Raw genomic sequence first — 243793 nt, forward strand, 5'->3', positions numbered from 1 at the left:
CTGTCATCCTAGCTACTCGAGAGGCTGAGGCAGGAGAATCGCTTGAACCTGGGAGGTGGAGGTTGCGGTGAGTCACGATTGCATCACTGCCCTTCAGCCTGGGGGCCGGAGTGAGCCTCTGTCTCAAAAAAATAAAATAAAAAAGGAAGATCGCATCCCAGGCGATTTAAGGATAAACTCGAGATAGACATACAGCCCATGAGACGTGTGAAAACAGGGAAATAAAGACTCCACAAGAGAATATGTGTAATTATAGTACAGTAATTGGCTCTACTATATACGTGTATAGTACTGTACTCGGGGAAGGAGAGCCTCCTTCAACATTTCCAGCCTGGGCAACGTGGTGAAACCCTGTCTCTGGGGAAAGAAAAAAAGTTAGTCAGGCGTGGTGGTGTACACCTTTCATCCCAGCCATTTGGGAGGCCAAGGTGGAGGCCGAGCTGGAGGCCGAGGCTGCAATGAGCCGTGATCGCACCACTGCACTCCAATCTAGGTGACAGAGTGACACCCTGTCTCAAAAAATAAATTAAAAACAAAATACATTCTGGCCGGTCATGGTGACTCACACCTGTAATCCCAGAACTCTGGGAGGCCAAGGCGGGGGATCACGAGGTCAGGAGTTTGAGACTAGCCCGGCCAACACGGTGAAACCCCGTCGCTACTAAAAATACAAAAAATTACCTGGGCGTGGTGGTGTGTGCCTGTAATCCCAGCCACTCAGGAGGCTGAGGCAGGAGAATCACTTGAACCCGGGAGACGGAGGTTGCAGAGAGCTGAGATCGTGCCACTGTGCTCCTGCCTGGGCGACAAGAGCAAAACTCTGTCTCAAAAAAAAAAAAGGTATGGGGGCACAGAAAAAGTCTCGGACACAAGAACGTGCCTGTGTGTTTGAAGGCTCACACTGGGCCGTCGTAGCTGGTGCAGGGTGAGTGAGAGAAGGATGTTGACGTTGAGCCCAAGAGGTAGCGGGGGACAGGCGTGCTGGCCTGCACCTATAAGCCCACCGCTTGGTTAGGCCGAGGCGGGGGGATTGCTGCATGAGCTCAGGAGTTTAAGTCCAGACTAGGCAACATGGTGAGACCGTATCTCTATAACAAAGAACAATAGGCCAGGAGTGGTGCTTCGTGCCTGTAATCCCAGCACTTCGGGAGGTTGAGGCAGGTGGATCACAAGGTCAGGAGTTCAAGACCAGCCTGGCCAACATGGTGAAACCCTATCTCTACTAAAAATACAAAAATTAGCCAGGCATGGTGGCAGGTGCCTGTAATCCCAGCTACTCGGGAGACTGAGGCAGGAGAATCGTTTGAACCCAGGAGATGGAGGTTGCCGAGATCATGCCACTGTTCTCCAGCCTGGGCAACAAGAGCAAAACTCTGTCTCCAAAAAGAAAAGAAAAACCAAAGCAAAAAAATTATAACAAAAAAAAAGAAAAATAAAAAGGCAGCAGGGGCCAGATCACCTGGGGTTTGGGGCCAGCTTAAAGAGTTTGATTTTTATTTTATTTAAAAAAATGTCTTAGCAACAGGGTCTCATTCTGTAGCCCAGGCTGGAGTGGAGTGGCATGGTCACGGCTCACTGCAGCCTGCGACTCCTGGGCTCAAGTAATCCTCCAGTCTCAGCCACCCAGGTAGCCGGGACTACACGTGTGCACCGCCATGCCTGGCTAATTTTTTTATTATTTTGTAGAGATGGCGTCTTACCAGGCGCACTGGCTCATGCCTGGGATCCCAGCACTTAGGGAGACTGAGGTAGGTGGGCCACTTGAGCTCAGGAGTTCGAGATCAGCCTGGGCAACATGGTGAGACCCTACCTCTACAAAAAAGAAAAAGACAAAAATTAGCTGGGCGTGATGGCATGCGCCTGTAGTCCCAAGTACTCGGGAGGCTGGGGTGAGAGGATCGCTGGAGCCTGGGAGGTGGAGGTTGCAGTGAGCCGAGATCGCACCACTGCACTCCAGCCTGGGCGACAGAGTGAGATTCCAGCTCAAAAAAAAGTGAAAAGAAATGAACGTTGGGCTGACGGAACTTGCTGATTATTGGGAATGGGGTCCGAGAGGAGGGTTCCAAATGGCCCTGGGACCTTCCACAGTGGATGGCAGTGGATAATGGGATTCGCAGACCCAGGACGCAGGGGAGGGTTCCCGGGGGACATAGAACACTGGGAGCTGCCTGTATTCAGGAGGAACATCAAACACGGGGGCTGCTTTCTTTTCTTTTCTTTTCTTTTCTTTTTTTTTTTTTATGAGACAGAGTCTCACTCTGTCCCCCTGGCTGGAGTGCAGTGGCAGGATCTCGGCTCACAAGCTTGGCTTACTGCAACTTCCACTTCCCGGGTTCAAGTGATTCTCCTGCCTCAGCCTCCCGAGTAGCCGGGACTACAGGTGTGTGCCACCACGCCTGGCTAATTTGTGCAGTTTTAGTAGAAACGGGGTTTCACCATATTGAACAAGGCTGGTCTCGGAACTCCTGACCTCATGATCCGCCCACCTCGGCCTCCCAAAGTGCGGGGATTACAGGCGTGAGTCACCGTGCTGGCCATGAGCGTTTCTTTTAAGAGACAGGTCTTTCTGTCGCCCAGGCTGAAGTGCAGTGGCACAATCATAACTCACTGCTGCCTTAAACTCCTGGGCCCAGGCAATCCTGCCTCCGCCTCCTGAGTAGCTGGGACTGCAGGGGCACGCTACCACACCTGGCTAAGTTTTACATTTTTTGTAGGGAAGGGGTCTCACTATGTTGTCCAAGCTGGTCTTGAACTCCGGGGCTGAAAGGGATCCTCCTGCCTCAGCCTCCCAAAGTGCTTGGATTACAGGTGTGAGCCGCCACGCCCAGCCTTGAGCATTTTTTAAAGTCATTTGGAAAGGGAGGCAGGTCAGAAGCAGAGGCCAACGGGAGAGACCCTCTGCAGCTTTGAGGCCAGCTTCTCCTGTGGCCCTGGCAGCTGGCTGTGCTATTGAAGGGAAGGTACTGTCGCTCTCTGGCCTGGGACTCAGGAGCTCTGCCTAGCTTCTGCCTCTCTAGGGTTACTGCTGGGAAGTCCCTTCCCCTGTCAGGACCTGAGTTCTCCCATAAAGAGGAAGGGACCAAATGCAGTCTGAAGCCTTTTCTAGCTCCTGAAACTGTGGTTCAAGGCCGGGCTATGCTTCCCCCTCCCAGCCCTGGCCCCGTGAGCCCAGCTCTGTGCCTGGCACTGTACTGAAGCCTAAGAGATGCCTACTGCCGGCCAGGCACGGTGGCTCATGCCTGTAATCCCAGCACTTTGGGAGACTGAGGTGGGCGGATCACTGGAGGTCAGGAGTTCGAGACCAGCCTGGCCAAATGGTGAAACCTCATCTCTACTAAAAATACAAAATCAGCTGGGTGCGGTGGCACGTGCCTGTAATTCCAGCTACTCAGGCTGAGGCAGGAGAATTGCTTGAACCTGGGAGGCGGAGGTCGCGTCACTGCACTCCAGCTTGGGGGACAGAGCAAGACTCCGTCTCAGGGGAAAAAAAGATACCCACCACCAGAGCGGGCGCCAAATCGTCACCTACTGCGGACCCATAGGGTACCCTGAGAGTTTGGCCTTTGGGCTCACTCTCAGGCAGGGACTCCTCGGTGCTGCTGCTTGATTACCCCCGTCACAGAGAGCTCATTACCTCTCCAGGCCCATTACCTCTCTGGAGAGCTCGTTACCTCTCTGTTCCATGGCCCACCCCGCCATCCGTCGACAGCCCCCATCTAGCCAGCCTGATTTTCCCCGTGCCCTCTACTTACCCAGCCTTGCTCTTACAGAACTAGTTGTGCTGAAGGTGGGGTCTTCAGAAGCAGTGCTGTATGATAAAGACGGCTGACTCCTGTCTGGGCAGGGCTTTCTGGAGTCTGTGGAGCTAAAGACATTAGTGCAGTACAAAGCTGAGCTTGGTCACTGGCGCTCCTGGCTGCAGAGTGACACAGCACCTCTCAGGCGTGAGCCATAAATCTCAGACCTTTCCAGAAGCTCGGAGTTGTTCTTGCTATGTAGTGGTACCTGACTGTTTCCACTCTTTTCTTTTCTCCTTCCCTCCTTCCCTCCTTCCCTCCTTCCTTCCTTCCTTTTTTCGACAGAGTCTTATTCTGTCACCCAGGTTGGAGTGCAGTGGCACTATCTCAGCTCATTGCAACCTCCACCTTCTGGGTTAAAATGATTCCCCTGCCTCAGTCTCCCAAGTAGCTGGGTTTACAGGCACCTGCCACTGCGGCCAGCCACTTTTTGTATTTTTAGTAGAGACGGGGTTTCACTGAGTTGATCAGGCTGGTCTCAAACTCCCTGACCTCAAGTGCTTGGCCTCCCACAGTGCTGGGATGACAGGCGTGAGCTTCTGCACCTGACCATGTTTCTACACTTTACACCAGCTCCACGGGAGGCCCCTGAGGCTGCCTGCTCCAGCCCCAGCTAGTGACAGTCCTGCCGTGTCCCGGAGCAGGAGTGAGAGATCAGATGGACCCGTTCAGGACTGGGCAGGTCTCACGCCCGCCTGGATCCTTCACAGCCAGCGTAGCCCCCAGATTTCACACGTGGGGTGGCAGTGACTCCAGGCCTTAACTGTGCAGAGCCAGGACGGTCCGTTGCAGGGATGTGCAGACCGAGGCCCAGAGGGGAGGGCTGGGCAGTCCCGGAGGCGCTTGGCGCGACCTCTGTGATAGCCACGCTTGTGTTTTACAGGCCCGAGCTGCTCACTGATGGAGTCAAAGAGCCCATCGTGGATAGTCAAGGTACCCTGTGTGGGGCCTCGGGCTGCGGCATGGGCGGGCATGGGAGGGTCCCAGGCCCTCTGCCACCAGCCCCTCCTCCTGCTGCCTCTGTCCTGGCCCCATCCTGGCCCTGGGCATTCTCTCCACACACACCCCCAACTGGTTTTCCCCTAACGATGCCATCTTGGGTCCCAGGAACTGCCACCTCACTTGGCTTCTCTCCCCCTGCCCTGCCCCCAGAGAGGGACTCCGGGGACCCTCTCGTGGATGACAGCCTGAAGAGACAGGGCTTTCAAGGTAAGGTTGAGCTCGGGGGAGGGCTGCTGTCCCAGCGCCGTGACCTTGACCTGGTTTGGCTTTGGAGGGCCAGGTTGGAAGTCGGGAGGAGCTGGCCCGACCAGGCCAGCCAGGTTGGCAGCCCAGGCTTGGCTGTACCCTGCTAGGTCTGTGTCAAAGACTCCACGGGAGAGGGGGTGGGCACCCACAGGTGGATGGTGGGGTGGATTGGGGGGTGGGAGGGTACAGGGCCCACTGCCTGCCCCCCGCCTGGAGAGAGAGCTGACACTCCCGCTCCTTATTCACCAATCAGCTGTGCTCTTAGTGCTTTGAAATCAGAATAGGAGCTGGCGGGCCACCTCACGGCTGTAATCCCAGCACTTTGGGAGGTCAAGGCCGGAGGATCGCTTGAGGCCAGAAGTTCCGCCAGGAGTTCAAGACCAGCCTGGGCGACATAGAACCCATCTCTATGTCTATATTTAAAATGTTAAGAAAAGAAATCAGAGGGGGTGCAGTGGCTCACGCCTGTAATCCCAGCACGTGGGGAGGCCGAGGCGGGTGGATCACTTGAGGCCAGGCGTTTAGGACCAGCCTGGACACCATGGCAAAGCCCCATGTCTACCAAAAAACTACAAGAATTAGTTGGGGGAGGTGGTGGGCACCTGTAGTCCCAGCTACTCAGGAGGCTGAGTCAGGGGAATCACTTGAACCCAGGAGGCGGAGGTTGCGGTGAGCTGAGATTGTGCCACTGCACTCCAGCCTGGGTGACAGAGCGAGACCCTTTCTCAAAAAAAAAAAAAAAGGAAAAAGAGAGAGAGAGAGAAGGAAGGAAGGAGAGGAGTGGCAGCAGGGAGACGCTTGAGGAGGATGGAGCAGCAGGAAGGCGCCAGGGTCTGAGGGAGGCAGGCAGTGCCCTGCGGAGCCCCGTGTAGGGGCTGCTCTGAGAAGCCGCGGTGTGGCTGCCAGCGAGTAGCAGAGGTGACTCTGTGGCCGCCATGGCCCTGAAGAGAAAGGGGTTGACGGGACCAGTGGTGGGAAGGGTCACGGGGTGGGGGAGCCCAGAGAGAGGGGACCCAAGTCCCAGAGGGCAGCTGCTCTCTGCCTCTGGTCTCTCCTACTCTGTCTGGAACATTCCATGACGAGGGGAGTTGACTCTCTCCTCACCAGAGCTCCTCGGACGCAGCCCCCTTAGCAGACTGAGACCCTCACTATAAGCCTGGCCCGAGTGCGCAGAGTCACTCCCTCCTCCCCTCCTCATGGTGGTCTGGGATCCCCCCCGTACATGCTGGCACTTGCCTTTTATTTTTTGAGACGGAGTTTCGCTCTTGTCGCCCAGGCTGGAGTGCAGTGGCGTGATCTCGGCTCACTACACCCGCCACCTGCCAGGTTCAAGCTATTCTCTTGCCTCAGCCTCCCTAGTAGCTGGGATTACAGGTTCGCACCACCACACCCAGCTAATTTTTGTAGTATTAATAGAGACGAGGTTTCACCACATTGGCCAGGCTGGTCTCCAACTCCCGAGCTCAGGTGATCCACCTGCCTCGGCCTCCCAAAGTGCTGGGATTACAGGCGTGAGCCGCCGTGCCCGGCCACACTTGGGGGTCTTTAATCAACACCCTCTGGGTGAGGGAGTGCCTATTGGGAGCTGCCAGGCCCATCCTCTGTATCTTCGGGGACTGCCCGTCCCCCACCATCTGCTGGGTCAGCTGGGATGTGCCCCCTCCCTTGTGTCCAGCCCCCCAGGGACTTCACGAAGCCCCCGTTCCCTGCCTACCAGCCCGGGACACAGGAGTCTGCTCTTCAAGGCATCCCTCATCTCCAGGGCTTATTTATTGGTTTGGTGGTTTTCAAATGTCAGCAATTAACTTAATTTCCAGCTCATCGCTGTTGTGGCAACAGTGTGTGTCCTGGAAAAAACACATCTCCATCAAGACGGTGCTGAAGGACCTGAGAGGCCCACTCCTAAGATCCGCTAATTGCCGGAGAAGGAGTTCCCCATAATTAGAAAATCGTATTCCTTAAAAGTCACCAAGTGCCTTTTCCCTGAACAGCCCAAACCCGTAATCATTTTGTGCTTTGCAGAAAATTACGACGCGAGGCTGTCCCGGATAGACATCGCCAACACGCTGAGGGAGCAGGTCCAGGACCTTTTCAACAAGAAATACGGTAAGCAGCGGGGAACCCCCGGGGGAGGAGCACGCAGCTGCTCTGGGCAGAGAAGTGGGAGGCTTCCCAGTTCCAGCAAAGGCATTTCTGGGGAAACTATTCAGCCCTTTACACGGATTTCTTGAGCATGTACTACGTGCCAGGCACGGGATATTGCAATGAATAAAACAGACATAGTCCCTGTGCTCATGAGCTTTGCAGACCAATGAGGCGAGACAGACTTTCAACAACTACACACAGGATTTAATAGACAGGGGCCCGGCTCGGTGGCTCACAATCCCAGCACTTTTGGAGGCTGAGGCAGGTGGATCACTTGAGCTCAGGAGTTGGAGGCCAGCCTGGGCAACATGGTGAAACCCCATCTCTACCAAAAAGACAAAAAATAAGTTAGCCAGGTGTGGTGGCAGATGCCTGTGGTCCCAGCTACTCAGGAGGCTGAGGCAGAAGAAACGCTTGAGCCTGGGAAGTGGAGGCTGCAGTGAGCCAAGATCGCACCATTGCACTCCAGCCTGGGCAACAAGAGTGAAACTCTGTCGCCCCCCCCCCGACCCCCCCAAAAAAAAAGCTGGGTGTGGTGACTCGTGCCTATAATCTCAGCACTTTGGGAGGCTGGGGTGGGCGGATCGTGAGGTCAGGAGTTCAAGACCAGCCTGGCCAACACGGTGAAACCCCGTCTCTACTAAAAATACAAAAAATTAGCTGGGCGTGGTACGGCGCACCCATAATCCCAGCGACTCAGGAGGCTGAGGCAGGAGAATTGCTTGAACCCAGGAGGAGGTTGCAGGGAGCCGAGATCTCGCCACTGCACTCCAGCCTGGGCGACAGAGCAAGACTCAAAAAACTCAAAAAAAAAAAAAAAAAAAAAAAAAGAGGAGCATAGGAGACATGGGAGCATGTTGGTGTGGCTTTTTCTTTCTTTTCTTTTCTTTTCTTTTTTTTTTTTTTTTTTTTTTTGAGGCAGGGACTCGCTGTGTCACCCATGCTGGAGTGCAGTGGTGTGATCATGGTTCACTACAGCCTCAAGCTCCTGGGTTCAAGTAGTCCTCCTGCCTCAGCCTCCCAAGTGGCCGGAACTACAGGCATGCACCACCATGCCCAGCTATTGTGTAGAAATTTTTAGGTCTTGCTGTGTTTCCCAGGTTGATCTCGAACTCTTAGACTCAAGTGATCGTCCTGCGTTGGCCTCCCAACATGCTGGGATTCCAGGCCCAGGAGCTTGAGGCTGTAGTGAACCATGATGACACCTCCCAAATGATCACACCCCTGCAGCACATGCTGGCCTATTTTTTGTTTTCTGATCGGATGGCTCAGATTGTACTGCCTGTACGTTTCCACGGTGCTGCATGAGCACTTTCTCGTGCTGTTCACTGTCCTGCGGGGGCGTCTCTCCATCACACCCCGACAATCCCACGTACACACGCCCCGTGCCGCCTCTCACTCCTGATGGGCCAGACCTCCCTCTCGCCCACAGGGGAAGCGTTGGGCATCAAGTACCCAGTCCAGGTGCCCTACAAGCGGATCAAGAGTAACCCCGGCTCCGTGATCATTGAGGGGCTGCCCCCAGGAATCCCGTTCCGAAAGCCCTGCACCTTTGGCTCCCAGAACCTGGAGAGGATTCTTGCGGTGGCCGACAAGATCAAGTTCACAGTCACCAGGTGCTCAGGGGGAAGGGTGAGGGTGAAGAGGAGGCAGGACCGGCCCAGTTGGGGCCTTGTACCTGCGAGTCTTAGCCTTTCCCTAGGACCCGCCCTCCCCACTGGACAAGGCGGCTCTCCCGGCGCCATCCTGGGTCCTGGGGTGGTCGGAGAGGGACTGCAGGCCAGCCCAGGTGCAGGGAGCCGTGCAGAAGTGGGACTGCTCAGTCCACCATGGCAAGGGCAGCCTTCGAGGGCATCTTCACCCTAATGAGCAACACCCGCTCACTGCACCCCCGGGAAAGGCCTTCAGTCCCCATCAGAGGGATTCGCCCAGGGTCCCAGGGCCAGCCAGGGCAGGGCCCGCACAAGGCCCAGGTCTGTGATTTGCAGAGTCACACTGCCCAGACCAGCGCCCCTGCCACGTTGTCTCAGTGTCCCGTGCGCACAGAGCCCCAGGGCAGCTTGTTAAAATGCGGATTCTGCCGCCGGAGGTCTGGGGTGCTCCCTGGGGAGACCGAGGCCACTGCATGCCAGGGGTGTCTTCCTCATCCCCCAGGCCCCGCCCCTGACACCCCTGCCTCTGTTTCTCTTCTAGGCCTTTCCAAGGACTCATCCCAAAGCCCGGTAAGAGGCACTGGCTGTGGAGGGAGCACTGGGACTAGGGCCTGGCCACGGCGCTGGGACACAGGTTCTAGAATCTGGGAACAGAAGCCACACCCTGCCTGTCTTTTTTTTTTTTTTTCTTTGAGACGGAGTCTCACTCTGTCACCCAGGCTGGAGCAGTGCAGCGGCTCAATCTCAGCTCACTGCAACCCCCACCTCCCAGGTTCAAGCTGTTCTCTGCCTCAGCCTCCCAAGCAGCTGGGATTACAGGCACCCGCCACCACACCCGACTAATCTTTGTATTTTTAGTACAGACAGGGTTTCACCATCTTGGCCAGCCTGGTCTTGAACTCCTGACCTTGTGAGCCACCACACCCGGCTTTTTTTTTTTTTTGGAGGCAGAGTCCTCTGTCACCCAGGCTGGAGTGCAGTGGCATGATCACAGCCCAGGAAACCTCCACCTCCCAGGTTCAGATGATTCTCCTGCCTTACCCTCCCCAGTAGCTGGGATTATAGGCATCTGCCACCATGCCTGGCTATTTTTTGTAGTTTTAGTAGAGACAGGGTTTCACCATGTTGGCCAGGGTGGTCTTGAACTCCTGACCTCAAGTGATCCTCCTGCCTGGCCTCCCAAAGTGCTGGGATTACAGGTATGAGCCACTGCGCTTGGCCTCCTGACCCTTTTTAAGACTCCCATCCCACCTCCGTCTCCACCATGGTCTGCATCCTGACCTCCCAAACCCAGATTTGCAGGGGCTGTCCCTGTGGGGTGACATGCCATGTGGTGAGCAATAAAGGCTCGCCAGAGCCTCCAGGGCGGGCCAGGTGTGGTGGCAAACACCTGTAATCCCAGCACTTTGGGAGGCCGAGGCAGGAGGATCACTTGAGGCCAGGAGTTCAAGACCAGCCTGACCAACATGCTGAAACCCCATCTCTACTAAAAATACAAAAATTAGCTGGGTGTGGTGGTGGGTGCCTGTAGTCCCTGCTACTCAGGAGGCTGAGGCAGTAGAATCGCTTGAACCCAGGAGGCGGAAGTTGCAGTGAGCTGAGATCACGCCACTGCACTCCAGACTGGGTGACAGAGCAAGACTCCATCTCAAAAAAAAAAAAAGAACTCAGGGTACAGTGATATGGCAGCTGCCAGCAGGCCATGGGGACCCTGAAAAGGGGGATCGGGAGGGTGAAGGGGTTGGGGAGGGTTTCCTGGAGTAAGGAAGGCCCTATTTGGGCCTTAGGGGAAGATGGGACTTTGAGAGGCAAAGAGGAGAGTGGGTTGTGTTTGTGGGGTTGAATGGCAGGGGTTTGGGGGTCCCTGGATGCCAGAGGTGTGCTTCTGGAGCTCTGAGAGGTACAGAATGGTCAGATGATGCTGGAAAGGTGGAGACAGTGGAAGTTGCAGCAGGAAAACGCGGTGAGTGTGGCTCCAGTGGACACCCAGCTGAGAGGTCACTGGGCTTCTGGCCCCGCACTGGGCACTTTATGCGGGTGCCTTTCACATGGATTCGGGAGGTCCTGCTGGGGCCTGGTGGTTCTAGGAACAAGGGTCACAGCAGAGTGCAGACGGAGGTGTCTCATTTAGTCCTGGTACCTAGGAGGTAGGCGCTAGAGGCTGCCTTACAGAGGGGGAAACTGAGGCTCAGTGTGAGTGACGTATTTAGAAACTGACGCTCAGTGTGGGTGACGTATGAATACTCTGTGTCCCAGGGGTAGCAGGTGGCCCTGGCCCCAGCCCTCAGGGATGGACCTGCCAGCCCCCTTCCAGGCATGGGCACCTAAGCCAGGTATCCGCCTGGAGAACCAGCTCACACTTACGCATGCCGCTAGTCATACTGGGCTGGGAACCTGACCAGGCTCCCGGGAGTCTCCAAGGGGTCACAGAGCTCATCGAGTGCTCCTCCTGCGCCACAGAGGGCTTGTCTCAAACCCTCCCTCGCACAGTCCCCGAAGCCTGGCGTGGGCCAGCACCGGCCGTTCCAAGATGAATCAGAGCGGAAGCTCAGGTCTGCTGGGGGAGGCAGAGGCGTTAGCAGGCCCCTTCATCTGGAGGCAGGTGTCCCAGCGCGTGTGGAGGGTGGCAGATCGTCTGCAGAGAGGCGGGTGGCTGGGGACAGTGGGGAATCAGGGTCCCGGGCAGCATGTGGGTCGTGGGAAAGCGCCGTCTTGTTCAAGTCCCTGTACCCGCCTGACTAGCCATGGGCATCTGAGCCCTCACTTCCTTACCGCTAAGATGGACAAGCACACGTTCCTCACCAGGTGATCTGAGTAAGGAAAAAGATGGGCCATGCTAGGTGAGCTGGGAGGACTGTTTTCCCCCAATTGCCCTTTCTGTCTTTTTTTTTTTTTTTTTTTTTTTTGAGACAGAGTTTCATTCTTGTTGCCCAGGCTGGAGTGCAATGGCGCCATCTCAGCTCACTGCAACCTCTGCCTCACAGGTTCAAGTGATTCTCCTGCCTCAACCTCCCAAGTAGCTGGGATTACAGGTGTGTGCCACAGCATCCGGCTAATTTTTGTATTTTTTTTTTTTTTTTTTTTTTTTTGAGACGGAGTTTCGCTCTTGTTACCCAGGCTGGAGTGCAATGGCGCGATCTCGGCTCACCGCAACCTCCGCCTCCTGGGTTCAGGCAATTCTCCTGCCTCAGCCTCCTGAGTAGCTGGGATTACAGGCACGCGCCACCATGCCCAGCTAATTTTTTGGATTTTTAGTAGAGACGGGGTTTCACCATGTTGACCAGGATGGTCTCGATCTCTCGACCTCATGATCCACCCGCCTCGGCCTCCCAAAGTGCTGGGATTACAGGCTTGAGCCACCGCGCCCGGCTAATTTTTGTATTTTTAATAGCGATGAGGTTTCACCATGTTGGCCAGGCTGGTCTCGAACTCCTGGCCACCCTCGAGTGATCCACCCCGCTTGACCTCTCAAAGTGCTGAGATTACAGGCATGAGCCACCGCGCCTGGCTGCCTTCCTTTCTTTTTTGTCGTCTTCTGCAAACACAGAATGGACCTTAGTCTGCAAATTCAGAAGTGCGAGACATGTATTTTTATTTTTCTAAAACTGAACTGGATTCCTGCCAAAAGCCCCCAACGCACAGCGGCAGAAACTTTATCTGAGTCCATTTCGGATCGTTTCCCTTGGGCTTGCACCTTCTCTGGGGCAGCCCCGGTAGCCACTTCCACACCACAGGGAGACTGAGGATGAGAAGACCCATGCTGGAAGAAGGCCTGACAGTGGGATCTCGTGCCGGGATGGGAGAGCGGAAACCCGGTGGTGGCGGATGACCGTAGCGCCAGGAGGGGATTCCCAGAGAGGGTGAGGCCTCAGGAAGATTCCAGGACAAACTGTTACGTATGGCTCTAAACCAGGAACAGTCATTCACCTCTGTAATCCCAGCACTTTGGGAGGCCAAGGTAGGAGGATCGCTTGAGGCCAAGAGTTAAAGGCCAGCCTGGGCAACATAACAAAACCCCATCTCTGCAAAAAAAATTAAAAATGAGCCAGGAGTGGTGGTGCACACCTGTAGTCTCAGCTACTCGGGAGGCCAAAGCAGGAGGATGGCAGGATGGCTAGAGCCCAGGAGGCAGAGGTCGCGGCGAGCTGAGACTGTGCAGCTACTGCAGCCTGGGTGACAGCGTGACATCTGAAAAAAAAAAAAAAAAAAAAAAAGGCTCTGAGATTTTTTCAGGTTACTTATTGAAGGTTCCCTTGGAAGCATACACCGTGACACCCAACTAATTTTTGTATTTTTCGTAGAGATGGGGTTTCACCATGGTGACCAGGCTGGTCTCAAGCGTCTGACCTCAGGTGAGCCACCCGCCTTGGTCTCCCAAAGTGCTGGGATTACAGGCCTGACCCACTGCGCCGGGTTGAGATTATGCTTTTTTGAAGATGGATCAGTCATTAAGTTGTGAGAACCGCTCTGCACCCTGGAGCTGTGGCCCCCTGCAGTGTGCGGTGAGAGGACAGCCACTCCTGGGCTGGTTTTGTTTTGGATCAAAAGAGTTGACACGGTGGCTCACTCCTGCAATCCCAGCACTTTGGGAGGCTGAGGCAGGTGGATTGCCTGAAGTTGGGAGTTCGAGACCAGCCTTACCAACATGGAGAAACCCTGTCTCTACTAAAAATACAAAATTAGCCGGGTGTGGTGGTGCACGCCTGTAATCCCAACTACTTGGGAGGCTGAGGCAGGAGAATCGCTTGAACCCGGGAGGCGGAGGTTGCAGTGAGGCAAGATTGTGCCACTGCACTCCAGCCTGGGTAACAAGAGCGAAACTCCATCTCAAAAAGAGAGAGAGAGAAAGAGAGAGAGAGAGAGAGAAGCCCAGAATGTGTTTGATGTTTTCCCAACTGGGGACATCACATCTGTGCTCAGTGCCTCAGTTTCCCCACTAATATCTAGAGGCCCTGCCTGCTCTAACATGCTGAGTGGCAGGCAGCCATACTTGGACTTGGACCAAGCTACAGACGGCAGTGGGTGAATTTCAGGTCTCAGGTCAAGGGAGCTGTGGGCCGGGGATTTCTGGGGGCCAGGGGTGCTGGAAGGCACCAGGCTTAACTGGAGAGGACCTGGTGGGGGGTCTAGGGTTTCAAGGGATGGGGGGCCGGGTCCCCAAACTTGTACCAGAAGAAACTCCAGCCCTGCCTGCAAGGGGCTGAAGTAACCCACGCTCGACCCTGGAGGTGGGGCACCATGGGTAGCTCTGTACTGCCCAGCCAGGCCACGCCCCTGCCTGCAGCAGCACTGAGTTAAATTAGGGAGACTCAGCTGGGCATGGTGGATCACTTGAGATCAGGAGTTCGAGACCAGCCTGGGCAACATGGTAAAACCCTATCGCTACTAAAAATACAAAAATTAGCCAGGTGTGGTGGCACATGTCTGTAATCCCAGATGCTCCAGAGACTGAGGCAGGAAAATCACTTGAACCTGGGAGGCAGAGGTTGCAGTGAGCCAAGATCGTGCCACTGCACTCCAGCCTCGGTGACAGAGCACAACTCTGTCTGAAAAAAAAAAAAAAAAAAGAGAGAAAAGGAAACCCAGGACAGCAAAATGGGGCTGTTCAAGATACGCTGGGAAGAAGTAGTGGGGACTAAGGCAGGAGAGACCCTCTATCCAGGTGGCTGCTGTAATATTCCGTCCACAGAGCGTTCTAGTAGGTCATAAAAACCTAAAGGGGGCCAGGCATGATGACTTACGCCTGTAATCTCAGCGCTTTGGTTGGCCGATGCAGGAGGATCACTTGAAGCCAGGAGTTGGAGGTCAGCCTGGGCACGTAGCAAGACCCCATCTCTACAAAAAATATATGTGTTTTTAAATTATCTGGGCATGGGGGTGGGTGGTGGTGCATGCCTGTAGTCCCAGCTACTTGGGAGGCTGAGGCAGGAGGGTCACTTGAGCTCAGGAGTTTGAGGCTGCAGTGAGCTATGATCACATCACCTCACTTCAGCCTGGGCGACAGAGTGAGACCCTGTCTCTAAAACACACACACACACACACACACACACACACACACACACAACCTAAAGAGAAATGCAAATATATGCCCATGGTAGAAGTTTGGAAAATACAGAAATCTAACAACCCAGATGGCTGTTCATTTTTATGATACATTTCTTCCAGATTTCCCCCCAAGCTTATTAATTTTACATCTTGATGTTCCTTCTATAAATTTACACACTTAACCTTAAAACATAAACATGTTCCCATGTCTTTAAAAAGCTCTGTTCCCTCGTCAGGCTGTATCATGGTTATGTAACTACGCTGTCCCCCAGTCATGGACATTTGAGCAGCCCTTCACACCACAGACACCTAATACTCACATCACACTTTTTTTTCGAGATAGAGTCTCGCTCTGTCACCCTGGCTGGAGTGCAGTGGCTCAATCTCAGTTCGCTGCAACCTCTGCCTCCCAGGTTCAAGTGATTCTTCTGCCTCAGCCTCCTAAGTAGCAGGGATTACAGGCACCTGCCACCATGCCTGGCTAATTTTTCTATTTTTAGTAGTGATGGGGTTTCACCATGTTGGCCAGGCTGGTATCGAACTCCTGACCTCAGGTGATCCACCCGCCTCGGCCTCCTAAAGTGCTGGGATGACAGGCACGAGCCACCGCACCCGACCACGTAACAGTTATGATTTGCCGATTACAAAGTCCACTCCCCAAGTAGCCAGCCTTATTGGAGGGGACTGAGGCTCAGAGTGGTTAAGCAGCTTTCTCAAGGTCACACAGCATAGTATGGTAGAGATTCCAACCGAAGTCTTTATCATTTTATTATACTTTGGAACCCAGGGCAGGCTCTACCACTCACTAGCCTAGGGCTTGGTGTCAGTCTCTGAAGCGGGTTGTGGCCACGCCCTCTTTCCCCACCACCCCTCTCCCTCTGGTCTCATCCACACTGGGTGGCTCTTTGCTGTCCCCTCCTGGCTACCCGCTGCTATTACACTGGTCCTGCCTGTGTAAACCTTTTAGGCTTATCGGTAATTCTTTGGGTTCATTTATTTGTACAACAAAAATGTAAGGAGGGCCAGGGGCAGTGGCTCACGCCTGTCATCCCAGCACTTTGGGAGGCCAAGGTGAGTGGATCACCTGAGGTCAGGAGTTCGAGGCCAGCCTGGTCAACATGGTGAAACCTCATCTCTACTAAAAATACAAAAATTAGCTGGGCGTGGTAGCAGGCGCCTGTAATCCCAGCTACTTGGGAGGCTGAGACAGGAGAATTGCTTGAACCCAGGAGGCAGAGGTTGCAGTGAGCCGAGATTACACCATTGCACTCCAGCCTGGTGACAGAGTGAGACTGTCTCAAAAAAAAAAAAAAAGAAAGAAAGAAAATATTAGCTGGGCATGGTGGCAGACACCTGTAATCCCAGCTACTCGGAAGGCTGAGGCAGGAGAATTGCTTGAACTCTAGAGGCAAAGGTTGCAGTGAGCCAAGATCGTGCCGCTGCACTCCAGCCTGGGCAACAGAGCAAGACTCCATCTCAAAAAAAGGTGGCCGGGTGCGGTGGCTCACGCCTGTAATCCCAGCACTTTGGGAGGCCAAGGTGGGTGGGTCACCTGAGGTCGGGAGTTGGAAACTATCCTGACCAACATGGAGAAATCCCGTCTCTACTGAAAAATACAAAATTAGCCAGGCGTGATGGTGCATGCCTGTGATCCCAGCTACTAGGGAGGATGAAGCAGGAAAATCACTTGAACTCGGGAGTCGGAGGTTACAGTGAGCTGAGATTGCACCGCTGCACTCCAGCCTGGGTGACAGAGCAAGACTCTCTGTCTCAAAAAAAAAAAGAGAAAGAGGTGGGAAGCCCTCAGGTGAAGCCCAGGGAGAAAGTGTTACTGGAGGAGGTGATATTACACCGGCCTTTGTGGGAGGTCAGTCCAAAGGCGTGAGACCAGACCAAGGGGCTCAGCAGCAGGTTGCAGTGGATGGATCAGGGCTATGCTGGGGACCAGAGTGAAATAGTGGGCTCAGAAGAGAATGAGAGAGACAGGTGATTGAATCCGCCGAGGACAGATGGCCCTTCAGCGGTCAGGAGAGAGTGAGTAAGAGTAGAGAGTGGAATGGAATCAGAGGGCTTTATTTTTTAGGGTAGGGGTGGTGGGGGATGGTGTCTTGCTCTGTTGCCCAGGCTGGAGTGCAGTGGCATGATCTCGGCTCACTGCAACTTCTGCCTCCTGGGTTCAAGCAATTCTCCTGCCTCAGCCTCCCGAGTAGCTGGGACTACAGGCGTGCGCCACGACGCCCTGCTAATTTTTTGTATTTTTAGTAGGGACGGGGTTTCACCATGTTGGGCAGGCTGGTCTCAAACACCTGACCTCAGGTGATCCATCCACCTCATCCTCCCGAAGTGCTGGCATTACAGGCGTGAGCCACCGCGCCCGGCCTGCTGCGTTTTCCACACAGCCTCTTGGACACGTGGCCTGTTGCGGTGGATGCTGTTGTCCTTCCATTTTGCAACTGAGCAAACTGAGCCTGAAAGAGACACGAAATCAGGTAGTTAGCATGAGGTCTGTGCTGTTCTTCAGCCCCAGCCTGGGGCGGCCAGGCAGGATCGTGCAGTGGGGGGAGGGAAAACAGCCCCCCAGAATGCTGGCAGAATTGTAAGGGGCCTGGACTGCAGAGCTAGTGACTTGAGCTTTATTTTGTGGTGCTGGCGGTTATTCCCGTCGGTCGTGGTAATGATACCATCAGATTTGCATTGTCTTCAGGTTACCATGGTAACCGTGCCTCCACCCACCACGGGTAGATTAGAGAGGGCAGAGCGAGGGCAGAGCAGCCAGGGAGTGTCGAGAAGGTCTGAACCCAGGCAGTGGGCAGCTGGGCCCCAAGATGGATGCGGTTAGGATCTAGAGGCGCCGGCAGGGTGTGAAAAGGGCGGAAGGTTCTGGAAGGGCGATGGTGGTGCTCGTCCCCATGGCTGGGTCTGTGGGCTTGTGAGACACATTCCGGGCCCACATGCAGTCGTGTGAAACCTGAGTGGGACTTGGTGCGGGCCAGGTGGCAGGCGGGCTGGGGGCCCCTCGGAAGCGCAAAGCTGGCACAGAGAGACCTTCCCCGGGCGTCCGAGGAGAGGGTGGCCGTGCAGGAGCAGGGTGGACGAGCTGGGGGATCCATGCAGGCAGCAGTTTTCAAATCTCAGGAGCAAGGGCAGGGCCGGGCGTGGTGGCTCAGCCTGTCATCTCAGGACTTTGGGAGACTGCGGCAGGTGGATCACCTGAGGCGGGAAGTTCAAAACCAGCCTGGCCAACATGGTGAGACCCCGTCTCCACAAAAAGAGAATACAAAAATTAGCCAGGCGTGGTGGCAGACACCTGTAATCCCAGCTGCCAGAAGCTTGAGGCAGGAGAATCGCTTGAACCTGGGATGCAGAGGTTGCAGTGAGCTGAGACCATGCCACTGCACTCCAGCCTGGGTGACAGAGCAAGACTCTCTAAAAAAAAATAAGAAAAGGCCACACGCGGTGGCTCACACCTGTCATCCCAGCACTTTGGGAGGCCGAGGCAAGAGGATTACGTGAACCAGGAGACCAGCCTGGGCAACACAGCGAGACCCTGTCTCTACAAAAAATGAAAACAGTGAGCCAGTGTGGTGGTGCACATCTGTAGTCTCAGGTGCTCAGGAAGCTGAGGAAGGAGGATTGCTTGAGCCCGGGAAGTCGAGGCTGCAGTGAACTGTGGTCATAACCACTGCGCTTGGGCCTGCGAGACAGAATGAGACCTTGTCTTTCAAAAAAATTCTAGAATCGTTCTTGAATAGCAGTGGTTAAACTTTTTTTAAAGCTTTGGAAGGTAGCGAACTCCCCGTCATTGGAGGCATGTAAGCAGAGGTTGAGCTGCCACTCACCAGAGAGGCCGCTTCCCACAGGGTTTGCTGCAGGAGAGGAGAAAGGGACAGGAGAGCCCTGCCCGTTTTGGAGGGGCTGTGGGGAGACTAAAGCCAAGGAGCGGCCCCTCGGCCCACCATGCGCTCCCCACAGCTCCTCCCTGCGTGTGGTCCCCGCTGCCCTGCCCCAGCTCCCTTTTGGGCAAACGGGAGGGCTCTCCCCGGCCCAGGCCAGCCTCCTCTTTTTTCTTTTCTGAGACAGACTTTCACCCTTATTGCTCACCCTTATTGCTGGAGTGCAGTGGCGTGATCTCGGCTCACTGCAACCTCCACCTTTCAGGTTCAAGCGATTCTCCTGCCTCAGCCTCCCAAGTAGCTGGGATTATAGGCATGTACCACCATGCCCAGCTAATTTTGTATTTTTAGTAGAGACGGAGTTTCTCCACTTTGGTCAGGCTGGTCTCGAACTCCTGACCTGCCTCGGCCTCCCAAAGTGCTGGGATTACAGGCGTGGGCCACCGCGCCCAGCAGGACTGCTCCTTTTAATTCTCCTCTGACCCTGGGGGTACAGGTGTCCCTGCCAGCTTGAGGGGACTCTGGGAAGGCAGCACCCCATCTCTCCTTCCCCAGAGCAGGGACTCCAGACCCCAGAGATGATGCAGGGCTGCCAGCTTCCTGTGTGACTCCAGCAAGTCAGACTTGCCTACCCGGGCCTCAGTTTCCCTACTTGTAAAATGGGATGCATGACCAGCTGAGGAGGAGGGATGGGCTGTCATGAGAGGGAGGTGGTGAGGCAGAGAGGCCGGCCAGGCTGGAGCGTGGAGGGCCTGGGAGGCCTGGCTGTGCAGGATGGACTGGACCCTTCAGGCCTGGCCCTGGCAAGCTCTTCTGCTGACGTCCCCGTGGCCAAGGAGCCGCCTGTACAGTCCCACTGGCCGGGGCCAAGCTCTTGGCGGGCTCCAGCTTTATCTAGGACGTCCCCACGTCGTCTCCTCTGTAAACTTTCCTTTTGCGTCTCCGTTTAAGGAAATATGTCAAATTGTATGCTGCTAGCTGGGCGCAGTGGCTTACGCCTGTAATCCCAGCACTTTGGGAGGCCAAAGCCGGAGGGTCGCTTGCATCCAGGAGTTCAAAAGCAGCCTGGGAAACATAACGAGATCCTCCCTCTACAAAAAACAAGAAGTTTGCCAGGCATGTTGGCATGTGCCTTTAGTCCCAGCTGCTCGGGAGGCTGAGGTGGGAGGCTCACTTGAGCCTGGGAGTTGGAGGCTGCAGTGGACTATGATTTTGCCACTGCACTCCAGCCTGGGACACAGAGTGAGACCCTGTCTCCAAAAAAAAAAAGTGCATGTCGCTGAGGAAGATCACTCCACTTACACCCAGCTCTCACCCCAGCATTGTTTGAGGGGCACTTTGAGAAGCTCAGTGGTGGGCGAAAGGCCTGCCAGCAGAGGGCTGTGACCCCATTTTCAGGGGGTACAGGTGGAGAAAGGCCAGAAGCCTCAAATGCAATGGCTCTGCTTATCATTGTCCTCTTTGATCTCCTGCTCAGCCTGTCTCTTCCGTGGGGTCTCCTATCACCCATGGATGCTGTGGTAGGAATGGCTTCCTGGAGAGGATGGCCTGAGCTAGGCCTGGATGCCCTCTACAGAGGGCACTGGGGGGACGTGGGGAGGGACTGAACAGTGGCAGGCACAGGAACAGGTCTCTTTTTGCCTTCTCAGGTACCAGTACCGTCACTTCTGAGCTGTGTGATCTTGGATAAGTTAACCTACTATCTCTGATCTTGGATAAGTTAACTTGCTACCTGTGATCCTGGATAAGTTAACTTACTATGTCTGGTCTGGATAAGTCAACTTTCTGTCTCTGATCTTAGATGAGTTAACTGTCTTTGGGCCTCCATTTCTTTCTTTTTCTTTCTTTCTTTCTTTTCTCTCTCTCTCTTTCTCTCTCTTTCTTTGCTTTTTCTTTTTCGTTTGTTTTTGTTGTTGTTGTTGTTTTTATTTTTTTTGAGACGGAGTTTTCACTCTTGTTACCCAGGCTGCAGTGCAATGGCGCGATCTCGGCTCACCACAACCTCCGCCTCCTGGGTTCAGGCAATTCTCCTGCCTCAGCCTCCTGAGTAGCTGGGATTACAGGCACGCGCCACCATGCCCAGCTAATTTTTTGTATTTTTAGTAGAGACGGGGTTTCCCCATGTTGACTGGGATGGTCTCGATCTCTCGACCTCGTGATCCACCCGCCTGGGCCTCCCAAAGTGCTGGGATTACAGGCTTGAGCCACCGCGCCCAGCCCTCTTTTTTGAGACAGAGTCTCACACTGTCACGCAGGCTGGAGTGCAGTGGCCTGATCTTGGCTCACTGCACCCTCCACCTCCCAGGTTCAAGTGATTCTCCTGCCTCAGCCTCCCAAGTAGCTGGGATCACAGGCACCTGCCACCATGCTCAGCTAATTTTTTGTATTTTTAGTAGAAACGGGGTTTCACCATGTTGGTCAGGCTGGTCTCGAACTCCTGACCTCATGATTTGCCCGCCTCGGCCTCCCAAAGTGCTGGGATTACAGGCGTGAGCCACTGCGCCCGGCCTGGGCCTCCATTTCTTTAAGGTGGTACGGAACGAGGACACCCTCCGTGATCCTCCCTTCTGGTTCCCAAGACCTCAGAGTCATTTCCTTGTCCCCAGTCACACAGAGACACACACCCTCTGGCCCCTGCCTCCCTCCCTGAGCCTTCCCCACCCGCTCTCCACCCTTCCAACTCTGCCTTGAGCTCTTGAGAGCTCAAAATAAAGCCGTCCTTTCTGGAGTTTCTAAAGATATCACAATTCCAGCGCCAGCCACATGTTCCTCCACTGAATTATCTCTGCTTGTCTTTGTTAATTAGGCCTCGGTAATGATCTCCCTTCTGCCTTCCCGGGAGAGCTGGCATCTGTGGGGCGGGGCTTGGAGGCCTTTGTGGGCAGACTAGACGCCCTGCTGCCGGGCCCAGAGTTGGCCCGACGCCTCCTTTCTTCTGAAGTGGCAGAGTGGGCCATGAAATGATGGGCTGTCGGCGAGGCCCCACCCTTTTCTGGCTGGTGGGGACTCAGCTGGGGTCACTGCCACCCCATCCTGCCCCCCACCTTCCACATGTGGGGGAAGGGAACCCCAAAGTTCTCAGTCTTTCTTAGGGGCTTCCAGGCCAGGCACAGTGGCTTACACTTGTAATCCCAGCATTATGGGAGGTTGAGGGAGTTTGAGACCAGCCTGGGCAACATGGCAAAATCCCATTTTACAAAAAATTAGCTGGGCATGATGGCACACCCTGTAGTCCCAGCTACTCAGAGGCTAAGGCAAGAGGCTCGCTTGAGCCCGGGAGGTCAAGGCTGTAGTGAGCCGTGATCGCGCCACCGCACTCCAGCCTGGGCGACAAAGTGACACCTTCTCTCAAAAAATAATTAAAATAAAATTTAAAAGGGAGCAGGATGCCTTCAGAGTCTCTTGCAGCGTCCCAGGAAGCCTCCCAGAAACCCTTTTCCCAGCGGAGACCACCAAAGCCGACAAGAGCATCCAGCACCTGTATTTGAGCTGGAATGAGACCAGCACCCAGGGGTCGCCAGGCACCTTTTCTGAACAGAAGCTGATGAGTGTGTCTGAGCCGCAGAAGCAGAGCAGGGGCGGGGCAGTAACCGGGGCTTAGCACGTGTGGTTTACTGGGTGTACCGGCTCCTTCCAGCCTTGTGGGGTGGGGTGTGGTGGCAAAGGAGGAGGGAGGTGGAGGTCAGGGGACACGCAGGCCTGGCCCTCTGTGAACCATCCCGTCATGGAGAGAGCTCAGCACTACCCACAGGGGACTTCGTGGGGCCCCATCGGAGGCCCTGGGGGTACAGGTGCAGTCACTCATCCGTGAACGGGCACAGGTGTCCGGCTCAGGCTTTTATTATTCTTTCACTATTCTTTTTGTTTCTTTATTTTTGTTTTGTTTTGTTTTTAAGAGTTTCACTCTTGTTGCCCAGACTGGAGCACAACGGTGCAATCTCAGCTCACTGCAACCTCCGCCTCCCGCGATCCAACGATTCTCCTGCCTCAGCCTCTCGAGTAGCTGGAATTACAGGCATGCACCACCATAACCGGCTAATTCTTTTTGTATTTTTAGTAGAGATGGAGTTTCACCACGTTGATCAGGCTGGTCTCGAACTCCTGACCTCAGGTGATCCACTTGCCTCAGCCTCCCAAAGTGTAGGGATTACAGACGTGAGCCACCACACCCGGCCTCATTATTCTTATTTAATATTTTTGTGGAGACAGCGTTTTGCTTTGTTGCCCAGGCTGGTCTAGAACTCCTGGCTTCAAGGGTTCTCCCTACCTTGGCATCCCAAAGTGCTGGAATTACAGGCGTGAGCCGCTTCACCTGGCCTAGATACTGGACTTCTTTTCTTTTTCTTTTTTCTTTTTTTTTTTTTTTTTTTGAGACAGAGTTTTGCTCTGTCACCAGGCGCCAGGCTGGAGTGCAATGGCGCAATCTCCGCCTCCCGGGTTCAAGCAATTCTCCTGCCTCAGTGTCCCGAGTAGCTGGGACTACAGGTGCCCGCCACCACGCCCAGCTATTTTTTGCGTTTTTTAGTAAAGACGGGGTTTCACCATATTGCCAGGATGGTCTCGATCTCTTGACGTCATGATACGCCTGCCTCGGCCTCCCAAAGTGCTGGGATTACAGGCGTGAGCCACCGCGCCCGGCCTTTTTTTGTTTGTTTGTTTGAGACAGGGTCTGTCTGTGTCACCCAGGCTGGAGTACAGTGGCACAATCATGCTCACTGCCTCCTCAACCTCCCTACGCTCAGGCGATCCTCCCGCCTCAGCCTCCCAAGTAGCTGGGACTAGAGGCACGTGCCACCATGCCAGGCTAATTTTTGTATTTTTTTGTAGAGACGGGTTTTCACCATGTTTCCCAGGTTGGTCTGGAACTCCTGGGCTCATGTAATCCGCACACCTCGGCCTCCCGAAGTGCTGTGATTACAGGCGTGATCCGTCAGGCCCGGCCTATGCTGGACTTTAAGTCAACACTGATTTTAAAAAAATAACAAACTCAGCCTCATGGAGCTTGCATGGGGTGGCGGCAGGGGCACGGGGGATAAACGGAAAGTCTGCAAAACGTGAAGCGTGGTGGATGCAATTGCCGAGGAGAAACGGGGCAGCGGATGGAGCAATTGTGTTTATTTCGGGGGGATTGCAACATCGTTTAGGCGGTAGCCAGAGGGAGACTTTAGAGGAAAGGCCTGAAGGGCCGCAGGGAACAGCAGCTGCGTTGGCCCTGAGGGCACCTGCCGGGGTGCTGGGGGAAGATCCGGAGGCGTCGCGATGGAGATGGGCAGGGAGGATGCTGTCCAGCCGGATAAGGACTTTGGACTTTTGCTCAGAGTGAGCTGGGAGTTGGTGGCGTCGTTGCTAGCAGAGGGGAACAGGATCCAGCTGGTTTTAACAGGAGCCCTTGGTTGCTGGCTTGGGGACAGACGAGGGAGGGGAGACGTAGGGAGGTTGTAATCATCCAGGCGACGCCCGTGGTGGCCTCGACGTGGTGAGTCACCGACTCCTAGGTGTGTGTTGCGGCCGAAGCCAGCAGGATGTGCTGATGAAAGCTGTGAGAATGGGAGGAGCTGACTCTGGCTTCCGAGATTCCGGCTGAACTTGGGGCAGGACGGAGGTGCCACTGGTGGAGACGGGGAACATGGAGGAGGAGCTGGTGGGGCGGGAGGCGGCGGAGCAGGCTGGTTCAGTCTAGGGTCTCCTCCAGCCGACGTCGGAAGCAAGTTGGGGCTCAGGGGAGCAGTCCAGGCTTGAGATACAATTTGGGGAATCACGAATTTATAACTGGTATTTCAAGCCCTAAAACAGGCCGGATCCAGTGGCTCATGCCTATAATCCCAGCACTCTGGGAGGTTGAGGCGGGAGGGTCACTTGAGCCCAGGAGTTCGAGACAAGCCTGGGCAACATAGCAAGACCCCACTGCTACCAAAAAAAAATTAGCTGCACATGGTACATACCTGTGATTCCAGCTACAGGCAAGCTGAGGTGGAAGGATCACTTGAGCCCAGGAGTCCAGAAGGTCGGGCTGCAGTGAACCATGATTGTGCCTCTGAACTCCAGCATGGGCAACAGAGTGGGACCCTGTCTTAAAAAAATAGTGAATTAACATAGTGGCTTCAAACAACACCGTTTTATTGCCTTCCAGTTCTGGAGGGCAGAAATCTGAAATGAGTCTTCCAAGGCTAAAGTCAAGGTGTCAGGGCCGGGTGCTGTGGCTCACGCCTGTAATCCCAGCACTGTGGGAGACCGAGGCGGGCGAATCACTTGAGGTCAGGAGTTCGAGACCAGCCTGGCCAACATGGTGAAACCCCGTCTCTACTTAAAATATAAAAATTAACCAGGTGTGGGGACATGCGTCTGTAATCCCAGCTACTCGGGAAGCTGAGGCAGGAGAATTGCTTGAATCTGGGAGGCCGAGGTTGCAGTGAGCCGAGATTGTGCCACTGCACTCCAACCAAGGTGACAAGAGCAAGACTCCATATCAAAAATAATAATAATAATGAAATAAATAAAAATCCAAAAATTAGCCGGGCGTGGTGGTGCACGCTTGTAATCCCAGCTACTCAGGAGGCTGAGGCAGGAGAATCACTGGAACCCAGAAGGCAGAGGTTGTGGTGAGCTGAGATCATGCCATTGCCCTCCAGCCTGGGCTTCAAGAGCAAGACTCTGTCTCAAAAAAATAAAAAATAAAGATGTCAGCAGGGCTGGGTTCTTTGGAGGGTCTAGGGGAGAATCCATTTCCTTGTCTTTTGTTTTTTTGAGACGGAGTCTTGCTCTGTCCCTCAGGCTGGAGTGCAGTGGCGCGCTCTTGGCTCACTGCAACCTCCGTCTCCCGGGTTCTAGCGATTCTCCTGCCTCAGCTTCCTAAGTCGCTGGGACTACAGGGCACCACCATGCCTGGCTCAGTTATCTATTTTTAGTAGAGGCGAGGTTTCACCATATTGCCCAGGCTGGTCCCAAACTCCTGACCTCAAGAGATCTGCCCACCTCGGCCTCCCAGAGTGCTGGGGTTACAGACGGGAGCCGCCGCGCCCGCCTCCAGTTCCTTGTCTTTTCAGCTTCAAGAGGCCGCCTCCCTCCTTGGCTCATGCTCCTTCCTGCTTCCCGCTTCAGAGGGCACAACTCCGGTCTCTGTCTCTGCTGCCCCAGCCTCTTCTGCTTTTGACCTCTGGCCTCCCTCTGACAAGGGTCCTTGTAACTACGTTGAGGGCCCACCTGGCGAACCCAGGACAATCTCCGCCTCTTGAGACCCTTAACTTCATCGCACCGGAAAAGTCCCTTTTGCTGTATGAGCAGATGTATCCAGACTCCTGGGATTAGGATGTGGACACCTTAGGGGGGTCGCCACGCAGCCTGTCCCAGGCTTGGAGTCAACCAAGGTGTCTCTCAAGTGACTGTGTAGGGGACTGGGGCCAGGGACCCGTGAAACACCCAGGGAAGGAGGCGAGGTATGAGGGACACCTGGCATTCAGAGTCAAAGGTGCGGCCGGGCACAGTGGCTCACACTCGTAATCCCAACACTTTGGGAGGCCAAGGCGGGTGGATCCCCTGAGGTCGGGAGTTCAAGACCAGCCTGGCCAACATGGAGAAACCCCGTCTCTACTAAAAATAGAACAATTAACTGGGCTTGGTGGTGCGAGCCTGCTATCCCAGCTACTCGGGAGGCTGAGACGCAGGAATAGCTTGAACCTGGGAAGCAGATGCTGCAGTGAGCCACTACATGCCAGCCTGGGCAACAGAGCGAGACTGTCTTAAAAAATAAAAATAGCTGGGTGCGGTGGCTCACGCCTGTAATCTAAGCCTCCCAACGTGCTGGGATTACAGGTATGCGCCATCTCACCCTGGCAACGTGTTTTAAGGATTAAATAAATGAATCCATGCAAAGATCAAAGGGCAGTGCCTGGCACAGAAGAGCTCAGCTTCTCTTGCATTGATTGACAAGTGCCCATGATAGGTTGGGCTTTTTTTTTTTTTTTTTGAGATGGAGTCTAGCTCTGTCGCCCAGGGCTGGAGTGCAGTGGCACAGTCTCGGCTCACTGCAACCTCCGCCTCCTGATTTCAAGAGATTCTCCTGCCTCAGCCTCCTGAGTAGGCAGGATTATAGGCATGCACCACCACACCCAGCTAATTTTTGTATTTTTAGTAGAGACGGGGGTTTCACCACGAGGGTCAGGCTAGTCTTGAACTCCTGACTTCGTGATCCTCCCACCTCAGCCTCCCAAAGTGCTGGGGTTACAGGCGTGATCCACCCCGCCTGGCCTAATTTTTGTATTTTTAGTAGAGATGGGGTTTCACCATGTTGGCCAGGCTGGTCTTGAACTCCTGGCCTCAAGTGGTCCACCCACCTCATTCTCCCAAAGTGCTGTTATTGCAAGCATGAGCCACCACGCCCGACTGTGTTCAGTAATTCTTAGCATATTGGCATTTTCCCTGCCTCTCTCTCTCTGTCTCTGTCTCTCTCTCTCACACACACACACATGCACACACATACACACATTATTTCTCTTTCTTTTTCTTCATTTGAAGTTGCAAACATCTTGACTCTTCATGCCTAAATATTTCAATGCACCTCTCCTAAGAAAAACACTGTTATCTTACATAGTCACAATAGTATCATCACCCTTATAAAACTTAATAATTCCCTGTCATCTAACATACGGTCTTTATTCAAATTCCCAAAAACGTCTTCCATGCCTGTTCTCCTCCATGATAGAATCATTTTTCACTGGTGGATGTCTTTTTTAATTTTTTTAGTTTTTAAGACAGAGTCTGGCTCTTGCCCAGGCTGGAGCACAGGGCACAGTCACAGCTCACTGCGGCCTGGACCCGCTAGCCTCAAGCCATCCTCCCACCTCAGCCTCCTGAGTGGCTAGGCATGCGCTACCATGCCCAATTAATTTTTTATTTAACTTTTTTTTTTTTTTAATAAGATGGGGTTTCACCACGATGGCCAGGCTGGTCTTGAACTCCTGACTTCAGGTGATCCACCTACCTTGGCCTCCCAAAGTGCTGGGATTACAGGCGTGAGCCACCACGCCCGGCCTAATTTTTTATTTTTGTAGAGTTTGGGTCTGGTTCTGTTGCCCAGGCTGGAGTGCAGTGGCACGATCATAGCTCACTGTAGCCTTCAGTTCCTGGGTTCAAGCAGTCCTCCCGCATCAGCCTCCCGAGTAGCTGGAACTACAGCTGGGAGCCATTGCACCAGCTATTCTTTAATTTTTTGTAGACAGAGTCTCTCTGTGTTGCCCAAGGCTGGTCTCCAACTCCCGCCTTCAAGTGATCCTCCTCCCTCGGCCTCCCAAAGTGTTCAGATTACGGGCATAAGCCACCACGCTGGGCTGGTGATTTTTTTTTTTTTTAATTATTGCATATAATGTTTGCCTAAACAAAAATGACTTCATTTTGCTTATAGTTTTACTTTCATAACAAAGGTGTGTTATTGAATAGAGTCTGGGACTTAGTGTTTGCACTTAGCTTTGTTTGGCATGATGTGGAAGGGTGTAGCTGCAGCCTGTTAGTTCCCATGGCTCTGTAATCTTCCACCGAGTGGAAATTTACCATGATGCAAGTCCACATTCTCCCCTCCTTGGGGATTGAGCTGCTTCCATTGTTTTGCTATTACTAAGAGTGCAATTAACACTAACAGCTGGGCCAATGGTTCGAGCCCCTGGAAGGCCACAGCGGGAGGATCACTTGAACCCAGGAGTTTGAGACCAGCCTGGGCAATGTGGCAAGACGCCATCTCTACTGCGAGTACAAAAAAATTAGCCAGGCATGGTGGCACGTTGGCTAGTCAGGAGGCTGAGGCGGGAGGATCCCTTCAGCCCGGGAGGCAGAGGTTGCAGTGAGCTGAGATCACGCCACTGCACTACAGCTTGGGCAACAGAGCGAGACCCTGTCTCAAAAAAAAAAAAAAATAGCAGAGGATGAGAAGCACAGATCCATTAAACATTTAAGGCCTGGCCTGGTGGCACATGCCTGTGATCCCAACACTTTGGGAGGCCGAGGTGGGTGGATCGCTTGAACCCAGGAGTTCAAGACCAGCCTGGCCAACATGGTGAAACCCCATCTCTACTAAAAATATAAAAATTAGCCGGGCGTGGTGGCACACGCCTGTAATCCCAGCTGCTTGGGAGGCTGAGGTAGGAGAATCCCTTGAACCCAGGAGGTAGAGGTTGCAGTGAACTGAGATTGTGCCACTGCACTCCAACATGGGTGACAGAGTGAGACTCCATCCCAAAAAAAAAGGAAGTAGAGAGCCCACATTCCAACAGCTTCTTTCACACCCCCACTGGAGTTTTGGATTTGGGGGTTTGATGGCTCTGGCACGTCTAGGCCTAGAGGGGTTCAGGAGGGGTCTTGGGGACCCAGAGAGTACTTCAACATCTCAATCCCACTTTAAAGACAGTTCCCTTTGGGCCAGCCAAGGTGGCTCACGCCTATAATCACACTTCGGGAGGCCAAGGCGGGCGGATCACCTGAGGTCAGGAGTTCAAGACCAGCCTGGTCAACATGGTAAAACCCCATCTCTGCTAAAAATTCGAAAATTAGACAGGCGTGGTGGCTCATGCCTGTAGTCTCAGCTACTCCGGGGGCTGAGGCAGGAGAATCGCTGGAACCCGGGAGGCAGAGGTTGCAGTGAGCCCAGATCATGCCACTGCACTCCACCCTGAGCGACAGAGTGAGACTCCACCTCAAAAAAAAAAAAGAAGTTCCCTTTAAAAAGTGGGTCAAGCCTTAAGGGGCCCTCCTGCACGCAGTGTCCAGCCACAGGTCTGAGGTGGCAGGAGAACAGGCTGCATGATCACAAGCCTGGACACGGTCTCCCCCCGCCCTGCTGCTGGCCCTCGGCTCTCCAGGCCTCAGTTGTCTCATCCATAAAATGGAGAGGATGGAATTCCTGCTAAACCTGAGCACAGGCCCTAGAAGGGGTTAAAAGCGGAACCTGAATTTACCTTTTTTTATTTTTTTGAGACTGGATCTTGCTCTGTCACGCAGGCTAGAGTGCAGTGGTGCAATCGCTGCCGCTGTGAACTCTGCCCGGGCCTGGCAGAGAGGTGGGGGGGGCTCTGTGAAGTGGTTCGGGAGGGGAGGGGAGGTCTGTTATCCCACCCTTCTGCCGCAGACCGCAGTCTCTCCTCCCTAAGCCGCCCTTCGCTGGCTGCGTCTCCCTGCTGTGAAGGGTTGTAATTACCAGCGTGAGATCATCAGTCTGAGCTGAAGACCTCAGACTCTCAGGGAGAGGCCACGCCGGCCAGGGCTCTCGCACTTTGCCCCAGGAGAGAGCCACAGAGCCAGCCCAGGCGTCACCCGAGCCAGCTGGTTTAAAATCGTAGCATGGCTGTGATTCGGTGAGCGTGGTTGCCTTCTTTATTCCCCGCTTGGCCAAATTCACTTACTCCTTGGGCTAACAGATGGCAGGTTGGTAAAGACAAGATCAGAGTTGCCCAGGCCTCGTTCAAGAGAGAGCGGAGATCAAAGAACAGGGAGAGAGGAGGGGCAGGAAGAGCTCCAGGGGAGGTGCTGTCCACCAAAGGTGTCGCTGGCCGGGGTCAGTGGGCAGGAGGTCACTCCTGCTGGGACGGGTTCAGCAGGTGTTTCTGCGCAGCACTGCGGGGAGACCGTGAAGGTGAACCGCCCCCCGACACACAGAGTCCTCGCTGTGACATTTCCAATGTTCGCAACCGTGGGTGTCATTTACAGCTGGCCTGGGTTCAGGGAAGCTCAGGCAGGTCCCGGAGAATAGATAGGTTTGCTGACTTGGCATGCAGGACAGAAATCACCAAGCGCCCCCACCTTTTTTTTTTTTTTTTTTTTTGAGACAGTATCGCTCTGTCGCCCAGGCTGCAGTGCAGTGGCGCGATCTCGGCTCCCTGCAGTCTCCGCCTCCCAGGTTCAAGTGATTCTCCTGCCTCAACCTCCCGGGTAGCTTGGATTACAGGCACCCACCACCACTCCTGGCTAGTTTTTTTTTGTATTACTAGTAGAGATGAGCTTTCACCATGTTGGCCAGGCTCATCTCGAACTCCTGACCTCAGGTGATCAGTGCTGGGATTGCAGGAGCGACCCACCGTGCCGGGCCAGTAATCACTAACTTTTAAATCATGCCAGACTGTGGCGGTTGTGGCCCCTTTCATTCTCCCAGCAGCCATCTGTGGGCATCACTGTCATGGTTGATTTTTGTTTGTTTGTTTGTTTGTTTGTTTGTTTGAGAGCACTCATGCTCCAGAAGGTGGTGGTGGCAGGAGCCTGGCTCTGTCCAGAAAGGGGACTCGTGACCCACTGCAGCTCTCCGAGATGCTCAGCTGGTCTGGGTGAGGTGGCTCACGCCTGTATCTCAGCACTTTGGGAGGCCAAGGTGGGTGGATTGCTTGAGCTTAGGAGTTCAAGACCAGCCTGGGCAACATAGTGAGACCGTGTCTCTACAAAAAATACAAAAATTAGGCCAGGTGCAGTGGCTCGCACCTGTAATCCCAGCACTTTGGGAGGCCGAGGTGAGTGGATCACCTGAGGTCAGGAGTTCAAGACCAGCCTGGCCAACATGGTGAAACCCCGTCTCTACTAAAAATACAAAAATTAGCCAGGTGTGGTGGCACGTGCCTGTAATCCCAGCTACTCAGGAAGCTGAGGCAAGAGAATCATTTGAACCTGGGAGGCGGAGGTTGCAGTGAGCTAAGATCACGCCACTGTACTCTGGCCTGGGTGACAGAGTGAGACTCCATCTCAAAAAAAAAAATAATTTATAGGCTGGGCGCGGTGGCTCACGCCTGTAATCCCAGCACTTTGGGAAGCCGAGGTGGGTGGATCACCTGAGGTCAGGAGTTCAAGACCAGCCTGGCCATCATGGTGAAACCCCATCTTTAAATTTTAAAAAAAATTATTAAAAAAATTATATATATATATATATACACACACACAAATTTAAATATGTATATTTATGTATAAAAATTTATAAATTTATATATGTATATTTATACACACACACACACATACAAATATATATATATATAAATTAGCAAGGCACAGTGGTGTACACCTGTAGTAGCAGCAGCTGTTTGGGAGGCTGAGGGCAGAGGGTGGCTTGCGCCTGAGAGGTGGAGGTTACAGTGAGCTCAGATTGCTCCACCACACTCCAGCCTGGGCAACAGAGCCAGACCCTGTCTCAATTTAGAAAAAAAAAAAAAAAAAAAAGACGCTCTGCTGGGCCATGTGGGTCAGCAAGGATCTCAGCCTTCTCCCTCGGGGCTAACCAGGGTGCGTCAGCGAGCTGTCTCGGTTTCAGGGTTAGCCACGATTCCTGTCGAGGGAGACTGGCGCCAGCCTGCACACCTCAGAGCCCCAAGAGGGATATCTATTCAGATCGGAACCTTGCCCTTTCCCCTGCGGGGCGTGGCTGGAGCACAGACACGAACCCAGTGTCAGGTCCCCAGACAAGGCGGAGGACAGGGGAGTCGGTCTTCACCTATGCTTCAGGTTCCCTCCCAGACAGTGAGTCACTTATTCGCCCAAGGAGCTGCCTGTGGTGCACTTGGGAGTTCCCAGAAGAGCTGGGACTGCAGGTGTGCACCACCACGCCCAGCTTTTTTTTTTTTTTTTTTTTTTTTGGTAGAAACATGGTTTCCCTGTGTTACCCAGGCTGGTCTCAAACTCCTGGCCTCAAGCAGTCCTCCCACTTTAGCCTCCCAAAGTGCTGGGGTGATAGGTGTGAGCCACTGTGCCCAACCTATACTGCTTTTTGAGATGTGCGATTAGATCCAGCAGGCCCAGAGTCCCAGCGGAGGAATGTGGAGACAGGCTCAGAGAGGTTGAGTGACTTTCCATATACCACACAGCATTAGGGCTGCGAAGCAGGATTGCCTTCCTATCTAATGAGCCAGGGCTTTCCCCACCCCTGGCCCTGGGGATCCCATTCTTCCCCACTGTATGCAGGCATTCAAGCAGGGGCTCCCCCAATCCAGCCCCAGCAGAGCCTGCCCTACCCCATTTCCTTCAAAAACTCATGATCAAAAAGAATGCAGCGGCCGGGCGCGGTGGCTCAAGCCTGTAATCCCAGCACTTTGGGAGGCCGAGGCAGGTGGATCACGAGGTCAAGAGATCGAGACCATCCTGGTCAACATGGTGAAACCCCATCTCTACTAAAAATATAAAAAGTCAGCTGGGCATGGTGGCACGTGCTTGTAATCCCAGCTACTCAGGAGGCTGAGGCAGGAGAATTGCCTGAACCCAGGAGGCGGAGGTTGCGGTGAGCCGAGATCGCGCCATTGCACTCCAGCCTGGGTAACAAGAGCGAAACTCTGTCTCCAAAAAAAAAAGGAATGTAGCCTGGGTAACATAGCAAGATCCCATCTCTACAAAAAAAATAGAAAAATGAGCTGGACGTGGTGGCCTGCACCTGTTAGCCCGGCTACTGCACTCCAGCCTGAAGGACAGCAAGACCCTGTCTCTACCCCCACCCAAAAAAAATAAGTCTTTTTCCTCTATATTAAATAAAAAGAAAGACGTAGAAGAACCCAAGAGCAGCTACAGAGAAACATCAGTGTTCTTCCTGAACTTGATGGTGATTGAGCAAGAGACTCCCACGGACGAGGTGTATTACGAGCCTTGCACGGTGTCTGCACGTAGTATGTGCCAAGCTTGTTTTTCAGTTTTTGATTTGTTTTGGTTTGTTAGGGACAGGGTCTAGCTCAATCTTCCAGGCTGGAGTGCAGTGGTGTGATCATGGCTCACTGCAGCCTTGACCTTCCAGCCTCAAGCGATCCTCCCACCTCAGCCTCCCAAGTAGCCGAGATTGCAGGCACACACTGCCGTACCAATATGCTCAGCTAATTTTTGTGGGGTTTTGTTGTTGTTGTTGTTGTTTTGCTTTTGAGATGGAGTCTCGCTCTGTCGCCAGGTCAGAGTGCAATGGCACGATCTTGGCTCATTCAACCTCCGCCTCCCGAGCTCAAGCGATTCTGCTGCCTCAGCCTCCTGAGTAGCTGGAACTACAGGTGCGCGCCACCACGCCCAACTAATTTTTGTATTTTTAGTAGAGACGGAGTTTCACCATGTTGGTCAGACCGGTCTTGCACCCCTGACCTCGTGATCTGCCTGCCTCGGCCTCCCAAAGTGCTGGGATTACAGGCGTGAGCCACTCCATCCGGCCAGTTCTTGTTGTTACTGACAAAGGCACTATGCCCCACTCCACCCACCACACTCCAGAGGTGGTCAGGATGCCTCCCCAAATCGCCGGCCCCCTCAACCAGCCTGGACCCACTTTGCTGATATGCACAGTTCCCGCCACTTCTGGTTCACCACCTGGGACCTGTGTGCCCCATGTAGAGCTGCCAGAGCATCCCGTCAGCTGCTCCATAGTGTCACTCCTGGTTAGTCACAGTGTGGTTTAGGGTTGCACTTCTCCCCAGATCAGACAAGACTTGGAAGGAACAGGGGACATTTCCGGATCCGCTAACGCGTGTTGAGCACCCAAAATCACAGGATGCTACAACTTTGCTTGTGTCTTACTCGCGGCGCCCAAATGCCTCAGAGGTCCATGTGATGAGCCCCCATGTGCAGATGAGGCCACATCCTTGGAGCTTTGAGCCCTATGTGGTGGTCACCTCCCCCGGGAAGCCCTCCCCTACTCCCAGCTGGGTCGGGACCCCTGCTATAGGCTCCCGTCGGCCATGAAATGTCTGAAACCAAAAAATGACTGAAACAGGTCTCAGTTGATTTAGAGCTTTATGGTGCCATGGTGGAGGGCACAGGCAGGAAAAAGAGATTCAGGCTACAGTAGGGTCTGTGGCCTGTGCTTTTTTCCAGAGAAGGATTTGAAGACTTTGGAATTTAAAGAGGAAAGAGGGGCCGGGCGCGGTGGCTCGTGGCTGTAATCCCAGCACTTTGGGAGGCCAAGGCGGGTGGATCACCTGTAGTCAGGAGTTTGAGACCAGCCTGGGCAACATAGCGAAACCCTCTCTCTACTAAAAATATAAAAAATGGACCAGGTGCAGTGGCACACGCCTGAAATCCCAGCACTTAGGAAGGCTGAGGTGGGTAGATCAAGAGGTCAGGAGTTTGAGACCAGCCTGACCAATAGGGTGAAACCCCGTCTCTACTAAAAATACAAAAATTAGCTGTGTGTAGTGGTGGGCGCCTGTAATCCCAACTACTTGGGAAGCTGAGGCAGGAAAATCACTTGAACCCAGGAGGCGGAGGTTGCAGTGAGCCGAGATCACGCCACTGTACTGTAGCGTGGGCGACAGAGCGAGACTGCATCTCAAAAAAAATTAATTTAAAAAATAAATAGACCAGGCACAGTGGCTCATGCCTATAATCCCAGCACTTTGGGAGGCTGAGGAGGGCGGATCACCTGAGGTCAGGAGTTCGAGACCAGCCTGGCCAGCATGGTGAAACTCCATCTCTACTAAAAATACCAAAAAAAATTAGCCAGGCGTGGTGGTGGGTGCCAGTAATCTCAGCTACTCTGGAGGCTGAGGCAGCAGAATCGTTTGAACGCAGGAGGCAGAGGTTGCAGTGAGCTGAGATCTTGCCATTATACTCCAGCCTGGGCAACAAGAGTGAAACTTCGTCTCAATAAATTAATTAATTAATTAAAATTTTAAAAATTAGCCAGGCGTGGTGGCAGGAGCCTGTCATCCCAGCTGCTCTGGAAGCTGAGGCATGAGAATCACTCGAACCCGTGAGGCAGAGGTTGCAGTTGAGCCGAGATCATGCCACTGCATTCTGGCCTGGGTGACAGAGCAAGACTCTGTCTCAAAAGAAGAAAGAAACTTTAGGGGTATCTGAGACTTCAAGAAACCCAGGGCTCGTGCTAGAGTGGAAAGACCAGAGCTTTGGGGTCGACAGAAGACTCCCGGTGCTTAGTGGCTGTGTGACCTTGGGCAAGTTTCTTGACCTTTCTGAGCCTCTGTGTCCTTGGCTGTGGTGTCTAGGAGAGCATCTGCACACAGTGATGTGTGTGATCCAGGCCATTCTTTCTGTGTTCTGTGAATCCCGCCACCAGCGATTCCTCAGTGGCATGGGGCCAGATGGAACATGCTGCCTGCCACCTCCCCGAAGGCTCTAGGAGCTGGTCCTCGGGCCGAGGACTCCATCACAGTTGTCTTCATGGGATCTGGACGAGTCTTCTAGAAACCTCTAGAAGTGTGGGGTCTTGGTGTGGCTGAATTAGAGGCATCACGCCATGAGATGGGGACACGGGAGGAGGACGTTGTCTGGGATGGCCATGTTTGCGGTGTCTCTGGGCATCCAGGGGGGCTGGCTGGCTGTGCTTGAAGACAGATGCGGCAACTCACAGATGGGCGGAGATTCCAGAGTATGGGCGTGGACGGACCAGGCCGGGGACCTTCGAGGTTCCTACGGACCTGGGGTGGTGGCTGTTGGAGCGCTGGGAAAAGGAGGAATGAGGCCAAGCAGGTGCCCAGCCTCTGTCCCGTGGGAAGCTCTGTGCTCTTTGGGGTAGCCCCCACATTGGGAATGGGGACTCCATTTCTGGTAGCTTGTGCACAGGAGGCCAGGCCACCCAGACGGGGCCGGCAGGCTCCAAGCGGCACAGAGCACCAGCCGAGGACACGCAGTTTCCAAGATGGCCTCCTAGACAGTAGCGAGCTCTTCCCAGAGTTTTCAAGATTAAAACAGAGCCAGGCACCGTGGCTCACACCTGTCATCCTCGCACTTTAGGAGGCCGAGGCAGGAGGATCGCTTGAGCCTCGGAGTTCAAAAACAGCCTGTGCAACACAGAGAGATTCTGTCCCTCCAAAAAATGTAAAAGCTTAGTCTGGCGTGGTGATTGATGCCTGGAGTCCCAGCTACTCGAGAGGCTGAGCCAGGAGGATCGCTTGAGCCAAGAAGTTCAAGGCTACAGTGAGCCATAATGGCGCCACTGCACTCCAACCTGGGAGACACGGTGAGACCCTGTCTCAAAAAACAGAGTCAGACCAGGCATGGTGGCTCATGCCTGTAATCCCAGCACTTTGGAAGGCTAAGGCAGGCAGATCGCCTGAGCTCAGGAGCTCAAGGCCCTGGCCATTATAGGGAAACCCCGTCTCTACTAAAAAATACAAAAATTAACCGGGTGTGGTGGCGGGCACCTGTAGTCCCAGCTCCCAGGAGGCTGAAGCATAAGAATGGCTTGAACCTGGGAGGCGGAGGTTGCAGTGAGCCGAGACCATGCCACTGCACTCCAGCCCAGGAGACAGAATGAGGCTGTGTCCTGGAGAACAAAAAAACAGGAATCGTTCTGTTCCAAAGACCCGTCAGCCTGCTCTGTTCTTCCCTGCATCGTCTGACCCTGGCTCCCCGCCACCCCCCACATCTCGCCTTTACCCAGCCCCCGCCTGCCCCAGGGGCCCAGCCCACGGGCCCCCACGCTTCCCAGAGAGGAGACTTCCTGCTGGACATGCGGACCACCCTTTCTGCGATCCCAGCCCTGGAACAAGCCCGCAGGCTGCCCAGAGCTCCCCCTGGACCCGTTCTCCAGCCCCCCACACCTCAGCCTCGCCGCCCAGCTCGGGCCCCGTCTCCAGGGCTAACTGACCCCAGCAGCCCCTCTAGGCTACGGGGAGGGGACAGCAGAGCACGTCGGGGCTCACGCAGCAGACGGTCCGTGACTTGCCTGGGCAGTGAACGCACGGTCTGTTTCCCACGCACAGAGGCGGGGGATTTCCAGCAGGTCAGCGCAGCCACACCGGCCTCTGCGCGCGGACCCTGCTAGGACCACCAGTCATCTCTGCTCAACTACCCCGAACTTCAGCCACTCCAGGACACAGACACAGGACCTTTATTTTTTTATTATTTATTTACTTTTGAGACAGAGTTTCGCTCTTGTCACTCAGGCTGGAGTGCAGTGGTGCAACCTCAGCTCACCACAACCTCCGCGTCCTGGGTTCAGGCAATTCTCCTGTCTCAGCCTCCCGAGTAGCTGGGATTACAGGCGCCTGCCACCATGCCTGGCTAATTTTTTTTGTATTTTTAGTAGAGACGGGGTTTCGTCATGTTGGCCAAGCTGGTCTCGAACTCCTGACCTCAAGTGATGCACCACCTCAGCCTCCAGAAGTGCTGGGATTACAGGCGTGAGCCACCGTGTGGGTCCCTGAGAGCCCACTTAAACTTCCTGCTCTCCGGCAGGAGGTCTCCCCAGACTTGCTCAGACAGGGTGGGCATCGTGATTCATGTCCCTTGTCTCCTAAATGTGTCCTATTGTACTTTGATGACCAGGTGATACCCCCTCTGGCTGGGAGTCCCTCAGGGGAGCAGCCCTGCCCCTTCTCTAGGCTGTTTTATGCCCCACACAGGGCCTGTGCTGGGGACACTGATAAGAAAATGTGGGAAAGGCTGGCCACCATGGCTCACACCTGTAATTTCTGCGCCTTGGGAGGTCAAGGCAAGAGGATCGCTTGAGGCCAGGAGTTCAAGATCAGCCTGGGCAGCATAGCGAGACTCCATCTCTACCAAAAATTTTAAAAATTAGTCAGGCATGGCAGCACGCATCTGTACTCCCAGCTACTCAGGAGGCTGAGGCAGGAGGATCACTTGAGCCTGGGAGTTGGAGGCTACAGTGAGCTATCTGTGATCGCACCACTGCATTCCAGCCTGGGTGACAAAGCAAGACTGTGTCTCGAGAAAAGAGAAAAGGATGGATGGATAGACCGACAACTGAGGCAGCTGGGCACAGTGGCTCATGCCTGGAATCCCGGCACTTTGAGAGGCCGAGGCCGGGGGATCACCTGAGCCCAGGAGTTTGAGACCAGTCTGGCCAACGTAGTGCAACCCCGTTTCTGCTAAAAATACACAGATTGGCTGGGTGTGATGGCGCGTGCCTGTGATCCCAGCTACTTGGGAGACTGAGGCAGGAGAATCACTTGAACTTAGCGGGCAGAAGTTGCAGTGAGCCTAGATCATGCCACTGCACTCCAGCCTGGGCAACAGAGCAAGACTCTGTCAAAAAAGAAAAGAAAAAACGGCATGGGAGTAGGCAGGGCCTGGAGAGAATGTTTTGGCAGATCAGGGACACCTGGTGGGAGAAGCAGCTGGTCTGGTGGCCAAGCCAGTGCCAACTGTCATGCCCCTTTGTCTTCTTACAGATGAAGATGATGCTAACAGACTCGGGGAGAAGGTGATCCTGCGGGAGCAGGTGAAAGAACTCTTCAACGAGAAATACGGTCAGTGCCTGTGGGCGGGGCCGGTGCACCAAGCCTTCTGTGGCGGGGGTTCGGGGAGGGGGGTCCCTCTGCAGCCAGCCTTGCCTTCAAGCTGGCCTGCCTGCTCCCTGGGGACATGGCTGCTCTGCCCCAGCCCCACGGTGCGTGTGTGTGTTGATTTCCTTTCTTTCTTTTCTTTTTTTTTTTTTTTTTTTTTTTGTTTAAAGCAGGGTCTCACTCTGTTGCCCAGACTGTAGTACAGTGGCTCAATCTCTGCTCACTGCAACCTCCACCTCCTGGGCTTAGGTGATCCTTCTGCCTCAGCCTCCCAAGTAGCTGTGACTACAAGTGTGTGCCACCACTTCCAGCTTTTTCTTTTTTTCTTTTTTTGGAGATGGAGTCTTGCTCCACCAACAGGCTGTGTGATGCAGTGACGCGATCTCAGCTCACCGCAGCCTCCACCTCCCAAGTTCAAGCAATTCTCCTGCCTCAGCCTCCCGAGTAGCTGGGACTACAGGCATGCACCACCATGCCTGGCTAATTTTTTTGTATTGTTAGCAGAGACAGGGTTTTACCATGTTCACCAGCATGTTTCTTGATTTCTGACCTCGTGATCCACCTGCCTTGGCCTCCCAAAGTGCTGGGATTACGGGCGTGAGCCACCGCGCCTGGCCTCATTTTTCTATGTTTAGTAGAGACAAGATTTCACCATGTTGCCCAGGCTGGTCTTGATCAAGTGATCCTGCCACCTTAGCCTCCCAAAGTGTTGGGATTACAGGTGTGAGCCACTGCACCCAGCCTATGTGTCTTGATTTTTGTTTCTGTTTTGTTTTGTTTTTTTGAGACAGAATCTAACTCTTTTGCCAGGCTAGAGTGCAGTGGTGCAGTCTCCGCCTTCCGGGTTTAAGCAATTCTCCCGTCTCAGCCTCCTGAGTAGCTAGGACTACAGGCACGCGCCACCGCGCCTGGCTAATTTTTGTATGTTTAGTAGAGACAGGGTTTCACCATGTTGGCCAGAATGGTCTCGATCCCCTCATTTTTATTTATTTATTTATTTATTTTAAGACAGGGTTTCACCATATTGGTCAGGCTGGTCTTGAACTCCCGACCTCAGGCGATCCACCTGCCTTGGCCTCCAAAGTGCTTGGATTACAGGCGTGAGCCACCACGCCCGACCAATCCCCTCATTTTTAAACTCTCTAGGTGTGATGGCTGCTGGGCTGAGGCAGACCAGACTCCAGCCCATTCCTTAGATGGCTTTGCCTTTGACAAGAGACATCTTTTCTCACTGTGACTTCCTTTGTCCTCTAGGAGAGGCCTTAGGCCTGAACCGGCCGGTGCTGGTCCCTTATAAACTGATCCGGGACAGCCCAGATGCCGTGGAGGTCACAGGCCTGCCTGACGATATCCCCTTCCGGAACCCCAACACCTATGACATCCACCGGCTGGAGAAGATCCTCAAGGCCCGAGAGCACGTCCGCATGGTCATCATCAACCAGCTCCAGTGAGTGCCCAGGCTGTGGAATGGGAACAGAGAGGGTGAGGCCATGGGGAGGGCGAAAGTCAAGGTCATGGTGGGTCAGCTGGAATCCAGATCCAGATGTTACTATGATATTTCCTGCCTCTTTCTCCTGAAACATACAGCTTCAGCACTCATGGACATTTACTTATTTTTAATTTTTTTTTTTTTGAGGCAGAGTCTTGCTCTGTCACCAGGATGGAGTACAATGACGTGGTCTCGGCTCACCGCAACCTCTGCCTCCCAGGTTCAAGCGGTTCTCGTGCCTCAGCCTCCAGAGTAGCTGGAATTACAGGCACGCACCACCACACCTGGCTAATTTTGTATTTTTAGTAGAGACAGTGTTTCTCCATGGTGGCCAGGCTGGTCTCGAACTCCCGACCTCAGGTGATCCGCCTGGCTCAGCCTCCCAAAGTGCTGGGATTACAGGCTTGAGCCCATGTGCCTGGCCATTTTTAAAGGTTTTTTTTTAGGTATTAAATTTTTTCTCTGGGGGAAAAAACAAAAACAAAACACGTTTTAATTAAATTTGACTTTTTCTGACTATACAGTTCTTATTTTAACATATTTAAATATAAATGTTTATATTTATAAGGTTTTATTTATAAATATGTTTATATTTAAATGTTAATGTTTAAATATAAATATTTATACTCACGCCTGTAATCCTAGCACTTTGGGAAGTCAAGGTCAGGAGATCGAGACCATCCTGGCCAAGAAACATCATCTCTACTAAAAATACAAAAGTTACCTGGGCGTAGTGGCACATGCCTGTAGTCCTAGCTACTCAGGAGGCTGAGGTGGGAAAATCACTTGAACCAGGAGGCGGAGGCTGCAGTGAGCCAAGATCGCACCACTGCACTCCAGCCTGGGTGACAAAGCAAGACTCGCTCTCAAAATAAACAAACACAAAACAAATAACAGTCATGTGCTGTGATGAATATCCACTTGCACACATCGAGACATACATTTCTGATCACTTGGTCAGACAGCACCCTTGCTTTTTTTTTTTTTGAGACGGAGTTTCACTCTTGTTACCCAGGCTGGAGTGCAATGGCACGATCTGGGCTCACCGCAACCTCCGCCTCCTGGGTTCAAGCAGTTCTCCTGCCTCAGCCTCCCAAGTAGCTGGGACTACAGGCAGGTGCCACCATGCCCAGCTAATTTTTTTATTTTTAGTAGAGACGGGGTTTCACCATGTTGACCAGGATGGTCTCGATCTCTTGACCTTGTGATCCACCCGCCTCGGCCTCCCAAAGTGCTGGGATTACAGGCGTGAGCCACCGCGCCCGGCATGCACCCTCACTTTATAGAGGAGGACTGCAGACCCAGAGGAAGGATTTTCTGGCCCAGACCCATCGTCCAAGGCCGACGTGGGGGATGCTGTTGGGAGGGTGTGCTCCCCATTTTTATTTGGGTCTTACCAGGCTCCCCAGCTGTAGCGGCAGCAGCATCATATCTCAGGGAGCAGGTGACAAGGAGGAAAAAACAGCCCAACGCAGTGGCTCACGCCTGTAAACCCAGCACTTTGGGAGGCGGAGATGGGCAGATCACCTGAGGTCAGGGGTTCGAGACCAGCCTGGCCAGTGTGGTGAAACACCATCTCTACTAAAAATGCAAAAATTAGCTGGGTGTGGTGGTACACATCTGTAGTCCCAGCTACTCAAGAGGCTCAGGCACAGCCTCACTCGAACCCAGGAGGTGGAGGCTGCAGTGAGCTGAGATTGCACCACTGCACTCTGGCCTGGTCAACAGAGCTAGATTCTATCTCAAAAAAAAAAAATAAATAACTCATTTTCTAACTGCCACCTCATTTCTTTCTTTTTCAGACCCTTTGCAGATGGCTGCAATGATGCCAAGGTGCCAGGTGAGTCAGTGGCTGATGAAGCCACCCTTTTGCCCCGTGGGGACTAGAGACTGTTCCTTTCGAAAAGGCAGAGCCAGGCCCGGTGGCTCACACCTGTATCCCAGCACTTTGGGAGGTCAAGGCAGGCAGATCACGAGGTCAGTTCGAGACCAGCCTGACCAACATAGTGAAACCCTCTCTCTAATAAAAATACAAAAATTGCAGCCGGGCACGGTGGCTCAAGCCTGTAATCCCAGCACTTTGGGAGGCCAAGGCGGGTGGATCACGAGGTCAAGAGATCAAGACCATCCTGGTCAACATGGTGAAACCCCGTCTCTACTAAAAATACAAAAAATTAGCTGGGCATGGTGGCACGTGCCTGTAATCCGAGCTACTCAGGAGGCTGAGGCAGGAGAATTGCCTGAACTCAGGAGGCAGAGGTTACGGTGAGCCGAGATCGCGCCATTGCACTCCAGCCTGGGTAGCAAGAGCGAAACTCTGTCTCAAAAAAAAAAAAAAAAAAAAAAAATTAAAGCCAGGTGCGGTGGCTCACGCCTGTAATCCCAGCACTTTGGGAGGCTGAGGTGGGCAGATCACCTGAGGTCAGGAGTTCGAGACCAGCCTGACCAATATGGTGAAACCCCATCTTTAAATAAATAAATAAATAAAAATACAAAAATTAGCTGGATGTGGTGGTGGGCACCTGTAATCCCAGCTACTTGGGAGGCTGAGGCAGGAGAATCCCCGGGAGGCAAAGGTTGCAGTGAGCCAAGGTTGTGCCCCTGCACACCAGCCTGGGCAACAGAGCAAGACTCCGTCTCAAAAAATAAAAGAAAAAGAAAAAGGCAGAGACACCAGGAGTTGGAGCTGCAGTGAGCGATGATTGCACTGCACTCCAGCCTGGGCAACGAAGCAAGACCCTGTCTCTAAAAAAAACATTTTAAGTAAAAAATTTGTTTAAAGGCAGAGATAGATGTGGTCTAGGTGCGCATACAATAGATGGCTGACTAACTTGAGAAAATATAGCCCTTCTCCACCCTGCTGCCTCCCCAGGGAGCCTGAGGTCTCCGTGAACGGGGCCAGGCATCCCCAAGAGGCCCCTGAAAACCTGCAGGTGCCCTGTGGAGTGGGGGGGCTCTACCATAGCAGAAATGAGTATATGAGGTCAGCTAGAGATCATGAGGGCTTCCTGGGTAACGGAGGGGTAACGTGTGACCGCCAGGGGTGAGGCAGGCAAGACTGCCAGAGACTGGCTGGAGCCCCTCCATTCTGGCTGCATCTGCAGGGCATACAGAACCTTTCATCAGGCACCTGGGGGGGCCGCTTGGCATGATGGTTCTGATTAAGGTGTGTGATGGGACTTGGGAGAAAGGACTCCTGGGTGACTATGATGTGCACCCAATTGAGAAACACTGATCAGGGCTGGGTGCAGTGGCTCACGCCTGTAATCCCAACACTTTGGGAAGCTGAGGCGGGCGGATCACCTGAGTTCGGGAGTTTGAGACCAGCCTGATCAACATGAAGAAAACCTGTCTCTAATAAAAATACAAAACTAGCCAGGCATGGTGGCACGTGCCTGTAATCCCAGCTACTCGGGAGGCCGAGGCAGGAGAATCGCTTGAACGCAGGAGGCAGAGGTTGTGGTGAGCTGAGATTGCACCATTGTACTCCAGCCTGAGCAACAAGAATGAAACTCCATCTCAAAAAAAAGAAAAAAGAAACACTGATTGGGCTGGGTGTCGTGGCTCATGCCTGTAATCCCATCCCTTTGAGAGGCCGAGGCAGGCAGATCACTTGAGATCAGGAGTTTGAGACCAGACTGGACAACATAGTGAAACCCGTCTCAACTAAAAATAGAAAACTTAGCTGGGCATGGAGGTGCACGCCTGTAGTCCCAGCTACTTGGGAGGCTGAGGTGGGAGAATCACTTCAGCCCAGGAGGCAGAGGTTGCAGTGAGTTGAGATTGAACCACTGCACTCCAGGCTGGGTGACAGAACAAGACTCTGCCTCAAAAAGAAAAAGACACATTGATTGGCCAGGTGTGGTGGCTCACACCTCTAATCCCAGCAGTTTGGGAGGCCTAAGTGGGAGGATTGCTTGAGTCCAGGAGTCTGAGACCAACCTGGGCAACATAGGGAGACCTTATCTCTGCAAAAGGTTTTTTCTCCCATCCAAGTATTAACCAGGCCCAACCCTGCTTAGCTTGTGCAATCAGACAAGACCGGGTGTGTTTAGGGTGGTATGGCCATAGACCAAAAAGCTTTTTCTAAAAATTAGCCAGACATGGTAGTGGTGGGCACTTGTAGTCCCAGCTACACAGGAGGCTGAGGCAGGAGGATCACTTGAGCCCAGGAGGCAGAGGCTGCAGTGAGCTATGATTATGCCGCTGTACCCCTGCTTGGATGACAAAATGAGACCCCATCTCTCTTTTTTTTTTTTTTTTTTTCCCCAGACAGAGTCTCACTCTGTGGCTCAGGCTGGAGTGCAGTGGCACAATCTTGGCTCACCTCAAGCTCCGCCTCCTGGGTTCAAGTGATTCTCCTGCCTCAGCCTCCTGAGTAGCTGGGACTTCAGGTGTGCACCACCATGCCAGCTAATTTTTGTATTTTTAGTAGAGACGGGGTTTCACCACGTTGGCCAGGCTGACCTCAGACTCCTGACCTCAGGTGATCTCCCACCCTAGCATCCCAAAGTGCTGGGATTACAGGCGTGAGCCACCATGCCTGGCCGAGACCCCATCTCCTAAGAAACAAAAAGAAGAAAGAAAAAGTACTGACCTAATCTTACCCCACCTCATTGCACGGCTGGGAAGCTGAGGCCCAGAGATGGCTGAGGACTTGCCGAGGCCACATAGTGAGTCAGACGATGTGTAGGCCCCGTGGTCAGGACCACCCATCTGAACCGTGGACCAGCGTGGACCAGAGGGCCCAGTCTAGCTGTTCAGCAGGGAGAGGGATAGAATTCAGCAAGGCCACGCCACAGCCTGGCCTGAGCCCCAAGGCCCTGACTCCTGTCCTGGTTCACCTGGCACTCCACAGCCTGGGGTGGCACAGCCCAGCCAGAAGCACCTCCTTCCATCAAGAGCTTATCACAAGCCTGGGCCATATAGTGAGACCCCCGTCTCTACGAAAAATTGAAAAATTAGCCAGGCACGGAGGTGTGTACCTGTTGTCCAAGCTACTCAAGAGGATGAGGCAAGAGGAGCGCCTGAGGCCCGAAGGTGGAGGCTGCAGTGAGCTGTGACTGTGCCACTGCGTTCCAGCCCAGGTGACAGAGTGAGACCCTGCCTCCAAAAACAAAACAGGGTCACACATGGCACTGTCTACACAGAGCTCGAGGTGACTTGCTTTGCTCTCAGGTCAAAGGCAGAGACGAAGCCGGGGTACAGCTCACGCCTGTCATCCCAGCACTTTGGGAGGCCGAGACAGGCAGATCACCTGTGGTCAGGAGTTCGAGACCAGCCTAGCCAACATGCTGAGACCCTGTCTCTACTAAAAATAAAAATAAAAATAAAAATTTGCAGGGCATGGTGGTGGACACCTACAATCTCAGCTACTCAGGAGGCTGAGGCAGGAGAATCGCTTGAACCCGGGAGGCGGTGGTTGCAGTGAGCCGAGATCACGCCACTGAACTCCAGCCTGGGTAACAGAGCCAGACTCTGTCTCAAAAAAAAAAAAAAAAACAGGCAGAGATGCAGAAGGCCACATGAAGGCCTCAGAAGGATTTGGGACGGATGCCCAGAGGGTGGATGCTGTCACCCATATCCACTGTTCCCTCCAGTGTGCCATCTCTCATGGTGTCTCCAGGATGGCTGCACCCCATGGACCAGTCTGAGACAGAAGGTGGTGCAGCCAGCACCTCTTACTTCTTTTTCATGTGGAATCTCCCACAAAAATCCCTGTCTGGCTCATAGCCTGGGCTCCCCCTGCCTCCAGGGTTTTCTCTTTCCCAGGGTCTCTGTGTCACATCACAGACCTCAGTTTCTGATGTCTCTACACCAGTTGGAGAGACACTTGCTCCACGGACCCGGCCTGCCCTTACTCTAAGTCATTAAGACCCTTCTGGTGGGCTGGGTCCAGTGGCTCACCCCTGTAATCCCAGCACTTGGGGAGGTTGAGGCAGGAGAATCATTGGAGCCCATGAGTTCAAGACCAGAGTGGGCAACATAGAGAGACCCCCATCTCTACAAATTTAGCCGTGCAGCTGTAGCCCCAGCTCCTCGGGAGGCTGATGCAGGAGGATCACCCTTCCTGGCCAGGCGAGGTGGCTCATAGCTGTAATCTTAGCGCTTTGGGAGGCTGAGGTGGGCGGATCACGAGGTCGGGAGTTCAAGACCAGCCTGGCCAATATGATGAAACCCCATCTCTACTTAAAACAAACAAACAAAAAAAAACTTAGCCAGGCATGGTGGAGCCTGTAATCTCAGCTACTCAGGAGGCTGAGGCAAGAGAATCACTTGAACCCAGGAGGCAGAAGCTGCAGGAGCCAAGATCGTGCCACTGCACTCCAGCCTCGGTGACAGAGTGAGAGACTCTGTCTTAAAAAAATAATAATAATAAAAGGCCCTTCTTTATTGGGCGAGGTTTCCACGCAGTAACCTATCCAGTCAGGACCTGCTGCTCACGGAGCACGCGCTTGCAAATCTTTGTTATGTAACTCTTCCGTCTTCACCTCGAGTCAATTCAGCCACCGCGGAACACCTGCCAAGCCCTGCTCCATGCTGGGCTTGCCGCTGGGTTCTTTTATGCATGCGGTGTGTTTTGAGTCTCACGTCACACCATTTTCCCCACTTGACTTAGAGAGGTTCATCAGTTTTCCCAAAATCACACAGTGGTAATAGTGAAGTGGCCACAGTGCAATTTGAACTTGGGACTTCGGCTTCTAAACCAGAGTTTCTCTCGCTGGGGCACTGCCTGTCTACTCGCGCCTGTGCATGCTCTACTGAGGGCCACCATACATAGGTGATAACCAGAGCAGTACAATTTTTTTGTATTTTTTAGTAGAGATGGGGTGTCTCCATGTTGTCCAGGCTAGTCTCGAACTCCTGACCTCAGGCAATCTACCGACCTCAGTCTCCCATAGTGCTGGGATTACTGGTGGGAGCCATCACCTCCAGTTCCAGGTCCACTTTATACCCTCCCTGAACCACCCAGCCTGCAGTCCCAGCCTCCCCAGAACTCCCAAGGCCCCTCCTGGGCCCCACATCCCCTCCCTGTCTTAAAGAGCCCAGGGAAGAACGTGGCCTCTAGAGCCATGCAGATTTGGGCCTTGGAAAAAGTCCCTTAACAGCCCTGAGCCTTCAGGTGCTCCTGTGTGAAATGTGACTAGCGTCTGGGGAGATCCAGCATCCAGAGCCTGCTGGGAGGATCTCAGGAGATAACATGCAAAGAATCTAACACAGTGCCCAGCACCCAGCAAATCCTCAGAAACTGAGAATGCGAGTCATTATAGGCACGGCGGCTCGTGCCTATGATCTAAGCATTTGGGGAAGCTGACGCAGGAGGACTGCTTGAGGCTGGGAGTTTTGAGACCAGCCTGGGCAACACGATGATACAAAATACAAAAAGTGAGCCAGGCATGGTGGTGCGCACCTATCGTCACTAGTCGGGAGCCTGAGGTGGGAGGAGGGCTTGGGCCCAGGACTTGGAGGCTACAATGAGCTATGACTGTGTCACTGCACTCCAGCCTGGACAACAGAGTGAGACCCTAAAAAAACAATCCAGGCCAGATGCTTGTGCCCGTAATCCCAGCACTTTGGGAGGCCGAGGTGGACAGATCACTTGAGGTCAAGAGTTCAAAACCTGTCTGGCCCACAGGGTGAAACCCTATCTCTAGTAAAATACAAATAAATTGGCCGGCACAGTGGCTTATACCTGTAATCCCAGCACTTTGGGAGGCCAAGGCAGGCGGATCACGAGGTCAGGAGATCAAGACCATCCTGGCTAACGTGGTGAAACCCATCTCTACTAAAATACAAAAAATTAGCCGGCCATAGTGGCACACACCTGTGGTCCCAGCTACTCGGGAGGCTGAGGCAGGAGAATCGCTTGAACCCAGGAGGTGGAGGTTGCCCTGAGCTGAGATCGTGCCACTGCACTCCAGCCTGGCAGCAGACCATGACTGCATCTCAAAAAAAAAAAAAAAAAAATTAGCCGGGCACGGTGGCAGATGCCTGTAATCCCAGCTACTCGGGAGGCTAAGGCACGAGAATCGCTTGAATCCAGGAGGCAGAGGTTGCAATGAGCCAAGATCGTGTCGCAGCACTCCAGCCTGGGTAACGGCAAGACTCCAAACAGGCCGGGCGCAGTGGCTCACACCTGTAATCCCAGCAGTTTGGGAGGCCGAGGTGGGCGGATCATGAGATCAAGAGATCAAACCATCTTGGCCAACATGGTGAAACCCTGTCTCTACTAAAAATACAAAAATAATTAGCCATGCGTGGTGGCGGACACCTGTAGTCCCAGCTAGCCGGGAAGCCGAAGCAGGAGAATCGCTTGAACCCAGAAGGTGGAGGGTGCAGTGAGCTGACATCACGCCACTGCACTCCCGCCTGGGTGACAGAGCGAGACTTTGTCTCCAAAAAAAAAAAGTGGGGGGCGAGGACCTGAGGCCTGAGGCCAGCCTGCTGGGGAGGAGGAGGTGGTGTTAGCAAAAGCAGGCAGGCCGGGAGAGTGGGCCCTGACCCCCCGGGGATGAGAATCCTGAAGTCCTGAAAGGGGGGACTTGACACCTCAAGACAGAAAACTTCCCCAGGGAGCTCAGGAGGCCGAGACAGGCCCCCCGATCCCAGCGTCAACGCCTTGTCCTCTCCTTCCAGCCAAAGACAGCAGCATTCCCAAGCGCAAGAGAAAGCGGGTCTCGGAAGGAAATTCTGTCTCCTCTTCCTCCTCGTCTTCCTCTTCCTCATCCTCTAACCCGGATTCGGTGGCATCGACCAACCAGATCTCACTCGTGGTAAAGTTGCACAGATCCGGACTCCAGCACTCTTCTCTGTGGCCCCCACCCCTCCCCCGGGCAGGGCCACCTACGCTGGGATGTGGGCCCAGGGGATGGGGAGACGCTGGGCTTTGAGGGGGGGCCTTCCAGCCTTGGGGGTTATAGATGCATCCACCTGTCCCACCCACAAGGTAGCCCGACCTTCTCACGGGGTACTCACAGGCACCCAGGCAGGACTGCACATCCCCCCGGGCAGGTGGGCCAGCCGAGGTCCAGGAAGGGACCTTCCCACCAACTTCAGCAGCGCCAGAGCCGGAGGCATGGAAAGGAATGTCAGCGGCCGGGCGCGGTGGCTCCCGCCTGTAATCCCAGCACTTTGGGAGGCCGAGGTGGGTGGGTCACCTGAGGTCAGGAGTTCAAGACCAGCCTGTCCAAGATGGTGAAACCCCATCTCTACTGAAAATACAAAGATTAGCCAGGCGTGGTGGCACATGCCTGTAATCCCAGCTACTAGGGAGGCTGAGGTAGGAGAATCGCTTGACTCTGGGAGGCGGAGGTTGCGGTGAGCCAACATTGCACCACTGCACTCCAGCCTGAATGACAGAGTGTGACTCCGCCTCAAAAAAAAAACAAAAGGAACATCAGATTCCCAGAGGGGTGGGAGGTTAGGCTCATCTCTGTGGGCACATTGTGGGCTGGGAGCTTTACCACAACCCTTCGAGGTGTGGGTGTTACCCGCCAGGTGCAGATAGAACAACAGAGTCAGAGGGGGGATGGACTGACCCGTGGCCCCCCTGCTGCTCCCTGTTGGGTGGAGAATTCACCTCCAAAGCTCCATCTGTCCTGTCACAACGCTGGGTTTGATCTCTCCTGCCTGAGGGGAAAACGGGCGAACACTGGAGATTTCTGATTCCAAAATACCACCTTTGAGGGTTGGGTGTGGTGGCTCACACCTGTAATCCCAGTACTTTGGGAGGCAAAGATGGGAGGATTGCTTGACCCCAGGAGTCTGAGACCAGCCTGGGCAACATAGCAAGACCCCTGTCTCTATTAAAAATAAAAATAAAAAGTTGTCCAGGCGTGGTGTCACATGCCTGTGGTCCCAGCTACTTGGGAGGCTGAGGCAGGAGGATCGCTTGAACCTGGGGGGATTGAGGCTGCAGTGATCTGTGATTGCGCCACCGCACCCCAGCCTGGGCGACAGAGAGAGACTCTGTCTCAAAAAAAAAAGTTAGCTTTGAAATCCATAGTCCAGGCCGGGCGCAGTGGCTCACGCCTGTAATCCTAGCACTTTAGGAGGCCGAGGTGGGTGGATCACCTGAGGTCAGGAGTTCAAGACCAGCCTGGCCATCATGGTGAAACCCCATCTTATAAATAAATAAATAATAAATAAATAAATAAAAGAAATCCACAGTCCAAATGGGGACAATAGTTGAATATATTTGAAAATGATTTTTGCCGGGTGTGGTGGCTCATGCCTGTAATCCCACCCAGCACTTTGGGAGGCCGAGGCGAATGGATCATGAGGTCAAGAGATTGAGACCATCCTGGCTAACATGGTGAAACCCCGTCTCTACTAAACATACAACAATTAACTGGGCATGGTGGCGTACACCTGTAGTCCCAGCTACTCAGGAGGCTGAGGCAGAAGAATTGCTTGAACCCAGGACTCAGACGTTGCAGTGAGCTGAGGCCATGCCACTGCACTCTAGCCTGGCAACAGAGCAAGACTATGTCTCAAAGAAAGAAAAAAAAAAAGCCAGGCGCAGTGGCTTCCGCCTGTAATCCCAGCACTTTGGGAGGCTGAGGCAGGTGGGCCACGAGGTTAGGAGTTCAAGACCAGCCTGGTCAATATGGTGAAACCCCATCTCTATTAAAAATACAAAAAGTAGTGCTCGCTTCGGCAGCACATATACTAAAATTGGAACGATACAGAGAAGATTAGCATGGCCCCTGCGCAAGGATGACACGCAAATTCGTGAAGCGTTCCATATTTTTATGTAATCTTGTAGCTTGAGTATACATTAAAATACAACAAGCTGTAAACTTGAAAAAAAAAAAATACAAAAAGTAGCCAGGAGTGGTGGCAGGTGCCTGTAGTCCCAGCTGATCATGAGGCTGAGGCAGGGGAATCACTTGAATCTGGAGGAGGAGGTTGCAGTGAGCCAAGATTGCGCCACTGCACTCCAGCCTGGGTGATAGAGCGAGACTCCGTTTCAAAAACAAGAAAAGAAAATGATTTTCGAATTTGTTATCCTTTGACCTTGTCTCTCTTGAACCCCTTCCTGAAGAACCCAAAAGTTCAGGCTTCACCTGTAGCCCCACCCAGGCTTATGAGTGTCCACAGAAGGTCCCTAGCTCTAACAGGCCCCCCAGAGAGACAGGACAGCTTCTTTGGAGTGTAGGCTGAGTTCATGGGAGTGAATGCCTGTGCTAAGCCAGTCCTCAGCTCCCTCTGACCCCATTCTCCGGGCCACATGACGAGCCCCCAGGATGGGACACAGCTGGGAACAGAGGGACGGCTCCAGCCCGGACTCCAGGACCGCTGCTGAACCACATGACCTCACACAGGCCACATTCCCTCTCTGGGCCTCAATAACCTCAAAATAAATAGCCCCTGCTGGGCGTGGTGGCTCATGCCTGTAATCCCAGCACTTTGAAAGGCCGAGGCGGGCAGATCGCTTGAGGTCAGGAGTTCAAGACCAGCATGGTGAACATGGTGAAACTCTGTCTCTACTACAAATACAAAAATTAGCCTGGCATGGTGGTGGGCACCTATAATCCCAGCTACGCAGGAGGCTGAGGCAGGAGAATCACTTGAACCCAGGAGGTGGAGGTTATAGTGAACTGAGATCGCACCACTGCGCTCCAACCTGGGCGATAGAGCAAGACTCCGTCTCAAAAATAAATAGGCCAGGTTCAGTGGCTCACGCCTATAATCCTAGCACTTTGGGAGGCCGAGGCAGGTGGTTTGCTTGAGGTCAGGAGTTTGAGACCATCCTGGCCAACATGGCAAAACCCCGTCTCTACTAAAAATAGAAAAATCAACTGGGCGTGGATCACCTGAGGTCAGGAGTTAGCCTATAATCCCAGCTACTCTGGAGGCTGAGGCAGGAGACTCGATTGAACCCAGGCAGTTGAGGTTGCAGTGAGCCAAGATCACGTCACTGCACTCCAGCCTGGGCAGAAGAGTGAGACTCTGTCTCAAAAAAATAAAAAGTATAAATAAATGAGTAACCTCTGAGAAAGCCCCTCCAAAAGCAGAGCTAAGCATTCTGGGTTCGTTCCTCGTCACCTGGAGTCCTAACCCGGTCCCTTTGTCCCTCTCTCTAGCAATGGCCAATGTACATGGTGGACTATGCTGGCCTGAACGTGCAGATCCCAGGACCTCTTAATTACTAGACCTCAGTACTGAATCAGGACCTCACTCAGAAAGACTAAAGGAAATGTAATTTATGTACAAAGTGTATATTCGGATATGTATCGATGCCTTTTAGTTTTTCCAATGATTTTTACACTATATTCCTGCCACCAAGGCCTTTTTAAATAAGTAAAAAAGAAAAAAAAAAAAAAGTGTTGCCTTTCCTTTTACGATTCCCGTTTCATGTTTTCTATTGGATGTCGGCCGCAGCTGTCACTGGGGACGGGGTTGGGAAACGCAGCTCAGGCGGCCTGCCGAGGCCCTCCTTCCTCATCACAGCAGAGGTAGCGTCCAAGATGACCTCAGACCCTCTGTGTTCCTGGGAGCGTGTGACCTCAAGAAGAAAAGCCACAGAAAGAAAAAGTGCCACAGGGCCAGGCACGGTGGCTCATGCCTGTAATCCCAGCACTTTGGGAGGTTGAGGCGGGCAGAGTGCTCGGGGTCAGGAGTTCAACCTCATTGGCCTGTAATCCTGATGCCTTGGGAGGCCAAGGTGAAAGGATTGCTTGAGGCCAGAAGTTCAAGACCAGCCTAGGCAACATAGTGGAACCCTTTCTCTAGAAAATTTTAAATATGGCCAGACGTGATATTTAATGGCTGATGGGAGGTGGAGGTTGGGGTGAGCCTGTAATCCCAGCACTCTGGCAGGTGGAGGCGGGTGGATCACCTGAGGTCAGGAGTTTGAGACCAGCCTGGGCAACATAGGGAGACCCTGTCTGTATAAAAATTACAAACATTAGGCCGGGCGCGGTGGCTCAAGCCTGTAATCCCAGCACTTTGGGAGGCCGAGGCGGGTGGATCACGAGGTCGAGAGATCAAGACCATCCTGGTCAGCATGGTGAAACCCCGTCTCTACTAAAAATACTGAAAATTAGCTGGGCATGGTGGCGCGTGCCTGTAATCCCAGCTACTCAGGAGGCTGAGGCAGGAGAATTGCCTGAACCCAGGAGGCGGAGATTGCGGTGAGCCGAGATCGCGCCATTGCACTCCAGCCTGGGCAACAAGAGCGAAACTCCGTCTCAAAAAAAAAAAAAAAAATTACAAACATTAGGCCGGGCACAGTGGCTCACGCCAGTAATAGCAGCACTTTGGGAGGCAGAGGCAGGCAGACCACCTGAGGTCAGGAGTTCAAGACCAGCCTGGCCAACATGGTGAAACCCCGTCTCTACTAAAACTACAAAAATTAGCTGGGTGTGTTGGTAGGCACCTGTAATCCCAGCTACTTGGGAAGCTGAAGCAGGAGAATCGCTTGAACTCGGGAGGTGGAGGTTGCAGTGAGCTGAGACCACACTATTGCACTCTTGCCTGGACATAGGAACGGAACTCTGTCTCTCTCTCTCTCTCTCTCACACACACACACACACACACACACACACATACACACTAGCCAGGCGTGGTGGTACACACACTTGGAGTTGAGCTACTCAGGAGGCTGAGGCAGGAAGAGGATTGCTTGGGTACAGATGGTTGAGGTTGTAGTGAGTTGTGATTGTACCATGGCACTCCAGCCTGGACAACAGAGCAAGACCTTGTCTCAAAAAAAAATTTTTTTTGTTAAATATGGTAAGTGTCAAACAGAGAGGGAGGGGCCCCTCCCGCTGGAATCACTGTGGCTAGATGGGAGACGTCTTCAAAAAGGGGTTTGGGGCCAGGCGCAGTGGCTCACGCCTGTAACCCCAGCACTTTGGGAGGCCAAGGCAGGCAGATCACGAGGTCAGGAGATTGAGACCATCCTGGCCAACATGGTGAAACCCCATCTCTACTAAAAATACAAAAAAATTAGCTGGGCATGGTGGCACACGCCGGTAGTCCCAGCTACTCAGGAGGCTGAGGTAAGACAATTGCTTGAACCCAGGAGGCGTAGGTTGCAGTGAGCTGAGATCACGCCCAGTGCGAGATTTCATTTAAAAAAAAAAAAAAGGCCGGGCGCGGTGGCTCACGCCTGTAATCCCAGCACTTTGGGAGGCCGAGGCGGGTGGATCACGAGGTCAAGAAATCGAGACCATCCTGGTCAACATGGTGAAACCCCGTCTCTACTAAAAATACAAAAAAATTAGCTGGGCATGGTGGCGCGTGCCTGGAATCCCAGCTACTCAGGAGGTGGAGGCAGGAGAATTGCCTGAACCCAGGAGGCGGAGGTTGCGGTGAGCCGAGATCGCGCCATTGCACTCCAGCCTGGGTAACAAGAGCGAAACTCCATCTCAAAAAAAAAAAAAAGGCGGGGAGATTTGGAGGCCGAGCACAGTGGCTTCTATCTGTAATCCCAGCACTTTGGCCAAAGCATGGGGATCACTTGAGGTCGGGAGTTCAAGACCAGCCTGACCAACATGGAGAAACCCCCATCTCTGCTAAAAATACAAAATTAGCTGGTCGTAGTGGCGCATGCCTGTAATCCCAGCTTCTCAGGAGGCTGAGGCAGGAGAACCAATTGAACCCGGGAGGCGGAGGTTGCGGTGAGCCGAGATCGTGCTACTGCACTCCAGCCTGGCGCTTGGTGACAAAATGAGACTCTGTCTCAAAAAAAAAAAAAGAGGGGAAAGGGTTTTGGGGTAGGACAGTTTTTCTTTTTCAGAGGCAGGGTCTTTCTGTGTCCCCAAGCTGGAATGCAGTGGCACGATCATAGCTTCCTGCAGCCTCAAAGTCCTGGACTTAAGCAATCCTCCTGCCTCTCCTCCAGAGTATCTGGGGAGAGCCACCACACCCAGCCAATTTTTTATTTTTTATAGAAATGGGGTCTCACCGTGTTGCCCAGGCTGGCTTCAAACTCCTGGGCTCAAGCCATCCTCCTGCCCCAGCCTCCCGAAGTGCTGATGTGACAGGTGCGAGCCAGCCTGGGATGACTGGATAGAGCTCTGGGTACTTGATAAGCCGAGTGACGGGTCCCAGCTGTGTCTCAGAAAGACCACTCTGGGGGCAGGTGGGAAGCTGAAGGAAGGGATAAGAGAAGTCACAAGAGCGTAGCAGGCATCCAAGGCCTGGCACCCAGTACCTGCTGGCAACATGTTTACTGAGCCCTGCCCTTCTGGCTGGGAGACCAAGCAACTGAGTGTCCTGACTGGGAAGGCGGCTGCCAGGGAGCACAAAACAGAGTCAGGCTGGTACGGTGGCTCAGGCCTGGAATCCCAGTGCTTTGGGAGGCCATGGTAGGAGGATCATTTGAGGCCAGGAGTTTGAGACCAGCCTCAACAACATAGCCTCAACCCTTTCTCTAAAGAGTTTTTAATTAGCTGGGCGTGGAGGTGTGGGCCTGTGGTCCCAGCTACTCGGGAGGCTGAAGCAGGAGGATCGCTTGAGCCCAGGAGTCTGACGCTGCAGTGAGCCGTGACTGCACCACTGCTGCTGAGCATGGGCAACAGAGCAAGACCGTTCCTCTGAAAAAACAAAGCAGGAGGCCCTGGAAGTGCAGAAAGTAGGAAGAGTCCTTGAAGCTGAGGCTTGAAGAGCAAGTGAGGCTTTGGGAGGACGAAGATGAGAGGGCTGCAGTGGTTCAGTGTTAAGACGAGAGCTGGGTGGGCGCGGTGGCTCACGCCTGTAATCCCAGCACTTTGGGAGGTAGAGGCACGCGGGTCACCTGAGGTCGGGAGTTCGAGACCAGCCTGATCAACATGGCGAAACCCCATCACTAATAAAAATACAAAATTAGCCGGGCGTGGTGGCGCACACCTGTGATCCCAGCTACTTGGGAGGCTGAGGCAGGAGAATCTCTTGAACCTGGGAGGTGGAGGTTACGGTGAGCTGAGATTGCACCACTGCACTCCAGTCCAGGCAACAAGAAAACGAAAGTCAGTCTCATCTAAAAAAAAAAAGAATAAAACGAAAAAAAGGAAAACAAAAACAAACAAAAGAAGAGAGCCATGTGGGGAGCTGGACTGGAACTGGGTGTGTTTCAGGAATAAGGGGGTGTCCCTAGAGGGGACGCAGAGTGGATGGAGGTGACTCGCTCAGCGTTTCTCAGCACGCACAGCAGGTGTCTCCTACACGTGGTGCCGGGCATGGGGTGGGCGAGGCGAACATCCAGCCTGGGTTACATCTGCCCTGCCAAGCCCTTGGAAGGAGCGCCTCCTTTTTCCCACCAACCCGTGTGGGAGGCCTCAGACGCCGGGCCAGGGTGATTTCCAGAGGGCAGATGGGACGGACAACAGGCAGTACCCGGGGGGAAGCCAGGCCTAGGTCTGAGTTTCTGGAAGGTGCCCCTGCTCACAGAGAGGCATCAGAGAAAGAAGGGAGGAACAAATGAGAAGACCCCCTTGTAGTGGCTCCAACAGAAGATGGCTGCGGAGGCCGGGCACAGTGGCTCACGCCTGTAATCCCAGTACTTTGGGAGGCTAAGGTGGGAGGGTCATCTGAGGTCAGGTGTTCGAGACCAGCCTGGCCAACTGGGCGAAACCCTGTCTCTACTACAAATACAAAAATTGGCCTGGCATGGTGGCTCACGCCTGAATCCCAGCACTTTGGGAGGCCAAGGCAAGCGGATCACTAGGTCAGGAGTTTGAGACCAGCCTGGCCAAGATGATAAACTCCGTCTCTACTAAAAATACAATAATTAACCGGGTACAGTGGTGGGCACCTGGTAATCCCAGCTACTCGGGAGGCTGAGGCAGTAGAATTGCTTGAACCCAGGAGACGGAGGTTGCAGTGAGCCGAGATCACACCACTGCACTCCAGCCTGGTGCCTGGGTGACAGAACAAGACTCCATCTCAAAAAAAAAAAAAAAAAAAATACAAAAATTAGCAGGGCGTGGTGGCAGACGGCTGTAATTCCAGCTACTCAGGAGGCTGAGGCAGGAGAATCGCTTGAACCCCGGGAGGCGGAGTCTGGCAGTAAGCTGAGATCGCACCATTGCACTCCAGCCTGGGCAACAGAGCGAGACTCCGTCTCAAATAAAAAAGAGAGAGGGGAGAGATGGCAGCGGTTTGGGCCAGGTCGAAAAAATAACAAGAGGGCCAGCCAATCAGATGGACGAAGGTTTCCGAGGAGTCGGGTCAGGGTGGCCCGAGGATCTGGCTCTAACCGTCCACCCAGAAAGAGGCCTGTGGCTTGGAAGGACTGAGTTCTGAGTCAGCTGAGGAAACGGTCTAAACAGCCCCGGGCTTCTGCCAGCCCTGGGGTCAGTCCCCTGCTCAGAGCCGGGAGGAAGGCCCCATCCCAGCCTTGCAGACCACGCTTCCTCCTGGAAAGACGCTGGCAATCAGTGCCTGGCACAGCCACTCCTCTCTCGGCTGGTGCAAACCCCCCACCCAGTCAGCTGCCAGCCTTGCCCTCCTCCCTTCCCGCTCCTAGTGGCTCCCAGAGCCACCAGGCACCTCCACGCCCCCCTCGGCCCCCTGCCCTGGGCCAGGCCCACTCTTTCCACTCCAGGATGGCGGCAGCGGTGACCTCCTAAGCTGGCCGCCAGCCTCCAAGCAGAAACTGCCTATGAAGTCAAGATGATCGGAAGCGTCCTTGCAGCTGTCGCCTTAAACCCTCCCATCCTGTAACCCATCCCCCGCGCCCTGATCCTGTGACTCTGGATTTAAAATCTGTCTTGCTGTCCTTGCACCAAGTGCAAGCATCCAGGCGCGGCGTTCCAGGAACCTCTCGGGGTGTCGGGGTCCCCAGCCTCCAGTCCCACCATTCTCGTCCCCGGGGCCGGCCCGCTTGGCGCCCCCTCCCGCCCGCCACCGCTCCCAGGCGCCTGACGGTCGTCTAGACCCGCCGCCCCCGCTCCTCGGCTCAGATCCGCGACCAGAGCCGGAAGTGGCTTCTGCTTGACTGCGCGGCGAGGCTGAGACGGTGCCCGCGGGCACGGTCGTCCCGTGCCCAGAGAGGCGCGGAGCCCGGGCGCAGGGCGGGCCCGGGGAACCCGATCCTCCTGCATCCGCGCGGAGGCCCACAAGGCTGCCCATCTGTTCCCTTTCAGGCTCGCTGCAGATGGCGCGCAATTAAGTGGGTGGGCGCAGCAGACCCTCCTGTCCTGCCTGCTTCCCTGAAAGCAGAGGATTGAGCCAGTGCGCGCCAACCCGGGCAACACAGTGAGGCCCTGTGTCTTAAAGAAACGACAGACGGGGCGCGGTGGCTCACACCTGTAATCCCGGCACTGCGGGAGGCCGAGGCTGTCAGGTCATGAGATCAGGAGTTCGAGACCATCCTGGCTAACACAGTGACACCCAGTCGCTACTAAAAATGCAAAACATTAGCCGGGTGTGGTGACAGACACCTGTCATCCCAGCTACTCAGGAGGCTGAGGCAGGAGAATCGCTGGAACCTGGGAGGTGGAGGTTGCAGTGAGCTGAGATCAGGCCATTGCACTCCAGCCTGAGTGACAGAGCGAGACTCCATTTCCAAAAACAACAATAAAAATGAAAAAGAAAGAAAAAAAAAGGGCAGGAGTCGGGACCCCTCTCCCACCCCGATCCCTTGCTCCAAGCCAAAGCCTTTGAAGCAAAAGGCTGTCTCCTGTGGGTTTCCCCCAGTCCCTGGAGGCCTCGGCTTTGGGAGGTGTGTCCAAGCAGAGCACAGAGGTCTTGTGCAAAAGGCCGCTCTTCCCTTCGCCCACCCTGCGCCCACCCAGCCCCATATTGGACGGGAAAGCGTTACCGACTCCTTTCCTCGCAGAAAGCACCCAGATGCTGTTTATGCAACCTCTCCAGAATCTCAGTGTACTGTACTTTTTAAAAAGTGATTTGATTCAAAGCACTCATTCTTTAATTAAACTTCATTTAGCTGCCATCTGTCTCGGTTCGAAATGGCTTCGTGTTTTGCAACTCTAAATGAGAATTGTTATTGGATTTGTAAACACATCCCCAAAAAAATCACAAAACACTTTCAAAAGTAATAAATGAAAGATGGTTAGGAGCTGCATCTTAAACATTCTAATTGCCGGGGAATGCATTCTGGTGGGTACACAATCATTTTATATACAAATCTTTGTATAAAAATCTGGTATCAATGAAAAGATCAAGATTATAGAAAATGCTGGAATTATATCTGACTGAAAACAGTAATAAAGTAATCATCGGCGCAGGGACAGACCAGAAAACAAGAAGGAACACCTGGTGCCCTCGGGACACCCTCCCGCACCGCCCAGGTGCCTGGCTTGGTACACTCAGGGAAGGGTGAGCCTGAGCTCTCTTCCAACGGCCCCACAAGGTAAGGAACCCACCACTTTTTTAAGGAACCAATGCATTATTTATCTTCATTATTAATGTTATTATTATTATTTTTTTTTTTTTGAGACAGAGTTTCACTCTTGTTACCCAGGCTGGAGTGCAATGGGGCCATCTCGGCTCACTGCAACCTCCGCCTCTCTGGTTCAAGGGATTCTCCTGCCTCAGCCTCCCGAGTAGCTGGGATTACAGACATATACTACCACGCCCAGCTAGTTTTTTGTATTTTTTTTTTTTTTTTTTTTTTTGAGACGGAGTTTCGCTCTTGTTACCCAGGCTGGAGTGCAATGGCGCGATCTCGGCTCACCACAACCTCCGCCTCCTGGGTTCAGGCAATTCTCCTGCCTCAGCCTCCTGAGTAGCTGGAATTACAGGCACGCGCCACCATGCCCAGCTAATTTTTTGTATTTTTAGTAGAGACGGGGTTTCACCATGTTGACCAGGTTGGTCTCCATCTCTCGACCTTGTGATCCACCCGCCTCGGCCTCCCAAAGTGCTGGGATTACAGGCTTGAGCCACCGCGCCCGGCCTTGTATTTTTTTTTTAGTGGAGACGAGGTTTCTCCATGTTGGTCAGGAGAATCATAGCTCACTGCACCCTGGAACCCCTGGGTTCAAGTGATCCTCCCACCTCAGCCTCCTGAGTGGCTGGGACTACAGATACACGCCACCATGGCCAGTTAATTTTTCTCATTTATTGTAGAGACAGAATCTTGCTTTGTTGCCCAGGCTGGTCTCAAACTCCTGGCCTCAAGGAATCTTCCCACTTTGGACTCCCAAAATGCTGGGATTACAGGTGTGAGCCACTGCACTTGGCCACTGCCTTGTAATTTTTGTTTGTTTTTTGAGACAGGGTCTCACTCTGTCACCCAGGCTGGAGTGCAATGGTGCAATCTAGGCTCACTACAACCTCCACCTCCCAGGTTCAAGCAATTCTCCTGCCTTAGCCTCCCAAGTAGCTGCAATTACAGGCACCTGCCATCATGCCCAGCTAATTCTTTTTGTATTGTTGTAGAGACGAAGTTTCACCATGTTGGCCAGGCTGGTCTTGAACTCCTGACCTCAGGTGTTCTGCCCACCTTGGCCTCCCAAAGTGCTGGGATTACAGGCATGAGCCACTGCATCCTTCCTAGTGCTTTTTAAATTTCATCTTCTTCCTAAAACTCGTGGCTGGGCATACCTGTAGTCCCAGCTGCTAAGGAGGCTGAGGTTAGAGGCTCACCTGAGCCCAGGGAGTCAAGGCTGCAGTGAGCTATGATTGTGCCACTGCACTCCAGCCTGGGCAACAGAGCAAGAACCTATCTCAAGTAAATAAATATCATTTTATTCCTATCAAGTATAATACCTTCTTTTCTCTTTTTTTGTTTTTTGTGGTTTGTTTGTTTTTTGAGGTGAAATCTCATTCTGTCACCCAAGCTGGAGTACAGTGGCATGATCTCGGCTCACTGCAACCTCCACCTCCCAGGTTCAAGTGATTCTCCTGCCTCAGCCTCCCAAGTAGCTGGGATTACAGGTGCACACCACTACACCTGGCTAATTTTTGTATTTTTAGTAGAAATGGGGTTTCACCATGTTGGCCAGGCTGGTCTTAAACTCCTAACCTCAAGGGATCCGCCCACCTCCGCCTCCCAAAGTGCTGGGATTACAAGGGTGAGCCACCGCCCCAGGCCTGTTGTGCAAGAACATTTGTGTGCTCTGTTAATCCTCTCAGCCCTGCCAAGTCAATATTATTTCTTCATTTCACAAATGAAGAGCTGAGTCCAGGGTGACACAGCTAGGAAAGATGAAGCACCCAGCTTGGCTTCAGAGGAGACCGCCAGACTGAGAGACTCAGGTCCCCAAGCGCTGCCGCGGGCGAACCCTGCAACTCGGGGCTGGGCGGAGCTTCTAATGTGTCTGAAAGAGTGTAACAAAGGTACATCTGAAAAAAAAAAAAAAAAAAAAAAAAAAGCCCGGCATGGTGGCTCACGCCTGTAATCCCAGCACCTTGAGGGGCTGAGGCGGGCGAATCACAAGATCAGGAGTTCAAGACCAGCCTGGCCAACATGGTGAAACCCCATCTCTACTAAAAATACAAAAATTAATTGGGCTTGGTGGCGCATGCCTATAATCCCAGCTACTCAAGAGACTGAGGCAGGAGAATTGCTTGAACCTGGGAGGCGGAGGTTGCAGAGAGGCGAGGTCGCATCATTGCACTCCATCCTGGGTAACAGTGAGATTCCCTCTGAAAAAGAAGAAAAAGAAAAACAGAAATGAGTCCTAACTAGTCAGGTTTGCTCAGACCAGACCTCCTCCGTACAGGCAAGAAACATCGAAAAGATCCCAGCTGGGGCCGAACACCGTGGCTCACATCTGTAATCCCAGCACTTTAAAGGTGGATTGCCTGAGGTCAGGAGTTCAAGACCAGCCTGGCCAGCATGGTAAAACCCTGTCTTTACTGAAAATATATTTAAAAAAAAAAAAAATTAGTCAGGTGTGGTGGCTCATGCCTGGAGTCCCAGCTACTCAGGAGGCTGAAGCAGGAGAATCACTTTAGCCCGGGAGGCAGAGACTACGGTGAGCCAAGATGGCGGCACTGCACTCCAGCCTGGGTGACAGAGTGGGACATCGTCTCAAAAAAAAAGGAAAGATCCCAGCTGGAAAAACCAGAAAATTCGAGCACACACACACATACACACATTTTTTTATTTTTATGTTTTTTAGTAGAGACGTTGGGGGAGGGTCTCACTATGTTGCAGGCGGGTCTCAAACTCCTAGACTCAAGTGATCCTTCCGCCTTGGCCTCCCAAAATGCTGGGATTACAGGCATGAACCTCTGTGCTTGGCCTGCTTTAGAAAAACAATGTTTTGTGGGAGTTTTTTTGTTTGTTGTTTTGAGACAGAGTCTTGCCTTGTTGCCCAGGCTGGAGTGCAGTGGCACAATCTCGGCTCACTGCAACCTCCACCTCCTGGGTTCAAGCGATTCTCCTGTCTCAGCCTCCCCAGTAGCTGGAACTACAGGAGCCCTTCATCCCACCAGGCTAATTTTTGTGGGGTTTTTTTGTTGTTGTTCCTTTGTTTTTTTGAGATAAGAGTCTCGCTCTGTTGCCAGGCTGGAGTGCAGTGGCATGATCTCGGCTCGCTATAATCTCCGCCTCCTGGGTTCAAGCAATTCTCCTGCCTCAGCCTCTTGAGTAGCTGGGACTACATGTGCATGCCACCACGTCCAGCTAATTTTTTTATTTTCAGTAGAGATATGGTTTCACCATGTTGCCGAGGTTGGTCTCGAACTCCTGACCATGTGACCCGCCCACCTCAGCCTCCCACAGTGCTGGGATTACAGGCGTGAGCCACCATGCCGGGCGAAAAAGAACTGTTAATTAGGGCTGAGTGCTGTGATTCCCACCTGTAATGCCAGCACTTCAGGAGCCCAAGGTGGGAAGGAGGATTCCTTGAGGCCAGCAGTTCAAGAGCAGCCTGGGCAACGTAGGCAAACCCCACCTCTACAAAAAAATAAAGAAATGAGCCAGGCACGGTGGTGTCTGCCTGTAATCCCACCTACTCCAGAGGCTGAGGCAGGAGGATCACAAGAGCCCGGGAGGTCGAGGCCACGGGGAGCCATGATCAAATCATTGCATTCCAGTCTGGGTGACAGAGTAAGACCTAGTCTCAAAAACACACATAGTCGCCGGGCACGGTGGCTCACGCCTGCAATCCCAGCACTTTGGGAGGCGGAGGCGGGCGGATCACGAGGTCAAGAGATCGAGACCATCCTGGCCAACATGTTAAAACTCCATCTCTACTAAAAAAATAGAAAAATCAGCTGGTCATGGTAGCGTGCGCCTGTAGTCCCAGCTACTTGGGAGGCTGAGGCAGGAGAATTGCTTGAACCCGGGAGGCGGAGGTTGCAGTGAGCCAAGATCGTGCCACTGCACTCCAGCCTGGCACCTGGCGACAGAGCGAGACTCTGTCTCAAAAAAAAAAACCACACACATAGTCAAAAAAAAAAAAAAACCTGTCAATTAGAGGCGTGGCCACAATGGCAATAATGGCGCAGTGCTTGACTCACAGATATTAAGAAGTTGGCACTTGAAAAATAAAACAAAGCATGAGAAGACGTCCTCCTCCCCAGCTCTGACCTGCCCGTTCCTGCTTAAGCGCAGCTATTCGAGCGTCCGCTGCCTCTAGGAGGAAACCCCCAGGCCTGACTGTGGCATTGGAGACCCGGCCCCAACAGCTCACTCCTTCCCTGTCCCCAGGGAGCCTTGGGTTCCAGCCAACCCAGGCCACCTCCCCCACCTACCAGTCTCAGATCATTCTAGAGCCTCTCACACTTCAGGCCTTTTGCCTGGCTGGCTGTCCCCTTTCCGTCGCCTGGCAGTGATCCAGCTGAAATGTCTTCTCTCCCCTGCAGCCTCCCCCAGCGGCCCAGGCCCAGCAGGCGCTCTCAGAGCACGTCACACAATGTGTCATTGTCCCTGCAGAAATGGTTTATTGAACACACAGCTTGAAACACAAGCTCATGATACCGTCTCAATATCTCCCGAGCAAAAAGAATGTTCTTATCTTTTCTTTCTTTTATTTGTATTTTTAAATTCTTCGTGTGTGTGTGTGTGTGTGTGTGTGTGTGTGTGTGTGTGTGTGAGACGGGGTTTCACTGTTGCCCAGGCTGGAGCGCAGTGGGGCCACCATAGCTCATTGCACTGTCAGCCTCCTGGCCTCAAGCCATCCTCCTACTTCGCCTTCCATGGCTGGGACTACACACACGCACCACTGTGCCCAGCTGATTACACCCAGGCTGGAGTGCAGTGGCACAATCTCTGCTTACTGTGACCCCCACTTCCCAGGTTCAAATGATTCTCCTGCTTCAGCCTCCCGAATAGCTGAGATTACAGGCACCCACCACGACAGCCACCTAATTTTTATATTTTTAGTAGAAACATGTTTCACCATGTGGGCCAGGCTGGTCTCAAACTCCTGACCTCAAGTAATCTGCCTGCTTCGTCCCCCCAAAGTGCTGGGATTATAGGCATGAGCCACTAGGACTGGCCACGGCTAATATTGTTTAATGTTTTGTAGAGACAAGGGTCCCACTATGTTGCCAAGTCTGGTCTCTAACTCCTGGCCTCAAGGGATCTTCCTGCCTTGGCCTCCCACAGTGCTAGGATTCCAAATCTGAGCCACCATGCCTGGCCCAGATCTTTTCTTCTTTATAGCCTTGAGGCTTTATGCTCAGAACAGAGTCTCACTCTGTCGCCGAGGCTGGAGTGCAGTGACTCGTTCTTGGCTCACTGCAACCTCCGCCTCCCAGATTCAAGTGGTTCTCCTGCCTCAGCCTCCCAAGTAGCTGGGACTAAAGGTACGTGCCACCATGCCCAGCTAATTTTTGTATTTTTAGTAGAGGGGGTTTCACCATGTTGGCTAGGCTGGTCTCGATCTATTGACCTCATGATTCACCCGCCTTAGCCTCCCAAAGTGCTGGGATTACAAGCGTGAGCCACTGCGCCCAGCCAATTTTTTGTTTTTTTTTTTTAAGATGGAGTCTTAAAAAAAAGACTCTGGCGACTGAGTGAGCCGAGATCGCGCCACTACGCTCCAGCCTGGGTGACAAAACAAAGGTTGCCACCTCAGCCTGGTCACGGGCCCCCCCTCCAGGTGAACCAAAGCCCCCTGGACACTTGTAGACTGGTGTCTGGAAATCCAAGCTTCTCCCAAGCCAACGCAGCCTGTGCAGGAAGAAGCAATCCTCCCAGAACACCGCGCTGCTCGCCACGTTTCCCTCCACCATCTGGGGAGCTGAAGTAGAATGCAGAGGCTGGCCCAGCTCGGCGGCTCACGCCTGCAATCCCAGCACTTGAGGAGGCTGAGGTAGAAGGACGGCTTGAGACCAGGAGTTTGAGACCAGCCTGGGCAGTGTAGTGAGACCTCATCTCTACAAAAATCTAAAAAATCAGCCAGGCAAGGTGGCTTATGCCTGTAATTCCATTACTTTGGGAGGCCGAGACGGAAGGATTACTTGAGGCCAGAAATTCAAGACCAACCTAGGCAGCATACTGGGACCACATCTCTAAAACAAACAAACAAACAAAACTAGCCAGGCTTAGTGGGATGGCCCTGTCATTTCAACTACTAGGGAGGCTGAAGTGGGAGTATTGCTTGAGTCCAGGAGTTCAAGACTACAGTGAATTAAGATCATGCCACTGCACTTCAGCCTGGGTGACAGGGAAGAACCGTAACGCTTAAAAACAAAACAAAACAGAAAGCTACGTTCGGTGGCCCACACCTATAATCCCAGCACTTTGGGAGGCCAAAGCGGGTGGGTCACCTGAGGTCAGGAGTTCGAGACCAGCCTGATCAACATGGAGAGACCCCCGTCTCTACTAAAAATACAAAATTAACCAGGTGTAATCCCAGCTACTGGGGAAGCTGAGGCAGGAGAATCACTTGAACCCAGGAGGTGGAGGTTTTGTGAGCCGAGATCACGCCATTGCACTCCAGCCTGGGCAACAAGAGCTAAACTCCTTCTAACGAAAAGAATGAGGCCAGGCATGGTGGCTGAGGCCGGGCGTGGTGGCTCACGCCTGTAATCTAAGCACTTTGGAGGCCAAGGCAGGCGGATCACCTGAGATCGGGAGTTCAAGACCAGCCTGACCAACATGGTGAAACCCCGTCTTTATTAAAAAAAAAAGAAAAATGAAAAGAATGAAGGGACATGGAGAGCTTTTTTTTTTTTTTTTTTTGAGATGGAGTCACACTGTTGCCCAGGCTGGAGTGCAGTGGCACAACCTCAGTTCACTGCAACCTCCACCTCCCAGGTTCAACCAATTCTTGTGCCTCAGCCTCCTGAACAGCTGAGACTACAGGCACCTGCCACCACGCCTGGCTAATTTTTATATTTTTAGTAGACAGGGAATTTTCCCCATGTTGTCTGGGCTGGTCTCAAACTCCTGAGCTCAGGTGATCCACCCACCTCCGCCTCCCAACATGCTGGGATTACAGTCGTAAGCCACCACTCCCAGCCTCCAAGGAGAGCTTTTTTTTTATTTTTTTATTTTTTTTTTTTAATTTAAAGACGGGGTTTCACCATGTTGGTCAGGCTGGTCTTGAACTTCCAATCTCAGGTGATCCGCCCACCTTGGCCTCCAAAGTGCTTGGATTACAGGCGTGAGCCACCACGTGCAGCCAGAGAGCTTTTTTATCTCATCCATGATGTTAGAGCCACTGCAGGGTGCCATGAGCTGGCACAGGGGAGAGAACAGGTGCGGGCTCAGCAGGGACTAACTCTCTGTCTATAGGAAGAGGCAGAAATTCTACCCTCCTGGATCTTGGAGATCTGCTTACGGGTCTGTATCTGCCCGCTAGCCAGCTGCTCGGGGACCCGGGTCTCACTCCTGTCCCAGGGCCCGGCCCTTGCAGACAGAGTGGGTGCTGGGAACTAGTGCCATGAACGGACAGCGCCCAGGACACCAGGGCCTGTGGATCTTCAGCAGGAGGTACCTGGGAAGCACAAGCACTGCCAGGATGGCCCACAAGGAAGCTGGTGGCTGAACCAGTATTAGCACCTGGATGCCCCACGCAGCCCGGCCCTCTCTCCTGGGGCATCTGCGTCTGGGCCCACGGGAGGAGGCCTCTCCACTGCTCAGGCACACTGAGTGATTGCTTTAGGGGGTGATTGGTTCTTTTGTGTTCTCTCCGCCTCCCTCTCTTTCCTTTCTGAGAAATCTGATTTTAACTTTGAAAGCTGAGCCGTTTTAGGATCACGTTGCCACATGTAGCAAATAAAAATACGGGATGCTGCGTTGAATTTGAATTTCAGATAAACAACAAATAATTCTTGAGTGTGGTCATGTTCCATGCAATATGTGGACATAACTTGTACTAAAAACATTATTTGTGGTTCATCTGAAATTCACATTTGACTAGGATTCTCATATTTTATTTGGCAACCCTGCTTTAGGAGCCATGATTCTGTTAACAATTTTTTTTTTTTTTTTTTTCTGGAGATAGAGTCTCCCTCTGTTGCCCAGGCTTGAGTGCAGTGGCACAATCTTGGCTCACTGCAACCTACGCCTCCCAGGTTCAAGTGATTCTCCCACCTTAGCCTCCCAAGTAGCTGGGACCACAGGCGCGCGCCACCCCCCTCAGCTAATTTTTATATTTTGAGTAGAGATGGGATTTCACCATGTTGGACAGGCTGATCTCAAACTGCTGACCTCAAATGATCCGCCGCCCATGTCAGCCTCCCAAAGTACTGGGCTTATAGGCACGAGCCACTGCGCCCAGGCTCTGTTAGCAGTTTCACTTGGTCCCTGTGCAGAAGCTGCAAAGAGAAAATTTCACTGGGTCAGAGAGGAGGAGGGGGCACAGGAGTCAGTCCTAGTTTCAGGAAAATAGTCCCAAAAGGCAGGTGAATCTCATGAGGACAGGTGTATGAAACTAGCCTGGGCAATATAGCAAGACCCCATTTCTTTTTTTTCTTTTTCTTTTTTTTTTTTTTGAGACGGAATCTTGCTCTGTCGCCCAGGCTGCAGTGCAGTGGCACAATCTCAGCTCACTGCCACCTCCGCCTCCCACGTCTGGCTAATTTTTGTATTTTTAGTAGAGACGAGGTTTCACCATGTTGGTCAGACTGGTCTCAAATTCCTGACCTCGTGATCTGCCCACCTTGGCCTCCCAGAGTGCTAGGATTACAGGTATGAACCACTGGACCCAGCCTGCGAGACCCCATTTCTACAAAAATTAAAATTAGGCGGGCATGGTAGCGCACACCTGTGGTCCCAGCTACTTGGGAGGCTGAGGCAGGAGAATCGTGGGTCACTTGAGCCTGGGAGATCTAGGTTGCAGTGAGCTATGATTACACCACCGCGCCCCTGCCTGGGTGATAGAGCCAGACCCTGTCTCTAAAAAACAGAAAGAAAAAAAAAAAAGAGAGTGAGAGAGAAGAAAGAAACCCTTCTCTCTGCTGGCTCCCCCAGAACCTAGCTGGGTCCTGCAAAACGAACCCACTGCCATCTCTCTCCGCCATCTCTCCTTTGAACGATCCCTGAGGATCTCTGCTTGGTCCCAGCCGGTCTGAGTTTTCAAGAACAGAAACAATGCCGGCACCTGCTGCAAGAGGTTGTGAGATAAATGAGGAAGCCGCTCAGACAGCCAGAAAGACAGGAAACCCCTGGCTGTCTCGAGAGAGGAAACAGGAGCAGGGAGGCAGGGGTGTGCAAAGGGGTTTCGGGCCAGCAGCGCTGTGATCCCCACCCCCATCCCCACCACGTGGCATCACAGGGCAGGCGACATGAAGGCTCTGAGCAGCCAAGAGAGACGGGGATCACCTGCAAGTTCAGCCGCGTGGTTTTTGTTTGTGATTGGGCTGCACACACCAGGCTCCTGCGTGCCCCAGGCCAGCTCGGCTGCATGTAAGGTGGGATCCGGCCACCATCCCAGAGGCCAGAGCAGGGCGGGTAACTGGGCTGTGCTCATGAGAACTAGGGCACACGTCTGGGGAGCCTGGGGCCAGTGCCACATGCCACAGCTGTCACTCTGCTCCTCTGCCAGGCTGCACCTGCCCCGCCGGACCTCATGTTCCCAGGCAGGGCCCTGCTGGCCTCCTGGATGCCTTCTGCATTAGGCTGATGGAACTGGGGCCTGATCCTTTGCACCAAGAAATTCGGATCAACTTTGAAGCAGGTGGCCTGGGCTTTAAGGGCAGAACTCCACCGAACCTTCCATGGCCTCAGTCTCCCCAGGCCTGCACCTGCCACACTCTGCACAACACCCACCTGTCACTGGAGCCCAATGACAATAAGTAATGCTGGCACGATGTTGGACTACTTTCTTTCTTTCTTTTTTGAGACAGTCTCTCTCCATCACCAGGCACCAGGCTGGAGTGCAGTGGTGCAATCTTGGCTCACTGCAACCTCTGCCTCCTAGGTTCAAGCAATTCTCCTGCCTCAGCCTCCCAAAGTAGCTGGGACTACAGGTGCGCAATACAACACCCAGCTAACTTTTGTATTTTAGTAGAGATGGGGTTTCATCATGTTGGCCAGGATGGTCTCAATCTCTTGACCTTGTGATCCACTACCTTAGCCTCCCAAAGTGCTGGGATTATAGGCATGAGCCATCGCTCCCGGCTCTTTCTTTCTTTTCTATTTTTTTTTTTTTTTTTTTTTTTTTTTTTGAGACAGAGTCTTGCTTTCGCAGGCTGGAATGCAATAGCACAATCTCAGCTCACCACAACCTCCACCTCTGGGTTCAAGCGATTTTTCCTGAGTAGCTTTGATTACCGGCCTGGGCCAAAATGCCCAGATAATTTTGTATTTTTAGTAGAGATGGGTTTCGCCATTGGGAGAATGAGGCAGAATTGCCTGAACCTGGGAGGTGGAGGTTGCAGTGAGCCGAGATCATACCACTGCACTCCAGCTTGGGCGACAGAGCAAGATTCTATCTAAAAAAAATAATAATAATTAATTAAAAAATAGAAAACTCATAATCTCTCCATTGTCTCTAATCTTATCCCTTGATACTATCAATGTTAATGGCAAGATGTGTATCCTTCAACATCTTAATGCTCATGAAACTGACCACACATACACATGTCATTTTTCTCCTTTATTTATTTTTATGAAACAGAGTCTTGCTCTGCAGTTCAGGCTGGAGTGCAGTGGCATGATCATAGCTCACGCACCCTCTACCCGCTGTGCCCAAGTGATCCTCCTGCCTCAGCCTCCGAAGTAGCTGGGACCACAGGCTTGCACGCCTGGCTAATTTTCTCCTTTAATGAAAATGGAGCATAGGGTGATCAGTCAGGATTGCATTCAGCCCCCACAAACCGTGACTTAAATAAGAAATGAGTTTCAGCCGGGCGCGGTGGCTCAAGCCTGTAATCCCAGCACTTTGGGAGGCCGAGGCGGGTGGATCACGAGGTCGAGAGATCGAGTCCATCCTGGTCAACATGGTGAAACCCCGTCTCTACTAAAGATACAAAAAATTAGCTGGGCATGGTGGCACGTGCCTGTAATCCCAGCTACTCAGGAGGCTGAGGCAGGAGAATTGCCTGAGCTCAGGAGGCGGAGGTTGCGGTGAGCCGAGATCGCGCCATTGCACTCCAGCCTGGGTAACAAGAGTGAAACTCCGTCTCAAAAAAAAAAAAAAAAAAGAAATGAGTTTCACTTTTCTTGGGTGATAGCAGCTCAGGGTTTAACGGTGCAGGGTGCAGCAGTTGCTGAAACACATACTCTCTCCTATGCACCCTGTTTCCAGAGTGTGACTTTCCTCCCCACGGTCATAGACGGCTTCTGTCCTGTAGGTGCTCACTCCCTGGTCCAGGCAGGAAGAAGAGAGAGGACAAAGGGTTACAGACATATATCAGCCAACTCTGATTCAAAGCACTGTGTGTGCTATGGGAAAACAGTTGGCCGGGCATGGTGGCTCATGCCTGTAATCCTAGTGCTTTGGGAAGCTAAGGCAGGAGGATCACTTGAGGTCAGGAGTTCAAGACTGCAGTGAGCTATGATCCTGCCACGGCACTCCAGACTGGGTGACAGAATGAGACCCTGTCTAAAAATAAACCAACCCAAAAAACCTCATTGATTTTTGCCTGATTAGAAGTGTAATATGTGCTAATTTTAGAAAAAATGTAAAAATACAGAAAAGTATAAGGAAAAACTAAAAAACCCATAACTCCAGTACTGAAATATAATTACTACTTTTTTTTTTTTTTTTTTTTTTTGAGACGGAGTTTCGCTCTTGTTGCCCAGGCTAGAATGCAATGGCGCGATCTCAGCTCACCACAACCTCCACCTCCCAGGTTCAAGCAATTTTCCTGCCTCAGCCTCTCAAGTAGCTGGGATCACAGGCCAACATGGTGCAACCCCATCTCTACTAAAAATACAAAAAAAGCCAGGCACGGTGGTTCACGCCTGTAATCCCAGCGCTTTGGGAGGCCGAGGCGGGTGGATCATGAGGTCAAGAGATCGAGACCATCCTGGTCAACAAGGTGAAACCCCGTCTCTACTAAAAATACAAAAAAGTAGCTGGGCATGGTGGCACGTGCCTGTAATCCCAGCTACTCAGGAGGCTGAGGCAGGAGAATTGCCTGAACCCAGGAGGCGGAGGTTACGGTGAGCCCAGATCGCGCCATTGCACTCCAGCCTGGGTAACAAGAGCGAAACTCCGTCTCAAAAAGAAAAAAAAAATACAAAAAAAATTAGCCGGGCATCATGATGTGTGCCTGTAATCCCAGCCACTCGGGAGGCTGAGGCACAAGAATCGCTTGAACCCGGGAGGCGGAGGAGGTTGCAGTGAGCTGAGATGGTGCCACTGCACTCCAGCCTGGGAGACAGAGCAAAATTCCATCTCAATTAAAAAAATTTTTTTTTTAAAAAGGGCCAGACTTGGTGGCTCACGCCTGTAATCCCAACACTTTGGGAGGCCGAGAGGGACAGATTGCCTGAGATCTGGAGTTCAAGACCAGCCTGACCAACATGGAGAAACCCCGTTTCTACTAAAAAAAATACAAAATATAGCCGGGTTTGGTGGCGCATGCCTGTAATCCCAGCTGCTTGGGAGGCTGAGGCAGGAGAATCACTTGAACCCAGGAGATGGAGGTTGCCGTAAGCTGAGGTTGTGCTATTGCACTCCAGCCTGAGCAATAAGAGCAAAACTGTCTTCAGAAATATTATTTTTTGATTTCTAAACACATTTTTGGAATATTCTAAGCAACCTTCAAACTGCCCCACAGGGAAAAAGTTGCAGTTTGCAGGCCAGCGATTGCCAGGGGTTTGGTCTAAGGGAACTTTACACAGCGGTTGACTGGAGGAACACTGGAAGGCAGCAAATACTGATTCTTGCCTCAACTGGAAGTTTATAAAAATTTTCCATGAGGTGGCAGCAGTTCTTCAAGTAGTTATGAAAAATTATCTTTTTTTTTTTTTTTTGAGACGGAGTTTCGCCCTCGTCACCCAGGCTGGAGTGCAATGGCACGATCTCGGCTCACCGCAACCTCCGCCTACTGGGTTCAGGCGATTCTCCTGCCTCAGCCTCCTGAGTAGCTGGGATTACAGGCATGTGCCACCATGCCCAGCTAATTTTTTTTTGTATTTTTAGTAGAGACGGGATTTCACCATGTTGACCAGGATGGTCTCGATCTCTTGACCTCGTGATCCACCCGCCTCGGCCTCCCAAAGTGCTGGGATTACAGGCTTGAGCCACCGCGCCCGGCTATTTTATTTTTAATAGAGACAAGGTTTCACCATGTTGATCAGGCTGGTCTCAAACTTCTGACCTCATGATCCACCTGCCTTGGCCTCCCAAAGTGCTGGGATTACAGGCATGAGCCACAGCACCCTGCCCTTTCTTCCTTTTATTTCTTTTTCTTTCTCCACCACAGAGATCTTTCATACACTTTGACTTTAGTTGTTTAAATAGAATCTATGACTATATATATATATATATATATATATATATATATATATATGTATATATGCCAGGTAGAGTGGCTCACACCTGTAATCCCAGCACTTTGGGAGGCCGAGGCAGGCAGATCACTTGAGGTTGGGAGTTGGAGACCAGTCTAGCCAACGTGACGAAATCCTGTCTCCACTGAAAACACAAAAATCAGCTGAGTGTGGTAGTGGGCGCCGTAATGCCAGCTACTCGGGAGGCTGAGGCAGGAGAATCATTTGAACCCAAGAGGCTGAAGTTGCAGTGGGCCAAGATTGTGCCATTGCACTCCAACCTAGGCCACAGAGCGAGACTCCATCTCAAAAATACACACACACACACATATATATATATATATATATATATTTTTTTTTTTTTTTTTTTTTTTTTTTTTTGAGACAGAGTGCAATGGCACTATCTCAGCTCACTGCAACCTCCACCTCCCAGGTTCAAGTGATTCTCTTGCCTCAGCCTCCCGAGTAGCTGAGATTACAGGCGTGTGCCACCACACCCAGCTAATTTTGTATTTTTAGTAGAGACAGGGTTTCTCCCTGCTGCTCAGGCTGGTCTCGAACTCCCAACCGCAGATGATCGGCCCAACTTGGCTTCCCAAAGTTCTGGGATTACAGATGTGAGCCACCGTGCCCGGCCATTTTTTTTTTTTTTTTTTTAGACAGTCTGGCTCTGTCGCCCAGGCTGGAGTGCAGTGGGTCACTCTCAACTTAGTGCAACCTCCCCCTCTGGGGCTCTGCCATCCTCCCCCATCAGCCTCCCGAGTAGCTAGGACTACAGCCACATGTCAACATAACTGGCTAGTTTTTGGTGTGTGTGTGTGTGTGTGTGTGTGTGTGTGTGTGTGTGGAGATGAGAGGTTTCGAATTCCTGACCTTAAGTGATCCGCCTGCCTCGGCCTCCCAAAGTGCTGGGATCACAAGCAGGAGCCACTGCGCCGGATCGATTTAAAAATATTTAAAGTGCTGTACGTGTCACTCTTTTCTTCACAGTATTTTCTACCAATTAATGCCAAGTGAGGTTCTTCTTTCAAGTCCACTTGCAAACAGTCTAAGGAAAAGATGCAAAATTCAGTTTCCACCCCAGCTACTGGAAAGCGGTATTTAATTTTAGCCCTGCCAAACAAGATGAAGCGAGCGGTAAGTGATTTTGGCACGCGGAAGTGTTTCATGCTTCAGGCCAATCGAGTCTGTTGTCCTGTACGTTCCACGCCGAGGCTGGCTGCCCTGTGAATTTCCATTTTCTCAGGGATTACAGCGATCTCAATTTACACCGTAATAATAAGAAGAAAAGAATCAAGCTAAGTAAGTTACAGCAGAGAGCAAAACGTGGAGTGGATGGGCCCTTCCAGAAGAGACTTGTTTTCAGGCTGAGAACAAAGGGGCGGATGGATTAGGACACCCTGAGTCCAGGCTCAGCCTCCTGCCAGCTGGGCTCCTCACCTGATCTCTCTAAGCCGGTTTTTTCAAGCACAAACAGAAAGACAACAATACCTACTTACAGGGTTTTGGAATGCAAAGAGGAGAAAAAATATCCATGAAAACACTTGAAAAACTCTTCTGTGCCACACACGTCGGCTGCAGTTAGATCAGGTATTTACCAGGTCACCTACATATTTTTACCCAGCGGCTTTCCTCTGCCCCCACTTTTTGCCTGTCTCCCCACAGCAGAGACAAAGGAAGTAAAAACCAAAGTCATCAACCTCTTCTCGATCAATTCATTGGCTGGTTCTCATCCCTGCCTGCAGATCAGAGACCCCAAGGAGCCTTCGCCCCACACCCCAGGGCCATTCCAACAATCCCTCCGGGGTGGGGCGTGGGCTTGAAGCCACCACTTCATAAACCCTCTCTCTGAACGTCCTTGAAAGGACTCTGCCATACCCCGGGAGGTCACGTGGTTTTCTTGCTAAGGGTACCGTCAGCCAAGAAACCAAAGCTTTTGCTGAAATGAATCTGTTAAACAGCTGCTTCAAATTCAACCTAACAGATCCCTGGGGTATGAAACTGGCTGCCCTCATGGAGTTAAATGGGCATACTTTCATGCTGGTATAATGGCAGCATTTTAACTAGCAACATTATGGAATTATTCAACATCGAAAGTGGTTATCTGTGACCCATAATTTTCGAGATCTTTAATTTAATATAATTATAAGGACACTCCTGAAATTAATGTCCAAATAACCAAAGGCATTAGATGACTACACAAATACATTACTTCAGCACCTTTCTTGTTTCCTCTTCCGTGTCTCTTCCAAAAAATGATGCTTAAATTCAGAGGTTTTTTTCAGGATTTATTTTAGCTTGTTTTTTTTTTTTTTTTTTTTTTTTGCTAATTAAGCACCTTATCGGTTGTAGCTGAGCTTATGAAGCCTCTTTAATGAAAATATTACTGGTTTTTGCTGAGCGCAGTGGCTCATGCCTGTAATCCCAGCACTTTGGGAGGCTGAGGCAGGCAGATCACGAGGTCAGGAGTTCGAGACCAGCCTGGCCAATATGGTGAAACCCCGTCTCTACTAAAAATACAAAAAAAATTAGCTGGGCGTGATGGCAAGAGATTGTAGTCCCAGTGGGCTACAGAAGAGGAGAATTGAGGCAGGAGAATTGCTTGAACCCGGCAGGCAGAGGTTGCTGCAGTGAGCTGAGATCGCACCACTGCACTTCAATCTGGGTGACAAAGCAAGACTCTATCTCAAAAAATAATAATAAGAAAAAGAATATACTACTGGTTTTTGGTTAAAGTCAGAGCATTCGTCAATAAGGAATCTTCAAATGTGAATGTTCCAGAAATGTTCTCCATGCCACCTGAATTATCAATAATTTTCTCAGGCTGGGCACGGTGGCTACTAACACCTGTAATCCCGGCACTTTGGGAGGCCGAGGCAGGTGGATCACCTGAGGTTTGAGATCAGCCTAACCAACATGGAGAAACCCTGTCTCTACTAAAAACACAAAATTAGCCAGGCCTGCTGGCACGTGCCTGTAAATCCAGCTACTAGGGAGGCTGAGGCAGAAAAATTGCTTGAACCCGGGAGGCAGAGGTTGCAGTGAGTCGAGATCACGCCACTGCATTCCAGTCTGGGCAACAAGAGCAAAACTCTGTCTCAAAAAGAAAAAAAAAAAAAAAGAAGAATTTTCTCTAGCCAGGCGCAATGGCTCAGGCCTATAATCCCAACACTTTGGGAGGCTGAGGTGGGCAGATCACTTGAAGTCAGGAGTTCAAGAACAGCCTGGTCAACGTGGTAAAACCCTGTTACTACTAAAAACACAAAAATTAGTCAGGTGTGGTGGTGGGCACCTGTAATCCCAGCCACATAGAAAGCCCAAGCGGGGGCCGGGCGCGGTGGCTCAAGCCTGTAATCCCAGCACTTTGGGAGGCCGAGGCGGGTGGATCACGAGGTCGAGAGATCGAGACCAACCTGGTCAACATGGTGAAACCCCGTCTCTACTAAAAATACAAAAAATTAACTGGGCATGGTGGTGCGTGCCTATAATCCCAGCTACTCAGGAGGCTGAGGCAGGAGAATTGCCTGAACCCAGGAGGCGGAGGTTGCGGTGAGCAGAGATCGCGCCATTGCACTCCAGCCTGGGTAACAAGAGCGAAACGAAACTCTGTCTCAAAAAAAAAAAAAAAAAAAAGAAAGCCCAAGCGGGAAAATTGCTTGAACCCAGAAGGCGGAGGTTGCAGTGAGCCGAGATCACGCCACCGCATTCCAGTCTGGGCAACAAGAGCAAAACTCTGTCTCAAAAAGAAAAAAAAAAAAAAAAAAAGAAGAAGAATTTTCTCTAGCCAGGCGCAATGGCTCAGGCCTATAATCCCAACACTTTGGGAGGCTGAGTTGGGCAGATCACTTGAAGTCAGGAGTTCAAGAACAGCCTGGTCAATGTGGTAAAACCCTGTTACTACTAAAAACACAAAAATTAGTCAGGTGTGGTGGTGGGCACCTGTAATCCCAGCCACATAGAAAGCCCAAGTGGGAAAATTGCTTGAACCCAGAAGGCAGAGGTTGCAGTGAGCCGAGATCATGCCACTGCACTCCAGCCTGGGCAACAGAGTGAGACTCCATCTCAAAAACAAACAAACAAACCCACTATACAAAAAGTACGAAAAATTAGCTGGGTGAGGAGGTGGGCACTTGTAGTCCCAGCTAGTCGGGACACAGAGGCAGGACGTTCGCTTGAGCCCAGGAGGTCGAGGATTCAGTGACTGTATCATGGCCCTGAAGCCTAAGCAACAGAGCAAGACGCTATCTCAAAAGAAAAAAAAAATTATCTAATATCACCTCTCTCTGTGAAATATCTGTGTACATTTGAATTGAACTGAGAATTTTTCAAAACAAGCCTTAATTTAAAACAAACTATTCTCATTGCTTCTTGGCCTTTTGGCTAAGATGAAGTGTAAAACAAACTATTCTGTAGATCGGGGACAGTGGCCTGTAATCCCAACACTTTGGAAGGCCAAGGAGGGAGGGTCATTTGAGCTTAGGAGTCTGAGACCAGCCTAGGCAACATAGCAAAACCCTATCTTTACAAGAAAGACAAAAATTAGCCAGGCGTAGCAGCTCGTGCCTGTGGTCCCAGCTGCTTGGGAGGTTGAGGTGGGAGGATCTCTTGAGTCCTGGAGGCAAAGGTTTCAGTGAGCCGAGATTGAGCCACTGCACTCCAGCCTAGGTAATAGAGTGAGCTTCTGTCTCCAAAAAAGGAAGGGAAAAGGGAAGGGAAGGGGAGGGGAGGCCAGGCACGGTGGCTCACGCCTGTAATCCCAGCACTTTGGGAAGCTGAGGTGGGTGGATCATAAGGTCAAGAGATCGAGACCATCCAGGCCAACATGATGAAACTCCATCTCTACTAAAAAATACAAAAAATTAGGCTGGGCGCCGTGGCTCAAGCCTGTAATCCCAGCACTTTGGAAGGCTGAGGCGGGTGGATCACGAGGTCAAGAGATCGAGACCATCCTGGTCAACATGGTGAAACCCCGTCTCTACTAAATATACAAAAAATCAGCTGGGCATGGTGGCGCATGCCTGTAGTCCCAGCTACTCGGGAGGCTGAGGCATGAGAATTGCCTGAACCCAGGAGGCGGAGGTTGCGGTGAGCCGAGATCGCGCCATTGCACTCCAGCCTGGGTAACAAGAGCGAAACTCCGTCTCAAAAAAAAAATAATAATAATAAAAATACAAAAAATTAGCTGGGCATAGTGACGTGCACCTGTAGTCCCAGCTACTCAGGAGGCTGAGGCAGGAGAATTGCTTGAACCAGGAGGCAGAGGTTGCAGTGAGCCAAGATCGTGCCACTGCACTCCAGCCTGGCACCTGGTGACAGAGTGAGAATCTGTCTCCAAAAAAAAAGAAAGAAAATAAACGTACCTGAACTTCCCACAAAAAAACAAGAGCCTCAGCTGTGCTCCCCTGGAAACCGAGGGGAAGTTACTGGTAGTAAAACTCAGGCTGCTATGGGCCAGCTATTTATCTATTTCCTTCCTTCCTTCCTTCCTTTTCCTTTTTTTTTTTGAGATGGAGACAGAGGTGGCCGTGAGCCGAGATTGTGCCACTGCACTCTAGCCTGGGCAAAAGAGTGAAACTCTATATTTAAAAAAAGCTATCCAGTATTAATTTAGGTCTTACAAAGCCACAAAACAGTCATGAGCTCCTGTAGACCATACAATTAAAAAAATTTTTTTTAATTATACTAAAATACACGTAACATTTGCCATCTTAATCATTTCTAAGTGTACGCTTCAGTAGCTTTAAGTGCATTCCCACTATTGTGCAATCGACCCTCAGAACTCATTTCATCTTGCAAAACTGAAACTCTATACCCGTTAACCACCTCCCCATCCTCCTTCCCGTCACCCCCTGGCAACCACCAGACTTTCTGTCTCTATGAACGTGACTACTCTAGGTGCTTCTTATGTAAGTGGAATATACAGGGTTTTTTTTTGTTCCTGTTGTTGCTACTGTTGAGACAGTCTTGCTCTGCCGTCCAAGCTGGAGTGCCATGGTGTGATCTCGGCTCACTGCAACCGCGGCCTCCCCGGGACTGCCGGCACGTGACACCATGCCTGGCTAATAATATTGTACAGTATTTGTCTTTTTGTGCAAGCGAATGATTTTTTTGTTTTATGTCTTTTTTTTTTTTTCTTTTGAGAGAGAGAGAGAGAGGGTCTCATTCTGTCACCCAGGCTGGAGTGCAGTGGTGTGATCACAGCTCACAGCAGCCTCAGTCTCCAGGGCTCAAGCAATCCTCCCATCTCAGGCCCCAGAGAAGCTGGGACTGCATACAGATACATGCCACCATGCCCAGTTAATTCTTTTTCTTTTCTTTTCTTTTCTTTTTTTTTTTTTCTTAGACAGAGTTTCACTCTCATTGCCCAGGATGGAGTGTAATGGCACCTCACAGCAACCTCCGCCTCCCAGGTTCAAGCAGTTCTCCTGCCTCAGCCTCCCGAGTCGCTGAGATTGCAGGCACGCACCACCATGCCCGGCTAATTTTGTACTTCAGTAGAGACAGGGTTTTTCCATGTTGGTCAGGCTGGTCTTGAACTACAAAACTCAGGTGGTCCTCCCACCTTGGCCTCCCAAAGTGCTAGGATTACAGGTGTGAGCCGCCTTGCCAAGCTAATTTTTTTTTTTTTTTTTTTTTTTTTTTGAGGCGGAGTTTCGCTCTTGTTACCCAGGCTGGAGTGCAATGGTGCGATCTCGGCTCACCGCAACCTCCGCCTCCTGGGTTCAGGCAATTCTCCTGCCTCAGCCTCCTGAGTAGCTGGGATTACAGGCATGTGCCACCATGCCCAGCTAATTTTTTGTATTTTTAGTAGAGACGGGGTTTCACCATGCTGACCAGGATGGTCTCGATCTCTCGACCTCGTGATCCACCCGCCTCGGCCTCCCAAAGTGCTGGGATTACAGGCTTGAGCCACCGCGCCCGGCTTTTTTTTTTTTTAGTTTGGTGGAAGCCATAATTTTTAAAATTTTTGTATAGAGATGGGGTCTCGCTATGTTGCCAAGACTGGTGTCAAACACCTGGTCTCAAGCAATCCTCTCACCTGGACCTCTCAAAGTGTTGGGAATACACGCCTGAGCCATCGTGCTCAGCCAGCAATTTTTTTTTGAGACAGTTTCACTCCTGTTGCCCAGGCTGGAATGCAATGGCGCGATCTCGGCTCACTGCAACCTCCACCTCCTGAGTTCAAGTGATTCTCCTGCTTCAGCCTCCCGAGTAGCTGGGATTACAGGCATGTGTCACCACGACCGGCTAATTTTCTGCCTCTACTAAAAAGTAGAGAGATAGAGTTTCTCCGTGTTGGTCAGGCTGGTCTCAAACTCATGACCTCTCATGTGATCTGCCTGCCTCGGCCTCCCAAAGTGCAGAGATTACAGGTGTGAGCCACCTTGCCCAGCCTGCCAGCAAATATTTTTAACCATAATTGTGTTGCATCAAATTCACAGCCAGAAAGCAGGAATCTGAAAATTCAAAGCTTAGCAATAAGTACGTAAAACACACTCACACTTACACACGTTCACACATACATACACACATTCACACATATACACACATACTTCCTATAGAACTTAGCTTGGGACAAAATCCAACTGTGGGGGCCATGGAAGGCCTGTTTTGCAAAACGGCTGCTCCAGTTTTTTTCATCTAGATGAGCAGAAGAGAAAGACATGCTTGCGGGCTGGGCACAGTGGCTCACACCTGTAATCCCAGCACTTTGGGAGGCCAAGGCAGGTGGATCAGGAGGTCAGGAGTTTGAGACCAGCCTGTTGAACATGGTGAAACCCCGACTCTACTAAAAATACAAAAGTTAGCCAGGCGTGGTGGCAGGTGCCTGTAATCCTTGCTATTCAAGAGGCTGAGGTAGGAGAATTTCTTGAACCAGGGAGGCAGAGGTTGCAATGAGCTGAGATTGCACCATTGCACTCCAGCCTGGGCGACACAGTGAGACTCTGTCTCAAACAATATATACAAATAAAAATACAAAAATTAGGCCGGGCGCGGTGGCTCAAGCCTGTAATCCCAGCACTTTGGGAGGCCGAGGCGGGTGGATCACGAGGTCGAGAGATCGAGACCATCCTGGTCAACATGGTGAAACCCCGTCTCTACTAAAAATACAAAAAATCAGCTGGGCGTGGTGGCGCGTGCCTGTGATCCCAGCTACTCAGGAGGCTGAGGCAGGAGAATTGCCTGAACCCAGGAGGCGGAGGTTGCGGTGAGCCGAGATCGCACCATTGCACTCCAGCCTGGGTAACAAGAGCGAAACTCCATCTCAAAAAAAAATAAAATAAAATACAAAAATTAGACCAGGCGCAGTGGCTCACACCTGTAATCCCAGCACTTTGGGAGGCCGAGGTGGGTGGATAACCTGAGCTCAGAAGTTCAAGACCAGCCTGGCCAACCTGGTGAAACCCCAACTCTACTAAAAATACAAAAAATTAGCTAGGTGTGGTGGTGGGCACCTGTAATCCCAGCTACTTGTGAGGATGAGACAGGAGAATCACTTGAACCCAGGAGATGGAGGTTGCAGTGAGCCGAGATCACACCATTGCACTCCAGCCTGAGTGACAAGAGGGAAACTCTGTCTCAAAAAGAAAAAATAGCTGGGTGTGGTGGTGGGCGGCTGTAATTCCAGCTACTTGGGAGGCTGAGGCAGGAGAATTGCTTGAATCCGGGAGGTGGAGGTTGCAGTGAGCCGAGATCACGCCACTGTACTCCAGTCTGGGGACAGAGTGAGATACGCTTTAGTCACTGGGAAGGGTCAAAATCTTTCAAGTTCAAGTATGGACCTGCAGAGAGGGTTCTCACGGCACAATGTGGAGGTGAAACAGGACATGAAACCAGATCAAACCCAGGGCCGGGGTGTACAAAGGAAGCCTTGGGGCTCAGAGCTCCAGCCTGGGAATTTCACACAAGACTCATCTAGTTCTGCAGATTTGGCTTTGAGGATTTGCTCTTGTGCCTCGCCGGTTATCTGCACATCGGTGCCAACTGGCAAAGGGTCAGGGTAGGCTGGATCCAGGAAGAATCAGCGAGCAGGTGCCCTGAGGACTGTGACAGGAAGCCAATTAGGAACAACTTCTTACTGTCTCCTTGCTGAAAACCACAGAGTTCTTATCTTCTGAAAACTTTGCTCTGGGCTCGATGGCATGGCTCGCTGCCCTCCTGGTGTCAGGGCCAGAGTCATGGCCGATGGACTAGGTATCCTTTTTTTCAATTAAAAAAATTTGTGGCCAGGTGCAGTGGCTCATGCTCGTAATCCCAGCACTTTGGGAGGCCAAGGCGGGTGGATCACCTGAAGTCGGGAGTTTGAGACCAGCCTGATCAACATGGAGAAACCCTGTCTCCGCTAAATATACAAAAAATTAGCCAGGCGAGGTGGCGCGTGCCTGTAATCCCAGCTACTCGGGAGGCTGAGGCAGCAGAATCGCTTGAACCTGGGAGATGGAGGTTGCGGTGAGCCGAGATCGTGCCATTGCACTCCAGCCTGGGCAACAAGAGCGAAACTCCGTCTCAAAAAATATATATGCATTGTTATTTTTATTTTTATTTTTATTGTGTGTGTGTGTGTGTGTGTGTTTAGGAAGCGTCTTGCTCTGTCGCCCAGGCTGGAGTGCACTGGCACAAACTCAGCTCACTCTGGCCTTCGCCTCCTAGGTTGAAGTGATTCTCTTGCCTCAGCCTCCTGAGTATCTGGGATTCCAGGTGTGCATACCGCCACGCCTGGCTAATTTTTTTTTTTTTTTTTTTTGAGATGGAGTTTTGCTCTTGTTACCCAGGCTGGAGTGCAATGGCCAATGGCGCGATCTCGGCTCAACGCAACCTCCGCCTCCTGGGTTCAGGCAATTCTCCTGCCTCAGCCTCCTGAGTAGCTGGGATTATAGGCACACGCCACCATGCCCAGCTAATTTTTTGTATTTTTAGTAGAGACAGGGTTTCACCATGTTGACCAGGATGGTCTCGATCTCTTGACCTCGTGATCCACCCGCCTCGGCCTCCCAAAGTGCTGGGATTACAGGCGTGAGCCACCGCGCCCGGCTAATTTTTGTATTTTTAGTAGAGACGGGGTTTCACCATGGTGGTCAGGCCGGTCGAGAACTCTTGACCTCAGGTGATCCATCCACCTCAGCCTCCAAAAGCGCTGGGATTACAAGCATGAGCCACCATGCCTGGCCCTCCTGGCTAATTTTTATATCTTTAGTAGAGATGGGGTTTCACCATGTTGTCCAGGATGGTCCCGAACTTCTGACCTCAGATGATCCGCCTGCCTTGGCCTCCCAAAGTGTTGGGATTACAGGCGTGAGCCACCATGCCCGGCCGTAAGACCGTATCTCAAACAAAACAAAACAAAACAAAATAGAGAACTGCCAAACTTGTGGGGTGGGGAGAGTCTCATCACAGACATTCAGCTTCCCTTGATCGCAGGAGGAATGATGGTGGAAGAAAGCAGTGCGTTGTCTAGAAGAGGGGAGGAGGGATTGGGGATTGGGGGCATCCCCACCTTGCTTATCCACACCCCCACAACTATGTCAAAGCCCAAATCACCATGGCCACCACTGGCATCCTGAGGTCCCTTTTGTCCTCAACAGGTGGGCCACTTGCAATATTACACGGAATGTGAGAAACCTCCATGAAAATATCCCAGCAGGGCAGGGCGCAGTGGCTCCTGCCTACAGTCCCAGCTACTGAGGAGGCTGAAGTGGGGGAGCCCAGGAGTTTGAGACAAGCCTGGGAGGTGTACGGAGGCCCCCATCTCTTAAAAAATTTTTTTTTAATTAGCTCTTCATGGTGGTGTGCCCTGTAGTCCAGCTACTTGGGAGCTGAGGCAGGAGGATCGCTGGAGCCCAGGAGGATGAGGCTACAGTGAGCTGTAATTGCACCCTTGGCCTCCAGCCTGGATGACACAGCCAGACTCTGTCTCTAAAAAAAAGGGGGGGGCCAGGAGCAGTGACTCACGCCTGTAATCCCAGCACTTTGGGAGGCCGAGGTGGGAGGATCACGAGGTCAAGAGATCGAGACCATCTTGGCCAACATGGTGAAACCCCGTCTCTGCAAAAATACAGAAATTAGCTGGGCATGGTGGCGCGTGTCTATAGTCCCAGCTACTCGGGGGGCTGAGGCAGGAGAATTGCTTGGACCCGGGAGGCAGAGGTTGCAGTGAGCCGAGATCACGCCATTGCACTCCAGCGTGGCACCTGGCGACAGAGCAAGACTGTCTCAAAAAAAAAAAAAAAAAAAAGGAAGCTGGGCAACATGACAAAAACCGTCTCTACAAAAAAAAAAAAAAAATAGTCCCAGATACTCAGTGGGCTGAGGTGTGGGAGGATCACTTGAGACTGGGGGTGTCAGGGTTGCAGTAAGCTGACATCTTGCCACTAAACTCCAGCCTGGGCAGCAGAGCAAGACCCTATCTAAAAAAAAAACCAAAGGAAGAAAGTAAGCAGGTGAGCAGGTGAGTGATTGCCAGGGCCTGGGCTGGTGGGTGAGCAGGAAAATTAACTAACGAAGAGAGGGCACAGAAAACTTTCTAGAGCAATGGAAGCGTTCGACATCTTTTTTTGTTTGTTTGTTTTTTGACGGAGTCTTGCTCTGTCAAACAGGCAGGAGTGCAGTGGTGTGATCTCAGCTCACTGCAACCTCCTCCTCCCTGGTTCAAGGGATTCTCCTGCCTCAGCCTCCTGAGTAGCTGGGATTACATGCATGTGCCGCTCTGCCCGGCTAATTTTTGTATTTTTAGTAGAGATGGTGTTCACCATGTTAGCCAGGCTGCTCTCAAACTTGCAACCTCAAATGATCCGCCCACCTCGGCCTCCCAAAGTGCTGGGATTACAGGCATGAACCACCTCGCCCAGCCCTTTATCTTGATTATGATGAGGGTGACGTAGGTAAGTGAAAATATTTGCTAAGCCTCCTTTAAGTAAACACATAAAAACAAATGCATTTTTTTTTTTTTTTTCTGAGACAGAGTTTCGCTCTTGTTACCCAGGCTGGAGTGCAATGGCGCGATCTCGGCTCACCGCAACCTCCGCCTCCTGGGTTCAGGCAATTCTCCTGCCTCAGCCTCCCGAGTAGCTGGGATGACAGGCACGTGCCACCATGCCCAGCTCATTTTTTTTGTATTTTTAGTAGAGACGGGGTTTCACCATGTTGACCAGGATGGTCTCGATCTCTCAACCTCGTGATCCACCCGCCTCGGCCTCCCAAGGTGCTGGGATTACAGGCTTGAGCCACCGCGCCCGGCCAAAGTTGTTTTTTTTTTTTTTTTTAAAAAAAAAAAAAAGCAGCCGCTTAGCTCAGCTCCCTGAGTGGGTGGTACCATTTCGCCTGGAAGCGGAGGCTGGAATGACAGGCATCTTGGCCAACGTGTTCAGCACGAACCAGTCAACTGGCACAGAGGGCCCATTGTGATGAGACCACAGACTCTCCAGACATGGCTACACCTTCCCCGGCGCCCCGTCCGGCCGGCACCAGCTGTTGGCCTCTGTGCCCTGCGCTGTGACGCTGCAGATCTCTGCACAAGCCCTTCTCTTTCCCTCCCGTACTCCCCCTCCCCGGCACCTTCTTCACCAGGAAAGTTGTATGCGTTGTTCAAAGCCTGACTCAAATGTGTCCCCCTCCTCCCCACCTCCTCTGGGCTCTTTTTTTTTGTTGTTGTTGTTTTGTTTTTTGTCTTTGAGACACAGTTTCGCTCTGTCGCCCAGGCTGGAGTGCAGTGGTGTGATCTCAGCTCACTGCAACCTCCGCCTCCCGGGTTCAAAGAATTCTCCTGCTTCAGCCTCCCAAGTAGCTGGGACTACAGGCATGCACCAACACGCCCAGCTAATTTTTGTATTTTTAGTAGAGGCAGAGTTTTACCATGTTGGCGAGGCTGGTCTCCAACTCCTGACCTCAAGTGGTCTGCCTGCCTCGGCCTCCTAAAGTATTGGTATTACAGGCATGAGTCACCACACCCAGACTCTGAGCTCTTTTGATGGTATGACAGATGCCCTAGTCAGACTGTATTATGACCTGTTTACAACTCTGTCCCCCCACAAGTCTGTAAACTTTTTTTTTTTTTTTTTTAGAAGGAGTCACTCTGTCTCAAGGCTGGAGTGCAGTGGCTCGATCTCAGCTCACTGTGATCTCTGCCATCCAGGTTCAAGCAATTCTCCTGCCTCAGCCTCCCAGGTAGCTGGGACTATAGGCGCCCACCACCACACCTGGCTAATTTTTGTGTTTTTATTAGAGACACAGTTTCACCATGTTGGCCAGGCTGGTCTTGAACTCCTGACTTTCAAGTGATCTGCCTGCTTCAGCCTCTCAAACTGCTGATATTACAGGCGTGAGCTGCCACGCCCGGCCTCTGTGCTCTTATGACATATGCCCTAGTCAGACTATATTACAACCTGTTCACAACTATGTTCCCAACAAGCCTGTAATCTTCATGAGGTCAAAGACGCTACCATTTTTATCTCTGCATCTCCCAAGCAGCTAGCACATGCCCTAAAACACAGGAAAAAGCATTCCTTGCATGCTTGTCAATCAATGGGATCGGCCCATCACACGCATTTTTACTTTTTTTTTTTTTTCGCTTTGAGACAGAGTTTCACTGTGTTGCCCAGGCTGGAGTGGTGAGATCTCGGCTCACCACCACCTCCCCCTCCCAGGTTCAAGCGATTCTCCTGCCTCAGTCTCCCGAGTAGCTGGGATTGCAGGCACCTGCCACCACACCCAGCTAATTTTGTATTTTTACTAGAGACGGGGTTTATCTATGTTGGTCAGGCTGGTCTCGAACTCCCAACCTCAGGTGATCTGCCCGCCTTGGCCTCCCAAAGTGCTGGGATTACAGGGGTGAGCCACTACACCCAGCCTACATTCGTTATTTATTTGTTTGGTTGGTTGGTTTTTTCTTTTTTTTTTTTTTTGAGACGGAGTCTTGCTCGTGTCGCTCAGGCTGGAGTGCAGTAGTGTGATCCTGGCTCATTGCAACCTCCACCTCCTAGGCCCAGGTGATTCTCCTGCCTCAGCGTCCTGAGGAGCTGGGATTACAGGCTCATTGCTACCATGCCCGACTAAATTTTGTATTTTTAGTAGAGACGGGGTTTCACCATGTTGGTCAGGCTGGACTTGAACTCTTGGCCTCCCACAGAGCTGGGATTACAGGTGTGAGCCACCAGGCCTGGGCAACTCAAGTGCCCTTTACCTTCAATTATTCAGTCAATCAACACGAAATACTTGCTCCACACTAGGCATGCCCCAGGCCGATGAATGAGGCTCAGTCCCTACCCTTAGTGGGCTTATGTAAGAGGAAAACTCTCCATGCAGAGAGTTGTTAAAAAAAAAAATAAAAGAGGGAAACTCAGAAACAATGGGCTTTTCAGATGCAAACATGAATGAATGAATGCGTGAACCCAAGCTGTCTTTCCTCTCCACTGCTGTCTGCCTGATCATCTAGTACGTGTGGCAGGTGCCTATCACGTCCTCATTAGGATTCCAGAATGTCCTAATCCAGGACGCCTTAGCATATCTCATAGATGGCCAGCTATGGATCTAAAATTCATTGGGCCAATAGATTTATACTTTTTTGGTGAGCTTATAATCACAGCTCTGTTTCTGTGTTTTATTTATTTTATTATTTTGTAATCTTTATATATATATATATATATATATATATATATATATACATTTTTTTTTTTTTTTTTTGAGACGGAGTTTTGCTCTTGTTACCCAGGCTGGAGTGCAATGACGCGATCTCGGCTCACCACAACCTCCGCCTCCTGGGTTCAGGCAATTCTCCTGCCTCAGCCTCCTGAGTAGCTGAGATTACGGGCATGTGCCACCATGCCCAGCTAATTTTTTTTTGTATTTTTAGTAGAGACGGGGTTTCACCATGTTGACCAGGATGGTCTCGATCTCTTGACCTCGTGATCCACCCGCTTCGGCCTCCCAAAGTGCTGGGATTACAGTCGTGAGCCACTGCGCCCGGCATATTTATATATTTTTGAGACAGAGTCTCATTCTGTCACTCAGGCTGGAGTGCAGTGGTGTGATCTCAGCTCACTGCAACTTCTGCCTCCTGGGTTCAAGCAATTCTCATGCCTCAACCTCCCAAGTAGCTGGGACACCCGGCTAAATTTTGTATTTTTAGTAGAGACAGGGTTTTGCCACATTGGCCAGGCTAGTCTCGAATTCCAGACTTCAAGTGATCCACCTGCTTCAGCCTCCCAAAGTGCCGGGATTACAGGCATGAGCCATGGCACCTGGCCTGTTTCTGTATTTTATTATCAAAATCTAGTGGATTTTATTAACTAGGCTTATTTTGAGGGCTGGGTGCGGTGGCTCATGCCTCTAATCCCAGCACTTTGGAAGGTTGAGGCAAGTGGATCACAAGGTCAGGAGTTTGAGACCAGCCTGGCCAACATGATGAAACCCTGTTTCTGCTAAAAGTACAAACCCTGACTACTAAAAACCCGGGGATGGTGGTGCGTGCCTGTAGTCCCGGCTACTCCAGAGGCTAAGGCAGGAGAATTGCTTGAACCCGGGAGGCGGAGGTTGCAGTGAGCTGAGATCGTGCCACTGCACTCCAGCCTGTGGGACAGAGCGAGACTCCATCTCAACAACAACCAAAGAAGAAGACTGGCATGGCCAACATGGTGAAACTCCGTCTCTACTAAAAATACAAAAATTAGCCTAGTGTGGTGGCGCACGCCTGTAATCCCAGCTACTTAGAAGGCTGAGGCATGAGACTTGCTTGAACCAGGACCCAGCAGGCAGAGATTGCCGTAAACCGAGATTGCGCCACTGCACTCCAGCCTGGGCGACAGAGCAAGACTCTTTCAAAAACAGAAACAAACAAACAAAAATTTTTAATTTCCTGTGTCTGTCTGCAGTGTGTCAGAAGGTAGCTCACAGCTCATTTCACTTTGCCTGAAACAAAGTCTAAGCTTTCAGTTGGGGAGGAGTATTATTTGTTTACTCCTTTTCAATTCATCAGTAGAAGAGATAAAATTGTGCCTTATGTTTTACTTCATGGTACCACCCGGAACAATGCAATTTATAGGCCTGGCGCGGTGGCTCATGCCTGTCATCCAAGCACTTTGGAGGCCAAGGCAGGCAGATCACCTGAGGTCGGAAGTTCAAGACCAGCCTGACCAACACGGTGAAACCCCGACTTAAAAAAAAAAAATGCAATTTACAAATGAGTACTCATATTTTAATTTATTTTTTATTTTTTATTTTTGAGATGGAGTCTGCTCTGTCACCCAGTCTGGAATACGGTGGCATGATCTCAGCTCACTGCAACCTCCACCTCCTGGGTTCAAGCAATTCTCCTGCTGCAGCCTTCTGAGTAGCTGGGATTATAGCGCATGACACCACACCCGGCTAATTTTTGTATTTTTAGTAGAGACGGGGTTTCACGGTGTTCGCTGGTCAGGCTGGTCTCGAACTCCTGACCTTGTGATCCACCTGCCTCGGCCTCCCAAAGTGCTGAGATTACAGGCATGAGCCACCACACTCAGCCCCATATTTTAATTTTTTAAAATATTTTGTGTGTGTGGAGACTGGATCTCCCTGTGTTGCCCAGGGTGGTCTCAAACTCCTGGGTTCAAGCAATCTTCCCACCTCTTCCTCCCAAAGTGCTGGGATTACAGCATGAGCCATCACCTATATTTTAGTTTAGTTTACTTTAGTTTCTTTTTTCCTTTAAGTTTTTTTGTGTACAAGCAGATTTTCTTTTCTTTTCTTCTTTTTTTTTTTAGACAGGGTTTCTAGCGCCAGTCTGGAGTGTAATCATAGCTCACTAAAGCCTCTAACTCCTGACCTTAAGTGATCCTCCTACCTCACCTCAGTAACATAATACAGGGTTTTCTTGTTTTTGTTTTTTTTGAGACAAGTCTTGCTCTGTCACCAGGCTGGAGTGCAGTGGCGTGATCTTGGCTCACCGCAACCTCTGCCTCCCGGGTTCAAGCAATTCTCTGCCTCAGCCTCCTGAGTAGTTGGGATTACAGGCGCCCACCACCACGCCTCGCTAATTTTTGTGTATTTTTAGTAGAGACAGGGTTTCACCATCTTGGCTAGGCTGGTCTTGAACTCCTGACCTCATGATCCACCCACCTCAGGTGTATTAAGATTTAAATCTTGGCCGGGCGCGGTGGCTCAAGCCTGTAATCCCAGCACTTTGGGAGGCCGAGGCGGGTGGATCGCGAGGTCAAGAGATCGAGACCATCCTGGTCAACATGGTGAAACCCCGTCTCTACTAAAAATACAAAAAATTAGCTGGGCATGATGGTGCGTGCCTGTAATCCCAGCTACTCGGGAGGCTGAGGCAGGAGAATTGCTTGAACCCAGGAGGCGGAGGTTGCGGTGAGCCGAGATCGCGCCATTGCACTCCAGCCTGGGTAACAAGAGCGAAACTCCGTCTCCAAAAAAAAAAAAAAAAGATTTAAATCTTATAAAAACCTATTGCAGAAAGTTAAACACAGAAAAAAATAATAATAATAAAAAAGAACAGAAAAAAAAAAAAACCCATACTGGCCAGCTAGGTGGCCTGTAATCCTGCCTGTACTAAAAACATAACAATTAGCTGGGCGTGGTGTTGGGCGCCTATAATCTCAGCTACTTGGGAGGCTGAGGCAGGAGGAGTGCTCGAGCCCAGGGCGAGGCTGCAGTGAGCTGTGATCCCATCACTGGCCTCCAGCATGGGAGAGAGAGTGAGACCCTGTTTCTCAAAACCAACCAACCACCACAACTCAGTAACAAAAAGACAAGCAAGCCAATTACACAATGGGCAAGACACACAAATGACCGATGACCCAAAGATGCTCCACTTCGTTTGTTATGAGGGTAATGCAAATCAAAGCCACAGTGAGAGAGCTTTCCTACCCCTCAGCATCAATCAGACAGGAAAAGGCAAAAGCAGAAAATAAGTCTTGAGAGGGGCGTGGAGGCTCTGGAACCCCAGCGCATTGCTGCTGGGAGTGGAAAAATCCTGCAGCCACTGCGCACGTCGATTGTTCCTCAAAAAGTTAAATATAAAATTATCATTCGAGGCTGGGCACAGTGACTCACGCCTGTAATCCCAGCACTTTGAAAGGCCAACGTGGGAAGACTGCTTGAGGTCAGGAGCTTGAGACCAGCTCGGCCAACATGGTGAAATCCTCTCTCCACTAAAAGGACAAAAATTAGCCAGGCGTGCTGGCACGCCTGTAGTCCCAGTTACTTGGGAGGCTGAGCCGTTGCACCGTAACCTGGGTGACAGAGTAAGACTCTGTCTTTGAAAAAAAATAATAATTACAATGTGAGGCTGGACACAGTGGCTTACACCTATAATCCCAGCACTTTGAGAAGCTGAGGTCAGAGGATTTCAAGACGAATCTGGGCAACATAGCCAGACCCCATCTCAATTTTTTTTTCTGAGGCAGAGAGAGTCTCGATCTGGAGTGCGATGGCATGATCTTGGCTCACTGCAACCTCTGCCTCCGAGTTCAAGTGATTTTCCTGTCTCAGCCTCCTGAGTAGCTGGGATTACAGGTGTGCATCATCATGTTTCACTAATTTCTGTATTTAAAAAAAAAATTTTTTTTTTTGAGATGGAGTTTTGCTCTGTCACCAGGCTGGAGTGCAGTGGCACAATCTCAGCTCACTGCAACCTCTGCCTCCAGGTTCAAGAGATTCTCCTGCCTCAGCCTCCTGAGGAGCTGGGAATACAGGCACCCACCACCATGCCCAGCTAATTTTTTGTATTTTTGGTAGATATGGGGTTTCACCATGTTGGCCAGGATGGGTCTTGATTTCCTGACCTTGTGATCTGCCTGCCTCAGCCTCCCAAAGTGCTGGGATCACAGGCGTAAGCCACCATGCCCTGCTGTGACCTGACCATTCTATACATAGGTGTATATTCAGAAGAAAGGAAAAGGGGTACTCAAAAAGAGACTACTCGTACACTCATGTTCGCAGCAGTATTGTTCATAACAACCAAAAGGTGGAAATGACTGAAGTGTCCATCAACAGATGAATTGATAAACAAAATGTGGTATATACAGCTGGGCATGGTGGCTCACATCTGTAATCCCAGAACTTTGGGAGGCTGAGGTGGGTGGATCACCCAAGGTCAGAGGTTTGAGACCAGCCTGGGCAACATGGTGAAACCCTGTAAAAATACAAAAATTAGGGCCGGGTGTGGTGGCTCACACCTGTAATCCAAGCACTTTGGAGGCCAAGGTTGGGCGGATCACCTGAGGTCGGGAGTTCAAGACCAGCCTGACCAACACGATGAAACCCCGTCTTATAATAATAATAATAATAATAATAATAATAAAATAAATTTTAAAAAAATTAGCCAGGCATACTATGCCTGAGACTGAGGCAGGAGAATTGCTTGAACCCTGGAGGCGCAGCTTGCAGTGACCTGAGATGGCGCCATTGCACTCCAGCCTGGCGATAGAGACTCTGTCTCAAAAAAAAAAAAATAGTAAGTTAAAATGGTAATTTCGGCCAGGCATGTTGGCTTACACCTATAATGCCAGCACTTTGGGAGGCTGATGTGGGTGGATCACGAGGTCAGGAGTTCAAGACCAGCCTGACCAAAATGGTGAAACCCCATCTCTACAAGATATACAAAAATCACCTGGGCATGGTGGCACATACCTGTAATCCCAGCTACTCAGGAGGCTGAGGCAGGAGAATCACTTGAACCCAGGAGGCAGAGGTTGCAGTGAGCTGAGATTGTGCCCTTGCACTCCAGCCTGGGCGACAGAGCAAGACTCTCTCTCAAAAAAAAAAAAAAAAAAAAAAAAAAAAAAAAAAGTTTAAAATAGTAAATTTCACGTCATGTATATTTTGCAGAAAGGAAAACAAATCCACACCAAAGTGAGACTTTTTCTTCAGCTAGTTAGAATGAGATTAAGTTTTTTTTTGTTTGTTTGGTTTTTTTTTTTTGAGACTGAGTTTCGCTCTTGTTACCCAGGCTGGAGTGCAATGGCGCGATCTCAGCTCACCGCAACCTCCGCCTCCTGGGTTCAGGCAATTCTCCTGCCTCAGCCTCCTGAGTAGCTGGGATTACAGGCACGCGCCACCATGCCCAGCTAATTTTTTGTATTTTTAGTAGAGACGGGGTTTCACCATGTTGACCAGGATGGTCTCAATCTCTTGACCTTGTGATCCACCCGTCTCGGCCTCCCAAAGTGCTGGGATTACAGGCTTGAGCCACCGCGCCCGGCAGAGTGAGATTAAGTTAAAGGGAAACCTCACGGCTGACTCCAGGGCTGTGTGATCGGGCACCGAGGCAGGCTGGCTGGCTCAGCGGGACTAAGATGACCGTTAAGGGAGGCTAACTCATGCTCCCCAAGCTCCCACAGACTCAAGTATGAAACCAGAGCGCCTTTCCCCCTATGCATAGTAGAGGAGGGGAAACAGAACTGTCAGCTGGACTTAACAGAGCTTTTGTTCTAAGCTGTTTACGTTGCCTCCGCCTGCAAATTGCATGCATGGAAATCTCCGTGGGGCGGCAGCTGCCCAGGGAAGCTGGGATTGCATTAGAATTGAGCGATGTCGTCGGCCCAGTCCCCCACCTCCTCAGCCAGTGCTGGGGTACCCTCCAGAAGACACCCTCGCCCCACGTACTTCTGGGATTTCAAAACCAGCGGGGAATGGCAGGACTCCTGAGTGCAGGGTGGAGGAGGATTTCCGCCACCTGGAAACCGAGGGCCTGGGGCTGCAGGGCAAGTGACCAGCATCTGTGCTGCCCTGAGGCCCCGGGAGGGGGCGGTTCGGAGGAGGGCAGCAGCAAGGGCTTGGGGTTGGGAGGGCCAGCCCTAAAGCCAGCGTGAAAAGGACAACCCTGGACAGCCAGGCTGATGCAGGAGAGAAGAAAAGACAGATCTCGGTGTTGAAAGAGTGAGTGTGTGCGTATGTGTGAGAGTGTGTGTGTGTGTGTGTGTTTGTGACTAATTATTAGGATGGCGAGAGCATTTCTCACTATTGATTTTTAACACCGAAGACATTAAGAAAAAAAAAATTGTACTCTAGCCTGGGTGACAGAGTGAGACTCTGACTAAAAAAAAAAAAAGAAAGAAAGAAAAGAAAAAATTGCATAAATTTCACCACATAAAAATGAAACACTCGGCCGGGCGCGGTGGCTCACGTCTGTAATCCCAGCACTTTAGGAGGCCAAGGAGAGTGGATCATGAGGTCAAGAGATCGAGACCAACCTGGTCTACAAGGTGAAACCCCGTCTCTCCTAAAAATACAAAAAATTAGCTGGGTATGGTGGTGTGTGCCTGTAATCCCAGCTACTCAGGAGGCTGAGGCAGGAGAATTGCTTGAACCCAGGAGGCGGAGGTTGCGGTGAGCCGAGATCACGCCATTGCACTCCAGCCTGGGTAACAAGAGCGAAACTCTGTCTCAAAAAAACAAAAAAAAACAAAAAAAAAAAACCCTCACGCTCATAGCAGCATTGTTCATAATAGCCAACAGATGGAAATGACTGAATTCTCTATCAACATATGAATTGTTAAAATAAAATGTGGTATATACAGCCGGGCATGGTGGCTCACACCTGTAATCCCAGCACTTTGGGAGGCTGAGGTGGGTGGATGACAAGATCAGGAGTTTGAGACCAGCCTGACCAACATGGTGAAACCCCGTCTCTACTAAAAATACAAAAAAATTAGCCAGGCATGATGGCGCATGCCTGTAATCCCAGCTACTCAGGAGGCTGAGGCAGGAGAATCACTTGAACCCAGTAGGCAGAGGTTGCGGTGAGCTGAGATGGCGCCACTGCACTCCAGCCTGGGTTCAGAGCTAGACTCCATCTCAAAAAAAAGAAAAAAAGAAAGAAAGAAACCTCAGTATAACAATACAAGACGGGATTTCACTATGTTGGCCAGGCTGGTCTCACACTCCTGACCTCACGATCAGCCCGCCTCAGCCTTCCAAAGTGCTGGGATTATAGGTGTGAACCACTGCGCCCGGCCAATATGGACATTCTCATACCCTGGTCATTGGTACATATCTACAGTGGTCCAATCTTTTTGGAGGGAAAATTGGCAGTGAATATCAAAATTTTAGGTACACAGATCCCTTGATAATTTTGATGCTGAGAATTTGCTGTAAAGATATACTCATGGCCAGGTGCCATGGCTCTCCCCTGTCATCCCAGTGCTCTGAGACGCCAAGGTGGGAGGATCACTTGAGCCTAAGAATTTTAGACCGGCCGGGCGCGGTGGCTCAAGCCTGTAATCCCAGCACTTTGGGAGGCCGAGGCGGGTGGATCACAAGGTCGAGAGATCGAGACCAACCTGGTCAACATGGTGAAACCCCATCTCTACTAAAAATACAAAAAATTAGCTGGGCATGGTGGTGTGTGCCTGTAATCCCAGCTACTCAGGAGGCTGAGGCAGGAGAATTGCCTGAACCCAGGAGGCGGAGGTTGCGGTGAGCCGAGATCGCGCCATTGCACTCCAGCCTGGGTAACAAGAGCGAAACTCCGTCTCAAAAAAAAAAAGAAAAAAAAAAAAAAAAAAAAGAATTTTAGACCAGCCCGGCCAGCATGGCAAAAGCCCATCTCTACCAAAAATACAAAAATAAGCTGGGCTGGTGGCAGGCACCTAAATCCCAGCTACTCAAGAGGCTGGGGCACAAGAATGGCTTGAACTCAGGAGGCAGAGGTTGCCATGAGCTGAGATTGTATCACTGCACTCCAACCTGGGTGACAGAGATTCCATCTTAAAAAAAAAAAAAAAAAAAAAGATATACTCACAAAAGACTGCCAAGTCACTTAACATTGCAAAAATACAAGAAACAACCTAAATGTCCATCGTTAGGGGACTGGTTAGAAGAATATGCATAGTATGATCTCATGTCTTTTTTTTTTTTTTTTTGAAACTTTGCCCAGGCTGGAGTACAAAGGAGTGATCTTGGCTCACTGCAAGCTCCGCCTCCTGGGTTCAAGAGATTCTCAAGAGATTTGCGCCTGGCGAATCTGATCTCATTTCTATAAACAGTAAAAGGATGGGCGTGGGCTAGTACAGGTCTTGGTTTGTTTCCTGAAAGGATATCTTTGATTACAGGTACTATAGGACCAAGAGTGCATTCCCCATTTGAAAAATCATATTCATGGCTGAGCACGGTGGCTCACACCTGTAATCCCAGCACTTTGACATGGGCAGATGACCTGAGCTCAGGGCTTTGATACCAGCCTGGCCAACATGTTGAAACCCCATCTCTACTAAAAATACAAAAATCAGCCAAGCATGGTGGTGCATGCCCATAGTCCCAGCTGCTCTGGAGGGTGAGGCAAGAGAATCACTTGAACCTGGGAGGCAGAGGTTGCAGTGAGCTGAGATCCCGCCATTGCACTCCAGCCTCGGCGACAGAGACTCTGTATCAAAAAAAAAAAAAAAAAAAATCATATTAATGGCTGGATGCAGTAGTTTACCCCTGTAATTCCAGCACTTTGGGAGGCTAGAGTAGGTAGATCACTTGAGCCCAGGAGTTCCAGACCACCCTAGGCAACATGGCAAGACCCTGTCTCTACAAAAAAATACAAAAATTAGCTGAGCGTGGTAATGTCCACCGGTAGTTCCAGATACTTAGGAAGCGGAGGTGGGAGGACCACTTGAGACCAAGAAGTTGAGGCTACAGTGAGCAGTGATCGCCTCCTTGCATTCTACCCTGGGTAACAGAGCTAGACCCTGTCTCAAGAAAAAGAAAAAAGAAAAAAATTAAAATTATATTCATCTTATTTTGTTTTTTAAAAATTCATTCATCCTGAGATGGGTGCAGTGGCTCAAGCCTGTAATCCCAGCACTTTGGGAGGCTGAGGCAGGGGGGATCACCAGAGGTCAGGAGTTCGAGACCAGCCTGGCCAGTATGGAGAAATCTCATCTCTACTAAAAATACAAAAATTAGGCCAGGTGCAGTGACTCACACCTGTAACCTCAATACTTTGGGAGACTGAGGTGGCGGATCACCTGAGGTCGGGAGTTCGAGACCAGCCATGATCAACATAGTAAAACTCCATCTTTACTAAAAATACAAAAATTAGCCTGGCATGGTGGCAGGTGCCTGTGATCCCAGTTATTTGGGATGCTGAGGCAGGAGAATCACCTAAACCCGGGTGGTGGAGGTTGCAGTGAGCTGAGAGCACGCCACTGCACTCCAGCCCGGGAAGAGCGAGACTCCGACTCTAAAAAAAAAAATTAGTCAGGTGTGATGGTGCACACCTGAGGTCGCGGCCACTTAGGGAGCTGAGGCAGGAGAATCGCTTGATCCCAGGAGGCAAAGTTTGCAGCAAGCCAAGATTGTGCCACTGCACTCCAGCCTGGGCAACAGAGTGTGACTTCATCTCAAAATAAATAAAGAAATAATTTAAAAATTCACCCATCCTTTTCTTTTCATTGCAAATGCTACTTTCTACATGAAAATTTTTCTGCTTTGTGTCCAGCTTTCTTGTGCCATCTTGACACATTTACCTGTGTGTAAATTGTATTTGATTCATTTGTCATATCTGCCTGAATCAGATGGCTATTGCTGGTGAATAGACTACAATAGATAAGAATTCAGGCTTTGGATCCTGACAGGCTTGGATGAAATCTGGTTATGCCATCTGTGTATCCCAGGCTGAGTACTGAACCTCTCTGAGCCTCTTTAGCATGGGGGTGGAGGGGCATTCTGAGCACTTGCCAGCAAGCAATGAGATAGATAATCTTTTTTTTTTTTTTTTAAATTAAGATGAGGTTTCACCATCATGGCCAGGCTGGTCTTGAACTCCTGACCTCAGGTGATCCACCCATCTCGGTCTCTCAAAGTGCTAGGATTACAGGCATGAGCCACCACGCCCGGATTTTTTTTTTTTTTTTTTTTAAGAGACAGGGTCTCGCTATGTTGCCCAGACTGGAGTGCAGTGGCTATTCACAGTAATGATTCCACTACTGATCAGTAGGGGAGTTTTGACCTGCTCGGTTTCCAACCTGGGCCAGGTCACCCCTCCTTAGGCAACCTGGTGGGCCCCCCGCTCCCGGAAGGTCACCTTATTGATGCTGAACTTAGTGCGGACACCCGATCGGCATAGCGCACTACAGCCCAGAACTCCTGGGCTCAAGCGATCCTCCCACCTCAGCATCCCGAGTAACTACAGAAGGACTGCTCAATGCATGTGAGCCATGATCACACATCTCTGGAGGGCACAGATGGTCTCACAGGCTTTCCAGAATATAGTAGGTGTTCAGATTTTCTTTCTTGATACTCATTGGTGCCCCTCGATTTCTTCCATTATTCCCGGGTCAGTCAGAGTTGTCTGGGATTGAAAAACAGTTTGCTGGTATGAATGAAGTCAACCTACAGCCCCAGGTACAAGCTGGAGCTTGGTCAGCATCCTCCCTAGGTTTATGGGGAAGGGAACGGATTAATTAACACTTTCTCACGGCTGGGAAAACAACGAAAAGTTCTTGTCACATTGATGATGGGTTAATTTTTTATTCTTTTTTTTTTTTGACTCAGACTCTCACTCTGTTGCCCCGGTTGGGCTGGAGTGCAGTGGTGTGATCTCAACTGGCCGCAACCTGCACCTCCCGGATTTAGGCGATTCTCCTGCCTCAGCCTTCCAAGTAACTGGGATTATAGGCGCCCACCACCATGCCCAGCTAATTTTTGCATTTTTTGTAAAGATGGGATTTTACCATGTTGGTCAGGCTGGTCTCGAACTCCTGACTTCAGATGATCCGCCTGCCTCAGCCTCCCAAAGTGTTGGGATTATAGGCATGAGCCACTGCACCTGGCCAGATGGTGGGTTAATTTCACTTTTGAACAGCATCATTCTGATTGGCTTTCCTTCCTCCTTCTAATCTATTTTCAAAAATTTCCTTTAGGCTGGCATGGTGGCTCATGCCTGTAATCCCAGCACTTTGGGAAGCCGAGGTCGGTGAATCACAAGGTCAAGGGTTGGAGAACAGCCTGACCAATATGGTGATACCTAGTCTCTACTAAAAATACAACAACAACAACAACAAAAAACATTAGCTAGGCGTGTTGGCACAAACCTGTAATCCCAGCTACTCAGAAGGTTGAGGCAGGAGAACCACTTGAACCTGGGAGGCAGAGGTGGCAGTGAGCTGAGACTGTGCCACTGCACTCCAGCCTGGTGACAGAGCAAGGTACTGTTTCAAAAAAAAAAAAAAAGACAACCCTTTATTCTTTGATGAAAACTTTCCCAAGTGGGTTGTCTACCTTAAATAAAACAAACAGCAAGTCTTGAAGGGGTTAAAAAGTTGCTATGATTCACCAGAAAAAGTGAAAAGGCTTAGTAAATGCAGTGCTACAGAATCAAGACACTGGTGGCTAAGTCCAGGGCAGACACAAAAAGAGAAAAGGAAGGATTCAGGTATTTGTAGTCAGCATTTAACCTAGGTTTTTCTTCTCTTGGTTTTATGATCACGTTGCAAGGCTATAGGGTGTCTATATTTTATATAAACACATATATATAGGTTATAGGTAATTGTTCTAACATCTCTAACAATATATTGTAAGAAGAGTTACATGAATGTGGTCTGTCTCTGTCTCTCTCTCAAAATACCTTCTTGCACTGAACTCAGCTATTTTTTGGACCGCGGTTGACCGTGGGTAACTGAAACTGCAGATAAGAGGGGGAGCTTCGGCAGACGCCACCCTGCCCCTCATCACTTGGGAGCCCTCTGGGTTATTAGATCAACTGTCTGCAAGTATCGCAGTATTTGTGTTCAAATCACCCTGATTTTCCTCCATCATGGCCCCAAAGCGCAAGAGAATCGATGCTGGCAATTTGGCTAGACCAAAGAGAAGCTGGAAGGTGCTTCCTCTAAGTGAAAAGGTGAAAGTTCTCGACTTGGTCAGGAAAGAAAAAAAAACCGTATGCTGAGGTTGCTAAGATCCACGGGAAGAATGAATCTTCCATCCGTGAAGTTGTGAAGAAGGAAAAGGAAATCCGTGCTAGTTTTGCTGTCTCACCTCCAACCGCTAAAGTGACGGCCACCGTGCGTGACAAGTGCTTAGTCAGGATGGAGCAGGCGCTGCATTTGTGGGTGGAAGAGATGAACAGAAAACGTGTTCCGATTGACAGCAACGTGTTGCGCCGGAAAGCGCTGAGCCTATACCAGGACTTCAGCAAGGGACGCCCTGAAACTGACCCCAAGCCATTTACTGCGAGTAAGGGATGGTTACACAGATTCAGGCATAGATTCTCACACCATTACAACAACAAGAAGAAGGGTGAATATATTACAACAAGTTATCTTGAGAAAGGGAGAGATCAGGAGATCACAGTCACATAACATTACAGTACTTGTTATACTTGTTCTATTTCATTATTGTTGTTGTTAATTTCTTTTCTTTTCTTTTTTTTTTAGGCGGAGTTTCGCTCTTGTTACCCAGGCTGGAGTGCAATGGCGCGATCTCAGCTCACCGCAACCTCCGCCTCCTGGGTTCAGGCAATTCTCCTACCTCAGCCTCTTGAGTAGCTGGGATTACAGGCACGCGCCACCATGCCCAGCTAATTTTTTGTATTTTTGGTAGAGACGGGGTTTCACCATGTTGACCAGGATGGTCTCCATCTCTTGACTTCGTGATCCACCCGCCTCGGCCTCCCAAAGTGCTGGGATTACAGATGTGAGCCACTGTGCCCGGCCTATTTTTTTTTTTTTTTTTTTTTTTTTTGAGATGGAATTTCACTCTTGTTGCCCAGGCTGGAGTGCAATGGCGCGATCTCGGCTCAAGGGTTCAAGCGATTCTCTTGCCTCAGCCTCCCAAGTAGCCGGGATTATAGGCATGTGTCACCACACCCGGCTAATTTTTGTATTTTTAGTAGAGACAGGGTTTCTCCATGTTGGTCAGGCTGGTCCCAAACTCCCAGTCTTTGGTGATCTGCCCTACTCGGCCTCCCAAAGTGCTGGGATTACAGGCATGCGCCACCAAGCCCAACCTGTTGTTAATTTCTTCCTGTGCTTAGTTGGGTTTGGTATTATCCAAAGTTTCAGGCATCCACTGGTGGTGTTGGAATGTGTTCTCCATAGATAAGAGGAGACTATACTGTATTCTCTCTTTTTTTTTAACTTTTATTTTAAGTTCATGGGTACATACGCAGGTTCATTATATAGGTAAACTAATGTCATGGGGGTTTGTTGTATAGATTATTTCATCACCCAGGTACTAAGCCTATTCAATAGTTATTTTTTCTGTTCCTCTTCCTTCTCCCACCGAGGCGGGCAGATCACCTGAGGTCGGGAGTTCGAGACCAGTCTGATCAACATGGAGAAACCCCACCTCTACAAAAAATACAAAATTCGCGTGGCGCAGTGGTGCAGGCCTGTAATCCCAGCTACTTGGGAGGCTGAGGTCAGAGAATCACTTGAATCCAGAAGGAGGTTGGAGTGAGCTGAGATCATGTCACTGCACTCTTATACAGAGTTTTATACAGTAAAACTCTGTATAAGAAAAAAAAAAAAAAAAAAAGGACTTTTTTCTTTTTTTTTTTGAGACGGAGTTTCGCTCTTGTTACCCAGGCTGGAGTGCAATGGCGCGATCTCGGCTCACCGCAACCTCCGCCTCCTGGGTTCAAGCAATTCTCCTGCCTCAGCCTCCTGAGTAGCTGGGATTACAGGCACGCGCCACCATGCCCAGCTAATTTTTTGTATTTTTAGTAGAGACGGGGTTTCACCATGTTGACCAGGATGGTCTCGATCTCTCGACCTCGTGATCCACCCGCCTCGGCCTCCCAAAGTGCTGGGATTACAGGCTTGAGCCACCGCGCCCGGCCGACTTTTTTCATATTAAAAAAAATGTTTTGAATCCTAAATAATACCATCTAGTATTTATATAACATGCACCCAAGTTGATAAAGTATTTTTATCTATATATCATCTGATTTCCCCAAATCACTGAAGGAGGTAGAGAAAATACTATAGAAGTTTTATATTTAACAATTTAAATTTAGGGCTTTATTTTTAAAAACTTAAATCTAAAAACTTTAAAATACAATGGCAACATTAACATAATCCTAAATAGCAGATAAAATTCATCTAAATCCTGCTACCCCAACAAAGAAAACTGTTTATTTCAACTGGTGCTATGTGAATATTCGTTTTACTATGCGGGCCAGATGCTCGCACAAAAGGCAGAGCAAGAGCTGGAAGATCTATTTAGATCGCATCTACATTATTAATTGTTATGAATAAATTATAACTTGGATTTTTTTTTTTCCACCTTTGGATGAGTTCTAAGGACAACACATACTGAAAAAGGTCATTTTCCATTCAGGATTCTAAAATTTCAAATTACTCAAACAACCGTTCAAAAACAGTTTTTGTGGTTTTTTTTTTTTTTTTTTTTTTGAGGCGGAGTCTCCCTTTGCTGCCGGGGCTGGAGTGCAATGGCATGATCCTGGCTCATTTCAATCTCTGCCCCCCGGGTTCAAGCGATTCTCCTGCCTCTGCCTCCAGGGTAGCTGGGATTATAGGTGCCTACCACCACGCCTGGTTAATTTTTTTATTTTTAGTAGAGACAGGGTTTTACCATCTTGGCCAGGCTGGTTTTAAACTCCTGACCTTGTGATCCACTTGCCTCAGCCTACGCAAAATTCTGGGATTACAGGCATGAGCCACTATGCCCGGACTCAAAAACAGTGTTTTATAATCAGTATTAAAAAGTATCACTGTGGGCCAGTCCCGGTGGCTCACACCTGTAATCCCAGCACTTTGGGAGGCCGACGTGGATGGATCACAGGGTCAGGCATTCAAGACCAGCGTGGCCGAGATGGTGAAACCCTGTCTCTACTAAAAACGCAAAAAATTAGCCAGGTGTGGTGGTGGGCGCCTGTAATCCCAGCTACGCTGGAGGCTGAGGCAGAGAATTCCTTGAACCCAGGAGGGGGAGGCTGCAGAGAGCCGAGATCTCGCCACTGCAATCCAGCCCCACCTCAGAAAAAAAGAGTATGATTGTGGTTGGGCATGTTGGCTCATGCCTGTAATCCCAGTACTTTGGGAGGCCGAGGTGAGGAGATCACTTGAGGTCAGGAGTTTGAGACCAGCCTGGCCAACATGGTGAAACTCGTCTCTACTAAAAATCCAAAATTAGCCAGATGTGGTGGTGTGCACCTATAATCCCAGCTACTAGGGAGGCTGGGGCAGGAGAATCGCTTGAACCTGGGAGGCAGAGACTGCAGTGAGCTGAGCTTTCACCAGTACACCCCCTCCTGGGCAACGGAGCGAGACTCCACCTCTAAATAAAATAAAATAGAATATATGAGGGAGGGTGGGTGCAGGTGCTCACACCTGTAATCAGCACTTTGGGAGGCTAAGGCAGGAGGATCTCTTGAAGCCAGGAGTTTGGAACCAGCCCGGTCAACATGGCAAGACCCCATCTCTACCAAAAAATATGATATAACAGAATCATCAAAAGTTTATTGTTTGGTTTCAAAAGAGCATCTTTAAAAAGAGCTCTATATGATCCCCAAACAAAGTGGTGTGACCATCCTTCTGTCACCATGGGGTTCAGGGATCCTAACCAGGGTCCCATGATCATGCGCTGTTTTTTTCTTTGTCTTTTTTTGTGATGGTGTCTCACACTTTTGCCCAGACTGGAGTGCAATAGCATGATCACAGCTCACTCACCGCAACCTCTGCCTCCGGGGTTCAAGAGATTCTCCTCCATCAGTCTCCCAAAGAGCTGGGATTACAGGCACAGGCCACTATGCTAATATTTTTTGTAATTTTCAGTAGAGATGAGGTTTCACCATGTTGGCCAGGCTGGTCTCAAACTCTTTTTATTTTATTTTATTTTATTTTATTTTGAGACAGAGTTTCGCTCTTGCTACTCAGGCTGGAGTGCAATGGCGCGATCTCGGCTCACCGCAACCTCCGCCTCCTGGGTTCAGGCAATTCTCCTGCCTCAGCCTCCTGAGTAGCTGGGATTACAGGCACGTGCCACCATGCCCGGCTAATTTTTTGTATTTTAAGTAGAGACGGGGTTTCACGAAGTTCACCAGGATGGTCTCGATCTCTTGACCTCGTGATCCACCCGCCTCGGCCTCCCAAAGTGCTGGGATTACAGGCGTGAGCCACTACACCCGGCATCAAACTCTTGACCTCAAGTGATTTGCCTGCCTCAGCCCCCACAAGCTGCTGGGATTACAGGCATAAGCCACTGTGCCCGGCCAGGAAATCTTCCTCTAAACATGAATGACAGATGCCTATACCAAGAGGTGCACACCAGACCGGGACTTCTCAGGAGCACCTCTCATTTCATGGTCACTCAGGACATAAGTGACCACGAGCTGGCAGTCCGACAGTTGGCAGAAGCATTCATGTTATTTCAACGATGTCTCTTTTTGTTAATGTTTAGCTTAGCCTGCAGATAAGCACCCATGTGATGTGACTTTTCCATTCTTCTGTATGTGGGAGATAAAGCCAAGTCAAATGGGCCTTGGCCAAGCTAGAGATGGATCTGGACCATATGTGAGCACTTCCACCAATTCAAAGGCATCTTCAGGTAGACTCTGGTCTTGGAGCTTTGTTGACTGCTTTCAAATAGCACACGGTGGCTCATACCTGTAATCCCAGCACCTTGGGAGGCGCAATCTTGGCCCACTGCAACTTCTGCCTCCTAGGTTTAAGCAATTCTCCTACCTCAGTCTCCAGAGTAGTTGGGACTACAGGTGCATGCCGCCACGCCTGGTTAATTTTTTATATTTTAGTTAAGACAAAAATCAGCCGAGTGTGGTGGTACACGCCTGTAATCCCAGCTAAGGCAGGACCGTTGCTTGAGATGGGGAGGTGGAGGTTGCAGTGAACCAAGATGGCACCACTGCACACCAGCCTGGGCACTAGAGTGACACTCCCTTCCCTGACAAAAATCAATAAATCAAATCAAATAAAGGAGGATTTCCTACCACATCACTCTTAGACACAAATCAACTGCTTTTTTTTTTTTTTTTTTTTTTTTTTTCAGACGGAGTTTCGCTCGTTATCCAGGCTGGAGTGCAATGGTGCGATCTTGGCTCACCGCAACCTCCGCCTCCTGGGTTCAGGCAATTCTCCTGCCTCAGCCTCCTGAGTAGCTGGGATTACAGGCACGCGCCACCATGCCCAGCTAATGTTTTGTATTTTTAGTAGAGACGGGGTTTCACCATGTTGACCAGGATGGTCTCGATCTCTTGACCTCATGATCCACCTGCCTCGGCCTCCCAAAGTGCTGGGATTACAGGCTTGAGCCACCGCGCCCGGCCCACAAATCAACTGTTTTTATCATCTGTTGCTCAGTCCCCAAAGGAGCAATCTGATCCTGTATTTGAAATAAACCTGGGCCCGATGCAGTACCTTGCACCTATAACCTCAGCACTTTGGAGGCCAAGGCAGGAGGCTCATTTGAGTTCAGGAAGTCAAGACTAGCCTGGGCAACATAGTGAGACCCATCTCTACAAAAAACAAAATTAGCTGGGTATGGTGGCACATACATGTTGTCCCAGGCACTAAGGCTAAGGCGGGAGGATCCCTTGCATCTGGAGTTGGAGGCTGCAGTGAGCTGTGATCGAGCCACTGCACTCCAGCCTGGATGAAACAGTGAGACCCTGTCTCAAAAACGGAAAAAAAAGTAAAACAAAACCCTAGCTTTGCAGAGAGATGGTATCCAGTGATTTATAACAATGGCCACAATTAATGTAGCATCTATACCACTAAGACGGAAAAATGGGTCAATGAATAGTGACAAGAGTTCCAACAAGCTGCCAGTTGGTAAGCAAGACCTTAATGAAGACAGAAAATGCAAAAGATTTATGACTGCAACACATGAATTTGAGGATTAGAAGCCTTAATGGCAAAATGCGCAGAAAAACGCTTGCCTGCATACACACTGCCTCAACAGAGACAGTTTTCTGACTAGAGGTAATTCAAAACCAGCTAATGTTGACCTAACCGTTTTAGGAATTGCTTCAATCTCAAAGAAGTTGGAGTTGTTTATGAAGAGGCAGCAAAATTCCACTGTGGGCCGGGCACGGTGGCTCACGCCTGTAATCTCAGCACTTTGGGAGGCTGAGGCAGGCAGATCACTTGAGGTCAGGAGTTTGAGAACAGTCTGGCCAACATGGTGAAACCCCATCTCTACTAAAAATACAAAAATTAGCCGGGCACGGTCTGCCTGTAATCCCAGCTACTCGGGAGGCTGAGGCAGGAGAATCGCTTGAACTCGGGAGGTTGCAGTGTGCTGAGAGCGTGCCGTGCCACTGCACTCCCGCCTGGGCGACAGAGCAAGACACTGTTTCAAAAACAAAAAATCCACTCTGAACCACTAAACAAATTCATAGAAGAAACGGACTACCTTCCAAACGTTTTCATGACGATAAGGTCCATCTTGGCTAAATGAACTTCTGCCATCCTGACTCACTTTGTAATGCTCTACCAAATTCTACTCCATGATTCAATTCCACAATACCCAGGGAATCCTCTTCCTGATCCCTCCAGGTGGAGAAGCCACTCTCCCCACAAAGCATACTCACTGAAGTGCTCAGCAGCTGAAATCTGTATCCTGTAGGCTGGCTGCTCGTACTAGAGTGAGTTACAGGCTTCTCACGAGTTAAATCTGTTCCTAAATATATGTCAGTGGCACGTGGTATTGGAAATAGAGAATTTAATTAAATATTCCTAAATGTCAATGAAATACAAGTGCAAAAAGAAAGTTGCTCTTGTGCAAACTTAATGAATGGCTTTCGGGACAATCGACAAAGGAGAGTCAAAATCGTATTAGCCGAGGACCGAAGGGATCCTACATATTGTGGGGGAGAGATCGCAAAAATGCAGGCTTCTGTAATCACATTGCTTCTCCGGTGAGCTTAGCGCTCTCCATGTATTTTAAAAGAAATCCAACATAAAGCTTCTAGAGGCTTTACTGGGTGCGGTCTGTGCGAGAGAGACGATGGGGAATGCCAATCGGAGAACCCAGATTCCAAAGAAAGGTTTTTTTGGACCCACATCAAAAGACTGGCTGCTCGGAAAGTTTTCTCGCGAGCGACAAAGGCTTGGAGGCTGGAAAAAGCGTCGTGATCGCCACCTACCGAGAAGCGGCGGGTGGGGGAAGGATGGCCGGCGTGGCCCGAATCCCCAGTGGGTGGTACTGGGTGGGGGGCATCATGAAATCACTCCATCTCGTGCTTTACATAAACATCTAAAAATCTCCGGCCTTGGGGTTGTAAAGTTTTGGAGTTTAACTTAGGCGAACCGTCATGTCTCACCATTTTCAAAACCCACCGGCTAGTGCAAGTTGAGAAGCGTAAAAATCACGGTTGGGGGACAAGTTTGAGTTAAATCGCCTCGCGGCCGACGGAACACAACGGGAGCTACGGGTCAGGATTTCTGCTCCCACTCCCTTGCAACTTTCCTTCCAAATCCTGAGGGAGAGGCGGAGGCGGAGGTCCAGGGCGGCATTAAAACACAAAGTCCCCTCCCCGCTCGCCTGTCCCAACCTGGGGGCAACGGTCTCTTTGGAGGCCAGCTTGGAAAACACGAGAGAGGAGTTCTTTGTGTCCCGAAGGGTGGCGCGGGGCGGAGGGACTCCCGTCGGCAGAGCACGGAGGGCGACGGGCCGGCCCGGGGCTCCCCGGCTTCGGCAGCGTCCCGGCTTCGCAATTTGCAAGGAATGTGGGGTGCAAGCGCAAGTGGGGGACTCGGCCGGCGGCCGGCGCGCGGCGGGAACGAAGCCGGAGCCGCCACCGGTCCCGATTTCCGTCCGTGCACCCCGGCTCCCCTCCCCCACCCGGTCGGCCGCGCAGGCCCCAGGTGCAGCCATGTTCTCGCTCCCACCACCCTCGCCTCCATTGACAGCCCTTGCCGGAGAGGGCCGGGCGCCGCGCTCGCCTCGTCCTCGGGTTCGGGGCTCGCCGGCGCGGTGCTTCCTGGGAGCTGTAGTCCCCAGCCCCCGCCGCCGCCTTGACGGGGAACGCATCTGAAACTACAACTCCCGCTGGGCGGCGCTGCGGGTGCGCACGCGCAGCGCGCCTTCGAGGAACAAAAAAAAAAGAAAAAAAAAAAGAAAAAAAAGGAGGAGGAGGAGGGTGAGAGAGAAGCTGGGAGAGCAGAGAAAAGGGGCCACCGGTCGCCCCCCCGCTTGCCCGCACGCGCTCTCCAGCCGCGGCTGCCCGCCTGCCGCGGTCACCCCGGCCTCTGCCTCTGTCCCCCAGTGATCGGATCAAGGCGCTGAGAGAGGCCCTGCCTGCAGGGCGGCCATGCGGCGGTGACAGGAGCGCGGCCGACAAGCACGGGCCCCTCGCCCCCTCGCCTCCCGCCCGCTCGCCAGCTCCCCTCCGCCGAGGCTGCTCCGCGGCGGCCGTAGCGCGCGCGCGGCCCACACTCGCCTCCCCTCGGCACCCCCGTCCCCGGCGCTGCCTGGAGGCGGCCGCACTCGGGTGAGTCCCTCTCGCCTCATCCCCGCGCCCTCTGCCCCCATCTCGGGGGGCCACTGCGAGCGCGGGGCCTTTATTGGAGACTTTGCCCCGCCGGGGCCCGCAGGGACAGGGCCCCGGGAGCCGCGGCCGGCCGCGCGCGCGGTGTGGGGCTTTGGGGGGCGCCCCTGCCTCCTCCCCCCACCCCCACCGCCTCGCCGGGCCTCGAGCCCCCGCCGGCCTTGGCAGTGGCCGAGACGAGGCGATGGGGGTGGGGCGGCACGGACGCGGTCGCGGGGGACGACAGTGGCACGCGCGCGCCTGGGTGCGCGTGGGGGAGGGGCGCGCGCGCCGGCCGGCGTGGGGTGGGGGGGCGCCTCGCGCGTGCGGTCCCGCGCGCGAGCGAGCGAGCGGCCCCGCGGGCTGCGCATGCCCCGCCGCGCTGATTGGCCGGCTGGGCGGTGCGGGGGCGCGCGCGGTGCCAGGCCCGAGCCGCCGTGGGGTCGCGCTCGCCTGGTGTATCTGGGGCTCCTGCGCCGGGGCAGCAGACGCGCGGGATTGGCCGACCGGCGCGGGGGCGGGGCCGCGCGTTGCCTGGTAACTGCGGCGGGCGGGGGAGCGGGAGCCCCGCCCCCTCCGCCCCGCCCCGCCCCGCTCCGCTCCCAGGTGGAGCCCGCAGTGGGCTTTGTCCCGGGCCGACCCGGCGCGCCTGCCCCGCCGGGCCTGTTCTTTGGGGGAAATAAACACAATGACCGGAAGGAAAACCTCAGCTTTAGGCCATGAAAATTAAGCCGTCTGGGTTCGGCCAGCACCCGGACGACGGGAGTGCAGGGGAAGAAGGAAAATGAAATGGAAATAGCTGTCCCTTGCCGCTCCCTTACTCCTCCACTTTTTCTGAATCCAAGTTTTGCCTTTTCCTGTAGTGAATTTTGTCCTTCCTAAGTTACGATTTTGCGCTCCTTTGCGGCGGGTGATGTTCAGATGTGGGGGTGCTGGAGTAGTGTCCACTCTTGCGGATGCGCGACTCTTGCCGACTTACCTCTTTAAAAAAAAAAATTACAAAAAATTAAAAAATTATTTCTAGAGACTCGGTCTCACTGTGTTGCCCAGGCTGGTCTCTAACCCCTAGAGACTCAAGCGATCGTCCCACCTTGGCCTCCCAAAGTGCTGGGATTACAGTTGTGAGCCACCCAGTTTGGCCTAGTTTTTCTTTTAGAAACAGGGTCTCTCTGTGTTGCCCTGGCTGAAGCACAGTGGCACAATCATAGGTCATAGCTCTTTGCAGCCTCCAGCACCTGGGGTCCAGTGATCCTCCTGCTTCAGCCTCCCTAGTGGCTGGGACTACAGGCACATGCTATCATGCCCAGCTAATTATTTTTTGTTTTTTGTTTTTTTTTGAGATGGAGTCTTGCTGTGTCACCCAGGCTGAAGTGCAGTGGCAAGATCCTGTCTCACTGCAACCTGTGCCTCCCGGGTTCAAGCGGTTCTCCTGCCTCAGCTTTCTGAGTAGCTGGATTACAGTTGTCTGCCACCATGCGGGGCTAATTTTTTTTTTTTTTTTTTTTGAAATGGGGTTTTGCAGTTGCTGCCCGGGCTGAAGTGCAGTGACGCAGTCTTGGCTCACTGCAACCTCTGTCTCCTGGGTTCAGCCGATTCTCTTGTCTCAGCCTCCCAGATAGCTGGGACTACAGGCACGTGCCACCGTGCCCAGCTACTTTTTTTTTTTTTTTTTGAGGTGGAGTTTTGCTCTTGTTGCTCTGGCTGAAGTTCAGTGGCACGATCTTGGCTCACTGCAACCTCTGCCTTCCGGGTTCAAGTGATTCTTCTGCCTCAGCCTCCCCAGTAGCTGCAATTACAGGCATGTGCCACACCGCCCAGCTAATTTTGTATTTTTAGTAGAGACGGGGTTTCTCCATGTTGGTCAGGCTGGTCTCAAACTCCCGACCTCTGGTGATCCACCTGCCTTGGCCTCCCAAGGTGCTGGGATTACAGACGTGAGCCACCGAGCCTGGCCTTAGTTTTTGTATTTTTAGTAGAGATGGCATTTCATCATGTTGGCCAGGCTGGTCTGCAACTCCAGAGCTCAAAGCAATCCGCCCGCCTCGGCCTCCCACCAAAGTGCTGGGATTACAGGTGGGAGCCACTGCACCCGGTCATGCCTGACTAATTTTTAATATTTTTTAAAGAGATGGGGTCTTCCTGTGCTGCCCAGGCTGGTCAGGAACTCCTGGCCTCTGGTGATCCTCCCGTTTAGGCCTCCGAAAGTGGTGGGAGTACTAGCCTGCCACCACTCTGGGCCTCTGCTCATTTAAATTCAACCTTGCTGCAGACAATGGCTTGATCAGCCAACAGTGCAGAGGAGAAGTCTCCAGGCCTTCAGGGAACAAAAGGGGAAGTTAGTTTGCAAATGAGAACACGCAGGTAGAGGGCCCTGCGGAGGCTGGGTCCCAGAGTTGAAGCCTAGGGTGTGGGATGACCGATATTTATTTATTTATTTATTTATTTATTTATTTATTGAGACAGAGTCTCACTCTGTCCCCAGGCGCCTAGCTGGAGTGCAGTGGCACAATCTCTGCTCACCGCAACCTCTGCCTCCCAGGTTCAAGCAATTCTCCTGCCTCAGCCTCCTGAGTAGCTGGGATTACAGGCATGTGCCATCATGCCCAGCTAATTTTTGTATTTTTAGTAGAGACGGGGTTTCACCGTGTTGGCCAGGCTGGTCTCGATCTTTTGACCTCGTGATCCGCCTGCCTCGGCTTCCCAAAGTGCTGGGATTACAGGCTTGAGCCACCGCGCCCGGCCGATTTTATTTCTTACTACAGGATTTTTCGGGGGCTGTTGCCTTGGCTTTCATTTCTCCTGCTTCTTGAGATCTTGGTCTTTTGCATGGAATGACTTTTTTCAGGCTATGGAAATCTTTCTTGCTCCTATGCAGCCACTTCTTAAGGTCTTCTCTCTTTCGTGGTTGTTGCTGTTGTTGTTGAGAGTGTCTCACTCTATCACCCAGGCTGGAGTGCAGTGGCTGATCTTGGCTCACTGCAACCTCCGCCTCCTGGGTTCAAGCAATTCTCCTGTCCCAGCCTCCTGAGTAGCTGGGACTGCCATCACGCCTGGCTAATTTTTGTCGTTTTTAATAGAGACAGGGTTTCACCATGTTGGCCAGTCTGGTCTCGACTTCCTGGCCTCAAGTGAACCACCTGCCTGGCCTCCAGAAGTGCTGGGGTTACAGGCGTGACCCACCGCACCAGCCTGAGGTCTTCTCTTATAGTCTCCCAGTCAACTTGTGTGCCCCTCTTCCTCACAGGGCACCTTCATTCTCCTTCCTCCTTCCCTTTCCTTCCTTCCCTCCCCGCTCCTCGCTTCCTTGCTTTTTTTCTACCTTACTCCCTCTTTCTCTCCTTCTCACTGCAGCCTCCATCTCCCGAGTTCACGCGATTCTCCTGCCTCGGTTTCCCGAGTAGCTGGGATTAACAGGCATGCGTCACCATGTCCGGCAAAGGGCACCTTTATTTTTCTTTGCATGTGGCCTCTCCACTGGGTGTTAAGCTCCAAGGGGCAGGGACAAGAAGCCTTTTCCTCCTTTTTCTTTCTCCCCCCACTTCCCTTCCCGTTTGGCATTGTCCTAGTGCCTTGCCTGTGGTGCTGCTAACACTGAGTGTCTTCGGTGCCAGCTGTGGCTCTTGAGCGCTTTGGGTGGGCAGCATTTTTCTTATTTAATCTTTTTAACGAGTCTGCAGTTCTACTCTATAGAGCGGAACAAGTCTCGAGAAGTTGGAGAGTTCTGTACTCTTGCTTACCTCGCACACGAACCTGGGCAGTGTGACCCAACCCCGAAGCCGAGGCTCCTGGGCATCCCCAGGAGCGCTGGCATGTGAGGATTCCACTTACTGGGCCCCACTTCCCAAGCTAATTTTGCCGGTCTGGGGTGTTACCCGAGAATTTGCATTTCTAATAGCTCTCCAAGGTGGTGGTGATGGCAGCTGCTCCCCGCACAGGCCTTTGGGAGCCATTCACAATGGTGCGAGATGAAGGGAGGGAAATAGATGGGAGATGTTTGCTTTTCCTTATTTTAAAATTAGATCTTGGCCAGGTGCAGTGGCTCACACCTATATAATCCCAGCACTTCGGGAGGCTGAGGCGGGTGAATCACTTGAGGTCAGCAGTCTCAGACCAGCCTGGCCAACATGGTGAAATCCCGTCTCTACTAAAAATACAAAAATTAGCCAGGTGTGGTGGCGTGTGTCTGTAGTTTCGGCTACTTGGGAGGCTGAGGCAGGGAAATCACTTGAACCCCGGGAGGCAGAGGTTGCGGTGAGATGAGATCGCTTCAGCCTGGGCAACAGATCGAGACTCTGTCTCAAAAAAATAAATAAATAAAATAAAATTAGACCTTCAAGAATCGAAAATAATTTGGACCACCGACTGTAGCTTGCTTGGAAAACTGGCTGAGAATTGAGAATTCCTGTTAGTGATGATTAGAAAGTTAAAAGTTTCATAGATCTCCAGTTTAAAAAGGGGCCATGGATTTAAATGCAGAATAGAATTGGAAATCTATGTTAAGCTTGGCTTTTTCCCACTCTCATTTATTTATTAATTTAATAACAGCAGGGGCGTTTGTTATATTATCTTCTTCAGATGCCGAAAGCGTCCCACACCCACCACACAGCAGGTTTGAGTGATGGGGCCACAGCTTGTAGTTCTGGTCCTTGGAGCAGGCGTCAGGGGGCCATTGTGTGCTGGGGGTCCTCTGCCGTGCGCCCCTCCAACAATTCAGCTTACTCAAATATGACTACAAATACTGCCATTTAAATGTAGGCTTTGGGGGTTCTTTTTGCAGGACGGGGAGGGTGTTAATTCTTGCTGAGAAAGATTTTTAGGTTTTTAAAATGATAATGGGTTTCTTTCTTGGGAAAATAACTGCAAATTAGGTGGGAAGAATGGTTTTAGTTGACAGTTAATGACCCCCCTCTCTCCCCCTCCACACCCTTTGGCGAGCTGTACACACTCCTCATAGGATCCCAACTTCCATGGCCACCATCCTGCTATGTTGTAGAATTTTTGATGACCTGTAGGTGGACAGGTTATTACCTAAAGGGGCTGAACACTGAACAGTTACTAAACACTTAATCTTTTCTGTTATTACTAGTTACCAGCTATTTGCATTGCATTTCACCTAATTGATTTCTACCATTGTTCCATTCTTTATTGATGACACGAAGTTTTACATAAACATGAGCTTTTGCAATATGCTTCATAACTGGGGGTGGTGTAATTAACATGAAATTGTCTTACCACTGGCTTCAATAAATGCATGTCAGATCATTTTTATGTCAGTCTAAGGGAAAGCATTTTTTGTTTTGCTTTGAGACGGAGTCTTGCTCTGTCGCCCAGGCTGGAGTGCAGTGGCGCCATTTCGACTCTGCGACCTCTTCGTCCCGGGCTCAAGAGATTCTTGTGCCTCAGCCTTGTCAGTAGCTGGGACTACAGGCGTGTGCCAACATGCCCAGCTAATGTTTTTGTATTTTTTCATAGAGATGGGGTTTTACCATGTTGGCCAGGCTGGTCTGCAACTCCTGACCACTGCCTTGGCCTCCCAAAGTGCTGAGATTACAGGCATGAACCACTGAGCCCAGTTAATTTATGGAGTGAAGTTTATTCATTGTTAATAACTGAAAGAAAGTAGAAAATACACCTAATCAGTTGCTTATTCTAATTGTAGAGTTGAGATACCGGGGAATCAGTAGGCTTAAACTGTCAGCATAGCTGTATGTAGACTCATACTCCGTTCACTGAAGTGTATTGAGGCTACCTACCTGGGGGAGTGAAACGCCTTAGTGTCTTAGAGGATGTGTGTTTTTATTTTATTTTTATTTTTTTGGGACAGAGTCTTGCTCTGTTGCCAGGCTGGTGTGCAGTGGCGCGATCTTGGCTAACTGCAGTCTCCACCTCTCCAGTAGCTGGGCTACAGACACGCACCACCATGCCCAGCTAATTTTTCTACTTTTAGTAGAGACAGGGTTTCACCATGTTGGCCAAGATGGTCTCGATCTCTTGACCTCATGATCCACCTGCCTCGGCCTCCAAAAGTGTTGGGATTACAGACGTCAGCCACCACGCCCGGCCTCTCTTTTATTTTATTATTACTATTTTTAAGACAGAGTCTTGCTCTGTCGCCCAGGCTGGAGTGTAGTGGTGCAATCTTGACTAACTGCAACCTCTGCCTCCCGTGTTCAAGCAGTTTTCCTGCCTCAGTCTCCTGAGCAGCTAGGACTACAGGCGCCTGCCACCAAACCCGGCGAATTTTTGTATTTTTAGTAGAGACGGGGTTTTACCATGTTGGTCAAGCTGGTCTCAAACTCCCGGCCTCAGCCTCCCAAAGTGCTGGGTGACAGGCATGAGCCACCATGTCTGGTGAGGATGTGTGTATCCTGTAAAAAGTGTGTGAATGTGTCATTGGAAGAAGGAAAGGTATTGCCTTGGTAATTCTTCATTCTCCATTCTTCCTCTTTCGTCCTTCACTGTTTTCCTTTTGTTCTGGAATTCTCCTTTCTGCAATACTCCTCTTTCTTTTCTTTTTCTTTTTTTCCTTCATAAAACTCTTGTTTTGGTATTCCATGCCTGTTTCGGGCAGTACTTATTTGTTTTTTACCACTTTGGCTTACTGAGAAAGTCAGAGAAAGTTCGATACAGCCAGGCACTGTCAGAATTGTTGGAGGGTTGGCTTGTTCTTCTTTGGTTGTAACTTGATTAAAGACTGTATAATTTTTATTTATTTATTTATTGAGATGGAGTCTCCTGTCACCAAGGATGAAAGTGCAGTGGTGTGATCTCAGCTCACTGCAACCTCCACCTCCCATGTTCAAGTGATTCTCCTGCCTCAGCCTCCCAAGTAGCTGGGATTACAGGTGTGGGGCACCATGCCCGGCTTATTTTTGTATTTTTTAGTAGAGATGGGATTTCACCGTGTTGCCCAGGCTGGTCTCAAACTGCTGACTTCAAGTGATCCACCCGCCTCAGCCTCCCAAAGTCCTGGGATTACAGGAGTGAGCCCTGGGACCCGGCAGGCACCCCATAGGATTTTTAAAGAATTGGTTACTTAAAAAGCATATCATGAGAGGGAAAACAAGTTTATAAATTGAGAGAGGGTTTATGGCTCCGTGGCTAGCGACGCAAGTTTGAAGAAGTCTGACTGCTTGGATTCCAGTCCTGGCCCTTGCCATTTCCTGGCTGTGTGACCTCGGGCGGTTCACTTCATCTTTGTGTGTTTCCGCTTTTTTTTTCCTTTTCTTTTTTGAGATAGTGACTCGCCCTGTCACCCAGGCTGGAATGCAGTGGTGTGATCTTGGCTCACTCCAACCCCTGTCTCTCGGGTTCAAGCGATTCTTGGATTCTTGTGCCTCGGCCTCCTGAGTAGCTGGGATTATAGGCGTGTGCCACCACGCCTGGCTAACTTTTATATTTTTAGCAGAGATGAGGTTTCACCATGTTGGCCAGGCTGGTCTCCAAACTCCTGACCTCAAGTGATCCGCCCAGTTCGGCCTCTCAAATGCTGGGATTACAGGCCTGAGCCACCACACCCAGCCCCTATTTTTAAAAATGGAGATGATGATAATAGAACATGTTTCGCTTCTAAGGGCTGTTGCAAGGATAGAGTTTAAGTGCTTAGATTGCTATCTGGCATGTAGTAGACACTCAAGAAATATCAAGTCATAAAAATATTATTATAAAGACTTTTGGGAAGTAATACTGACTACAGACAGTGGAGAATATTAACTGGGAGCTAAGGACTTGTTCCTCTCTGGGATTTTCCCCTATGACTGTTAGATTGTTTTGTTTTGTTTTGTTTTCGAGATGGAGTCTCGCTCTGTCACCCAGGCTGGAGTGCAGCAGCGTGATCCCAGCTCTCTGCAACCTCCACCTCTGCCTCCTGGGTTCAAGCGATTCTTCTGGTCTCAGCTTCCCAAGTAGCTGGAACTACAGACGTGTGCCACCATGCCCAGCTAATTTTTGTATTTTTTTTTTTAGTAGAGAAGGGGTTTCATTATATGTTGGCCAAGCTGGTCTGGAACTCCTGACCTCTGGTGATCTGCTCACCTCCGCCTCCCAAAGTGCTGGGATTCCAGGCATAAACCACGGTGCCTGATCAGAGCTTGACAGTTTGATGAAACCTGAAAATGCTACACTTTATATGTTGTTCATTATAATTTGTTATTTTTTTTATTTTTATTTTTTGAGACGGAGTTTCGCTCTTGTTACCCAGGCTGGAGTGCAATGGCGCGATCTCGGCTCACCGCAACCTCCACCTCCTGGGTTCAGGCAATTCTCCTGCCTCAGCCTCCTGAGTAGCTGGGATTACAGGCACATGCCACCATGCCCAGCTAATTTTTTGTATTTTTAGTAGAGACGAGGTTTCACCATGTTGACCAGAATGGTCTCGATCTCTCGACCTCGTGATCCACCCGCCTCGGCCTCCCAAAGTGCTGGGATTACAGGCTTGAGCCACCGCGCCCGGCTTATAATTTGTTATATTAGATATTTAGCTCTTACTGTTGACTATAACACATATAATGTGAGCAGAATTTTATCTAGATTGAGTTTTCAGACCAGTATTTGGTTTCAGGAAAATAAATAAGATATTGGAAGTGAAAAATTAAAAATTACTGGTGCATACCTGTAATCTCAGCTACTTGGGAGGCTGAGACAGGAGAATCAGTTGAACCCAGGAGGCGGAGGTTGCAGTGAGCTGAGATGGTGCCATGGCACTCCAGCCTGAGCACCAGAGCAAGACTCCATATTAAGAAAACAAAAACAAACCCCCTAAAACCCCAAAATCCTGTCTCTACTAAATATATAAAAATTAGCCAGAATGGTGACAGGTGCCTGGAATCCCAGCTGCTTGGGAGGCTGAGGCACGAGAATTACTTGAACCCAGGAGGTAGGTGGAGGTTGCAGTGAGCTGAGATCTTATCACTGCACTCCAGCCTGGGCGATAGAGCAAGATTCCATCTCAAAAAAGATAAAAGAAAGAAAACCCTGTAAGATGAATTTGCCCCTTTATGAAGAATAAATTTGTGTCTGCTATTCACACCATGAATGCCTCTTTCTTCGGAGTGGTTCCTTATAGTGTTGTTCTTGTTTGAATTGTGGTAATATATATTTAACACAAAAATTACCATTTTAACCTTTTTTTGGGGTGGGGGGAGGGACGGGGCGTCACTCTGTTGCCCAGGCTGGAGTGCAGTGGTATGGTTTCGGCTCACTGCAGCCTCTGCATCTTAGACTCAAGATGTTCTCGCACTCAGCCTCCTGAGTGGCTAGGACTGCAGGTGCATGCCACCACGTCTAGCTAAGTTTTTAATTTTTTTGTAGAGATGGGGGTCTCACTATGTTGCCTAGGCTGGTGTCCAACTCCTGAGCTCAAAGAGTCTGCCTGCATCTGCCTTCCAAAGTGCTGGGCTTAGAGACATGAGCCATGCTGCCCAGCCTGATTTTAACCATTTTTAAGTGTATGTATAATTTGGTGGTCCAGAACTTTTTTCCTTTTTTTTTTGGAGACAGGGTCCTGCTCTGTTGCCCAGGCTGGAGTGCAGTATATCCTCAAGTTCATCTGAGTGTCAGAATTTCCTTCGTTTTTAATCCTTTGGAGAGTTTTGGAGTTTTTGTTTCGTAGCATGGCAAAGCACATTTTGTGTGTGTGTGTGTGTGTGTGTGTGTGTGTGTGTGTGTGCGTGTGTGTATAAACTATACATGATTATATTATGGTGTGTACTTGGAAAAGCGGAGCATGATGAAGAGTTTGGTCCATAACATACCTGGCCATGTTGAACCCTGTTTAGCAGACACAGCCCAGGAAGTTTTCTGAGTATATAGGTCTCATGCTTTTGAGAATTGCTGCTTCTGTTTTGATCTCATTTGCATACACAGTCCTTAGAGATCTTATTTATTTATTTATTTAGAGACAGTCTTATACTCTGTCACCCAGGCTGGAGTACAGTGGCGTCATCTTGGCTCACTGCAACCTCCACCTCCCGGGTTCAAGCGATTCTCCTCCCTCAGCCCCCCGAGTGGCTGGGATTACAGGTGCCCACCACCATGGCCGGCTAATTTTTGTATTTTTGGTAAAGATGGGGTTTCACCATTTTGGCCAGGCTGGTCTCAGAACTCCTGACCTCGTGGTCCACCCACCTCGGCCTCCCAAAGTGCTGAGATTATAGTCATGAGCTACTGTGTCTGGCTAAGAAGGGACATTTTAAATTTTTTAAAAATAAATTAATATATGTTTATAGAGATGGAGTTTCTCTGTGTTGCCCAGGCTGGTCTCAAACTCCTGGGCTCAAGTGATTTTCTCACCTCAGTCTCCCAAAGTACTGAAATTCTGGTGTGAGCCACCGTACCTGGCCCAAAAGACAGGCTTTTTAATTTTTTTTTCTTCCAGCCTCCCCCACAGGCCCTTTTATCACATCAGGAACAGTAGCTATTTATTCACTTCTTAAGCATACTGATGGGCTCATCATACGAGGCCTCAGAACACCACATGCTTCTTGGAAAATACTGGTATTAGCAAATGACATTGAGAGCTTCGGGATAAAGAATCTTTTAGTTTAGTTTGCATATCCAGGCTAGTTTACTTATTTATTTATTTATTCATTTAGACAGTCACGCTCTGTCTCCCAGGCTGGAGTGCAGTGGCGCAATCTCAGCTCAGTGCAACCTCCACCTCCCAGGGTCAAGCGATTCTGATACCTTAGCCTCCTGAGTAGCTGGGGTTACAGGTGTGTACCACAATGCCCAGCTAATCTTTGTGTTTTTTGGTAGAGACAGAGTTTCATCACACTGGCCAGGCTGGTCTCGAACTCCTGACCTCAAGTGATCCACCCGCCTCGGTCTCGCAAGGTGCTGGGAACAGGCCTGAACCATCACGCCCAGCTGGAAGGTGACTTTTTAAACTTAAATTGTAAAATAATCTTTGAGGAGTGAATTTGACATAAGCAAATTTTCATGCACAAATGCCTTAAAAGGTACACACACTTAATTTCAAAGCAGTGATTTATTTTGATCCTTTCCTCATTAATTTTTCTGCTCTCTCAGAAAATAGGTTGTTTTATTTAGCAGTGATAATTAAAGCAGTTTGTTGGGAAATAAGCAATTTTCAGTTTATCAGGCTTGGATTTGAAGAGTTTTTATGTAAATTAATAGGTATATGTACATATATCTTAAAAATAACGATTTTAGTGAAGCTTAAATTATAAATGCTTGCTCAGTTCACTGAATGCTTTTGTGATGCACTTTATCAAGTACTAACCCACTTACTGATAGCAACCTTGTAAGTATGCAAACTGTTGTCATTTTCCAGACTAGTAAATTTGGGATTAAAGAGTCCCAGGGTCACCTGTTGGAGACAGGACTTGAATTCAGAACTTTTGCCTGATTGCAAAGCTGATCTTCATAATAGCTTTGCTCTGTTGCCTGCCTTCTGTGAACAGTGCATTTAAAAAAGTAAAGATGGCCGGGCACAGTGGCTCACATCTGTAATCCCAGCACTTGAGGAGGATGAGGTGGGCGGATCACGAGGTCAAGAGACCGAGACCATCCTGGCCAATAAGGTGAAACCCTGTCTCTACTAAAAATGCAAAAATCAGTTAGGTGTGGTGGCGTGTGCCTGTAGTCCCAACTACTTGGGAGGCAGAGGCAGGAGAATTGCTTGAACCTGGGAGGTGGAGGTTGCAGTGAGCTGGCATGCGCCATTGCACTCTAGGCTGGGCAACAGAGTGAGACTGTCTCAAAAAGAAAAGAAAAGAAAAGGGAAAAAAAACCCCTCAAGAACAAAGTAAAGATGGGCCTTTAGATAGTAGCTACTTAATTTTCATTTCTTCTTCCAAATGGGTTTTCCAAATGCAACTGAGTTTTAATAAATTTGGAGTCATGTCAAAGGGACACATTCTTTATGTGTTGGCAGAGCCAGCTTCTGCTGTTTAAAAATCTGGACTATCAGTTTAAAAGTATAATTAATACATATGCAAAAATGGTGTCTTAAGCTGTGGTGCAAGGAAAATAGGTCTTTCTGAATAGCTGATAAGACTTTTTCTTGTTTGTTTGCCTTTTAAGGATGTGCTTTTTGCTACTGTGAAACTCAGAACTGAACTTTAATCCACTGATTGCACAGATCCTTCTGATTTTTTTTTTTTTTTTTTTTTGAGACAGAGTCTGAGACAGTGTTGCCCAGGCTGGACTGCAGTGGTGTGATATCTCGACTCATTGCAACCTCCGCCTCCCAAGTTCAAGCAATTCTCCCGCCTCAGCCTCCCGAGTAGCTGGGATTATAGGCAGGTGCCACCACACCCAGCTAATTTTTGTATTTTTAGTAGAGAGGGGGTTTCACCATGATTTCCAGGCTGGTCTTGAACTCCTGACCTCAGGCAATCTGCCCACCTCCGCCTCCCAAAGCTCTGGGATTACAGTCATGAGCCACTGCACCCAGCTAGCTCTTTTCTTTATTATTTTGACATTCTTTCCTTCACCTGGCTTGTTAAAAAAGTGAAATTTAGCTATTAGCTAAGTTTCTTTCTTTTTTTTTTTTTTTTTGAGACGGCACTTGCTCTGCCACCCAGGCTGGAGTGCAATGGTGTGATCTTGACTCACTGCAACCTCCGCCTCCCAAGTTCAAGCGATTCTCCCGCCTCAGCCTCCAGAGTAGCTGGGATTATACATGCCCGCCACCACACCCAGCTAATTTTTGTATTTTTAGTAGTGACGGGGTTTCACCATGTTGGCCAGGCTGGTCTTGAACTCCTGACCTCATGATACACCCGCCTTGGCCTCCCAAAGTGCGGGGATTACAGGCATGAGCCACCATGCCTGGCCTTTTTTTTTTTTTAATGGAGTCATCATACTAAGTTTTAAGTATGAATACAACACAGTTGCAAATCATTTCATATCTTAACCCTTCAAATGTATTTTTTCTTTCGGGATATTTATTTGCTGATATAATTGCCAGCTTTATTTCAGCAGATAGCAATTAATTTGCTCTCTTAAAATGTGTGCATGAGCTGCTAGAAAAATTTCACAGCTGGCTGGGCATGGTGTCTCACGCCAAGGCCAAGATGGGAGGATTGCTTGAGCGTAGGAATTTGACAGCCTGGACAACATAGTGAGACCCTGTCTCTAACAAAAAAATAAAAAAGTTAGCCAAGTGTAGTGGTGCATACCTGCAGTCAGCTACAGTGAAGGTTGAGGTGGGAGGATTGCTTGAACCCAGGAGGTTGAGGCTACAGTAAGCTGTGACTCTGCCACTGCACTCCAGCCTAGGCGACAGAGCAAGACCCCGTCTCAAAAGGAAAAAAAAAATTCAAGCCCTTGATTTAAAAATCAATCCTGATTAACGATTTAGCTTAGGGATTTCTTACTGTATATGGAAGTACTTGCCATTATATATATATGAAGTTTAAATTATAAATGCTCATATACATATAAGTTAAACATTAAAGTCAAGTGAACCAAAATGAGTTCTTTGGCTTTATTTCTTGTCTGCTGAAGTGTATATGTTAATATAAATTGTGATGGTTTATATCCTGCTATTAAATATTTGTGAAATAGAACCTATGTTCAGGCATGGTGGCTCACACCTGTAATCTCAGCACTTTGGGAGACCGAGGTGGGTGGACTGCCTGAGCTCAGAAGTTTGAGACCAGCCTGGGCAACATGGTGAAACCCCATCTCTACTAAAATTACAAAAAATTAGCCGGATGTGGTGGTGTACCCCTGTAATCCCAGCTACTTGGGAGACTGAGGCAGGAGAACGGCTTGAAGCTGGGAGGTGTAGGTTGCAGTGAGCTGAGATGGCGCCATTGCACTGCAGCCTGGACAACAGAGTGAGACTCTGTCACAAAAATAAACCAAAAAACCCAGAACCTCTGAATTGCTGACCTAATTTATTTTCCTTTGGAAAATACCTATTAAGCCCATGTAGATAAACTTAGAATTAAAGTATTGTTCAATATAAGCAAGGAGTACCGAAGCCCTGCCTCTTTCAGGTCTAGGGTAGTCACTGGTGAACTTACCTTTTCTAAGACATTATGTACAGTAAACAGGAAGCTCTCTATTGGAGGATATGTCAAAGCTGGAGTTTGGACTAAAATACCAAAGACAGTAGCATCAACAATAACTAACTTAGTGGTTTTTTGTTTTTTGAGACTGAATTTCGCTTTCATTGCACCATCTGGAGTGCAATGACGCGATCTTGGCTCACTGCAAGCTCTGCCTTCAGGCTTCACGTGATTCTCCTCAGCCTCCCGAGTAGCTGGGATTGTAAGCATGTGCCATCACACCTGGCTAATGTTGTATTTTTAGTAGAGACAGGGTTTCTCCGTGTTGGCCAGGCTGATCTCAAAACTCCTGACCTTAGGTGATCCACCTGCCTCGGCCTCCCAAAGTGCTGGGATTACAGGCATGAGCCACCGCGCCCGGCCTGAAAATAACTCTTTTTAGTATTGAGGAATCCCATTTCTTTGAGAGGAGTTCATGGACTTAAATACCATTATAGTCGTTGTCTAAGCCCTTGAAAACTTAATGTTTTTCTGAAGTATAAATTTGTAGATAATGTGCAACTGTGGTTAAAAAAAGAAAAAAAATGTAGATAATGGAATTTGAAAAATATTTAAAATCTGATTAAATTTTACAGTGTATGGTATGGTTTGAAAGAGAATGGGGGGCTGGGCGTGGTGGTTCACGCCTGTAATCCCAGCACTTTGGGAGGCCAGGGTTAGTAGGTCTCTAGAGGTGAGGAGTTGGAGACCAGCCTGCTAACATAGCAAAACCTCATCTCTACTAAAAATGGAAAAATTAGCTGGGTGTGGTGGCGGGCACCTGTAGTCCCAGCTACTCAGGAGGCTAAGGCAGGAGAATCGCTTGAACCTGGGGAGGGGCAGAGGTTGCAGTGAGCCAAGATCACGTCACTGCACTGCAGCCTGGGTGACAGAGTGAGACTCCATCTCAAACAAACAAACGAAGAAAACAAAAAGGAGAAAGAGAATGGAGAATTGAGGCCATCTAGTCAGTTGGATAGATCTGGAATCTATTCTTAGTAATTCGGTGATCTCGGGCAATTTATATCGTCTTTTAAGTTATCAGCTGTTCACCTGGCTTGGTGCCTCCTGCCTGTAGTCCCAGCACTTTGGTAGGCCGAGGTGGGTGGATTACTTGAGGTCAGGAGTTCGAGACCAGCGTGGCCAATATGGTGAAACCCCATCTCTACTAAAAATACAAAACTTACCCGGGCATGGTGGCACACACCTGTAGTCCCAGCTACTTGGTAGACTGAGGTAGCAGAATTGGTTGAAACTGGGAGGATTGAGGTTTCATTGAGCTGAGACTGCACCACTGCACTCCAGCCTGGGTGACAGAGTGAGACTCACACCTGTAATCCCAGCACTTCGAGAGGCTAAGGTGGGCAGACCACTGTGTCAGGAGTTTGAGACCATCCTGGCGAATATGGTGAAACCCCATCTCTACTAAAAATAGAAAACTAGCTGGGCATGGTGGCACGAGTCTGTAGTGCCAGCTACTCGGGAGACTGAGGCAGGAGAATCACTTGAACCTGGGAGGCAGAGATGGCAGTGAGCCTAGATCGTGCCACTGCACTCCACTGTACTCTGGGCAACAGAGAGACTCCATCTCAAAAAAAAAGTTATCAGCTGTTCTTAGGTTATAAAAGATCTGTTTTGTAAATTGTATCAAGCAGATGTCAACCATTTATAATAAACATATCGAGATATGAAGTTAATTTCTTTGCTGTCATTTGAAAGGCAAACTAATAGGGTCAGCAAACTACCTGAAACACATTCTCATCGAAAAAGTAAATTTAAAGCACATCTTCTGTAGCCAGGCGTGGTGATAGATGCCTGTAGTCCCAGCTAATTGGGAGGCTGAGGTGGGAGGATCTTTTGAGCTGAGGAGTTTGCACCCAATCTTGGGCAACATAGTGAGATCCTTATCTAAAAAAAAAAAAAAGAAAAATCCCCAACAAAGCACATTTTCTGTAGAAGCTACTCAGTGGACATAATTAGAACAAATGGTAGTGTGTTGAAAAAATTAAGATATTTAGTGCAAACCACATGTCCAGGAAAAAAAAAATTAAATAAAAACATTAAGACATTTACAAAGTCTGTGTTTACAATCCGAACTGATCATATTAAATGTATACTGACATTTTAGGGATGAATAAATTTTCTTCTGAAAAACATTTTAGTTTTGGCTTTTAGCACTTAGTAATTATAGGGAGAACATGGAAATATTAAATACCAACAATTTGGCTGGGCGTGGTGGCTCACGCCTGTAATCCCAACACTTGAGGAGGCTGAGGTGGGCAGATCATTTGAGGTCAGGGGTTCGGGACCAGCCTGGCCAACATGGGAAAACCCCATCTCTACTACAGATACAAAAAAAAAAACTAGCCAGTTGTGGTGGCAGGCACCTGTTACCCAGCTGCTTAGGAGGTGGAGCCAGGGGAATTGCTTGAACTTGGCAGGGTGGGGGGCGGGAATGGAGGTTACAGTGAGACGAGATGATGCCCCTGTATTCCAGCCTGGGTTTTAGAGTGAGACTCCATCTCCAAAAAACAAACAAAAAATCCCAACAATTTCAGAGATAAAATGATTTAGGCAGCCTAAAAGATTGCCAAAATATAGTATTACATGATAATCTAATTTTAATGCAACTGAATCCTGGTTTAGAATAAAGTCAGCTGATTCAACTATTAGTATTAGATCCTTTGCATTTATTTTAAGCACCATTTCAGGACAAAATATCTAACATTTTACTGATGAGTTTTAACTTTTTCTTAGCGTTTACTGTTTTGAGGAAATTACTTTTTAAAAGTTTGAGATGCCATTTTAATTTTTCCTTTAGCATTAAGTGATACATGAGGTTATTTTATTCTGACTCAAGATGGTTCTGTTAGTGAATACATTTAAGAATATGATGATGCCATTAGTCATTTAATTTTGTTGAAACTGGGCTTTGGTGGCTGTTAAAAAAAAAATGAATTGGTTGGCCGGGTGTGCTGGTTCATGCCTGTAATGCCACCACTTTGGGAGGCTGAGGTGGGCGGATTACCTGAGGTCAGGAGTTCAAGACCAGCCTGGCTGACACGGTGCGACCCCCGTCTCAACTGAAAATAAGGAAGTTAGCCGGGCATGGTAACAGGCACCTGTAATCTCAGCTACTTGGGAGGTTGAAGCAGGAGAATCACTTGAACCCGGGAGGTGGAGATGGGCACCACTGCCACTGCACTCCAGCCCGGGCAACAGAACAAGACTCCGTCTCAAAAAAAAAAAAAAGGTAAGTTGAGTTCTGCAGTTTTCCTCTTAGACAACAAAGTCACTGGAGACCAGATTTCAAAGAATGAAGACAGCTGGAAAGCTGGAAGACACCAGAAAACCAAGGAGAGAGAAGTTCCCTGAAATACTGGCCCAGGCAGAAACGCTTTCACCAGCACTGGAGACGCATGGCCTGTGTGCATCTTTTGGAGTAGGGGGTAAAAAAAACATGTTTGGATGGAAAATTTCTCTGGTAAAAAGTATTCTGTTTCTCTCTTTAATGGACACAGGGGCTTGCTTTGTCACCCAGGCTGGAGTGCAGTGGTGCCATCATGGCTCACTGTAGCCTTCACCTCCCGGGCTCAAGCCATCCTTCTCTCTCAGTCTCCTTCAGTGCTGGGATTACAGGTGGGAGCTACTGAGCCTACCTTTTGGTTTTTTTTTTTTGGAGATGGAGTCTTGCTCTCTCGCCCAGGCTGGAGTGCAGTGGCGCGATCTTGGCTCACTGCAATTTCCACCTCCCGGATTCAAGCAATTCTCCTGCCTCAGCCCCCTGGGCGCCCACCACCACGCCCAGCTAAGTTTTGTATTTTCAGTAGAGACTGGGTTTTACTATGTTGGTCTGTCTGATCTCGAACTCCTGACCTCAGGTGATCCTCCAGCCTCAGCCTCCCAAAGTGCTGGGATTACAGGCGTGAGCCACTGTGCCCAGCTACGTTTTTTTAATGTTTTGAGATGGAGTTTTGCTCTGTCACCCAGGCTGGAGTACAGTGGTGCGAACTCTAGTGTGAGCCACCACACTTGGCTGTAAAGAGGCATTTGGAATTTAGAGATGGATTCTAGTTCCTTGTTAAAGAATTAACTGTAGGCTGGGTGTGGTGGCTCTCACCCCATTTTTACTAGAAATACGAAAATTAGCTGGGTGGGTGGCCGGGCGCCTGTAATCCCAATTAGGAGCCTGAGGCAGGAGAATCGCTTGAACTTGGGAGGCAGAGGTTACAGTGAGCTGGGATGATACCATTGCACTCTAGCCTGGCTGACAAGTGAGGCTCTATCTCAAAAAAAAAAAAAATTATACATACACACACACAAACGCACACATATAACATGAAAAAGAAATAGCGCAGAAATGTAATTTAAATAAAAGAAAGTGTGTTCTAGCATCTCCGCACTTAGCAGTCTGACTGGAAGAACCTTGTTTTGAAGCAGAAATGTATTGAAAGTTCAAAAGTATTTCAGAGAACAGCATAATAAAATGTATTAAGAACCTCAGTTTTTGTTAGAGTAATGATAGGGTGTGTAAAAATCTTCAAGAGTGCTCTCTCTCCTTTCACTCACTATAAAATACTTTTTTTGGTCTGGGTTCAGTGGCTTATGCTTTTAATCTTCCCACTTTGTTAGACTGAGGTAGGAGGATCATTTGATCTCAGGAGTTCGAGGCCAGCCAGGCCAACAACATGGTGAAATCCCGTCTCTACTAAAGACACAAAAATTAGCCGGGCATGATGGCACACGCCTGTAGTCCCAGCTACTCGGGAGGCTGAGGCAGGAGAATCACTTGAGCCTGGGAGGCGGAGGTTGCAGTCAGCCAAGATCGCACCACTGCACTCCAGCCTGGGCTATAGGGCGAGACTCTATCTCCAAAAATAAACCCAAAACCAATTTTTTGTGTGTGCTGTTTGGTATTAACAGCAAGCAGTGAGTAAACTGGAGCAGAAGGACGGCCAAAAAGAAAATTTTATGGAATTAGCTACTGGCTTATTTTGAGGAAGAATGGATCAGAACAGCAAGGACACAGATAAACCTAATCCCTGAACCGGATCTCCAACAGGAAACTCGAGAGGATTTTAAAGAATGGCTGGAGTCTGTTTTCAGAGATAAAGAAGGCATCACATATACAGTAGCCGACTAGAATCAGAGATAAAAAATGAAACAGCAACAGGCCAATTGAGTTCATCTTTGAAACTCATGAAGGAGAATTAAAGTCAAATCAGGGAAAGGAAAGGTAAAGTCAAACGTTCAGAATGGAAGAATTAAGATCGAGAAACTGGGAAAGAAGCCATAGCAGGCTCACAAAGCTGTTGTTCTGTGTGCCTATTTATCACAGTATATCCTGTGTCATCTTGTTTTGACTAGCCACAGTAATTAGTCTTGAGACAGGCTCATGATACACATGCCCAGATCTTTTATACAAAACATAGTGGGAAGGCCAGGTGCAGTGCCCATTCCTGTAATCCTAGCACTTGGGAGCCCAAGGTAGGCGGATCACTTGAGGTCAGGAGTTCGAGACCACCTGGCCAATGTGACGACATCTTCGTCTCTATGAAAAATACGAAAACTAGCTGGGTGTGGTGGCATGCCTGTAATCCCAGTTACTGGGGAGGCTGAGGCAGAAGAACTGCTTGAACCCAGGTGGTAGAGGTTGCAGTGAGTTGACACAGTGCTGCTGCAGTCCTGCCTGGGCGATAAACAAGACTCCGTCTCAAAAAACAACAACAAAAAACCAAAGTAATGAGAGGATGTGATAGTCGTCTGCCTTGCCAGGTCCATCTTAGGGAGAACATCCTTCTGCTTCAGCAGAGGGAACTCTATGATTTATTTTATGGTTTTGGATCTAGCTATATGTGGAGCCAGTATAACCTTTATATTCAATTAAATGAAGAAATAAAAATTCTCCTTTGTATTTGATCTTGTTTGAATTGGGAATTGGCAACCTCGCCATCTAAGGTAGTTCTGGGTAATTCATAAATTCTTCTTGAGAATAAATATGGAAGGTATAGTTCCTGAAGTTGGTGAGGTTAATTATTCTTAGTGAAAACAACCAAGAATGTTACAAAATTATAAAACCACAACTTTTGTGAAAACATCAGAAAGCTGACAAGATAGAGAAAATCTGAAGGGCTGGGTTATGGGAACTCAGATAACTGAAATGAGAATTGCTCTTGCCCTGAACAAAAACATTTCACCACTTGAATTTTGAGTTTTGAAAACTTTGTGGGGTGAGATACTCAAAAGAGTCTGCATTCTTGTGGCCTGGGTTAACTTCTAGGTGAGCCAAGGAACCCAGTCTTGAATTTGGATTAGAGTGATTCCAGGCAGGTGTTGTCTCCTGATACCTGGAGGAAGCTGCCTTGACCCTAGGCTTAAGATTGTAAGTAATTTTTTCATGTAAAATAACCAGCTCACCAAGATAACTAGGCATAGAAGGGAGTAAGTATAATGAATATAAGGGTAAGGACCACCAGGAACACAGAAATAGTCCTGCGAAAACTTGAGATTTGGAATTCTCAGAGACTATAAAATAACTCCCCCATTATCTTAAAATAAGTATGACAAGCTTGAAATTCTGTAGAGAGTAGGAAACTATAAAGTATGACTTAACAGTAACTAGAGATCCTAGAAATGAAAAGTATAAACAAAGTGAAAAACCTGGTAGGTGTTTAACAACAAAAGGATGAAGAAGGATTCAGTGAACTGGAAGGTAAGTCAGAAGAAATAGTCTGGAGAGGAAAAAGTAAAAAGAAGGTAAGAGGCTGAAGGGATAAAGTGAAGAGTAACATACATTAATCTGAGTCCCAGTAGGATAGGAGATAGAGAATGGGGCAGAATCTAAAGAGACAATAACTGAAATTTTTCCACATTGAAGGATACAATTCCATAGTCAAGAAGCCCGGTGAGTGACAGACATGTGTTTAATAAAAATAAGATCTACACTTAGAATACATAGTGAAACTGTAGAAAACCATAGACAAAGAAAACGCCGGGCGCAGTGGCTCACGCCTGTAATCCCAGCACTTTGGGAGGCCGAGGCGGGTGGATCACGAGGTCAAGAGATCCAGACCATCCTGGTCAACACGGTGAAACCCCGTCTCTACTAAAAATACAAGAATTAGCTGGGCATGGTGGCGCGTGCCTGTAATCCCAGCTACTCAGGAGGCTGAGGCAGGAGAATTGCTTGAACCCAGGAGGCGGAGGTTGCGGTGAGCCGAGATCGCGCCATTGCACTCCAGCCTGGGTAACAAGAGCGAAACTCCGTCTCAAAAAAAAAAAAAAAAAAACCATAGACAAAGAAAACATCTTAAAAACAACAGGAATAGGCCGGGCGCGGTGGCTCATGCCTTTAATCCCAGCACTTTGGGAGGCTGAGGTGGGCGGTTCACGAGGTCAAGAGATCGAGACTATCCTGGCCAACATGGTGAAACCGTCTCTAATAAAAATACAAAAAATGAGCAGGGCATGGCGGTGGGTGCCTGTAATCCTAGCTACTCCAGAGGCTGAGGCGGGAGAATCACTTGAAACCGGAGAGTCAGGTTCGCGCCGCTGCACTCCAGCCTGTCTATAGAGACTCTCAAAAAAGTAAAAATAAAAAAGAATGGGAAAACCAAATCATAGATTAAGAAAAAACAAACAAACAAAAAGAATAGGAATGGGAATTACCTAAAAAGAGACTGTAGATGACTTCTAAATAGCAACAATGGAAGCGAAAATATAATGACGCTAACAGATAACGAAATAACCTTAGAACGTTAATTTTTAACTTAGGTTTCTATTCCAGTGAAAATAACCTTTCAAGAAAGATGAATTTTTAGCAAACAAAAACAGTTTATCACCAGAGGGCAGCAGAAACAAGAACGAATTAGCAAAGAATGGCATTAATCTGTGGTAACATCTAAAGGAAAATTTAACTGTTTTAAGCAAAAATAATATTGCATCTAAAAATACAGGATTAGGCTGGGTGCAATGGCTCACGCCTGTAAACCCAGCACTTTGGGAGGCCAAGGTGGGCGGATCACCTGAGGTCAGGAGTTCCAAGACCAGCCTAGCCAACATGGTGAAACCCCAAACTTGTCTATGAAAATACAAAAATTAGCTGGGCGTGGTGGTGGGTGTCTGCCATCCCAGCTACTCGGGAAGGTGACACAGGAGATCGCTGGAATCCGAGAGGCAGAGGTTGCAGCGAGCCCAGATTTCGCCACAGCACTCCAGCCTGGGCAACAGAACAAGACTCTGTCCCCCAACTGCCCAAAAAATAAAAATAAAAAAATAAAAATCATGCTTAGTTGCATTCCTTAGGAGCGCAGAGCAAAATGTCCCCATTTTACCTGTTTTACAGTATTTTTTGTTTGTTTCATGGCCTCTTTTATTGGGAGACCTCAGAGTTTTGATGTGTTGCCATGACAGGACAGGTCATATCCTGGTGATTTGTGGTTCACTGCTGGTGACATCAGAAAGTAAAGTCAGCCAGGAAAAGACGCCATGGACCCGCTGAGGTGGCTTCTGAAGCACCACCTCCATCAAGGAGCTTTTCCTGGGCTCCACGTGTCCTTCATGTTGCGTGCTCTCCTGCCCAGGGTTGCTGTGCTTATTATACAAGATGGCCAATAAAGCATGACACGTATTCAATAAATGTTCATTTCTTTCTCTTTGTGCAACCCTTATTTTAAATTGAGGGGATTCATAAAAGGGATCAAGCATTTCCATTTACACACGAGGCGGCTGAGTAGAGCCCCCAAGCGCATGCAGCGAGGTCGTGGTCCGCTGAACCCGTACATACCCAGCTCCTGTGGCGTTCAGTCCCGTGGGGACCAGCGCTGGCGTCACCTGCCTGGCCCGGTGCCGCCTCTGGTGTTCATTGGTAACGCCACCTCCTGATGGCAGTTTCTTTCTGGGAGAAGAGGAGAGAAGAGAGGGAGCCATCGCCAAGGGCAGGGTACGCGGAAGGCTCCACGTGTAGTCTGCACTAAGGACCGCCCGGGAAGTCACCTTTGGACGCGCACGGAGCAGTGAACTTCCGGTGTGACCCGGATGCACTTGTTTCCAGCGAGCAGGACGCCCGGAGAAGGCGGGTGGGTCGCCGCCTCCAGGGGCTTTTCATCCTGCAGGGCTCGCTGCCCGCCCTGACGGTTCTGACGATGACATAGGACCTTCGTCATGTGAGGCGCCCCGTGGGCTGTTGGTATGGCGTCTGCCCCCTGTTCCTTACACACATTGAGTGTGATCGTTAAACCGGTGGAAGATGTCCAGGTCCTTGGCATTTTGAACAAACAATTGGACAAAATGCACAAAGCAAGGAATGGAAGAACTAACAAAAGCCGAGATGTATTGAAAGCCGAAAGGAACACTCCACAGAGAGGGGACGTGCTGAGCCGAGGGGCTCAAGAGCCCCTCTGGGATTTCAGTGACAAAAGTGACACCCTCTACAAACATCTGCTTGGTTGTGGAAAGCACAGCCAGCACTGTGGGAGGCCGAGGTGGGTGGATCACCTGGGGTTGCGAGTTGGAGACCATCTTGGACAAAAGGTGAAACCCCGTCTCTACTAAAAATACAAAAATTAGCCGGGCGTGGTGGTGGGCGCCTGTAGTCCCAGCTACTCGGGAGGCTGAGGCAGGAGAATCTCTTGAACTGGGGAGGCGGAGGTTACATCGCGCCGCTACACTCCAGCCTGGCGAAAGAGCAAGACTCAGTGTTTAAAAAAAAAAAAAAAAAAAAAAGGCTGGACGTGGTGGCTCACGCTTGTAATCCCAGCACGTTGGGAGGACAAGGTGAGTGTATAACCTGAGGTCAAGCGTTCCAGACCAGCCTGGCCAATATGACGAAACCTCATCTCTAATAAAAATAGAAAAATCAGCCGGGCATGGTGGCGGGCACCCGTAATCCCAGCTACTCGCGAGGCGGAAGCAGGAGAATCGCTTCAACCCGGGAGGCTGAGGTTGCAGTGAGCCTAGAACGTGCCACCACACTCCAGCCTGGGTGATAAGAGTGAGACTCTGTCTTAAAACAAAAAGACCTGGCAGCAGTCAGTCTGATAGGTTGCAATAAGCACTACAAGTGTGCGCCACCACGCCCGGCTGATTTTTTTGCATTTTAGTAGAGACGGGGTACCGCCATGTTGGCCAGGATGGTCTCCATCTTCTGACCTCACGATCCGCCCGCCTTGGCCTCCCAAAGGGCTGGGATGACCGGCGTGAGCCACCGCGCCTGGCGGAAAACCCCAGCTTTCCACACCCGAGTAACGAAAGGATGGGAAGCTACTCAGTTTGCAAACCCCCGTCCCCGCTTTTTCGGCGCGCCAGACGGAAAATATGGACTATCTCTGATTGGTTGCTTTCTGCAACCAATCAAACGTTTGCACAGGGCCGTAACTGTAACTTCGCTTCAGCCTCTGATTGGTTGCAAGAAGCAACCGATCAGAGATAGTCCATATTTTCCGTCTGGCGCGCCGAAAAAGCGGGGACGGGGGTTTGCAAACTGAGTAGCTTCCCATCCTTTCGTTACTCGGGTGTGGAAAGCTGGGGTTTTCCGCCAGGCGCGGTGGCTCACGCCGGTCATCCCAGCCCTTTGGGAGGCCAAGGCGGGCGGATCGTGAGGTCAGAAGATGGAGACCATCCTGGCCAACATGGCGGTACCCCGTCTCTACTAAAATGCAAAAAAATCAGCCGGGCGTGGTGGCGCACACTTGTAGTCCCATCGACTCGAGAGGCTGAGGCAGGGGAATCGCTTGAACCTGGGAGGTGGAGGTTGCAGTGAGCTGAGATCGCGCCACTGCACTCCAGCCTGGGCGACAGAGCAGGACTCCGTCTCAAAAAAAAAAAAAAAAAAAAAAAAAGTTGGGGTTTTTCTTTTGATTTAGTTCTAGGAAGTCCGCATGAATTGGCCTTAGGTTCCCTGCCTCCAGACCCTATTTTCCTGCCTCGTGATGACCTGATAGCAGATTTTTGGCGATTAAAGATGCGAAACGGTAACAGCAGTAGGGAGAAAATTGCCCTAGTTTCATGTTCTGACTGTGAGAGTGGCTGTATGACCTTGACAAATCACTGCATTTGTAGAATGAGAACCCATCTCTATTTTCTTTCGCTGGGGAATTAAAGGAAAACTGAGATTATGAAAAAAAATACCATGAACTTTCAGAAGTAATGAAAGTATATGCTAAGTGAATGCCCGATTACAGAAACATATGCCTTTGCTGTCCGTTTTGCCTAAGCCACATTTTAATGCACATTTACTTAGACTTGGGGGAGAGGGAGAGGGAAAGGAGTCCAAACAAATTCACTTCGTCTTAACTTAGCCACGAGAGAAAGCACAGGACCTAGGCTGCTAAGGAAAACGGTTTGCATCATTTATCTGTTGACTTGCTTGATACTGCTTTCACTTCCATCTCTATTCAGGGAACCTTGTTTTGGGAAACAAATTTCATTCTGTTTGTTAAAAAATATGGGGATAAGTGCCTTTTTTTTCTTTTTCTTTTTTGTTTTTGTTTTTGTTTTTGTTTTTTTTTGAGACAGAGTTTCGCTCTTGTTACCCAGGCTGGAGTGCAATGGCGCGATCTCAGCTCACCGCAACCTCCGCCTCCTGGGTTCAGGCAATTCTCCTGCCTCAGCCTCCTGAGTAGCTGGGATTACAGGCACGTGCCACTATACCCAGCTAATTTTTTGTATTTTTAGTAGAGACGGGGTTTCACCGTGTTGACCGGGATGGTCTCGATCTCTTGACCTCGTGATCCACCCACCTCGGCCTCCCAAAGTGCTGGGATTACAGGCTTGAGCCACCGCGCCCGGCCTCTTTTTCTTTTTTGAAATGGAGTCTTGCTCTGTCACTCAGGCTGGAGTGCCATGGTGTGATTTCGGCTCACGGTAACCTTCGTCTCCAAGGTTCAAGCGATTCTCCTGCCTCAGCCTCCCAAGTAGCTGGGATTACAGGCGTGCACCACCATGCACAGCTAATTTTTGTGTTTTTGGTACACGCAGGGTTTCATCATGTTGGTCAGGGTGGTCTTGAACTCCTGACCTCCTGATTCACCCGTGTCGGTGTCCCAAAGTGCTGGGATTACAGGCGTGAGCCACCGAGCCCAGCCAAGTGTTTTTTTTTTTTTTTTTTTTTTTTTTTGAGGTAGAGTCTTGCTTTGTTGCCCAGGTTGGAGTGCAGTGGTGCAATCTCAGCTCATTGCAAACTCCACCTCCTGGATTGAAGCCATTCTCATATCTCAACCCCCTGAGTGGCTGGAATTACAAATGGTGCACCACCATTCCTGGCTAATTTTTGTGTTTTCAGTAGACACTGGTTTTTGCCATGTTACTCAGGCTGGTCTCGAACTCCTGGCCTCATGTGATCAACCTGCCTCAGCCTCCCTAAATGCTGGGATTACAAGTGTAAGCCACTGCACCTGACCAGGTGTCATTTTTTTATTTTTTATTTTTATGATTTGCATTATGTTTATTTATTGAGACAGGCTGGAGTGCAATGGTATATTCTTGGCTCACAGCAACCTCCACCTCCTGGGTTCAAGTGATTCTCCTGCTTCAGCCTTCCTGAGCATCTGGGATTACAGGTGTACGCTACCACTTCTGGCTGTTTTGTATTTTTAGTAGAGAAGGGGTTTCACCGTGTGGGCCAGGCTGATCTCGAACTTCTGACCTCAGGTGATCCACCTGCCTCAGCCTCCCAAAGCGCTGTGATTACAGGTGTGAGCCAATGTGCCCTGCCAGAATACTCTGTATTATAAAGTATCTTACATGTTACTTGCTCCCTAGCATCTGTTTTCTCAGTAAGAAGAGGAACTTCTCTCCACTCAGCCTAAGTCCAGTGTGCATTCTCTTCTGTGTGAGGATGTTCGGGGAGAAGAGGGTTTAGCACCTCTTTCCTTCGTTGAGTTGTGATTGCCTGTCACTGGGTTGTAAAGAGCCTTGCCCCCTCTCGCTCTTAATTGGGAGAAATTTCACTGATACTGGGTGCCACCTGGATTTATTGGGGGTGTGAATGTTGACCCAATTTTCTTGAAATAACACTACATGGAAAGTTAGGGAATGGATTCTCTGTCTTATGAGAGTTTCCAGCAAATCAAATACTTAGTTTCTTCTCTTGTGCAGGAAAACTGTAAATTTGGCAGCCCGTGAGGGACCCTTGCACCTCTGGATGTGGGTTTAGGACACTGGATTTCTACCACTCACTTCCTTCTTACTTGTCTTGCACAGGGATCATGGCCCAAGTTGCAATGTCCACCCTGCCCGTTGAAGATGAGGAGTCCTCGGAGAGCAGGATGGTGGTGACATTCCTCATGTCAGCTCTCGAGTCCATGGTGAGACCTTCTGCTCTGTCATCTCATAGTTGGATAGGCCTGGGCTGCAGATAAGATTGATTTGTTTTTGTAGAAGATAAGACTTTTAGGTTTTTTAGTTTTTGTTTTTTGAGTTGGAGTTTTGCTCTTGTCACCCAGGCTGAAGTGCAGTGGTGCGATCTTGGCTCACCACAACCTCCGTCTCCCGGGTTCAAGTGGTTCTCTGCCCCAGCCTCCCGGGTAGCTGGGATTACAGGCATGTGCCACTAAGCCTGGCTCATTTTGTAATTGTAGTAGAGATGGGGTTTCTCCATGTTGATCCAAGCTAGTCTTGAACTCCTGACCTCAGGTGATGTGCCTACCTTGGCCTCCCAAAGTGCTGGGATTACAGGCGTGAGCCACCTTGCCTGGCCTGCTTTTGAGTTTTAATGAGTAGTTTTGTTTTTTCTTTTTTTTGAGACACTCTTGCTCTGTTGCTCAGGGTAGAGTACAGTGGTGCAGTCTCAGCTAACTGCAACCTCCACCTCCTGGGTTCAAGGGATTCTCCTGCCTTAGCCTTGAGATTATAGGTGCCTGCCACCATGCCCAGTTAATTTTTGTATCTTTAGTAGAGATGGGGTTTTACCATCTTGGCCATGCTGCTCTCAAACTCCTGACCTTGTGATCCACCCACCGTTGGCCTCCCAAAGTACTGTGATTACAGGTGTGAGCTGCCACACCTGGTCAATGAGTAGCTTTTTTCCTTGAATAATAGTTATGGATTTAAGCCTTTCAAGTCACATTGGATTTGACTTTATATTTATTATTATTATTTTTTGAGATGGAATTTCACTCTTGTTGCCCAGGCTGGAGTACAATGGCGTGATCTCGGTTCACTGTCAACTCTGCCTCCTGAGTCCAAGCGATTCTCGTGTCTCAGCCTCCTGAGTAGCTGGGATTACAGATGCACGTCACCATGCCCGGCTAATTTTTGTATTTTTAGTAGAGATGGGGTTTCACCTTGTTGGCCAGGCTGGTCTCTAACTCCCGACCTCAGGTGATTCACCCACCTCAGCCTCCCGAAGTGCTGGAATTACAGGTGTGAGCCACCATGCCTGGCCCAAGTCACATTTTATTACCATGCTTCGGAATCTTAACTTACCTCAATGTTTAACTTTTTAATTAATTAATTAATTTTATTTTATGTTTTTTGAGATGGAGTTTCACTCTTGTTGCCCAGGCTGGAGTGCAATGATGCTCCCATTGGCTCCCGGCAATCTCCGCCTCCCGGGTTCAAGCGATTCTTCTGCCTCAGCCTCCTGAGTAGCAGGGATTAAAGGCATGCACCACCATGCCTGTCTAATTTTGTATTTTTAGTAGAGATGGGGTTTCTCCATGTTGGTCATGGTGGTCTCGAACTCTCGACCTCAAGTGATCTGCCCACCTCGGCTTCCCAAAGTGCTGGGATTATAGGTGTGAGCCACTGCGCCCAGCCTTAACTTTTATATTGAGTCTTAAAATTTTTTTCTGCCATTACCGTAGGCAGTCATTTGTTTTGCAAGTATTAACTTTGAATTTATCTATAAGATTAGCGATTATTCGGAATGAGTTTGTATACTAGAGGATGGTGCTAGAGTTTTATTGTGTCTGTATAGAAGGGTACCAGGACTGGGGGCTATAAGGGCTTATTTATTATTTTATATATATTTTTTATTCTGCTTATACGTAACTATTGCATTTGCCACTTGCTTCTAAATTGTGTAGTTTTAGCTCTTTTTTAAAAACAAGCTACGATATGCATAATTACAGTGAAATATTAAGCATTAATGCTATAGTTTTTTTTTCTTTTTTTTTTTTTTTTTTGAGAGTCTTGCTCTGTTGCCCATGCTGGAGTGCAGCGGCACAATCTTGGCTCACTGCAACCTCCACATCCCAGATTCAAGTGATTCTCCTGCCTCAGCCTCCTGAGTAGCTGGGATTACAGGCACCCACCACAATGCTTGTCTAAATTTTGTATTTTTAGTAGAGACGAAGTTTTACCTTGTTGGCCAGGCTGATCTTGAACTCCTGACCTCATGTGACCTGCCCGCCTCGGCCTCCTGAAGTATTGGGATCACATGTATGAGCCACCTCGCCTGGCTGTATTTTTATATTACTGGGATGGCAGTTATACATTTTATTTATTATGTTTTTATGGGTATGTAGCTGAACATAGTATTTGATAGTATATAAAAAGCATGAGGCTCAGGAAATTTTTTCCTTGTTCTTTCTTTCTCTCTTTTTCTTTCTTTTTTTTTTTTTTTTGAGACAGAGTCTCGCTCTGTCGCCCAGGCTGAAGTGCAGTGGCATGATCCTGGCTCACTGTTACCTCTGCCTCCTGGGTTCAAGTGATTCTCCTGCCTCAGCCTCCCGAGTTGCTGGGACTACAGGCGCCTGTCACCATGCCTGGGTAATTTTTGTATTTTTAGTAGAGTTTCACCATGTTGGTCAAGCTGGTCTCGAACTCCTAACCTTAGGCGATCTGTCCACCTTGGCCTCCCAAAGTGCTGGGATTACAGGTGTGAGCAACCTCGCCCGCCCTCTTTTTTTTTTCTTTGAGACGGACGATCACTGTGTCACTGAGGCTGGAATGCAGTGGCGTGATGTCGGCTCACTGCAACCTCCGCCTCCTGGGAGTGGTTCTCCTGCCTCAGCTTCCCAAGTAGCTGGGATTACAGGCATCTGCCACCACACCTGGCTAATTATTTGTTGTTGTTGTTGTTTTTAAGTAGAGATGGGGTTTCACCATGTTGGTCACACTGGCCTCAAACTCCTGACCTCAAGTGATCCACCTGCCTTGACCTCCCAAAGTGCTGGAATACAGGCATGAGCCACTGTGCCCAGCCTATGACTCTTATTAGAAAACAAATTTCAGTAGATTTTGAGCATTCAGAGCATTGACTCTCAATGTGTGTGTATGGTTTTTTTTTTGTTTTTTTTTTTTTTTGAGACGGAGTTTTGCTCTTGTTACCCAGGCTGGAGTGCAATGGCGCGATCTCGGCTCACCGCAACCTCCGCCTCCTGGGCTCAGGCAATTCTCCTGCCTCAGCCTCCTGAGTAGCTGGGATTACAGGCTCGTGCCACCATGCCCAGCTAATTTTTTGTATCTTTAGTAGAGACGGGGTTTCACCATGTTGACCAGGATGGTCTCGATCTCTCGACCTCGTGATCCACCCGCCTCAGCCTCCCAAAGTGCTGGGATTACAGGCTTGAGCCACCGCGCCCGGCTTTTTTTTTTTTTTTTGACACTCATATCTCTGGATCTGTTTTGAGAGTCATTTAAGATGCATATAAGGCTGGTCGTGGTGGCTCACGCCTATAATCTCAGCACTTTGGGAGGCCAAGCTGGTGGATTACCTGAGGTTAGGAGTTCAAGACCAGCCTGGCCAACATTGTGAAACCCTGTTTCTACTAAATACACACAAAAATTACCTGTAGACCCAGCGAATCGGGAGGCTGGGGCAGGAGAACTGCTTGAACCCTGGAAGTGGAGGTTGCAGTGAGCCAAGATGGCGGTGCCACACTCCGACCCTGGCGAGACTCTGTCTCAAAAAAAGAATGATGCCCATACATTTTTTTTTCTCAGATTATTATGGGGGTATTATTTTTAGTGGGGAAAATTGGAATCACTAACCTTTTAAATAATTTTGACACTGAATCAAGGTATATTTATTAAATGGAACACTATATACTCTACAGCATTTTTAGAGAATATTTCATCTTGTAGAAATATATGTAGTAGAAGTCAGTAAATACTCTACCCACCTAAATGTTATTCTGGTTGTGTGTGCACAGGGGAACACTTCTGGAGGTAGGGATTAGGTCATGCATGCTGTAGCGTGGGTTTCAGACCCCTCCTCCTTTAGTATTGATGGTACTAATTGCCCCAGATGCCATGACTGTTGGAGCCACCTGGCCCAAGGTCCTACCCTTTCCCTGGGGACGGTCATGCCAGCATCTAGCTCTGGGTGCAGCTGTATCAGTGTTCAGCGCCTCCCCTGTCCAGCCCTGCCTGCCTCCCTGCTCCCCAGTGCTGTCAGTGACAGTGTCCCAGAGCAAGCCCGGGTGAACTCTGCATCTGCTTCTTGGGGACTCTGACCTCTAAGAGATGACACGAGATTTCTTCTTTTTTTTTCCTTATAAATTCTGTGTTGTCTTTTGTTCAAAATCAGGCCAAAAACTATTTTGAACGAGAAGAACCTTTAAAAAATGTTGTTAGGTTTTTCAAAATTCACTGAGCAGAAATGGTGCTCTTAAATGTCCGCGTGTAACGTTCTGTCTGCTGTTTGTATTGTAGTGTAAAGAACTGGCCAAGTCCAAAGCCGAAGTGGCTTGCATCGCAGTGTATGAAACAGACGTGTTTGTCGTCGGAACCGAGAGAGGACGTGCTTTTGTCAATACCAGAAAGGATTTTCAAAAAGATTTTGTAAAATATTGTAAGCATTGTATTTTTATCCTTTGCATTTCATTAATTTTAAGCCTGAATATTTGTAGGTAAGGCAGGTCATATTTTAAAGCAGAATGAGGTTTGAACTAAAAAAGATTTTCTAAAATGTTTATGGAGACATTTCAGAATGCTCAAAAGGAATCACTGAAATATATCCGGATAGATACTGAAGAGTTAAAAATAGCAGCGTTTACCGTACAGAGTTTCTGCCTGGCTTTACTCTAGATTCCTGAGACACATTAGAGAGAAGGTAATGAAGGTAGAAAAATTCTGAATAGATTAAAAGTTTTACTCAGATAAGGAGTTGTTTTCTTTTTTTTTTTTGAGGTGGACTTTTTTGCTCTTGTTGCCCAGGCTGGAGTGCAGTGGCGTGATCTTGAGCCACTGCACCCAGCCTATGAATCTTATTAGAAAGCAAATTTCAGTAGATTTTGAGCATTCAGAATATTCACTCTAAATGTGTATGTGTGTGACGGCAACCTCTCCCTCCCGGGTTCAAGCAAGTCTCCCACCTCAGCTTCCTGAGTAACTGGGATTACAGGTGCCCACCACCATTCCCAGCCAATTTTTGTAATTTTAGTAGAGACGGGGTTTTGTCACGTTGGCCAGGTTGGTCTCGAACTCCTAACCTCAGGTGATGCACTTGTCTCACCCTCCTAAAGTGCTGGGATTACAGGCATTAGCCACCACTCCTGGTTTTTTTCTTTTCTTTTTTTTTTTTTTTTTTTTTGAGATGGAGTCTCTCCCTGTCCTTCATGCTGGAGTACAATGGTGTAATCTCGGCTTCCTGCAACCTTTGCCTCCTGGGTTCAAACGACTCTCCTGCCTCGGCTTCCTGAGTAGTTGGGATTACAGGCGCCCACCACCATGCCCAGCTAATTTTTGTATTTTTAGTGGAGATAGGGTTTCACTGTGTTGGTCAGGCTGGTCTCAAACTCCTGACCTCGTGATCCACCCACCTTGGCCTCTGAAAGTGCCGAAATTACAGGCATGAATCACAGTGCCCTATCCCACTCCCGGCCTTTTTTCATGTGTGTGTGAGACAAAGTCTCACTCTGTCACCCAGGCCGGAGTGCAGTGGCAGGATCTCAGCTCACTAGCCTCTGCCTCCTGGGTTCAAGTGATTCTTCTGCCTCAGCTTCCTGAGAAGCTGGGACTATAGGTGCACACCACCACGCCTGGTAAATTTTTGCATTTTTAGTAGAGATTAGGGTTTCACCATGTTGGCCAGGATGGTCTTGATCTCTTGACCTCCTGATTCACCCACCTTGGCCTCCCAAAGCACTGGGATTACAGGCAGGAGCCACTGTGCCCAGCCATCTTTTATTTATTTTTTTTCTTGAGACAGTTTTGCTCTTGTTGCCCAGACTGGAGTGCAGTGGCGCAATCTTAGCTCACTGCAACCTCCATGAACGTTCTTGAAATGACAAAGGATTTAGAATATGACATAAACTTAGTTTATAAAGGAATGGCAGAGTTTTGGAGGATTGACTCCAATTTCGATTGAAGTTCTACTCTGGATAAATGCTGTCAAATAGCGTCACACTAAAGAGAGATCTTTCGTGAAAGCAAGAGTCAGTGTAACTTTTATATGCATTGGGAAACGAGAAAATTTGTCTGACTTGACTTTATACTTGCATTATTGTGGTGGTCCGGAATTGAACCCACAATATCTCTTGCAGATGCCTGTATGCCATTAAGGTCTAAAGTTGAATTTCCATTGTCAGATTAAATTTGTGATACAATGGGCAAATTACTAGTGAATAAAAAGTTTTGTTAATTCACCAATTTTTTTTTTTTTTTTAGTTTCTTTTAAAAATTACCGCTGCCACTGTATTCCTCCCCCTGCCCCCCCACCCCCATGCTGTAACCATCTAAGCTTTATGTTAGTAGCCTATTTTTAAGATTTTGTCAATATTGTTGAGAAATGTTTAGACCTTGATTCTGTTTGTGTGTTTCTTTATACTAACAATGCTGTTTTGATTGTGTGTGTATCAGCTGCCGTCGGCCCCACCAGCACCGTAATCCTGCTGGCAGCGCGATTTTTCTCCACTTTCTCCGTGCTGCCTGCTTACGCGGTTCTCCGCTGGTTAGAACTAAGTAGTGCACTGCTCTGGTCTCGGCCTGATCATAGCTCACTGCAGCCTTAAACTTCTGGGCTCAAGCAATTCTCGCTTCAGCCTCCAGACAGCTAGGACTGCAGACGCTCACCACTATACCTGGCTATTGTCATACTTTTGCAGAAATGGGTTCTTGTTAGTTTGCCAAAGCTGGTCTTGAACTCCTAGGCTCAAGCAATCTTCCTGCTTTCGCCTCCCAGTGTGGTGGGATTACAGACCTCTTTTTTGCTTGTATAACAAATCACAAATGACTTGTTATTTTATAACAAGTTGCTTGTTAAAATGATTAATAAATGTTAAAGAATAGTTAAGAAATTTTTTTTTCCTGTTAGAATACATGTTAAAAAACAGTTTTCCCCGTTGGAATACAGGAAAACTATTTTTACTAAAAGCCAAATAAATATTAAGGTACTGGATGTGAACCTTTTTGTTACTCTTGTTTTTACAGGTGTTGAAGAAGAAGAAAAGGCTGCAGAGATGCATAAGATGAAATCTACAACCCAGGCGAATCGGATGAGTGTAGACGCGGTAGAAATCGAAACACTCAGAAAAACAGTTGAGGACTATTTCTGCTTTTGCTACGGTAAAAGCAATACACTTAATTTTTCTAAAAGATACAGTATATAATTGAGTTTTCTAAAGGGTAGATTATGTAATTGATTTGAAAATCATATAACAATAACAGACATTTTCACTGATTGATTGGGTTAGCAATAACTGTACCTTCCTTTTCCATTTCGAATGAACCCAGGAAGAAATGTGGCTAGTAGAGCTGTTTCTTTTTTGTGTGTGTTTCTTTAGAGCTGTTTCTTTTTTCTTCTTTTTTTGAGATGAGATGGAGTCTTGCTCTGTCGCCCAGGCTGGGGTGCAGTGCTGTGATCTTGGCCCACTGCAGCCTCCGCCTGTCGGTTTCAAGCAGTTCTCCTGCCCCAGCCTCCCAAATGGCTGGGACTACAGGCGCACAACACTATGCTGGCCAGGCTAATTTTTGTGTTTTTAGTAGAGATGCGGTTTCACCATGTTGGCCAGGCTGGTCTCGAACTCCTGACCTCGGGTGATCTGCCTGCTTTGGCCTCCCAAAGTGCTGGGATGACAGGGGTGAGCCACCACACCAGTTGAGCTGTTTCCTTCTCTCATGGGTGCTTATCTTTCCAGTTCCCTGCAAAGCTACCTTTTTTTAGTTCTATCACATCAAAAAAACAAAGGTCTTACAGGAAAACAGTCAAAGTAGAAGATGGAGGTTTTACTGTGGGGTCATAGATGAAATTCAACTCTCTGGAATGGGATTTTCAGCACGTGTGAGCTTTGCTGCTTGGTAGGCTGACAGAATGTGCTCATTTGCGAATGGGAAGCTTGTGTTTACCTGGTAAGTTTTCAACAAGAATATTAGCCAAAACGTTCTTAGTATTTTATGGTAATGGTTGGATGTGGCCGGGCGCAGTGGCTCACGCCTGTAATCCCAGCACTTTGGGAGGCCGAGGCGGGTGGATCACGAGGTCAAGAGATCCAGACCATCCTGGCCAACATGGTGAAACTCTGTCTCTGCTAAAACACAAAAGTTAGCTGCATATGGTGGCGCGTGCCTGTAATCCTAGCTCCTAGGGAGGCTGAGGCAGGAGAATCGCTTGAACGCAGGAGGTGGAGATGGCAGTGGGCGGAGATTGCGCCACTGCACTCCAGCCTGGGTGACAGAGCGAGACTGTGTCTCAAATATATAAATAAATAAACAAACAAATAAATAAATTGCAGTGAGCCGAGATTGCACCCTGCACTGCAGCCTCGGTGACAGAGCGAGGCTCTGTCTCTAAAATAAATAAATAAATAACTGTCTCAAAAAATAACTAAATAAAATAAAATAAAAATAGTTGGATGTACTGGGCTTCTATATTCTGAGGCCAAATTGTACCTGAGAATATGCCCATGGGACCATCTTCAAGAAAGACAGTAGTGCAAGAAACCAGCCATTGCTCTCTACTTCTGTGTAGGTTTTAAAGTAAAATATTTTATATACTTCTCATTTTGGCTCTTTGGCTCAGTTTCAGGTTTAGCCCTTGTGCCCACATGGGGAGACACAATGCCGTAATATTAATTAATTTTGAAATCACATAGTATAAAAAATTGTGGACCCCTTTTTTTTTTGTTTTTTTTTTTTTTTTTTTTTGAGACGGAGTTTCGCTCTTGTTGCCCAGGCTGGAGTGCAATGGCGCAATCTCGGCTCACCGCAACCTCCGCCTCCTGGGTTCAGGCAATTCTCCTGCCTCAGCCTCCTGAGTAGCTGGGATTACAGGCATGCACCACCATGCCCAGCTCATTTTTTGTATTTTTAGTAGAGACGGGGTTTCACCATGTTGACCAGGATGGTCTTGATCTCTTGACCTTGTGATCCACCCACCTCGGCCTCCCAAAGTGCTGGGATTACAGGCTTGAGCCACCGCGCCCGGCGTGGACCCCTTTTTTAAGCCACTATAAGCTAGCTATGATTTAGTTGTTTGGTCTTACCATTGAGTGATGTTCCTCTGCTTTTCACCTCCCCCCAGGGAAAGCTTTAGGCAAATCCACAGTGGTACCTGTTCCGTATGAGAAGATGTTACGAGACCAGTCGGCTGTGGTGGTGCAGGGGCTTCCGGAAGGCGTTGCCTTTAAACACCCCGAGAACTATGATCTTGCAACCCTGAAATGGATTTTGGAGAACAAAGCAGGGATTTCATTCATCATTAAGAGGTGAAGCGCTGCCTCCCATTGTACCCATCCCCAGTTGATTCATATCAGTCTGAATATTCAGTTTATGTTAATACGTTTTGGTTTTTATTTATTTATTTATTTATTTTCTTTTTTTATATCTTTTTTTTTGTTTTTAAATTCTTATTTAGCCGAGATGTCATTTAAATTTATGCTCTACAATAATTGTGTGTATTCATACGGAGTTTTGTTTTGTTTCTATGCAGACCTTTCTTAGAGCCAAAGAAGCATCTAGGTAAGTGATTGCTTCCCTTCCTTGATAGCTGGCTGGCTTCCTAAACCCATTTTGCTAGATTTTAATACACTTGGATGGTTTTTCTTTATTTTCTTTGAGAATACGATGTCAGACATTTTCAGATGGGATGTTTATATAATCCGAGAAAGATTCATTGAGCTAAAACAGTGGAGACTCGTTTTTTTCTTTTCAGCTCCGCTGCTTGTTTTCTATAGAAGATCATGTATCTGCCCTCAGCAGAATTATGAGTAGGATTTTTTTTTTTTTTTTTTTTTGAGACGGAGTTTCGCTCTTGTTACCCAGGCTGGAGTGCAATGGCGCGATCTCGGCTCACCGCAACCTCCGCCTCCTGGGCTCAGGCAATTCTCCTGCCTCAGCTTCCTGAGTAGCTGGGATTACAGGCACGCGCCACCACGCCCAGCTAGTTTTTTGTATTTTTAGTAGAGTCAGGGTTTCACCATGTTGACCAGGATGGTCTCGATCTCTCGATCTCGTGATCCACCCGCCTCGGCCTCCCAAAGTGCTGGGATTACAGGCTTGAGCCACCGCACCCGGCTATGAGTAGGATTTAATTGACCCAATGTCATTGACTAGGCAAGGCATTATTGGGCAGAGCATTGGCTGGGAAGGTCCTTGATACACAGCTGTGTATCAACATTACAGCTTTTGAGCGCTGGGAGTCTCACGGAAGAGAGCAACGTTCATAAAGTGAGCATGGCGAGAGTGTCACATCCCTATGGCAAGAATGGTTCTGAGAAAGGGCTGTGGGTGTTTTTGGAGGTTGGATTCCTTTGTATTTCAGGAAAGAGTCCATGAGGAAGAGGGCATTTCAATGGGCTCTTGAAGAATTATGAGGATTTCAGCTTCCTTTTTTTTTTTTTTTTTTTTAGATAATGGGTGAACCATAAGATTTCAGCTTCCTTTAGGAAAGTCTAGCCATTTCATTTGAAGGGAAAACAGGATAGAGTGGTACCCTTTGGAGCCAGGATTATTTGAGACTTTTGAAAGTAAATAACCAGTATCATTGGAATACTCTTAACCATGTAAGGATGAAAGGAAAAATTTATATATATATATAAAAACACACATTGTGTTTTCTGTTAACCTTTGTTTTATTCTCATTGTGGTGAAAAGACTAATTTTTTAGCAGCTTTACTGAGGTATAATTGATACACCATAAAATTCACCTGTATTATTTTATTTTATTATTATATTTTGAGATGGAGTCTTGCTCTGTTGCCAAGGCTAGAGTGCAGTGACGTGATCTCAGCTCACTGCAGCCTCTGCCTTCTGGGTTCATGTGATTCTCATGCCTCAGCCTCCCAAGTAGCTGGGACTACAGGCGCGTGCCACCATTCCTGGCTAATTTTTTGTCTTTTTAGTAGAGACGAGTTTTCACCATGCTAGCCAGGATGGTCTCGAACTCCTGACCTCCAATGATCTGCCCACCTTGGTCTCCCAAAGTGTTGGGATTACAGGCGTGAGCCACTGCACCCAGCTAAATTCACCTGTCTTAAGTATATAATTCACTGATACTAAATTTACAATCTTAAATTTTTTTAAAGGGTTTTTCACCCATTATCACAGTTTAATTTTGGGATGTTTTCGCTATCCTTATCTCTATTATAATTTCATGAATGTTATAGAAATGGAATATATAGTATGTATCCTATTGAAATTGGCTTTTTTCACTGAGCATCATTCATTCCAGGCTCATCAAGCTTGGTGGGTGTATCAGTAGTTTCTTTTTATTGCTGAGCACTAACTATTCTATTACATAACATACTGCCTGCTTATCCAATCATCAGTTGATACCTATTTCAGTTATTTCCACTTTTGGCTATTGGGAATAATGTTACAGTGAATATACTTGAACAAGTTTTTGTCTGGACATAGTCCTTAATATCTCTGGGATACAGAAGTTGCAGTGCAATTACTAGGAACAGGGCAAATTTACACTAGTGTTTTTTGTTTTTTGTTTTGAGACGGAATTTCGCTCTTGTTACCCAGGCTGGAGTGCAATGGCGCGATCTCGGCTCACTGCAACCTCCGCCTCCTGGGTTCAAGCAATTCTCCTGCCTCAGCCTCCTGAGTAGCTGGGACTGCAGGCGCACCACCATGCCCAGCTAATTTTTGTATTTTTAGTAGAGATGGTGTTACACCATATTGACCAGGATGGTCTCGGTCTCTTGACCTCGTGATCCACCCGCCTCGGCCTCCGAAAGTGCTGGGATTAACAGGCGTGAGCCACCATGCCCGGCTACACTGGTCTTTTAAGAAACTGACAAGCTGTTTTCCAAAGTGGCTGTCCATACTCCAGCAGCAGGGTAGGAGGGTTCCCTCCAACTTACTTCTTGATTTTAGCCATTGTCATAGGTGTGAAATGGTTTGATTTTTAAAAATTTCTCTAGTGATTATCAATGTTCTGTTATCTTTTACTTAAAAAAAAATTTTTTTTTGGAGATAGGGTCTTACTCTGTAGCCCAAGCTGGAGTGCAGTGGTGCGATCTCAGCTCAGTGTAGCCTCAACGTCCCAGGCTCGAGTGATCCTCCTGCCTCAGCTTCTCAGTAGCTAGGACTACAGGCACGCACCACCATACTCAGTCAAATTTTGGAACTTTTTTTTGTACAGACAAGCTTTTGCCATGTTGGCCAGGCTGGTCTGGAGCTCCTGGAGTCAAGTAATCTGCCTGCCTCGGCCTCCCAAAGTGTTGGGATTACAGGCATGAGCCTCCTCCCCAGACTAAAAATCCGTTTTTCAAATTGTCATAAAAATTGTATAAATTTATTGTGTGTAACATGTTACATACATTGTGAAATCACTAAATCAAGATATTCTAAGATAAGATATTCATTATGTCACATACTTATTTTTTTGTATGGAAATTCATACTTTTTGTTGATAATGTCTTTTTTCGTGGAAGTGTTTTAGATTGGCCTAGTGTTGTGCCATATATATTTTATGAAGTTTTTTTTTTTTTTTTTTTTTTTTTTTTTTGAGGTGGAGTCTCACTATGTCACCAAGCTGAAATGGAGTGGCATGATCTCGGTTCACTGCAATCTCTGCCTCCCGGGTTCAAGCAATTGTCCTGCCTCAGCCTCCCAAGTAGCTGGGACTACAGGTGTCCACCACCATGCCCAGCTAATTTTTGTATTTTTGTTTTATTTTAATTTATTTATTTTTGAGACAGAGTCTCGCTCTGACACCAGGCTGGAGTGCAGCAGTGCTACCTCGGCTCACTGCAACCTCTACCTCCCGGTTCAAGTGATTCTTCTGCCTCAGCCTCCCGAGTAGCTGGGACTACAAGTGCGTACCACCATGCCGGGCTCATTTTTTTTGTATTTTTTAGGAGAGATGGGGTTTCACCATGTTGTCCAAGATGGTCTCAATCTCTTGACCTCTTGATCTGCTCTTCTTGGCCTACCAAAGTGCTGAGATTACAGGTGTGAGCCACCATGCCTGGCTAATTTTTGTATTTTTAGTAGAGACAGGGTTTTGCCATGTTAGCCAGGATGGTCTCGATCTCTTGACCTCATGATCCGCCTGCCTCGGCCTCCCAAAGTGCTGGGATTACAGGCGTGAGCCACCATGCCCAGCTGATTTTTAGTATTTTTAATAGAGACGGGGTTTCACCATGTTGACCAGGATGGTCTCGATCTCTTGACCTCATGATCCGCCTGCCTCGGCCTCCCAAAGTGCTGGGATTCCAGGCGTGAGCCGCCGCGCCCGGCCGAAGGTTTTTTCCCCCTAGGTACTTCTTTTGAGACTTTGGGGCCTGGTTATGAGTTAAGGAATAGTTTCAAAGGGTGTTTTATCCTGTGGGACCGAAGTGGACAGGCTTATAGATTCAGTTTTTTGCCATACCAACCCTCAAAACAGTAACTTATTTTTGTTTCAAAATAAGTTACAGTTTGAAACGATTGCAAGCTAACAGAAAGCCCCCCCGAAAGCCTCCACGTACAGCACAAGGAACTTTTTTTTGGACCATTTGACAGTGAGCTGCCAACACAATGCCCAGTGCCCTTTGAAAAGTTGTCATTGTAATGGGATTTTATTTTCCAGTCTGTTAAAAAGTGTTTTGGCTTTTGAGTTACAATGGGCACACAGTAAGTGACAAATACTTAAAGTGCAGTGGAGTCAGTTTTGAGCCACGTATCTACTCTGACGCCATGGCCACCATCAAGGTAACGAACATGTCTGTCACTCCCAAGGGCCTCATGGCTCCGGGCGTTCCTCCCTCTGTTCCTGCCCGCCCCTTTCCCACACAGCCACTCAGCTTTGTGCGGCCACTGTGGATTCATGTGCATTTTCCTGATTTTCATATAAATGGAGTCACTTTTTGTGGGGGCAAGGGTGTCCGCCCTCTCTTCTCCCCACCCCACTTTTTTTTCCAGGCAAGATCTCGCTCTGTCACCCAAGCTGGAGTGCAGTGGCCCCATCACAGGTCAAGCAGTCCTCCCGTGTCAATTTCCCAGATAGGTGCATGCCACCACACCCAGCTAATTTTTTTTTTTTTTGTAGAGATGGGGTTTCACCCTGTTGCCCAAGCTGGTCTCAAACTCCTGGGCTCAATTTATCTACCCGTCTCTGCCTCCCAAAGTGCTGGGATTATAGGTGTGACCCACTGCACCCAGCCTGATCTCAATTCTTGGGAGACCAGAGTAGGAGTCACCCTTGAGACCAGAAGTTCAAGACCAGCCTGGGCAACATAGCAAGATCCAATCTCTATAAAAAATAGAAAACAACTAGCTGGAGTGATGAGGCATGCACCTGTAATACCAGCTACTCAGGAGGCTGACGTGGGAGGACCCCTTGGTCGTCTTAAGAGTTTGAGGCTGCATTGAGCTATGATCATGCCACTGCATACCAGCCTGGGCAATAGAGTGAAACCCTGTTTCAAAAAAAAAAAAATCTATATCATCGTTTATACATCAGCAGAGTCGTATTCTACATATTCTACCTTACTAGACAAATGGTATGTTTCTGTATTTCTCTCACTGATGAAAATAAGAGCTTTTTCATTAAAGGAGGGTGTGGTTGGGTGAAGGGATGAAAATCAGTGTTTATTATTCTGTGAATCCAGAGCTGCAAAGCCTAGTTCTACCCCCACTCATTCTATATTTAAAGCCTTTAGAAATACTATATTTAGACCGGGTGCAGTGGCTCACGCCTGTAATCCCAGCACTTTGGAAGCCTGAGGCAGGCAGTCACGAGGTCAGAAGATCGAGGCCATCTTGGCCAACATAGTGAAACCCCGTCTCTATTAAAAATACAAAAGTTAGCTGGGCATGGTGATGCATGCCTGTAGTCCTAGCTACTCGGGAGGCTGAGGCAGGAGAATTGCTTGCAACCCGGGAGGCGGAGGTCGCAGTGAGCCTATGTCGTACTACTGCATTCCAGCTGGCAACAGAGTGAGACTCTGTCTCAAAAAAAAAAAAAAATTATATTTGAAATGTTGAAAAAACTAACTCTAATTTTTTTGTGTGCATAGGTGGTCGTGTGATGGTAACAGATGCTGACAGATCAATACTATCTCCAGGTGGAAGGTAAAACCTAATTTTATTACTGCTGTTTAACTCCCATGCCTCAAAAAGTTTTAGTTGTTAGATAATTGAGCTATTAGAATATTAAAAAGGCCTTAGGTCACACATCTCAAAGTTTAGTAGGCAAGGATATTCTTTGGGGATCTTGTGAACATGCCCTCTTTTACTTGTTTTTTCTGAGTAGCAGAGTTCCATGGGGTGAAGCCAGGGAGATTAGTCACACTGAATGGGAAAGCCTTAGAGTGGTATTTGGAAGTTAATATGCTATTCTGTTATATTGTTATATTTTATTATACTATTTTCTCCAAAAGATAGAAATTAAAGTCCTAAGTTTAGTTGATAACTTTTTTTTTTTTTTTTGAGATGGAGTTTTTTGCTCTTGTTACCCAGGCTGGAGTGCAATGGCGTGATCTCGGCTCACCGCAACCTCCGCCTCCTGGGTTCAGGCAATTCTCCTGCCTTAGCCTCCCGAGTAGCTGGGATTACAGGCACGCGCCACCATGCCCAGCTAATTTTTTGTATTTTTAGTAGAGACGGGGTTTCACCATGTTGACCAGGATGGTCTCGATCTCTTGACCTCGTGATCCACCCACCTCGGCCTCCCAAAGTGCTGGAATTACAGGCTTGAGCCACCGCGCCCGGCTAGTTGATAACTCTTAATATGCTACTCAATAGTATTTTATTGTACTTTTTTCCCCAAAAGATAGATAGAAATTAAAGTACTAAGGCTGGGTGTAGTGCCTCACGCCTGTAATTCCAGCGCTTTGGGAGGCCGAGGTGGGTGGATCACCTGAGGTCAGATGTTCGAGACCAGCCTGACCAACATGGTGAAAGCCCGTCTCTACTAAAAATACAAAAATCAGCTGGGTGTGGTGACATACACCTGTAATCCCAGCTACTCAGGAGGCTGAGGCAGGAGAATCACTTGAACCCAGGAGGCGGAGGTTACAGTGAGCCTAGATCACGCCACTATACTCCAGCCTGGGTGACAGAGGGAGACTCCATCTTAAAAAAAAAACAAATTATAGTACTAAGTTCGGTTGATAACCCTTATTTATACGAGAAGTAAATAGGTCAGTTTTAAGGTGAGTCAGGTTCGCACCTGCCTTGGTCAGGGAGGGATCTTACACTTTGAGAGCCTGGGTCTTTGAATGCTGTGGGAATGGCTGTCACCAGCGAGTGGCCTGATCAGGGCTCTCTTCTCCCCACAGTTGTGGCCCCATCAAAGTGAAAACTGAACCCACAGAAGATTCTGGTACGTACTTGCACTTCTAGAATCAATTGTGAAATTAAGGAAGACTTTTCCTTCATGTAGAAGGTTATATTTTTGACTCAAATATTGTTTCGTTTTGGTAAGAAACAGGCAGTCGCTACAAATGTATTCCAACTGTGACCTTATTTGTTAATGTTACCACATTGAGACCCAGAAAGGTAATCTGCTCGCTAAGTGGCAGGCAGAGTTCCTTGCCAGCTACACATGCTTATAGATAAAATGTATTTTTTTTTTTTCAGTTATACAGACATCTAGTGTAAGAGGTCAGCTGTTCCGTAGCGCTTTTTACAAAAATCAATACAACACCCTCTTCGTCCCCCCCTTCCCTCTGCATTCCCGTTTTCCACTCTCCAAGGAGACCATTTTCAATTCTCAAAGAAAATTGATATTTTATTCCTTATTTATTTGTTTTTCTTTTGAGACAGAGTGTTGCTCTGTCACCCAGGCTGGAGTGCGGTGGCTTGATCTCGGTTCACTGTAACCTCTGCCTCCTGGGTTCAAGTGATTCTCCCATTTCAGCCTCCTGAGTAGCTGGGATTATAGGCATGTGCCACACCACACCTGGCTAATTTTGTATTTTTAGTAGAGATGGGGTTCCACCTTGTTGGCCAGGCTGGTCTCGAACTCCTGACCTCAAGTGATCTGCCTGCCTCGGCGTCCCAAAGTCCTGGGATTACAGGCACGCGCCATCGCTCCTGGCCCCCTGCTTGTAATTCTGTTCTGTCTAGAACCATGGCTCCCAGATATTCTCAGCGTATTTATTTATTCATCATTTCCCCAGTGTTAGCCCATGTCCCAGTGCCACCGTCAGTCCTTCCGCTGCTTGGCCCTGTCCCCCTTACTCACACGGGATACTTCTTAGTGGGCTGTCACCACCTGCCGGGCCCTTTGTCTGCCTCTGTCTACCAGGCCCTTGGCAGCTTCCCCGACCCCCTGTCCACCTTCTCATTCTGCTGTACTTCCTGGGCAGCCACCTGCCCGGCTTCGCCTCATCTAGGGGCATCTGGAACGAATCGTTGGGGAGGAGGGAAGGGCGGCGTTTACGTGTGTGCGCGTGCGTATGAATGAGGGCTTTTATGTCTGTACGTGTATTCTGGGAGAGCTACAAGAAAGTGTTGAATTATCCTTTTTTGGAAAAGGTATTTAAATCTTTTACACTGTTGGCTTGTTTTACTCAAGGTTTTTCTTTCTTCTTTCTTTTTACTCCATAGGAAATCTCAAATTTCTGTGTAGTTTTTAGCAGATTGTGCCAAAAAATCATCATTTTGCAAATTTTTCCCCTTAATTCATATATTCATCTCCTGAATATTTTGTTTGCCTCCAAAAAGGAACATGCTGAATTGAGAAACCTCATGTATTTAATCAAATCACTTCAACTGTCATTATGTGCACGTCGGCATCAGACAGGTTTATTTTCTGTCTTTCACACTTTGCGTCTTTATATTCTTAATTTATCCTGCAAATAAGCTTTTATTTTATTTACACGTATAGCCAGGGTGCAGTCAGGAGACAGAAACCATATCAGTTATTGGAACAGAGAAAATTTAATTTAAAGATTGTTGGCCGGGCTTGGTGGCTCATGCCTGTAACCCCAGCACTTTGGGAGGCCGAGGCGAGGGGATCACCTGAGGTCAGAAGTTCAAGACTGGCACGGTGAAACCCCATCTCTAACTAAAAATACGAGAAATGAGCCATTCGTGGTGGTGGGCACCTGTAATCCTAGCTACTTGGGAGGCTGAGGGAGGAGAATCGCTTGAACCCAGGAGGTGGAGGTTGCGTTGAGCCAAGATTGCACCATTGCACTCCAGCCTGGGCAACAAGAGCTAAACTCTGTTTCAGGAAAAGATTTTTAATTAGTTAAAAAGTTGTTAACTTTGTAACCTAAAGGCAAATACTAAGGTTTCCTGTAAGGAACAGTTCTTGGCTGAGACTGCCACCCCGTCAGCTTTCAATCTGACTTCTGAGGTGGGGTCGTGTCTGGCTGGTGCTGGCAGCTGAGGGCCATGGTGAGGCTACTTCTGGTGGCGTTGGAGACCTTGCTAGCTGGGTGCAGTTGTTGTGATGGGAGGACCTGCTTTTGCCAGGCTCAGTGGGGGACCAAGGAGTGACCTTGTTGGGATGAGAATGCAGACAAGAAGCCAAAAGGAAGGGCGAGATCCCTTCTCCTTCTCTAGCCTGTTGTCTCCCTGTAAGTGTGTCCTTGTGGCAGAGACTCACACAGAGCCAGCTGCTGTGCAGAGCTCAAACTTCAGCAGAAACCCGAGGATGGGTTTGCAACTGAGAGACATCAGTTTCATGGCTGGCCCAGGCTACCCTCTTGGGCTACTCAGCATATATCCATACCCTTCTCTGCACATTTGACGTTCTGTACAACGACGAGACAACTGTTCCTCTAATGAGATGCAACTTTGCTTTCTACAAAGAAATCCATTTTTACCCTCTCCTCAAAATTGGGAGACACAGTATTCCAACAGTCACACCCATCCCTGGGAGACTGACTGGAAATCCATTCTCGAGCTATATTACCTACTCTTCAAATGCAGTCCTAACCTGCTTGAGTAATCTAGTCTAATGGACAAGTGGAAAGGAAACCTCCAGACAAACTAACGTGAAATACTACTGCACAGAAGAGAATAGTTAATACATGCAAACACTTAATCTTTACACAAACACATTTGTAACAGACAAGGAAGAGAATAGGCATAGTTGCCTCAGTCTACGTTTCTGCAGCTTACCAGACTTTCTTTGGATTTACCTTGTTATTTTTATTTATTTCATTTTATTTATTTATTTATTTATTTATTTTTGAGACGGAGTTTCGCTCTTGTTACCCAGGCTGGAGTGCAATGGCGCGATCTCGGCTCACCGCAACCTCCGCCTCCCGGGTTCAGGCAATTCTCCTGCCTCAGCCTCCTGAGTAGCTAGGATTACAGGCACGCGCCACCACGCCCAGCTAATTTTTTGTATTTTTTAGTAGAGACGGGGTTTCACCAAGTTGACCAGGATGGTCTCGATCTCTCGATCTCGTGATCCACCCGCCTCGGCCTCCCAAAGTGCTGGGATTACAGGCTTGAGCCACCGCGCCCGGCCTTCATTTTATTTTTTATTTTAATTAAAAATTTTTTTTTATAGAGATGGGGTTTCACCATGTTGGTCAGGCTGGTCTTGAACTCCTGACCTCAGGTGATCCATCCGCTTCAGCCTCACAAAGTGCTGGAATTACAGACATTAGCCACTGTGCCCAGCCAATATATGTAAGGTTCTTTAACCAATTGTAGTGACCCAAATTTTTATTCCTGAAGGGTCTGAATCCTGAATCCTCAGTGGATCTGCCTTCTTTGTTGGCTGTAATTTTCTTTCTCTCTCCCTTTTTTTTTTTTTTTTTTTTTTTGAGACAGAGCCTCGCTGTGTTGCCCAGGCTGGAGTGTAGTGGCACCATCTCAGCTCATTGCAATCTCTACCTCCTGGTTTTAGGTGATTTTTGTGCCTCAGCCTCAGGAGTAGTTGGGACTACAGGTGCGTGCCACCACTCCTGGCATGAGGAGTGACTCCCGGGCACTGTAGTCATGGGGGCAGTAGCTTGCCCTGCATCCCCACCTCTTTTTCAGTTCCAAGAAGTGTTGTTAAGTTTTCAACCTGTTCAGCTTTGGCTTGTGGCTAGGATGGACTGGCAGCTGAACTCCCAGGGGGATGGGAAACCAGAACTCTCTCTTGCTGAACCTGGCAAGTCATTCCTTAAGCCCCTGTTGTCAAAGCCTGCTGGGTGACCCAGGAAGGGTTGTTTTTGAAGAGTATATGAATCTTTTTTTTTCTTTCTTAAAGCTTTCTGTTGAAATGTCACATAAAGTATGCAAAATGTAAGTACATAGCTCAGTAACTAAAAATTACAGACCGGGTGTAGTGGCTCACACCTGTAATCCCAGCACCTTGGGAAGCCAAGGCTGGTGGATCATCTGAGGTCAGGAGTTCAAGACCAGCCTGGCCAACATGGTGAAACCCCAACTCTACCAAAAATACAAAAGTTAGCTGGGCATGATGGTGGGTGCTTGTAATCTAGCTACTTGGGAGGCTGAGGCGGGAGAATTGCATGAACCTGGGAGGCGAAGGTTGCAGTGAGCCGAGTTCATGCCATTGCACTCTAGCCTGGGAGACAGAGCAAGACTCTGTCTCAAAAAAAAAAAAAAAAAAAAAAAATTACAGACCCTTCCTAACAAAATACCCACATCAAGATATAGACCATTAACAAGACTCTGGAAAGGGCCCTCCTGCCCCTCCCTCATGACCCCCTCTCAAAGTCAACATTTTTTTTTTTTTTTTTTTTGAGACGGAGGTTCGCTCTTGTTACCCAGGCTAGAGTGCAATGGCGCAATCTCCGCTCACCGCAACCTCCGCCTCCTGGGTTCAGGTTCAGGCGATTCTCCTGCCTCAGCCTCCGGAGTAGCTGGGATTACAGGCACGCGCCACCATGCCCAGCTAATTTTTTGCACCTTTAGTAGAGACGGGGTTTCACAATGTTGACCAGGATGGTCTCGATCTCTTGACCTCGTGATCCACCCGCCTCGGCCTCCCAAAATGCTGGGATTACAGGCTTGAGCCACCGCGCCCGGCTCAAAGTCAACTTTTTAATAACATCAATGGCTTTTGCCTATTTTGACCTTCATATGAGTGAAATTACACAATGTGTACTTTATTGTATCTGTCCACAAAGATCTGCTTCTAGTCTTCTGTCCTAACTGTGGGCAAAACTTGATGCAGAGAGGTGTGCTTTGTACCCTTGTATAAATAAAAGGGATTTATTAGGAGAAAAAAAAATGTGTCTCGTTATTGAAATTGTTAAGCATTATGCTGTCTCTACTCTGGAATATCAAGTTATTAAAACTGATGTTTATAAGTGTTTTTCAGTGGTTTGTAAAAGTATTTTTAATATTAAGTGAAAAGGGAGTGTTGACTAAATTTTCTTCAATTCTACAGATAAGAATTTGCTGGAGAAAAATGAACAGCAAATAATTGCAGAATATTAATAAACGGTTAAAACTTTGGGTTGGCTAGGATTATGGGTGATCTTTACCTTCAGCTACCTAGCAGACTTTTGCATTTTCAAAAACTTAGTCTTTATTTAAAATAAATATGCATTGCTGTGTTTATGGGGAGGGCAGAGAGAATTTTCCTGTACTATCTAGCTGAAAGCTCTGACATGCAATCATGTCATTGCATTTGCTTTTATAGGCATTTCCCTGGAAATGGCAGCTGTGACGGTAAAGGAAGAATCAGAAGATCCTGATTATTATCAATATAACATTCAAGGTAATTTGAGTTAATGCAATTTTTCTTTCTAAAAATTATTCGTGGTTAAAATTAAAATTTGCCTATCAATTGCTTTAATTTCTTAAATAGCATTTTACTGATCAGTTCTTGATTGACATATCTATTTGTAATTCAATCACTGGGATAAAACATTTTTAAAATGCGGCCATAAGGCTGAGTGTGGTGGCTCACACCTGTAATCCCAGGACTTTGCAGGGCTGAGGTGGGCGAATCACCTGAGGTCAGGAGTTCAAGACCAGCCTGACCAACATGGAGAAACTCCATCTCTAAAAAAATACAAAATTAGCCGGGCGTGGTGGTGAATGCCTGTAATCCCAGCCACTTGGGAGGCTGAGGCAGGAGAATCGCCTGAACCCTGGAGTCGGAGGTTGCGGTGAACCGAGATCTCGCCATTGCACTCCAGCCTGGGTAGCAAGAGTGAAACGCCATCTCAAAAAAAAGAAAAACAATGGGGCTCTCAGATCAACTCAGACGATCCAGAGGGGATATGTAAAATAGCCATTCATGTTCTTAAAAGGAATATCGAAAGTTGTGGCACAACTTAGCATTCAATTCCAGGTTCTAGTGTTGCAAAACAAACCTATTAGGCAAATGCAGATATAGTCGCCTTAATTTTTTAAATCACGGCATGATTATAATACATGAAACACTTAAAGTATAAAATCTGGTTAGCTTTACCATGTACATAACTAATGCACCATCTTCATTGCAACCAAGTTAATGAAATATCCACATCCCTAAAAGTTTGGTATGTCCCCTTGTCCTTCCCTGCCCTGTCCAGTATTCAGGCAACATGGATCCGTTTTCTATTTTAGGGCAGTCTGCATTTTCTGTAAAGTCTTATAAATGAAATCATAAAATGCAGATTATTTTCATGGGGCAGGGAGCAGTGTGACTTCTTTGATTTCATATGATTGTTTTTTTGTTTGTTTTTTGAGATGGAGTTTTGCTCTTGTTACCCAGGCTGGAGTGCAATGGCGCGATCTTGGCTCACTGCAACCTCCGCCTCCTGGGTTCAAGCAATTCTCCTGCCTCAGCCTCCCGAGTAGCTGGGATTACAGGCGTGTGCCACCGTGCCCACCTAATTTTTGTATTTTCAGTAGAGACGGGGTTTCATCATGTTGACCAGAATGGTCTCGATCTCTTGACCTCATGATCCACCCGCCTCGGCCTCCCAAAGTGCTGGGATTACAGGCATGAGCCACTGCACCCGGCCTCACATGATTGTTTTGAAGTTCATCCACAGCGTTGCATGTCGTTGTAGATTTCATCTGATTGTTGATTTGTATTGTATTGTATGCCTGGGTTAAACTGTTCATTGCTTGTCTGTTGATAGTCCTTTGGGTTCTTCCAGTTTGGGCCCATTACAAATACAGGTACTATGAACATTTGTGTACAAGCTTTTGTGTGGACATCGCCTTCATTACCCTCTCTCTCTCTCTCTCTCTCTCTCTCTTTTTTTTTTTTTTTGAGACAGAGTCTCACTCTGTTGCCCAGGCTGAAGTGCAGTGGCATGACCTTGGATCACTGCAGTCTCCACCTCTCAGGTTCCAGTGATTCTCTTGCCTCAGCCTCCCGAGTAGCTAGGATTATAGGTGTGTGATGACACACCCGGCTAGTTTTTGTATTTTTAGTAGAGACAGGATTTCACCCTGTTGGCCAGGCTGGTCTCCAGCTCCTGACCTCAGGTGATCCACCCTCCTCGGCCTCCCAAAGTGCTGGGATTACAGGTGCTAACATGCTTTTTTAAAATGAAGTATTTAAAACCTAAAAGCATAGTATCAGTCTGCCCAGGTTTAGTGAACCTTAGTATTCATCTCTTCTCTCCTCCCTCCAAGAAATAACACGTAACTATCCCACTGAAGCCCTTCTTTGGGCTCTCCCAAATTCCCACTTCTCTTTCTGTTGTTCATAAGTTAATCGTGATCTTTAAAATTGAGAATTCTTGGGGCCGGGTGCGGTGGCTTACGCCTGTAATCCCAGCACTTTGGGAGGCTGAGGCAGGTGGATCACGAGGTCAGGAGATCGAGACCATCCTGGTCAACATGGTGAAACCCCGTCTCTGCTAAAAATACAAAAAATTAGCTGGGCGTGGTGGCGCGTGCCTGTAATCCCAGCTACTCGGGAGGCTGAGGCAGGAGAATTGCCTGAACCCAGGAGGCGGAGGTTGCGGTGAGCCGAGATCGCGCCATTGCACTCCAGCCTGGGTAACAAGAGCGAAACTTCATCTCAAAAAATAAAAATAAAAAAATTGAGAATTCTCACTGCACTTATGTATGTTTTTGTTTAACTTGTAGACAGAGACTTACGGATAGGTGCAAAAAATAAATCCTCTTTTGCAACCCAGAACTCATTGTTCAGTATGAGTTTTGATACATATTAAAAGGGATATTATGATACCTGAGACAGTTAATTGATGGCAGTATGATAGCCATAAAGGCTTGAGAACACGATGTCTGGAGTTAAAGGTATCGGCATATTCCACACATCTGTACTGTTCTTGAGTGTGATCACTTAGGAATATGACTTGAACTCATTCATGTTAAGAGAGGGTGTCAAATTGAGAACCAGGCCATCTACCGCTACAGTATGAAGGACCCTAAAGTAAATTGGCTGAAGAAATTAGATCCCAAAGATTCCTGGTGAATTTTGAAGTCTTTATCAGTATATCCATATTAAAAGGAGATGACAGAAGCAAAAATAAAAGAATTATGAGCTGATAGGACAACTGGATTAAAATAAGCATCAGTTTCATTTTTAATAACTTGAAGAGAAATCTTTTTACTCCAGCTCTTAGAGGATCTGAAGTGACCTTGATGGACGGTGGGAGAAAACACGACATGGAGTTCCTTGAATAAAAATTTATTGACTTAGACAAAAAATAAGATTGAGAATTCTCCTTCCTGATGGTGGTGGTGTGTTTTACGACATAAATATTCTCCCAGGACTGAGTGTGTGTGTGTGTGTGTGTGTGTGTGTGTGTGTGTGTGTGTGTGATGCCCATGCACATAGTTGTATATATGCTGTTTCCTGAGCTAAGTCTACACAGTGGTAACACTGTATATGTTTTTGACTTTGTCACTCGATTTAGGTTTTCAAGAGATACCTATTTTGTCACAAGTAGATTTACTAATATCATCATGGTAGTTACACTGTGTGATTATAATATAGTTCATTAATAATATCATCATGAGCCGGGTGCAGTCGCTCACGCCTGTCATCCCAGCACTTTGAGGCCAAGGCAGGTGGATCACCTGAGGTCAGGAGTTTGAGACCAGCCTGGCCAACATGTTGAAACCCCATCTCTACTAAAAATACAAAAATTAGCCGGGCGTGGTGGCGGGTGCCTGTAATCTCAGCTACTCACGAGGCTGAGGCAGGAGAATCGCTTGACCCTGGGAGGCGAAGGTAGCAATAAGCTGAGATCACTACCACTGCACTCCAGTGTGGGGGCAAGAGCGAGGCTTGTGTCAAAAAAATAAAAAATGGTAGTTACACTGTGTGATTATAATACAGTTCATTTTTTATTCTTCCTTAAAAGGATGTTTATGTTTCTTCTAAAAATCTTTTATATTTCTCTGTGCTCCTCGCTCGTGTAAAATAGTGGTATTCAATTGTGAGTGTCGGGAATGTGTTGGTTTTCTCAATGAGTGGTAGGCACCTCTAGCATTTGAAAGGTCAAGGTTAAATATGCTACCTGTTTTAGGGTGAATAAAATTCAATTATGTGACATTAAAATAATTTGAGGGCCGGGCGCGGTGGCTCAAGCCTGTAATCCCAGCACTTTGGGAGGCCAAGGCGGGTGGATCACGAGGTCGAGAGATCGAGACCATCCTGGTCAACATGGTGAAACCCCGTCTCTACTAAAAATACAAAACATTAGCTGGGCATGGTGGCGCGTGCCTGTAATCCCAGCTACTCAGGAGGCTGAGGCAGGAGAATTGCTTGAACCCAGGAGGCAGAGGTTGCGGTGAGCCAAGATTGTGCCATTGCACTCCAGCCTGGGTAACAAGAGCGAAACTCCGTCTCAAAAAAAAAAAAATAATAATAATTTGGAAGTATAGTGATACATGAAGGTATATTGAGTAAACACCAACTGAAAAAATGTAGTTTAGCAATATTGGAGGCCAAAACAGTAGTAGCAGGGGTAGAATAAGACTGTCATAGTTAAAGGAATCAGTCACTAAGTTGATATAACAACCATTAGTTTGTATGTGCCTAACAATGTGTCCTCAAAAGTAAAAGTATGTACAAATTCTGATGAATGTATAAGTCTATAGATACGTACAGTCATGTGGGAGATTTTAACCAATGATATGTCTAGCTGATGAATACTTTTATAATATTTATATGTTAAATAGAATATTTTAACTACAGTTAACATTTAACTCTAGAAAACTGTATACCCAGGAAATAAGTTTATTTACAGAGCATGAATTATTTACAAAAATTGACTGTATACTTGCTCACAGGTTGTCTTAATAAATTCTCCAAACATACTGAAATTAAATTATTAATAGAAAATGTATATAATGGGAATCCTAGGAAGCATGCTTGTAATTGACTTAATGAGCGTCTCATTAAAAATATTGAGACTAGAATACTGAGAATGCCACATAGTTAAACTTGTGAAGAGCAGCTAAAGCAGTACTTAGAAGTCAATTAGTAGCCTTAACTAACATTGCATTTTTAAATCCTGTAAACAGCACGTCTTCCTTGACATGAATTCTGTATGTTTTATGCAGAGTCAGAAGACTAGGAAGCAATGGATCTAGCATTTGAATTTAGGAGTCTTCCTTCAAAGACCTGCTCTTCTTTGAGATTCCAAATAGAAACTATTTCCTTATTTCTCATGCAGTTGGGTTTTTTTTTTTTTTTCCTCTGATATGTCCTTTGCCTGTAATGTGTAGTTTGGTGCGTCTTTGTGAAATTTCTTATGTTGTAGTGAATGAAGCCTTTCAAATGACTTAGGATGTTTTCCCAGTTCTCTCCAGAGATAGTTAACTGATCAGTGGTCATATTAATACCAAAATGTGTTATATGTTAAATAGCCATTGAAAACACAATGCTTTGTTTTCTATTTAAAAACGATTATGACTTTAATCATGAAAAAGTTTCATGATAACATGAAAATGTGTTGTCAAAATATAGCAGTTTGTGAAGTTGAATTTAAGTCAGAGTACTTTCTGTATTTTGGAAAGAACCCTATTAGAAAAAGTGCCATGGTGCTGGGGAAAGGGAGAATGAATTAATAGCTTTTAGTTTGAGATTCAAGGATATAGTTTACATTATTTTAGAGAGTCTAAGGAAGGTATATAACATTTGGTTCTGCGTTTTTCTTCAGTATGACAAAAGAGTAAGCAAATATTTGCCAAAGAAGAAACAGATACACCTGTAAGATAAACCTGCATTTGTAATCTCTATGAAGTAAAAATTATAGTTTGCTGTTATGAACATTGTACTGTTTTAAAAAACCCACATCTTCCATTTTAGACATACCATTGCCATTCAATCCATATGTCCAGTCATCTTCAAAATTTCTTTTGACTGTTTCTATATGAATTTACCTGATTATATTTTTCCATTCACTAAGACCATAAATTGACATTGCTCATTTTGTCAGTCTTTTTTTTTTAAATTTTTTCTTTTTTATTTATAAAAAGGCCATCCCATGTATCTCACCAAAATTCGTTCACTAAAGTCACCCCACATTTTTGGGGGGGGATTACTTTTGAAGTATTATCTTTGTATCCCAAAGCAGGCCCTTCTGAAACCGATGATGTTGATGAAAAACACCCTGTATCGAAGCCTTTGCAAGGTAGACTCTTTTCACTTCCATTTTCCCACATACTGTTCATATTGAATGTTGCCTTATTTTGCACAGACTGTGTTTTAATATTTATTAAGTATAGTATTACTTTTCTAAATGGAAAAGGAAAAAAATGTATTGGCCTTTTTTTAACATATAAATGAACTTCACAAGCAACAATTTTTCAAAATCAATTTTCCCTTTTGTGAATCTAGTAATGAATCTCGAAATGGGTACATGACACACTTTCCTAATGAAGGTAAAGTACACATTTATACCTTATCTCAGAATGGTCAGAGGTCAGGTTACTATTATACAATAGTATAGTAATGCGAATATTGATAAGGTCATGTTGATACTTGATAGTATTTAGAACGATTCTGAAATAGCGCTTGTTAATCTGTAAGTTTCGAATTGATTACCTCTTTTGGAATTTTTTGTAGTGTTCCCAAACTTGATATTCATAGACTATTAGTAGTGGATGTTATTTCTATCTATTCTGGCTTTGAGCACGTAAGATGTCTTTTCTTTAGGTTTAGCATATAATGTAAATGTGATTGTTTATTTCAGATTTTAAAAGCCATACAGAATTATTGCTTACATGAAGTACCATCTTAACTGTGATTCTTTGCTGAAATTCTGCTTTTTAACTACCGGCCTTGTCATTTCGTGCTCATTCCTTAGCTTTTGGGCTAGGCACTTTCAGGCTGCTCGGTGCCAGGGGGCTGTCTGATTCACTCTCATTCCTTTGACCTGACATCTCTTTATTCTTTGATTTTATACTCAAAGACTTTTTTTTTTTTTTTTTTTTTTTTGAGATGGAGTTTCGCTCTTGTTACCCAGGCGGGAGTGCAATGGCGCGATCTTGGCTCACTGCAGCCTCCGCCTCCTGGGTTCAAGCAATTCTCCTGCCTCAGCCTCCTGAGTAGCTGGGATTACAGGCACGAGCCACCACACCCAGCTAATTTTTTGTATTTTTGGTAGAGACGGGGTTTCACCATGTTGACCATGATGGTCTCGATCTCTCGACCTCGTGATCCACCCGCCTCGGCCTCCCAAAGTGCTGGGATTACAGGCTTGAGCCACCGTGCCTGGCCTACTCAAAGAATTTATTGCTCCATAAATTCAAGGATTAAGATTTAAAAAAGAGAAAGGAAGTGTATGGAGAAAGCATATTTTAAAAATGAATTAAGGATTGACTCATGGGTATAGGTTTACAGATTCACTTAGAGTTTTGAGTTCAGGTGAGTTTCCACAATATGAAGTGGAAATGAATCCCCAGATAATTGTGACATAATAAAAGCTAGCTACTGAGAACCGAAAAGATGTGACCTCAGTATGGTACTTTGAATTCAAGGATATCAGCCACCGAAGGACAGTTTTTCAGACTGTAAGCCTTGCTCTTGAAAATACAAGATAAAATATATTTATAACTTAGATCTTACTTTTAGTATAGTTTCTGAATTTCGTTATCAACAGATAAGACAAAATAAATGAGCATCTGCTTCCTTTTCCCCCAAGCGATGTATTCTTATCGATAGGTAATATGTTTTTATTTATACTTAAAGGCAGCGTTTGCCCAGTTTTTCCATGTTAGTAGCTCAGATCTCTGAGGACAGTGGATGCAAATTAGGGGGCAGCTTGGATTCTTAATCCTGAGTGGCTCTCTGATGTCTTAGAGTCTTTCTTCCCTATTTGTGGGTAAAACTTCTGCTCTAGTGGGATGAGCCTGTTTACCCTGTGACTGCCTAACTGATCGTTGCTTTATGTTCCAGTTTTTAGAAGCAGGCAGATTATATTACCTGACTTAAAATGCTTTTGAGACTAAAGGTAGTATCTTAAATTTTAACTTACGAGTTTCCTTTAAGTACAACTTTGATGAAATTATGGGGATTGAGTTTCTATGGCTTTCACCATACTGAAAATGGAAAGCAGGAAATGTTTCACAGCAAACCCTGAACTTATTTATAGAGAGTTAAGTGTCTGAGCATGGCAAGCATTCACTCTGATCTGTGTGTGTGTGTGTGTGTGTGTGTGTCATTGACAGCTGAGCATGGAACTTGAAGCGCAATTGTGCTTCCTCAGATTCCAGTATCCAGTGATGTTATCATGTAGTTACAGTAACTAATATTAAATCTCCAAAACTACTTAGGTCTGCTTTGTATTTGTATTTTAAAATAATTTTTTTAGCTTCCAAATAGAAGCGTTGTGTTCTTTCCTGAATTAGAAAACATTGTTTGAATGAACTGCTAAAGAGTTAGACAGTCGTTTTGCAGATGTGTATTATGTCCTGTGTTATTTGCATTGTTACCTAGATTCTCTTTCATCTCTCCGTGCCAGTTTTTATTGGTTTATTATATGTTGTTTATTTTCTTTTTAGGAAGTCATCATTCTTCAGAGGGCAACGAAGGCACAGAAATGGAAGTACCAGCAGAAGGTTAGGAGAAAAAGATTGCGTATTTTACAGTATTTGTTGGATGTTAATTTTATAGATTCTGGTATCCTTAAAACACCTCCTTTGGAAATCAAAGGTGATTCCTTTGGTCTTCCTTCCTGGCCAACAGGTTATTTTTTTTTTTTTAAGTTCTAAGATGTAATATGCCTCTTTGACCGTACTGATTAATAAAGCCTATGGGAATGAAAACTCAGTGGTAAGTAACACTCTTCATGATGCAAAATGCTACTTTTTTTTTTTTTGGTCCTGGTTTTCTTGTGCCATATTAAAGATGTTTTAAGGAAGAATAGCTTCAGTGTTTCAGAATGAAAATGACTAGCTCCATTCGTATTTTATTTTCAAATGTACTTTTTAATGCTTCTAGTCTTTTAGTCAAGTAAGAACATGGTCTACATAAAAGGTATGAAGGAGAGATTTTCTCCCTTTATTTTATACCTGTAACTACTCCATAAACTACTGTGTCCGTTTACCAGCTAGCTCTACAGCTTTGGTTTTAGGACAGAACACCTGACTGAGGTACAGATCTTTTCGTTTAGAATCCTGAGTTAAACTGTTAGCATGCAGGGTGGCTTCCGGCTTGTAAGTGGTTTGAATGGTTCCACACACATTTTTGTAGATTTCTCCCAAGGAAAATGACTGGTAAGATAACTGGATCTTATTTTAGAATGATTTCTCTCATCAGTTGGTCACGTGATACCTTATTTTTCTAGAATGAAAACGAGTCTGTTCTGTAACTGGTTATGTTCCATTGTATTTACATTTTTATTTTAATTTAAAAAAATCATTTGTTCGACCTTTTTCCTTCTTTGAGCGAAAGGCAATCTTAAGGTCCCTGAATATAGACTGGTTTCTCCAAATTCAGTGATATATAAGGTTTCTCCCTGGAATACATTTCTTGCGGAAATACTGGTATGCTCATTTTAAACAATCGGTTACATTTTCCTGTCAGCCCTTTTTATAGATTGTGTGGGTGAATGTTGTATGCTTTCCTGTGTGGAGGTGGGTATTTTCTCTGAGACAGAGTTTTCAGCATTGAATAAGCGGGATTTAGAACAACAAAAGCTAGGTAACAGCACACGTGCAGCCCGAGGGTTCATCGCAGGTACTGCACCCTGAAGACTCCATTTTTAGGACCTTTTAACTGTCCTATTCCAGTGTTAACAAAGTCAAATCGAGTCTGGGTTCTGGCCTTTATTCCTTCACTAACAAGTAAACATACTCTTTGGCAAATCAATTAATCTCTCAACCTTTGCACAATGAAAGAGAACTAATGAAAATACTCTCTAGCTAAGCTTCTAGCACTAACATTCTGATGTACGTTTGTCTTGAGTAGGAACAAATCTGAACGAACTTTGTAAATTTTTGAAATACGTTGCATTCAAATCTAGAGGATATAGTCCTGTATATACTTGTGACACTCGGTCTGTTGATACGAAGGTCTCCATAGCAAAGCCTGGGTTGTGGTTTTATTGAACAGTAGAAACCACTGCTCACATTTCTGAAAGGAGGGGAGAAATCCTAACCACAGTAGAAAGCATTCGTTTCTGTCTGAGCATCTGGTAGCTGTGGCAGGAGATTTATTGTGAATTTGTCATATCCTCATTCCTCCAAGGCCATGGGATTTTTTGAGTCAATTTCTGCAGGTAACATGTTATTATCTAAATTTTTTCCAGAGTTTTTCTAATTTTTGTTTTCTTTTATCCCTATTGATAATGAAAAGAGTCAACTTTTAATTTCATAAATATGAAATGAATTAAAATGCCAGTGACTTTTTATAGTAGGCTGCTTTTGGAGTATCAAATCAGTAAAATGTTGGAACATATGGAAAAATGCTTAATAATGAATGTCATTTTAGAATTTTATTTTTTTCAAGATTCTACTCAACATGTCCCTTCAGAAACAAGTGAGGACCCTGAAGTTGAGGTGACTATTGAAGGTTAGTTATCTAAAAGCCTTGATTCCAAAGTTTCCTTCTGGTCATAAAAATATTTGTCACATTCACATTGCTGAATATGCATTTCATTCATTTTGAAAGGATACTTGGGGGATGAATACATGTGTTTGTGTGACCAAAGCAGCCCACTCCCCAGCAGTGCACCCCAGTGCTTTGGGAGTTTTAGATGGCAGAATGAAGCTGTGAGGATTAGCACTGGCCCCCACGTGGCCCAGGCTATCCTTGCTATCAGTGGGAATTGAAAAGAAAATAAGAAAATTATGACCAGACTTGATACACACAAAAACAGATTCTATAATCTTGGGTTGTGATAGAAGAAGATTTATCTGGAGCTGGAATCCCTCATTTCTAATTAAGTAAAGTGGAGGAAAAAGTGTTGCTAGTAAGTAAGTTTTAAAGCTCCCTGCTATTTGCAAATTCTACTTAGAGGCTGATACACAATTTATCTTTCAAAACTGTTTTGAAGCAATAGCTACACATATATTCTGCAGTACTCTCTATAGCTAAAATTGCTTCAAACCTAGTTTTTTTTTTTCTCCAAAGATAAGCATGAACTCAGCTGAGCCAGTTTATCCTGAATTACTTAAAAATTCAGCTAATAGAATTATTACCGATCACTTCATAATAATAATTATTAAGGCTGGGTGTGGTGGCTCACGCCTGTAATCCCAGCACTTTGGGAGGCCGAGGCGGGTGGCTCCCGAGGTCAGGAGTTTGAGACCAGGTTGGCCAACATGGTAAAACCTCGTCTCTGCTAAAAAAGTTACAAAAATTAGCCAGGCATGGTGGCGGGTCCCTGTGATCTCAGCTACTTGGGAAGCTGAGGCAGGAGAATTGCTTGAACCCAGGAGGCGGAGGTTGCGGTGAGCTGAGATCGTACCATTGCACTCCAGCCTGGGCGACAAGAGCAAGACTCCATCTCAAAAAATAATAATAATAATAATTGAGTATTGTGTTTTTCCTTTCAAATTAATGTCTCACGGCCGGGCACGGTGGCTCACACCTGTAATCCCAGCACTTTGGGAGGCCGAGGTGGGTGGATTACCTGAGGTCAGGAGTTCAAAACCAGCCTGACAAACATGGTGAAACCCCATCTCTACTAAAAATACAGAATTAGCCGAGTGCGGTAGTGCATGCCTGTAGTCCCAGCTACTCTGGAGGCAGAGGCAGGAGAATCGCTTGAACCCTGGAGGCGGAGGTGGCGGTGAGCTGAGACATGCCATTGCACTCCAGCCTGGGCGACAAGTGCAAAACTTCATCTAAAAAAAAATTAAAAATAAATAAAAATTAATGTCTCCCAATACTTCTGTAAGTTTTTTCCCTTCAAAGTCCTTCTTTCTTACGGGAAAATGTCAAAACAGTAGAGTAAATTTGCTCACAATGGAAAGTTTTCCTCACCCTCACTCTGCTCCCAGGTCCCAGTACTGAGGGATATATGTCAGCTTATTATGTCTACTTCGAGAAAGAATTTCATGTCTATATCTTGATTTTTGCAAAAATGCACAGATGCTTTCAGCATGCATTTATAATGCAGATTTAAAAATACCGCATATTCCATAGGCTTCCCCTCCCGTAACCACACATCTTGGTACTTCATTAGCTTTTTTCTAGCTGCTACGTAACCTTTCTTGGTCTGCTGTCTGTCTCTTTCTCTTAATAACCTGTTGCCTACCGATGTCACTTGGTTATTTATAGTGTTGGACTGCTTCAAACTACTCAACCTGTCTGTGTCTTCATTGCTTCTAAAATATGTTGATTAGTAGCTTCCACCTAATAAAATAAATCTTTTCATGCTTCACATGTTAATATACAGATTTCTTTTTTCATTCATTTAATTTTTCTAATCTAAAACATTTTGAATTGTTTATAGTCTAGCATTAAGTAGTTGAAATTTAATTTCTTTTTTGTTAGAAATCTCATTCACAGGAAAAAATGGAAGAACATACCAATATTATAAATATTCACCTGTGTCCTTTCTATGGAGATATTAATAGGAGGTTATTCAAATTATAAAAATAAAACTTTTAGGTAGGACTAATAACCATATTGATCTGTCAGATCTTGACGCAGATAGAGGCTATATTAAAATGGTTTAGAATGTAAATATTTGCTTTTATAGTATAAGACCTTTAAAGAGAGGTGAACAGACATCAAGAAATACATGGCTAATGAACCTGAAGCATATGACAGTCTTTTGAACTTGAACTGTTTTGGATGGAGTAATAAATCTCATTTCTTTTCAACTAAGATATTGTGCCATAAGCCTGATTGAACATTCACATTTATGATTAAGTAGCAGCATTTTGCTGTGTAGACTTCTTTCTTTTCAGAAGACCAGTAAAATACCGGTCTAAGTATAGTAATTCTTTTAAAAGGTAGCATTTTCTGTGTTTTTATGTGCGTACACACATACACATTTTATGTATGTATATGTAAAAGATACATATATTCTATAGAAATTATATCAACCATCAAATTCCTAATTTTTTAAGGCAGATAAAAATTGTCTCAATATGAACAAGGAGGGTCAAGTAAGAAATTACGTGCACACTTCTGGTTAATAATGTATATCGTGGCCGGGTGTGGTTGCTCACGCCTGTTAATCCCAGCACTTTGGGAGGCTGAGGCAGGCAGATCACCTGAGGTCAGGCGTTTGAGACCAGCTTGGCCAACATAGTGAAATCCCTTCTCTACTAAAAACAGAAAAAATTATTCAGGCGTGGAAGTGGGCACCTGTAATCCCAGCTACTCAGGAGGCTGAGGCAGGAGAACAACTTGAATCTGGGAGGTGGAGGTTGCAGTGAGCCGAGATCGCACCACTGCACTCCAGCCCGGCAACTGTATGAGACTCTGTCTCAAAAATAATAATAATAATAATAATAATGTGTGATTTCTGGAAAGAGTACTTCCATATGGTAGGAGCTCTTTAAATGTCCATAGTTAGAAAATCAAATTTTGGAATATCTTCATAACAGAAAAGTATATAGCCATTGAAATCCTGATAATGTTTTCTTAATCTGAGGAAAGATCTCAAATATAAAATGTTCAGTGAAAAAAAAAAATCCTGCCTTGAGAACAAGGCAGCTTTAAAAGCAGAAGCGTATCTGGAGAATAATCTTAGTGTTGTTTAGGAAAATACTTGTGCTTGGTAAGAAGATGGACGGAAAGACACGGAGATATTCCTGCTTGCCTGGAGACGACTTAATTTCCTCATTTCACCTCTTTTCACATTTCCCAAATCATTGATAGAAGAGGAAAAAAAAAGAACTTTCTCATCAAATAAGCCTGTCCGATTTTCCACGGTGTTTTCACCTCGGTGTCTTCATTTGCAATTATGTGGAGTTCTGAAGAGGCTAATTTGACTCTGATGCGGACGTATTCATGGATGCAGGGCCATTACTTCCCCACCGCTGGTGTGCTCTGAGCTCTGTGCTTCCATTTTGCCATTTTATGTGTACTTACAGTCAGTGGTAAACATCTAAAACAACGTGACTTAGGTTTGGGGAAATTGGCCTTGGGATAATAGGATCGCAAGCCTCTGTTTTCGTAAACACCATGACAGCATTTCTGGGTTAAGGGGAAATTTCTGCCTGGTATGTTATCTCTTCACGTGTGCAGAGATTGTTTCAGGTCTGGCAGTCACGGAGTGCTAAGAACGGTGTCAAAGAGGTTTCTTTCGTGCGTAGTTCTCTCTTAGGGCCTAGTTTCCCAAACCTGAGTCACTTACCTCTGCTCCTTCTACTGTGGCCCTAACTCTCTGTTCATTACTTAACCTGAGTTTTTTTTCCTCCCTGACATTGATTTTAAGTCAATTCATTTTGTGATGAATTTTACGTCTTCCTAATTCAAACTCTTTGACTTCTTTTTCTTTCTCATATTCTGAAAGGGGTATGTAAATAATTTCAAATGTAATTGACTCACGTGAGCACACGTGACGCGCGTACTGCAGCTGGCAACTAACTGTAGGTTTTCCAGAATCGCTGCAACTGAGGAGGTTGGTGTTGGAAAACTTGGTGTCTTCTATTTTTATAGCTGCAAATCAGACACTTAATACCCAATTATATATGTAAAAATAGGCATCTCAGAGGAATTATGTATTACGATTTGAATAATTTTTTTTAGGGTTTCAATATTTTAGTAGGGGTTATGAGGGACAGTTGAATTCCCTACCATCCCTCTTTTGTGGAATTGGTGTTTGAGATACTGGCAGATACCTGGCTGCTGCATATAATTAGGGACTATACTATTCATAGGTTCATTTAATCCCTCCACAAATACTGAGCACATTGTATGTACCAGGTGCTAAGAATTTTTTTTTGGAGACAGAGTCTTGCTCTGTTGCCCAGGCCGGAGTGCAGTGGCACATCTCGGCTCACTGCAACCTCTGCCTCCTGGGTTCAAGTGATTCTCCTACCTCAGCCTCCCAAGTAGCTGGGATTACAGGCACACACCACCATACCCAGATGATTTTGTATTTTTAGTAGAGGCGGGGTTTCACCATGTTGACCAGGCTGGTCTCGAGCTCCTGACCTCAGGTGATCCGCCCACCTCAGCCTCCCAAAGTGCTGGGATGACAAGCGTGAGCCACCGTGCCCAGCCGTGGTGCTAAGAATTTAGTAGTGAATAATTTTCGTAGCAAATCCTGAGGAGTGTTAGGAAAATAGGAGTGATACTTTGTGTCCTTCACTTCTAGGAAATGTGACTATGCTGAGAAAAGGGGAATAAAAGAGAGAAGACTTGGAGCAGTGAATATCTTTGACAGAAAACTAGCTTGGGAGCCTCTCGGGATTACCTAGGGTACAGAGAAGGGTGCTTTACAGCAGGTTGGTGGCAGGGGAGATGAGAGCTGGTTGATTCTGGGGAGATTTTGAAGACAAAGCCACCGAGTTTTGCTGTTTGTTGTTCAATTCTTGTGGTTTTCTTACTGTCCCTGCAGCACTCGTAGAATTGACATGATTGAGTAGGTTCACACTGGCACATCTTTCTGTTGTTGTTGCCAAATCGTCATTTAATGAATATTCAATTGTTTAGGTAAAGAGTTTTAGAGGAGCTATAAATTGTGTCCATGGGTGAATGAATCCATTTATTTGAAACGTGTAGGGTGATTAATGAGTTTTGAAGGAGATAGAGTACCTGGCTTTGATTGTTTTTTTAACTTTGAATAGCTGTCGATTGTATGGTAACATAATACCAATCTGATTATGTTGAAAATAAGAGGATCAGAAACTACTGTTACATAGTCTTATTTATTGATTCACTGGCTAGAATGCGGTGATAAACAGCTTTAGCTCTGAAGCCTGGATTCGTTGTAGGCATATTCGTTAATATGTTGCAAAAAGGAAGCTGGGGTTTTAAATACAAATGTCGGGCTGGGGATGGCATTGCTGACTTGGAGGTATTGGCGGAGTGCTTCTGTTTGTTTTTTAGACTTTTTTTCTTCTTGTTTTGACAGTGCTTTTGTTAGTGTGGGTAGCGTAACTATTGTAAATTAGTAATCAGCATTTTTTTTCATATGAAAATATCTTAAAAGGGGCCAGGCATGGTGGTTTATGCCTGTAATCCCAGCACTTTGGAAGGCCCAGGCAGGCAGATCACCTGAGGTCAGGAGTTGGGAGACCAGCCTGGCCAGTATGGTGAACCACCTTTCTACTAAAAATACAAACATTAGCCGGGCGAGATGGCAGGCACCTGTAATCCCAGCTACTTGGGAGGTTGAGGCAGGAGAATCGCTTGAACCTGGGAGGTGGAGGATGCAGTGAGCCGAGATCTCGCCACTGCACTCCAGCCTGGGCAGCAGAGTGAGACTCTTAAAAACAATTTTTTTTTTTCTTAAAATGTATTTTAAAAGCTTTACATTTTGATTATAGAAACACTTGCCTTTGGGCTTGAATTTGAAGCACGCTGAAACGTGTCTCGTTACACAAACATGGTTGTTTACAATGTGGAAACCGCAGAATAATGGGTGCTGCAGTGCCCGGTGCGTGAGGGCATGCCCTAGAGCTTTAGTTGGTGTTTTATACTTCAGAGAAAAAAGTAATTTTGATCCTTTGTGGAAAGGATTTTAGGTCAGGAAACCCATTTTTTTTTTTCGTACTTTGTCAAAACCAATTAATGGTGACAGAGTTAATTGGAGAAAAATGGAGGATGTGGTGAAGTTTATAGCTATTCTGATGCCTGAATGCCACGTTCCATATGACTTAAAACACCCAAAGATTAATCAGTTTATAAACAGGATTTTAAAAATAGAAGATGTGCCGGGCGCGGTGGCTCACGCCTGTAGTCCCAGCACTTTGGGAGGCCGAGGTGGGTGGATCACGAGGTCAAGAGATCGAGACCATCCTGGCCAGCATGATGAAACCCCGTCTTTACTAAAAATACAAAAAATTAGCCGGGCGTCGTGGCACGTGCCTGTGGTCCCAGCTACTCGGGAGGCTGAGGCAGAAGAATGGCTTGAACCCAGGAGGCGGAGGTTGCAGTGAGCCGAGATTGCACCACTGCACTCCAGCCTGGTGACAGAGCAAGACTCCGTCTCTAAATAAATAAATAAATAAAAGATGTGGTGTGATATTTTATCAAAAATAACTATGTTCAGCTGGGTGCAGTGGCGCACACTTGTAATCACAGCACTTTGGGAGGCCAAGGCAGGAGGCTTTCTTGAAGCCAGGAGTTCACTACCAGTGTGGGCAACATAGGGATACTTCCATCTCTACAAAAATTAAAAAATTAGCTGGATGTGGTGGTGCCCGCCTATAGTCCCAGCCGTTGGGGAGGCTGAGGTGAGAAGATCACTTGGGCCTGGGAAGTCGAGGCTGCAGTGAATGGCGCTACTGCATTTCAGTGTGGGCAACGGAGTAAGAGCCGGTCTCAAAATAACTGGCCGGCCGCGGTGGCTCGCGACTGTAATCCCAGCACTTTGGGAGGCCAAGGCAGGAGGATCACGAGGTCAGGAGATTGAGACCATCCTCGCCAACATGGTGAAACTCCATCTCTATTAGTAAAAAGTACAAAAATGAGCCAGGCGTGGTGGTGCGCGCCTGTAGTCCCAGCTACTTGGGAGGCTGAGGCAGGAGAATTGCTTGAACCCAGGAGGCAGAGGTTGCAGTGAGCCAAGATTGCACCATTGCACTCCAGCCTGGTGCCTGGCGACAGAGCAAGACTGTCTCAAAAACACACACACACACACACACACACACACACACACACACACACATTCAGCTCTGTATTTGTTCACATTTAATAGATTGAACTTCGTTATTTGCCAGTGAAGAGGAAAATGTGATCTCACTTGTATTTTCAAAATTTTGCAATCTTTGTCACATTAAAAAAGCCCTCTAGTAGATTTGCCTTTTTCTCTTTACTTTTTTTGTTTATGGTTGGGTAGATTGCCTTCACAAAACATGATTATACGATTAAATCTTTTGTGTTCTAAAATGTTTGCGTGACTGAAAAAGTGAGGTCTCGACAGTAAAGAAAACCTGTCTTCCCCTCCGCGTGGCCTCAGTTGTGAGGAGTTTGGATTTGGACTGGGATTCATGGGACAGAGAGCCACTGATCTCGGTTCCATCCAGATCTATTTCCCTTCCCCGTCATTCTACTCTAGCAACTTTCATTTTATGGCATTCAGTGAAGGGTCAGTTTAAATGATGATCTATCAGGATACTTAGGAAACATTAACCTATAGGGGAAATACTTTTACTTTAGAAGTTACTGCTTAATGTTTGTAAAGAGATAGTAATATTAAGCCTTTATAATGCTTTGACAGTATTCACAGGTGAAATGAGTGTATTTTGTTTTAACCTTTGGAAGCCAGCATAAAAATACTCTTAGGGTTTCTAAACCCTGTCTGAGAGTTGGAAAATAGGGTTTTTTTAAAGTACATTTTCAGAATTGAGGTTTAAACTTACATACTTCTGTTTCCAGATTGTTTCTACTTAGGTTGGAACCTTAATCTATTTATAGGGTCTGTTGACTATTTTTAATCCTTGTAGTAATACAAACCCAGATGACAGTCGAGTTTTATTTCTCAGAGAGTTTGTCATTTTTAAGTTGTTTTCTGGCCTGGTACAGTGGTTCATGCCTATAATCTCAGCACTTTGGGAGGTTGAGACAGAAGGATCACTTGAGACCAGGCGTTTGAGACCAGCCTGGGCAACGTAGTGAGACTCTGTCTCTACAAAAAAGGTAAAAAAAAAAAAAAAAGTACCCAGGTGTAGGGGTGCCTGCGTATAGTCCCAGCTATTTGGGAGGCTGAGGCAGGAGGATCAGTTGAGGCCAGGAGCTTGAGGCTGCAGTGAGCTATGATCATGCCACTGTCCTCCAGCCTGGGCAATAGAATGAGACCCTGCCGATGGATGGATGAATGGATGGATGGATGGATGAATGGATGGATGGGTGGGTGGGTGGATGGATGGATGGGTGGATGGATAGTTTTCTATCAGAAATCTTTTCCCTAGATTTGAACAGCTTTTTCTGAAGTAGCATTCAACACATCAGCATTTTATAGTCATTAGTTGTTACTGTGATTATGGCTTTCTGAAATAGTATCCTTTACAAAAGCAGTTTTGTCTTTCTAAGCACGTAGATAGGTCCTCAAGTGAATCTGTCTGATGTTGGTGACCTCGGTACCATTTTCCCCAGTTGATTGGAACAGTCAGTCAGTAATTTCAGGTCACTGCTGGCCTTAGAGGAAGAGCCCAAAGGCAGCAAGCAGGGGCGCTGGTGTCCAGTCGCCTTCTAGAAGCATTTTCACCTTCCCTGAAGGTTTTCCTTGAGGAACATAGAAGTTATCTGTAGGCATGACCCAGTGCTGCCCGGGGCAACATTGTGTATTAGGCCAAATTTGCCTGTCTTACCTTTAGGAGAAGCACTCTGGTAGGCCAGTAGAGTCACACGCATGCGCAGTCTGATCTCAGCTGCACTGTCCAGAGAGGCAACACAGTCCAATCAAATAACATTCCTGAGCCCATTTCTTTAGCTGTAAAATAAGCATTAACAATATACCCATCTAAAAAGACAGCTGACTGTACTTGGGTGGTCTTTCTTTTCCGTGATACTGTCTTTAACGCAGTAATTAGTTTCTTCGCCATGACACATTTGTTTTTAAATAAGGATTTCTTAAAATGATGTTTTCAGTATTTAATGGATGATGTTTGAGCAGTAATAATAGCATGTTACCTGACACTCTGGGGGACTGGAAGATGACAGTGGCCGCTGATTTGACCCAGAGGTCTCTAACGGTAACATCAGGTGTATTGAAGCATCACAGCAGAGTGAGTTACTGGTGTGTCCACAAGGAAATGAGCGTGGAATTCTCAGGACAGCTGTCTTGAGTAGAGTGTGTGCTACGCTTTCATAGCGGACTGCTCCTTTATACATAGGCCCTCTGGTGACTGAATCAACAGTATCTGTTTCGTAATAATGCAGCCCCATTTCTTTGAGCCCATTCATTTTGCGCTTGTTATAAGTGTTTGAACAGGCCAGGTGTGGTGGCTCACACCTTTAATCCCAGCATTCTGGGAGGCCAAGGTGGGTGGATCACTTGAGGCCAGGAGTTCAAGACCAGCCTGGCCAACATGACGAAACTCCATCTCTACCAAAAAATAGAAAAATTAGCTGGGCATGGCGGTGGGCACCTGTAATCCCAGCTACTTGGGAGGCTGAGCATGAGAATTGCTTGAACCCAGGAGGTGGAGGTTGCAGTGAGCCAAGATCACACTACTGCACTCCAGCCTGGACAACAGAACAATTCTCCGTCTCAAAAAGGAAAAAAAAAATATTTGAACATACAGTTATCCAATTTCCCTTGCTTATGTATGCTTACATTTTGTGTAAGCTTAAATATCTTTTCCATCTAAGCTTTTATTAATTCCCCTTTTCTTACTTATTTGTATAACTTTAGGTGGCTATCTTCATTAAAATATTTTTCTTCAAAGTCTTAGAATATAGTTCTTGACAGCTATTTGGAAGTTATTTGGGAAGGGAAAGTTTATAATGATAATTCAAATGAAGCAAACTAAAAAATAATGAAGAAAGACAGGAAAAAGCAGTATTACTTGAACACATCCCAAACAAATACAATTTCAGATGTAACTAGGAAAAAGTCTGCTAAGGCTCACAATACAGAAATAATGATTGATACTCAAGATAGCTCTGAAGCCCCACTCACCTTTTGAATGTAGGGAATTGACCAGGAGGTGGCTGTAACTCTTAAGACGGTTCCTTCAGTAATGACCATTTTCTTTTTCAAGATGATGATTATTCTCCACCTTCTAAGAGACCAAAGACCAACGAGCTACCACAGCCACCAGTTCCAGAACCCGCCAATGCAGGAAAGCGGAAAGTCAGGGAGTTCAATTTCGGTGAGTTCCTCGTGAAATACGTGACCTTTTCCTTCATCTTCTGGGCTCTCGGTGTGACCGATAAAAGTTGCAACATGCTCTGCAGGGGGAAATGCGTTAGCCTGCGTGACTGCATTATAATCTCATCTTTGGAAAGCCAGGAGCATTTTGAAAGTCACATAACAGGCATTGTTTAAGCATAGTCTGGATGTACCAAAGCGGAGGACATTGTCCCTTCCGATAGTAATTATTCGGCTCAAGATTAGTGCTAAAGACTTAGTCATTTAGTTACTTCTCTTTAGCTTTAGAACCTTTATTTAGAACTGTTTCACCCTTTGCTCCGTGTCACTCAGGCTGCTTGTCTGTGAGCTCCCAGTGGATGATGTATGCTAGGAAGGGACTGAATGAGATATTAGTGGCAAATTATGTTATGATTCATCTTTTGAATAAATAGAACATTAAGCTTGTATACATTTTGGAAATCATACTTTAATATTCTACTGTTGTAGTCACAATGACTGGATATGAATTGAATTTTTGTATATTATTTTTATGTTTATGTTTGTTTGTTTGTTTTTTTCCGGCCCCCCAACTCCCCACTGCACCGGCGTCATCCGCCATTTGGTCTTTTGTTGAAGAAGAAGCTATGTTATTTTTTATCATTACGATTTTTTTAGACAGTTTCATTCTTTCGCCCAGGCTGGAGTGCAGTGGCACAATCTTGGCTCACTGCAACCTCCGCCTCCTGGGTTCAAGTGATTCTCCTGCCTCAGCCTCCCGAGTAGCTGGGATGAGAGGCTCCCATCACCACGCCCAGCTAATTTTTGTATTTTTAGAAGAGATGAGGTTTCACCATGTTGGCCAGGCTGGTCTCGAACTCCTGACCTCAGATGCTCCGCCCGCTTTGGCCTCCCAAAGTGCTGGGATTACAGGCGTGAGCCACTGCACCCAGCCTGTTTTTAGCATTCTAAGTTGCAACTCTTTATCTGTAAAGTCTTATTTCCACACAGCTAAGACATGTTTTAGGAAGTTTGCGAAAGACCCCCTCATTATCACGGCTTTCCTTTTGTCGTGTTTGATTCGATTGATCTTTTCTGCCCTCCTGCTTTTCAGAAATCAAAAGGCTAAAAAGAGGAGCTAAATGTTAAAACTTCTCTTATAGTCTCCCATGAAACTATTAAAAGTAATGGCAAAAGCCAGGGTTACTTTTGTACCAATCTAATAATTCCAAAAACCACCAAAAATGGGGAAACTTCTTTGGAAAGCAGTAAAATGAGATGGACAGTTGGGATGTCAAAATGCAGAAAATTAGTCATTACATGTTTGGTCATCTCAAAACCCCGGGGCCACCCCCAACAGTAGGGACTTCTTATTGAGAATTCACTTTTGCTCGATTTTCAGAGAAATGGAATGCCCGCATCACTGATCTGCGTAAACAAGTTGAAGAATTGTTTGAAAGGAAATATGGTATGTCTAAACAGGAAAATTCCTGTAATACTTTGTTGGTGAGCGTTTACACAATGGTGTTACTGTTCGTCATGCGGGTGATGTGGACAAGCCCGGTACTGCCGGTGAACCCTGCCATACTTACTTACAAGCCTCTCCTTGTAAGGCTCTTAGCAGAGTCTGTCGAAAAATTAGAAAGTCTTTGTTTCTAGGTGACTATAAAGCTAAGGAAAAGTTGTATTTCTGTAATTATCAGCTAACATTTCTCTTAAACTTTCAGCATGGGTATTTGGAAATTTATTTACATATTTATTGCAAAGCTCTGGATTTGGGGAATTTAATTGAAGTTTTTTTTTGTTTTTTTTTTTTTGTTTGTTTTTGTTTTTTAAATGAGACGGCATTTCGCTCTTGTTGCCTGGGCTGGAGTGCAGTGGTGTGATCGCAACTCATCACAACCTCCACCTCCCTGGTTCAAGCGATTCTCCTGCCTCAGCCTCCCGAGTAGCTGGGACTACAGGTGTGTGCCCCCGTGCCTGGCTAATTTTTTGTATTTTTAGTAGAGACGAGGTTTCACCATGTTAGCCAGGATGGTCTCAACCTCCTGACCTCATGATCCGCCCGCCTTGGCCTCCCAAAGTGCTGGGATTACAGGCATGAGCCACCGTATCGGGCTGAAGATTATTTTTTTAACTGATAGTTTCTCTTAATCTACTTTGTTAAATCCAGTATTCACTGAGATGCCCCTATTGTTTCTACTTTTATCTTTTTTTTTTTTTTTAACAGAGTCTGCAGTTCAGTGATCAGATCTCAACTCACTGCAACCTCTACCTCTTGGGTTCAAGTGATTCTCCTGCCTCATTCTCCCAAGTAGCTGGGACTACCGGCACCTGCCACCATACCCAGCTAATGTTTCTATTTTTAGTAGATATGGGGTTTCACCGTGATGGTGAGGCTAGTCTCAAAACTCATGATCTCAAGTGATCCTCCTGCCTCAGCCTCCCAAAGTGCTGGGATTACAGGCATGAGCCACTGCGCCCGGCCTCTGCTTTTATCTTGATGCGTAACTGAGCTGACGCTAGATTTCAATTCCTTCTTTGCCCTTACACTATTCTATCCTATAGCCACCTTTATGTAGTGATGAAAGACATTAGCAATTTGTTATTATCATCTGTTGGTATACATCAAATGCTTACCGAAAAATAGTAACAACCAGTGAAAAACATCATGTTTTGCAATGTTTATTTTTATTTGGATGACTTATTTACTGTGCCATCAACTAGCGAGCTGTGAAATTGTATGATACACAGTTTTAACTGAATTGCTTTCGGTGAAAATTTAAACACAAACCATATTGATGGTATTTGTGTTAATAAACTTAAAATGAACTTTTTTTTAATTCGTCATGAGTAATATAACCTACCCCTCAATGAAAATCTGGAATTAGAGTAAATTTGCTAATGAATTCACTAACTTTCCCATTATATTTTTAATGATTTGCTTAAGGTTCTCTTAGTGTTTCTTCCGCTTTTTAGTAGCTTACACCTTTTTGCGTGTGGTTTTTTTTTGTTTGTTCTGAGACGGAATTTCGCTCTTGTTGCTGATTCTGGAGTGGTGCAAACTTGGCTCATTGCAACCTCTGCCGTCCAGGTTCGGTGATTCTCCTACCTGGGCCTCCCGAGTAGCTGGGATTACAGGCTCCCGACACCACGCCTGGCTAACTTCTGTATTTTTAGTAGAGACAGGGTTTCACCATGTTGGCCAGGCTGGTCTCAAACTCCTGGTCTCAGGTGATCCACCCACCTTGGCCTCCCAGAGTGCTGGAATTACAGGCATGAGCCACCGCGCCCAGGCCTGTGTTTTTTATTGGTTCATTTTGAAGCTAAAACCTCACAACATGTGCTACCTGGAAGCACTGTCACCTAGTGGTAAGGTCATAGGCTCTGGGGACACAGCCTGGTCGCACCTCTTCTCCTGTCTGAGTCCCGGTATCCTCTTTTGTGGTCCTGAGAACTGAAGATCTATCCTGAATATTGATAAGATAGTAAAGTGCTTCACATAATACCTGGCATGCATATAATAAAGGCTTCCTGTTTATATTTTTATTATATTCTTTATTTGGTGCTATTCTGTGTTAAAATAATTTCTTATTACAGTTTTATAAATTTACTATGACATTTTTGCAAATGTCAGTGTTTTTCATGAAGCGAAACAGGTTATGTTGTGGGGCTTTTGTTGCGATGGTGATTTATTAGATTATTTTGTATACAAGACAATACATAATGTTCACCAGCTGTTGTGAAATTATAAAAACATCTTCACATTTTATAATTTCAAAGCAATATGAATGGTAATTGCCTTAGGGAGAGAGATTTTCGTTGTGACATATAAATACGATATTCAAGTTTAGTGTACGATAGTGGACATTAACTCGAACTTAACGCTAACGTATAACGTGGTGCACTTGAAGTTTTAGTACAAATATTAATGTTTAGGAAATAAGACTATTGCACACAATAATGGCAAAAGAAAAATGGAGCTGTTCTGATGGGAGACCACTTATTATGATTTACTTATTTAATTTTGAGTTGGAGTTTTGTTCTTGTTGCCCAGGCTGGAGTGCAATGGCGCGATCTCGGCTCACGGAAACCTCCGCCTCCTGAATTCAAGCAATTCTCCTGCCTCAACTTCCTGAGTAGCTGGGATTACAGGCATGCGCCACCACACCCAGCTAATATTGTATTTTTAGTAGAGATGGGGTTTCTCCATGTTGGTCACGCTCGTCTCAAACTCCTGACCTCAGGTGATCCGCCCATCTCAGCCTCCCAAAGTGCTGGCATTACAGGTGTGAGCCACTGTGCCTGGCCCTTTATGTTTGATTTTAATACTCCCCACACTCTTGACTGTTTACAGCTGCTGTATTATTTTACTCTTGGGTAAATAAATCTTAGAAAAAATATTGTAGTTCAGGAGAATCTTCGGCTTCTGTTATTTATTTGTTTTTATTTATTTATTTATTTTTGAGACGGAGTCTTGCTCTGTTGCCCAGGCTGGAGTGCAGTGGCATGATCTTGGCTCACTGCAACCTCCGTCTCCTGGTTCAAGGGAATCTCCTGCCTCAGCCTCCTGAGTAGCTGGGATTACAGGCACCCACCACTACACCCAGCTAATTTTTGTATTTTTAGTAGAGACAGGGTTTCACCATGTTGGCCAGGCTGGTCTGGAACTCCTGACCTCAGGTGATCCACCTGCCTCGGCCTCCCAAAGTGCTGGGATGACAGGCGTGAGCCACTGTAACCCGCTTGCCTCTGTTATTTAAAATAAATTATTTTTATAAGCCCAATAAGATTACAGTAATGTTTATGTTTTTGAAATACTGCTTCTTCCATTTAGTACTATATGTATTAAATGATATTACTTTGGTGTGTTTTTCTCGCTTTGTAATATGGTTCAGATTTCTGTAGAAAGTTGGCCAGGCGAGGTAGCTCATGCCTATAGTCCCAGAACTTTGGGAGGCCGAGGCGGGGGGATCACTTAAGGTCAGGAGTTTGAGACCAGCCTGGCCAACATGGTGAAACTCCATCTTTACTAAAAATACAAAAAATTAGCTGGGTGTGGTGGCACGCGCCTGTAGTCCCAGCTGCTCAGGAGGCTGAGGCAGGAGAATGCTTGAACCTGGGAGGTGGAGGTTGCGGTGAACTGGGATCTCGACACTGCCCTCCAGCCTGGGCTACAGAGCAAGACTCCACCCCACACCCCCGCCAAAAAAAAAATGTCTATAGAAAGTCTGGCTTTATCCACGTTGCCTTAAAGTAATGGGATATTTCACTGCAGACTTTGATAATCGGAATATGAGCATTTTTGATGTTCTTTTTATTTCCCTCATGCTATTTTTCTTCGGATTCAATTACAGTAACAAGTAAAGATCAAACTATAGAAGTTAAAGAGCAGTATTATTCTACGTTTCTACAAATGTTGCCTAAATGATCTCTCTTTCTTTTTTTTGTCCTTAAAGCTCAAGCCATAAAAGCCAAAGGCCCGGTGACGATCCCATACCCTCTTTTCCAGTCTCATGTTGAAGACCTTTACGTAGAAGGACTTCCTGAAGGAATTCCTTTTAGAAGGCCGTCTACTTACGGAATTCCTCGCCTTGAGAGGATATTACTTGCAAAGGAAAGGATTCGTTTTGTGATTAAGAAGTAAGACTTGGATTCGTGTTGGACTCTTGTCTCTGTTCTGAGCAGTAGGTCTTTTTTTATTGTTGACACATATTCCTTAACCACTAGGGTTGTATGTGATGAGGTGTGAGTGACTTTATGCATTGTTATTTTCTACTTTTTAATTTATCCGGGTCCCACATTGCATCAGTCAGCCAGTGTTGGCATTTGAAGCATGAGCACGCCCGCACTGGACTGGCATGCAACTGACATTTTCTTTCACAATTTTCTGCTACTTTTGCTAAAGAACATAGTATCCATGCCTTGTTTTTAGGCCTGAATTTCTTTTTCTTTTTTTTTTTTTTTTTTTTTTTTTGAGACGGAGTCCTGCTCTGTTGCCCAGGCTGGAGTGCAGGGGTGTGATCTCAGCTCACCACAAACACCACCTCCCAGGTTCAAGCGATTTTCCTGCCTCAGCCTCCTAAGTAGCTGGGATTATAGGCATGCGCCACCATGCCTGGATAATTTTTTTTTTGAGATGGAGTCTTGCTATGTCTCCCAGGTGCAATCTGCAACTCTGCCTCCCGGGTTCAAACAGTTCTTCTCCTCAGCCTCCTGATCAGCTGGGACTACAGGTGTGAGCCAACACTCCCAGCTAAGTTTTTGTCTTTTTAGTAGAGATGGGGCCTCCCCGTGTTAGCCAGGATGGTCTTGATCTCCTGACCTCATGATCTGCCTGACTCAGTCTCCCAAAGTGTTGGGATTACAGGCATGAGCCAATGCACCCAGCCAATTTTTGTATTTTTAGCAGAGACGGGGTTTCACTGTGTTGGCCAGGCTGATCATGATTTTTTTTTTTTTTTTTTTTGAGTTGGAGTCTCCCACAGTAAACCAGGCTGGAATGCAGTGGCACAATCTCGGCTCACTGAAATCTTTGCCTCCCAGGTTCCGGCGACTTTCCTGCCTCAGCCTCCCGAGTCGCTGGGATTACAGGCATATGCCACCACGCCTGGCTAATTTTTATATTTTTAGTAGAGACAGGGTTTCACCGTGTTGGCCAGGCTGGTCTTGAACTCCTGACCTCAGGTGATCCTCCTACCTTCGCCTCATAGGCCTGAGATTGTTAAAGCATATATGAGAATATATGATTATTTTTATAGCGGTATGGAGGAAGGTAGTCTTGAATATAATATGACATTAAAGGATCCCATTGAAGAGTTTTGTGATGGGCTTCAAAGAGCTGTGGGTTGCAAAGTTGCCTCTTTTTTTTTGAGCTGGAGTTTCGCTCTTGTTGCCCAGGCTGGAGTGCAGTGGCGCATTCTGTGCTCAACGAAAGCTCCACCTCCCAGGTTTGAGCGATTTTCCTGTCTCAGCCTCTCAAGTAACTGGGATTACAGGCATGCGCCACCACGTCTGGCTAATTTTTTGTATTTTTAGTAGAAACGGGGTTTTGCCATGTTGGCCAAGATGGTCTCAATCTCTTGACCTTGTGATCCACCCGCCTCAGCCTCCCAAAGTGCTGGGATTACAGGCGTGAGCCACCACGCCCAGCCACAAAGTTGCCTCTTTCCTTGTGAGGATACATGCTTCCTGAAGCAACTTAGGAGACAAGCTGCAGTTATCATTTTGTTTTATTACTCTGTAGAAACCTCAAATTAAGATTTAGTTGTGGGCCGGGTACGGTGGCTCACGCCTGTAATCCCGGCACTTGGGAGGCTGAGGCAGGTGGATCACCTGAGGTCAGGAATTCAAGACCAGCCTGGCCAACATGGTGACACTCCATCGCTACTAAAAATACAAAAATTTGCCAGGCATGGTGGCAGGCACCTGGAATTCCAGCTACTTGGGAGGCTGAGGCAGGAGGATTGCTTGAACCCGGAAGGTGGAGGTTGCAGTGAGTTGAGATTGCACCACTGCATTCCAGCCTGGGAAGAAGAGCAAAACTCCATCTCCAAAAAAAAAAAAAAAAAAAAAAGCATTTAGTTGTGCTCAAGCATCCAGATTATCTTTTCTTTTCAAAACCAGCCTTACTGACCTAATGTTAAATATGTGCTAGGGGTTATTTGCTGAATATTTCCTAGTGAACATTGAATATTTATTCTCACCTTTCAGACACGAGCTTCTGAATTCAACACGTGAAGATTTACAGCTTGATAAACCAGCTTCAGGAGGTAGGTTTTCAGTCTTGAGGCAGATCAGAAGGTTAGGTGCCATAGTTATTTCATACTTAACATTGATTTCTTCTCTGTGTTACCTTCCACATGAAGTAGTATGTCTCTATTTAATTATGTGCCATTACAGGAGAATTCATGCTGTCAAAATTCCATCTAATATTCTCTAGAAGAATATACTCATCTTCTTTTTATTAATCCATTGTAAATATATGCAAATATTGCGTTATTGGGTAGACAGAACTAAAAGAACAATATTTGTTCTACTTTTGATGCAAGATTTATCTACATAATGAATTGAACAGTTTATTGTGAGGTCCACATGAGTCAATGGAATAGGCATTCATTGGATTTCCATGATACACAGGACATAAGAAGGATTCCTTTTAGATTGTGGGGCCATTTATATCACCCCTTGATTGTTAGATGTGTTTAGTTTGGTTTTGTTTTTTGAGATGGAGTCTTACTCTGCCGCCCAGGCTGGAGTGCAGTGGTGGGATCTCAGCTCACTGCAACCTCCAGTTCCCGAGTTTGAGCGATTCTGCTGCCTCTACCTCCCAAGTAGCTGGGATTACAGGCACACACCACCATGTCCGGCTAATTTTATATTTTTAGTAGAGACGGGATTTCTCCATGTTGGTCAGGCTGATTCGAACTCCTGACCTCAGGTGATCTGCCTGCCTCGGCCTCCCAGAGTTTTGTGATTATAGGTGTGAGCCACCGCACCTGGCCTGTTAGATGTGCGTTGTTTGTTTGTTTGTTTGAGTCAGAGTCTCCCTCTGTGGCCCAGGCTGGAGTGCAGTGGTGCTATCTTGGCTCACTGTAACCTCTGCCTCCTGGGTTCAAACGATTCTCCTGCCTCACCCTCCCAAGTAGCTGGGAATATAGGCACTCGCCACCATGCCTGGCTAATTTTTGTATTTTTAGTAGAGAAGGGTTTTCAGCAAATTGGCCAGGCTGGTCTCGAACTCCTGACCTCAGGTGACCTGCCCACCTCGGCCTCCCAGAATTTTAGGATTACAAGTGTGAGCCACCTCGCTTGGCCTAGATGTGTTTTAAAAGAAATAGAATTGATTTTCTTGCTTGCTTTTTTTGCTCTGGAGCAGAGTGGATCGGGGACAAGATAGAATGGAATCATACCGTTTACATTTACTAAAATAGAAGGATTGCCAGCAAGATCATATTCCTGATCTTCCTGTAGCAAATGTTGCCTGCTAGGTGTTTTGGCTTTTTTTCTAGTTTATCGGATGGTTCATTTTGCTCTTTTTGTACAGCGTCCACATTGTTTTAGGAATAAACACATTCTAGAATCTTAGGGATACTTTTATTATTCTGCCTTTTTTCTTTTTGAGATGGAGTCTCGCTTTGTTGCCTAGGCTAGAGTACAGTGGCGCAATCTCAACTCACTGCAACCTCTGCCTCCTGGGTTCAAGCAGTTCTTCTGCCTCAGCCTCCCAAGTAGCTGGGATTACAGGCATTTGCCACCACACCTGGCTAAGTTTTGTATTTTTTAGTAGAGATGGGGTTTCACCATGTTGGCCAGGCTGCTCTTGAACTCCTGATCTCAAACGATTCCCCCTACCTTGGCCTCCCAAAGTGCTGGGATTGCAGGTATGAACCACTGCACCCAGCCACGAATCTTGGAAATAATTTTAGTCACAGGAAAAGAAAAACTAATACCTACCATTTTATAATAATAATATTAAATATGAAAGTTATTAAAGCCATTAAATTGAGAAAACTTGTATTACTTTTATTTTGACAGTAAAGGAAGAATGGTATGCCAGAATCACTAAATTAAGAAAGATGGTGGATCAGCTTTTCTGCAAAAAATTTGGTAAGTCTGTTTTTTTTTTTTTTAAATTACCCCTTCTAACTACAGTATAGTGAGTAATGTTTTTTTAAATGTTGTTTTATTTTAGGAAAGTAAATACGGTGAATAGGACTCGCCTCCAGTTTTCTCTCTCTCTCTCTCTCTCTCTCTCTCTCTCTCTCTCTCTTTTGAGAGGGAATCACGCTCTGTTGCCTAGGCTGGAGTGCAGTGGTGCAATCTCAGCTCACTGCAACCTCCTCCTCCTGGGTTCAAGAAATTCTCCTGCCTCAGCCTCTCAAGTCGCTGGGATTATAGGTGCATGCCACTACACCCAGCAAATTTTTGTATTTTTAGTAGAGATGGGGTTTTGCCATGTTGGCCAGGCTGGGCTTGAACTCCTGACTTCACTTGATCTGCCTGCCTCAGCCTCCCAAAGTGCTGGGATTACAGGTGTGAACCACCGTGCCTGGCCCTCATTCCATGAATTATTTGTGGAAAGTTATTTTCTTAAAATGACATGCTCACGAGGTTGGAGGGGTAAAGAGCACTGGTTTCCTGATTGCAGTACAGATGAATGTCCTGAAATGTGCCAGTTCGTAGTGGCCAGTGGAGGGAGGGTTGTATTACGGTCCTGAATAGTCGGTAATAAAAGGCTGCTTCCAGACAGTGTTTAGGTGATGTTCCCTATTGTCTGTTGTGATCTTCTTTCTCTCTTTTCTTCTTAAGGATACCGAAAAACAAAGGTGAATCTTTTAAGCTCTCAGAGCTATTAAGAGGGTCTTAGGACCAGGACACTTAAATCTGCCAAAATGTGGCTGTTGATAACGGGTCATTTCTACTTGTCTTTGCTGTACGAAGTCTATGCAATAGTTAATAAATACGTTTCTAGAGTTTTTTCAATTAAAAAAATATATTGACCTGTGCCTTGCTTTGGATTGTACTAAAATCTGATTTCAATACAAATGTCGTCTCCCGAATTGCTTTGATTTCGTCTAGCGGAAGCCTTGGGGAGCACCGAAGCCAAGGCTGTTCCTTACCAAAAATTTGAGGCACACCCGAATGATCTGTACGTGGAAGGACTACCAGAAAACATTCCTTTCCGAAGCCCCTCGTGGTATGGAATCCCAAGGCTGGAAAAAATCATTCAAGTGGGCAATCGCATTAAATTTGTTATTAAAAGGTAAGACGATCATCTGCAGAAACAGTTTCAGCGTCTTCCCTGAGAAAAGATTAATTTGATGAAGATGGGTCTTTTGTTTACCTCATTGTGACTATTTTATATTTATGATGAAGGCATTAATGTTTAGATTCACTTATTGAACAAATACTTGTTAGTGTAAACATCAGATATGCAAAATTGTGTCTAACAAGAATGCCTTCCTTGGGAGGATTCATACAAAGAGGAATGCAATGAAGGCCGGGCACGGAGGCTCACGCCTGGAATCCCAGCACTTTGGGAGGCCAAGGCAGGTGGATCACTTGAGGTCAGGAGTTCAAGAGCAGTCTGGCCAACATGGTGAAACTCCATCTCTACTAAAAATACAAAAATTAGCTGGATGCAGTGGTGTGTGCCTGTAGTCCCAGCTACTTGGGAGGCTGAGGTTAGAGAATCGCTTGAACCAGGGAGACGGTGGTTGCAGTGAGCTAAGATGGCGCCACCGCACTCCAGCCTGGGTGACAGAGCAAGACTCCAACTCAAAAAAAAAAAAAAAAAGAAAAATGCAATGAAGAGTTATTGAGCATTTTTAGAGAAGGTGAGGATGGTGTACCCAGTTCATTCACTTGTACATCCAGCAGAGAGGGAAGGTGTTTCAAGTCAAGGAAATCTATGAGTGGGGGTGGGGGTTGGCAAAGCTCTCCGCATATCCACGTATCTCACCCATCGTGTGTGCAGTGAGGAGTGCCACGTGGGCGTGGCGGGATCGCGTGGGTAGACTGTGGTGGGCAAGTGGAGGAAGACCTCAGACCTTACAGAAGCAGAAGCAGTCATGAAATGGTCTCGAAGCAGATCCCTCTGAAAATCATTTGGATCTGCCCTTTAGAAAGGTTCTTGTGGCTTGATTTTGAAGGGTAACACAGTGGGTAGTTGGGGAGCAGGGGTAGGAACAGAAGGCCTCTCTCCACTCATCGAAGGGATGCTGAAGGGAAACCTTGCTTACTGATTGGGGTGGTGCCTCTGTGTGTTCCTTGGGACTGAGTTATAAGGGAGAGGAAAGGTTTAAGATGATACAGCAAGCTGCTTCTGGCTGTGCCGTGGGACAGTTCAGCTAAGATTCGGAAGCAGAACTGAGCTGCTTTGGGGGCAAAGCGACTTTTGCATGTTTATCTTAAATATAAGATGACTTTGAAGGTCTCACCTGAATGTCTGAACATTGCCATTTTCAAAATAAACTCAAGTCAGCAAAGTGATTTTTTTCACTACAAAATGAAGTCAGAATGAACCATATTTAAAAATAATTGGCAGTGCACAGCGGTGTGAGAAAGGCCCATGAGTTGCTTCTAAATGCCTTGTTAGTGATCCCGGCTCTGTTTTTCAGACCAGAACTTCTGACTCACAGTACCACTGAAGTTACTCAGCCACGAACAAACACGCCAGGTAAAGTAGCTGTGGAATCCTTCTTTAAAAACACAGATCAATACTTTTTAGGCTTTGCAAAATTGATGTCATCTTTTAAAATAGGGAAATTCTCCTTTCCCCGCCTCCCCAAAACCTCGTTTGCAGAAGCTCAGTCCAGGCACGTCTTGATTTGTCAGTGTGAACACCTGTAGGGTGCGCATAGCTCAAGCTTTGCACTTAGACCACTGTTACCCACGAGAAAGACAGTGTGTACCCCAAATGCAAGCCACTTACGTAATTTTACACGTTCTCGTTCAGCCTGTGATCATTATAAAGAAACACACGGCCCGGCACGGTGGCTCACACACCTGTAATCCCAGCACTTTGGGAGGCGGAGTCGGGCAGATCACAAGGTGAAGAGATTGAGACCATCCCAGCCAATATGGTGAAAGCCCGTCTCTAATAAAAATTTAAAAAAAAAAAAAAAAAAAGAATTAGCCGGGAGTGGTGGTACGGGCCTGTAGTCCCAGCTACTCGGGTGGCTGAGCAGGGTAATTCCTTAAATCCGGGAAGTGGAGGTTGCAGTGAGCCGAGATCACACCGCTGCACTCCAGCCTGGTGACAGAGTGAGACTCTGTCTCAAAAAAAAAAAAAAAAAAAAAGGAAATAGACAGTTAAGTATTTCACGGTCCTTATTTCGTAAGCGTATATTCTTTATTTGACAATTTGCGTGTCTTTCATACTCACAGCGTATTTCAATTCCAAGTAGCCACATCCGAAACATTTCCACTGCTCGGGTATGGCACCTACTGTCTGCATTGAGATCTTAATGGTTATTCATAGGCACCCTGTTCCTACAATGGCAAAGACTGTAACTCTGGCCTGCACACAAACATCAGCCTAATAGGAAAGATGTAAGAAGTCTCTCTTCACTGAATGATGTTATTTTCCTTCTTAGAGCTCTAAGTGTGCCTTTATTATTTCTTTCCTATCTTTTTTTTTTTTTTTTTTTTTTTTTGAGATGAAGTCTAAGCCTGTCGCCCAGGCTGGAGCGCAGCAGTGCGATCTCGGCTCGGTGGGGCCTCTGCCTCCCAGTTTCAAGCAATTCTCCTGCCTCAGCCTCCTGAGTAGCTGGAGCTGTAGGCATGTGCCACCACGCCTGGCTAATCTTTGTATTTTTAGTAGAGACGGGGTTTCACCATGTTGGCCAGGCTGGTCTCGAACTCCTGACGTCAGGTGATCCACCTGCCTTGGCCTCCCAAAGGGCTGGGATTACAGGTGTGAGCCACCACACCTGGCCTGTTTCTCTTTGTTTCCCCGTTGTTAATGTCAGAGTAAGTGACCACAATTTGTAGATCATCAGCCACCTTAGGAACGTCTGTTGCCAAGAACCAATAAATGGCCATACCCTGTAGGGTGAAGTGTTCCGTTGTCAGGAAGTGAGTGTTTGGAATCAAGTATGGATTCGTGTGTGTATCAGGTGTAAGATTGATGCAGTTCATCATGCTCATGAACACTAAGGTGAACAAATGTTTCAAGTTGCGTTAATGGGTGTGTCCTAAAATCCTGCTCCTTCAGTTCCCACAGGGCCTTGTGGCCATTCGTGAAGGTCAGTGTGCCACATGGATTTTGTGTGGGTTATGGCATGGAACGTGGTTGAGGAATTCTGTAGGAGGGTAGTGACGTGACCCTGGTCCAGGAGTCCTGTGCTGGAGAAGGGGAAGGTCAGCGCTTCACTCGTGGGTTAACCTCAAAATGCTTTTGATTTGGTCAAGGCAACAAAGTATTGGTGAAGAATCGAAGATTGGAAGTGACACATTTTTTTTGCTCAGGGAAGTGGTGGAGAAAGAAAAATCTTCCAGGAGGCAGGTCTTCAGTTTGGATGAATCTGAACATGATGAAACCTGTAGAAACCTTCATTTCTCAAGACAAAGCTCAAATTCAAGGCTGTGAGGCGTGCACTCAGCGCTCTTGTCAGGGGCGGTTGTGACAGTGACTGTAGAAGCCTGTGATACATAAAGAATGTGCAGGCGCCCTGGAAGTCACTGCAAGGATTGGGTGCTGGAGCAGTGCGGGATCTGCCATCGTCACCAGAGCGCAGCAGCTGTCACCACAAGGAGAATCTCCACTTTTGCTGTCACTAACAGCACTTGACTTTGTCTCATTCATAAAAGATCCTGGAAGGAATAAAAGCTGCTTGGTGGTTCCTCATTCTGATATAACCTTACTTGGCATGCCCGTGGACCATGCATTAGTCTTTGGACAGGACAATTCAAGTCACAGACCACATGACAAAAGAATTTTGTGGCCATCAGAATCATCTGCTTAACGACACCATGGGTGCACATTGTCCTTAGCTTGTTGAAAGGGAGCTGTCACACCTGAGAAGGTGGTGAAGCCAGGGACGTGATGGAGTGGGAGGCGGCACCTGGCTCTGTGAGGTGGGGTGTGACATCCTGCGTGGGAGGAGCCAGTGTCAGAGGAGGTGGGGGCGGGGCAGAAGAGGAGGCTGAGTGGCAAGTGAAGAGACGTGCTTGACCTTGGAGGAGGAGAGTCCGGTGTCTTTATTGGTGGTATTGAAATGTGGTTCATACCGGAGTTATTTTCTGTGCCTGAATGAACTCCTCTGAAATCCACAGGGAAAAAGCAACTCACGTTAAACCCTTGAGATGCTAAGTTTTCTTTTAAAGTAAAGGAAATGTTACAAGGTCTTCGGAAACCACCAACCTTTAGCGATACTTTCAGTCCTTCTCCAACATTTTCCGCTGCGTTTGTCACAGAAATGAACTCCATACTGAGGCGAACCCTCCACCCCGACCCTTTCCCCTCTCTTTCCCGTCTTGCCTCATCCAGGAACATTCCAGTCATCCTCCAAGTCTGTCTCTGCCCTCGTCCGCCCCCGTCCACCCCAGCCCTGAACACCGTCCACATGAGTGTTTTTTCTTTGGGTAGGACCATAAACTCCACTGTCCCTGTGAGTGACGCTGAGTGCTGTCCCCCTTTTACCATGGCTTACTTTTTTTTGAAGTGATTTTTCCTTTTATGTCTTTTGCTTTAAGCCATCTGTGAAATTGCTCGGTGATGTCTGGGGTGGGGTCAGAAGGAAGGCAGTGGCAGAGGACATTGGTGGTGTGGCCCAGTTGGCTGGAGGAGGTGTGAGGCAGGGTGCTCCTGCACTGGGGCAGCTGGAAGAGCTCGGATGGCCCCGTGGGCAACTGGGTGAGTTCTGCGAGTCCGAGGGCCGTTACACAGTGTCCTCCATGGTTCCAGCTTGTGGGCTTGATCAGGCCGTCACCTGCAGTGGCTGCTGAACTGACAATGAACTCTGCTGCTTTTGAGTCGCCCTTGGCAGAGATGATGGCCGCCGCCTTCTGCTGCTCGGCTTTTGCCACCACGCATCTGGCCTGCTCTCCTTCCTGCTGAGCTACCTATTTGGCTTCGACTGCTTCTGCAAACGCCTTCCTGAAGGTCACGTCCAAGGTCATAGCATCCGGGAGGAGCCCAAAGGTTGCTGCCTTCTCCGAAGTTGATGGCTTACCTGTCTGGAGCTCAGCTGTCCCCGCGTGATCAGTTCTCCAGCCTCAGCCGAGCCACCCCTGGCTCGAGGAGCTCTGCGGTGATGGACGGCAGCACACTCTCTTCATTGGCGTCTCTGATGCTCAGAAGATGCTCGGACGCGGCCAGCAACAGGCGGGAAGAGGACACCGTATGATGGTGACAGAGTTTGCTCACAGTGATGACTGGCATGTTACGTGGTCAAGAGCAGCAGTCAGAGACGATTGCTTTCTTTTCCATGGGATGAGGAAGTGAGTTCCATCCACTGTCACAGTGTCCTGAACTCATGGACTTGGTGGAAGATGACAGCTCTCTGTCCAGCATCACAGTGTAGCAGGCAGAGTTCCCCACGCCTCCCGCAGCAGCTCAGGCCAGGCCAGCCTTGGCAGCTGTGTTTCCGTCTGCTGGACCCACGCACACCTGCCTCCACTCCAACCCCCACATGAATTCCGTCCCTTTATCATTGGTTTCTGATGGGAAAACTCGCTTTGATTGGTGAAGTGTTGCTTTATGTGGATTTCTCGGCACACATCTGTTAGATAAAACAAGGACTGCCTGTAGAAAAAGCAAACAGAAGTGAAGTCACTCTTGTTTGGCTGGTGTGGGAGCGCTGGAACCTTCCGCAGCTGGCCTCCCTGTCATGACAGAGCTCCCAAGGGACTTCTCCAAGGAGGAATATGTGAGAAACACTGATTCAGAGCACTCTTTCATGTGGGCAAATTTCATTTTATTTACAATATAAACTTAAATTCTGTCTTTCTAGGCCAGGTGTGGTGGCTCATACCTGTAATCCCACCCCTTTGGGAGGCCAAGGCAGGTGGATCGCTTGAGGCCAGGCATTCGCAGCCCGCTTGGCCAATGGTGAAACCTTGTCTCTACTAAAAATACAAAAATCAGCCCGGCGTGGTGGTACACACCTATAATTCCAGCTACTCGGGAGGCTGAGGCAGGAGAATTGCTTGAACCCAGGAAGTGGAGGTTGCAGTGAGCTGAGATCACGCCATTGCATTCCAGCCTGGGCGTCATAGGTAGATCCGTCTCTCAATAAATAAATAAGTAAATTCTGCCTCTCTGCAGTTTTTCTGATATTTGGCAAGTACTGGAAATTACTCATTTCCTTAAGACCCGCAATTTTTGTTTTTAACAAAACTGAATTAAGAGAATCACTATAAGCAAGGGTACATTCCGGGGAAATCCATTCTGATCTGCAGCAGCGCCGATCAGTCACATGGTTAATTGGGCTTATTTTTGTTTTCCAGTCAAAGAAGACTGGAATGTCAGAATTACCAAGTTACGGAAGCAGGTGGAAGAGATTTTTAATCTGAAATTTGGTAAGTAGCATCCAGCATTTATGTCTTTAATAACATATCAATGAAGGGCCATGTCTGAATGAAGTACAGAAGTTCAGGACCTAAAGAAGGAAGGTCCCAGAAACTCGGTTTTCCACCACTACACCTGCTACTGAAAACAAGCAGACGACTTCCTCTCTCCTGAATTCCGCCTTCTCAGTTGTCAGAATGGGAGAGGAAGGGGGGCGTGGGATAACTCGCAGTTCACTTCCAATCTGGCTAACAGCCATGTGGCAAATAGGGTTCATCGTTTGTTTCAGCTTAGATTTGTTGACAGCGGTTTTCTGGAGTGCCGTCTTGAGAAGGATTCTGAGGGGGCTCGGCAAGAGCGTTTCGGTTGATCGGGTGTTCTGTCGTGGAGAAGGAAGTGAGGAGCGGGCAGTGGTCGCAGCGTCCCCGGGCGCTCCTGTCCATGATCTCCATCTGTGCTGTGACGTTTCTTGTCCCAGATCAGGAGTCCTCACTGCCTTGCCTCTGGCCGCTCCAACTGAGTGCTGCTTAGTGTGTGGCAGACACCGCGTGTTTTTTGAACAGGCGCCCCTCCTCCCGATGATAACGCAAAGGCCGGCAGGGGTCACTGCTGTGTGGAGTGGCCTTCCGTCATTTCTGCCCCGAGCACAGAGGTCGTTTTGACTAGTAACTCTCCTTCTGATTTAAAGCGTTCAGATGTTCCTCCTAAAATCCTGACTTTTTAGGCTCGTTCTTCTGCTGTGCCCAATATCCTAAGCAAAACGCCTTCCCTATGGAGCGGATATTGCTCCATCGTAGGGAAGTTGTCCACGGTGTGCTTGGGAATGCAGGTACAAATGAAAGAATGCCCGTGTCACGTGTGACCCTCCGCACGTTCCGTTCTCTTGCGCTTTCAGCTCAAGCTCTGGGACTCACCGAGGCAGTGAAAGTACCATATCCTGTGTTTGAATCGAACCCTGAGTTCCTGTATGTAGAAGGCTTGCCAGAGGGCATCCCCTTTCGAAGCCCTACCTGGTTCGGAATTCCACGACTTGAAAGGATTGTGCGTGGGAGTAACAAAATCAAGTTCGTTGTGAAAAAGTAAGTGATCTTTGCCACTGTAGTCATTTCTGGAATTAAAACAATCTAAAACGGCGTTTTTGTTTATTAGGTTTTCTAGCCAGAGGTGACAGGCGTGGGTGTGAGTCCTTGATGGAAAAGCCTGGCTCTGAGCTGCAGTCTCCCAGCCTGTCCTCTGTCATCCTCATCAGTGAAAGGAAAATAGTGACGATGGCCTCCGAGGTGTCACTCCAAGGCACTGTGGTGACCACAGTATGCCTGAGTACTTGAAGTTTAATTTGAGGTTTGTTTTTGGTTTTTTTTTTTGAGACGGAGTCTCACTCTCGCCCAGGCTGGAGTGCAGTGGGGTGATCTTGGCTCACTGCAACATCTGCCCCCTGGGTTCAAGTGATTCTTCTGCCTCAGCCTCCTAAGTAGCTGGGATTACAAGCAACCGCCACCATGCCCAGCTAATTTTTATATTTTTAATAGAGACGTGGTTTCACCATGTTAGTCGGGCTGGTCTTGAACTCCTGATCTCGTGATCTGCTCGCTTCAGCCTCCCAAAGTGCTGGGATTACAGGCGTGAGCCACCGTGCCTGGCCAACTTGCTGGTTTTTATCTGCTCTGTTATTTCTTTCTTTCTTTTTTTTTTTTTTTTGAGACGGAGTTTCGCTCTTGTTACCCAGGCTGGAGTGCAATGGCGCGATCTCGGCTCACCGCAACCTCCGCCTCCTGGGTTCAGGCAATTCTCTCGCCTCAGCCTCCTGAGTAGCTAGGATTACAGGCACGCGCCACCATGCCCAGCTAGTTTTTTGTATTTTTAGTAGAGACGGGGTTTCACCATGTTGAACAGGATGGTCTCGATCTCTTGACCTCGTGATCCGCCCGCCTCAGCCTCCCAAAGTGCTGGGATTACAGGCTTGAGCCACCGCGCCCGGTGCAAGACGGGGTTTCACCATGTTGACCAGGATGGTCTCGATCTCTTGACTTCGTGATCCACCCGCCTCAGCCTCGCAAAGTGCTGGGATTACAGGCATGAGCCATTGTGCCTGGCCTACTTGCTGGTTTTTATCTGCTCTGTTATTTCTGGCCAATCTTGTGAGCAACTACATATCAATGATTGAGTTTCTTTCTTTTCTTTCTTTTTTTTTTTTTTGGAGACAGTCTTGCTCTGTCACCCTGGTTGGAATGCAGTGATGTGATCTCCACTCACTGCAATGTCTGCCTCCCAGGTTCAAGCAATTCTCATGCCTCAGCCTCACAAGGAGCTTGGATTCACCAGGCTAATTTTTGTATTTTTAGAATAACAGAGTATTGGCCACTGTATTGGGCTAGTCTTGAACTCCTGACCTCAGGTGATCCACCCGCCTCAGCCTCCCAAAGTGCAGGGATTACAGGTGTGGGCCATCACACCCAACCTAATGACTGAGTTTCTTATCTACGTTTCTGCAGAATTTTAGTGGCCAAGAAAGTACGCTACTGTTATTTTTTGTTCAGGAAAGAAGTTATTTATTTACCCTTCATAAAATCACTTACCAGTCATGGGAAGGAAAAAATCAGGGTTTTTTGTCCACAACAATAGGAATTATTGTTGTGTTGCATGATACTTCTGTGAACCCCTTTAGAATAAAAAAGCCTGGTCACATCACGACTGTTGTACGAGCTGTGAGACGCCATTGTACTGGCTCCTGTGACATTTCTTGGTTTTCTTTCTAGACCTGAACTAGTTATTTCCTACTTGCCTCCTGGAATGGCTAGTAAAATAAACACTAAAGGTAAGAGATGATGTGTACTCTATTCTATTTGAGTGCATTGAGACATTCTTTATCCAGATTCCTTAAATCATATGGAATCGTTGGCCGGTATCTTTGTGGGACTTGTAGTTGGTTACTTTGCTTCATAAGGCATTTTATTTAATATTTAATGGGCCTCTTTTTCTTTCTTTCTTCCTTTTTTTAAAAAAAAAAACAAAAAACAAAACATTTCACTGGAAATGTCACATTTGCAATCCTCCTTCATTCATGTTCTCACAGCTTTCTTGGGCCGCTGTGGAGGATTGTACTCCAAGTTTCATTCTGCAAGTTTCTTTGAAAAGAGCCAAACTGTATGAATTTTAATACTCTGCTCTTACAAAGCATCTCCTTCCGTATTTTTTTCCCCTTAAAATATACTAAAGTAATTCTGGCTTCTTTTACAGCTTTGCAGTCCCCAAAAAGACCACGAAGTCCTGGGAGTAATTCAAAGGTTCCTGAAATTGAGGTCACTGTGGAAGGTGAGGGCCAGTGTTTCTTAGATTCTCCAGGCTACCAGTTAGGTCAGTTCACTAGCTATATGTTTACACAGGTGAAGTTAATAAAACCAGTTTTACATGTGAACAACTGTCTGTGATAAAGCTACATTTCTGAATGTTTCTGATTGAAAAATTTTAAACCAGTAACAGAAAACAGATAACATGGATCACATCATAAACTCCTCCCAAGAAAAGCCCTAAAATGCTGTTTCTTTATTGCAGCAAGTAAGGGTGCAGAGTCACGTGGAATATCTTACCTTTTTATTCCTCTTCATTTTGTTTCTATTCTTTTAAGGAAAGAAAGTTTAGCAGTGCCTTGAATGAAAGTATATTCTTTTTCTTTTTCTTTTTTCTGAGATGGGAGTCTTGCTCTTGTGCCCAGGCTGAGTGCAGTGGTGAGATCGCGGCTCACCACAGCCTCCACCTCCTTGGTTCAAGTGATTCTCCTGCCTCAGTCTCCCAAGTAGCTGGGATTACAGGTGCCTGCCACCTCACCAGGCCAATTTTTATATCTTTAGTAGAGACGGGGTTTCACCATGTTTTCCAGGTTGGTTTCGAACTACTGACCTCAGGTGAGCCATCGTGGCCAGCGGGTTCTCACCTTTTCAGGCTCACAGTGTTAAAATACTGCATGTAGTACCAAAGACAATCTCCAACCACCTGTCAAGTATGGGTATTTCTTCCATCTCTTCATAAATGCAGAAGGAAATAATTATATTACGATCTTTTTTTTTTTTTTGAATCAGAGTCTCGCACTGTCAGCTGGGCTGGAATGCAATGATGTGATCTCGGCTCACTGCAACTTCTGCCTCCTGGGTTCACACGATTCTCCTGCCTCAGCCTCCTGAGTAGCTGGGACTGTAGGTGTGCACCACCACGCCTGGCTAATTTTTTGTATTTTTAGTAGAGATAGGGTTTCACTATGTTGGCCAGACTGGTCTCCAACTCCTGACCTCGTGATTTGCCCTCCTCAGCTTCTCAAAGTGCTGGGATTACAGGTGTGAGCCACCACGCCCGGCCTGGTGTTAACTTTTTAATGTAGTCAGGCTCGTGGGTGTAGAGTGTGACTTCACTTAAGTAAACCTAGAATGCCAGTGATTCATTTAATGTAAGAATGAGATCGTTCCGCCACCTCCTTTGTGTCTTCTGCTCGTGTGTCGTCTTGCCCACTTGTCTGTGAAAGGCTGCTTCATGAACTTTCAGTATAATAAGCAGGGATGTTGGCCTGGTAGAAAACTGTGGTTCTGGAATGTTCTGATCTCCTCTGTGTGGATGCACCCGCCACGTAACCCAACTGCTAGAGCCGGCCGGTCTGGCCCCCCTTGCTTTCGTTACCAGCTTCTAAGGAAGCGGCAGTCCTGATTCAGGAGTTCTGACATCATTAATGGCTGGAAGGCTGGGTCGGAACGCTGTATAGGCGATGGCGTGCTGCTTGCCTGCCAGGCCTTGCTCAGATCTGTAAATGCTTCGTGAAGCTCCCGTCCACAGCGTGTCAGGGGGTGAGGGCACCAAGGAGACAGACTCGGAAGTTTGTGCCCAGCACCACCGCTCACCAGGTTATGCAGCCCCCGTGGCTCTGCATTCCGCAGCTGAAGCAGAGACGGTAACAGTAAGAATGAATTGGTTAGCTCACAGGGCGCTCTTGGTATGGCGACCAGTATCCCCCTTTTTTTTTTTTTTTTTTTTTTGAGACGGCGTATCACTTTCTAGCCCAGGCTGGAGTGCAGGGGTGCGACCCCAGCTCACTGCAACCTCTGCCTCCCAGGTCCTGGTTCAAGCAGTTCTCCTGCCTCATCTTCCCGAGGAGCGGAGATCACAGGCAGGTGCCACCACGCCCAGCTAATTTTTGTATTTTTAGTAGAGATGGGGTTTCACCACGTTGGCCAGGCTGGTCTTGAACTCCTGACCTTATGATCCGCCTGCCTCAGCCTCCCAAACTGCTGGGATTACAGGCATTAGCCACCATGCCCAGCCTCCATCCAGTATGCACTCTTAGCTATTGATAGTATTTCTCAAAATTTGTTTATCAAGAAAAAGTCATTATGCAGAGATAGGCATACAGAGTAAATAACTCGTTTCAAAAGTAATTGAGGTGAAAGCCCAGAGTCCATACAAACGTGTCTGCAAATGAAGGAATTTGGAGTTTTGAGATGTATCCTAAGAGTGTTTTATAACTTAAAGAATTCAGATGAAACTTAACTTTTCTTTATTTTTATATTATCTTGACTCATTCATATGTTGAAAAATAGCTTACTTTGATTGTTTATTAGCTGTCCCTAAATAAGAAAGGCAAGGTCTGGAGTTTATATGGGTAAATAGAGCTAGCATTCATTTTCCTGTAGCAGAAAAGAGCTGACAAATTTGAGCATTATTTGTTTTTTTCTTTTGAGATAGAGTCTCACTGTATCACCCAGGCTGGAGTGCAGTGGCACAATCTGAGCTGACTGCAACCTCCACCTCCTGGGTTCTAGTGATTCTCCTGCCTCAGCCTCCCAAGTAGCTGAGACTATAGGCGTGCACCACCATGCCTGGCTAATTTTTGTATTTTTAGTAGAGATGGGGTTTTGCCATATTGGCCAGGCTGGTCTCGAACTCCTGACCTCAGGTGATCCATCCGCCTCAGCCTCCCAAAGTGCTGCAATTATAGGCATGAGTCACCACACCTGGACTTGAGCATTATTTTTGAGTTGTAAGAATTAAAAGAAACGATATGTCAGAGCTGATGGAGAATCCAAAAGAAAGCTTCATTATAGAGATAGTGGTACCTAAAGTTGTGCTTCTGTTCAGGCGTTAAAACATGTAAGCAGACATAGGAAACGAAAAATGAGATGGTTTCAAAAAGGCGTGGTGATGCACTGAGTGAGATTAATGCTCTCAGACCAGCCAGTAAGCGAGTTCCCTTTTGGGTGGAAGTACCAGGCTGCAGGGGCAGAAGCAGAAAAATGAGTTTCTGTGGAACCCACAGGAACAACAGGAATGCCCATTTCCATTTGAACCCAGCTTTGTTTTCCGGCACAGGCTAGACTTGAAGATTGTAGCCTAGAGACACCTGCGTCATTCAGTGTGCGTTGATTATCACTATTTTCACTCCTTTAGGCCCTAATAACAACAATCCTCAAACCTCAGCTGTTCGAACCCCTACCCAGACTAACGGTTCTAACGTACCCTTCAAGCCGCGAGGCAGAGAGTTTTCCTTTGGTAAGCATGCGTTTTATTTTTCTGTGTTTAATCATTTTAAATAGAAGAAGTTAATCATGTTTTATTTTACCAGGTGAATCGTTCTTATTTGTGAGTTGGCGTACATCAACGGTTAAAGGAATGGACTATAGAACTAGACTGCCTGAGTTCAGATCTTTGTTCAGATCTGATGTCACTTGGGCAGGTGAATGCTCCCTGCCTCAGTTTCCCTTCATGCAAAATGGGGATAACATTTCTTTCTTTCTCGTGAGGTTATTATGAGGTCATAAGTACTGTCATTTAACGTACTAAGAACCATACCTCGCATGTAGTAGACGCTATAATTTGCGGGGGCTTTTTGGGGGTTTTCATTTGGTTTTTTCTTTATTTTAGCATTTGTTCACTTACTTGTAGCTGACATAAAAGTAATGTATGAAAAGAGTTTGCGTACGTATCAGGATAGGAGTAATTGTCAAGTCATATAGTGGTAAAAGATTATTCTTTTTTTTTTTTTTTTTGAGACCTGCCTGCAGTGCAGTGGCGCGATCTCAGCTCACTGCAGCTTCTCCCTCCCGGGTTCAAGCAATTCTCCTGCCTCCGCCTCCTGAATGGCTGGAACTGCAGGCACCCACCATCATGCCCAGCTAATTTTTATGTTTTTGGTAGAGATGGGGTTTCACCATCTTAGCCAGGATGGTCTTCGTCTCTTGACCTTGTGATCTGCCCACCTTGGCCTCCCAAAGTGCTGGGATTATAGGCATGAAGGATTATGCATTTTTTATTTCTTCTTTTTTTTTTTGAGGTGAAATCTCACTCTTGTCACCCAGGCTGGAGTGCAGTGACGTGATCTCGGCTCACTGCAACTTCCACCTTCCTGGTTCAAGTAATTCCCTTGCCTTAGCCTCCTGAGTAGCTGGGATTACAGGCACATGCCACCACACCTGGCTAATTTTCTTTGTATTTTTGGTAGAGATGGGGTTTTACCATGTTGGTCAGGATGGTCTCGAACTCCTAACCTCAGGCAATCCGCCCACCTCCCAGAGTGCTGGGATTACCAGCATGAGCCCCCGTACCCGCCTTATTTCTTCTTAAAGATGCACAAAGAAGATGGAACATCCCTGCCTGTGAACGTATGCTGATAAGTACTGTGATTCATATTGCAATTTAACTCTCTTACGTTCTGTATGCAGAGGCCTGGAATGCCAAAATCACGGACCTAAAACAGAAAGTTGAAAATCTCTTCAATGAGAAATGCGGTAAGTCCGTTTTGAAACGTTCTTACTGAAGCTCGGGGTTGTCTTCGTGGAGGAGAAGGGAGCAGAATGAGATCCTGGATGTTGGAGTGTCCCTGTGCTTGGCGGTGTGTGGATTTTTCAGGCTTGAATGGCGTCATTACTCCCATGTTTTGTTCTGTGTACGCGGCTGTTTTGCAGGGGAAGCTCTTGGCCTTAAGCAAGCTGTGAAGGTGCCATTCGCATTGTTTGAGTCTTTCCCAGAAGACTTTTATGTGGAAGGCTTACCTGAGGGTGTCCCGTTCCGAAGACCATCTACTTTTGGCATTCCAAGGCTGGAGAAGATACTCAGAAATAAAGCCAAAATTAAGTTCATCATTAAAAAGTAAGGGAATCGGATGGAGTGGGGTTAGCGTGAGTGGGTTGTGTTTGACACTGGGAGATAAGTCTGTGTTTGTGGCAGGGCTGAATTAGTCAGAAAAGCTCTTTTTTAAGCTGCACTCTTGTATATGTTTGCAATTTTCTGGCCAGGCGCAGTGGCTCACACCTGTGGTCCCAGCACTTGGGGAGGCAGAGGCAGGCAGATCACCTGAGGTCAGGAGTGTGAGACCATTCTGGCCAATATGACAAAACCCATCTTTAGTAAAAACACAAAAATTTGCCGGAAGTGGTGGCGCGTGCCTGTAATCACAGCTACTCGGGAGGCCGAGGCAGGATGATCACTCGAACCTGGGAGGTGGAGGCTTGAACTGGAAGGCAGAGGTTGCAATGAGCCGAGACTGCGCCACTGCACCCCAGCCTGGGCAGCAAGAGCAAAACTCCCATCTCATAAAAAAAAGAAAAAAAAGAGAAAGAAAAGAAAAGGAAATTTTCCTTCTGCTGCTAGTAGAAGGGAAGGAGGACTCCAGCCTACCACAGAGATGATGACTTTCGGTTGCTAAATGTGCACAGCCGTGTTGCTGCAGCCTGATGCTGCTAGAATCTGAGCCACTGTTCAGTTTTCTAAAGTCCTTTTATTTCTCCAACTTAATAGAGTATTTTTAATTTCTCCTGCTTGGTTGAACATGTATGGCTTAGGCTAACATAATTAAAATAAATAGTAATGGGCCTGGTGCAGCCATAAATTCCAGCACTTTGGGAGGCCTAGGCGGGCAGATAACTTGCGGTCAGGAGTTCGAGATCAGCCTGGCTGACATGGTGAAACCCCATCTCTACTAAAAATACGGAAATAAAAAATAAATTAGCCAGGCCTGGTAGCAGGCGCCTGTAATCCCAGCTACTTGGGAGGCTGTGGCAGGACAATCACTTGAACCCAGGAGGCAGAGATTGCAGTGAGCCAAGATCGTGCCATTGCACTCCAGCCTGGGCAACAGACTGAGAATCTGTCTCAAAAAAAAAAAAAAAAAAAAAGAAGAATTAAAATTTTAAAGTATGTGCTAATGCACATGAATCAACTGAAATGAATTTTAGGTTCCATGGACTTGGTGTTAGGCTTAATTTTGAGTCACCCAGGGATGCTTTCAAGCAAAGCCAGCCTTGCCGAGCATAGTGGCCACCTGCTATACTTCGGTCAGGTCTGCAGAGGTTGGGCAGCCTCCATGCCCTCTGCTTCTGCTCACTGCGAGAGTCTCAAGGGCTCCTGTTTTCACAGCCCATCTTCTGTTTCCTTGCTGCACACGTGGGGCGATAGGTTTCCATCCTCAAGTCTGGCGCTGATTCTGTTCCGGATACATTCTAACCTTGGGCAGAAGATGTCCATGAAACCACCATGGGGGACGGCAGCCAAAGAGGGGCGGCGATGATTGTTAAACTTACAATTGTAGTTTGTCTTTTTGCCTGTGGTTCTTTAGATGACCGTGGGATTCCTGTTCTTCATTACTAAGACTTGAATTTAGACTGACAGTTACCAGTTTGTAAATCTTTGACTTGTTTACATTTTTAACGTCACTGTTTGATCAGCACATTTTTTTTTTCTCTTTTGTCTGTAGGCCCGAAATGTTTGAGACGGCGATTAAGGAGAGCACTTCCTCTAAGAGTCCTCCCAGTGAGTGTCTTCTCTGCATTTTCGTGGCTGTAGAATGCTCTTAGGCTTGTGTCGTACAGCCGTGGTTTACAAAAGCTGTTTAAAGCATAGCCATTGAGGCTGGGTGCGGTGGATTACATGAGGTCAGGAGTTCGAGACCAGCCTGGCCAACCCCGTCTCTACTAAAAGTATAAAAGATTAGCTGGGCGTGGTGGCGGGTGCCTGTAATCCCAGCTACTTAGGAGGCTGAGGCAGGAGAATCACTTGTACCCAGGAGGCGGAGGTTGCAGTGCGCAGAGATTGCACTACTGCATTCCAGCCTGGGCAACAGAGCAAGACTCCATCTCAGGGAGTAAAGGGGGAAGGAAAACCCATTCACAGCCCAATAGTTTGGGCTATTTCAGTTTTTAGTTCTTCGGTAATTGATTGCCTCTGTGTGTGTGATGTTCTCCTAAGCATCACCAGGAAGAGAAAAATAGTGAAAAGCGGCCTTTCAGGGAGGAGAATGGCTTCTTGGAATGATGTACCACAGAAAGAAAGAACCGTGAGCAGGACTGAGATAAAACAGTCTCAGCCTGTATGAGAGATGCTGACCATGTTTTCTATAAATTCTGATTTTAAATTCATATTTTCAGGAAAAATAAATTCATCACCCAATGTTAATACTACTGCATCGGGTGTTGAAGACCTTAACATCATTCAGGTGACAATTCCAGGTATGATTTCTCTGCTTCTGTCATAGTTTGTGGGGGTCTCTTTGGGGTCTCTTGGACTTTCCCGGCCAGGGCAGTTTGCTCAGCTCATTCAGGGACTGGGATATGTTGCACATTGCCTGGCACTCCTCCCAGACCCCTGTGCCAGTTGCTTTTGCAAAACAGTTGCTCTCCAAACAGCTCCAGCAAGTTCTGGCACTTGGCATGAGCTAGAACCCATTAACCACCCAAAGGTCCGTCTGTTCCTTAAAACAGTCTATATAAGGCCGGGCGCGGTGGCTCACGCCTGTAATCCTAGCACTTTGGAAGGCTGAGGCGGGAGGATCACTTGAGGTCAGGAGTTCAAAACCAGCCAGGCCAACACGGTGAAACCCTGTCTCTTCTAAAAATACAAAAAAAATGGCCAGTCACAGTGGCTCACCCCTGTAATCCCAGCACTTTGGGAGGCCAAGGCAGGTGGATCACAAGATCAGGAGTTCAAGACCAGCCTGGCCAAGATGGTGAAACCCTGTCTCTACTAAAAATAGAAAAATTAGCTGGGCGTGGTGGCGCGCACCTAAAATCCCAGCTACTTGGGAGACTGAGGCAGGAGAATTGCTTGAACTCAGGAGGCGGAGGTTACAGTGAGCCAAGATCACGCCACTGCACTCCAGCCTTGGTGACAGAGCAAGACTCCATCTCAAAAAGTAGCCAGGTGTGGTACTACGCACCTGTAATCCCAGCTACTCGGGAGGCTGAGGCAGGAGACGTGTGAACCCGGGAGGCAGAGGTCGCAGTGAGCCCAGATGCTGCCGCTGCACTCTAGCAAGGGGGTCAGGGCGTGACACTCTGTCTGGAGGGAAAGAAAATCTGTTTGTAACAGCAGATAAAGGTCTTTATAACAAGAGTAAGTATGTAGCATTTTTAGTTAGGAATGATTTTAAACAATTCCAAATTTGATTAGTTCAAAATGCTCAAATACTTTAATCATTAAAAAATGGAAAATGCTTAAAAACATTATTACACAGGGCTCCTAAAATTTGGGCTGAAAAGTGCATCTGAGCAGTGGCTTGTACCTGTAGTCCCAGCTACTTGGGAGGCTAAGGCAGGAGGTTCACTTGAGCCCAAGAGTTCGAGGCTGGCCTGGGCAACATAGCAAGATACCATCTCTTTACTAAAAAGGAAAAAAAAAAAAAGCAGTATTTAAGTTTTAGGTTTTCTCTGAACTGTTTTAGATGATGATAATGAAAGACTCTCGAAAGTGGAAAAAGCCAGACAGCTAAGAGAACAGGTGAATGATCTCTTCAGTCGGAAATTTGGTAAGTTTTGCATTTGCAAAGTACAATTGGAAGAAGCAAAGAAATTTGTTTTAATAAGATCATTTCAGCATGTAATGGTTAGGTGGTTGTAATCTTCCTGTGTAAAAGGAATTAAAATGTAAAAGTAAGTGTTAGGCTGGGTGTGGTGGCTCACACCTGTAATCCCAGCACTTTGGGAGGCCGAGGCGGGTGGATCACGAGGTCAGGAGTTTGAGACCAGCCTGACCAACATGGAGAAACCCCGTCTCTTCTAAAAATACAAAAATTAGCTGGGCATGAGGGAGGCTGCCTGTAATCCCAGCTACTTGGGAGGCTAAGGCAGGAGAATCGCTTGAACCCGGAAGGCAGAGGTTGCAGTGAGCCGAGATCGTGCCATTGCACTCCATTCTGGGCAACAAGAGCAAAACTCCATCTCAGAATGAATGAATGTTTTGTTTGTGTTAAATTTATTTAATAAGATACCATTAGTGTTATACTATTGATGGTCAGTATGAAAGTTAATGAATTTAAGGTTCACCATCTGGCAGTGTGGCTCATGCTTGGAATCCCGGAACTTTGGGAGGCTGAGGCGGGTGGATCAGTTGAAGCCAGGAGTTCAAGACCAGCCTGGCCAACATGGTAAAACCCTGTCTCTACCAAAAAAATAACAAAAAATTAGCTGGGTATGATAATGCACGCCTGTAATCCCAGCTACTCAGGAGACTGAGGCAGGAGAATTGCTTGAATCTGAGATCAAGCCACTGCACTCCAGCCTGGGCGACAGAGTGAGACTCTGTTTCCAAAAAAGAACAAAAAACAAAAAAATTCAGGTTTATATTTAAATTTGTTTGAAGTGTACAAAGATCTTAGTTAACAACAGAGACAGTCTTTAAAATAAATGTTGATCTTGTGCCTTTTACAGACTTGTTAAAGTCATAGGTTAACGTCTGCTGTTTGTCTCCCTGTCACTGTAGGTGAAGCTATTGGTATGGGTTTTCCTGTGAAAGTCCCCTACAGGAAAATCACAATTAACCCTGGCTGTGTGGTGGTTGATGGTATGCCCCCTGGGGTGTCCTTCAAAGCCCCCAGCTACCTGGAAATCAGCTCCATGAGAAGGATCTTAGATTCTGCCGAGTTTATCAAATTCACGGTCATTAGGTAAGTGAGAGTTTCCGGCTTAGTCACGGGAACAAATCCGGAGCTCGTGAGGCTGAGTCATCTAAATGCAGTCCCAGGTAGCCATTGAATCAAGCGTCCTATGCAGTGCAATGAATAAAGGGAGAGAACTTGTTTTGTTGTTAGAATGTTAGATGCTCTTCTGCCTAAGCGTTGGCAAACGGGAACTGTTGGCTAACTTCAGCCTGCCTCCTGTCTTTAGAGTCTTATTGAAACACAGTGACATCCATGTTATTCATGGCTGCTTTCCTGTCACAGGGGGTAAGTAGCTGGGACTGACACAGCATGGCCTCCGGAGTCTAAAATATTGACTCTCTAGCACTTTATAGAAAAACCTTGGCCTGTAATCCCAGCACTTTGGGAGGCTGAGGCAGGTGGATCACCTGAGGTCAGGAGTTCAAGACCAGCCTGGCCAACATGGTGAAACCCTGTCTCTACAAAAATACAACAATTAGCCAGGCATGATGGCAGGTGCCTGCAATCCCAGCTACTGGGGAGGCTGAGGCAGGAGAATTGCTGGAACCTGGGAAGCGAAGTTTGCAGTGAGCCAGGATTGCGCCATTGCACTCCAGCCTGGGCTACAGAGTGAGACTCCATCTCAAAACCAGAAAAGGCGGGTGGGGGTTGCCAAAAAAAAACAAAAAGAAAAAAACAAAAACAAAACAAAACCAGAAAAGCCTTGCCAACCTCTGTCTTAGGGCGCCTTGTCACGGGCTTTGGGTCAGGCAGATTCCACCTCACATCAGCCATTTGTTAGCCAGGTCACTCTGTTAGTTGTCTGTAAATGAGAGTGGTCACTGTCCCCGTTGAGAGTGTCAGCTCCTGTCCATATGAATAGGCCTGATGATTGTACCCACCCCCAACGGCATTGTGAACACCACATTCCTTCCCATGTCCTTGTCTCGGTAAGAGATGCCCAGCTGAGCCCCAATCCCGGGTTCCCTTCCAGCCCCAGACACTTACTACGACTCCACCTACCCAATCCGTTCATCCAGTTGCCCCTGTCTCTAGTTCAGGTCTCTTAGGACTGGCACTCAGAAGTCTCATAATACATCCTCTTGAGGCTTCTTCTCATTCACTCATCTTCCATCCTTCCTTCCCCCAAAATTTTTGTTCCGCTTCGCCCATGGCCATTCTCCGTATCATTCCCAGGAGTTAAGCAAAAAGCCTCTTCCAATCTGGCGTTTGAGTCACTCTGTTCCCTGCCCTGCGTTTCTTTTTTTTGTTTTTTTTTCCATTTTATTGTGAAGCATTTTCTAACCATGTTCTCATTATTCATACATATCTATCTCTTCCGTAAGTTTACAAGGTTGTGGGTAATATTTCTTGTGGTAGTACGTAAGTGATATGGGCTGGGTGTGAGCTGGATAAACAATGATACCTGTACATTCTTGTGGAGTGGAAATAAATTGTTCTACTTTACAATTTGTTTCTCTCTTTAGACCATTTCCAGGACTTGTGATTAATAACCGTGAGTATTTTGTGACGCATTTTTCTTTTTGTTTTTCCCGGGGTCTGATGTGTGTGTGTGTGAGTGTGTGTACGTGCTTACAGTATCTCATGTTACCTCACTACGTCAGTCACCAGGCCAGATAGTTGTCTTAGCCCTCAGTAAAAACACCAGGCATTTCCTGGTTATAAAATGATTCAGACTCCTTAACTTTTCCTCGATGTACTTAATCATGAAATGGTAATAATAGCACCACTTTGGGCAGGGGAGGTTTCCAGCAGATGGAAAGCAGCCAGAACAGGGGTCAGCAAGCGCCTGCCGATGTGTGCGCATAAAGTTTTATTGAAACCACTATTGTGTCCATTTGTTAATGGCAGAATCGAGAGGTCACAGCAGCAAATGTATGACCTGCAAAATCTAACATACTTACTACTGACTGGCTCTGTACGAAAAAACATTTGCAGCCCCTAACCTAGAATAGTGTTTAGCCTGTAGTATGCGCTTCGCCTGCGGCATGGGCTCAGCAAATACAGCCTCTATTTATTACTGCCTTTATGGCTGTTACAATTACTGGGCTTGAATTTCGTGACAAAGGAAGTCATTTAATGTGCCTGCTTCTATTACTGTTTGGGCACAGTGCCTGGCACACGTTGGGCTCTCAGATACTGCTGAATGAGTGAACACATGTCAGTGTCCTGTTAGTTCCTTCACGCTCGTGTCATTTTCAATAGTATTTTCCACAAAATTTAATTTTGTGGGTCTGTTTTGTTTTCTTAACTTCATTATTAAAAATGTGTAAAAGTTGGCCGGGAGCGCTGGCTCACGCCTGGAATCCCAGCACTTTGGGAGGCCAAGGCGGGCGGATCACGAGGTCAAGAGATCGAGACCATCCTGGCTAACATGGTGAAACCCCGTCTCTACTAAAAATACAAAAAGTAGGTGGGCGTGGTGGCACACGCCTGTAGTCCCAGCTACTCGGGAGGCTGAGGCAGGAGAATTCCCTGTACCTGGGAGGCGGAGGTTGCGGTGAGCCAATATCACGACAGAGTGAGACTCCATCTCAAAAAAAAAAAAAAAAAAAAAAAGTATAACAGCAAGGCCAGGCAAGGTGACTCATGCCTGTAATCCCAGCAGTTTGGGAGGCCAAGGCAGGCAGATCACTTGAGGTCAGGAGTTCAAGACCAGCCTGGCCAACATGGTGAAACCCTGTCTCTACCAGAAATCTAAAGAAGCCGGCCATAGTGGTGCACGCCTGTAGTCCCAGCTACTTGGGAGGCGGTGGCGAGAGAATCGCTTAAGCCTGGGAGGCGGAGGTTGTGGTGAGCTCAGATCGTGCCACTGCACTTCAGCCTGGGCAACAGAGCAAGACTCGTCTCAAAAATATATATATTTCAAAGTGAGACTCATATTTTTCTAATACCTGAGCATTTCAGTTTTTTTCTGGTGGAGGTTCATTGTTTTAACCCTTTAAAATCCACCGGCAGTGATCCATCAATTCTGTAGTTTACTCTTTGGAAGGGGAAGCACTTGAGTGGCAGGTGTAGAGCTTTCCAGGCCTGTGTCAATGCAGCCACGCGAGACCCTGATGAGCCCTGGGGTGGTTCCCTCTGCGGTTCTCCGCCCGCCCCTGCCGTTCTCTGCCCACACTGCTGACCGTGTTCTTCAGCTTCCGTTCACTTTCTGGTATCATGGACTCAGTGATGTGTCTTCTGCCACCAAGCTTTGAGTCTCACTTTAACATACAGTTGACTCATTTGCGGTAGCACAGACCCTGAGTTCACTGGAGAGGCTCTGTTTTTAGTCCACCTTCTCTCTGGACAAGCGTGTTTATCTGGTGATGTCAGTCATTCAGGACTGGTAGACCTCGTTTCATGGTGTGTGAATCATGTCTGTGACATTCAGCTTAATCACACCAGGGAAAGAAACCTCCTGGTAATTTTTTTCTTTGCATCTTTTAAAAACCTGAGTTCATCCTTCTACTGAATCATTTTTTGTTTCCAAAGAATGTTATCTTTTAGGCCTATTTGCCCTCTAAGTTGATGTTTAGAATGTTTGATTTTGGCCAGGCATGGTGGCTCCCGCCTATAATCCCAGCACTTTGGGAGGCTGATGCAGATGGATCGCTTGAGGCCAGGAGTTTGAAACCAGCCTGTCCAACACGGTGAAACCCCATCTCTACTAAAAATACAAAAATTAGCTGGGTGTGGTGGCGCACACCTGTAATCCCAGCTATTCGGGAGGCTGAGGCAGGGAGGAGGAATAGGCAGCTATTCGGGAGGAGAATTGCTTGAATCCTGGAGGTGGAGGTTGCAGGGAGCTGAGAATGCAACAGTGCACTCCAGCCTGGGCAACAAGAGTGAAACTCCATCTCAAAAAATAAGCAAAGTGTTCTGTTTTGTTCCTGTTCTTGTGCAGTAGTGTGGAAGAAGGTTTTATAATAATTACTATGAATTAGTGATTGTGAGGGACATAGCAGAACTCCAAGGCTTGTTTCCTTCTCATCTGGAGGGAAACAGCAAGTGTGTGTTAAAATGCTTTCTGAGGGAACGACAATGTCCTTACATTATTTAAACCAATCTGCTTCATTTTCAGAGCTGGTTGATCAGAGTGAGTCAGAAGCCCCCGTGATACAAGGTGAGCGAGGCAGGGGAGGGCCCGGAGCTACTCCTGGCGGCCTGTGTCGCACATGGCATGCCTGTGCGTGGCCTTAACACAGCACACAGTTACACGGCACACACAGTTACACAGCACACACAGTTACACAGCACACAGTTACACGGCACACACAGTTACACAGCACACACAGTTACACAGCACACAGTTACACGGCACACACAGTTACACAGCACACAGTTACACGGCACACACAGTTACACGGCACACACAGTTACACGGCACACACAGTTACACGGCACACAGTTACACGGCACACACAGTTAAACAGCACACAGTTACACGGCACACACAGTTACACGGCACACACAGTTACACAGCACACAGTTACACGACACGCACAGTTACACGGCACACAGTTACACGGCACACACAGTTACACGGCACACAGTTACACGGCACACACAGTTGCACAGCACACAGTTACACAGCACACAGTTAGACGGCACACACAGGCTTCTTTGTGGTTTTGACTCCTGAGTTTGACAGGTGATCATAACATAAATGCAAGCTGTGGGTCCTGATTGAGAACTGGGGGCTGCAGACCATGTGTACCCACTATCCCAGGTCAGGCCCGACATCAGGAACCCCAGGATTAATAGATAGACTGAACTGGCAGAGTAAGAGGACTGTCATTTTAACTTGACCCTGCGCCATCAGTTTCTAATGACTGCCATAAGTCAGTGAGCTAAATGTTGTTGAGCAGAAATGTACACATTGTGCTCTTAAAAATTTCTTTAAAAGGTCAGGCACGGTCGCTCACACCTGTAATCCCAGCACTCTGGGAGGCCCAGGCGGGCAGATCACTTGAGGTCAGGAAATTGAGAATATCCTGGCCAACATGGTGAAACCGTTTCTACTAAAAATCCAAACATTAGCCAGGTGTGGTGGCGCACACCTGTAGTCCTATCTACTCGGGAGGCTGAGGCAGGAGAATTGTTTGAACCCAGGAGGTGGAGGTTGCAGTGAGCCGAGATTGCGCCACTGCACTCCAGCCTGGGTAACAAAGCGAGACTACATCTCAAAAAAAAAAAAAAAAAAAAAGGTCCTGTGCCGTGTGAGTCATTGAAAGTAACGAAGCTGGGCATGGTGGCTCACACCTGTCATCCCAGCTCTTTGGGAGGCCAAGGCAGGCAGATCACCTGAGGTCAGGAGTTCCAGACCAGTCTGCCCAACATGGTGAAATCCCATCTCTATTAAGAATACAAAAATCAGCTGGATGTGGTGGCATATGCCTGTAATCCCAGCTACTCAGTAGGGTGAGGCAGAAGAATTGCTTGAACCCAGGAGGCGGAGGTTGCAGTGAGCCGAGATCATGCCACTGCACTCCAGCCTGGGCAACAGAGTCTCAAAAAGCAAACAACAACAAAACACAGAAACAAGTAATGAAAAGCTTTTATCAAAGGGAGTAAACAGAAGAATGAGGGGTAAAGCATAAGGAAGGAACTGGCTGTTTTCACGGCGGGGCTGTTAGGACTGTTATTTCACACTTCAGCTGTAAATGTGGATTTAGGACCACATTTGAGAAGTCAAAATTTGAAAGTACACTTGGATAACTGTGCGCTTAATCTCAACACTGTGGGCGTTCTTTCATTGTGCACCTGGTTTGTACACAGTCTGGAGAGCTTCTCTTTCTCCTTCTGGATTCTTTAGATAGTATAAAGCAGCTGTTGAACAATGTGGAAATCAAATCTCTGTGTTTCTCTTTAGAATCATCTGAACCAAGCCAGTTGGAAGTTCCAGCCACAGAAGGTAAAAGGGTGGGGTGATCCTGCCGTATAAATCTGAAGTCTTTAAGACTTTTTTACTTACTGTTTATTTATTTAAAGACAGAGTCTTGCTCTGTCACCCAGGCTAGAGTGAGGTGGTGTGATCTCTGCTCACTGCAACCTCCACCTCCTGGGTTCAAGCAGTTCTCCTGCCTCAGCCTCCCAAGTTGCTGGGATTACAGGCATGAGCCACCTTGCCCAGCCAAGACTTTTATCAGGACTAAGGGTTGTATGTTTAAACGATTCGCTAGGACTGGGTGATGGTTTTGCTCTCTGTCTTCTGGGTGAATCGGACTTGCAGGTTATGCTGCTGAGAGATCAGGCCTAGCTGCTTTTGCTTCGCTTCCCCAGATGACTCGGTGAATTCTACCTGAAAGTCAGTGGAATGAATGACCGCTACATAACCTAGATAATGGGGTCCTTTAAACGCATACAAGCCAGAAGATGTGTTACTTTGAAAACATACGTAACAGAATCTAGAATGTGTTGCTCGAGAGGCGTCTCTCTGAAGCCGTTTTCCTGTTTGGTGCCTTTGCCTCCTTATTAAACCATATCTTAGTAAATAGCTTGCTATGAATGGATTTATAATCTAGCAGCTTTGCACAATAATTAACCAGTACCATTTTGTTTCCGTTGATAGAAATAAAAGAGACCGATGGAAGCTCTCAGATCAAGCAAGAACCAGACCCCACGTGGTAGACCTCTTCCCTCCTAGGGTAAATCAGCTTCTGTGTCCGGGACGCCGTGTGGTGTCCATCTGAACCCCCTACATACGCGTAGCTAATGTGATCTCCCTCCTTTAACGTAAGATGGGGCCCCCGCCTCCAGGGGATGTGGGAGCCAGGTGGGAGCCTCCTTCCTGGATGGTTAAGCTAGAAGATTCAACAGGGAGATTCTCCTTGGATCAATATCTCTCAGTCAAAGATGTCAAAGCACTTTTGCCTTAAAAACAATGTTGTGTTTCTAATCGGTAGAGTAAACGTTGTCCTCCTCATTGGAATCTGCTGAGTCAGAATCATTAGGCTGCCTTTTGTTCCCCTTAGCAATGGTATTTTCGGAGTCTGTGAGAGCCGCAGATCTCATGTTCATCTTGCAGAGTTGAGTTACAAGTCCGATCCTGCTAGTCCCGATTTCTTAAATTCACCCAAGTTGTCATAGGAGGAGTAGGTTGGGACCAGAAGTCAGGAAGCTTTGACAATGGAATTTTTTTTTTTTAAATCCAGAGACTTCTTGTACTGGAATTTGCCTTACACTGTCAGCTCATGGACTTACGCTTTCATGTTGCTTTATGAATGCATCCGAACCCAAGTCATTGTTATCAGAATTGGCAGATTAAAGTTGTGATGTTGGTGACTGTTCAGTTCCCGTAATTAGATTAACCTGTTTGCTTGTTTCTTTCCTATTCTAGCTTAAAGTATCAGTGGTTGAGAAGAGCTTTTCGGACCTGTTACTACCCCAAGCTGTGTAATATACTTGTATAACAGAAATACCTTCTATACAAACCTTTTTTTCTACTTTTAGATAGAAATGTCTACTTTTTCAGCAGTTCTGTGAATTGAATTAAAGAGCAGAGTGACTGTGGGTCTGGAATGCCTGGTGTAACTGGGGAATGTATTATCAGGATTTTACAGCAATGCTGGAAAAACGACAGGGAAATGTCAGGGATGAATCCCACCAGATTTTTTATGTACTCAGCAGAGCCTTCAGTTACGGTGTTTATTTTCCAATCAAGTGGAGATACCCCCTCCTGGAACATCTCAGCTTCTGCAGTGAAGAGCAATTCCTGTGGTAGTTCAGTTCTTTTGTTTTTCTATTTGAAAAAAATCATTTAAATGATCCTTTGTTCACGGCTCTCCTTAATGACTGAGTGAACAATTCGTATCTGTATATTTGACTAAACCTTTTCCTAAGCTATCTCTCATGGTTCCTATGGGTTTTTTTTGTTTTTGTTTTTGTTTTTGTTTTGTTTTTTTATCATAATTAAAAGCAAAACCGTCTGGATCACCTAACAGTCAGAGGTCAGTATCTCAGCGTGTGAATTATAGATTAAATACAGAGAGAAACTCTTCCACTTTTACTTTTCGTCCAAATAAAATGCATGGTGTACCAGAAGTTGAAGACCGGGGTGAGGATCGGGGCTCGCTCGACACCACTCAGGCGGCCTCACCATCGCGGGACCTGCTGCAGCGCGGATTCGCAGGAAGGCTGTTCTGGCCCGGGGTCCAGGGCTCGCCGGGCCGGCGGATTTCCTAATGCTTCTTGTAACCCTGAGGTGGCGGTGCGGGGAGGGAGGAGGGGCCGGGGGCTCTGGACGCAACCTCTGACGTGCTGCGCCTTCCTAGGAGAGTCTTAACATGGGTTGAGATTTCACAAACGGTGCAAGTTGTAAAATACCAGCTCTCCAAGAAGCTAGGCTATGTGACGGCATAGTTTTTCAGTAGCTTTATCACAATATTCACAATGGAGAATTATATGACATGGTAGCAGAAATAGGCATTTTTATGTGTTGCTTCTATTTTACCTCAAATTGTAGATATAGGGTAATCAATAAAATCCATCCATGCCTTTCACACACTAAGGCATTGCTCTCTTGGCTGTCTTCATGGTTCCGTTTTGGGGGGAAGCTTGCGGGTGGCGGGGCGTAGGTGGAACACAGGCAGCGCCCGCCGTGCCTCCTGGGGACAGCGCGGCTTGCGGGGTTTCTGAGACCACCGCTGCCCGTCTCTGATCTGGGCCAAGGCTCCCCGCTTCTATCTGGGCCGTGCCAGCTGTGGCTGGAGAGCAGCTCACGTGCGATTTTGGGGCCAAAATTCCCGGCCATCCAGAGCTCGCACAGTAGCCCCTCCTGCCTGAGCCCACGCACCGGCTCTGGGGCCCCTCTCTTCCCAGCATGGTCCCTGCCTCTGCTGTGCCGGGACCTCATGTGCCAGAAAAGGACACTGGTCTCACAATTCGCCTGCCTGCTGACCTGGGAGGAGACCGCTTCTCTGATACCATCTCACAGTTCTTGTAACGTTTCTTTAAAAACGTGCCCAGCTCTTGTTGCCCAGGCTGGAGTGCAATAGCACCATCTCGGTTCACTGCAGCCTCAGCCTCCAGGTTCAAGTGATTCTCCTGCTTCAGCCTCCCGGGTAGCTGGGACTACAGGCACGCACCACCATGTCCTGCTAATTTTTAGTAAAGATGGGCGCTGAGTCACCGTGCGGGCATCAGATAGTTCATTTCTTTTTTCATTTCTTTTCTTTTTTGAGACAGAGTCTCACTCTGTTACCCAGGCTGGAGTGCAGCGGCGCGATCTTGGCTCACTGCAACCTCTGACTCCTTGGTTGAAGCGATTCTCCTGCCTCAGCTTCCTGAGTAATTGGGACCATAGGCACGTGCCACCACGCCCAGCTAATTTTTTGCATTTTTAGTAGAGACAGGGTTTCATCATGTTGGCCAGGATGGTCTTGATCTCCTGACCTCGTGATCTGCCCGCCGCGGCCTCCCAAAGTGCTGGGATCACAGGCATGAGCCGCTGTGCCCAGCCTCAGGCAGTCCATTTCTAAAAGGTGGATAAAGAATGTGATTCTTCAGAGGGTGGAGGGAAAGTTAAGCTTGCCCAGTAAAATCTTCGTTAGCCCGGTAGTCTGGATTGGAAAAGCAGTATAGTTCAAGTAGGTCTCCTCAGAACATCTAATAAGCTCCTGTTTCTGAAACAACTCCTGATTTCTTGGTCAGGCACTGTGGCTCACGCCTGTAATCCCAGCACTTTGGGAGGCCGAGGCAGATGGATCACTTGAGGTCGGGAGTTCAAGACCAGCCTGGCCAACATGGTGAATTCCCATCTCTACTAAAAATACAAAAATTAGCCAACCATGGTGGTGCACACTTGCAATCCCAGCTATTCGGGAGGCCAAGGTGGGAGAAGTGCTTGAACCCAGGAAACAGAGGCTGCAGGGGGCCCAGATCGTGCCACTGTGCTCCAACCTGAGTGAGAGAGTGAGACTCTGTCTCACAAAAAAACCCAAACACCTGATTTCATAATAATTAAGGTCAAACAGAATTAATTCCCAGGTAAGGCTGTGGAGTGACTGATAAAAAACCCAGATCTACTTTTGGACAGCCATTACCTTGAGGACGTTTCTATCAGAAGAACAGTAAAAGCAAGGAAACGTCTTCCTCCCAGGACTGTATGAATTAAACCCTGCCCGCTGAGTGCCAAGCGCCAACTCCCGTTCCACGCCCCTTGTCCTTAGTGGGAAGGAAACCAAAGCTTTGTCCCTGCAGGGAGATCCTACAGGAAGGGCCAGTGACAGGTCTGCTCTCAAGTGCTAGAGCTGGCAGCTGTCACCTGCTTGTGAGAAGGCTTTGCTTTCGCCTGCCCCTCCCACCCCCCCCCCCCACCCCCAGGCCATCAGTGCACATCAGAGTTAGCACAATAGATGATGCCTTAATTTTTTGTTTTTTGAGGCGGAGTTTCACTCGTTACCCCAGGCTGGAGTGCAATGGCGCTGTGTGGGCTCACTGCAACCTCTGCCTCCCAGGTTCAAGCAATTCTGCTGCCTCAGCCTCCCAAGTAGCTGTCATTACAGCTGTGTACCACCACACCCGGCTCCCTTTTGTATTTTTCTTTTTTTTTTTTTTGAGACGGAGTTTCGCTCTTGTTACCCAGGCTGGAGTGCAATGGCGCGATCTCGGCTCACCGCAACCTCCGCCTCCTGGGCTCAGGCAATTCTCCTGCCTCAGCCTCCTGAGTGGCTGGGATTACAGGCACGCGCCACCACGCCCAGCTAGCCTTTTGTATTTTTCATAGATCCCTGCCAAGGAATCAGGAGTTTCTCCATGTTCGTCAGGCTGGTCTCAAACTCCCAACCTCAGGTGATCCTCCCGCCTCAGCCTCCCAAAGTGTTGGGATTACAGATGTGTCACCATGCCTGGCTGCCTTAATTTTTTAATTGGTTGAAGTCATCTGACATGTAAAGTGAGGTCTGCGAGATTGTTCTGGAACTGTATCAATGAGGACATCGTCGCCCCAGTCTTACTCAGAGGCTTGAGGATGCTGCTTGGACCCGGGTCTGTGGTACCCTAGAACCGGGTGCTCACAGAGAGCCAGGTGTCGGTTCATTTTGAAGCAGGCTGGTTTTTCTGAGCCTCCTGGCCTCCCCCTGGGTGTTTTCCTCCAGAGACCAAAAGTTCCACCTGAGAGGGAGATGGAGCGCTCAGGCCTTTCTGTTTTCCACATCACACCCTAAGCTCTGGTCTCAGTAAATTCAAGGCACCTGGCAAGCTTAACCATTGGGGTCAGATAATTGTCACACACCAACACGGCACCTTTTGGAAGGTCACTCACTGCCCAGTGACCCCTTCCGTCTTTTAGAAGGTCACTGCTCATCTTCCTAAACGGAAGCCCCAGTTTCTGGACTTGGGTGCCTTGCGAGGATCTGATGCTCTCACAAAGTGCCTCAGTTTCCCTACGACGGGGAATAGGAAGGGAGAGTGGATTTTAGGAATGGAGGTGACCTGGAGGCCGTTGTCCCTGTCTTTAGACCTGCGAGACCAGGGGGATGTCCGCAAACAGGGCTGTGGCTCCTTTCCTCTCAAAAGCATCACTTGCCCCGCCTGGAGTTCAGCTCCTGCCTGGGTCCACGGTGGGAAGGAAGCTCTGGCTCGCTGCACCTCACCCACAGCTGCCCACTCTCCTGACTCACAGGGCAGACTGGGCGCAGCTTGCCACCGGTTGTAGAAATCACAGGTCCCTAGGGGTCTGGCCTGGTGGCCCATCAATGACAAAGGGCCGGTGGACCTGCTCTGGCTGCACCTGAGGGGCCTTCTCACCCTGGGAATGGGGCTAAAAACCAAGCCCAGACTGTGGCCCATGCTTCCCCTCAGCCACCCCTCAGTCCCTCCTTACCTGCCCCCCAACCCCACCACACCTTAATTTTTTTTATTTTGAGACGGAGTCTTGCACCGTTGCCCGGGCTGGACTGCAGTGATGCGATCTCGGCTCCCTGCAACCTCTGCCTCCCAGGTTCAAATGATTCTCCTGCCTTAGCCTCCCGGGTAGCTGGGAATACAGATGCCTACCACCGTGCCCAGCTAATTTTTTTATTTTTAGTAGAGACGGGGTTTCACCATACTGGCCAGGCTGGTCTTGAACTTCTGACCTCATGTTCTCCCACCTCAGCCTCCCAAAGTTTTGGGATTACAGGCTTGAGCCACCACATCTGGCCTTTTTTTTTTTTTTTTTTTTTTTTTTTTTTGATGGAGTCTTGCTCTGTTGCCCAGGCTGGAGTTCAGTGGCATGATCTCAGCTCGCTGCAACCTCCACCTCCCAGGTTCAAGCAATTCTCCTGCCTCGGCCTCCCAATAGCTGGGATTACAGGTGTCCGCCACCACGCCTGGCTAATTTTTTTATTAGAGACAGAGTTTTTCCATGTCAGGCAGGCTGGTCTTGAACTCCTGACCTCAAGTGATCTACCCGCCTCGGCCTCCCAAAGTGCTGGGATTACAGGCGTGAGCCACTGCGCCCGGCACCTCAACCTTAATTTTGGGGAAGTTCAGGAAAGCCAGCTCTGAAAGCGTCTGTGAGGCAAGCCCAGCTGGGGAAGGTGTTTCCTGTCTGACTTCCTCCCCAGAAGCAAGAGCGGGGCCTGCTGTGGCATCCACTTTCTGCGGGAAGTCAAGGCCACTCTTGCCTCAGGCTACACAAAGCAGTAAAAATCCCCCCAGGAGGACCCCTTGAGAGGTTTGAGGGCGATTGGGCAGACACAGGTAGGGCCAGCGACAGAGCAGAGCCCCAAATGCCACAGGCTGAGAAGGTCTAGCTGCATCTGAAGGACCTGCTGAACTCCCTCCCTGATTGACACTAAAACTGTGCCCTCCTGTATGGTGCCCACACCCTCCAGGGAAAACCCCTGGATAAAAGGCAGTCACAGGCTGGGCTCGGTGGCTCACACCTGTGATCCCAGCACTTTGGGAGGCTGAGGCAGGTGGATCACCTGAGGTCAGGGGTTCAAGACCAGCCTGACCAACATGGTGAAACCCAGTCTCTACTAAAAATATAAAAATTAGCTGGGCATGGTGGCGCGGGCCTGTAATCCCAGCTACTCACGAGACTGAGGAGAATTGCTTGAACCCGGGAGGCAGAGATTACAGTGAACCGAGATGGAGGCACTGCACTCCAGCCTGAGTGACAGTAAAACGCCATCTCAAAGAAAAAAAAAAAAAAAGGCAGTCACTGCAGGTCTTCAAAATGACAAGCAGGGGCCCCGGGGTGCAGGTCCATGCAGCTGTGGCAAGTGTTGCACCGCAGTCTCAGGCTCCTGTTGCTGGCCTGCAGGAGGTGAGCCGAGTCTGCACGGTGCCTCTGCACCTGTGTGAGCCCTTGCTTCGAAAGCCACGTCTACAGGTCCTGCCCAGCTCCAGGCCTGTGTGACTTAGGGACTGTCCCAGCTCTCCGCGGGGAAGTGACTTGGGGGCCTGGCCCTTGGCAAGTCCCAGAGGGACCGCAGCACTGCTGATGTCACTGCTTCTCGGGGTTCAGGAGCTGTGGAAACAGCCACTCCAGACCGGTGACTGCTGCCTCTTAGGGCGTGATTTTTTTCATTACTGAAATTTATTTATTTATTTATTTATTTATTTATTTATTTTTTATTTTATTTTATTTTATTTTATTGAGACGGAGTTTCGCTCTTGTTACCCAGGCTGGAGTGCAATGGCGCGATCTCGGCTCACCGCAACCTCCGCCTCCTGGGTTCAGGCAATTCTCCTGTCTCAGCCTCCCGAGTAGCTGGGATTACAGGCACGCGCCACCATGCCCAGCTAATGTTTTGTATTTTTAGTAGAGACGGGGTTTCACCATGTTGACCAGGATGGTCTCGATCTCTCGACCTCGTGATCCACCCGCCTCGGCCTCCCAAAGTGCTGGGATTACAGGGGTGAGCCACTGCGCCTGACCTATTTTATTTTTTTTGAGATGGAGTCTCACTCACTCTGTCTCCCAGGCTGGAGTGCAGTGGTGTGATCTCGGCTCACTGCCGCCTCTGCCTCCCAGGTTTAAGCAATTCTCCTGCCTCAGCCTCCTGAGTAGCTGGGGTTACAGGCGCCCACCCCCAGGCTTGGCTAATTTTTGTATTTTTAGTAGAGACGGGGTTTCACCATGTTGGCCAGGCTGGAGGGGCCCGAGTTTCTGCCCATTGCCACCTGCCTGCCAATGCAGCCTGGGGATTGGTCACACATACCTTGGGTCCCATCCTGCCGCCCAAGGCAGGAGGGAGAGCTGGTCCTGTGGGAAGACAACCAGGAGGCTGTCACCCAGGGCCTGCCAAGGGGATGGATCCTGGCTGTCACTCAGTTAAGAAGAGGCAGCAGGGGAGGCTTAGGTTAGACCTGGGAAAGAACTGTCCCACGGGAAAGCTCATTTGCTCCAATCCTGGGAACTGCTAGATTCCCTTTCCCCACACAGAGAGCACTGTGTGGGTCCATGCCCTGATGCCAACCTCCCTCTTCTCCCGTATGGTCCCCACTGGCCCGGCTTTGGGGATTTCCTGGTTAAGGAAATGGGGAGCTCAGCCCATCTGGGGAAGACCAAGTGGCCTGAGGGCGGGGAAGGTGACATTTGGAAAAAGGCCAGGACTGGCAGCTCAGACCCGGAAGCCCCTGCTCCTTTCCGGCTGGGCTTGAAGTGAGAGCCTCCCTCATGGGCCCCCTACTCTCACTCATTCATTCATTCATTCATTCATTCATTCACACTGTTCAACGGCAGGCATAGAAGTGCTGTGATTAGATTTCGGGCCTGGGTCCAGACTGCCTGGGTTCAATCCCAGTTCTAACCAAGCTCGATGGCTCCTGCCTGTAATGCAGCACTTTGGGAGGCTGAGACCAGCAGATCACTTCAGGCCAGGAGTTCGAGACCAGCCTGGGCAACATGGCGAAACCTTGACTCTACAAAAAATACAAAAATTAGCCGGGTGTGGTGGCACGAGCCTGTAATCTCTGGTACTTGGGAGGCTGACGCAGAATTGCTTGAGCCTGGGAGGCGGAGGTTGCAGTGAGGCAGCATGGCTTCTACGCTCCAGCCTGGGCGACAGCTCGAGACTCCATCTCGAAACAAAAGCAAATCTCAGTTCTGCGTTTACTAGCTGTGCAAACCTGCTTTTCTCTCCTTTTTCCCCGTCTGTGAGGTCGGGAAACTTGTACCCACTACCCAAAAGCCTCATTGTCAGGGGAAGATGTGATTGTAAATAGAAAGCACTTAGAATAGTGTCTGACTCATGGCGGGGTGGTGGGCGGGGGCCCTTCCTGTTAGCGCTCAGGACGTGGGGGAATTTTGGGGGCACTGGTATTGTTCTGACATCCAGTGAATGGTTAACCAGATGTCTCCTTTCTATTAATTAGGTAAGCTATGCAGTATGCTTTTTTTTCTCCTCTCTCTTTCTGTCTCTCTCTCTCTCTCTCTCTCTCTCGATGGAGTCTACTCTGCCGCCGAGACTGGCGTGCAATGGTGAGATCGGCTCACTGCCACCTTCGGCTCCTGGGTTCAAGCCCCGCCACCACGCCCGGCTAATACAGATGCGGTTTTCTATACGTTTCACAATACAAACATTTTTAGAAACTCTATTTCTGGCCGGGCATAGTGGCTAACGCCTTGTAATCCCAGCACAAGCCTCATATAAATGACGTCCTCCAGAATCTGTGCTCTGTGTCTGCCTTCCTTCCCTCAGCGATGGGTCTGGGAGATTCCACTGTGTCTGTCATCCTGTGGGACAGTTCCTTGTCAATGCAGGTAGATTATGAGGTCAGGAGTTCAAGACCAGCCTGGCCAAGATGGCAAAACACTATCTCAGCTAAAAATACAAATATCAGTCATGTGTGGTGGTGGGTTCCTGTAATCTCAGCTACTGAGGCTGAGGCAGGGAATTCCTTGAATCCAGGAGGCAGAGGTTGCAGTGGGCAGAGATCATGCCATTGCACTCTAGCTAGGTGACAGAGAAAAACTCCATCTCAAAAAAAAAAAAAAAAGAAATTCTATTTAAATGTCTTATCTTTTGTTATATTACTTCCTTCCTTCACTTTTATTTTATCTTACTATTTTTTAGAGATGGAGTCTTGCTCCATCACCCAGGCTGGATTCAGTGATGCCATCTCGGCTCACTGCAACCTCTGCCTCCCGAGTTCAAGTGATCCTCCTGCCTCAGCCTCCCATGTAGCTGGGATTACAAGCGCCCACCATCACGCCCAGCTGATTTTTGTATTTTTAGTAGAGACAGGGTTTCACCATGTTGGCCGGGCTGGTCTCAAACTCCTGACCTCAGGTGATCTGCCTGCCTCAGCCTCCCAAAGTGCTGGAATGACAGGTGTGGGCCACCGCTCTGATCTTTTTCTTTTTTAATTAAAAAAAAAATCATTTGGAAACTTGTTTCATCCCTGTACTAAATTAAATCCTGGCCAGGCACTACGGCTCACACCTGTAATCCCAGTGTTTTGGGAGGCTGAGCCAGGAGGATCATTTGAGACTGGAGTTCGAGGCCAGGCTGAGCAACACCTCGAGACCCCCTCTCTACAAAGAAGAAAAAAAATTAAATGAAAATAAAAAGTGGAAACCAAATCGTATGTCATCCTGAAAGAAGGCTGTGAGCCTGCTTACAGAGGACATGACAAGGTCAAGCTCAAGCTGTCGGCACTTCCTGCCTCTGCTCACCCCACACACATGCTGGGCATCCCCTGTCTGCAGAGCGTCTTGTGGGAGGCCACAGGAGAGAGTGGAAGATCACAACCAGGGGCTCAGGGCGCCTGCAGGACAAGCACCCTGGCCAGGCGGTTTCGCAAGACTGGAGATACCGCTAGGCAAGGGAAGGAAGTGCTGGGAGCCCCGAAAGTCTCTGCTTACAACAAGCCCCACCAGAGCCTTCCCCTGCCCTGCCTCGATGTGCCCAGGTGGGCACCGCTGTCGGTCTGGCATCTGTGCTGAGGCTTTTTTTTTTTTTTTTCCCTGAGATGAAGTCTCACTCTGTTGCCCAGGCTGGAGTGCAGTGCTGTGACCTCAGCTCACTGCAACCTCAGCCTCCCTGTTTCAAGTGATTCTCTTGTCTCAGCCTCCCAAATAGTTGGGATTACAAGCGCCTGCCACCACGCCTGGCTAATCTTTGTATTTTTAGTAGAGATGGGGTTTCACCATATTGGACAGGCTGGTCTTGAACTCCTTGACCTCAGATGATCCACCCACCTCGGCCTTCCAAAGTGCTGGGATTACAGGCGTGAGCCACTGCGCCCGGCCTCACTTGTGGAACTAGCATCTATCTGGAGAGGAGGCAAATGTCAGCCACCACCTCCCACTCCCTCCTGTCACCATGTCCCCAGCATCACCCCAGAAGTCACCCTGGCTTCCAACACCACAGCCTGGCTTGGGGAGGTTTCAAGCCTCGTCTAAATGACGTCCTCTAGAACGTGTGCTCTGTGACTGCCTTCCTTCCCTCAGCGATGTGTCTGGAAGATTCCACCATGTTGTCCTGTGGCATAGTTCCTTGTCACTGCTGAGTGGGTCCTCTTGCAAATGCCTATCTCTCTGCATGGAAAGATTCCCAGATACACAGACGGAAATCGCCATAGGAAGGACTCGTAAGGCTGCTCACACCCAGGGTCCGGTGGAGGTGGGGGACAGTAAGGTCCAGAGGGAGCGGGTGCCTGCAGGTGATGTGCCTTTTTTTCTCTACAAAGAAGTGAAGATCAGGTGTGGTGGCTCACACCTGTAATCCCAGCAGTTTGGGAGGCTGAGGAGGGCAGATCACTTGAGGTCAGGAGTTTGAGACCAGCCTGGGCAATATAGTGAAACCCCATCTCTATAAAAATACAAAATAATTAGCTGGACGTGGTGGTGCACACTTGTAATCCCAGCTACTTGGGAGGCAGAGGCAGGAGAATCACTTAAACCCAGGAGGCAGAGGTTGCAGTGAGCTGAGATCTCGCCACTGCACTCCAGCCTGGGCGACAAAAGCAAAACTCGATCTCAAATAAATAAATAAAGCCCAGCATCTTTTGGCTTTCCCTCTGCAAGACCCCAACCCTCACCCCCAAGAGATCTGGTTCAGACCACGAACTGAGGCTGAGCTCAGGCAAAGGTGAGCTGGTGCAGCCCCGGCCTGCTGGGAGGCGGCCCGGGGCTGGGACCAGCCACTCATAACCCTGGATACGCTCCAAAAGCTCTGAGCCTCCCAGGCTCTGGGGGAGTGGGAGAGAGAAGCACCAGCCTTTCCCAGGGCACGTTGCCCCCTCCTCACCTCTTTGTCCCCAACCCCCTTCCTGGCAAAGCTGATGGTCTTATTTCACTCTGGAGGAAACTGAGTCAGCTCTAAGGAACAATTCAGTGAACCATTTGCTTACTTGAGGATTGGGACTCAAGTCTCACTCAAAGTCTGGGCCATCTTTGTCCCAGCTGTCACTGGCTTTCATCCCACACACGCCCAAGGACGTGCACCTAATGCTCGCATGCACATTCCAATGAACATGTTCATTCACTCATTCACTCATTCATCCATTCACTCGTTCATTCCCTCATTCATTCATTCATTCACTCAGTGAATGTTGCGGTCAGGATCCAAATATTCCTGGCCTCTGTGTGCCAGGCACTAGATGGAGGGGCTGGGGCTAGAGCCCCTGATAATCCAGCCATGCCTTGGCTTTCCTAGGGTGCACGTTGTAGTAAGGACAGACTAAAAAACTTAAGTCAGGCCAGGCACGGTAATCCAGCTCTTTGGGAGGCAGAGGCAGGAGGATCACTTGAGGCCAGGAGTTCGAGACCATCCTGGGCAACATAGCAAGACTCTGTACAAAACAATTTTTTAAACAATTAGCTGGGCTTGGTGGTGCCCACCTGCAGTCCCAGCTACTCCGGAGGCTGAGGCAAGAGGATCACTGGAACCCAAGAGTCGGAGGCTGCAGTGAGCTGTGATCCCACCACTGCACTTGAGCCTGGGCAACAGAGTGAGACCCTGTCTCAAATAAGCACAATAACAACAAAAATAAAGAAAAATAAAATGCAATTAGTGATGCATCGGTGATAATAAGTGCTCTGTAGGAAAATAAAACAGGAAGAGGATTTCAGGAGAGAGATCCAAGATGGCTGATCACTAGCAGCTCGGGATTGTAGCTCCCACTGAAAACGCAAAGAACGAGAGGACGCCATACCTTCACATGAATTCTTGTTGCTCACGCACCAGGAGATTCCCAGCGGAGGAGCCCCACGGGTCGCCAGCGCGACTCTTGTGACTGGCGAGGCGGTTTTGCCGGCGCCTCGGAGCGTCGATTCTTGGTGCAGAGTCAGAAAAGCACCATCCAGCTTAACGCCGCTGATTTGGTCGGCGCAGTGGGTTGCTCAGATTTCGGCGCTGAGAATCAATAAGTTGGACGTCCACTCAGAAACCCAATTACAAAGACGGTAATTATAAAGACCACATGGATAAATCTACAACGAAGGGAAGAAAACAGCCAAAAAAGGCTGAGAATACCCAAGATCAGAACGCCTCTCCCTCAGCAGAGGATCACGGTTCCTCATCAGCAACGAAACAAGGCTTGATGGAGAACGAGTGTGTTCCAATTACAGAAGCAGGCTTCAAAATGTGGATAATAAGAAACTCCTGTGAATTAAAAGAACTTGTTCTAACACAATCTAACGAAACTAAAAATTTTGAAAAAAAGTTTGACGAAATGTCAACAAGAATACAAAATTTAGAGAGGAAAATAAGTGAATTGATGGAGCTGAAAAACACAATACGAGAACTACGTGAAGTATGCACAAGTTTTAACAGCCGAATTGATCAAGCAGAAGAAAGGATATCAGAGGTCGAAGACCAACTCAATGAAATAAAACTAGAAGACAAGATTAGAGAAAAAAGGATAAAAAGGAACGAGCAAAGTCTCCAAGAAATATGGGACTATGTGAAAAGACCTAATCTACGCTTGATAGGTGTACCTGAATGTGACGAAGAGAATGAATCCAAGCTGGAAAATATGCTTCAGGACATTATTCAGGAAAATTTTTCCAACTTAGTAAGTCAGGATAATATTCAACTTCAGGTAATACAGAGAACACCACAAATATATTCCTCAAGAAGAGCAACTCCAAGGCACATAATCGTCAGATTCACCAGGGTTGAAATGAAGGAGAAAATACTAAGGGCAGCCAGAGAGAAAGGTCAGGTTACCCACAAAGGGAAGCCTATCAGACTTACAGCAGATCTCTCAGCAGAAACCCTACAAGCCAGAAGAGAGTGGGGACCAATATTCAACACCCTTAAAGAAAAGAACTTTCAACCAAGAATTTCACATCCAGCCAAACTAAGCTTCATAAGTGAAGGAAAAATAAAGTTTTTTGTGAATAAGCAAGCACTCAGAGATTTCATCACCACCAGGCCTGCTTTACAAGAGCTTCTGAAAGAACCAGTACACATAGAAAGGAACAAACAGTATCAGCCTTTCTAAATAATACCAAAAAGTAATATATCATTATTAATTTTAAATTTAAATTGACTAAATTCCCCAATTCAAAGACAGACAGGCAATTTGGACAAAAAACTAAAACTGTATGCTGCATCCAGACCCATCTCACATTCAAGGACACACAAAGACTCAAAACAAGGGATGGAGAGAGACTTACCAACCAACCAGAGAGCAAAAATAAATAAATAAAAAGCAGAAGTTACAATTTTTGCACCTGATAAAATAGTATTTAAAGCAACAAAGATCAAAAGAAGCAAAGAAGGACATTATATAATGATAAAAGAATCAATGCAACAACAAGAAGAGTTAAAGGTCCTAAATATACACGCACCCAATACAGGAATACCCAGACATACAAGACTTATAAAGAGACTTAGACTCCCACACAATAATAGTGGGAGACTTCAACATTAATATTAGACAGATCAATGAGACAGAAAATTAACAACGATATCCAGGACTTGAACTCAGATCTGGAACAAGTAAACGTAATTAACATTTATAGAACTCTCCACTTTACACAAAATATACACTCTTATCAGTACCACATCATATCAACTTAGAAGTTTAAACACAATGTTGGTTGGCTCCTTGTTTGTTACTCTCTTCCCTCATTTTCTTTCATGTCTCCATTATTAAGGACAATTATAGGCATACCCATATTTAGACTGCATTCTAGCCCGGGCAACAAAGCAATACCCCCATTCTCTCTCCCTCTTCCTCTTTCTCTTTCTTCCTCTTCTTTATTCTTTTTCTAAAAAAAAAAATAAATAAATAAAATAAATAAATAAAACAGGAAGAGGTTGAGGAAGGTATGAAGTTTGCTATGCAATGCAAAGTTATCAAGGAAGGCTTCTCAGAGGAGGTGACATTTGAGCAGAGAAATGGAGGAGAGAGTTGTGGAGGGAAGTGGTCAATGGGGGGAACATGGTCAAAGCAGGGAATATGGTCAAGGGGGTGCAGTGAATGCAAAAGCCCGGAGGCAGGAACAGCTTGGTTCACCCCCAAACCCATGGGGCCCGTGCAAGCCATGGGAAGGACAAGTGAGGCCCTGTCCTGGTCCCCACAGGTGTGTGCAAGCGTGAAGCTGCCCGTGTTTACACCCTGCAAGCCTGAAGAGTCCCCAGAAACTGAAAGAAGAAGCAAGGCCCTTTCTGTGCCCTCCCTGCCCCTGTCCTGACCGCGACAAAAGTGACTTCCTCTTTCCAGAGGATTTAAGGCACTACCGGGGAGTGCCGGGGAGCAGTGGAGGCTGCCCAGTCATGGGGGACACCTTCATCCGCCACATCGCCCTGCTGGGCTTTGAGAAGCGCTTCGTCCCCAGCCAGCACTATGTGAGTAGCTGGTAGGGGGGACCCCGTGGAGGGCACATGGGGGGGCAGTGCGGCCACACTTGCCAGTGAGAACTCAGGGGGCAGGGTCTTGGGCACCTGGTCCCTCGTTTTGGAGCCTGAATCTACCCCTCTGCTCTGGGACCCTACCCTGGGAAGACAGCCCCCTTGGAGCCACCCTGGGCAGCCCTTTACCGTCCGCACCCAGGCCCTCAGCCTTAGCCAGGGGTCCTCTCTCTGCTTCCCTGCTATGGCCGGGCAGCCCCGTACTCTCTCAGGTCCAAGAGCCACCCCTCCGGGAAGCCCCTCTTGACCACCCCAGCCGTCAGAGAGCTGCCCTCCCAGGAGAGAGGTCCGGAAACTGAAGCTTTCTGTCTCCCCAGCTGCCTGCAGTGTCAGTCTTGTCTTCTCCAGTAGGGTGACACCACCACCGGGGCCAAAAGAGTCCTCCCGTCTGTCCCCTGGCGGGGCCGGACAAATGGTTGCTCAGACCGATAAGTCTACTGGGTCCTCTAAGCCCACACAAGGCCAGGCAGGAACTGCATTTAGGAAACTGAATGAAGTGTGTATGGAGCATTTAATGCTGTGTGTCAAGACCTTTCTCTCTCTCTCTCTTTTTTTTTTTTTTTTTTTTTTGAGACAGTTTTGCTGGGTTGCTCACGCCAGAGTGCAGTGGCGCAGTCTCGGCTCACCGCAACCTCCGCCTTTTGGGTTCAAGCAATTCTCCTGCCTCAGCCTCCCGAGTAGCGGGGATTACAGGCACGCGCCACCACGCCCAGCTAATTATGTATTTTTAGTAGAGACGGCGTTTCACCATGTCGGCCAGGCTGGTCTCAAACTCTTGACCTTAAGTGATCCACTCGCCTCGGCCTCCCAAAGTGCTGGGTTTACAGGTGTGAGCCACCGCGCCTGGCCTCTTTTTATGAAATGAGGTCTAGAGTGCAGTGGTGTGATCATAGCTCACTGCAGCCTCGACCTCCCAGGCCCAAGTGATCCTCCTGCCTCAGCCCCTTGAGAAGCCGAGGCTATAGGCCCACACCACCACGCCTGGCTAATTTTTAAAATTTTTGTAGAGATGGGGTTTCACCATGTTGTCCAGGCTAGTCTTGAACTCCTCGGCTTAAGCAGTCCTCTGGTCTCAGCCTCCCACAGCGCCAGGATTACAGCGTGAGCTGCCGTGCCCAGTCACCTCGCTCCTTTTCTTTGTAACTTTCAGTTTTGAAAGTTCAAATTTATAGAAAGGCTACGGGGTGTTGAAACAGTACAAATAACTCCAATAGGCTTTCACCTGCCTTCAACCGCACCTCTCTTTCTGGGTGTATTTTCTGGATTATTTGAGAGTGAGTCGAAGGCATGTTTCTTTACCGCTAAATACTAGGGGTTGTGCATTTCTTAAAATCAAGGGCATTCTCGGCCGGGCGAGGGGTCACACCTGTAATCCCAGCACTTTGGGAGGCCAAGGTGGGCGAATCACCTGAGGTCAGGAGTTTGAGGCCAGCCTGACTAACATGGAGAAACCTCATCTCTACGAAAGATACAAAATTAGCCAGGCATGGTAGCATGTTCCTGTAGTCCCAGCCACTCCGGAGGCTGAGGCAGGAGAATCACTTCAACCCGAGAGGCAGAGGTTTCAGTGAGCTGAGATTGTGCCATTGCAAGAGCCAAACTCCGTCTCAAAAAAAAAAAAAAAAAAAAAAAAAAAAAAATCCTAAGGGCGTTCTTTTATGTAATCACAACACACGTGTCAAAATCAGGAAATTAACATGGACAAAACACCAGTGTCTACCCACAACTTTACCACGGTTTCCCCGATTCGCCTACTTGTCCTCTGTGGTAAAGACTTTTTTCAGGTCTCCGATCCAGTCAGGGATCAATGTCAGGGTCTTTAACCTTCCTTAATCTGGATCAATCTTTTTTTTTTTTTTTTTTGGCATGGATTCTCACTCTGTCACCAGGCTGGAGTGCAGTGGCGCCATCTCAGCTCACTGCAACCTCCGCCTCCTGGATTCAAGTGACTCTCCTGCCTCAGCCTCCCAAGAAGCTGGGATTACAGGCATGTTACCACGCCCAGCTAATTTTTGTATTTTTAGTAGAGATGAGGTTTCACCATGTTGGTCAGACTGGTCTTGAACTCCCTGACCTCAAGCGGTCTGCTCTCCTTGGCCTCCCAAAGTGCAGGGATCACAGGCATGAGCCACCATGCTGGCCTGCCTGCCCCTCCTCTCCCCACTTCTCTTCTCTTTCTTCAAGGCTGGCGTGTAGTTGTGCCATCATAGCTTACTAAAGCCGTGACCTCCAAGGCTCAAGCAATTCTCCTGCCTCAGCCTCCTGAGTAGCTGGGACCACAGTCGTGCCTGACCACACCTGGCCAATGTTTGTATTTTTAGTGGATATGGGGCCTCACTATGTTGCCCAGGCTGGTCTCAAACTCCCGGGCTCAAGCGATCTTCCCACCTCGGTCCCCCAAAGTGCTGGGATTACAGGTGTGAGACACCGTGCCCAGCGTAGGTCCTGCTTTTATCTGCAATTTACAGATGAGGCCATTTGAGAGACACGGATCTGCTTGCCCCCGGTCCCCAGGCCGGGGCATGGCAGCACTTGGTCCATGTTTGTGTCCTGCAATCCAGGACAACCCAAGATGTCCCTCACCACATTCCTCTGGGTTTTCTCCAGGGGGTAGTGGGAGCCTGGGTGCAGACTGCACAGCCTCCTGGGAAGCTGAAGGGGGTCCCCCCGACCCTGGCCTTCCCCCAGGTGTACATGTTCCTGGTGAAATGGCAGGACCTTTCGGAGAAGGTGGTCTACCGGCGCTTCGCCGAAATCTACGAGTTCCATGTGAGTGTCGGGATGGAGGAGGGAGAGGGGACGCATTGTCCGGCTCCACCCTTCGGGGAGGACCCCAGCCTGGGTGGTGGGGGAGACTGCAGAACCCAGAATCCTTTCCCAGTCCACAGTTAAAGGGGATTTGCACACACACACACTTTTTTTTTTTTTTTTTTTTTTTTTGTAGAAACAGGGTTTCGCTATATTGCCCAGGCTGCTCTCAAACTCCTGTACTCAAGTGATCCTCCCACCCCAGCCTCCCAGATTGCTGGGGTTACAGGTGTGAGCCCCTGCACCTGGGCAACCTGGCTTTTAAGAGTAACCCTTTAGCAACTGGATTGAGGACAGGCAGGGTGGACGGGGGAGGTAAGGAGGCCATTGTCTTTATCCAGGCCTGGTAGTGGCTAGGGCCAGGAGCGTAGGGTTGGCAGGAAGGTGTCAGATCCCAGAGAGATTTGGGGATCGGAAGCACAAGGATTAGCTGGTGAGCCGCACATGGGAGGAAGAGAGGTTAACGCCTCTGCTGATCGCGGAATCCAGATTGCCACAGACGTTTCTAGGCCCGAGATATTTAGGTAGCGTCTCACTCTTCACCCAGGCTGGAGGGCAGTGGTGCCATCTTGGCTCACTCTAACCTCTGCCTCCCAGATTCAAGCCATTCCTCCACCTCAGCCTCTGGAGTAGCTGGGACTACAGGCATGTGCCACCACGCCCGGCTTTTTTTTTTTTTTTTTTTTTTCAGACAGAGAGTCTTGCTCTTGTTACCCAGGCTGGAGTGCAATGGCGCGATCTCGGCTCACCGCAACCTCCGCCTCCTGGGTCCGAGCAATTCTCCTGCCTCAGCCTCCTGAGTAGCTGGGATTACAGGCACCCACCACCATGCCCAGCTAATTTTTTGTATTTTTAGTAGAGACAGGGTTTCACCAGGTTGGCCAGGCTGGTCCCAAACTTCTGACCTCAGGTGATCTGCCCACATCAGCCTCCCAAAGTGCTGGGATTACAGGCGTGAGCCACCGCGCCCAGCCCAATTTTTGTATTTTTAGTAAAGATGTGGTTTCACCATGTTGGCCAGGCTGGTCTTGAACTCCTGACCTCAAGTGATCCACCTGCCTCAGACTCCCAAAACACTGGGATTACAGGGGTGAGCTATGGCACCCAGCCTTTCGGGTAGTTTTGAGAGGTATTTAGGCCGCTTCCAAGTTCGTGCTTTGCCAAGTGTTGTAAACTGCAAATACTGCCTCACGTCTTCTTTTCTTTTCAATGTTTAGAAAACCTTAAAAGAAATGTTCCCTATCGAGGCGGGGGAGATCAACCCGGAGAACAGGATCATCCCACACCTCCCAGGTGAGTGTGGGGCTGAGCCCCCTGTCAGGGGCTTGGTGGGCGGGGGCTCGCCTGCCTTTCCAGCCCCTCTGGGACTTGACCTCATCTTCTCTGGTGCCAGCTCCCAGGTGGTTCGACGGGCAACGGGCCGCCGAGAACCGCCAGGGCACCCTGACCGAATACTGCAGCACGCTCATGGGCCTGCCCACCAAGATCTCCCGCTGCCCCCACCTCCTCGACTTCTTCAAGGTGCGCCCCGACGACCTCAAGCTCCCCTCGGACAGCCAGTGAGTGGCCTTTTCACCATGCCAGGCGGGAGCGGGAAGCGGGCTGGGACTTTCCCTGTTTTGCAGATGACGGAACCAAAGCTCAGAGAGGGAAAGCCACCTTCCTAGAGCCACACAGCCAGAAAGAGAAGGAGGCAGACTCCACCTCCAACCTCCGTGGCCCTGCCAAGCCTCCTCCTCCTTAACCTTCACACCTCAGGGTGCTGGGGGAAGCACTCGGGGCTGGGGCGCTGGAGTCCCAGGTGGTCGTCCTGACCCTACTAGCTGGAATAAAAGGCGTGCGCCACCATGCCTGGTTAATTTTTTGGATTTTTGGTAGAGACGGGGTTTCGCCATGCTGGCCATCCTGGACATCCTGGCCAACATGGTGAAACCCTGACTCTACCAAAAAATATAAAAACATCAGTCAGGCACAGTGGCGCGTGCCTGTGATCCCAGCTACTCAGGAGACTGAGGCAGGAGAGAATTGCTTGAACCCAGGAGGCGGAGGTTGCAGTGAGCTGAGATCGGACCATTGCACTACAGTTTGGGTGATAGAGCGAGACCCCGTCTCAAGAAAAAAAAAGAAGAAGAAAGAAGACGGCCCACAAGAGCATTTCCCAGACTTAGGGCACCCTTAGGATCTGCCGGAGGCTGTGGAATGTCCTCCTCATGTTCTTCCCTTGGCTGGCAGAGCAGATCCGCCAACCCCTGTCACTTCCCAAAGTCCTTGCTCAGCCAGTCCAGCTGCTCCCTTCTCTCCACGGTGCCCCTTCCTTCCCTGGGTCCCTCTTCTCTTGGGAAGTTCTTCTGTAGGTCTACCCATGCGTCTCCTTCTTCCGTGGGAAGCCGAGGGTCTCACCCAGACTGTTCTCTCCTCAGGACAAAAAAGCCAGAGACATACTTGATGCCCAAAGATGGCAAGAGCATCGCGGCGGGTGAGAGGACAGGGGGGCAGCCAGGGAGACCCGGAGTTGGGGGGGTGTTCAGGGAAGAGAGCAGGAGCTGGGAGCAGGGTAGGGGGTGCTCACAGGTACCCCACTGGAGAATTGGGTCTTTGGGCCAGGCACGGTGGCTCATGCCTGTCATTCCAGCCCTTTGGGAGGCCACGGGGGTAGATACCTGAGGTCAGTTCAAGACCAGCCTGGCCGACATGGTGAAACCTCATCTCTACTAAAAATCCAAAAATTAACCAGGCGTGGTGGCGCACACCTGTTATCCCAGCTTCTTGGGAGGCTGAGGCAGGAGAATCGCTTGAACCTGGGAGGTGGAGATTGCAGTGAGCTGAGATCGTGCCACTGCACTCCAGCCTGGGCAACAGTGTGAGACTCCATCAAAAAAAAAAAAAAAGAATTGGGTCTTTGGAAGGTCATTGGAGGATGAAAGGAGCCTCTTGCAGGTGTCAGTGCCGAGACCAGCGCAGACCCTGGCTTCCAGCAGCTGGGGGGTGTTTGTGGCTGAATGAATGCAGAGGTTATGGAGGCCAAAGTGGCCATCAGAGGTGACGCAGGGCATGACAGTTTTTAATACTTATTGCAAAGTCATGCTAATAACAATAAGAATAATCCCTGACATTAATGGAGTACTTACACTGTGCCAGCCACTATTTCGTTTTTGTTGTTTTCAGTGACAGGTCTTGCGCTATCGCCCAGGCTGAAGTGAAGTGGTGTGATTATAGCTCACTGCAGCCTCAACCTCCTGGGCTGAAGTGATCCTCCCGCCTCAGCCTCCCAAGTAGCCGGGATTACAGGTGTGTGCCACCATGCCCTGATAATTTTTAATTTTTTAGTAGAGATGGGGTCTCACTACATTGCCGAGGCTGGTCTTAAACCCTTGCCCTCAAGCAATCCTCCTACGTCAGCCTCCCAGAGTGCTGGGATTACAGACACGAGCCACTGTGCCCGGCTTTCCTTCTTATGAGGACACCAGGCCTGTTGGATTAGGGCCCACTCTAATGATCTCAATTTAACTTAATTACCTCTTGCAAGATTCTGTCTCCAAATAAGGTACGGGGGGGTTAGGACTTCACCACAGGAATTTTGAGAAGACTGAACTCAGCCAATAACAAACAGCGTCAGCGCCTCCAGGGTTGGATGGAGGGCTGGCGAGAAACACAGACCCGGGGCCCCCCTTGGACCTACTGAACAGGATAGGCATTTTAGCAACGCCCCCAGAGCATTTGGGTGCACCTTAAAGTTAGGAAAAGGCCAGGCACCATGGCTCACACCTGTAATCCCAGCACTTGGGAGGTCGAGGAGGGAGGATCACGTGAGGTCTGGAGTTCGAGACCAGCCTGACCATATGGTGAAACTCTATCTCTACTGAAAATACAAAAATTGCCAGGTGTGGTGGCAGGCGCCTGTAGTCCCAGCTACTCAGGACGCTGAGGTAGGGAGATTGCTTGAGCCCAGGAGTCCAGGACTGTCGTGAGCTGTGATCATGCCACTGTACTCCAGCCCGGGCAACAGAGCAAGACTCTGTCTCCAAAAAAGAAAGTAAAGTTGGGAGAGGCTCGCTAACTTCATCAGAGAACAAGGACATGTTTGAAGTGTGAGGCCAAAGCCTGGAGCCCGCTAGGCACTCAGGAAATGCAGGGGACAGGACACCGGTGCCCATTCTGTAGGCCCAGATGGACCCTGCGGTGCCCACTGACCCGGCCCTCCCTCTGCCCCAGACATCACCGGCCCCATCATTCTGCAGACGTACCGCGCCATCGCTGACTACGAGAAGACCTCAGGCTCCGAGATGGCGCTGGCCGTGGGGGACGTGGTGGAGGTTGTGGAGAAGAATGAGAGCGGTCAGCCCTCCCGCCCCGCCGGGATCCTTCCCCTGGTGCTTGGGACCCACAGCCACAAGCCTCCTGCCAAGGCTCAGGCAGCCTGGCCCCAGGAGGCCACTGTGGGTCGCCCTCTCCCTGAGTGTGCACCCTGCGGTGGCTGTGGGCATCTGTGCATGGCAGGCCGGGGTGTGCATGTCTGGGTGGGCATGGGACTGTCTGCTCGTTAGAGTGAGCTCAAGGTTGTGATTTTGTGAGCATGTGTGCATGCATGTGACTTCATGGTCCAGTGTGGTGAAGATGACATTTCTGACACCTGTGTCTGCGTCCCGGTGTCCTCACCATCCCCGATGGCTGCAGGGAGCTGCCGGGCCTGCCCCTCAGTCCCATTCCCACACCCCTGGTGCAGGTTGGTGGTTCTGCCAGATGAAAGCAAAGCGAGGCTGGATCCCAGCGTCCTTTCTGGAGCCCCTGGACAGTCCCGATGAGACGGAGGACCCTGAGCCCAACTATGCAGGTGCCCCTGCCCTCTGAGGCCATAGGGGTGTGGGAGGAAGGGGCAGGCAGGCCCAGGGATATTGAGTGACTGCTTTGGAGTCTGGCCTGGTTGTTGGCTGGGCAGAAAGGTCAGGGCTGACACCTTATCTTCTCTGGCTTGGGGATCCCGGCAGGTTGTGGTGCCCTGGGTCCAGACAGGGAACCAGGAAGAGGAGCAGATGTCGGGGGAGGGTGGGGGGGTCAGTGGTGTCTGTGGGCATGAGGCCAGATCCAGTGGGAAGCTGAAGGATGAGCAGACCTGAGGCTCAGGAGGGAAGGCTGCCTGGAGGTAGAGGCATCATCACTGACTAGAAAGGGAGAGCCGGCAGTGATGGGGCCTGCGTTGAGCTTGAAAGAAACTATAATAGAACTGGTTACCAGTTTATTTTACTTTATTATTTATTATTAGTAGTATTTTTTGAGACAGCATCTCACTCTCTTGCTCAGGTTAGCATGCAGTGGTGCGATCTCGGCTCACTGCAACCTCCACCTCCCAGGTTCAAGTGATTCTCCTGCCTCAGCCTCCCGAGTAGCTGGGATTACAGGCATGCACCACCACGCCCAGCTGAGTTTTGTATTTTTAGTAGAGACGGGGTTTTACCACGTTGGCCAGGCTGGTCTTGAACCCCTGACCTCAGATGATCTGCCCGCCTTGGCCTCCCAAAGTGCTGGGATTACAGGCATGAGTCATCACGCCTGGCCTGGATACCCACATTTTAAAATGGAGTGATATCATCCTTTTATGTGGATTTACAGCTATTCTTTTTTTTTTTTTTTTTTTTGAGACAAAATCTCGCTCTATCACCCAGGTTAGAGTGCAGTGACGCAATCTCTGCTCACTGCAACCTTTGCCTCCTGGGTTCAAGCGATTCTCCTGCCTCAGCCCCTCGAGTAGCTGGAATTACAGGTGTGTGCCACTACATCTGGCTAATTTCTGTATTTTTAGTAGAGATGGAGTTTTGCCATGTTGGCCAGGCTGGTCTCGAACTCCTGACCTCAGGTGATCTGCCCACCTCGGCCTCCCAAAGTGCTGGGATTACAGGCAGGAACCACCTCCCCGGCCTGTGGCTATTGTTTAAACACTGGGAAGGCCTTCGGCCCCACAGGCTGACAATTAGCTGCAGCTGAGCAGTTCCCGGGGCCTCGTGGACAGGCACTCCACCCACCTGCTCATGACTGGTCTCTTGTCATGTTTAGGTGCCTGGCCAGACCTCCGTCGATGTGGAATCTCTGGTCCCCAGAGTGGGTGGCAATGGATGGGAGTGGACAAGCTCACCTGGGTGTAGGGGGCAGAGGGCAGAAGTCCAGAGTGTGCCCCCAGAGTGGGTACCAGCAGGAGCTTGCAGAGGGAGCCTGGGATGGAGCAGAGGGGTGGAGGGAAGAGACCCAGAAGGGAATTGTGGGCCCTGGGTGGGTCTGGAGTGGCTGGAGGAAGCCCAGGTGCAGAGATGAGAAGAGGGGAGGGGTGGTGAGCCCCGGGCTGGGTAGACCTCACACTGTGCCCTGTGCCCCCGCTGTGGACCAGGAGAGCCGTACGTTGCCATCAAGTCCTATACTGCTGTGGAGGGGGACGAGGTGTCTCTGCTCGAGGGCGAAGCCGTCGAGGTCATTCACAAGCTTCTGGACGGCTGGTGGGTCATCAGGTAGGAGGCCCCTCTCCATCCGGGGCACCCACCCGAGAGTCAGCCCCCAGCCAGGGCGGGAGTGTTTGGGGGTCTGGCGTGCCTTGCCTCTGGGACTCTGGGTAAGCCATCGCGTCTCTCTGGGCTCAGTTTCCATTTCAGTAGCAGGGAGGGATGAGCCCACCCTTGCCTGTCTTGTGTGCCAATGTCCTTGTCCGTGAGTGCATTTTTCCTTTGTGATTTAGGGTCTCTCCCTAACCATCTGTTATTCCTTCTCTGGCAACGTGGTGAACTGTTGGATAAATGATTACATTCCTGGCTGTGCGAGGTGGCTCAGGCCTATAATCCCAGCACTTTGGGAGGCCGAGGTGGGATGATCACTTGAGGTCAGAAGTTTGAGACAACCCCGGACAACATGGCAAAACCCTGTCTCTACCAAAAATACAAAAATTAGCCAGGTGTGGTGGCACACGCCTGTAATCCTAGCTATTTGGGAGGCTGAGGCAAGAGAATCACTTGAACCCTGGAGGTGGAGGTTGCCATGAGCCAAGATCACACCATTGCACTCCAGCCTGGGCAACAGAGTGAGACTCTGTCTCCAAAAAAGTAAAAAAAAAAATTACATTCTTTTTATAATCCCGTTTCCATTTCCTTTTAAAAGTTTCTTATAGTCAGGTGCTGTGTCTCATGCCTATAATCCCAACACTTTGGGAAGCCAAGGTGGGAGGATTACTCAAGGCTACAAGTTCAAGGCCAACCTGGGTAACATAGGAGACCCCTGTCTCCACAAAAAAAAAAAGACAAAACATAAAAATTAGCTGGACATGGTAGCACACACCTGTAGCCCCAGCTACTTGGGAGGCTGAGGTGGAAGGATTGCTTGACCCCAAAAGTTGGAGGCTGCAGTGAGCTATGACCGCACCACTGCACTCCAGCCTGGTGATGAAGCAAGACCCTGTCTCTTTAAAAAAAAAAAAAAAAGAAAAAGAAAGGCCAGGCACGGTGGCTCAAGCCTGTAATCCCAGCACTTTGGGAGGCCGAGGCGGGTGGATCATGAAGTCAAGAGATTGAGACCATCCTGGTCAACATGGTGAAACCCCGTCTCTACTAAAAATACAAAAAATTAGCTGGGCATGGTGGCGCGTGCCTGTAATCCCAGCTACTCGGGAGGCTGAGGCAGGAGAATTGCCTGAACCCAGGAGGCGGAGGTTGCGGTGAGCCGAGATCATTTGCACTCCAGCCTGGGTAACAAGGGCGAAACTCTGTCTCAAAAAAAAAAAAGAAAGAAAAAGAAAAAAAAAAGTTTCCATTGCAGTTCCCATCTGTTTAACCTCCAAATGAATGCAGAAATACTAATTTTTTTTTTTTTCTGGTTCTGGGGAACACGGAATTCTAGCGGCGTGCGGAGCCGTCTCCCTGGGGCCACGGGGCCTCCCAGCTCCTCTCCCGTGTCTTCATTTTTTACCAATTTATTTATTTTTTGAGACAGGGTCTTGCTCTGACTCCCAGGCTGGAGCACAATCATGGCTCACTGCAGCTCCAGTGATCCTCCTGCCTCAGCCTCCCAAGTCGCTGGGACTACAGGTGAGTACCACCATGTCCAGCTAATGTTTTTTTATTTTTATTTTTTGTAGAAACAGGGTCTCACTATGCTGCCAAGACTGGTCTTAAACTCCTGGCCTCAAGAGATCCTCCTGCCTTGCCCTCCCAAAGCACTGGGATTACAGGCATGAGCCTCCATGCTGGGCCTTTGCTGTCGTCTGCAGAGCTCCAGGTCACAGGGCCAGCCCAGCGCCCTCCTGCAAGCATATCTTAAAGCTAGGACCACAACATGCATACCCACAGCATGGTCCTGGGTCGGGGGGGGCTTTGAGGCAGCATTTCTCAGCCTTTTAGACACACACTCCATTAACCCCCATCCTGTGTCTCCGACAATCTTCTTGTGATCCTCCCACCAGCCAGGAATTACGGTTTTATGTGAACTTTGTATTATGCAAAGTTTTGTTTTGTTTTACTCCCAAATGTAATATTGAGAATGGAAAGAGAGTCTTTTCAATGAATGGTGCTGGAACAGGTGGATATACATACTGAAAAAAAAAAAACAAAAGACAAACCTAGACCCCTACCTCACACTGTACACAGATGTTTACTTCAGATGGATCACAGGTTTTTCCAAGGGTAAAACCTGAAACTAAAAAGCATTTGGGGCCGGACTCAAAGCTCACGCCTATAATCTCAGTACTTTGGGAGGTTGAAGTGGGTGGATCACTTGAAGTCAGGAGTTCGAGACCAGCCATGACCAGCATAGTGAAATCCCATCTCTACCAAAACAAACAAACAAAAACTAACCAGGCGTGGTGGTGCATGCCTGTATTCCCAGCTAATTGAGAAGCTGAGGCAGAAGAATTGCTTGAACTCGGGAGGCAGAGGTTGCAATGAGCCAAGACTGGCCATTGCACTCCAGGCTTGGCAACAAGAGAAAAATTCTGCCTTTGAAAAAAAAGCATTGGGAAGAAAGCATAGAATTTGGTCACGTGGAGGCAGGCCAAGGTTCGTAGGAGACAGAAGGCAGTTAACATACAAGAAAAATTGACAAATATAATCTGCCAATGTCTTCTTTTTTCTTTAATTTCTTTGGGGGGAGGTGCAGAGATAGGGGTCTTGCTATGTTGCCCAGGCTGGTCTTGAACTCCTGGCCTCAAGAGATCGTCCCACCTAGACCTCTCAAAGTACTGGGATTACAGGCGTGAGCGACTGTGCCCTGCCCATTCTTGCCAATATCTTATAGCAAATACCTGTTCCCTGCGGTGACCTGGATCTGCTAACCTCACCCCTGCCTAAACTGTGGAAGGAGAGCTGGAAGGGTCTCAGTTGCACAGACCAGGAAACTGAGACCCACAGAGGCAGGGGTCTGATTGTTTGCAACGTCTCAGCCTGTCTTAACCCCAGTTGTTCAGAGACAGCCCTGAAACCCCCACCTCTGAGCGCCCCCCAGGTGACTGCCCCAGCCTCAAGGGCTGCCTCTGTTGCAGGAAAGACGACGTCACAGGCTACTTCCCGTCCATGTACCTGCAAAAGTCGGGGCAAGACCTGTCCCAGGCCCGACGCCAGATCAAGCGGGGGGCGCCGCCCCGCAGGTGAACGGGGGTCCCCGGGGCTGGGCAGGGTCTAGGGGAGCGCACCATGGGTTCGCTCTGTCTAGGCCATAGCTTGGCAGTGCCGGGGGAAGGGGGTATCTCAGCCTGGCGGGAGAGGCAGGACCCTCACCGGGGAAAGGGGCTGGACACGCCTGGCCGCGGCGTGGGGCTGGCACGGGACCGGGAGGAAGGCGGCGGTGCCCGGGGCGTGGGGGATGGGCAGTCCTGGGAACCGCCCGGGCTCTGCGGCAGGGCAAGGGTCCGTGCCGTAAAGCGGGCAGCCGCCTCTGGCCCCGCCCGCCCCCCCACTTCCTCGGGCCGGGGGTGACCATCCGAGACGCTGGGAACAGGGGCGCGTTCGGGCTCTGACGACGCCCCGTCCCGCCGGGCCAGGTCGTCCATCCGCAACGTGCAGAGCATCCACCAGCGGTCGCGGAAGCGCCTCAGCCAGGACGCCTATCGCCGCAACAGCGTCCGTTTTCTGCAGCAGCGACGCCGCCAGGCGCGGCCGGGACCGCAGAGCCCCGGGAGCCCGCTCGGTGAGCGCCGCGTGCTGGGGGGCGGAGGGGCGCGGCGGGCGGGGCGGGCGACCCCCCAGGGGCGGAGTCAGCGAGAGAGGCGGGGACTAGAGGCGGGGACTAGAGGCGGGGCCGGAGGAGGAGCGAGCGCCAGGGGGCGGAGCGATTCCCTGAGAGGCGGAGTCAGAGGGAGAGGCACGACCAGGAGGCGAGGCCAGAGCGCGGAGCGGGAGTTAGCGAGCGCGGTGGGCGGGGCCAGTGTGCAGGGCGGGGCCTCTGACCCGGCCCCCGCCCTCCCCACGCAGAGGAGGAGCCGCAGACCCAGCGCGCTAAGCCCCAGCCGGCGGTGCCCCCGCGGCCCAGCGCAGACCTCATCTTGAACCGCTGCAGCGAGAGCACCAAGCGGAAACTGGCGTCTGCCGTCTGAGTCTGGACCGCAGTCCCCAGCTAGCGTCTGGGCCCCTCCGCCAGCTCCCTTCCCGTCCCTGTGTATACGTGTTCTGTAGAGCCTGGTGTCTGGACGCCGAGGGCGGCCCCGGCCCCTGCCCAGCGCGGCTCCTGGCACCCTCAATAAATGTTGCTCGGAGTGGACCGAGGCTCTGCAGGGATGCTGGGTGGGCCGGGCTCCGCCCCGGGGGTATTTCTAGATTGAGGACCGGAGGATGTGGGTTCTGCTGGGGGGAAGTTGCAAGAGCCAATGTCTGGTTGCGTATTGCCCTGGCCTTGGCCAAGATCAGGTTTGCAAAAGGCCAAGTGCAAGAGGAACTCTCGGTTTCCTGCTGGCTGTTTGGTCAGAAACCACCTGGTCGGACTCTGGAGGAAGAGCCCTCAAGATGGGTGGACACAGTGCAGCGGGACAGCCCTGTCTCATGACAGGAGACAGGGTGCGGTCCAGGGTGCAAGGGTGACCTTATAGCTGGGACCAAAAAAATATTATAACTTAGGGCTGGGTGCAGTGACTCA

The 243793-nt window shown here is 48.5% G+C and overlaps 3 protein-coding genes and 2 non-coding genes across 18 annotated transcripts in view; all 5 read left to right on the forward strand.

The window, feature by feature from the left end:
- The window catches only part of GTF2IRD1 (GTF2I repeat domain containing 1), a 148512-nt gene extending 91240 nt beyond the window's left edge, over nt 1-57272 (forward strand). For 2 of the 5 annotated variants that reach the window (XM_039460560.2, XM_074390460.1), the window contains exons 18-26: nt 4681-4730; nt 4950-5006; nt 7068-7151; nt 8623-8806; nt 9384-9412; nt 38847-38924; nt 40215-40407; nt 42252-42289; nt 49087-50387. In XM_039460560.2, the coding sequence (XP_039316494.1) occupies nt 4681-4730; nt 4950-5006; nt 7068-7151; nt 8623-8806; nt 9384-9412; nt 38847-38924; nt 40215-40407; nt 42252-42289; nt 49087-49340 (967 nt within the window). In that variant the 3' untranslated portion in view covers nt 49341-50387. Of the gene's footprint in view, nt 1-4680; nt 4731-4904; nt 5007-7067; nt 7152-8622; nt 8807-9383; nt 24257-38846; nt 38926-40214; nt 40408-42251; nt 42290-49086; nt 50388-52538 lie in introns of those variants that run through there. The other 3 variants (XM_039460562.2, XM_039460561.2, XR_012515309.1) reach the window with 3 other exon arrangements.
- LOC120360473 (U6 spliceosomal RNA) lies at nt 51097-51203 on the forward strand. The gene has a single exon (XR_005576962.1). It is a non-coding gene; the product is annotated as a U6 spliceosomal RNA (small nuclear RNA).
- Nucleotides 57273-108207: 50935 nt separating the features above from the next.
- On the forward strand, nt 108208-216600 carry GTF2I (general transcription factor IIi). 8 transcript variants are annotated; one of them, XM_074390267.1, is made up of 36 exons: nt 108211-108590; nt 119382-119499; nt 135848-135951; nt 140246-140384; nt 142964-143098; nt 145053-145236; nt 145461-145489; nt 150982-151036; nt 152245-152288; nt 157533-157610; nt 163390-163449; nt 165821-165877; nt 167769-167831; nt 178097-178207; nt 179588-179653; nt 183645-183828; nt 185899-185957; nt 187723-187794; nt 188767-188950; nt 190308-190366; nt 195142-195213; nt 196098-196281; nt 197959-198017; nt 198440-198514; nt 201629-201730; nt 202900-202965; nt 203143-203326; nt 204930-204985; nt 205600-205680; nt 206892-206975; nt 207929-208112; nt 209573-209601; nt 212173-212214; nt 213964-214005; nt 214663-214738; nt 215431-216600. In XM_074390267.1, the coding sequence occupies exons 3-35, from the start codon at nt 135853-135855 to the stop codon at nt 214719-214721; spliced, it is 2997 nt and encodes a 998-aa protein (XP_074246368.1). In that variant the 5' UTR covers nt 108211-108590; nt 119382-119499; nt 135848-135852; the 3' UTR covers nt 214722-214738; nt 215431-216600. The 8 variants fall into 8 exon arrangements, with proteins under 8 accessions (XP_074246371.1, XP_074246368.1, XP_039316631.1 ...); XM_039460697.2 differs by lacking the exon at nt 119382-119499; XM_074390268.1 differs by lacking the exon at nt 119382-119499 and having other exon boundaries at nt 163393-163449.
- On the forward strand, nt 159897-160024 carry LOC120360440 (small nucleolar RNA SNORA40). Its single transcript, XR_005576938.1, has one exon. It is a non-coding gene; the product is annotated as a small nucleolar RNA SNORA40 (small nucleolar RNA).
- Nucleotides 216601-229728: 13128 nt separating the features above from the next.
- On the forward strand, nt 229729-243417 carry NCF1 (neutrophil cytosolic factor 1). 3 transcript variants are annotated; one of them, XM_074390463.1, is made up of 11 exons: nt 229729-229831; nt 232502-232663; nt 233920-233995; nt 234096-234261; nt 235123-235178; nt 236915-237037; nt 237426-237533; nt 239079-239196; nt 242208-242312; nt 242706-242851; nt 243136-243417. In XM_074390463.1, exons 1-11 carry the CDS (start codon nt 229760-229762, stop codon nt 243255-243257), a joined length of 1254 nt encoding a protein of 417 aa, XP_074246564.1. In that variant the 5' UTR covers nt 229729-229759; the 3' UTR covers nt 243258-243417. The 3 variants fall into 3 exon arrangements, with proteins under 3 accessions (XP_074246564.1, XP_039316388.1, XP_074246565.1); XM_039460454.2 differs by having other exon boundaries at nt 232583-232663; XM_074390464.1 differs by lacking the exons at nt 229729-229831; nt 232502-232663 and adding an exon at nt 232678-232931.
- The last annotated feature ends 376 nt before the right edge of the window (nt 243418-243793 follow it).

This window comes from Saimiri boliviensis, chromosome 20 (assembly GCF_048565385.1).
Source record: "Saimiri boliviensis isolate mSaiBol1 chromosome 20, mSaiBol1.pri, whole genome shotgun sequence".
NCBI lineage: Eukaryota > Metazoa > Chordata > Mammalia > Primates > Cebidae > Saimiri > Saimiri boliviensis.

What these genes read in the sequence shown, in the direction of transcription:
- NCF1 (XM_074390463.1), top strand. Translation starts at nt 229,760, where the DNA reads ATGGGGGACACCTTCATCCGCCACATCGCCCTGCTGGGCTTTGAGAAG. An exon ending in TGTGGAGAAGAATGAGAGCG is followed by an intron (nt 237,038 to 237,425) that starts GTCAGCCCTCCC and finishes CCCCTGGTGCAG; the next exon opens with GTTGGTGGTTCTGCCAGATG. An exon ending in GACGGCTGGTGGGTCATCAG is followed by an intron (nt 239,197 to 242,207) that starts GTAGGAGGCCCC and finishes CCTCTGTTGCAG; the next exon opens with GAAAGACGACGTCACAGGCT.
- GTF2I (XM_074390267.1), top strand. Translation starts at nt 135,853, where the DNA reads ATGGCCCAAGTTGCAATGTCCACCCTGCCCGTTGAAGATGAGGAGTCC. An exon ending in ATTTCATTCATCATTAAGAG is followed by an intron (nt 145,237 to 145,460) that starts GTGAAGCGCTGC and finishes GTTTCTATGCAG; the next exon opens with ACCTTTCTTAGAGCCAAAGA. An exon ending in AGTTGAGGTGACTATTGAAG is followed by an intron (nt 167,832 to 178,096) that starts GTTAGTTATCTA and finishes TTCTTTTTCAAG; the next exon opens with ATGATGATTATTCTCCACCT.